The 227,612-nt window shown below is 31.2% G+C and overlaps 1 protein-coding gene and 1 pseudogene across 1 annotated transcript; both read left to right on the top strand.

The window, feature by feature from the left end:
- Positions 1-35,547: 35,547 nt before the first annotated feature.
- Positions 35,548-154,323, top strand: LOC130451378 (steroid receptor seven-up, isoforms B/C). The gene is made up of 6 exons (XM_056790356.1): positions 35,548-36,071; positions 51,935-52,084; positions 93,860-94,158; positions 95,670-95,834; positions 99,176-99,257; positions 144,967-154,323. Exons 1-6 carry the CDS (start codon positions 35,774-35,776, stop codon positions 145,230-145,232), a joined length of 1,260 nt encoding a protein of 419 aa, XP_056646334.1. The 5' UTR covers positions 35,548-35,773; the 3' UTR covers positions 145,233-154,323.
- LOC130451876 (U6 spliceosomal RNA) lies at positions 83,352-83,447 on the top strand (annotated as a pseudogene).
- Positions 154,324-227,612: the final 73,289 nt, after the last annotated feature.

The raw sequence follows: 227,612 nt of genomic DNA, 5'->3' as shown, positions 1-227,612 counted from the left end.
CGCAAATCGTTCAAACTACAGGGATTTCCCATTTCTTACCGTCAACGCTCTCGGGGATACCCAATATATTTAATATTGGTGTTGTGCACGTATTTATCTCATAATTTTAGTGTGTTTAGTTACGTTTACAGTGAGTAGTCGAGTGCACCCCTATAATAATAAGTGGAACATGGAAGTTCCGAATGGAAGCTAACTGGCGAAGAACTATTGGCGGCGATACTAGATACGGACGATTGTGATAATATTTTTTAATGATTCAGCACTAGAGGATGGTTCGAGTGATATTGAAGGGAAGTTAGTGATAATGAAAATGAACAGATTCTACAGATGAAGTACGCCTGTCAGTAAAATTTGATACTGATCATCCAACATATTCTTCTTAAGATCGTAGTGTGTGGATAACGAATACATGGTAAAGAAAAGAAAATAAAATATTCAAAACTTTTCAACAAATCTGACAATTTTCCACCATAAGACGCTTTTGAACTATTTTCTTCACAATATATTATGGATGTGATTTTATCGGAAGCGAATAGAATCAAATGTGAAAAATGAGAAGGCCTTTTCTCCTTTTGTGATAGAAGAACTGGAAGCATGTATTGGTCCCTTTATCATTTTGGAGCCTAGCACGCTGAGATAGAGCCAATACACGTACCCAGATCCAACTTTATGTCAGCCTCTATAGTATCATCTGCCTTGTTTCCCAACAGGTTCCAACAGATTATGTGCTTTCGACCATTTTGAAAAAGGAGGAGAAGGAAGAACACGCACGGATAAATTTGTCACAATAAGAAAGGTTTTTTATGGTTTTTTACCAAATTGTGAGAATTATGTGTGTGAATGAATCCTATTCCGACGAAAGTCTCTTTTTTAGGTTTATAAGAAAAGTAAGCCGGATAAGTACACAAACAAAACAAACCAGAGAAAAGTCAAGGACAAAGGGTAATGATGGACCTGGTAAACCATTTATCTATAGGATATCGAATAACTACTGATAATTTTTTTACCAGTATTGAGCTAGCTAATAAGCTTTTAGATAAAAACCTTACCTTGTGTGGTACACTGCGTAAAAATAAAACTTATATTTCAAAGAGCTACTTCCAGCAAGAAATTTTCAAGTGTGTTTATTGTTATGAAAGATAAGACCTTAGTGTCCTACGTATCACAAAAAAATGCGACATTATTTTATCTACAGAACTCAACGATGACAAAATAAGTGGAGAGGGAACTAATTAAAAACCAGACATTATCTTACGTTACAATAAAACAAATGGTGGAGTGGATATAACAAAAAAATTGGCAAAGGAAGTCAGGACACAAAGAAAAAGTATTCAGTGGTCGATGGCAATATTTTTTCGTCTACTGGACATTGTTGGGGTCAAAGCCTATAAACTTTGATGTTGAAATATCCAGAATGGAAAATAAATAGATAAATAAATAAATAAATAAAAAACATAATTCGTTGATACCACAATGACAAGTCGTTACTTTGTCGTTTGTATTCGGTTTAATCAGTACAAATGTGCAGAACATTAAAAATATATAACAGTTTGTAACAAGTGTGATAATTAAATTATAATTTAAAATGTCATTGAAATTCTTGTTCTTTTTTCATCATTATTTTTTGTATGTAATCATTTCATAATATTTTTTCAAAATCTGTATACTCATTTATCAATGCTCACAAATTTTTTATGTAAAAATATATTTTTTATGAGCAGAATGTGTTTTATTCTGAATATTCCTTCTTTAAAAAAAATAATAATAAGGCCAAAACATGTTGGGGAACATTTACACCCCACTCGGTATTTAATATAAATTTTTAACCACAGGTTTATGTTAAGTTTTACAGCAATATGATTTTATGTATCAAAACTGAATAGCAGCACAATAGATCCTAAGATGCAGTGCAACATAACCTCTAATTTACATCATTATAAGGAACTAGAATTAGTTCATAGTTGGGTTGTTACGAGGTCAGAGACTGTTGCTAATAAAACTTTGTCTATGAGATAAATGAATGAGTATTCTCTATATTCGGCTACCATATTATTAGAAGATATATAAGAAAAATAATAAAAAGGTACAGCTCAAAAATTTTCACCATCAAATGTAGAAAAGGTACGCGCGTTGCATTATTCTTTAAATAATAAAAAAATCATTTAACAGATTTTGAAGCAATTTAACTTAACATGCACATAATTTTCATTCATTTCATCCACGTTTAATTCTCTTATAATGAGAAAAAATAATTGGAAACTATTCTATAATGGATCTGAAACCCTTAGATCAAAGAAAGTAAGCCATAAAGTAACCATAACACACAGTGTTTGTCTGATGTAGAATCAACCATTTTTACCTTGCTACGAATGAATTTCAATACAATCAAAGCTTAAATTACTCATATCTTGTCAACCGTTGAAATAGCATAAGAGTCCAAAGTTTTTTGGAATATTTTCACATGAAAAAATTCGACCGAATGGTGTTAACACTTCCATTTATTGGCAATCGTCTAAACTTATATGAAGTATCAAATATTGTCTGTCGGCAAATTGACCCACCTTCCTTCGCTTGGTAGCGTCGCAAGTATTCTATGAAAAGTAGGACTGGCAAAGTTACAAGAATTTCCCTTTGAGCTTCCTTTTCAGTTGGTAGGTTATATAGGTACCTAGATAACGCAGAAAAGGAAAAACTTCTCTAGAGCACAATTTTGTATGACAAAAATAAGCAAAATAGGTACAGAAAGAAAAAATAGTAGGTTTCTTCAAGAAATTTTTCGATGTAGAATTTTCAAGAAGATATTTAGGTAGCTTCAAAAAGCACAGTCTTAAATCAAAAAGCTGTAACTGTCGATAAAAATATATTTTCTTCGGAAGAAAAGTCAAGAAGGTAGTTACTACTGAAAAACTTATAGCAATTTAATTTGTAGTGATAGTCCCGGTTTGTGGCCTTCCACTATGACTAATATTTGTTAATATTTTGGTTAATCGTGGTATCCTACAAGTAACCAACAGCTATTTGTTTTCTATTAATGACGATGGTAGCAAACCTACGGGTAATTATTATTATAGAAATCTTCCCAATGGAGAATTAATTAGCGATTATTATTATAGAAATATTATTCATTTAAAAATAATTATTCGCTTGCATGGAGCATTTAAAGTTATAGATTTATTTGCTGGCTAATAATGCGGTTCGATATTTTAAACGAAATATTGATCTGAATTAAACGTTGCAGAGCCCAAAAATATAAAATCATATCGGTATAAATTAAATCCACACAATTTCAATATGAACACAGTGAGAAAGTTTTATTAGACCAAAAGTCAAATATAAGAATTTTATTTTTGAATTCCATATCGGAGAATAACTTATTTAAGGGATAGATTCGACTTGTTAAAAACATTTAACGATCTGTTTGGCTTTTTTAATAATATCTTATTCAAATACTCCAATGATGAGTCAATAAATTATTTTAAATTTCAAATTTGAAACAACTTGATCATAGTTCAAGTAGGGAATCAGTCAATGATCTCACTGATTTATTCTATGAAATTATTGCAGTAATGTTGCATTTGGTAGGAAGTAAGTCTAATATCCACAAAGCCTATAAAACTATATTTTTATCAATCAATTAATTTTAACATTTCGAAGACAGCAATGGCGCTAAGAGTATCACTTAGACTGCCGGATTGAGTTGCATCTATTGAAAAAAAAAACTTTTCAAGAAGATACTAGGCAGTTATGATACCATAAAGTTTATAAGAGATTTCGGAAATATAAAGGTAAAAACATATATTTTTGTGGATAAATATTTTAATATATAGTTTTACAGTTCATTAAAGTAGATATTTTATTTTCATTAAGTTGCTTCTTCATTTACCATATAGTGAAAACATGGTTCTAAAAATTTCTCACTGTGGTGCTAATATTTATAATTAACTCTTATAAACTAGAAGGTTTCATTCGAATATTGAGTCAAGAGATTTAGGAGTTGTACTACTTCACAAGAGATGGCACTGCATGTATGAAGCGAAGTACACATGCAAATTTGTCTTAACAAGTACATTGTCGATAATATTTTCGTCAAATTTTATGAACACAGCGTATTTCTATGTCTCTGTAAATATATTCTGAGGAATAAACAGATTGATGATTTGGAATCAACCAAAAATAGATGATTCGTTGTTTGGAGCAGGCACAGGGTCGGAATAAGATTTATAAGACCCGGGGCTAAAATACCCGGAAAAATTAAAAAAATAATATCAATACGTTAGATTTGTGGTATTAACACATCAAAAAATACAGAATGTTTTCCAAATGATGAAGCCCTCTTGGACCTGGGACCCGGGGCCCCCCAAGTCGCTAGCTTAATCCGTCCCTGAGCAGGCAGATTGATACCACAGATTCGGATCACTTCTGATCAATGAACGAACAACCCCCTTGATACAAGAATTTTCAAAATGCTAATCTCTTGAAATTATTAGGAGAGTGAAGAGAAAAAAATGATCAAAGAAACTCAAATGGCAATAAACATGATAAAAATAAAATTTAAAGAAGGATATATCAAAATTGGACATTATTTGTATAGATACTACCGGGTGATGCAGGGGAACGGAAAATGATGAAATAACGTAATTTACCCTATTTTCACCTACTCATACAACTTATTACGGAGTAGATGTTACGCAATGGGTATATTATAACGCGGTATTACGCTATGAGCCACACGCATCATTTAAATTGAGATTTTCGTAAAGTACACACGTAAATTTATCACTACAGAGGTTGTTAGATCTAAACAAATAATTATCTAATCCAAATTATGCTCCTTCGTTTAAAAAAATACATCATCCCCTTATTATTTCTCAAAAGTACATATCGGATAATATAGAACTAATAATAAAATTCCATGAAATATACAACCTGCGACAAAATACTGAAAAGAAAGTAGTTTTTTATATGCTTTTAATAATTTTGGTAGGATTTCCTTTATCTTTGTAATTTCCGTTATTTCCTAAACGTGTTCGTGTGGTTAGAACAAAAAGTGGTATTTAAGAATCGGTCTAAAAATGACGAAAATTGAAATAACCCTCCTTAACATCACGACTAAAAGAAAGTGAAGCGGGACATATAGTATTAAATGGCCTGGAAGAAACAAATTCAGAAACAAACAAAAGTTTGTCTCCACAGATGTCAGATCTAATTCCTAGCCTTATGAGATAACAATGAATCTGAATGATGTAGTTAAATATTGGAAATGTATTTGTTCATGTAAGTACAGAAGGAAGAGACTTGATTATCTACCAAAAAGGTGCACAAGAGTTTAGAAACTACCAAAAAGTTACACAAGAGTTTTATTGGCCACTAGAATAGGATTTTAACAACTACTACATTTTTCACACTACAACTTTTACCACGTTTTTATTGTTTTCGAAGCGCACCTTATGGATGTGTGGTTGTTTTTGTCTCTGAAAAGAACTTTAAACAGGCATATTATTTACTATTTAGACTAAAATTTTAAATAACACTTTCTATTGCTTATAAAACAACAAAAATAGTTCGTTATTCTGGTTTTGTTGTTCACCTTTATTAAGATTTTGAATAGAATTAGCAGATGTCGCTCACTTCGTAATTGTCACTTTGTGATGCGTCTCGGTTACTGTACTTCATGATGCTGCGCTGCCAATATGCCATTTTACACGTCTATGGCGTTCCAGTAAGCGCCTTGCTTCACAAATTCGGCAGTTTACTTTATCAATTCTTACTTGAAAGACTGTGAAAAGTATGAAATCATTCCGATAGCCAAGCAGATATACCGGGGCGAGTGTTGAAGAAACCCTATTAATACGGAATCTCACAACAAAAGTAGAGAATTTCACTAGTTAGTAACCCTGGTATGACATCAAAATGTCGCGAAGGTATACTTGCGTTCAGATCAGAGAAGTTGGATGATTATTATATTTTCCCTCAGCTAATTTTTTTATTCTTAGTGTGAAAAAAGAACTACTCATTGGTTCTAAAAACAAGCCCAAAGTAAAAAATTGTCAAAACCAACTTGAAGATTCGAAAAAGAAAAAAAAATTGCTAGGGAGCAAACTCGCCAACAGGATCGATCGATTGATTCGCTTTTTTCACTCATAATAACTCTTATTCTCATATTGCTTAAGATGTTTTATTTAAATGTTTGTGTTTGAAATAATTGGAAACTATTAGAAACAATCTACTATATCTCTGAAATTTGTCGAACAAATCCTATTCAAAATAGACTCAAATCACATAATCTTCATTTAATAAGCCCTTTTGAAACATATGAAAAGGGAATGAATATAGTAGAATAGAGAATGGATGAAGTAGCTTAGAAAGTCTTAAACATACTGCGAGAATATCACCTATTATTTATGGATCTGATTTATATGCATGTTTCATTGATATATTAGTCCATAAATTCTCACCAACCCTTCAACTTCATTCGAACAATCCCAATTCGTTCGAATATCAATGAGAATGCATTTAGAAGTTCAATATTTCGTATTATTTGTTCTGTTCTATTACTATTAGCTCATACACGAATATAAATACAAGTATATTTTTATTTATCAATGCTACCAAGTGTGATCAAAAAATGCAGTGAATGCAGTGCAAATAAAGCTTATGAACTATGAATTTGTCGGTCATGCGGTAACTTTTAAACCTTTAACTATAAGGAGGATGTCCTTAGATTTCGATAATAGATAAAAATGTGTGAGGGAGAGTCCCCGCACATAACCCTCTGCCTGATGCTGCGTGGTTGTGTTTCACAAAATTTTACGTTTTCTACTACATATTTACTAATAAAATATTTGACTGTAAATGAATAACATCTATTTCAGTAATATATAAAAGTACTCGATCAACGCTTGATGTATAATTTTCTACTCGACTCGATAAATATTTAGTTATAAGTGACAAATCATGAATAAAATACATAGAAAACAAAAGCGATATGTTTCTCAAGAAGAACTCAACTTCAGCCCAAAACTTTATATGTATATGAAGAAAAGTTAGAATATGTGAAAGAAGAAAACTCCTAGGAATGATACTTGATCAAAACCAAGCTTGGAAAACTGACATTCTGACATTGAAGAAATAATGCCAACCGGCAATTAACCTGCTCAGGACACTAGTATTCAATAACTGGGGTGCAGACTATTCAAGTCTATTACACATAAACAAATCATTGATATGATCTAAACTTCAGCAATCCAAAGTTTGTTTAAAGAAACTGGAGAGCTACCGCTTTCTTACCGAAGATAATATCCGAGCATATCGTACGCGATCTCTGTATTATCAAATACAAGAAACCTGTAATTCGTAACGTCGTATCTGAACGGTTTAAAAAGAAATTTTCAACAAACTCAACCACTCCTTTCTAGCACAGAGTCACCACATATCTATCCAGTATGAATCTGCAATTTCCAAATATCTATGATATATCGTCAATAGATGCTTCCCCCCTTGGACAATATACCTCCCTACTACAGACCTAGAACTTGCCCACCTCAATAAATCAGAAACACTAACAAACTAAATAAAACAAGAATTCCTGAGAACCTTAAGTAAGTACGACAACTTTTATAAGGTATACATAGATAATTCAAAAAATCAAGTTAAAACTGGAGCCACCTTCTACTCCGAAAACTGAAACTCGAAATCCTTTGTACTACTTTCAGAAAATTGGATCCAAGAATATCCTTATAATAACAGATTCCCAAAGTTCACTAACGGCAATCTGCCAACAATATCGCAACAATCCTATTGCCATTCATATTAAGAAGGAGCTACTCACTTGCAGAAATAACAAAATAAATTAGTTCCATCCCCCAGCGGAATAAATGGAAATGAGTAGATGGATTAGCTAAAAATGCATACCACAGTTACTATTTTAAAGATTTCAAAGCATTTTTTAAGAAGAAAATCCAAGAAAAATGGCAAGGGAAATTAAATCAGTACCAACACGAACATTACGAAACCGTTAACAATTATCACGACTATACCTACACTCACGTCTAAGAATCGTATCAAACATGACTACCTATTAGCGGGAATTAACAGTGAAAGACCTCTTAATTGAATGTTTAAAATATGACAATGAACGAAAAATTAATCAATTGCCTTAAAATGCAATCTACGCAATATTTATTAGCAACTAATAAATATTATTAAATGTTAATAAATGTAGGTAACTTTTCGAATAAATTAATTTATTAACAGTTCCTTATTTGTTAAACAATGTATTCATGATTCTTCCTGAAAAATTAGCATTTATGTGCCAAATAAAATCACTTTCTTCAATAAAATTTTATCTGAGAAGACTATGTAGCTTTGCTCTCACATCTGCCCCCATCACGTGGCTCAGCGTCGTATTTGAGCTTATCCCCCCTCTTAGCCGAACTACATGGTTTATGGACGTTCCATGAGCAGGCGATTGACAATTCGCAAGCCTAGTAAATGAGTCATAATTTTAGCAGTTGATTTGCGAACCAGACAAGTAAGTGCCAAAGTCTGATGAACAAAATTTGTATGAGATTGAAAGATCATACTTATTTCTCAATAACTCAAACTATATGCTTAGTGAACATTAAGAACATTAAATAGATAATAGGAAAATGATAACAATTACTCGAAAGATCAGCAATAAGCAAATGATGATATTGAAGGCAAAAACACAAAAAATTAAAATTGATTGATTGATTTTTGTCAAAAATCGTGTTATAACAGCGAGTTGTTAAAGCGCGAACATATTTTTTGGAAAGAAAATTATAGTTTTCGAATTTCGAATTTACTATGGATCGACAAATTTCAAAACTCCCTCCTACGTTAAATGCTTGAAACGGCAAGGAGAACCTTTTTTCCACGCCCATGGCAGTAAACGTCGAAAATCGCAATGTCGCCATTCTTTGTGAGTGTCATGAACAATTACATATACGTGCTTTTTGATTTTTATCTATGTACGACTTTAGTTGGTCTATTTACCTAAAATTTAGTAAATTGAAAAATATAAAAGCTTCCAGAATTACTAATATATTTTGGATTAATTGATTTTCCCAAATGTTAGTGACATTACATAATGTCTCATAAATTAAATCGCATTTTCTCTTACATTATGAAGCCAGTCATGTCATGTCATGTAACAACATTACATTCTTTTTGGAGACCATTTTACTTGTGAATTTAAACAAAATATCAAATACTATGAAGTCATCATCCCTATGGGCTATTTCTCGATGAGGAGAACTACAGTAAATATTAATAATAGCATTAACATAGCACTTAAACTAAATAATGCATTAAAATATGAGACAAGGACAGTATATCTGAATATGAAAATTTTGGGGTTTAAACATTAAGTACTTCGGTAACAAATGTAAATCACAAAATTTTTTTTAAGGAAAAACATTGAAAACAGTTGAGGAATTACTTGTTCAAGTGTGTCCGTATGATAATAAAATATTCTGAGTATTTACTAATAATTTGTATTTCATTTTTTATACATGGTTGCTCATAATCAGGTATGCGAAAGAAATATGTTTATTTCTCCATTTTCATGTTTCTTAGATTTTTTATATGAACCTAGAATAATAGTCGGAGACTTTAATGCCTATAACACCATGTGGAGATCCACATCAATAAACCACAGAGGTCGCTTAATAGAAGATATTCTTGATGATGCAAATATCTCCATCTTAAATGATGGGAAACCAACTAGATTTAACATACATTCAAGACAGGGTTCATGTATTGACCTCATTATCTGTGACCCAACTTTGACTCCGGCTCTTTCCTCCGGATCGGCTGGACTATACCTACAACAGTGACCACTATCCAATAGGCATTCATAACAATAGAAAACCAAATCACAATCACGACTAATATCCAAAATGGAACTTAAAAAAGAGAGCAGTCTGGGCTCTTTTCAAAACAATTATTTCAAATAGTTGGACAGCTTACATAATTCCAACAGATATAGACGAAGCTTTAGAAAACCTTATCAGCATCTTTCACCGAACAGCAAACATATCAATCGGAAGAACTACGAGCCTGAAATGACGCAATCCTGTGCCGTGGTGGAATAGCGACTGCGAATCAGCAATTAGGAGCAACAAAAAAGCTTTCAATAGATATAAAAGAGACAATACACAAGCAAACAAAATCGAATTCTTGAGAACTCGAGCCTAAGCTAGACGTACAATAAAAAATGCTAAACGCAAATCCTGGACAGAATACGTATCTACAATAAAATCTGAAACACCCATGACGGAGGTATGGGAAAGAGTGAGAAAAATATCAGGACTCTACAAACACCATAATATACAAATGCTCGAGAAAGACGGACGCGCAACCACAGATAACTCCAAAATGGTCTCAATACTAGCTACCACTTACAAAAACAGCTCCATCACATGCAATTACGATGATACTGTTATTACCCATAAGAGAAAGGAAAAGGGTGAGATAATGATAGAGTTCGATGAAAACGAACCCATTAATTTACCCATTACCCATTACCACCCAAGAATATGATGAAGCTCTTTCAAGCCTGAAAGAAACGTCACCAGGACCAGATGAAATACTAGTTGTCTTCTTCTTGTCAAACATTTAAAGTAAAAACCAGCGGCACCACCTCCGAAAAAACATATTTAGATAATGGTATACCCCAAGGATCAATCATAAATCCCACACTCTTTATCATCGCAATCAACGACATCCTGAAAAACTTAAAGTTACCAGTAAAAGCTCGACTATACGCAGACTTGGTTGTTTACTGTAAAAGAAAAAGTATTAAAAATATCTTCTCACAAAGTAAAGCTTTTATCCCTAATTTAGAACTGTGATCACAAAGAACTGGTTTCACTTTTTCAAATACAAAGACGCGCTACATTCTTTTCTCAAGACAAAAAACCATACTAAACGTACCGGTATTGAAACTTTATAATGAAGACATAAAAATGGAAACATCAATAAAATTTCTCGGTATACTTACTATTCGACCACACACTAAGCTGGAACTATCATATTAGAAATCTTCTCCTAGCTTGTAACAAACGATTAAACTTACTGAAAACGCTAACGAACAAAGAATGGGGTGCAAACATTACTAATATTGTACCGAACACTTATTCGATCAAAACTAGATTATGGAGCAATTGTATATTCAACAGCTAACAAATCGCTTCTGAAAAAACTCGACAGCCTTCACAACTCAGCCTTACTTTTGATAACAGGTGCATTCAAAACAACACCAGTGGAAAGTCTATACTGCGAATCAGGGGAACCATCCTTGGGAGACAGAAAAATATATTTGAGCCTTACATATGAGGCCAAACTAAAATACAATCCGACCCTCCAAAACTGCTTCTCCAAGAAATTCCCAAATCTTTTTTAAAATAAACCCAGAACCCCCAAACCTTTCTATACTAGAATTCGATCATATCTAAGCGAATTAAATTTCTTCCTTCCTGAATACCTTCGTAACGAATCTTCTCAGACTCCACCATGGACAACAGAAAGCACCACATTCCTTACCCAGCTCACATATATCGACAAACACCACACCAACCATACGCTAATCGAAGGACACTTAAATAACATACTCAATGAGTACAAAGACTTTGTCCATATTTACACAGACGCATCGATATCTCAAGACGGTGCGGGAATCGCAATCATTACACCAACCTCCAAATATATGCTAAAAGCTCCTCCAGCCGCATCCACTTTCACTGCTGAATTATATATCGAGCTACACACATCGCCATTTCATCAAACGAACCTTACCATCTCATACTCACAGACTCCCTTAGCTCAATCCAAAGTCTTTAAACGATTCACACCACAAATCCTTTAGCAATCAAAATCAAGCAACAACTGCAATATATACAAGACAACAACAAAAAAATTCTGTTGGATCCCCTCACACACTGGAATAAAAGGAAACGAAGAGGCAGACCTGGCCGCTAAGGAAGCTGTAAATAGTGATAGTGCGGAGTGCGCGAACTGTTTAATTCCTTTTAATTACTGCCGATATTAAAACAATCCTAAAGCGAAAGTGCTTAATGAATGGGAGAACAAATGGTCAACGTCTACACATAAACTTCGCGAAGTGAAAGACTCCGTAAAACCATGGTCAATATTACCGAAAAATCGCACGTCTGCGTCTAGACCATACGCGACTTATTGCCATAGCTACTTATTTGATGCATAACCTGAACTAAAATGTAGCAACTGCAATTGCAAATTGTATATAAAACACATAATCGCAGAATGTCCATCTCTTAACTCAGAAAGATCATCATCAAATCTACCACTTGGAACAATACGTGAAATTTTAGGACTTAAATACAATATTACTCCCCTTAAAAATTACCTTAAACAGATCTCTATCATAAATTTAATTTAACAAATATTCATAGATAAAATACTTAACCTTTACTAAATCGCTAATAACCAGTATACGGTTGATGCGAAATTTGTAATAAAAAAAAAAGATTTGTAAATGACGAATTGAAAAGCCTACCCAAAAATATGTGACTAATTCAGTTATTAATTTATATGAGCTCATTTGATTTATTATGACAACTAAAATCCTTTTACATATTGAGGTACCTACTTTAGCTGGACCCGTTTCAGTGAGATTAAGGATTATGCCAAAACATAGGGGAGTTAATAGAAAATGTTATTTAATAGCCGCAGATGTAATATATACAGAATGCGAATAATTATCAAATTACAAATTTAACTATTATTTATTATAATAGTAGGAATCTTCAACAGTTTGGGTGATACAATGAAAGGTCGAGAAAAAAAATTGGTTCGAGTTTTTTTTCGAATATAAACTAAATGAGTAAATCAAAATTCGAGATAACTAAAAATGAATACAATGATACAGCGAACGTAAAAATATTAATTTTCTAATGTAAAATGTTGAAAATTGTACAAAATTTCATATTTACATACAGGGTGTCAACCTTAAAATTTGTCACTCTCTACTTATACTTATGTGGTATTAAGTGAGTAGACGGTGACATTTTCCGAAAATGTTTTCGCATAACCATCAATTATTGTTACCTTCATAAATTAATCGCATCCATAGAGAATGTCAGAAAAGTAGCACTCTTAGTTTTCTATCGAAACGGATACCTAGTGTTGTTTGTTTTCATTCTCCAAAAAATAATTGACATGATTCTAACCACCAAAATATATTGAACGAGAGCATCCGCAAAAGATAAGTTAAGTTTTGGAACGGTGCTACACGAAGCAAAAGAAGACGATAACAATTACTCCCGACGAAGACAATGAATTTTTTGTGTTGAGAATGCGAACACAAACAACAGAAAAATTGTCAAATATACAGGTATAAATCTTTGGGCTTGTTAACGTGCCCATTCAGAAAGAAGATGCGATTGTCTGCATAGTAAATATTGAGCAAAAAAAATATTCTAGATTCGATAATGAAAAACTCAATTTTTCACAAAATACAACCAAGCTGTTGAATAATTTGCTTTCCTCATCAGTTCGTGTAGGATTCTGCAGTAAACGTGTCTAAAACCTCGATTTGTCCTGCTTCATTGAAAACACAGGAATCGCTTTTTTTAATATTCTTGCGATGGAAATATATCCTTCCTTATTTTTTTTTTTTTGGATATGAGAAGTACAAATATTTTAAAAATCTTCTGTTATATGATACGACTTCAATTTCAATAATTTCAATGTGTTGAAATGATATCACAATGTTGTTTTTAATACTTACAATTTGTTTGAAGATGTCTAATAAAATGAACCTAACAATATTGCCATACAGTTTTTCAAATTTATTTCTAATCCTATCACTATTTATTAGTATCTAATTAGTTTATTCGGTCATCAAATAATAAAAATTCTAAAACCTAAAGAGAAATAATATATTTCTATGAACCTACGTTTCCGTTTAAAAGCACGATATGCACAAAATGGTTGCTTGGATTACGATACATGTCATATTGCCAAGTTATATCTCGGATTCTGAATTCGCATGAGATAAAATGAACACAGATTCGTTTTCCTGCGTGTACGTTTTCGAATCAAGATATTTATTTCCATTCGTGTTATTCTGATGACGATTTTCTGGCAACAAAACGACAACGTACACGGGTATATTGGCACTGATCCAATATAGCACTTTTGCCCAGGACTGATGTGTATATCGCTGACAAACCGCGTTACAATTCTTTTCGGTTCATTGAATTGAGTGCTGGAAAAAGGAGAATGTCGCCTACGAGTAAGGGTTCATTCGTATTCAGGACTCGACGTCACATTTCAGAAATTTCCGAATTCCTTTTCATCCTTATTTAACTTCAGTTAAATTTAAATGATTGATTTTAAATCGCGAATCTGTTTGTACTCATAAGTTGATGAAATTACTAGTGTGCGAGAGTGTATGTGAGTACAACAGAGATGGTTGATATCGGAAAACACTCAATCTGTAGCAGAAATAACTAGATTCAGTTCTTAAAGTATTTGATTGAAGTTTACTGTTAAGCATTTCTCATCTGAAATGTTAATAATACTTTTCCCTTGCTGGAGATTGTGATGTGAATCGAATTTTGTTGATTAACATAATTTCAATTTTATTACCAGTTTCTTACCACTTTGTAAGCTCTTCACAAGAATTTTCCCCGATTCGAATTCTCCTTATGTCCTAGATGAAGAACGATGACGACTTCTAAGGAGACACTGGTTAATATTAACCTATACCAATTAAACATGTTTGTGTTAGCAATTTACTTTGGTTGCACAGTTTCTTAAAGAATACATAACTTTTTTTATCATTATTATACATCCCTCTATTAAATCTATAATTTATTAGTTCAGGAATTAATGTGAAAGTTCCCGTCGAAGTAATTTTTTCTCACTGAAATTGTTTTTCGCGGAAAAAAGTTCTTTGATGGAAAAATTAAGTAAGATAAATAGTTAGTTCAAGTTGATAGAATTTATCTGACCTTTAATCTCTAGAGATAATATTTTAGTTATCGAAACGCGCATCAAACAGTATAATTGTGATTGTTGATGTAGTGGTATTGTAAACAATTTGTTCAGTATTAAACATAGCTATATACTCGTAAATTATGACCAGTTTTTTACTTTACCTACCTAATAATAAATTACTTTGTTTTCTATGCTATGACACACAATTATTTGCTGATCTTCTTTTATCTCCTTTGAATTTTAAATTTCATTTTAAAAATGTCTACCTCAACAGAATAGATGGATGATCTCTTTTTTCAGAAAATATAATTAGCAATCCATCCCCGTACGTCGTAGCTTAAATTAATTATTCTCCAGTGTAAACCAGTGGCCTCGATTTCCAATTAGGCCCTTCCACAGGCTTCTCGATGAAGTATTGTCTCCATGAGAGATCTGATGGAAGTTTTCAACATAAAAGAAAAGATAAGCCTTATTTCCCGTAGAAGAAAAGACGACAGATCATATTCGCATTGAATGCAAAATTAACTCGGTCTCGTCCCTCTTGCATCCATTTTGTATTTTGTCTCGCCTTCTCCGGATTTAATGCTCGGTTTATTTCTATTCAGCAGATATTCATAAGATGGCTTTAAACATAAACAAATTTTGAGAATCTGCTTTTTCGTATTAAGTATAATCTCGTTAGGTATTCACTGATACTAACTTCTTTATTGCCAGAACCGTATTTATCCAATTTAGTCAACTAACAATTTTTCTTTTGTTTATAGTTCAAAGAAAAATCAAAGTACTATTGATGATGATCTTGTGGATGTTATGACGAGGAAATGACAACTCTTAATATTACACAATATAAACAAATTTTCAAATTCTACTGCAACTTAAAATAACCTTACGCGGTAAGAACGAGTTTAACATCCTGATGGCAGTTATTCTAAACTAAGAAGAATACATAATATCAGCTATTCGTTTGTATTTAAAACGTCTTTATTATAATAACCGCGCTTTGATGTATACCAGGAACTGTTAAAAAATAGATTGGAGCTAAGACAGCATTCTGTAAATAAACGTAACATCTCACTCTTTTTAAGAACTTCTGTCAGCATTAATTGGAAATATTTTAAAAATTTTCTGTTATATGATAAGACTTTAATTTCATTTATTTCAATATAGTATCTAATGTTAGAGATCAACTGATAACGATCGATGAATAATTTTTAACATAACATATACTAATGAACAGTAATAGAAGTAGTAGGAATGAACACACTGTTTACACTAGAACTACACCAACACTACCCTTCGATAACCAAGTTATCATCTTTAGAGACACGCGTTAGACAGTGTAATTGTGAGCGTTGGTGTAGTGGCAGTGTAAACAAAAGCTTCAGCATAACAGTAATAGTGTCATGATTATTACAATAGAAAAATATCACTTACTATAACTTACTTTTCCAATTAGTATTGAAGTTTGCGTCAACTGCTATGGTAGCGGTGAAAATACAAATGATATTACAAGGATGATCCCAGAAGTAACTGTCCCAACAAAGAAACCGCAAAAATTTTGAGAAATAATATATTTATCTCCTTTGAGCTCCATACACTTTTGCAACGATTCTCAATATTTTCGATACCCTTTTTATAATATGAATCGTCAAGTTCCTCAAATTAGCCATTAACTGCCAACATCACTTCTTCATTGTTTGAAACTATTTGACCACAGAGCCAGTTAAATCTGGTGAATGGGGTGCATGAGGTAGCAATTCAAACTTTAATTCATCAATTTCGGCCATTGCAATAGCGGATGTGTGAGCTGGTGAATTGTCTTAATCAAACAACACTTTCTTCTTAACCAAATGGGGCCGTTTTTGATTGATTCCTTCGATAAAAATTTGCAATGAGCTCGCCGTTCATAGTTTTTCCTTTTTCAAGATAATCAATAAAAATTATCACACGCGCATCTCAAAAAACCGAAGCCATGATCTTGTTTTCCCTTTTCAGTCTATTGTTTTAATTGTTCTTTTGTTTCGGGTGTGAAGTGGTGGACCCACGTTGCATCCGTGGTTATGAAACCGCACAAAAACTCAGTTTTATTTCTGTGAAACCTTGCCAAACACTCGATGGAAACATCTTCACGATGCTGTTTGTGTTCCATTGTGAGCACCCATCTTGCTCACCGCTTTTTCATGTCAAAATTTTCAGTTAATATGTAATAAACTGCACTTTTTGAAATTATGTCTGCTAGCTCGCGCACTTACAGTCAACGATTATTCATTACTGCTTTGTGGACTTTCATCAACATTTCTGGTGTCGTCACTTCATTTGGTCGACCACTACGATGATGGTCTTCGCAGATCATATGGCCTCGCTTAAACTCTGCTACTAAATATTTTACTGTTGATGACGAAGCAGCAGTCTCACCCAGAATAGAATTTAGTTCAACTTTTATATTGGTTGGGCTAAGGCCTTTCACATAAAAGTATTGTACCAATTAACGATGATCAATTTTCTCCATTTTCACAAATCCACTAAACCAAACATTCACTATTGATGTCTGCCAAAATTATGGCATCGCTTTCAACTGGATCATATTACGAAGAGGACGTTATATGTCACACATATCTGCTGTGATTTTTGAGTTTTTGACCTAAGATTTTTATGCATCTGTATTTATATGGAGATAACGTCAGTCAGTCAGTCAGTTTGATTCCACTGGCGGTCTTTCCATTTATAAACATTCAGGTGGTAGTGTTTTTTATTTTTGTGAATCAGAAAAGAGTATACTTTGAATCGGTTTAAATATTAAAAATATATGTTTAACAAAAATACAATTTATGAATAGAAATTATGAATTCATCATAGTTATGGAGAATAGAAAAGCGATATTAATCCATAGAGTTTATAAAAAATAGAGAGAGCGGCATGTAAGTGGAATTGTACTATTGGAAAAGATTGAAAGAGCACAAGTTTCCAAGGACAGAAAAAGGTGGTACGAAAGCTATATGAAATACGACAACACAATAAAGAATCGTGTATAAAAAGTTTGGTAAATATTTTTCAACGTATATTTGGTACAATTAAGCTATTCTTATTCTTCTCTATGCCTTTTCGACTGTCCACACTCCTTTTATTTATTTTTTCACTTTTTCCCGTCCGTTATAACTTCATTCATTTGTTGTATTGTCTTACCATTTCATCCTTCTTTTTGTATTATTTCTTCTAGCCAAGTTGTCCTGGGTCTTCCTCTCCTTCTTTTCTTATGTCTTTCTTCCTCTGCCACTTCTTTTATTAGACATCCGTTCAAATATATTTCTTATTTTTTGTTGCTTCCTGTTAGAGCTTTTTTATAAATACACATCATTTCTCATCCTATCCATCCTCGTTTTCCAGCTACTTTCCTTAGTTGTTTTATCTTTGCTGTTACTGCTCTGTATCTTTTTGTTTATCACTCAGGTTCTACTTGCCGATATTAAGGTAGGTAAAATTATGTAGATGTATATATCTCATTTACATTTTTTGATATTTACTTTCATTCACAGGTCTTCTTTCGTCTTCATCCATGTGTCTACTTTTTCTTAAAATAAGCAATTTGAAGCATAATTAATTTGGAATAAATGTTACTATTACATTAGAAAGAGTACAAAATTAATTTTCAGCAAATTGGCTATGATATAAAAACCTTGAAATGATGTTAGTTCATGCGCTACTATTGATCTCAAATATCGTCTATGTCCGTACGTAATATCTGTCTTATTGATGCAAAGAATTTTCATTGATTGGATTTCTGGGTAACATCTGCATTTTATAAAATTTCATCTTACTTTAACTTCAGGGAAATTGACAAACAAGCAGATATTTCACCAGTGAAATTTTATTTTACATATATATATTTTTGACAAACAAAATCAATAAAATTTCATGAAATGAATACATAACATTATGTTGACTTAAAAATTTAATAAAAAATTATAAATAAAATGAAAGTCCAAATGAGACGACGATCAATCATGATTTTTTAATTTACAGTTAGTGGTTAGACTGATCAATTAGCCGAGTTAGAAATAATGAAATCACCTACACTAATAGATAATACTAAAGTGGTATACAGAACGTATTCGGTTATACGCGAATCAGATATTATCTAGCAAGGGGTGAACAGTTGATGGTAAATTGTCAGGAGGAAGGGGGTGAACGACCATTCAATCAGCGCCTGTCCCTTAGGGAAGAAGAAAATTAAGTAACCTTGGTTGCCCACATGTGATTACGACATCACCCCGTACAAATGCCACCTCTAGGGACTTATCCTACTTACCCTTCTCACTTTCACGGATGTCTCGTCCTATATGATTACAACCACAATCAAGAATCATTTATCTTCCAGAATGAGAATTTCCGTTCCAATTTTATTTCTTCTGTTCTAATTTAATTTGTTGTCTGTTGATATTATGATTGCTGTTTGGTTTGATGACAATTATTTACATTTGTTCTCTATCCTATTATAAAGTACTACACGGTGATTAAAATATTTGTTGCTTCTAGATTCGAATTGAAATGAACTTAAAAATAATGTTATATTTTCATTATCGATTATGTATTACATTTTAATAATTAAATTTATTATTTGTTAATCGATAAAAAAAGTGCTGTCTATGATAGTGACATTTTCTGATGAATCAAATTGCTGTTTTTTATACTAAAAATGGATTAATTCAATTTCAAACGATAACTGGGCTATTGTTTTGATGTTCGAAGCATCAAATCATGTGGTTAACATACGGTAGTGAACAAGTCGAAAAGGCAAAGAAATGTTGAGGATACGATTTCGTGAAGAATGTAAGATTAAATTATGTACCTACGCAATAAAACAATCACAAAAGCTAACACTGAATTTGCTTTGTTTTATTCTATTGGAATAAAATTAAATGGAGTTCAAAATCACGAATTGTAGGTATAGTCTAGAGATTTATATTGATTTTTTTATATATACCATTCAAATTTTTATCATAGATTTTCTTATGACTATTAATTCATATTTCGAGGTTCTCTATCTCAACATCTCCAAATAGTCAGTTAATTAATTATATCTAGGTAATTATTTGCAATAGCTATTTGTTCTTGAATTATTTGCCCTGAATAAATTCCTTAGAATAAGGGTTGAAGCCATTAGATTGATTAAAGCTTCGAGAGGTAATCTAATTCTATTTTAGTAGTAAAAAGTAACATGAAATAATATTTGACTTTATCAGTTATCTATATTCGTAGGAGAGGGCTGAAAGAAAGGTATATACAGGGTATTTTACCCTGTATATTTGGAACTCGGAATAAACTTCCAAAAGTCCAGCCAAAAATAACTAATACTTGATCATTCTCTAAGATTACTAATTCGGTTATCGATAGTGTAATAATAGTATAGTGTACTCAAATATGTAATACTCCTATATGGACAGTTCTTATGGGAGAAAACATCTCTACGTTACAGTGCTGACAGTATTCATTTTCTCTCTCGTTTTAGACACTTTATCTATACTGCGCATGCTTAAAAATTCTCTAAAATATCAGAAGTGGGGAAATAATAACTAACTGAAGTGCTCGGAGAAGAAAGAGAACAATATACTATTTGTTTCACTTAGTCGGAACAGCTTCCACTTATAGAAACTGTCCATATAGGATATAATGTTGCATATATCACCAACGCTTCCAGGTATCAGAATTGACGTTTACGGATGTTTATAAGTAATTTCAAGGGCAGCGCTTGCCTAGACAAGCGAAAGAGAAAGATAGTATCGCCATCTCTTAGCAACAAGCGGAAATATCCTTTTACTTTTGTCGAGAACGATAGAACCTTCCTTAACCGTATAAAACGAGAGCGTCGGCGCGACCTGAGTCAGTTGAGTCGAGCAATCGAAGCGATACAGTTGGAAAAGGATTTTAATTGTACTGCGAATTAGTGATTGTGAAGGTATTGTGCATTTGTTTGTGTCGTGCGCGTGCGCTATCCATAATTGTTGTGTCGAGTTACATAATTGTTACGATTTTGGAATAATGTCACAAAAACGTTGATAGTGAGTGCAGAGTTTCTCAGTCTAAATGGGAAATTGCATATTTTTTTATAGAATGGAAAGGTAAACCACTGTGTTTGATTTGTAATAGAATTGTTGCTGTTTGTAAGGAGTTTAATTTGAAGAGACATAAGTCTCTTCAAATTAAAGACATAAGACATATCATAAGTCAAAATTCGATTGTTACACTGAAAAAATAAGAATCGACACATTGTCATCTTTAAAATCTAAACTTCAACGTCAATACATAATACAGAGAGGAAAGATACCCTGAAATCAAGTTTTATTATTGCATTAGAAATCGCGAAAAGATCAAAACCTTTCACTGATGGTGATTTTATTAAAGACTCTAAGTTGTAAGTTGCCGATGCTTCATTTCCATCTCAAAAGTCAATAATTCAAAATATTTCGCTCTCAAGAAACACTGTTGTTTCAAGAATAAATGTTTTATCCAAAATTTGGTTCTTCAACTGAAGGAGAAAATTAAGGAATTTACAAACTTTTCGCTGGCTGTTGACGAGAGCACTGATATTGTTGATACAGCTCAACTCGCTGCTTTTTATACGAGGCATTAACAGTGACTTTGAAATAACTGAAGAACTATTAAAGTGCGTTCCATTGACAGGTACTACAACAGCAAATGATATTTATTCTGCAATTGAGCATTTGATAGCAGAATATGAACTTGACTGGAATATGCTTAGCAGCACCACTACGGATGGCGCTCCTGCTATGGCTGGCAAAAATTCGGGCGTTATAACTAAATTAAAATAGGGAATTTTGTGGGATTTTACTGTATAATTCATCAGAAATCATTGTGATCCAAACATTTAAAAATGGACTATGTCATGTATCTATAATTAAAATTGTAAATTTTATAAGGAGCAGAAGACTAAATCACCGACAGGCAATTTTTACAAGATTTGGACGAAAAGTTTTCTGATCCCTTATTTCACCAAAGTTCGTAGTTTTAGAAAGATTTTTTTCATTACGTGTCCCTATTCAAGCTTTCATGGAAAGGAAAAAGGCAAACCAATTGATTACGACAATGAGTGGTGGATTGATTGTGCCTTTTTGGTAGATATGAAAACATTTGACTGATCTAAATATATATATATATATATATATATATATATATATATATATATATATATATAAGTTGCAGGGTAAAAATCTATCTGATTGTCACTCAAATGTATTCATATATTCAAGCCCTTTGAAACAAAGTTGTTGCAGCTGTGGGAAAATCAGATTAAAAATCAAACTTTAGCACAGTGAACCAAAAAAAATTTGATGAATATTCGCAACTTCTGTAAAATTTGATTACGGAATTCAACAATCGTTTTGAAGATAAAATGAATGAAATGGAATTCCCAATTTTCAACAATCCGTTCAATTTTGAAGTTTCACAGGCACCAGTTTAATTGCAAATGGATATAGATCTTCAATCGGACAGTATCTTGAAAGAAAAATTCAAGAGTTTGGATAATTACCCGGAAATAAAAAAGCATGCAGCACGCATTCTCTGCATGTTTGGTAACATCTATTGATGTTAGCAGATGTTTTCCGTCATGAAAATAAATAAGAACAAACATCGCACAAGACTTACGAATGAACATCTCCAATCAATTCTTAAAAAATCCTCGAGCTCGACATAATTACCTACCATCTTTTATAACTTTGATATGATTATATCATGTAAATTATATACTTATATAATTTAATAAATAAAATGTTATATTATACCAGTCAATTTTTTTTATTTTCAATCTACGAATTCAAAATTTAATATATGTCCCTGTGAAAAATTGAGTTTGATACCTCTGGTGTATAGTTTATTATAAGGTTGTATAAATGAGGGTCTTGAATAATTTAATATCGCTAGAAACTCATAGGAGAATGCAAAAATATAAATACTTTTCATACTTTCTGCAATTGTAAAAGGTTCAAGAAAGAATATATATCAAATACTTTTCAAACCATTAATTCCTTTCTTACATATCTAGTTTCTACTTGATACATCTCACAAGGGGAAATATTATTAGTGTTTAGAGTGGCTTTGTATATCTAACCCCAACGAACACAATAACCTTTTTGACTTTTAAACAAGGGAGTGGATAAAATGAGATCTGATTAAATCGTAAATTTCAGAAGGTTGAAGTATTATTATATGTAAGTTGTGTTCTCCCGCTAATTGGGTGAAACCATATAGGCCTATAGAGTTGAACATCATTAACTTCTTATGAACATGATGAAAATGTGATATAAAATCTGGCGACAAAGAAAAAAAAGCTTTGGCAGTAGCGATCGTATGCAAGAGAAAATTGTTGATTTGTTATCATATGACTCGTTTTCATATCCTACTTACTGTACATGTTGTATTCATTACAAAGGGAATGGAAACGATTTCTATCCAAATAAAATTATATTCGTTAGTTTGAAGATTACATTCTCATAGTCGCGTTGCTTATTGTTAGAAGTAGAAATATTAGGATTTCTAGTTCACTATGTTTTATTAACTGGTTGGGTCTAGAATTTTTCTATATCCGTTAATTTGAGGTACCAAGATTGGAGTATGGGAGCTTGTTAAGATGAAAGAGCGTCGGTATATCACTCTCTAGTTCCTGAATTTCGAGTGGTGCAAATGGAAAAGGAGGAAAATAACAAATTTTGCCTTTAATAGCGAGAGAGATATAGAGTGGTAAACCGATACTCTTTTTGTCTCTTCCAATAATATAATTCGACTTATATATCGCTGTGACTATCTTCAATATTATCTCTATGTTGAAAGCACAAACTACTCGTAGCGCAAGGTCCCTTCAATAAAATTTTTAGCTATTATTGAATAGCTTCAGCTATTTTTGAAGCTGGAGCATACATTGGTTTAGATTTACAATAAAGTAATGAGACCGTTTTTTTATCGAGTTCGTGGTAACCTTGGAACAACGAAACTCCTACCACATAATGTTGTAACTCTACTCTACTGCGTGATATCTTTAGTTCTACCTCAACTGTATGTTTTCCACTTGCGTGCGTTAATGGTGCTCGTCACAAAAACGGAATAGCGAAATCTTGAACACCGCAATGTGTTTAAATTTTGTGCGAAATTATGCGATTCGGCGACTGAAACTTATGGTAAAGTATTAAAAGTGAAAGTAGTGGTTAACGTACAAATCAAAGATCAACCGTGAAAATACCAAACAGATTTTAACAAAAGCGTCAGATGTCAATCGCAAAAACCTGTTTGGAATTGGTAGAAAGTGATCCTACACTACTCTATCGCATTATTACGGTAGATAAAAGTTTGAGAGAAATGCTTTATTATAAAAAAATTGTTACAATTTGTAGACAAAATGTTGCAAAAACTAAGAAACAAACATAAAAATAAGTAAAGATACAAATTAAATAAAATTTCAATACACAAAAGAAAACCACAATGAGTAAAAAAATTATAGGTAATAGTAATAGGTAATAATAAGTGCATTAGAGCAATTAGTATATAAGTCCATAGCAAAAATTAAATGAGTATACAGCATGCCCGAAATTAAATATTATTATTAGAATAGAAGTCATTCACAGAGTAGATTGCACTTTCCAGTAAATATGTCCTCAAACTATTGCAGAATGCGGGAAAAGATTATATCGATTTGATTTCAATTGGCAAGTGATTGAGCATTTTTTTACATTGTAAAATATTGAGCCCTTAATTAATTCTGAACTTGGAGTAGGTAGGTAAAGGTCGTGCTTCGCGTTTCTAAGTGGATAGCCGTGCAACGATCTTTCTGAAATTGATGAGAGGATAGTAGACTGTTAAGAATTTCACAGATTCAACGACGTCAATGGTGGTGTTATTTAATAAAAAAGGGTGCAAGATTTTTTTTATGATAAAACTTTGGTTTTAGAAACGTTGTGACAGAGAAGATTAGAATTGTGTCATGATTTAAGGGTGATTAGGTCACTAGATATGGTCCTATAAAGTGCTGTGAGTTCAGGACTGCTCCGAGAGAAACTAGTGTCGTCTGCAAATAGACATATTTTACCACTGATGTCTAGATAGACGATGTCGTTTATAAACAGAAGAACAAAATAGGGCCTAGTACTGAGCCATGGGGCACACCACATTCTATTGGTTTGCAAGAAGACATCGTTGTATCAATCCTTATAAGCTGACTTCTTTTGGTAAGGTATGATTTAAACCATACGAGATGTGTCGCCCTGAAACCGTAGTACTGTAATTGGTTAATTAAAATGTTATGATTAACACAATCCTTAGAAAAGCCTTAGAAAATTTACAAAAAGTTGTTGTTGCAGTGGAGTGATGGCTGTTTAGGCTAGAGTACACATTATTAAGGAGGGAGAAAATAGTATCATTAGTGCATTTGTTACTTAAAAACCCAAATTGATGGGTAGTAAGTATTTTATATTTAAACAGAAATAGTAAAAGCCTCTTTTTGACTAATCTTTTCATGATCTTAGATAACATGGAGTGCAATTGGGCGATAATTCGATGCTTGATTATTGACTCCTCCTTAATGCAGAGGTATAATTGTAGCCGTCTTAAGACAATTGGGAAAAGTGTCATTTTGAAATGTAACGTTGATTAAAGTGATAAGGTGATTTAATGTGCAATCGGGCAGACTAGAAAACATTTTTAATAGAAGTCCCACGGTTCCAGATGTGTATTTATTTCTGATGCCATTAATTCTACTGCGAAGCTTGCTTCTCTTGGTTTGTTCAGTACGACTTCTAAACGAAGCACCATAATCCACAATGATTATCACCAGATGATCCATAACCAAAGAAAGCTCGCATTAGCATTTCGCTTCATTGACAGTCGTAGGGTGGTCTATAAGGAGTCAAGGGGTCAACAATAATTGTAAATAAATAATTTTCTTATCCTTATTACTTAATTAACAAGCTTTGCATCTTCATAAGGGGAAAATGACAGAGGTTAAGACTAAGATGCTTTTATATGAAGGAGTCTTTTGGTTAACAAGTTTGCTAGAAGTGGAAGAAATGTCTTCTGATAAATTCTTCAGTGTAGTTCACGCGAACAAGATGTTGCAAACAATTTTGAGTAGCATATTCCCATATGTCGTCGTATGTAATTAGTTTTGTGTGTTCAGAGTTGGTGTTATAATGATATAGTAATTTTAGTAATAATACAGGAATATTTTGCATTGCTTCAATTGTATTGGTAGTAAGTTTTGCAATGAAATATGATAATTATTGATTGAGTCTGAGTTTTCAGATGGCTTTTGAGGTTGTTGGAAGTAATGAATGAGTAGGTAATTAATATAAGCAGTGTGGTGGTACCCAACCATAGAGAACTAACTTAATTCAGAAAGCCGGTGATGTCATTCGTTTTATTGAAAAATTTTTATATACAGAATAGAGATATAATTATATAAAGATAGTCTTTGGTAACATGTAATAATTCCGACGCTACTGAAAGATATAATCTCTGTGAGGCTCGTATGGAATATCTCATTGTAAATCTCTATTGAACAGTTCGTACACCCTCTTCGGTATTTGTTGCGGTCTTTCTATCAATGGTAGTCTGCCACAAAACCCCCTATTTCAATCTCTACTGAATGACCATTGTATTTTCACAAAACGCATTTTATGATTATTAAAATCTGACATTACACTTTAATTACAAACCATAGAACACCTGCTGCATTCGTGGAGCATGCAATGATCAATTCGTAAGTTTTATTTAGGACGACCACTAATAAATTAATCAATTCTCATCAAAGCTACTAATTTTCAGTCTCCCAACACATATAATACATACATGCTTCGTCTCAGTGAAATTGGCACAACTTCCTAAAACATAATAAGTATTTGTGTATTTAATGCAAAGAAAATTAAGATTTCTTTTGTTATATAATATTGATGAATATTTATCGACAAATATGAAAACCGATGAGGCTATTTTTGAAGAGTATGTTGAAATGATATTTTTCGTGAATATTTTTTAGTCAAATATACTTAGAAGGACACAACTTAAATTCAATTGTCTATTAACCGATTTATAAAATGAAAGTATGCTTTGTGAAACAAATAATTATTTTTGACTTTGCTAACAAGCCTATTTTGATATTTCTATTTTTGATGCATTGCAGCTTGTAATAAAAATGGCTCGCGGTGAAGTTGTTCCTGATAAAATCAAATAAGTGACTATTCATTTGCATTTAAAAGGTCAAAACGCTTCACAAATCGCTGACAGTAATAATAAGTCAAGATATACCATTCGAATTATTATTAAATTATATGTGAGTATTAGAATTAATTGCTAGCAAGTTCCAACCTCAATGGGAAAGTAACAGTTGAAAATGAAGATAAAAAAATAGTTTTTCATATTAAAAGAAAAGAATTTTTAATCTTTTAAAGAAGTCCCAGCAGTGAGCCCTGCTGTTAAGTCCGAGTAAATATCTAACAGCTCTTTTTTGCAGTTTGAAGATTCGCTCAAATTGAGTTGCACCACACGTACCCCAGAAGGTAAGGGCATGTTGATGATGCGACTCAATAAGGGCGTAATAGAGAGATGGATGAGTTCAGTTCTTTGGAAACTGATCTCAGCGCAAAACAAGAGGAGCTTAATTTTTTAGAAGGCGGCAATATGTAATTGTCCATAACAAGCCTTAGGAAATTCACAGATTCAACGACGTCAATGGTGGTGTTATTTAATAAAAAAGGCTGCAATGTATTTTTATATGATGAAACTTTGGTTTTAGAAACGTTGAGACACAAAAGACTATGAGGTTCCGTGCGATCAGGGTTGCACTGATGTCTAGATAGGCTATGTCGTTTATAAACAGAAGAAACAAAATGGGACCTAGTGTAGAGCCTTGGGGCACTCCACGTTCTATTGGTTTGCAAGATGACATCGTTGTATCAACCCTTACAAGCTGACTTCTGTTGGTAAGGTATGATTTAAACCATACCAGAGGTGTTCCCCTGAAAACGTAGTACTGCAATTTGTTAATTAAAATATTATGATTAACTCAATCGAAAGCTTTAGGAAAATCACAAAAAAGCACATTTATAATAGAACTGCAGACTGTCGAAAATCGTGTTACTTACATAAGAAAAAAGTTGAAATGTAGAAAATTTTAGTTGGTTACTGTACAGCTTATCAAATAAAAACAAAAAAAGAACTATAATAAATAAAGTGGGCACCTTGTACCTCCACTCCATTATTTGGTACGGTGAAACCAGATTTGAAATCAGCGTAATATTGGAAGTCGTGTCATACGAGCTAAAGAAGTGTTTAAGAATGATCGTCTTAGAAATAAAGTTAAGTTTCCTATTTCTGTTGTGATTTGGAGTCAGCTGGTGGATTAAAACACTCACACTCCGTGGAAGGTATTATAAAAGCTGATGAGTACCTTAATGTGCTATAAAATAACTTAATACCTTAAATTGAAGAAATGCATTCCAATAATATTGAATATATTTTCTAACATAATGGTGCCGCTTGTCATGTAGATAAAAAATAAAAGATTGGATTTCTGCAAATAGTATTCCGGTTATATAATTAGTGTCATTAGTAATATGACATGAAGAAAAAGCTAAGATCAAATCCGGCAAGAGCCATTTAAGAATTGAGATGCCATCTCTAAAAAATTCCTTCACAAAATAATTGCTCCCATAGTCGACCTAACATTACTGAGAAAAGGCTCATATAAAATTAATGAATTCTGAAGTTTTTGAATTTATACATAGGATTTTGCATTTGAAGTTAAGCTATAATATATATATATATATATATATATATATATATATATATATATATATATACATATATATATATATATATATATATATATATATATATATATATATATAGCATTAAACTATAATAAAGATAATAACTAAATAGTAATCGCACAAGAACTATATGTTATTATAGTTTCAATTTGTTGATAAATTATATCTTAATAATGAAACTCCATCTGTTCGTTCATTATAACCTACACATATAAATTATATTTGTATTTTTGTAATGTAATAATTAAACATGAAGTGTTTCTTCAATGATTACAGTACTGATTACTAGGCAGTGCTACTGCCCTGTCTTGTCTTCGCCTATTTACACACATGTGTTAGAGAAGAGGTATTTTGAAATAAAGCAACATTATGTGTCAAATCAGATTTATTCATAAATACAACAACAACTGATCTTACATTGAAAAGTTTTCATATATATCAAATTTATTATTTCGCAAAGACTGGTTTATCAACGTTTACTAAATACAGAGCTCGGTATAATTTATCTTGCATGATCAAAGCTCACTAAATGATAAAGAACTCCAGTTCACTATGTGATACTTATTTATGTAAAATTCTGAGAGACAGCACTGACATATTTGAAATCTACTGTACGTACTGGTAACATATTCGTATTCAAAATCCGACACTGGATTTACTCGACGCATCCACCATAAGCTGCATTTACAATTAAAGATTGCAAAATAATATTTCCTGTGAATAACTCCAATTTTTGTGTTTGCAATTATATGAATTAGTAGCAATGCGAATTGCTTTGGATTAGTAAGTAAGTTTAGTCACTTGTTTGCTTTTTGAAAAGAAATTTTGACAAAACAAAACGTGAAGATTTTTGCCAAAGAAAACACTTTTATGGGACGGACAATGGAAAAGATTTTCCGCTAAAGTGTCTGCACAACATAATAATGGGAAAATGTCGACGCCCACACCCATCAATAATTGAACACAGATAATAATTTTGAAATCTAATTGAATCGTTAACTTTTGTTGTTCTCGGTAAATCTTACTTATCGATTTTTTACATAATGATCTAATTTCATTTGCATTCTCTCCATCAAGTTTTTTCCCTTTGGGTCATCTCGAATATGTTGAAAAACTAGCTACTTATAACAATCAGAAAGCAATAAATCATCAGATTTCATCACAAAATGACTTCCTTTTTGAACAAAATGAAAAAAAACAAGTAATTTATTTGATATGTGACACTCAGAATGAGTTTTCGTCAAAGCCACGAATATAAGTTTTGACATATCGGTTGCGGTGGGCAGTGGACATTGGGGTACTAGGAAAGGTCCGAGTGCCGGGGCTCAGAAATGGGGAGCGGAGGGACTATATTCCATCTATATCGCGTTCAAAGCGCTCTCTAGAGGAAACTATTCCACTTTATCTTTCAGTGTTTTATGTTTCAGTTGACAGTAGATAAAAATATTTTGATGACGGATTGTTTGTTACGGTCAGAGAGCGTTTTTCCTCTGTTTTTTTTCAAATAAATAGCTATTAAAAGGGGAGGTTGTATATACGCTTTCCATATAAATTCTTATGTATTGTGTTATGATAAGAAGTATATACATATATATTGTATGACATGATGCACAGATACTTTCAAAATAGCATGTTCCCGTATAGCACATTAATTTTAGCAAACAACATTGGAATGAGAGAAATTAAATTTTAGTTATTTTGTTTTATTTGATTAATCTCCATTATGACGCTCTGAAATTTTTTTCAAAAGACTAAAAAAATGTGAGCTTCATAAGTCGTGGAACATGAAACGTAAAGACAACAGTTTTTTGCAATTATTGGCACAATGCGTGATGAGAACGACATCTGATGGTTGCATAAAATTATAAACGGCAATAGTAAGATTAAGTATTAAAAATAATGAATAGTCTTGAAAAAATAATTTATAGGACACAATCGGGCAATGCAGAATTTCTCAAAAAATATTTTTAATGCGCTAATACGTTTAGAATTATATTTTTGTTTTGTTATGTTTCAATACATTCCACATACGGCAGAAATTTTAAGAATAAGATATTTTTTCATTTACTTATATACATATTTCAGTTTCAAGTGTTTCATTTTATAAAATTACAAGGGATGGAACAGATTTGGAGTTAGTTCCACATTTTTTTGGTGATAAAAAAAGTTTAACGGTTTCCATCTCCCGCAACAGATCTATGTGGATGATTTGAATTTGTATTTTTACTTACATTTCGGCAAATGAAACTTCATTTGCGATTCTGTCTTTCCCAAGAACTTATATATATTATGACAGGGAATGCATAACATCAGCGAATAGTTCAATTTCATTGATTTTATTATTGATCTTATTTAGATTCTGTTGTATGCCATCCAAATTGGAATAGATTAGACAAAAAAACACGGAAAGGGCAGGGCTGGAACGGTGATTGTGATATTCTTTCCGGAACGCCTATGCGGACGTATAAAATACCCCTTTCGGAGAAATCAAGGCAAGAGACTGTTTCTGAGACATAAATGGTATTTTTCATATAATTAAAGACTAGTCTTAACAAGTTAAGACATATTTAAATTGAGGCGTAGGAAGTAACACATATGAAAACTTACATTACTTACGATACACCCTCTGTATATTCCGTTTACTCCACTCAAAATTTTCTCTGAAGAAATAAAACTTGATTATGGATCTCTCCAAACAATTTTCCGTATTTGAAATAAAAAAACAATTGAATTTGCAAGGTATAAAGCGTATATTTCTCATCATACAGGATATGCCAGAAGAATCTTATTATCTATTGTAATCTAAAAAGTTTTTATAGATCATTATCAATGTTTAGTTCAATCATCAATCAAATTGTAATTAGTATTTGCAATCGAATAATTTTAATGATTTTCATTACATGGAGAATTCATTCAATAATTGCATTTAAACATTGCAATTCATTCGACAAATATAGAAACTTCAATTTCAAACATAATTAAAATATTTAACTCAGTATTACTTCTAGAATTGACACGAAATAACATAACAATGATTTAAGTGGGTAGATATCGAATAATAAAAATGAAATATTGCATAAAAACATAAAAAAAAGTCCACAAAATAATAATTCTTCTAAATAATTGACAATATCTTAAATGCACTTATTTGAACCTTCATTTACATCTAAATATTAGACCGAACAACTAACACATCACTATCCACGAAAAATTCTCTGAAATAAAAATTTTCTTGCCATTCACTAACCTTAAACCTTGACATATACCAATCCTTCAGTATATTCTCTAAGTATATAACAAACAAAACGAGAATTGTCTTAAATCAAATTTTAGTGTGAAACTTTCTGAAACTGTTGCTTTCAAAGATTTTTTCCAAAGTTTCTATTGAGTGAGCTCTTCATTTGTGGAGGTCATGGTGCCATAGCTTTATATGCTCTCCCCTTAATCCAGCCCTGTTCTTTTATTAAACCTATACATGTTAAATATTCCGCTGCGTAAGTATTAAAAATATGAGTTTCGATACATTTGACAATTGTATTTGAAATTTTTCTAACCTTTTTCAAACGTACGTTTTGTTAATTATCATGATATAATTTCACATACACGTGGTAAAGAAAAAAAATTAATATAGGAAATTAGGTAAATTAAAATTAGCAAGTATGTTTGTACTACGATTTTTTGTTCGTGGTGTTAATTTAGCCAGTCAATTTGAAAAATTGATTTCCGAGTAAAAATAATGGGATGTATGAGCTTTTCTTGCCAGGAAAAATTGCTGGGTCGAGCATGTCAGTAAAAAAATACAGTTATATCTTTTTTGTTGTTTTTTGTGCTTTTTAATTTACATTCCTCTCTTTGTGTTTATTTGTTTGTGAGTGAAATCGCAATCTTACTACTCAATTTCGATTCTTATTTGGAGCTAATTGAACACCTCAAATCCTTTTCATACTTACTTAAAATGGATGTATTCTTTGTCCCAAATTATTCTAATTTGATTAGAAAATTTCACTTTAGGCATAATAATCAATTAAAATTAATAATATAGTTTCCATTGAAAATTACTTAATATTTATTGTACAAATGATGCTTGTGAAGCCTGTTACAGTTAACATTATATATATATATTTATATTTCTGTTTTAAAATTAGTTTTTTAATAATTTCTGAAAAACAGATAAAGATTGGACGTTTGGACTACTTTCAGTCTTTAGAAACATAAATCTATATATAATGAAGCTTACAATGGGGTTTTTCGTGTCGGAAATGCCTCAGAATTCTCAAACTAACCGCATATACAGAAATTTCAGGATTTGCTTCTGTCAAATCAACATAAATATTTAAAACCATGAGTTGATACTGAATTCAAAATCTTCGTTGTTACATTTGGTCCTATCAGTAGAAATATTTATTGTCAATTCATTCGACCGGCGTCAACTCAAAATGAAGATCTCGAACTGTCGTTTCAAATGGTCACCGAAATATCACAACGATACTGATTATAATAAAAAATTGGTTTGTACCAATGCATAATATTCGATTAGATCACGATATTTCTTCTATATGAGTACCTACGTTTGAAAACAGGCGTTTCGCCAGCCCTACTAAAAGTGTAGTAATTTGCATAAATTTGTTCCGATGAATTATTTTCGTGAAAAAATAGTTTACTGGAGAGTTTAGAGGCAGAAAGTTTAAAGGAGATCAATTGTGTAATGACTTCAACAATTAGCATTTTACGGAAATATGGGCACTAGTCTTAGAGTCGAGGGTTACGAAGATAAGAAAGTTAGCTAACTACTTAAACTCACGATAAATACATCAACAAAAAAATATACCCAAAAATATATGAAAAACTTAAAACTGACTTAACTCCCGTGTGCCGAATCTCTACGAGCAGCGTAGCTCAGCTTACATGGTAAATTGCATGCTATTAAGCTATTAAGACATTAAGAAGGTTATAAACGAAAGCTGCCTTCGAATTAAGTAAGAAGTAAGTTTTCTATGATAGAGTTGTACCTAGTTCTTCGTCAGATCTAAACGAGATAATACGATTTTATTATGTTATGGGGTGTGATAGAATGACAAAGTAAAAAGATAACATACTATTTGCGATGTACTTATCTCAATGTTGAATCGATGATGGGAAGCATTTCTGATAGGCTTCTTTCGAATCTGCTCGGAAGTGGTGCCTCCAATGGCGTCAAAATATTTACCTTTCAGCATATTTTCTATTTTCGGTAAGAATCAGACGCTGCATTGAAATAAATCTGGATAGTAGAGTAGATGCACATACATATATGCAGACAGATTTAGCTAGTAAAATCTCGTAAATCATAAGCACTTCGAGCTCTTAAGATGAAAAGAATATTGGCGTATTTATTAAGTTTCTGTTTTCGCAAATATGTCAGGTTCCTCTAGTAAAATTTCCCTTTTCATTTGTTGTTAAGGTTAAAAGACATCCCAACTGTTCCTCATCCTTAACCGACTCTTTTCCACTGTTGAATTGCTCATACTACTTGTAAACAGCCTTCAAAGTTATTCCCGTAGATAGATTTCAGCATTTGGTTTTACTAGTAGCTGAATGACAAGCTATCGAATTCAAACTTGTCTATAAGGCAAAATAATTTAAATATATTCAGGGAAGTAAATGCTTAGTAGTATAAAAATCTCATTCTCCATATTTTTTTATCACCCCTCGTAATACTAATACATTTAGAAGGTATTGTTGTGAATAGTTGTATTTTGGAAATATATGAAATTCTAAATAACGAAGAATAATATCTATCTTTTCTCAAGTTTTGATGCAAATATATACAGAGGTAGACAGTAGAAACGAAATATGTATGTTATTCCCTGAAATTCGAAGAAGCATTGAATTTTAAATTATAGTACAAGTTCATTTTAAAAACTTCATCATAATAAAGTTAAATAAGTTCCAGAAAACTTTTTTACTTATTTATAGTAGGTATCAATGTAAAAAATTTGAGCTAATATCTGGTACCTAGGGTATATTCTAAATAATTATATGTTAAGAAAGTCTATGCAATTCCATTTTATTCCTTAGCGAAAAAATATTTAAAAAACATTTATCTCTTTAACAATGAGATAAAAAGTCGCCTTTCTAATTGTAAAAATTTCGAACTCGTAAGCAGATAATAATTATACTATACTATTTTCGCGGTACATATAAGTAACTGTTTTAATTTTTCGGAAAAGAATTTCCTACCTACATTTAAAAAAAATATATCATCCTGTAGGTACCTACATATCGATTACAATACACAAACACGATTAAAATAACAATATAGATAAATGTACACTTGATCACTAAAAGGTTTCACTTTCCAATGACCCCCACATTAGTACCTAGTTGATGCAAAAACCCAAATAAGAATCACTATCGTAGTCGTACAAGTTGACACTCAATAAGAAAAATGCAGAAGTCAAAGGTAAACACGTGGTAGAAACAGCGGTAGCGAGTGTTTCAAGCCAGAATACGGTTACGGTAAATACTACAGAATTGTTCTGTTGTTTATTGTCTAAGACGGGGTACGATGTAACGCAACTCAGCTGTTCATCGTGTAGAACGCCGAGAGTATTCCGGATTGCGCCAGCCGTTGACCTCCCCACCATCGATTCGGGCTACGCCTCTTGGCCTATCGTGACCCTCGCGTGAACTAAGAACCTCCCCGAACCGCCCAGGCCAAGTCAGTGTCGGGCCCGAGACCGAAAGGTCACTAGTAGAGGCTAGAGTGTTTCGTGGGCTTGACCTATCACCTCCAATGTGAAGATACGTGTTTCGAACTACTCAAACTCTCCACAGGTTCAGGGTGTAGGAGTCCAAAAGTATCTTGAACTCGGTGTCGAGGTTCATGTGGTTGGTGGTGTGAGAGTGCAGTGCGTGTGTAGTGAGGTTATCTCCTGGAGACCGTGGATCGCTTTAACGCCATGGCTCTTGTAGCCAGCTCTTGGCGAGAGACATCGCTAGTTAACCCTATACCGACGAGTTTGAACTCATTGCAAAACGGTTTGAACCCTTTACCTCCTGCTAGTAATTTGAATCCTTTACCGACGAACATTAATCCAATTACTCTTGAAAATCCGGACGTTTCGCTTATCAATCGGCAAACACCATCTCAGAATTCACAAAATAGCGCTAATAGTGTTGACAAGAATCAAAACATCGAGTGTGTCGTGTGCGGGGATAAGAGTTCCGGGAAACACTATGGACAATTTACCTGTGAAGGTAAGTAGGTACTAACTGGTCCAGTGTTACCGTTTTCCATTCATTCCAACGTTAATTGCAAGCATTTAAATCTTTAAGTGGAATTTTAAAATCGAATATAAATGAAAGTTGTCTCTTCGATTATTTAAAAATACTTCTCAAAATTTGCGTTTTTTTCAACATTTCTCCTATTGGTCAGTGGTGTTAATATATTAAAATATCTGTCTATGTAATCATTGATATTATGCATTATTCAAATGAAAAAATAAATACATATATTCGAATTTATTTAATTTATTTCGTGACATTAGTTGTGTAATTAAAATTTCGAGAAAATAAAATATGAGTTTCATCTTTTAATAAAAGACCGACGAAAAAATGTATCAAGAGAACACATTTTTAATATCTTTAGTAATTTAGCATTGACAAATATTGAAAAATATTCATAAATCAAATACAAAACTGATAAGAAGGAATGAAAACATTTAAAGTTTCTCTAATCAAATTTTGGCTTACCTACCACTGTATACACGTATAAATTTTTCAAATAATAATACGGGTTATATTCATAATTTTGTTAATTTTATTTCAATTTTGAAAATAAACAAATTAATAATAATTTAATATGGAAAACAAATTTTTTTAAAAATATTATCCTCAAACTTATGAGCCATTATGAGCAAATTACTATTCGTTTTCCCGAATTATAAATCCAAATTTTTCTGTCAGATATACTTAATTGATCAAATAAATATCACGGTTCGTTATTTCAAGGTAGTTGTTTTTATTATTTTAACAATAAGTAATACGAAGTTCACTATATTTTGAGATGCCAAGAAACTAAAGGAGCTGAAGCTAGCCTCACTGCATCTTGTAATACCACCCTTCTTAAGGGAAGTAACCTCTGACAAAAGTTGAGTCGCTACTCTACCACAGAATAAAAAATAGTAGTACATACCTACCATTGCCATCTAAATATGAATTTGTGAAGAGGAAATGTGCGCGCTCTGATCTATTATGATTTCAAGGTCGGTTTAAGTGAACAAATCTTGATGATTGAAATCATTCACGAGCACCTTGTTTCGTTGGTATAACGAATTCAAAAGAGGACGGATATCGCCAGGTTATGAGGCCCTGCTCTTCACGTCACTGTTGGAAACATTAAGATTGAGACGTAAAGGTCACAGTCAATTTTCTCCCGTAATACCGAATTATTGAAAGCTTGAGATCAACTTATAGTTACGGCAAACTGATATACCTTTAAATGTTTACCTGTAACTTTTGATTCAGTCAATATTCGGGTTAATGCTGCATCACGATTATCGTTACGTACAGCATAGCAGACAGTTGTCTAATGTGACAGTCGGTAACATCCACTCTATTCGCCTGATTTGGCAATTTATGGTCGAAGTTTCACGGTGGAAGAAAAGATAGATAAAGAAATTCATCAATTTTTTGAGAGCCATCCCAAATATGACTGGCTTCAAGCTTTTAAGTTATGGAAACTTCGGTGGATCACTTTTAATATAAATAAAATCATTTTTCTGAAAATACTTAAATACTTTTCCTGTATTATATATATATATATATATATATATATATATATATATATATATATATATATATATATATACAGCGTAACCTGTATATGGCAAATAGTTTGATGATAATCATTTTGTAATAACCTATCTAATCATCTCTAGAGTATATTTTTTGAAATATCTAGCATACAAACAGTGGTATTCTTGAAATCAACCATTTTTAAAACAACCTCAACTTTATTGCAAATATTTGCTTAAAAAAAATAATGGTAATATGTTCAATTGCGCGTGAAAAAGCGTAATAAGTGCGTAGATAAAATTATCTGGGACGTTAATAATTTAATTTCGTAAAGCATAATACGAAACACGTTAACAAATACAAAGGAAAAGATATCGCAAATATATAAATAATTATGTAATTTCAAGCAAAAATAGAGGGGGTTGTAATAATTTAGAAAATAAGAATACATACATCAAGTATAAAACTGATGAAAAATTGAAAAGACAGTCCATGGAACACGACAACGAGAAATAGTGAAAATAAATAGGTACCTAGTGGTTGTTTCAATACCTACATAGTTTCTTGCTTATTATTATAATAATTTCCACAATATTTAAAGTCTAAATCATTTTTTCATTGATACCTACTAAATTGAACCCCCTTTGTTAAATATAAAAACGAAAATTGTTGCAAACATTACACAAATTCAACCAAATATTTCAAAATGAGTATAATAAATGAAATATATACAAGATGAAAAATTTGCTAGAAGGAACATTATTCATATATATTAGGTAAATTTTTTGGTTTAGTTTTTCACTTCAGATCTCGCATGTAACAATAACCAATAAAATAGGTAATAACAAAAAAATAAGTGTGGTAGTATGGAATAAAAAATATCAAGTGAAAAATTACTTGAGTCGAAATGGTAACTATTATTTAATAAATAGAAATAATATTGTTTCCATCAGTTAAATTATTAGGGATATACTTGATCATGGTTCGGATTTAACTCCAATGAAAGCTACACTTTTGTTCTTAATGATCAAAAGTATTTCTTCATTTTTTGAGAACTCATTTTCATAAACGACCTTAAAACGTATCGAATGATATTGAATCTCGACTATTTGATGGTCGCGAAACCAATCCAAACATCCAAAAACCAAATAAGCTAATTCTATGTTCTTGCATTTCCGAAACAGCTTGCCGAACCTCTTAGGTAAGTTCAGTAGAAAAAGCTAAGATATATCTAATAAATTTTTCATCAATGTGGGTTTAAACAATAAACGATTTTATTATAAAGAAATCGACACATAATTTAACAAACTTTCTTATTATGAATTTCATAATATGGATAACTTTTAGTTTTAATTATTTTCCTTACATAATAAATGTATAGACCTTTCGATTTTGTTTGGTAATTATTCTAATAAAAATAAAATTTAATATTGGGCATATATTTTTTTTAATACAAAATCAAAGTAAACTAATTCAAATCAATAAGCTGAAAGAATATCATAAGAACAATAAGTTTTGATTTATTTATATATACCGAAGAACCTGTTCGCCAATACTTCAGTACCTAGTTACACCGATTTTAATTTTACATAATCTTTATTTAAAAATGTAAATGTCAGGTTTCAATCAAAGCAACCCTTTACCTAAATCCCCCTAAGAATGGTTCTATTAAATTTCAACATCGCAGTGGAATTTGAACATCACAATACAGCACCTGTTAAAAGTAGGTAAGCGACCGTGCGGCCGTATGTGTAGCTACACCCCAGGCGACCAACTATAACCCCCTGCTATCCATCTCATACATATTCAAAAATGCAAATTCTTTAAATCCTCACAGTTCTGTTTATATTTTGTATTCTTTATACCCGCATTTAGAAATTGGCGAATTGACGCTTAATATTTGACAGATAATCTGGTCATTCTTTTCCGTGTAGAAAAAAATGATTTTTTATTGGTTGTATGAAGAATAAAATATTTTTTCAATTCGCGATAAATAAATAGATAGTGAATAGATATATATTTACAATTATATATAATAAAGTCAAAATTAAGTTATAACTGAAAAAAATAGGGAAGAATAGTTACGGGTAGAATACTTTGATTCATTTGCATTTATGATTTTAACTCTTGGTATGAACATAGGACTTTTCGGAAACTGATCGAGTTATCGATTCATTTAGGATAGGATAGAATCCTGTCTACCCTAGTAGACCAGTGGGTGAAAAACATGGTAATTTTTTATTATTAGTGACCTGGCCTAGAGATGGCTGTAGTTGCTTGAAAAATACCACGATATTAGAAAATACACAATCTATACAACATATGTTTCAAGTTTGAAGACGCCATGTTGTTTAGTATTTGTTTCGCAGCCATCAATAGGGAACGTTTCATTAGGCTAACCAATATAACTAGATTCGACTCTGGGCAAGACTACTCCTTCATTATCAACAAAAAAAATGGGTAGCAGTGTTTAAGCGAGTATGTACGACCTGCGAAGACCAGCATCGCAGTAGTCGATCAAACGAGGTGATGACTCCAGAAATGTTGAAGGAAGTCCACTGAACTAAAAAGGAAGAATCGGTTTCAAAAGGAGGAAAGACCGTTCCATCTGCAGGCAAGACGATGGCAACGGTTTTTTTGGGATGCGCGTGGGATAATTTTCCTTGAATATTTTGAAAAAGGAAAAACTATCAACGGCGAGTATAATGCGAAATTGTTGTAACAATTGATCAAAAAAATTAAGCAAAGGTAATGCACTTCCTCACACATCTGTTATTCCAATGGCTAAAATTAATGAATTGAAGTTTGAATTGCTACCTCATGCACTCTATTCAACGGATTTAGCCCCCTCGGATGATCTTCTGTTTCCAGATTTGAAAAAATGGCTCGGTGGTTAAATATTTTCAAACAATGAAGAAGTGATGTCGGCAATTAATGGCTATTTTGAGGTACTTGACGACTCTTATTATAAAAAGTATATCGAATTTATTGAACATCGCTGGGAGAATTATAGGGAGCTAAAAGAAGATTACGTTGAAAAATAAATAAATGTTTGTGTTTTCTTTGTTGGACCAGGTACTTGTGGGTACCATTCCCTTTTCTTATTGAATAAATACAATATTTGTAGAATATTTCATTGCAATGAAAACTTTATCCCATGTAAATCTGATTTATAGAAAACATTTTTGTACTCATCTGAAGGAAGAAAAGATCAAATGGGACCAGCTCCGGGGTGTAGGGTGGATGAAGCACCGTAACTATACCATTTTTAGTCAGTCTCCTCCTCTAAAAATCGGGTCAATGATAAACGATCAGTTATCAGTCGACGTCTGTGAGCACAAGATCTGATTTTTTTCAATATTTTAATCGATTCGAATAGTTGATTGGAGAATCGGAGCAAGAACAAAATAGCGCTAGCGAAAAAATCGCTTCATGTCTCGTGGAAGAATTACGTACTACAAAAGCTCCGCACTTAGCAGTGCTAATCTGGTTATTATTTGATCTTCGTTTGTATACGTAGGAGTCTATATTATGTTCACCCTAATATTTTCGACTCTAAAATTTAGTAAAAATTTCGTATAAAACGTTTATGGAACATTTATTGTCGATGTGTGGAGTTAAAAGTCCGATCATATAGCGATTTGTTGAATGATATGACGTTTTACGTTCGCAAATAATTCGTCCAGATGATAACTTTAAACGAGTTGATGTCTAGATCAAGATTCTGGTATACAGGCTTCTTTAAAAAAATTTCAACAAGAATTATCAGTACCATCAACTGTAAGTCAAAATGAATATATTCAATGAACAATCTCATAAAAATCACTTTTCTTAAGGGTATTATCGTGATGCCTTGCAATTTCAAGGTAATAACTGTTAATGAGTCTGATAATACCCAAATAAGATGTTTTTGCGGTCGACGCTTGTCGACAGGCAATGATAAACCATCAACAATAAAATTCATACATGGTTTTTCAACATAAATATTGGGACCTATCGTAGAACTATACGTCTCTTCTAAATGTGGAAAAGAAAAACAAAGAAATATTTTAGCTTAAAGTTTTTTTCATATTATCAAGAAAGAAACAAATCCCAATAAATTAATTTCCAATCAAATCACATGGCAGAGTGGAATCTTTTTTTAGTCTATTATACAAAACTTTATATTACGTATGTACCTACAATAAATCACGATGACAGTGGAAAATCGATCGATAGTGAAACATTTAAAAAAGACTATTGTTCTAAACATAGCAATTACAAATTATTCACCTCTCGAGTTAACCGTTTATAACATTATGTATGTTAATTTCACTTTTTATTATATTATTTCTGCAGAACAGACAATAAATTAACCAGTAGTCAATTACATAAACCAAACATTAATCGCTTCCTCCAAATGAGCTTAAAGATTTATGAATTTAAAATAGATATGAAAGACCACCTATATGGGTTCAAAAAAAGTAAATCTACGGAAGATGCTACCGAGAATATAAAATTATTTACCGACTGATAGATCAAAATGTTTTCGTAACAAGTTTCTTATTTAATTTAAAGCTTTTGATGCGGTATAACATAAAATCCTATCCGACTGAGCTCAAATCGCCATTGCACACGACAAAAAGTGGCACATGGTATCTATACCGAGTTATTGTTTTAGGACCAGTTTTGTAGACGACACGGTTTTCATATATATACATACATCTATCATCAATAGTGTTTAATCCAAGAAAATGGTTGGAAATAATTGTTAAAAACAGTTTTTCCTGAATTTTAGGAAACGGCACAAGCTGGATACAAATCAAAGTTGTAGATGTTTCAATTATACATAAAAGGTTATTCATTATAATTACAGCTTTAAATTGCGATGTTTTCAAATAAAAATTCTTACTTGTCCAAAGAATAATAAATTTCAATTTCAAATTTTTTTCTAATTTCTACTACATCAACTTTTTCGAGTTGTTGGGATACATGTTGTGAACTGTATTTTATAATATTAACAAAATATTATAAACAATAGTACAACAAATACAGAAATATCTACACACTGTCCTTATGTTCTTAACAGTTTTTTCGGAAAAAATACACTCCTTTAGTAGAATTTCTTTAAAAAATCACATTATCATCATCACAAGTAGGTATATTGATGTATGGTACTTCATCAACACATTTTTAAAAATGCTAGATAGATAGACATGTTTGTGGATATTTTAAATTGACTATTTTTTAATACTGATAAATGGTGGTGGGATTGATGAGCCAAATTGATTTAATGGGTAAATTTTACCGAGCGCAATAACTTTCATCGATGACAAACTGTGCTTTCCAAATTCGGGGTGTTTCATAATTGCAATAATGTGGAGGTCAGCATTATTCAAAACATCATTCATTGCTTATTCGTACAAATAATCACTAATTTTAAAACTAAATATATGTTTCATCTATCAAAAAGGTATAATTTTCATATCCATTTGAAATATTACAGTCCATAATTACATTTATTTATTTACTATTTATTTATTTATTTACATTTATTTATTTATTTAGGAAATTTAGGAAAAAGCGCTTTTCAAGAACAACTATCTTCTCATCCTCTGTTTTCCACTGTTTCATTCCAAGTCACACAAAAATCCCTGTTAAGAAAACATGGTTAAATTTTAAAAGTATCTAATTACAATAAATTTTAAAACAAATAATGACAAAAAACCTAATACTTTCTCGACTTAAAACATGTGTTAATAATTCTTCATTCATACTCTAGTTTAACTTCGGAACTTTGTAATATAGAATCATGCAGTTTTAACTGTTGTATTTGTAATTCAGTAAAAGTTGGAAAATAAAATTTATAATATATACTTGTACTGTATTTCTATTCGACATATTTGAAAGAACTTTTGTTCGACAACAGAAACCATTACCACATTCATAGTTAAGTGTTCTCTTTTATAGATTTTTTTCCTATAGGTACCTCAATTAGGTATAACATTCAATATCTTCAACGCCACTTTTCAGGTTTTATCCAAATCTTCACTATTCAATAGTTACCCTTGCGACTTACAGAAACCGTTTTCATGAGGGAAGTAAATTTGACTATGTACAGCATTGATTTGCAGATCAGAAAGTTTCACATTACAAATATTATCCCCAGCCACTTATTCACAATGAGAATGTGATATTTCGATCGTAACGGATACTACATACATCCCTTATATAATATTAATAGGAATAGGTAAACTATCGAATTTTTAATAAGCAACAAGATAAAAATGATTACTTATAAACTGCAACTGATTAGTGACCACATATTTGTAATTCGGTTACAAATTGAGTGATTATATTTCAGAATTTAATACAACTAACATTCAGTTTTTCAATTTTTTGATAGTTATTCGTTTGTTTTAATCCAGTTTTAAAAATTTCAATTCATTAACAATTGAAGAACATGTGTTGGCAAAAGGACAGGAGAGGAGAGGTTATTTAGATATTGTACAATCGGACGACGTAATATAAAGCGCATTTTTTTCAAAATGAATTTTAAAATCCAATATCTAAAAATAGGTACCTTCAATATATGACTTGATAAAAATAAACATTCATTGATAAAACGAAAAATGACATTACTTACCTACAAGGGTGTTCTGCTTAAAAAGGCATTAGACAGTCCTTTCTGCGCCCTATTCGATTACTATTTAGTATTTTACGAGTGATACAATGTATAACGATTACTGACTGAGGTAGGGTATTAAACAGAACCTAGCGTTAGGCTAGTTTTCAAATATATCTCTCATCGTGTCTACGTGATAATCATCAGCAGCAGCCTTAATTTTTTTGTCATATTATAATAACGCATTTGATATATTATCATCTTTAGTGCCAACTTGTAGTATTATAATGCATGTCCCACTTAATCAGCAAATCTACTCAACCGTAATTTACTACATTATAATTTTCGAATACTTTTCATCAATAAAAAAATTACATCTGTTATAATGTGTAAAGTTTTTATCTTACGCAAATATTCTAGCTACCACAATACTATCCTCAATGATTCGTGTCACTATGCGCTTTCCAAGTTTTTGTGTTTAAACCCACAACTTTTCAGAGCAATGTCTCCATGCTGCATCTCTGTATGGTTTTTAATGTAGTATATATATTATAAATAGTTCTACATAAAAACTCTCACGTAATTCTGTAAATTTTCCGAACTTTTAGTATGATCCACCAAAAACTCTATCATGATAACTGAATCAATAGGGGGTTTATCAATTGTAATTAATTCTGTAATTCTTACGTATTATTTTGAAATTGCTGGGTATCGAATATATGTAAAATAATTTGTTCGATTTTTAGTAGTCTTTCTAGTTGAATTTATATGTGATAATATTCTCAGTTATACATGAAACAGCTTAACAGGCCTTATGGACCCAAGGCTTGGAGTCGCTCTACTGTTTTATTTTTGTACATGTCTACTTCACACCAGTTCTCTATTCCTATTATTTCAAGATCTTCTCTACATCCTTCTATCCATTTTTTCCGTGGACGCCCTCATTTCCTTTTCGCTCCTTCTCCCATTATTAAAGATCTTTTCATCCAAGTATCATCGTCCATTCTGGCTGTATTCTCTGACTACTTATTTCATCTCTGCTTTACCATACACTGATTTGATCTTTACGTTAGTTTGTCTCCTCCACGCTTTTTACTCCTGCACTCCTTTAAAATCGTTCTTAGTACCTTTCTCTACCATATAGCACTGTTGGTTTTATATCTGTCTTGTGAATGAGTAACTTGGCAGCTCTTGAAATATTGTTTGATCTTAATAGTCCTCCTAGAGCTCCAAACGATTTGTACCCTCTCGCCAGTCTTTTACCGATTTCCCTTGTTTCACCTCCTTCGTTTGTCACTGCCAGTCCTAGGTATTTGAACTAAACAACACGTAAATACTACACGCCACTGTCTGTGTCTACAAAAATTAGATTTATTTATAATCAGGTCTAGTAAAATGAATGACCAATAAAATAGGATTAAATTTACTATTCACCGTTTTATTTCTAGGTGTATCAAAACATTCTTTCAGTAGCCTATTTAGGACATACAAAATCTGTTTTATGCATCTCAATATCTGAAGACGGTAGAAAATTTATGTAAGCTGGAAAAATATTTAGTGAACTTTTCTCGAAAAATTTTCTCACTGCAAGATAAGATGGGCTCGTGGTAAAAAAGTAGGAATTTATTCTTGACAAAAAGAAATTTTAGCCGCAATATCATCAAAATTAAATTAGAGATGTTAAATGTATAATGCTTCTAAATATTCGTGATTTTAGGACTCTTTTGTTTGATGGTATTTAATAATTTTTAAAAGAAAAATTTTGACGTTTCGACTTTTTTTAAATTTTTATCAAAATATGATATTGACACTGACAATTTGCTTATTTATATTGATTTATAAATCACCTTCATCATGAATATCAAAATAAGAATAAAATCATAATAGAACTTTGTTGTAATAAGAAAAATTAATGTTTCCTTGGTCCCTACATCTCAGATATATAGCGGTAATCAATTAAATTATTTGTAGTTTTATTAGAATTAACAAAATAGAAATTTGACTTAAACCATTTAGATCTTTTTATCATTTATAACTATCATTTATGAATGTGAACCATTTCTAAAAATTCTCTTTTTCGTGTATTACATTCCGTTTCAAGAATTTTTGAATCTTTAAAATTGAATTTATGTTTTTTTGATATTTCATGGTGCGTTAATGTAAAGAATCAAATTGAAAACATAAATAAAAAATTCAATTCTTATCATAAAAAACTTCAATTCACAATCGAGGTTGAGTAAAATAATAAAATCAATTTTCTTGACGTCACATTATATAAAATTAACAATAATTAAATCTGAGTATATATATATATATATATATATATATATATATATATATATATTGTATATATATTGTATATCGATATTGTGGATCAAAAAAAGTACTCAGATACTTAGATTTAAATGAGCTAGAACGTGTAGGCCGTGAATCTATTTTGACACTTTGACCTATTGATCTATAGTGTGCCCCGGACTGTTTACTAGTCAGGTCAGCTACCTGACAGGGAGATAAACGGGTTATGTTTTTTAGATTTAAGAATAGTGAGAGTAAGTATTCTAGTCTTTGCTGACAGATCGCACCAACAGAGCTGCTGCAAACCAGTAACTCTCCTTACGTCGTGTTTGCTTAATGGAAGGAATTTTTGGGTACATAATAAGAAAGAAATATCTTGGATTGTTTTAGACCGGGTTTAATCAATTTAATCTGATTTTCTTTAGTTTTTCCACTTTTTTATGATCATAGCTTGATGACTTTTTGGGAAACCTATTGTTATAGTCCTATAAAAGCTTGTTAATTGTCGTATACTCCTGTGTGGCTGGGTACGCACAATTCAGGTCTTTACCGTTTCTTCTTTACTTCTTTACTTGCCCATTTCATTTCATTATTGTTGTAAGCATTATACTTATTTGGGAATTAAGTTATTATTATTACATGATAGCAAACTTTGAAAATACAAGCTATGTAAAAAACTTTGAGTTATTGTTAGAGAAAACAGAAACAGGTTAAGAAAGTTCATATTGCATCAATTGCAGTTTTTGAAGGAAACTATTAAGTGTCAGCCACGCTTACTCAACCTAACTTAACAATATAGATTAATCTAGACGTATGAATCGAATCGAATAGAACACTGTAAGTTTTTTATCAGATTTTTTATCAATACTTGCTAATTTCATATTGTACGATTGAAAATATTTTGTAAATGCCTAGATATTAAAATTATCATAGTATAAAAGTAATAAACCTTTCTTTGTCTCGTATTTTAAATTAATGGGTCTAATATGTCTCTACTTTGGCTGTCATACATGTCGCGTCGTTATAGTTTTATTGCTCAAAATGTTTTTATAAAGACTCATTTTTCTTCGTCGGTCCCAAAGGGGTTGTCAAATTTTCAACGTGGAGCCCTAGATCCCTTATAACGATGTCTCGGCATTTTTTAACACAGCTTCTCTTTAGGGAGTGTTCGATCAACGACATTCTATGTTTCCTATTAAATAACATTACAGTTTTAAGAATATTCATTCGATTGGAAGGAGAATTTAACAATATCAATACATGTCTTCTTAATCATCAATTTTTTCAAAAGTTTTTCCCTTTTTTGGAATTTATTTGCATTAAAACGATACTTAATAATATAGTTTACAGAAAGATGAAAGAGTCCAATATAGATATGCAAAATGATGTGCAGGTGATAAGCTTTTACGGGCAGAGCAGATATGAAGTTTGAATTACCTAGACTTAATATTTAATGTGGCCAACTGTAGCCATCTCAAAAATGAACACCAAGACTAATCGGAAACTGAAAAAATCGAAGCATACACCAGTATCTATTATCTGCATAGTGATAGACAAAAATGAAAGGAATAGAGTAATTTATAGTAGTAGGCTATTGAAAAAACTGGACTATGATAAATGCAATATTGGCAGAAAAAAATGGCAGAAGGAAGAAGCGAATTTTCTCAAAAATTAAATAGAATTGATGCATAATTTCCCTACGACGATCTATTGGAATCCTATATATACAGATTACATTATCCAGCTTTATTTTACTTGTTAGCTAACAAAAGATATGAAGGTTACTAATTTTGCATCGCCTCAAAAAGTTTCTGTTGCAATTAATGGCATTAACGCATCTTGCTTAGATATTTCGTTGCCCTTATGATCCTTGTACCTCGTTACCCAGGTCATCGTGACTATCGTGGTAATCCAGAATGTTTATAGAACATACACTAGATACTAGTGAGTTATTTACTAGTAAGTAAATAACTGAAACAATAATAGTTACAATCCACAAGTTTAGCCGATAGCAAAACAAAACGATTTTTTAGCAATAACAAAATTAAAATGAGGTTATAGAAAAGTTTCAATTCGGTGATTTATATAAGAGTAAAATAATAATAGATACCGGCGGTATAAGAGAATAATGTGTAAACCGTTATTTTTATTGAATATAGGATATGTTTTTCAAACAAATATAACGTACTCGTATTTAATACAAAAGATATTCAATCAAATTCAACTGAAATGGATAACATGAAGTAAACACAAAGGCTTGAATACGGTAAAATTGTCTTTTATATAATTCATGAGCACACCTGCCTTACTACATTTTCCGTTGATATTAAATAATAGAGTTCTTTTTAGTAAAAATCTAAACAAAACAATAGTACCGGACACTGCAATGACGGACATTGTCAGACAATAAAACATTTCCAGATTTATGTAATTGTCACAGTGCATTAGAGCGAAACCACGTGAAAAAATTGGTAGGCACAGACATCGATGTTACGGTGGATGACTAGGGCTCCTTTAATTCCTTAGAAGCTATTTTTACACCAAACATGCGATTAAATCAACATATGGCAGATAATTTTTAAATCATACTGGCTAATAGAGGGTGTGAGATTTTGTATATACCTAGTGGGATAAAAAGAGATTAATAATAATTAATGTTCTAATAATTGATTTCCTTCATTTCAAAAATACTTATTTAGAAAGTATCTGCTTTCTAAATTTATATGAACTTCTTGAAAATAAAAAGTCTGATGCTAGAACAACTTTTGATATTAGTTGGGTTGTGAATAATTTTTAGTACTTTCATTTCATACATATGTTTCGTCTAAATTTCGTACGTCTCCATTTTAGTAGCTGGCAAATTACAAAATAATTGAATGAATATCTTTTAAACACTTTGGTTTTCCGTACATTAAAAATGAATTGAAAAAGCCCATTTTCATTTGTTATTTTCATTAAAATATACAGTTGGAAATTATATCCATTATAGTTCGATAAAATAAGGATTCGAATAAGAAAATTTGCAGTGTTCATGAATAAAAAATGTAAAATTTCAATTGACAGGTAAAAAAGAAATAATTAAAAACTATTCCTAAAATCATTATTTTGAGAATATGTTAAACACGTGGGATAATATGAAGGTCCAATCAAAATGTATAGGAACTAAATTTTTCTATAAAATCGTCTTGAATGAATTTCGAATATTTGCAGTAAAAACCAAGATATTTGCAAAAACGATCAAAATTTGCTGTACTGAGCGTGATTTAAAAAAATTCTCAACAAATCGAAAAAGTTAATTTTTCATATATTTTACACATATACTTAGTTTAACAAATTATCTCATACGTTTTCTTTATTTATTCGTTATGTATTATGTAAGTTATGTAATTTTATTAAAAAAATTTACCTGTACCATTCTTAATTTCTGAATAAATTTTTAGAAAATTTCAGAGTTCATTTGTTAAACTTTGTGTACATGTGATTTAAATAAAACGTTTGAAAATTCACTTTTTTATAAATGTTTGATCAATAAATTGTGACTATTTATCTCGTTTTCTATTGCAAATACGTGGTTTGAAAGGATGGTATAATCCATTTTAGTCCTTACTTTTTCTTTTTTTTGCATATCGTTTCACATTTTATATAAATCTTAAAAATAGGTATTTCGGGGCAGTTTTTTATTATTTTCTATCTATCTATCTATCTATCTATCTATCTACCTCTAAATGTATGCTATAATCAACTTGAGTACAATGAAAAGTGAATAATTTTTTACACATAATAAAAATGAACCTTTGGATCTAAAATATTTGTTTGTATACCTAACAGTCTTTTCCAGTTGCACATTTTAAACTGTATCCATCAAGTTCTACATTCTGTTCGACTACAGTTTCTATTAACTATTAACGCTTACAATTTCCTTTCTATTCTATTAAAAATATTTAAAAGCGACCCTCATCTTTCGAAGCACATAAAATATAAATAAAAAATACCATTACGTTGGTTTCAATATTAATTATTACACGTCTATAATATGCTTTAATATCTGTATATATAAGCTGCTATTAAATTATCACAATCAGCTTGTGTGAAAGTACAATAATACATATGTGCATAAGCACAATTTGTTTTTTTATTTCGGATGATATTATGATAATATTAATAGAAAAATTAAATTGATTGAGTCAAATTTCTGATTCATTCCTAGCTCATAACTATCTTCTCTATCGTTAAAGTCTCTACTTGCATTTCAAGCTAAGCTAAACTGAGACGTATTACATGTAACCGAATTTTTTTGAAAACTGTAATTTCCTATGACGAAAATTTTTCGATATATTCGACATATTAAAATATAGCCTCCGCTTCAGATATTTTTCTGCAGTTATTTTGTTTTATGCGGTCAAATACATACAAACAATTAATATAACCTATAAAACGAATTCCTAGTAGAAGGAAAGTCAGACAAAGAAGAAAACTCATACTGCAGTGGATGTGGCGAAGAATACAAGGAAAATACACTGATAAGCGACAGGATCCTATGTATTCGGAACAGCTTTTGCCTTCACGAAGATTCCACTAAATAAGGAGACTACTGCAACATCTGCGGTAGGTTTCAGTCACCATTTCCTTCTTCTAATAGCTTGGTGAGATGATGACAGTTCCTCTTAAATAAAAATGTGTTTTATCACCTTTATTTTATTTTATGAAGAATTTAAGAGTTATGTTATAATTTAGATTATTTTACCACAGTTATTCTATATGTGTTTTTTTGTTTGTCTAAATATATGAGTATTTCATCAATTTCAAGTTTTTGCCAATTAATTAATAACCCGGAGCTACTATACATCAATTTTTGAGGAAACACTATAATTGCAATATCTAAAAATAATTTCATCTTCTTATATAAATCTCGTTAGTTATTATAACTTTGTTATTAGTGTTACCCAATTACACCATTTTACAAATAACTATAGTTTTAATTCCGTTATCAAATTTCAGTTTGGGTTTTTAGGTAAATAACGAACTTCCTTTAAAAAGAAACATTTAACACATGAATGCTACTAAATCCAAACACCTGTATCAGTGAATGAGCAATATCAGTCGTAATTGTATATGTGAAAGCCTATAAAACTAAGAAACCTTTCTTATTCGGAATAATACTGAGGAAGGTGCAGAAATAGTTTGTATAGAAAAATTTAAAAAAGGTTTCTCAAATTCTACGGAAGTATAAACGCATTGTAATTGAGTTACAGTTATTAATAAAAATGTTTTTGTCAATTATTATTATTTGGTATGTCGATTCCGACATACCAAAAAAATTTTTATAACCTGAAAATCTTTGATACATTCATTACATTTCCATTGACAAGTATAGACAGCAGGGATCATAAAAATAATGTTACTCACTATTGGCTTTGTGTTACAGGTTGCAAGTCATTTTTCAAGAGGAGTGTTCGAAGGAATTTAACTTATTCATGTCGAGGAAGCAGAAATTGCCCCATCGATCAACACCATAGAAATCAATGTCAATACTGTCGTTTAAAAAAATGTATGAAAATGGGTATGAGAAGGGAAGGTACGTATTATTTTAATGTATTACTTTTTCGAAGTTTTGACTAATTCTATATTTTTATGCAACTCTTCAATTTGAATTCGTCGAGAAGTAAAATTAAATTTAAATATCAGAGTAAAATATATACAGAGCTCTCTGTCTTCGAGTGCGGGGTATTATACCAGAAAAACTTTTGCTGGGCAATGCCCACATTAAATTAATTTACGGCATAGATTTAGGTGAGAAAAATTCTTATTTAGCTTCATTTACTTATTTACTTATCTTCTCCATTTAGTTCTATCTTTTGCTTCTTGTTAGCCCGACTTCAGTTCAGTCCTCTTTTATGCAGTTTTTTTTCTATTTCCTCATTCCATTTCCTTCTGGGCCTGACTCTTCTCTCCTTTTTGTTTGTTTCGGTTTACCATATCACTTTAACTGTTCTGTCCTCCTTCATTCTCACTATTTTCCAATCTATCTCAATGGTTGATCGATTTTTTGAACTAGACTACTACTTCACCTCCGCTATTTTTCTCGGTATCTTCATTTCACAAGTTGTTGTTTTTGTATCAATTTATTGGTTAGCACCCAAGATTCGCAACCAGAGATCACAGCATTGATAGTAGTACTGATTCGTAGATTCTCGTTTTTATACGTTTTGTTATCTCTTTTTTGTAGGAAAGTCCTCTGTACAGAGCTGCATATGTAGATATTCTCTTATTTATCATTTTGGCTATCTCTTCGTCAATTCTTTTATCTGGTCTTATGATTGTCCCTAGATACTTCAGCCTATTAACCCTCCTCTTTTCCAGCTCATGTATTTGCACAGTTATTTCTTCTGGTTTGTTTGATATTTTCATTATTTCTGTCTTTTGTAAGTTTATCTGCAGTTCCGTATTGCTTAATTTCATTATTCCACTTTAGGCTAGCTTTAAAAATATACAAAATATTAGCAAATTTTTCAAAGAAATCCTTTAATAAAATATAGCAATAGAACATGAAGATGATTCAGGAAATAAGAAAATAAATTTGTTGTTGTTGTTTTGACAGAAGTACTTCACTCCTGATATCACAAATTTCATTTTACTTTTCCTTATTTACTTTATACTGTTTTTGAAATACTACACTTTATACTGTCTATTTTTATACTATACTAATAGAATTAGAATATACCATGTATATATATATATATATATATATATATATATATATATATATATATACATATATATAGTATATATCCATGAAAGAAATTATTACATTATATAAATGAAAGATTTGTCATTTTCATAGAATTAATAATTGAACTTCGTTCAAAAAGAATATTTTCGTCGACATTATAATATATTTCAGAAAATATTTTTGTCTGTTCACTTTTTTCAATATTTTATTGCTTTTAGTACAACAACCAATTCTCCTCTAAGCTTTTTCATTCTGACAGTTTCCACGCCATTTCCTTTATCACTTATCAATTCTATTCGCTTTAAATACCTGAGGAACTGCATTCTTTTTGAAACTATTTTTTCACCATAAAATATTCAAATTCAAAGATTGAACGTTATGTTTGCTGTTTCTTAATAGCTTGGATTCCATTGGAAAATTCCCCGAGTTTGAAGTTGACATCAATTTTTAAATCAATATAAACTATAAAAATGAAAACAAGACTCAAATATAAATATATGAAGTAGAAATGATAGGAAGTTGCAGGAGAAATTGCAAAAAAATAACTAGTATAGATACCAAAAGTTTAAGTATTTTTGGAAATTCAGCATTATATAGCCCAAAAATACAATAAACTAAATATTTGAAATGATTTTTTATACTTTTCCAAAATATTCAACAAAATTATGTGTATTTTAACTATATTCATGGAATATACTGAAGAAATACTCTAATATTGATTGAGCAAATACTCATAATGTTGATCATTGACTCCTTAACAATATTCTAAGCGCAATCAAAATTCGTGCTGAATGGAAATTCTAGTGAAATTAATCCACACTCTTTACTTATTTGAACACTTCAGAATTTGCAGGTTAGTTCTTAAAAGCTTTGATTTTCAAGCACTCCCCAAAAAAAGTCCAAAGGACTAGTAATTGAGCATTACGAAAACATTCAAATTGGGACATTTGAATGCATGTCCAAAAGTTTACTTGCAAGAATTCCAACTATCGTGCTCCATTGAGTGTTTATTCAAAAAATATTTATCTTATAACTTGATTTCCTACTATTCCTGCTCCAACAATTTTTTTCTCGGTGATAGTACGGTCTTCTGTTTTCTTATTCTTATCCTTCTAACATAGACTCATCAAAAAACAGTTTTCTTCTTTGAAGGTCATTTTCCAGTATATTCTGGAGGATCGTAAGTATGCGATTTAGATGCTACTGATGATCAGTTAACTTTAACATCATTGAATATGTATATGTGAACCTATACGTGCTCTTGGTATATCTACATATCCAACCAATAAAATTTCAATCTCGTCTACATATTTCAGTTCAATAAACCATATTTGACGGTTTCTCCAAAAGAATTCTTTACTAATATTCTATATATTTAAGCATTTGTCGATTTCTCAAAAACCAAAGTAATACCATCTTCTTGCCAAATATCTAATTTTCTGGCTTTTTATATAACGTTTACAAGTTATCTAAATATAAAAACATGAGTAAATCTAAGTTGATTTTTCTTGTAATACGTAAGGAATAAAATTTGATATCTGGCAATGATGTCCAGGTTTACACGCCCCATAAAAATATCCATCAAAATGACAATGAGGCAATTTAACAGTTGCGATTGGAAATATTGATAGACGGTTACCGTCGAGTTTTGTATTTAAAACAAACGTCCATTACTTTTAAGGAGTTATTTTGCTTCATCAAGGCTTTATTGGTTATTTTACTAGTATTTTTTATTAATAATTTGTACGATTCTTATCAAGATCTTCATTATTGTTGCTTGTTTTTCTCAAATTAACCAATTTTCATTACCATCAAAGACCACTCAATTTCTATAATCCCATTGTTTTAATTTTGACGTAGTTTTGTTTTTATATTTTATCTAATTAAGTTTCCTTCCGTTGCCCTTTCAAATTCTGGTTTGTTATTATTATGAATAAAATACGTTGGAAGATATCAACTGACCACTTTTTCGGGACTAGGTACAAAGTAATCCCAAAAGGTTTAACATTTACCCTTCTTACGGTAATTAAACTTACAAGTTTGGCGAAGTATAAACAAATTCAAGTAATTTATTCACCCTATAGTCAAACAGGTACTTGAAAATCAAACATAGAAGGACATTTTGATCAGCAGATGTTTTGATAACCAGTGAAATCAGTCATAAAAAAACCAAATAAATTGTTTTTCGAACACATATTGAAAATGCACTAAAAAATAACATTTTCTATTTTAATCTTGATTTATTCAAATCTTGGTACAATTGGTATTTTAGAAAGATTTAAATATAAAAAATACTGATAATGATAATGTTGAAAAAGTATGTGTATAATATATTACTACAGTACATTAATAAAAGTTAATTTATAATGGTTCTTTCATTTTAAATATTATTGTAGAATGATATAAATATTTCCTAATATTTTCATAAATGTCTCTGAAACATAAGTTTTCGGTCTTTTGTTGGTTTTTTATAATCATAAGCTGTTCATATTATTACAAAAAGGTTTGGAGGTGCCAAAAGCCCTGTATATCAAAGATTACATAGTCGTATCATAAGATTGTTTCATTCTGATTCCAAGAATCTCTTCCCAACAAATTTGACCGGGAATAAGATTGAAGGTTTCCATTTGGTAAGGAGGTTCAAGTTGTGTATTCTCAACAGTTTAGTTTAGTTACAACTTGCAAGATGCAGTGTGCAGTCTATTGTGAATTCTAGTGTGATTATGGCAAATTTGGAAGAGCCGCGTAAACGCCAAAAAATCTCTACTTCTACAGCTAATGAAAAGATGTTAATTTTTAATTGTTTTAAATACTCTACAAACATTTATTTAAAAGTGTTGATAACACAGTGGAATTAGTTAGTACGCTCGGTGTTGGGAAAACTACGATTTAAATATTTGTTAAAGAAGAGAAAACTGGCGAGTTTCAATCACCACGTAAAACTCCAGGAAAACCAAGATTTTAAATAGAAAATCATTTGAAAGAAAGACATTGAGGGGAAGTGAAGGGGTTCTTCTTTAGAAAACAATTTCCGACAGTAGACAAGTTCTTGCCAGTTCGAGATTGAAAATTACCTTAAATTGAATCGAAGCACACTATGAGATTCTCTGCAGAAAGTATTCCAGAAAATCTATTTTAATGGAAAGAAGAGATATTGCAGTATGGAGAAGAATTAACTGAGGACTATAAAAGAAATGGAAAGCCAAAGAAGATATGTATTATATTTAGATAAAGCATGGATCCACGAGGGATATACACCAATTAAATTTTGGCAAAATGAAAGTGTTACAAGTCAAAAACAGGTTTTTCGACTTATCTACTGGATTAAATCTACCAACAGAAAAGGAGCGCAGTCTGATAATCTGCAAACATCTGCAATTAAAATGGTTTTTTAAAGGTGTTTTATTGATTTTTTAATCCACCATAAGGACATGAATGCTGATGTCTTTAAAGGGCTTCGAACAAATGATAGATCTTCTTCTTTAGAACTGTATAATAGTAATGGATAATGAAAGTTTTCACTATAAACTTTCAGAAAAATTGCCCAGAGCCAAGTGGTTCGAAAAAGATTCACAAAATTGGATAAATTCAAAAAATAACAAGTTCCACCCAGGTTCTGTGAGAAAAAAACCGTATTATTTGTGTTTCCTTTATGAAGAGAAACTAGCAAATTAACGAAATAGAACATTGTGTTTCATATAAAAACGAAAATATCACGAGATATTTTCAAATTTCTTATTCAATTATGTATTGTCATCAAAAACGAGAAGTATGCCAAATATATGCTACTAATAAAGTGTGTTACAAAAGTATTTAATAGATTTTGTAACAAATTCTTCCTCTATTCTATTCATTTATCGATGACAATAATTAATATACGTAGGAAAGTTCACTATTCATTTATAAATCTACGGATCAATGGCATACGAACGCATTTTATTTTTAATGAGATGCTAGGAAAGAAATAATACCATAAATGCCTGTAATACTTTTATTATACAATGTATTATATCTGCGAGGTAAAGTATTTATCAACTTAACGGTTACGAATGTATGTCAATAAATCTAGAGATGATTTCATTAAGTATACCATTTTTTCATAAAAGCTTTATGAGAATAAAAAAATTCTGATATAATCATTTGAATAAACATGAAGGAGTTAAAGAATAACAAGCTTTGATTTTAAGTATAATCGGATACATTTAATGACGTGAATATAATTTATGAGTATTCATGGTATGGTAATCTATTTTAAAATGTTAAAACGGTATCCTCAGTGTTCAAAATGAGAATATGTTACAATACATATCCTTAAAATTACACCTACCTAAGAAAATGGAATTCTATTTTGAAACCAAAAATTTAGAAATACATACCTAACGCAAAATTGGTAATATGTACTTTCTGTTCATATGTACAGATCAATCATGTTTTTTAAGACTTGTCTTTGCGCTTTTCGCTCACTTATTACTTCAAATGAAGATACATGTGGTAGTCACTAAACGAGATGGACGATTGAATTTTTCCCAACCAAATGCTCTATTCAGATCTTAGGTTCGATTATCCTCATAGAAACAGTTATTATCGTGGAGCAAAATGATGACTTATATAGTATACCACGCTCTTTGTTCTAAGTAACACGGCGATACAATGTACATATCCTGCTTCTCTAACTCTAACTTCTTTAACTATTCCATCATTTACTTCGTACACAGAGAACTCACAATTAATATCTATCTCGGCATCTGTGCGTTGCCGACAGATGCAGGTGCACAACGGCAATGGGCGGAGAGCATGAACATAAACACACTGGGAAATGAAACAATTACGGAGATGTTGAATTTTTGAACTGTTGAAGCAATTCTGGAAGAAATTGTTTCGGTAAAGTGAAGGAAAGAAAAATATTCAATACAATCGAAACAAAACACGGACTCACCTTATAATCCATAAACCATATCAATAATAGATACATTGGCATAATAACTAAGAGATTATAGAGAAGCTTTGGTGATAATAGCTAAGCAAAATACAGAGAAATAGTCATCAATGGCAAAATTTTCATGACCTCGGGAAGGAAAAGACAGATATAGAAAGCCCAATAAAAATATCCACAAAGTCATAATCCCTAACTACACGGAATCTAGTCAATCTTGTTGAAATCCATACTAGCAGAGTTTGCTGACAAGACCATAATATATACTGATAGATCTAGACAAGGGTTGGAGTTGGATGTGCAGTATATATTCAGAATACAAAGCAATATACGAATCAAATTACCCGATATTTCTAGCATATACACTGCGGAGCTGTATGCTATCTTACAGGGTCTTTCCTGGTTGTGATCAAATGAAAAAGATGGGGGTGTGATTTTATCTGACTCTAGATCAGCACCGTGTCCCATAAAAGAAACTCATCTCAAAAGAATCAAATGTCCTATTTTATGTGACATCAAAACTATATTATTAACTTAGAGTATGACATTCATTTGTGTTAAAGGACATATTGGAATACGTGGTAAAGAAACAGCTTATCGATTAGCAAAAGATTCGGTAATAAATGGAGTTTTTTGTAACGTATATACAGGAAGAGATGCAATTAATTCAATAAAAGATAAAATGTACTTGTTATGGCAGAAACACTGGGATACTGCATCACGATCCTCAGATAACACCTATTTTCAAATTTACCCTACTTCTCCCTCACCCCTGAACTATATTTTCAAATACACAACTTCGAAATTTTAGTCAGCAAAAATACTTAGAATGAAGACTGGTCATGGGAGATATTCCAAACATCTTGCCAGGCTGGGTAATATACAATCATCAACCTGTACCTGGATGATAATTCTTGTGCTGATCTCAATCACATTTTTTTCGGATGCAGCAATCACATTCATAAAACAAACAATTTGTTGCAGTAACTTGTTAAACAAAACTACTCCCTACCTTTAAACCTCACACACCTTTTAAGCATAGATAATCGACAAACTTCAGATCTATTAGTAAATTTTATCAAGGATATTGAAATTGATATCTAAGTAGTATCATTGAAAAATTCTTTGGATGATGGACTTGCTTCCAAGCCATTTTCTTTCACACACACACACACACACCAATAATAATATGAACAAACGATATTGTCGCTGTAGCCAGAAAACATTGGTTATTATAGGAGCTATAAGGGGTCTTATATCCATCACTGGATGAATAAAGGCCAAAGATGAATTTATTATCTGTCATATTTAGTTATATGAAACAGTTATGTTAGCCAGTTTACAACAAAAATATTCTCAAAATGTGAATAAATTTGTTAAACTCTACAAATTATAATCATTATCGAAAAAGTTAATTCACAACTGTCTTATCTCTTGTCCTAAATAAAAATCAGCTCGACAGTTTCTAATGAAAAATGTTTACTATACAAAATGGGCGAAATGGATTAGTTCATGATTATTAAATCTACATTGGAATAGATAATGGTTGTTCGCATTTGGACTGGAATAGAATTAATGAGGTGATTTAACCAAATGAATAAATATCGCACCTATCATTTGAACAAATGAATGAAATTAAGTGATATTTCGCGCTACCATATTGGAAAGAAGCGATACTTCTATTTGGGTTGATCCTCAATAAATGAAATTTAGCAAGAAGTATTAGAGTGATAGTAAAATATAATCGGATATATTATGTCATGAATAAACTAAAATAAAACAATGTGATTCATTTTCAGTTCACCAGTATCCAGAGTATCCATTTCTGCTGCTTTAAGTGAACTTCTATTTTAATAAGATTGAACGTTCGATTTAGGTGCGCAGCTTTGATGCAAAAAGCAAATATTAATAAGAAGATTACGCTTTGGAATCGCATCGAAACTTTTAGCTTCAAAATACCTCAAGTTACAGGGAAAAACCCTTTGAACAATAAGTGTACTTCTCTAACGATCATCAAATATGTCATTAACTTCACGTAAACAAAACTAAAGCAAATAAGTAAGTAATATTTAATTGTGCTAGCCATCCTTAGATGTACTACATAAAAAATCAAGTACAATTATTTTATCTTGCTGTCACAATCCTTTTAAGTTATTCACTAAAGGAGATATATCTGGTACTTTGTACCTTTGTACCTTTATTGTTATATCTGCAGTTTTGAAGAATTTTATTTAATTTGAATATATTCTATCAATACAACGAAATATCAATTTCTCTATGAGAGCTTCAAATAACTTTTTTTATAATTTTGAATATAAACTTAATTAATCTACGCTGCTGTTTAAATGTATTTGAAAAATAACTTCGACTGTTTTCATTTCTTCCATAACTAATATGATAAGAAAAAGGTCAGAGGTTATTGAAACTTCTAGTTTAAAACATTATTTGTTAAAAACCAGAATACGATTGCATATTAATTAGATTTTGTTGGTTTTAATTAACATAATTGAATAAAAATACGATACCGATTATACACAAATGTATAAGATTCAAGAAATATGGCTGTATACTATTATAAAATTTATAGTTATGGTTTACTTAAATATTTATCTATTCAAGAATCTAATAGTAATATTCTACAAATTTAAATAAACGATTTAATTTAAAATATTTGTTGACCCATAATTTATTTCACAGAGTTAAATACATATAACTATTCGAATTCTATCAACATTAATTTTGGTAACTTTTCAATTTTGTTCTCAGCATGCGCAGAAATACAAAGATTTTAAGACATTTAAAATATATTTATGTCTAAAAAAGTGAAAAATGTTCTTTATCTGGAAACAAGGGGTTTTGTGTACACTATATTTTTCAGTTAAATGAATGAACACATACTTTGAAAATTTTTTATGTTACTTGACATTAAGCTAGACAATATAGTCCTATATATATATATATATATATATATATATATATATATATATATATATATTGATCCAAAAAGGAAGTAGAGCTCAGCTGGTTGAGCAAGATCTCGCAATTGCAACTTATCGATTTGGTGCTTTTTTACTACAATCAAATTGTTATTCTAGGGTAGGATCATTTTTGATTTAAAAATCAACTAAACGAAGATCAGATGATAGATTTAAGAACTAGATAAGTAATTTTTTCGTATTTCGTGGTAAATCTGACACTATTTTATTCTGATGTTATTTCCTGGTGTTTCTTTGAAAGTATTTTATTATTTTTATTGAAACCACATTAAATCTTATTCTATTACGATAATGCACCTGATCTGACTCCTTCTGATTACTTTAGTGCCTGAGCTTAAAAAAATGACTTGTTAGAAAGCCAGACAAATGAAGAAGTAGTGAACTAATTGATATTATGCTGAAAAAGTAACTTTTTCGTCGAAAAGACAACTATTTCATAAGCGCTAGTATATATCTTAAGAACAGATTATTCTATGAGTCTCAAAGTTACCGTGTTTTTAGTTAGAAAAAATCCAAAAGCACGTCAATTTATGTTGGAAGGGGCAAGCATTATGGCTTATTTAAACTTACTGGAAAAGCCACCCCCTCACCCCTAGCAGCATCCCCTTTATTTTTTTAAATTACTATTCATATTTTTTATGTAAAATTTGGATACTCCTCTTTGAGCTGATTTCAAAAATGTATAATACTTGTAGGTTAAAGTGGTTAGTTTATGAGATAAACAATTTTTCTTTTAAGAGCACAAATTTTACTTATTATTTACTTTCACCTTATTTGCCTGTACTAAAATGGGTTGTACAACAGTTCAAACTCTTTAATCTTTTTAACTGTGCTATTTATTCTACTTAAAAAATCCAAACAACAAAAAACTCTAGTTTTTATTAAAGTTTGACATTGTCAACTAGAATTTGTAGTCACTATTGATAGTGTAATTTGATACATTATTTATTTTGTTTCTCTGAAATGGTTTACTCTTTGCTAGAAAGAATTGAAATTGTAGGTTTATACTACCAAAATAATAATTGTGCAAGAGCTGCTGCTAGAATATTTAACGAATTACATGACGGAAGACATGCAACTCATAAGTATGTAATTCAACTGATGGAGAAATTTACCACAACAGGGTCTGTTTGCCATAAAGTGCATAAGCGAGAGGGACTCGTAAAGCAACGAAGCAATCCAAGTGGCAATTTTAGGGCAAGTCAGCTTAGACGCTCAACAACCCCAATCGTTGTCAACAATAAGTAGAGCGATCGGTGTTTCATCTTCTACAGTTTTCCGAGTTCTACATAAATTCAAGTACCACCCATACAAAGTTAAGTTGGTACACGAGTTGAATGAAGATGATTTTGATCGTTGTCTAGAGTTTTGCGAATCAATGACGCAAATTATCAATAACAATCCACAATTGTTAAACAATATTTGCTTTTCTGATGAATGCTCATGGTCACTAAATGGCTTAGTAAGTAGGCATAATTGTAGATATTGGGCTGAAAGTGATCCACATATTATGCGTGAACTCCATACACAACATCCTCAAAAGTTAAACGTTTGGTGTGGTATCCTAGGTGACCACATTGTCGGACCTTTCTTCATCAACGGAAATTTAAATGGTGAATCATATCTTGAGTTACTCAGGGAAGGGGTTGACCCACGTATTACAACAATAATAGAAAATGATGATAACCTTTCCGAAGATTTACTGGTATTTCAACAAGACGGAGCTCCCCCACACTATGCTATGCCTGTCCGACAATTTTTAAACGAAACATTCCCCTCTCGTTGGATAGGTAGAAGGAGGCAGATGATGGAGTGGCCACCTAGGTCACCGTATTTAACACCCCTAGACTTCTTTTTATGGGGGTATTTAAAAACAAAAGTTTATACTACCCAATCAGAATCTCTGGATGATTTACGAGAGACGATAGAAAATGAATGTCGACAATTAAATCTAGCCGTATTAAGCAATGTCAGAGAGGCATTTCAAAATAGATTATACCATTGTATGGAAGTGAATGGTACTCATTTTGAACACTTATTATAACTTCATAATAAATAGCACAGTTAAAAAGATTAAAGAGTTTGAACTGTTGTACAACCCATTTTAGTACAGGCAAATAAGGTGAAAGTAAATAATAAGTAAAATTTGTTCTCTTAAAAGAAAAATTGTTTATCTCATAAACTAACCACTTTAACCTACAAGTATTATACATTTTTGAAATCAGCTCAAAGAGGAGTATCCAAATTTTACATAAAAAATATGAAAAGTAATTTAAAAAAATAAAGGGGATGCTGCTAGGGGTGAGGGGGTGGCTTTTCCAGTAAGTTTAAATAAGCCATAATGCTTGCCCCTTCCAACATAAATTGACGTGTTTTTGGATTTTTTCTAAATACCAGTATTACAAAAGTTATTAAAGGTGGATACTTTTATCTGAAAAGCACTGTATAATAAACAATCACACAATTTTAAAATATAACAAGAATTTTCTATCACACATTATAAGTGCCGGATTTAGGCTTGCTACCGCCCTAGGCCCCGTTTGTTGCTCCGTCCTTTTTAGTAAAATGTATTGCATTAATTTTGTTCCATTCTTTCTGTATACCCCGTCAGATTCAGATCGTGAAGTTAAGTCCCAATAGTAATAAATTCTTCGCTTTTTGTTATAATTAAAATGTGATACCACAATTTGTTGAAGCAGCATTTTTATCATAAAATTTGGTAAATATACTTTAAAATTATTCACGTATCCGGAAATCAATAGGCCAATCACTGAGACACAGACTGTTTGGTTTTTCTCGAGCTAAGATTTATTTATATATTTCATCCGTTTCTCTTATCTTTTTCATCTATTGACTGTGATTTTGGCAACCAAGATCACAGCAATATGTCTAGCCTTTCCTCTCTACCAAAAACCCATCCAAATATTCCCTCTCCACCTTTATCATATGTTGCAGCTACCTCAGCAAAACCTTCACCTCCTTCTGTGCCCTCACGAGATCAGGCCATCATTATGCCTTCTATCCCCAACACTTCACTATTTGACTACATTAAATCAATCGTCGCTTCTAAAAATGTCATTTTCGCATCCAGAATATTACATGGACGCATATGCATTTATATATCATCGACGACTCAATTCGACGAACTTCTAAAAACCAACCAAAGCATCCTAGTTAATTCCAATTTAATCCCTATACGTCCGCTTATATCTCCAACCAAAAGAATACTCATTTCCAATGTTTGTCCATCCATTCCCCATTCCGTCATCGAGAAAGCACTGTAAGATCTAGGGTTATCATTCACCTCTCCTATATCATACGTCAAATGTGGCTCACACCGTATTACACGTCTAGTCAATAGATTTAACTTTAAGCTTCACCCCGAGCAAAAAACTCCTTCCGAAATGTCTATTACTGATGATGGAAATACCACTGACTCCTCGACATTATCTCAGTAAATACTCTCTCCCTTATTCCTAAACAAGTACATTCTCCCTGATTTTATCCTCGAATAGAAAGAATTCAGAAAATCATTTCCTCCCATTCTTCCTTTGTCTCCACGAAACCAACTTCAAAATTGATCATAAACGCAATTTGAGAAACTTTGAAGGATATCATTACATCCGTACCAACTGCATAAGAGCCAGTGGCGGTACTTCAATATTTGTATCCAGCGACATATACTCATCCCACCTCCCATTATCAACAAACCTTTGTAGTAGCTATCATTACTTGGTGCCCCCAATAAACTTACCATTTGCAGTATATACATTCCACCGGACCACCCCCTTGATGAAAAAGAGTTAACAGATCTAATTCGTCAGCTTCCCCAACCATACATTCTTGTTGGAGACTTTAATGCACATCACACTATGTGGGGCGCCACCCAAACTCGTACTAGAGGCAACACAATAGAAAAAGTCATAAATTCAACTGGTATCTGTCTGTTAAATACTGGATCCAAAACTCACTTTAACATCTCCTCCAGGTTCCTTTTCTGCTATTGACCTCAGCTTCGGTGACCATAAAACTGCACTTTCTCTTTCTTGGCAAGTTTGCGATGACCTACATCATAGCAACCACTTTCCTATTATTATATCCAATCCCTATAATAAAGAAACTGCTTTTGGCAAATAAAAAATGCAAACTGGCCTGAGTTTACCTCTCTCTCTCCGAAGCATACTTATCATCTTTGATCATTTCTACGAATATAAACGATACTAGATATGTTCACTAAGAGCATACTTGCAGCTGCCAAGGCTCACATTGTTAAGCGGTCTTTTCCTCGGCATGTAGGGCTGTTCCATGGTGGAGTCCGGATTGTGTGAATGCCATGCGTGAATCAAAACATGCTCTTAATAGGTTGAGACGTCACAAAACACAAGAAAACCTTATTGTACATAAAAGGCTTAAAGCTAAAGCTAAATTTATTGTCAAGCAAAGTATGAAATCTGCTTGGCAAAGTTATACTTCATCCCTTACTCACAATACAGACCCCAGTAAAGTTTGGAAAAAAATGGAACAAATCCAAGGCAAAAAAACTATTATCAAAATTCCTTCTTTATTATCTAACGATCTGCTTATCACCGGCAGCCAAAAAATCTCTGACACACTCGCACAACACTTTGAAGAAAATTTCAACATCCATAATCCGGCACCCGATTATCATAATTCACATATTTCACCCCTCCTCCACCCTCCAGCTAAATCCTCTCGATATTGCATCTGTCAATGCTCCTATTAATTTAAATGAACTAAATTTCGCGCTATCGTCCTGCAAAAATTCTGCTGCCGGTCCTGATCATGTCTTGTATATATTTCTCAAAAAACTATCCGACTCGTCCCTCTCCAATTTCCTTGACATCTATAACATTATTTGGAATACTCACTAGTTCCCTGATGCATGGCGCAACTCTATAATCATTCCAATTAAAAAAGCAGGTAAATCCACATCATCCCCTAAGTCTTTCCATCCAATCTCACTCACTTGCACTACTTGCAAACTCCTAGAAAAAATAATGAATAGAAGACTCCAATGGTTTCTAGAAAAATATAAACTTATTCCCGACGCACAATCGGGTTTTCGACGTAATCGATCGACATACGACAACCTTGTTCTCTTGCAAACAAATATCTCCTCTGCATTAAATAACCAACAGGACGTCATTGCAACTATTCTCGACATTGAAGGTGGTTTTGACTCTATATCCAGAAGTGCAATACTGAATAAACTTACTCAATACAATCCACATGGTAACATATTATCATTCATCCATAATTTTCTAACTGATAGAATTTTCAGGGTTTCTGCAAACGGTAAGCTCTCCCTTCCTCATCCACAAAATACTGGCATCCCTCAAGGTTCAGTATTAAGCTCTACTTTATTTATCCTCACAATAAATGAGCTATGTGACAACTTCCCATCCAATACGCTGATGACCTAATCGTTTATTGCCAACTGCTCCAAGACGCAATAAATCTACTACAAGAGAGATCCCCCTACCTAGGATTATCATTTTCCCGAAACAAATCCATGCTGATAAAATTCTCTCGAAGAACATCTATTCACTCACCTCAAATTTTCTTTGATAACTCCCCTTTACCTATTGTGAATCAGTGCAAAATCCTTGGTATGACTTTTGATTCTCGACTCAACTGGTATCATCATATTCATGATGTAAAAGGTATTTGCCTAAAGAGGCTGAAAATAATTAAAACCCTTAGCCACCTTCAATGGGGCTCCAATGCTAAGAGTTTACAGAGCTCTCATACGCTCAAAGCTTGACTATGGTTGTTTTATCTATATGTCCGCTTCCAAGTCTAAAACTGACTTATTGAATTCTGTACACAACACCGCTCTTCGCATTTGTCTTGGTGCCTTTCGCTCAAGCCCCGCCGCTAGTGTCAATGTTGAAGCAACTATCCTTAAGACGACAATCTCTTCTCCTGTCATCAATCTCCAATCCTTCTAATCCTGTCCATTCGCTACTTACCACCACTTCCGTACCTATCAACTCACGAACAACTGTAACTTCAATACCTCAATTGCTCGAACTCTACTCCAAAATACCAACCTCTCGTTGGCCTTTCCACTTTCTTTGCCTTCTTCTCCCCCTTGGATAAAAAATATTCCCATAGTAGATACCTCACTAACCATCTACAATAAACACGAATCCTCTAGCGTTCTTGTAGAGAAAGCATTCTTGGAAATTCTGCATAAAAAATCCTTCGACCTAATTCTCTACACGGATGCCTCCAAAGCTGAATCCGGTGTGGGTTGCGCAGTTACTACAAACTACGAACTTATAAGTTCTTTCCGCTTACCCTCGACGTGTAGTGTTTACAATGGTGAAATATATAGTATTCTTCAAGTTTTCAAATATATTTCTCCTCCCCATAAACATATTGCCATATGTACTGACTCTCTTCGTGAGATATACCAAACTCTCATTGCTCTTGATATAATAGTCTCTCTTATCTGGCTTCCATCGCACACTGGAATTGCTGGAAACGAATGTGCCGATCTCCATCCCAAAGAAGCTACAAAGAATCATCCTGAAATCCCAGTTCAGCTGGCCAATGATCTGAAGATTAACTTCAAACACCTCATTAAAAAATCTTGGCGCTATACATGGAATACTATAGCACTACATCACATCCACCCAACTACTTCTCACATTTCCCTAAACTTTTTGAATAGAAGAGAAGCTGTGACAATAAGAAGACTTTGCATCAACCACACGAAACTTACGGCTATTTGATGTCGTCAGAAAGTCGTCCTGTCTGACATCCTCACCGACTGCAGAGAATATTCTATTTCATATCAACAGTTTGATATGAAAACTAACATCAAGGAGACACTTAACTATCCGACGGAAATAAGGAAAATCGTGGAGTTTCTTAAAGCCACCAAGCTGTATAAGAAAATATAATTTAATCTATGCATTGTAATAGAGTTTGTGACAGTTCTATATTTAACTTATGATTGTTTTTGTGTGACAGCGCTGTCGAGGCACGTCAATACACTTTTGTATGCGTTTGACGGGCATTATTAATAATATATATATATATATATATATATATATATATATATATATATAATATATCCTTTTTTTCAAGAAAATCTATCAAATTCTCTCATTATCTTTTGAAGAAATAGTTGGAAAGTTTTCTCTAATGAAGTTGAAATTTTTTGCTTTTCTGCAAACAATTCCTGGCATTATTGCTTAAAGACATGAATGAATGCATTGTCTTATTGTATATAGCAATAACTAATGCCAACGAAAGCGATTGGAAACATAGCCATAGTCTTTTTAATTTTTCAATTCATATTCTCTCTACCAACACATCAAATCTTTTAATTTGTAGGTATGATGTGTCAGATATATAATAATTAATTGATTATGTTTTATAAACATTGAGCAACGGTCCTATGGCGGCCCTAATATTTAATACTAATAAGTACCCAATAATTTAGACAATGTCAGACACATTTAATTTGATTGTGTCGTTTCACATAGCCGTAATATAATATAGGCAAAAACTTATTCATAAAAGAATCGACGGGTATGCATAGTCATATAGGTATTGAAAAGAATCAGGTAAAAATAAAACTTGTTTCTAAGGGTTGGTTCTTATTTCGCATACACCTTACCTTACGATTTCTTCTGAGGGGTTGGAATTGGATGACCAGTGTCCAGTAGATATTATGTAAATCAACATAAGGGCATGTTAAAAGAGCTTTATTCAAATCCGGTCTTCTATTCTTTTTTCGTGGGAAAACATAGGGAAACGGACTTAGGTTTATGAGAATTTTGTATCAAGAATATAAGAACGATTTATTGCTATACCAAACAACATTTGCATTATTTTTCTAGGGTTATTCAAATAAACCGTATATTTACCCGCAAAATCAATTTGGCTAAGTCGAATAAATAAGAATCTATTATACGGAAGTGTCTACCTGTGAAGAATGCTTTGAATATAATGTTATCTTTGAGGTTTTGAATTTTAACAAAAGAATTTTTATTATCTAAGTTTAATCTAGAAACGTAGGAATTTGCAGAACAATCGCGAAATATATATCACTTCCTTTTGATGGAAATTTTAGTTGGGAAAATTTTGATTTTGGTTTATATAACGAGGATGGACTTTCGAAAGTCACTCTAAACATAGCATAGTCTCTTTTCAACTCTACCCATTTATTCTAGTTTCTAATTGTGTCAGACCATGCAAAAAAATTCTTTGAAGCACTTAACATGGACAATGCTTCCACTGTATTTATGTTTATCAAATTTCATCTACTGTGACATTTTGACGTTTGATAGGGAACACAGTACTTTTCACACGGAATCGCGATAGAACTTATTATTCTTTGAATTTCGCCAATTCTAGAATATATTCTTAACCACTTGGTTGTGGTTGTGGGCAATTTTTCTAAAAGTATCAAGTGATAATTTGCATTATCCATTACTGTTATACACTTCTAAGGAACAAGATATATTATATTCTCGAATCATTCTTTAAAAAATCAGCGTTCACGTCCTCCTGTTTATTACGAGAACGAGTAAATTCAAAAGTCAATAAACCACCTTCACCAAAACCGATTGAACTGCCGATTGTACTATTATTAATCTGACCTCCTTTTCTGTTGGTACATTTAAACCAGTAGATACATTACTTCGACTTGTAACAATTTCATCTTGGCAAAATTGACTTGGTGTATGTCTCTCGTTGATCCATGTTTCATCTAAATAAAATATATTTCTTCTTTGCTCTATGATTTCGTTTATAGTCTTTGGGTAATTTTATCTACATACTACAATATTGCTTCCTTCCATTAAAATAGACTTTCTGGAATGTTTTTTCCAGCAAACAACTTATTTCTAATACAAGTTTCCATAGTGTGCTTCGACTCCTTTCTGAGTAATCCTTATCATCTCGATCCGTGACATGGAAAAACCTTCAATCGTATTTTCGGTGCAATTTGTCTGGAAGAAAATCTATAAATTTAACAAAATCCAAATTTCTAACTTTTATTAACAAATAGGTACTTGAAGATCTTTTGACAATTCCAAACTTTTTTCTATTGTTCTGTACAGCTTATTGTTATAAAAGACCAATAAAGGCCTCAAAACTGGTATTAGTTCAGGTACATTTATGAAAATTTTTTAAATATTTACATTATTCAATAATAATATTTAAAATGACAGTACTAAATTTTGGATTAGTAAGTAGGTTTTATTACTCTCTCGTATACAAAAATAGACTATAGCTATCAAAGATCGCTAAATACAAGGGCACGGATTCGGACGGTTCCGCACGTTCAATATAGTCCATGTACAGATGGCCACTTTTAAGAACCACTTACAAATCATCTTATAGGGCAGATAATATTTATATATATAATATTATATAATATAATAGATATATATATATATATATATATATATATATATATATATAATATATATTTATATATAACTTTTCTTCGGTTACCTTAATAGTTTTCTTAGGGAAAAAATGTTGACCTAATACTGCAAATTCACATCTATTCATGTTTACCCAACAATGAAAACAGTCAGCTTTGTAAGTACAGATATCAGAAACGTGGCGGATAGTAACATCGTAGCGAAAGAGTTGTCAAGCGCCCTCGTACGTTATGCTATTTCAAAAATCAAATATCGAAAATATTACACGACGTACTTTCATCATTTTATGTAAGAAGAAATCATATATTGCAATACAGCATGGCAGTTAGGTACTTAACCAACACTACCATAACCTTAGTTTATAATAATGTTAAATAAAAGTTTATAGACAGAAAAAAGACTATCGAATAGAAGTAAACTGTTCAACTGTCTAAGAAAAAATTTTGAAATATGTGGCAGTGATAGTGATGGTTTTTTAGGCAAAAATTCTGAAGCAACAGCCTAAAAATTATTTAACAATTGAAAGAGAGTATTATTTTTGGAAGGCTTTCATCTGCTCTGTTGTAGTCTTCTTAGCCCATTTTGTACCTCCGGGAATATCCAGTAATCACATTGAACTAAATCTGGTGAGTAACGTTAAGGGGCCATCCATAAATTACGTCACACAAATTTCAGGACTTTTTAACCCCTCCCCCCCTCCTTGTCACAGGTTGTCACAATTTCAAAACCCCCTCCCCCCTGATGTGACGTCACACATTTTTCAAATTTATATATTTATTCAAAAATAATCAAAAGAAAACAGTTATTTTTATTTTTTTCTTACTTTCATTATATAATCTTTGATAAAATTAACATAAAGAAGTCAAATATTTTAGACAACAGAAAAACAAACGACTAGTTAGGAAGCAACAAACGACTAATTAAATTTTGCGTGATGAATTTTGAATTTTAACATGTGATGTCACAAAGTTTTTGACCCCCCCTGCCCCTTGTCACACTATGTCACATTCCGATGATACCCTCCCCCCCCATTAACATGTGACGTAATTTATGGATGACCCCTAATGTGGCCAGTATGGATAACTATATAACTAATAATCATGTTTACCATTTACCATTATGAAGAAGAAAGATTTTGTTGTTTCATTTTTTTTTCGAATTTCGTTTCTCGAATCCCTTGAGAAAATTCAGACTCAACATTTTCATCTAATATTGAAGTCTTTAAGTAACTCATTTCTACCATCAATCGCTGATATCATTTGTAAATCATAAAGTTTCTTATAATATAATTACTACGAAATATAACCCTACAGATTTCTTAACCGTCCGTGAGATTCTTCTTTTCTAAATTTGGATTAAAACCTATTGTTGTGCATTGTTCCGGATCCATGTTGTTTCATAAGATGTAACGGTTTTCATCAACATATAAGGTCACAGAAGAATTTTGTTCACATTTAAATGAACAAAACACATAACAAAATATTTAAGTTTTTACAATGGAAACAGTGTACTGCCTTTATCGAAGATAATATTCAAGAACGATTTAAAGAAACTACGATCTGAGTCAGGTAGATCATATAACAGCTGATTGTGAATTCTAATCCAGAACCCTGATCACAATTTCCGAACGTTGCGTTTAATTTTCGGTGGAAATAAATTAAATTTAAAATATTTACGAGAACTTTTGATTTTTATCACTTTTTTGCGTTAATTCTTTCACGATATTCATGATAATTATTTAGTTGTATAATAGATTCTATATGATTGATAATTCTAATTGTTTATTGTAAAAGTATGAAAACCGCAAGCCTTAGTAACCTATCATTGACGTTGCTCATGAGAATTAATAGTAGATAGCCATTTAAAGGGAATCAATATTGTTTAAAGTTCAAAAAATCATAGACAAATGAAACAACCCGTCAGCTGATAGCATTTACTCAATGGTCATCGGGTTAACCCGATCATAGTTTCCGAAAATTGCCGAAATAGATCTGATTAGTTATATTAATTAAATAAAGTTCAAAGATCTTTCATCTTGACTACAATCAACATCAGATAGTAGGTAGTTGGTAACCACCAATAAATAGTTTAGATAAATCTTTTGGACGTTCTAAAATATTTAGATAACTGTTAATCGAAAATGATGCCAGTCTAATCAAGTCATTATCAAAATTTGATACTATCATTATAGAAATTTTTATGTTGTTATACATAGTTGGTTTACTCGTAGTTGTATATGCAAAATTGATGATAATGTGCCGGTATAATTGTGTAGACCAGGGAAAAAAATATCTATCCTCGATTATATTAAAAAAATTAATTAACTAATATCCAATGTCAACATACTTTGGAGTATTCTCTCGCAGACCGATTATAAATACTGTAAGGATACTTATTTATTGGATATAAAATTTATAGAAGTGGATATGGATCTATTATCTATCTTGAGGTTGTGATACGCATGTAATGAGACTCTGAAGAATGTCGGACAAAGCTATTATCAAAAACTATGGATAAATAATTTAGCGAAAGGGGGTTGGAACTCAAAGGCACTGTTATTATCACCAAAAATCATTGAAAATTAAATTTGTACAATAATGACACTAAAAAATATTTTCTATGTAATAAAAGCATCTTTTTTCCAAATTTTCAATTCACTAAATTAACATTTGAGATATTGATATTCAATCAACGTTCTTCTACTGTAATTTCACATATATTTTTTCGCTTTAATTTGCAAATGCGTAAAAATTTTCAATAATATGGTCGATTGAATGTAAAACAGAACAACCAAGGGATACTTCTATTGTCAAGTTTAGTTGGTTCCCATGGAAATACCAGTAAAGCAAAGACGAAGCATTGCCAAGCAAGCAATTCCGTACGTTCGACTACCATTAATCTTAAGTCAGTTGTTAATGTATGCAAGTGGTAAACGATCTTTTAGGTACGGCAACGGCCACCGGCCCTTTGTTCGCCCTTACGGTCAAGTATTTGTATATTAAATCGATCAATCATCCACAAGAATGGGGATCTGGTTTGCTATTCTCTGTCCGCCATATATACATAAGCCTAAATATTTTCATAAGACTCTGCCTGGCTTATACAGATTTTTAAAAGAACCCACATCACGAAAAACGGGCGCATCATATTCAAATTCATCCAACTACTTTCTATAGGGTGATTCCAGTTTGAAAAATCTAAAACAATATAATCACAAAAAAACTGAGTCAAAAAATATTTTGTGTTATTTATAACATTAGCTTTTATAATAATACAGAGTACTTCAAGTTAACCTAAAGAATCTATGATCGGGTTAACCCGATTAAGATCTGAATGTTCGGAATATAACTGACCCATTGATCAGGACTAGTTTCTTTTGACATTCCAGTCTATCCTTTCTCATTTGTTCCAGTGTGTCATTTCTAGTCTCTTTTTTTTCTATCAATTTGATTAATGTTTTTTGGTTTTACTTGTACATTTCCTAGATTGTCATCTCGTGTTATGCTTTCAAAAGTCTTTTTTTGACTTCATATTGACACTAGACTCCTCTGACAATAGTATTTAAAAATTTATTCTTTCTGATTTACCAGAAATTCAGTTCATCTCTTCTTCAAATTCAAAATATTTACGTGATCTTCCCGTCTATTCGTTAAAAGTCAAAAACATTTTTATATTTTGAATTTATTATTGACTTCTACTTAACTTGACCCATTTGTTTGATTCAGTTAAAGCGCTATGATTTCAAATAGTTTTTTATGCTCACTCCAACTTTTTGAATGTTTTATTTATACAGAGTTATTTGTAATGTAACATTTTGAGACCAAAATGTAAAGACTGCTGTTTCCTCTTCTGATACAGGATTAATATTAACTCTAGATGGGTTATCTGTGAGTAGGGTAATAAATTCACTCAAATCTGTAAAAAAAATATTAACACGTATTTTTGTTTGAAATGATAAATTTAATGCACTACTCACTAAATTTAACCGATTCCATAGTTTATATAAATATAACCTGCTTTTCTTATCTTTCGTACTTGTATCAAAAAAGATTCTGTTTTAATGTAATGAATTATTTCTCTTTGTCATTAGTGCAAAATGTTTAAATGTATACACTATTAAGATTAAGAGTGTCATCTTTATAAATTGACGCTACTATAAGAATTATTTGAAGATTTTACATATGAGATAGTCTTCTCCGTAGAAACCATATGTCTTATAGATGGTAGATTGAATGAATCGAGATATCTATTTGTTGAAACATTAACAAGAATTGCAGTTATTAAAAATCATATTAAGTGTTTATGTTATATAGTATATATAATAAAGGGACTAACTTGATCTATCTATTTATTGCCTCGAGGCTATTGCTTCTATGAATATTTATAAAAACTTGTGTATACGATAAAAACTGATCATCGGTAGATTTGGTAAACTGATAACAAATAACAAATCAGTTTATATAAAATAAAATAATATTTAATAATAAAAAGAAAACGAACAAATTAAATAAAATTAATAAGAAATTTATTCCTGTTATATAAAAAGGTTTCCGTAAATTGTTTTTTCACTTACTGTGTACTAAATAAAACAAGAATCATGCGGTTTTGACAGTTGTATCTGTAGTTTAATAGTAGATTATGAAACACCGTAAAGGTTGGTTTATGCAGCTAAAATTAGAACTTAATTAAAATTAACATAAAACTGAATTTTCTTGGTGGTAATTTTTTTATTTATGCAGTAAATCAAGGATAATTATAAATTATTGGTATGCCAATAGAAATTTCCTGTGTATGCGTCCTTTTTGTCATACAAATGTTGAAAGCTCCTGGAACTGTTTATCAGTTTGTTAAAAATCAAACTTCACGGCGGCAATAGGCGCAATAACGTGAATAATATTTTCATAGCCAAAGAACAAGGATGTTGTAAACAAAACAATACCACCGATGCAGCTTAAATGTGTACCTAGTATACTATATGAAAAGAATATGTTAATTGCATATTATGCAGATGGCATAAATCCTTTGAAACACTTTTTCTGTACACATTTCGAATATTGCAAAGTTAGATTAATTTTTAAACACTGTACCATGTGATTTGAAATTAGGATTTCGGTTTTATTACACATTATTAGAGTAATAGGAACCATTTGCAAACTTAATATTGGGAAACTCTCGTTATCAATAATATATTTTATTGATTCTATCAGTTCCATTAATTTATCACCTGTTAATGTGAAAAAAACAGAAACTAGATATTTTATAAATGGAAATTACCATATAGTTCTCACACTAAAATATGGTGAAAGCGAGATTTTCGAATAACATACATACCTATGCACGCTGTAAAAAGCAAGGATTTGTTCTCAAATATATTCAATATTTGATTTTACTACACTATTTTATCTTGAGGTACACACCTTTGAACCGATTAAATTACGGAACCTGTAGTCGATTATCATAGCTTAGGATATGCAAAGATATAATGTGAAAAAGAAATATACACTGATAAACAAGTTGAAGTCTTGACAGGTAAAGTATAATAACTTAAAATTCATAAAAAGAAGACAATATTTTAACATGAACTCTTATGCTAAATTGTAAAAAAATTCGTCGCAGTACGTATCAATATGAATCCAGTTTCTTTTTGCAAAAAGGTTCTACTGATTCTATTGAATTTACTTTGGAGTGATATGGAATCGTACGTTGTGCTTGTATTTCGATGTTTTCATTTTTTTTAATAGCATATAAGTACGGTTTTAGCAAATCTTCCTGAAATGAAATATTTATTCACTTAACCACACTCTACCTATAGGTGAATTTAGAATAAGTTTTTATTTTACGCTCATCCATAGTTCATCTTATTACGGTAACCCTCAGATTTACAATTTGATTTCCAACGAACGTATGCACTTGAACTGCATGAACAATATCCATAAGAAGAGCTTTTACAAGTGGGTTTAAGTTACCAAAATTTTCTTTGTTGTTCCAGCTTTTATCGTGAGTGTAACTCAAATGAATATGTGTTTCTGTTTTCTTAATTATTCTACATATAAATGTCGTATTAACGTTGCACTGATACTATCTAATCATATTTCTACATCTAAAACCTATTGCATTGGTGCATTGCTATTGTTTGCAGATTTTCTTCATAGCTATAGTTTTATGTGATGTATGATAATTTAAAATTCCGTTTGTTAACTGGGGCTTGCCAACGTCACCTAGTCATGTTTTTTGTTAGTCAAAATAAAAGTGAAGCTACTTCAAGTTTTTCAACTGACTTGGACTCGACGAATAGTTCGTAAGCTATACCTGAGCTCAATTGATATACGTCAATCGATCTAAATAAATATTCAATGTTAAGAATCACAACATTTATCACATTTACAAGTATTTAATTTCGCTAAATGGTGAAATTCATAATTAAAAGGTGCCCGCTATTATTGCATAAGATGCATTGTGGTGAATAGATTCAATCACTTACTACCTTAAATGATATAATTAGTTTCATTTGTGCTGTTTCTTCATTCAAAAACTTCATTAAGTTACCGCTGACGATCATAGCCACTTTATATTGAATTATGGATTTAACTCTTCAATGTCCATCGACAAAAACTAATTAAAAAATTTACTACACCTTTGGAATTTTTACGATGTTAATAGTGAGAATCACTAACATCAAACGATATCTCGGCTCATCTACACACAAAATCGAAACATTTATATAATTATATATACTTAATGGAACAAATCAGTGTATGATAGAAATAATTTGGCCTAATGCTAATGCTTCCAATGAAAATACTTCATAATTTAAAAAAAATTTCATGACTTGAAAGTTAGAGTGAGATTATCATGAAAATAAGAACAGATCAACTAAAAACTTTTTCCAACAATGAAATCATCGACATTTATCATGGTAAAAAGAAATTGAAGACTTGTTCTGAATATATCCATCATTGTTAACAAATATTTTCTAGAATTTTCTGTCATTTTTGCGAATCTGATCCTATTTCAAATTACAATTTTTTTAAGTAAGGTATTTAACTAATTACACCTAATGAGAATGTCCTATAATAAACTCGTTGGTTTCATTATAAAAATCTTTGTGGTTCTAGAAATGAATTCAAATAAACCAACAATTATGACCTTCATCAACAGGTGGTTACAAGCCAATCGACAATTAGCGGGGTTTTTTATATTAGTCCAATATTTTGAAATAAAATGCATTCCATTTAACAAAGTACCATACAAATTATGAATTTTCAAATATTTGTAAATACTATCGAGTTTCCAATTTATTTTTAAATAACAGTACATATTTGTAGAAAAATCAATAAGCTAAACTTGGGGCAAGAAATAAAGCAAATGTAGTAGGCTCGATCACTGGGCTCCGCCCCTCACCCATTGGCAGTTAAAGATTAGTAAAAATATTCTTATTTTTCAATATAGTCTTCATTAAAATTAACATATTCTTATGACTTCATTATCTGAAGGAAATTGTTCACCACTTAAGTGCTTTTAAATTTTTGGAAACAGTCGATTATCCCTTGAGGTTAAATCTGAAGAATATAGCAGCACTTTAACTAGTAGTTATTCAGACGATTACAATGGCAGGCCTCCAATGGATTTATCCTTTTTCAAGAGAACATCTTTACGCATATGGCTTCGGTGTTTTTCTTTTATGTATATCTTATATTCTTCAAAAATTACGCATTCAGCACATATACGGTGGTGAACTTATAGGGTTCCACGTTTACTCGGTAATTTGGTCTCTATATGGATCTATTGTTACTAATCTAGGAAAATTTCAGTGGATGAACTCCATACCGCGGAAAGTTAGTATTCAAGCTCAATAATATAAATAGTCGCAGTATGTGATTGATCGAATAGAGGAGCGTGAGACGCGTTGTTGCAGGGGTAAGAAGTTGCACGCCTTTTTTCCGCGATTTTAATCTCTGGTAACATAATAATAACTTATTTGTTGTCTTATAATATCTTGCATAATACATAAAAAAGATCAGTAAGTCGCCAAGCATCGAGCTAGTAGGTTGTGTGCATGCGTCTCGATTTCAACCAAGTAAGGAAAAAAATCCTTTAAATGAATTTTTTTATTTTTGATGCAGCCTATATTTTGAAATTTCTCAAACTTTTCAACATTAAATGTTCATAATTAATCTACCTTCAGGTTATTGCTTTTTTCTACTATCAATATCCATTAATGACTTCAATTTATATTAAAAAAATTGCCATGGGGCCGGTAGTTAAAATTTTTTGAGATAAGTTGTTATATGTACCAAAGACCAAAAAAAAAGTGTAACAAAAACAAGGGAAACCGCAAAGGTAAAGGAAAGTCCTCGAAAATGAGCGAAGAAAGAAAGGATAAGGTGAAGAAAAAAATTTTGTATCCAATTCAGATTCTGATAGGTACTGACGAATGGTATTGTTTAGGGTGTATCGAAAGTTACAACACCATTAAAAAAGTAGATCGGGTAGAATGTTTAAAATGCAAAATGTGGGCCCTTGTCAAATGTGTAACTGAAAATGTTCACTCATACATTTGCATTAATTGCAATTCTGATGAAGACTAATTCAATATTAGTATATGATATTGCTATCTCTGTAAAAAAAATTTTTTTGCCTAAAAATGTTAGAATCTAAACTATTTTAGGTTGCTAAAGGTTTATTAAAATAATTATAAGTGTATAAATAATTTACTACAAGTTGTTATTCGCAGACGAATTTCTGTGTTTTTATATATGGTTTAAAAAAGTTTCTGCCAACTTTATCTTATTTTTAAAATTACGAATTATTATAATTATTCATAATTGTATGAAGATTTTTTCGACTGATCTCTTTGTTTCACAACGATTTCAAATTGTTAATCTTTGACGATTTTATTTTTATTTTATTTAGCATAACATCGTACACCGAAGGTGTAACAACTAACCCCAAATCGAGAGGAAAGTTTTTACAATCGACTGTTTTGCTTAACTTTTTCATTGTGAACAAATTACAGTAGTTTTAATAAATGTTCGAAAATATTTTAATAGATGAATAGAAATACTAACGACAGAAGTAATCAAATTATAAATCGTTTGCTAGCTATTGTCATTTTGATAATAATCTAAAAATTAGACGTAAGAACGTGTCCCCCGCTCCCTTAATATTATATTTAAGGTCAATCTATATGGTATCTCGTTTTTTTAAATAAATGTTAGAAGAAAATAGATATGGAAAATAGTTTGAAATGCGCAATATTAGTACGAAGGTCATTCGACCTGAACGATAAATAGAGAAGATATTCGAATAAATGTCAGGAGCTATAGAAATCAAAAATATGATTTGGATTCAAATTATTTGACAGGATGTTCCTGGATTGGAAGTTTTCAAGTTTTCAATTGAACTTAACTATATTGATAAGTTGATAAATATAAAAAAATGTCGGTTTTCAATTTCAATACCGTATTTCTGATACTTGAAACATGTTTAGGAAATTCGGTCCTTGTATGTTCAATAATAAATGGAAGACAATGTGTTCTAAAAACAATGGAGAAATTTCCAAATAACGATGGGTTGTCAATTTGATAACATAGTAGACCGTTAGATCTGATTTCAGCAGTTCTTTAATGTAAAAAACCCGGAAGCACTTGTATCAATTTATTTTAGAATTTTTTTCAGTGTAAAAACATAACATACAACGATCTCTTTTATTTTCGACCCAGTCGATTAGTCTCACACAAAATAAAATATTAGTAAAACAAACTACTAACAAAATGTGCATAAATTATAGTATAATATTCCTATTAAACTTTGACCGCGTATGCAACCGGTTTGGAAAGTATCACAAATGCAAATTTGAGATTTCTGTATATGGATACGGTACAAGACGTATATGAGATCAAGAGTAAGATCAGGACTGAGAATTTCCATTTATCGATATGTGAATATGTGAAAGTTATACGGAGATATATTTTCACAAAATATCACATTAAATGAAAATTAGGATAAAATTATGTATCTGTTTTTAGAGCCCTATTTGAACTCTTCATAAATCAATGAGTGAATTATAATTATAAATATACAGAGCGTGCCACAAATTTGTATCCATTGGAAAGAAATTCTGGAATACGTCGATTTTTCTTCTAAATGTGAAATATTTGTTCGATACAGGCAATCGTCATCTCTCAACCCCCTTCTTTCTACTTTTTAAACCCATTCTTTTCACATAAAGAAACACCATCATTGAGTAAAAGTTTTAATTAGTTCACAGCATCTTGAAAATGTAACGCAACGCCTATGGTTCGCGTTATCTATCATTTTCACTTCAAAATAGTGTTCATCGACTTTTATTCAATTGTAGAATCGCTTTTTAAAATCATTTCGAAAGATTTGAAGCATTCCAGGGGTTATTAGACTACATTCTTGAACTATTCGTCGACGTAGTTCTTCCAACGGAACGGTGTCGGTTTTTGAATTTTGCCCTTTCAATAATCTCGCAAAGAAATCCAATGGCGTTAAATCGAGAGATATTGCAGTTCACTCAACGAAGATTGGCGCTCCGCTCCATTTTGTTTGAAAAATAGATCCTTTTCTGAGTATTTGTTATCACTTTCAATTATATTTATAAGAAACTAAATAACTCGCACACATTAACAAATATCTTTCCCAGAATACTCTTCGCTAATCAATTTGTTTGGGAAATATTTCCGACATTTCCAAAAACATTCCTGAGTACCTACAAACAACACGTCTAGTACCTAGTAATTCAATAATTGTTCTAGTTTTGATGTAAAAGAATAGATTCTTGCGAGGAATTTTGGTAGTCTAATAAAATTATATAAAAAGTATGATTCCAAGAATAGGACAATTCCATTAAATGTATGTAGCTGTATAGTCGAGTTCATAAGCCATAAGTTCGTTGTCGTTTGTCTCACGTTACTCCACTATACGTATGTTTCTTCGAAATTCTTTGTTGCGTGACAACCTTCAAATTTATTGTTTCATCTTTTCATTTAGATGGCTGTGCGATAGAGATGGGTAACATTTTAAATGCACTAAAAAATTCTAGGAACAGTTTTTTAGTAGCAGCAGCCACCAAGTATAAAGATGAATATAGACGGAAAGCCGTTTGTTAAGATTCATAGTACTTGCTAGTTTAGCTCCTAATGGTATGGTGGAGAGATAACTGCTCGATCGAAATTGAACATATTTCATAAGAAGAATCAGGTGATATATTGCAACTGCTCTTTTATAGTACTTTTCTCTCACTTTGGCTACTTTGGACATTTTGTCTAATATCTTTTATATATCAATATGCATCCTCCAATATATTTAAACATCGGTTTTTTCACCTTTTTGTGTATTCTTTTTCTGTTCCGTAAATTGCTCTCAATATTTTTGTTGATCTTTCCGTTCTCTACACATTCCATCTGATGTCCGATCTTCTGATTGATTACTCATTCACGGTAATAAACATTGCAGTTGAATACTCTAATTTTAGGAAGATAGTTAGAGAAGATGTGTCTTTTCGAGATGCTGCCTAAATTTTTCTGCGTATACTATTCTTTAAAATTTTATAATGTACTTTATTATAAGACGTGTCCAATAATCTTTTCTGATAATTTTTTGATACGTTGCTGCTGATTATTGCTTTATTCCATTCTCCGGATGATTTCTTGTTTGAGTTGTATATTTTTTTATAATTGTCCATCCTCATTTAAAATCTTTATGACAATTCTGATTTGGGTAGTGTCTCGAAATAATGATTTTTGACTTGACATTCTCCAATGTAAATTTGAATATTTGAAAGTTTTTTGGTCTCTTCTAATAAATGTATGACTAATTTTCTCGGTGGTTTTTTGTTTTATATCAGTCATAATTATTACTAGATTAACTTTAAAAGAATTTTTCCTAGATATAAGAGATTTTCGACCAAAATTTCGAATTGATTGCAAATTTTGAGTTTGGCGTTTTAATGAGAGTAGTGTCGCAGTTAAACAGAAGTATTATCAATACCTGGAATCTAACGCTACTGAAATCGATGTTGAAATAAGTATCTGATCATACTAATTGTCTCAAAATGTAAAATTACTAGTAAGTCATTAGAACAAAATAATAGAAAAAGAGAGTATAGCAGTATTTCCTATTATTCGGAGTCAATCCCATCTCTAGATGAAAAGCTACAAGAATAAATAACAAAAATATATCAACCTCTCACAATGTAACCTCACTTTTTGTCTTTTGCTACTTCATTTCTTTATATCCACTCGACTTATTGTTCATTTGTTCATATACAGCGTCTTTAAACCAGACAAAGACGTTTAATAATCACAACACTCACTTTGTTCTCTACTAATTACGCAAGTGCTGAATCCGCAATTTCAGGGATATTTTTACGCTCGTGATTTCATGAAAACAACGCTTGTAGTGCTTTTAATTTTTCTTATCAATACCGTTAATATCATGAATTAGATTATAATTATAAATTACAGATTTCATTTAATTCCAATAAAATGAATAATAATAAACCATACATTTCAATACAATTTAGTATAAGAAAAATAGGCAGTAATAAAACTGTATTGAAATAGTTTAAAGCCATTTTTACACAGTCATTTATGACGTCAAGAATTAATCAAGAAAACGTCTGGTTTTAGAAAATCAGAATTAATGGTTTATGAATATTGAAATATTTGCCTATTGTAAATATCGCACATAAATTTCTATACATATGCATTCCATTAATTTCAATGGTACTTGCCTCGGCAGTACATATACTAAAATTGAAACGATTCGCATGGATCCTGCACAAGCAAAACACACAAAATCATAAAGCGTTCACATTTTTACCTTCATTGATCATGAAATAACAGTCTCCCCTGGATTCCATCGCTTAATGGAATCACCGGAAAAGAATCTACAGGTCTCAAAAAACTTACTTCAAACACCTCATCCAAGAATCTTGTACGACAGCATTATACAATATCTAACCATCCACTTCTCACCCGCACACCTGCACCTAAATGTAGTTTCCCAGCAATGGAGAAGCTGTGACAATAAAAATACTCCGTATCAACTATTCAACACTTACTTATGGTTATTTGATATCGTCGGGGAATCGTTCTATATGCCAAAGTCGTCATGTTTCTGTGTCCATCAAACACATCATTACCGACTTCAAACAATCTATTTGTAGAGCTGTAGAAAAAATGATGTATGCAACATGTGCAAAATGGTTTTTATTTCACTCATGGCATTAGTCATGGTCAACATTTTTCTATTTTTCTTCTATGAAGGTTGAGTGTACTTCTAAATCATTCCAAACAATCGATCTATCAATGCCGAGGTATTATATAGTAGACAGTTGATGCGAATGTATGAGTTTTTATCGGAGAAATATTCAGATTTAGTTAATCGAAAGCAAGTTCTCTTAAAATAAGACAATTTTGAACCACCGAAAGTTACGCATAATAAATAGACGAGCTTGGTGGTATTGAACACCTACCACATCCATCATTTAGTCCGGACCTTGCGCAGGCAGATTACTATTTATTCAGATTCACGGCAAAATTTTGACGTGGAGTAAAAATTGAATCCAAAGGATATGTGGAAAATGCATTACATCTAAGCCCATAGAATGATTTTATCAAGTTCTCAAAGAGCTTGCAGAATAGGCTAAAACCATTGAGTAGGATGGGCTTCACTTTTTTAAGGCTTCCTTTTTGTTTGATTATTAAATAAATAAAGTGGAAACCGACATTATTTATTAGACACCCTCTATATTTCGAGCGAAAGGTTACAATTAGATAATCATGGAATCAAAAATCAAAATGATTCAGGTACGTCATTACCGAAGGGAACAGTTGTATCATTTTTTTTTAAATTGTATTTTCAAATTTAGTGTAGAAAATATCATTATATTCATAAAATCTGACATAACATTTCGCGAGCACTTCAGGTATCTAGAGAACAGTCACAATCATCGTGACCATTTTATCTAAAACGGTATCACTTCAAAACAGTTTTAAGTTTGGACCTACAAAAACTGTCTTAATAGTTTCTTAATCGTTTTTATAACGATTTCAAAATCGAGAGCTGGAACAATCTTAATATATCAAATGTCATTTGATACATGATTTAATTAATAAAATATATTATTTATAGACATGCATTTTTTTCAAAATAATAATAAGCGATATGATTATTATTTATTCAAATTGAAAAATTACATAAAAATGTATCAACTACAAAGAAGTTTCAACAATTTCTTTATAGAAATTTGAGAAATGAATAATTTAGACATTATTCCTAAATTGACATATTTCCTAAACGTTGTAGAACTCGACACTAGCAGCATGTTTTGCAGTTCAATCTGTCAGAACGTGGTTTACCTTATCATCCACCAGTGGCGTCTTTTGTGACTAGTTCGAAGACAAATGAAAGAAATCAGATCCAATCAAGACATGCCTACAAATATTATTACGTAATATTTAAGTAAAGATCTAGAGGCTTTTGTCTTAACAACACATTACCTTTAATTTACTTCTAATGTATATTATTCAATAACCCTATCATTTGATGATTTCATTTCATTAGGATAACGAATAAGCTTTTGAACGAAAATAGTATTTCATTGTCTCTTGATATTATTGGAATGATTCTATTTTAAACCGGATACCTATTACTCCCATAAATTTATTTATAATTATTGTTGCAGATAGGTAATACTGAATGTTTTTACAGAAATAAAACTTCTGAACTACTTTGGTAAACATTTTACATACATATTAATTAGAGTATATTTTTTAGTACCTACACATTTCTTACGAATCTCAAAAACTATTTAATTGCAAATCACATTAAAGCCCTTTAGCTATACATAATTTCTGAGAAGAACTGTACCTGTGTTCCGTCAATGGTTCTCTCTGTTCGGTACTCTCTGGGTCTTGGTAGAGGCTAGAGGGTCAGGGTCAGCTAAGGTCATTTCTCACGATAGCCGCATTCAGCATAGCATAGCAACCTATCGTCTCAGAATTATAATAATATACAGTGTATGAAAGCACCTTTTGTCTCTCTTTTATTGCAGGAATCATTTTATCATAGTTTTTGCATTCGTTAAGAATTGACATTTTTTTGATAAACGAATATTTATAGTATTGACACTATTGATCTAATAACAAATTATAGATGAACAAAAAAATATATGCTCGGCTTTTTTCCTTCGGCGTTTTTTTTATGTTCTTATTAGAGAGATTCTCATGGCTATTCTTCTCGTTTCTTCTATACTATTCTCTCCATAAGTTTCACATCTCCTATGCCTATTTGATTTCTTGATAAAATATTTTTTCGCAGTGAATTCGCTTGTGGAATGTGAAGTTAGCGTTTGTTTTTTTTTTGATTAGACATTTACCAAGAATTATTTATGACCCTCATAGTTTTTCTATCAATAATTGTGATATACTTTCTCATAATACAATATTATTATTAAATAGAAAGTATTGACCGTTGAAAACAACGAAGATTGATAAAATATTTCCTACCCCTATACTCGAAAAGAATTGCTGTGTGTTCCATTAATTCATCATTCGTTAACCGTGGAAATATAAGGGTGTTAAAATATTCACTTATATTTTTTATGATAGCTCTTTAATAACTCGTTATTCACTTTTGATTGCAAGATTTATAGTCTTCATGACGTATGGAGACCATATTTAATAAGCTGTAATAAAAAGTACCACACACACATACACTACAGTCTATGATTATTTCATATACATTAGCTATATTGGATGTCTTATGTTGTTTTTAGTGCTTTTTAGTAAGTTTTGGTTTTGTCAACAAAAAAATACAGGAAAAGTGGCAGATATTATCTAACAAAACTTAGGTTGTGAAGAGAACTAACGAAAAATGACTATAAAAGTTTTCATGAAATATATAAAACATTAACTCAAAAATAAATAATTTTCAATCACTTTTTGAAAATAAAATATTACAAAAAAATTCTTATCAATCAGCCAAAGTCAATCCAGAAAAGATTTTTAATATTATTTATAAATCTCCTTCGTGAAGGGATTGCCAAACTATTTTGAGTAAAATAATCTTTTTCAAAATGATGTCTTAGATCTCATAGCCAAATTACTTCAACAATTCCATCTCTTTTCTTATTAAAATAAATAGCAATTAAAAAATTTTTAAAACTATAAGTCCTTTGGAAAAAAGTTAAATTACAAAGTTATACGTTATAATAAGATCTATAACTTTTGTATTCAAACTTTCTTCATATAGCCACCAAAATTATGTAAAAAATTGACGTAACTAATTTTTTTGTTTTTTAATTTCATCTTTTACAAAAAACATTTTTTTTTCACGAAATTTGGTACAAACTCACCTTTTCATGACCCAAACACACTCTTATTTATTTGATTTAAAATATTGATTTTTTCACCTTATCTTGACTCAAAAAGCACCCTAATTTGAAATGGGAAATTATCCCATCAAAATACCAGCTTTTATGAAAATGTCGGTGAGATTTTTGTTGGTGAATTTGCTCAGAAAAGGCAAAAAAATCCACAAACACTGGAAACCGATTTATTTCTATTCATTTTGTACAAATTTTAGATATTTATTGAAATTCTAGACTTTAATTACTTATGTTTATCGATGTAACAGTATAAGATTTTAATAAACAACTAAAAATTGTACAAATGCTTAAAAAAATTTGGCATGCGAGTTTTTTCGTTTTTTTTTTTACCTTTTCTGATCTACCTCACCTAACTCACCCCTTTCCCCATCCGGATCCACATCACCATCATTTATTTTTCCTTCAAATTTTATCATAGTCTCCTCCTTTTGCAATGGGTTTCATACTAATATCATTTTTTTTTCTTTTGATTTCAAAAACTATCGACCCTGGTCTACTTTGATAATGTAATTATTGTAGTGTTGGTGTAGTGGTAGTACTGAATATTTTATTTAGTATGAATGCTACCAACGGTTCTAGAAATGCCGACTTACTTAAGAAGGTAATCATTTTCTAAATGTTAACCGATTTAGTGGTATAATAGGTAGTTACAGTGTAAAATTCTGCGTCCGAATATTTTTTTTCAAAATGCCTGAAGCTCTGTTTAAGTTCCTTGACTGCGGTGATGGAGAAACACTTCTTGTATTATCACATTGGCTTTTTTCATGGCGGTAATATTAAAATCCCTGGTCTAGTTGAATCCCTCATTCCAGACCAGCTTGTCACTTCTTTTAGCTTATCCTTCCTCCAATGATTCTAGTTTTCGTCAGTAAACTTTCTATGTTTAAACGTTCAAAGTATAACCCAGAATAGATTTTTGAAAATTTTTCTAGCAACGTACTTCAGTATATGGGAAAATAAACCATAATCAGGAATCAATAAATTAGGTCATGTAGAAAGGACCTAAATAAAACCGAAAATAGGACAGATACGTTGTTAATTTTGGGTGCACCAAAAGTAATGTAATTTTCATTAAACGGATAAATTGAATCGTATATTTATAAAGGTGTAAAAAATATTGTACACAAGCACAAACAAAAAACAAATATTTTCTTGTTATGTCACACTTCTTTAAAAAACACACAAAAGATTATCATCGCATTTGTAGTTAAATGTATCAGAAAAAAGTCTCGGTGTCTACTTTTTATTTTCAAAAGATTTTACCTGGGATTTGTGTCAAAGAATGCGTAATGGGTACACAAACCTGACCTGAAGCTGGGCACAAGGTATACACTCGCTATTCTCTGTTCTGGTACTTGAACCGTGAACCCCTCCCTCGCCATCACGTGCTCAAAGTGTTAAAAGCCAGTATACCACACGGTTTGGGTTAACTGCAGTGGCGTGTGCTATATTATTCCTATCGAAACTTTTCTTTTGTTAAGGACTTACTAGTGAAATATCAAGCTATCTGTCTATATAATTATCAATTTTATCGTTCATTATAACAACAATTACATATTTTAATCCTGATATTATATATTATACTTAAAAATTTTCTTTCTCTACTGAAAATTAACACAATGTGCTTTAACTTTAATCTAATTTACGTTCATTTTTACTGACGATTAACTTAACAGAGAGCCATCTTTCCTTTATTCCAGAAATAAAAAGTGAGCTCAAATAGTGTTCAAATTTTACAAACACTACTAATCTTATTTTTTACTGCATTTTATTTATATCTTTTGAAAGGGAGATCTGAAATAAAACAAGATGTGTTTATTTTTAAGTTTTTCCCTAAACTGCAAACAATAATACACGAACTGGATTTAAAAAATGTGGTAGTCAAGGAAGTGAACGGAGATACTAAATAACTTATTCTGTTTTGAAATGTTTACTTTTTTTCAAATTATCACAACAACGCATTGAGTAATTTGGATTGCCTTGTGATGAAAATTAGAGTAGAATCTTAATTGTACAATATTCGCAGCAAACGCGTGTGCCCTATTCTTTCATGAACTCATAAACTCCCAATAGAATCATTTATACAAAATGAGCAACAATTAATATTTGGAGGTATGCATTAGATTATAAGGAAACGCTGGAACATGTCGTTTGTGTTCTAAGAAACACATATCTAACATTTGTTCCTTCCACTTCTGCTACCCCTTATTTCCAAATAGGGACATCGATATTTACATCGACGTTGCGAAGAATGTATACATATACCAGCGGAAAACCTAACCGTGACTATTCGTTATATTCGAGTATTCGTTACATTCTTAGCCCGATCTCCTTTACGTAATTTCTTCTTTTGATCCTGTTTTAAGCCTCTTCTTCTCATCTTTCTACGCTAAAATTTCTTATATCTACAGGGGTGCACCACTGTATTTCTTAACATTCACGTTTGTTATTGCGTATAGTATACAGTAGCAATTTAAATTTTGACTAAACTGTTGATAGTGAACGTTCGAAAGAAGACAGTTTGTGCATAAATGGAAATCACCTGTGAAGGTTATGAGTACGTTGGATGATTATTTATATTTCTAAAAAGGCCTTACTTGACAACAATACATAGAATCGCTTTATGAAACTTTTTGATATTGGCGTGCGTCCGTCATTGATGAATGTCAGGAAGGTCAGCCAAAATCAGTATCCAATTTGATTAAAAATCGGTTAGAGACTTATAGAAGGACAGAAGGCGTCTCGCCAACTGCAATACAATCCTATTTTGCATCATTCTTAATCACGACAATTCCAGCTTCCATGAAGCACACATAAAACTAAATAGTTTAAAGAGAGAAATATCGAATGATTGTCTCATTGTTCTTAACTACCCGATTATCGCCTTATGACTTTTTGAAGATGTTGATGCGTATGCGAAAATATATAGAACTTAATGGGCCATTAATAATGGCGAATATTTCGAAAAGTAATAAAAAAACTTTGTTTCGAACTTGGTTCTTCCTGTTTCACTTTTTGTACACTTAAAGGCAGCCCTCGTATCTTCACCTTTTCTATCCATTTCGTGTTTGGTCTTCATTTTTTCTCTTTCCCCCTTCTCCTGTTCTTAATACCCTTTTCCGTATTCTGTAATTATTCATTCGGGAGACGTGTCCCAGCCATCTAAGTCGTTGTGCCCTCAATTCCTGGGTAGGTAATTGATAGTTTATCGTAAGCGACCATTATTTCTTTATCTGTCCTTCCCAAGACGTCTTCTTCAGATTCTCCAAAAATTTTTCTCAACTTTTTCCTTTCTCATATTTTCACTTTATTTGCATTTTGTTCATAATTGTTCGAATTGGGATAGCTCTTAAAAACATTATTCTTTTCCATTGATTAAATTGTATTGATAAATTGCTTGTTGGTGTTTGTGAATTCCCTTCCATTTCATCTTCTGCTCATTTATGTGTAGTCGATTTCCTCTTGCTCTTACTTCTAACCTAGTTATGATATTGCGCTTTTTGTTTTGGAACAAAAAAAATTTGTATTAATAGTTCAAATTTCAACGAATATTAAAATTGAAACACAACGCCTAGTGTGTCATTTATTTGCCACATATCATAAAAACAATTTGATAATTAATTGTTAAGTAACGAAAATTAATTGAATTAGAAGTTTGGTCCAATTTCAATTGATATAAAATTTATGTTAAAAATGGTGTCCATCGACATACAAATTTATGATATTTCATAAGTGTACGCGAAAAACCAAATTCTCTTCCCTTGTAATGTTTAAATTGAAACAACTTAAAATTACTATTTCTGCTGCTATTTGTCCTAACACTATTTTTTAATTAGCTTCAATACGTATGAGTTCTCTGTCTTTCTGAAACTGATAATGGTATAGGGATATAATCTCAATACGTTCTGTAGGTAATATATATTTGATTCTTCTTCTTCGTTAAAACAACAACACTTTCAATCACCAACCCCTTGATAATAAAAAGTTGAAAGATCGACTGCTAAAAATATTATATACTTCCACCTGCTGGGCTCAAAAACCATATATATTTCCATAAAATATTTTATACCACTGATTCAATCTGGCTTCCGTTACCCATACCGTAATTAATTCTTTCGGCCCGGCACCTTAATTTATTATGATTATGATCTTTAAGTAAAGAAAATTTGCATTGGATGGATATATTTGCTTATTTATACGAAATAATTCCAATAAAGTTTTGAAGAGACAGTTCTAAGGACATATCATTCGTGTATATCAATCTTGTTTTGGAAATTTTTGTTAACCAAGGCAGCTGTATACATTTAGTATCCATGTTTGGATTTTATATTATCTTAAATATTTCTGAATAGTAAAATATAATCTATGTATGGAAAAGTAATAAATTCGAATTTAAAGTGTTAACTGCTAAGTCAATATCCTGAGATTTTATTTATTAGGATGACGCAATAATTAAGTAGTAGCTGGAGCTATATTATTAATATTTCACAATTTCAACACAATGAAAAAATATCTGAAAGAAATGAATTTATCTTAAAGCGAACAGTTTAAAAGAAATTTTGACAATATAGAAGCAAATTCACCATTCAAAAGCACGCGGACTCACCAAAGCTTTTCAAATGGTGCACCCGCTTTCATTAGATAGAAAGCATAAAAGACGAATACTGATTTGTATTCTTGGAAATACATTTTCTTCAAATAATTACTTGTTGGAAGAGATGATCAACTTATCTCTACAATAAATTTGTATGAATAATATATATTTTATATTCCACACAAAAAGATGTTAAGATATCCATGAACAGTAATAAAATCACAAAATATCGATGTTGCTCCGCTCTAGAGTAGTTGTGCAAAAATGTATTACACAGAATTTTGTTGCTTGAGAACATTCATGCGTAGCATGTAATGCCTCATGACGTTCTTATTTCGCACTTCCATCTCCTCTGAACCTAGTAAAGCTAAAGCTAACAGACAAGAGTTGAAAGAACTATACTAATGCAGTATATAGCCAATAACGGGTACTGCCTGATACCTTATATAAATTTGTGTGAATATGAGAGCTGCTCTATATATTTCCAAAAGGCCGCGAAACTGGAGGAGCTAGAACTGGAAATACTGCATTTACAAATACCACCATACCCAAGTACTAAACTCTAACTGCAGTTGAGTTGCCGCTATCACACACAAAATTCAATTGTCAAGAGAACATGATCTACTCAGATTTTGAAGTCTATTTAATTAAAAAAAATAATGAACGATTGCAACGCGCACTCTTTGATGGAAGTTATTCCACGAGCAACTGTGTTTCGCTAGTATAGTATTTGAAAGTGGATGGATATCACTTGGTGATGAGTTACTAAACAAAACCGAAAACATAGTAGCCATAGAAGAAAGATTATTCGAAAAATTCGAAACAAAAAAAGGCTTAAAACAGGGCGACCCGTTATAAACAGTGTTGTCTAGTTTGATCTGAAGGAATAGTGGAATGCGATCCCAAGGAATGCTTTACAATAGCAAAAGCACGTCCTAGCATATGCATGTAACGTAGTGCTCATAACCAAAACAAAATGGCCTATGTATCAATGAACGTAAGACTAAGTATATGGAAATGGATAACGCGACTTATTAAAGTTTACAACAGAGCAAAACAAGGAGTTCCGTTTCGAAAGACTACAAGAGTTTGGATACCTGGGTAACCACGGTAACGAGTAAAAGGGGACGAATTCGACAAAATATTGGCAATAGGCAATACAACAGTAGGGGCTCTAGGAAGCCTATTAAGGTCCAAAGATATCTCATGGATAGCGAGGCTAAGAATTCACAGGAAAGTGATACAAACTACGGTGTTATATCGTAGTGACTGCTGGGTCATTAATAAGAAAGAGGAAAAATGGCTAAATGCATGGAAGAGAGGAGTGTTAAGAAGAATTTTTGGAGGGATACGAGTGGAACAAGATGAATGGAGAAGAAGAATGAATGAAGAGATTAAAAGGTTGTATGGTCAGGCAGAGATCGGCTATATAGTAAGGGCAAAACGACTGCGTTGTTTGGGGTGTATAGCCAGAATGGAAGAAAACAGTGGGTGAAAAGAGTGGAGAAGGCGCGTAAAGAAGAAAGGGGCATCCACGTAGAAAATGACTAAATGCATATAAGGAAAATTTACAAAAGTTAGGGATAGGGAACTGGCGCAATACAGCCATCAACAAAAGGAGTTAGATAAAAGCGTTAGAGAGACTTGAAGCTATGTGTCTATAAGGCCTGCTTTACTGTTTTATATGAATGTATATGAGTCACTGCTCGTAGTTTTTGCTTCAGCTACTGTGGAAAACATTAAGAGAGTTAGAAGTATAATTGATCAAGATATCAGAGGCATTTATCAAGTGTTTAAGGCTAGTCTTGGTGTTCTATCCCTTATAGTAATTTACCTTCTGTATGGGTTCCGTTTCCGCTTAACCCTTAAGACAGAGCAAGTGAGAATGAAAAACAGGTGATGAAACATTCATTTGAAGATATTCCCACCCAACAGAAAAGCCGTGTGTGAATTCATCAACATAGGATAAGTAAAAGCAATTATGCTCAAAGCTTAACGTACAGTAACTTCAAACTGGTACACCATAAAATGTTTGCCTAAAGTTCTTGAGCCATTTACATGAAAATAATGGGATAGTCATTTTACGATATATTGAATTTAAAAATAAACAAGCTGCTCCATCCGGTGTATTTTTATTCAAAATTATTTAGTCATAATAAAATTGCAAAATACTGCCAAATATGTTGAGTAAAAATTTTAAATATTTTGTTTAACTCAAATTGTATTGATTTTTATTACTGTTTCAGCCGTCCAAAGAGGCAGAGTACCACCATCACAACCATCACTTCCTGGCTTGCCAAATCAATTTCTTAATTCTACAGATTCTATGACCACATCATTAACCAACCACACGTACCTTAGTAGTTACATATCACTATTATTAAGGGCAGAACCTTATCCGACGAGTCGATATGGGCAGTGTCTACAAACCAATAATATTATGGGTATTGACAATATATGCGAATTAGCAGCTAGATTACTTTTTTCTGCAGTCGAATGGGCGAGAAATATACCGTTTTTTCCTGATCTCCAAGTCACCGATCAGGTAATTAATATTATTTCTATGTAAATTTTATATTTCTGTGGGAAGAGAAATACTAAAAATCGTAACTTGTAAAAAAGCAGGCCTACACCAATTGATGAGAGTTTAGTAATAAACAAGATTTTAAAAGTAGAGGTGTAGTGTGGAGGATTACTCGCTTTCAAATGGATTAACAATTCCTCATTTTGTCCAAATTCTTTTCAAGGAAATTGATGGTTTTTCTACAATTTCTAAATTTTTGCTTTTGTATAAATATACGAATAACTAACGCTTCTAATTATAGCCCAGCTTCATAATCCCTTCACTCGAATAGGGTTAAATTGAAATCAATTACTAGTACGGTAGAAAGGCTAATGATTTCTCCGATATAATTCACAAGGGGACATTACTACAGTTGAGTTTGAGAGCGCTACCAAGATTGGATTCTAGGATGATATCCACCCATCTAATTTTCTAGAGTTTGAATTAGGAAAAATTAGTACAACTGCTATCTTTCGGTTTTAACTTCCAAAAATTGTTCTTTAGAGACAAAGTCGTATGTTCATCTCATTTGTTTATTTTTTTTTCAAGGCACCTTAGCGTTTGGTTTCAATTTTAACCCATGATAATGGAAGTATTTATACCAGTAGAACGCATAGCATGGCGTATCATTTTTTCTTATGAGCGAAGAACAATACTAATTGATTACATATTTGGAAATTGTAGATAGCATAGTTATAAGAATGAACATTTTGTGCACACTAAATGAAAATGAAGAATACGTTTAATATGCAACATTATTTGTTTACCTCAAAGCTATTTCCAATTATTAATAGAATCAAATTGTAATAATGAAGAACCAAGTTAAGCGTTGTCGATGATAATATCTTCAGGAATTTTGAGTGTGGAAACTAATTAGATTGGTAGAAGATTGCAATTTGAGAAATTATAATATTAAATGTAATTTGATCGTTGTATGGTGTAGCTACTTCCAGACTCATGGTACTGTCATTTTATCATTGTCAGATTAATCCTACTAAACTCGTTTAAACAACAAAACAAAAAGTTTTTATTTGATGCAACACCTAACTGTAACATTGATGTGAATTTATAAAAATTTTAAAAATCTATTCTTTATTTCTAACCATAATACAAATTTATTGTTTATTAGTTAATAATTACTAGAATTCAATATAATGTTGTTTATTTTTTCCTGTTATCATGTATACCTGCGCTTGTAAGGCTAGATAGTAGTTGAATAATTTCTTGCAAATGGGCTTATAACTTTGGCGTGTGTGGGTTTTGGTTGTTTACAATATGTCTCTACTTGATTAATAAATTGTCAAGAAAATATTATTTATTCATTAATATAAATCAAAATTTTAATTAAAATTATAGTATTCAAATAAATGTTGATATAGAATATTAGAAATGTTTTGTCTTATGCTCAGCTGGCGAAACATCAATTTTCGTACCCTTTTCTCACGACAGACTATCAGCAAAGCAATCAGCTAATGGAAGGATTTTGGTTACAGGTGGCACTACTTAGATTAGTTTGGTCAGAATTGTTTGTGTTAAACGCAAGTCAGTGTTCCATGCCGTTACATGTGGCACCCCTAATTGCTGCTGCCGGCCTCCATGCGTCGCCGATGTGCGCCGACAGAGTGGTGCAATTTATGGACCACATTAGGATATTTCAAGTAAGCTATTGATAATTATAAGTTGTTATCTTGTGAACGGCTAAATATATTTCCAAATGTTAAATACTGATATTATTTTGCATTTATTTTTTCACTTAAAAATAAAAAAACAGCAAAAAATACATACTATGTCATATTTCAATTATAAACAATATATTAGCATATAGTAAGTAAGATGCGTATCTGTAAGATTGGCGTTATATCGCACAATCTAGAACAGAAGCAAAGAGAAAGTATCGAATGGAACTTCAGATAACATGGAAATAGGAGAGATTAAGAGAAGTTATGGGGTACGATAGTAAGAACAAGATGCCGAATAGAATGGAAGGATCGAACCGCTAAGTGAATCAGGAATTGAAAACCTGATACAAAATGTCTACTTGTTGACTTCCAAAATGCTAATATGACAGTTGGAGATCAGGAAGAGGAGATAATGGATATCTCGGAGAAGAAAAATAAACCTCGCAGTTTGCAGTTCACTCACTCGAAATTAAACACTTTTAAATTTTCCTTGTCACAACGCTTCAAATTCGATTCATTATTCTAGTATTAGAACACGACACACAAACACCAATATGCTGACTTGTCGCCTCAAATTTGGTACGCCACGCGCATGACGTCACGCTGGAATGTTTTCTTAGCCTTTCAAATTACATTAGTGTTGTGTGTATGTACCGGGTTTTTGTGTATTTGTAATATTTTTTGTACTTATCGGCTTAGACAGATATTAGAATCAGAAGCACGCAGCAGAATTTTTTGAGCAGAAGGAAAAAATTTTTCGATGAATTGGTTCAAAAAACGTGGAGGTGGTTCTTTACCTAAGCAGAACACGGAAATATATGAGGCTGAGGGATCTTAACCGAAAAATTAGTTTCAAACTGCCAAAAAAAAAACAGTTTCCTCGAATTATGTTATGATTCTTGAAATTCTTTTTTGAGTAATATATTTTCTTGAATCTTTAAGATCTATTATTTAGGTATCTGAACCATGAATAAAGTTTAATTAGATAGGTACCCACTAATTTTTTTTTGTGTTTTTTTTAAATTTATTATCTTTTTAATTCCATATAATGCAAAGTATCTAAGATTAAAACATTGTTCATTTACCTATATATGATTCGCTGCAAGAAATAAATGAAATATACCCATGATACCTATATCAGAAATAATATTGAATGAATTCATAGTTTTGTTCTTTGTAAACAAACGCAGTTTTATGAACGTGGAAATCAACTAGTAAATTCAACAACCTTATATATAATACATATACAAACATGTTTTTTTTATCAAATATTACTTGTTACATTAAAATAAAACTTTATTAATAGTATACAGTATCCATTAAACTTCCCATTTTGATTCCAACGTGACGTCACATTGTGAGAGAGAAATAGCGTGTGCCTGCGCATAATCATACCGTACATACGTATCATGTATTAAGAGATCTACTCTAAAACGCATACATTGTTGCTTACAGAAAAACAGAATAAAAAATTAATAAAACTGTCAATACAATTTGATTTCACAAAATACAAATAGTTACCTCTGGAAAACTTGTTCAAACATTGTTTTACCAAGTCAATCGAGATTAACTGTAAGAATTTTTATGTTTTTCTATTTTGAATTATTTTATAATAGCATTTTGTACTGCTAAATGCTTCATAACTCAACACCTACAACACAAATATTTCTCTTTTGTCCTTATAAATGTCCTAGTAGTTCTAAGTACGATTTATTACCAGGATATATATTACTTCAATATTTCTAGGTCAGTACTATCTTAGATCTAGAAGACACATTTATTTTCTATATATTTAACGGAAGAACTATTTTTTCCATTTCAAATTTACTTCTATTTTATACTACAATAAGTTGACGCTTTGTATTTTGATAAAATCGATCAAATCATTAGCTTACTGGTCATCGATGAATCCTATTAACGCTTTCAGGTTGCTTATTGAAGTTTTTCGTGAATCTGGAAACTAATTATGTTCTTTCCATTTTCTTGTTGTTTTCCTACATTCTATTTGCTCCTTCTTATTTAATTCTGAAGAGAATAATTTTTTAATATATTGTACAGCATTCATTAAAACTTTGTGGCTTCTTATTATTTTCATAATAGATGTTTCAAACGTTACTCTCTGGACTGTATAACGTTGATCATTTTTTATTTGTATTTTTAGTTCTTGTTTGCTCGGACTATTAATGCGTCTCATCTCGTCCTTTACGTGATTGATGGTTGGCTTTATGACACCTAATTGATAACTTGAAAGGAGTTCATTTTTGAAATATTTACTAACATTAATGTATTAATCATAGTACTTTTCGTAAGCTTTTTCAATAGAGTGGTCATTTGTAATTAATATTTTTAATGCTATCTGTAGGTACTAACTTCTGATGGAAATGGCGAAATTTAATATTAAAATTGGAAAATTCATTTAGAAATTGGTCATATAATCTTCAATCAATGTTTAAAAACTGATTTTTCATGTACATGTAACTATGAATAAATAATAATTCAGTTTATTATTGAGTTACAGTTTATTTTTAACTTATAGTTGATTCAACATATGTATTCCGAAGAACTAACATTGGGTCTCTTTATTTAGGCAAGTGATAAATATCTTTAATGAGGTTTAAAAAACAATAACACCAAAGCAATACTTCACGTAATTATTAATTAAGTGTACTTCTACAGCATTCTAAAACCCTATAATTACATCGAATTGTATAAATGGTATATTAACTCGAGTTTTTTCATCGGTTATTCCAAATGTTTATTAACCATCAAGATAATGATTAATGAAATAGTTTCATTTGAACCGAAATATACAACTTATTTTGAGTTCACTTTGACTGTGAGATGCGAGAACAAAGTAGAAATTGTGCCTCCAGCCTTATTAACTTAGATACATTAAGTACGAATTTGTTCATTTAAAATCTTATTCTCAACAATCGATTGAAAATTCACTTTAAAAATTCATAGAATGTACCACTTTTTACGAATGAAGATGCTACAATTTTCGGCACGCGTAACCAATGCGCATTCAAAGCGCAGGGACAACCTAAATTAGACTAAGTAAGTATACGTACAGTTAAGTGGTTAACAAAAAATTGAAACTTCTATTGCCTTGTTGGTACAATTGTCTTCTATATGGTGGGTCTTGTGTCATTTCTTTTTACCATTTTATAGTTCATTTTTACTTGGTGTAGTTGATTCAATAGTGGCCAAGTTGTGGTGGAATAAGATTAATTCAATGAGACTCAAGATTAATTTGATGTGATGAAAAAATTTAGATAAGTCTTCAATAATTTTATAAATTTATTTCATTTTAATTACAGGAACAAGTAGAAAAATTAAAAGCTCTGCATGTGGATTCTGCAGAATATTCCTGCTTAAAGGCCATAGTACTATTCACGACCGGTAAGTTATTTTGTCTATATCTACTGTATATTAGCGTGGTAACTGTTTTCTAGTCTCATAAGCCTAATATATATGTATAGATTCTGTTTGGTAAAGAATCAGGCTCACATGAAATTTGGTATGAAACTGGCACAAATGTTAGCGCTTATAATATAATTGAGTGTATTAAATTGAATAGTTGGAGATATATTTTGTTGGACCAACTACAAGAAATTGAGCACTTAAACTCACACATCTCTCTCCAACATAATTATTTTTTTCACTATTACTCATTTTATTTCAATTACATAAACTTCATATCACACAATTAGTAAACTTACGTGCTTCTCATTGTCATAAAAAACAATATCTTAATTGTTGTATTTTGAATTTCACGTAGAATAACTAAATATATAAATCACATTATATATCAGGAGCTTATGGTCTAGAAAACGCTCCACTTGTATCGTCTCTGCAGATCTATTGTGTATAAGAAATTTAGATCAATCTAAATATATCAAGTAGCAGCAACAAATGAACTGACAACATCTAAAATTAAGTAAAACAGTCGCAAATTATACTATTCAAGGAAAACATGTAAAGTCACAATCATTTCCGAAGTGTACGCATTACTATTGGTGTATATGACGGCTACTTTTGAAAAATGGAAAAATTTTCTTTTATTATTTGTAACTGATCATCAGTGATAAGAAGAATACTTGTTTCTTGATCTAAAAAGCCTTCGGTGTATTATAGAAAAGTTTATTGTTAGTTTGCACTGTTATTGTGGAAAATAATAGTTTCTTTCACATTTTTTTCAGCTCACATCACTTTCATTATAAACAGCAGCTTCTGTTTTTATTATGAAGTAGTTAATGATTTATTTTGTATCATTAAAAATGTGTTTGATAATCAATTCTAAAGCGATTTATCCAAAACTCGAATGAGTATATAACTATAGTCCAAGCTCAGATTGTGGAGGCGAAACAATATTGTATTGTCTAAACATTTCATTATGGAACATTAAGGGCCAAGACGAACTATTGTTTTAATGAAGAGCTTTTATTCAAACTATAAGTGACGTGACCACATTACTCTACATTGGCTGTTTTCCACCTTATCTGGTCTAAACTTTTCAGCTCTTATCCTTTGGTTATTTATACATCAATACATTATTTCTGAAGTAACTGCTCGAATGATTTTTTGATACGAATATAATTAGAATTTGACTTATGATATATGAGTTCACTAAAAAATGATAATCAGTTGATTATTCTATGAACCCTTTGTTATGAGCAGAAGTTGTTTTCTCACGAATCACATTATTCCTGTTATCTCCGTATGTTTTCCATATTGCATTTTCATGAAGCTTAAATTTAAGATCGAAAGCTTAGAGCCACAGATATAGAAATGAATATGTAATTGTTATGAATCTGTAGGTTTCAATATCTACTACACTCATATTGCCCTTTTCTTTAATAGAAATAATAATTTCGTTGTTTCAGATAATATCCATCTTACAATTTTGTAAATTTGTATGCAACACTTGTAATTTATAATTTTTTATAAATTTATATATTACTATAAAAGCCACAGTTTGAAATTCTGTCGTTATTTTTGATTTGAATAAACTATTGTGATGTCTGCATAATTTACTACAATATTTCGACATTGGGTCAACTTTGTTAAAGCATTCATATTAATAATATTGCATCTTATATTTTAACTACTGTTTGAACGTCCAAAGCTCTACTTTTTTCGTTGTTGTTTTTCTCATCTGCTCTATTGATTTATCAATATTTTTTCTTGATGTAATTTTCGAACAAATGAAAAAAATGTAATAGCTGGCAATCCCTAATTGTTACTTTATCATTATAATGTTTGTTCTGAAAATGTTGTTTGTTGCATGGTCACCGTCTTACACCACACGACTTTGCATTTATGTACGTCTGTGTATAGACCATCTAAAAACGATTTTTTTAATTAATACCAATAATTCTTTTGTTTCAACTTCTGATTACCCTCCTGTATTTGAAGTGAGATATGAAAATCCAAAATGGCAAGGGTGTTATGACATTTATACTTGTCCGATAAAATTAACAGTAATAAGCCAACGAGCAATAAATAGGGTTGTACCTAATTGATTTTATATTCAAATAGGTGTTTACATTTTGACCATCGAGTGAGCCTATAGTGGAGAACGCAGAGCAAGCAACTCGTTAGATATGATAAAGCTGTCTGTCCCACGCAGTGGTGTAGGTGTAATATTGTACAACTGTAATGTAAAGTATAGGAGGTAAAAAGACTTCATTTATTGAGTATATAGGGGGTTAGAGTTTTTCCAATGTTGTTCCCACAGATTCACTTAAGAGAAAAATATAAGCAAGAGAAATGAAGTATTCATGAAATGAAAATATTAGGGAATAAACAAATACAGACTATATGTCAAAAACAACCGCAAAAACAAGTTAAAGGGTTGTGGTTTCTACACATCTGTAAAATGGACTACGGTAAACTTACAAAGAGTATTTGGCAACGTAGAGTTGGAAAAGAGAACACCCAGAGAAATCATGAAATTAGCCGACATTTTTCAAGTAAAAAAGATTATTTGGACAGATGCCACGTAATAGTTAAAAATAATTAGAGACGTCCACGAATAAAGAAGAAGAGGACGCTCAAAGAAATAATAAGGAAACATAATTGCCTACATTTTTCAAGTAAAAAACATCGCTTGGACTGATGCTATGAAAAATATACCGGGGTAAGTTTGTCCACAATTAAAAAAACACACCCGGCACAATGGGTACACACGGGTTAATGATGATGGTCAATGATTTTGCGGAGATTTTTTTACAGTAATTGTGTTGATCTTCTTAGAAAATTTTGAATTTAGAGTCATTTAATTGAAAGTTTTTTCATTCTACCCGTCTTGGAACATTTAATTGACAGCTTGATGTTAATTGATAAGTACATTTAATAATCAGAATAAGTTGTAGCTGCTGCTTATTTGATAATCTTTAAATACAAATAAAAAAGGAAACTGGAGGAGCTAAAAGGAGGCATAATGAATAAAAGAATCAGATATTATTCTTTTATTGGATGGTTTCTAATTTTATTGCCTTTACTCGTTTTTGCCGTAAATAAGTACGTTATTCTTCTTTCTAAAATCGGCTTATAATTCATAATTGTTCATATGCTTGTTTTTCTCTGAATCAAATGTAATTGATGGTATTCTTTCCACTTATTATTATTTAATGATTTATTTTTTGGTATATATATATATATATATATATATATATATATATTTTCCATCTAGTTGATACGCCTTTGATAATGCGAACGAACACAAGCCTTTTCACGTGTAAAAAGCTTTCTGGTCAGTTGACCATGCAACTGTTTGGCTCTGTGGCCTGTATCCGTGTACACTGCGGCTGTTCATATCATGACAGCTATGTTCATATCACACGGCGTTGAGAACAAAGCACCCTCAACCAAGAGAAGATATAATGCGAAATTCGAGCTCTCACTAGGACTCTAACTGTTAATGTAATAACCCTCGATCATTATGCAATTTTCGATACCGACCGAACTGACTTAATGTTCAATTAGCAATTTGACCGATTCGTAATTTAAAGCATTAGCAACCTAATAGTTTGGGACGACATTGGCAGCCCAAATTTTAATAAAATATCTCAATCATATAATAGTCATCTTTCAATTTAGCGGAGGGATATTTTTATTTATTAACAAATAAATAAATCCAAGTGGAATGACTGGATTGTGGGTGCCGAATGATTTGGCTTTTATCAAAACTGATCTTTGAAGGATCTGAATTTGAGCATGCAAGTTGATATATTTTTTGTTCATCAAATTTAGTCTTATATAGTATAAGTATAAAGTATATTATAATATAAAATTACTGCTTCATTCGCTTCCTATCACTTGATATTAATTTATAAAATCACTTGAATGAGATATATAGACATTTTGTTGAATGAATGCTCCTGGTCTATTTAAATAGATGATATATTTTTATTGAAATAATATTTGATACAATAAAAATAGAAAATATTCATCCTAGAAATTATATATGGAATGTTACAAAAACTACTATCCATGTTCTTAATTTGCAAATATATCTTTCTTACAACAAATATAAAAGGTGCTCCAACGAAGATTACCCACTCTAAGTGGAGTGAAATACGACTACCTTAATTTCAAGGGGGTTGAGTGGTAAGCCTTTTAAATCATATTTGAATTTTCTTGATAGTCATTTATTATTTTTGATTAAATTTTTCAAAATTTATCTGATCAGACTGGCCACTTAGCAAGTGCTTTTTTCCAATCCATCATCCATGAAAGTGATTATTCGATAACCGATACGGCAAAATATAGTGAGCACCATCCAAAAAAAAGATAGTCCTATAGTACCAACCCAAACACTCAACTTGTTAGACTTTCAACAAATAAATGTGGTTCAGCCTCACCCCAATACCTGCAATTATATCTATTTACTTCACCATTTATATCACCTTCTAAAAAACCTGTATTGTATAGAACATCGGCAAAAGTAACCTAAAATTTATTCCTTGTGTACGGAAATCATATAAAATTTGAAGAATAATAATTCACTATTCTGGGTAATTCCATGAATTGAATTGAAAAAATAGGCGATCATTCTAAGCCCCTTATTAAGTTCGCAGCTAATTAGAGCGGATACTTTCGTCGGCACACCTTATATCTATCATAAATGAATGACTGATATGAAAATACTAGCAAATCCTAGAGTTCCATCTCTCCTGAAATCGTTGAATTTTTAAATCAGTTGACGATAATCAACCGCACTATTTCATAGTACTCATTCGATGATTCCAATAATTATAAATACGCTACAGTCGGATAGCATGTCAAGAAAATATGCATTGATGCTGAATCGAATAGTTGGTAAAATTAGTACCGAATCAAATATTTCGCAGGTCAGTCGCGGAGGTCAAAGTTCATGCAGGTGCAGAATTTATCGCTAATACTTCCTGAAGTCAACATCGAGCATCGATGTTAAGGGCATTGTGCAGGAGAGATTGCAATTTTTATGACTTTGAATTAATATGAAAATAAGTTTGGTCATCCATCGAATAAAACGAAATAAGTATTCTAAATTTTCAATTATATATTTATTGTCAAATAACACTGGAAATTTGTATTATAATACTAAATAATTACAAGGAGTTTCTATTGGCCCAAATCATTTTTTGAATTCTAGACTATTTCATTATTAGGTATAGTGGTCTCTGTTTGTTTGATCTACCTACGTGACGAAGACAGTTGAATAATTGCAATTTATTGAAGAAAACAGGTACAATTTCGAATAAACAAGGTGCGGCCATTCATCGCTAATTAGTAGTATAAGTAGTAGTAGATGTAACAAATGAAAATTTAATTCATAAAAAACAGCTTTTATGACATCTAAATTACCCATAATTTTAGTTTATTAATGATGCTATTAAAATCCTATGCCTATCAGAACACAGATGTTATTTTTTCATGAAAAAGATTATTCAAATCGTTTTAAGTCACCTGATCCAATGTTGTTATTAGAAGTATTAAATTGAGATATAAGATCATAATTTATTATTTTTTTTTCAACGTAATACTTTTACATTTCCAAAAATAATGTAATGATTTAAAACTCGGTTTTCGATAGTGTTGTTCAAAGTTTTGTGTTGGAAATGAACTGTATTAGACAATACCAATGTTAACCACGGTTTGATTCGATTCTCCCATTTCTTGTTGGATCTCTATATTAATTTCACAGTTATGGAAACAATTGTTTTAGTGTCTAGCAAACTAATATTTTATTTGATTATAAGTCCAAAATCTTGCTCAAAAAAATATTTGGCAAAATCCAAATCCAAATCTATTGACTTTACAATATAATATATTTTTATATATACAGTTTTATGACTCAGAGGGTAAACCTCATATCATAAATCAGTGGCGGAGAACGTCTACAATAAATTACTAAGAATTAATGGCTTCAAAATGAAATCATTGGTTTTCTTTTTAAAGATTATATCAATTTATTCCAATTCTTTCTGAAATTTTCTAGTTATTTCAATAAAAATCAAACAAGGTAAGTATGTAATTAACCTTTTGTAGATAAAAAATTCTAATGGACGACAAGAAGCGATCTTTCACAAGGTGTTTTTTTCTAAAGATTCACAAATTTGTGTTGGCATTTAACATATTTTGGTTTGACATTTCATTATGGATAGCTTGATACAAGATGAAACCTTGCAAATTGGTTCTGTTCGTCGAACTCATCGTTCACGTCGTCCATTTTATGGCGTATATGATTGTCGCTTTGAGTAAAAAGGTATCATTTTCGGACAATGTTCACTCTTACAGATAATATGCTTACCGTAAGACGGCGAAAAGTGCGTACTGAAGAAGCTGTTGCCATTGTACTGGGTAGCTCTGAAAAAGACCAGAGTCAATCAATTCGTCGTAGTTCTCAGCAACTGGAGTTACAACTTGTACAGGAATTAAAACCAAACGACTATCGTATGCATTTCCAATTCGGTTTATAGGCTGATGGAGTTTTTTCATCATATGTCTTCAAAAACGATGATGTTCAGAATGTTAATGTCAATGACTATAAATTTTTTTGAACCTCAATTCGCAGGCATTAATCTTGTTGACATGGGGTTCCAACAGAACGGAGCCACAAGGCGCACCTCGCGTGCTGCAATTAATTTATTCAAAGAAACTTTTCATGAAAGAATAATTTCACGTATTGACCCAATTAATTGACCACAAAGATCGTGTAATTGAGCTCCAATGGATTCTCTTAGGGGTTATGTGAAGTCACTTGTCCACGTCGATAGAATAGAGACATTTGAATACCTGGAAATAAAAATTAATTATTGGTGAAATACAACCGTATATGCTGCGAAAGGTTTGTGAAAAATTGATGGTCCATCTTGCGCCTTGTACACGCCAGCCATGGAGGCGACATATTCAAAATCATATTCAAACATTAATGTCATAAAATTTTCTATAAAATAAAACCAGTTCCATAGGTATTGGAAATTTATTTCTGTGTTTATCATGATTGGAACATGTGTAACTCTAAGAAAAGTATCCCTTACTCAAACAATTCAATAGTACCATTTGGAGTGTTCAAACATTATCCACTTTTGAAACAAACAAACAAACGTTTCAAACAAACGTCATAATAAACAACTGATTCGATGAAAGTGCATTCATTCTATTTACAAAAAAGATACCTATTTTGGATGGAAATGAAACTTTGCAAACATTTATATTATATAGTTAGTTCACAGTTGACATAGTTTTTTTAATATAAATTTTAAGAACATGTTTCAACCCAATAACTAGTTAACTATTTCATTAAAAATTAATGTAGATACTTAATTTTTTTTATTAAAGTAATTTTGTGTTTTCAGTCATTGATGTATATAATTACTGTTTAATTTCATAGGGTTCCATGTGCTATCATGTATTCTCATATAAACTATAGCATTATTCTATTCCAAAATAATTCAAACTCTTAGGTTTTGTTTTGTATAGGTTAGATGAAAAATCTGTTATAAGTAATTTGTAACTAAAATTTCGATTTGTGGTGATGCACAATCGTACTGGAATTAATTTTCAATGTACCTAATCCTTACCAGAAACAATTTTTAAGATAAAACATCTATAAAAAACTATCATTACAACAATCCTGTCAGTACATAACGTTTACATTATCATTCTAACTCCTGATCAAAATTATGTGCAGACAGTTCGCGTAGAAGCTTTATCTGTTTATTACTTTATTATCAACGAGTATTAGGGCTTGCTGTGGACAATTCCTTGGAATGGGAGTTAAATATTGCCGCCTTATCCAAAAATTTAAGTTTGCGCTGAGATCAGTTTCCAAGGAATTGAACTTATCCACCGCCTCAACAGTCTATTATGCCCTTATTGAGCCGCATCTCGGACATGCCCTTCCCTTCTGGGGTACGTGTAGTGCGACTCAATTTGAGCGAATCTTCAAACTACAAAAAAGAGCTGTTAGATATTTACTCGGACTTAACAGCAGGGCTCACTGCTGGGACTTCTTTAAAAGATTAAAAATTCTGACTTTTCCTTCCTTAATCATCTTTGAATTCGTTTGCCTATATCGTTTCGCTTCTCCAATTTCAGAAAGATCGTTGCACGACTATCCACTTAGAAACGCGGAGTACGACCTTTACCTACCTACTCCACGCTTAGAATTAGTTAAGGGCTCAATATTTTACAATGCAAAAAGAATGCACAATCAGTTACTAATTGAAATCAAATCGATATCATCTTTTCCCGCATTCCGCAATAATTTGAGGGTACATCTACTGAAAAGTACCTTCTACTCTGTAAATTTCTATTCTAATAATAATATTTAATTCCGGACATGCTGCTTACTGGTTCAATTTCTGCTATGGACTTATTACCTATCACTATTAGCTATAATTTTGTTACTCATTGTGATTTTCTTCTGTATATTGAAATTTTATTTTATTTAGTTATTTTTATGTTGGTTTTTCAGATTTTATAAGCTTTTGTCTACAAATTCTAACAATTTTTTGACAATACAGCATTTTCATTAACTGAAATTTTTCAGGCTGAATAACAGTCTCAGATTTTCTATTACTACGAAAAAAAAATAACTGAATACTATAATATTAATTATATTAAAAAACCATTAAACATATGATTTTCCGAAGCAAAACTGTGAACCAAGAATTAATCTATAAATCTTGAAAATTCTATATAAACATTTCATAACTTGACCGATAAAAACATCATTATGGTTGTATGATTGTGGGTATAGTTAGCTTCCAAATCAGATTCGAGGTGCACATTTGAATATTTGAGTGTTGTAAATCGCTCTTCGTGTGTGTGAATTTGGTAAGCAGGTTAGGTTACAAAAGGTCGTGACTTGGTGGTACGCTGAAGGCCTCGGGCTATAGGAATACATGAGCACAAGTTGCGAAGTGCACTCCTCTTAGTCTCAGCAACATCCAGAGCTGTATTTAGAATGTAAATATATCATATATACTCTTGAAAGATATAGTTGTTCTTTATTTTAACCCAGAGCGCGAAAAAAATGTATGCAGATACTAGTAAAGGCAATTCTATGAAATGAGAAGTTATTTAACATACAGATATCAGAACTTCCGAAAATCCCTCTTGCAAACTTTTCCCATTCTTCTATAATCCATAAATTTTTTCTCGAATATTCTCACTTCTTCTTTAAACACAATCAGTCTAAAACGCTTCGATAACTATGTAATCATATTGCCAAAAGATATCTTACAGGGTGAAGAAGAATAGCTTATCTAGTTGCATTGTTATATCCATTATTTAAATATAAGGCGATTCTTATTCATTAATATTACTAGGCTAATTGTTTTCTCGTTAGTAGATGGTTAGGAGACAAATCCTAGACGTTGTTTCCATAGAAATGATCATTTATTGAGTTGGTAAGAGAAAGAGATTTATCTACCCTCGTTATACTATTTAACTACGTTAAATAAAATATGCACCCATTATGAAGAACTTGAAGAACCAAGCTCTGGCTTTGGCATGTCATTCTTCTCGAGCTCTTTTCACCGAGACCATTTTACTAAACCTCAAAGACTATGCATACTAAACACACTGTTTTCACTACCACTAAACAAACACTCACAATTACACTGTCTGATGCGCGTTTTGATAACCAAGTTATCATCTTCATCTTCATCAGAAACTGTTCAAATAGTTTTGCTCAGTCTCTGAAGAAGAGTATAGTTGTAGTGGTAGTGTAAACAGTATGTTCAGTTGAATATCACCATCGGCTCCAGAAATTCCAACTTAAATCCAAGACTATGAATCAATCGTTATCAGAAATAATAATTTTGTTTCATAGGAAGCAAAATTTTCTAGAGAAGTTCTGTTTTATATTGTATTAGAACTTATTTTACTCCAATTGAATTTTATATCTTTTCACTAAGCTCAAATGCAGATTAAAATACATTTAAAATCTAATTGGTCCTATGTTAAATATTACTGGTCCAAATCCGGCGCTGCTTACTACTACTGTCCCCACACCCCGCGTGATCACCTCGTGCCCCTTTAATGCCCTGAATGACGTTACAGCTAGCGAGCGGCTCCTTAGGCCAAATACCTAAACTTAGAGACTGCCGGCAAAGTACCCGCATTGTCGTACTCGTACTTTATAAATATTATAGGTCAGTTGGACGATATAAAAAACAGAACTATCATCTCTTCAGAAAATTGGAAATCTAATCAACAAACTTATTTTTCGAGTAATATTTTCACAATCTGAAGTTAAATTCGAAAAAATTTCTTTCAGTAATCAAGCTGATTTTATCATTACACAGGTGAACACGAATGTTGAGTCTAAGTTACAGTCATCAAATAGGTATTTACTGTTATGTATCTAATACAGAAACAATAAATATTTAACCTATATTCACATACTCAGCCCTACTGTGCCCCCATAATGAAACCGTAAAAGAAGGATGCATTTTGGAAAGATGAAATCATCAGTCTTCTTTGATGTTCCCTCTCCCTTATACTTCCATAGGTGAAATGGTTCGGCTATATTTTTTGTTGTTATTGTTGTATTGTTTTGTTATTCTCGTTGAATGTGTGTTTTCGTTGCCTCTAGAAACGGCTAATTATTAACCGATTTATTATTACTAAAAACGATCTTAAAGAGTAAATCCACTCACTTAAGCTGATTCTATTCGAGATCCTATCAATCTACAGGCTCTCTAATGGTTGGTCTGTCTTCTCATTCCTTCTAATGTCTTCACTGCTGGTCGTATTCCATCTGTTTGATAATCTTACTGAAACCTCCCCTCTGATAAAGGTACTCAAAACGCTCTCATATTTTTATCTAATGGTTATCTATCATATATAAGATTTCTGGACATAGCAATCCACGGATCCATCCCGCCGGGCTAAATAGTTGAAAGTATCCTCCGATAGTTTGGAAACTTTCGCGCCTACTTTTCCTGTAAATAGAATCGCTGCTCATCGAAAATGTATTCGTCCAACAGGTGTAAAATCGTTATGTTCAATAAGTTTGCCACAAATTCTTGCAGAGTATTTACCATAAAATAGAAGAACTGTGTGCTATACTAAAATTTTCAGAGGAATACCAAATATTCCTATGTTGTGTGACAAAAAGCACTGTCTATTTTGAAAACAGTGCAAAATGGGACCATGCAAAAAATCAGCCACTTTCGTGTCCGTATTTACTGAGATTTTTTGGATTGCTCACAGTTTTTGAAGCTAATTCATCAACAACAGCTGCATGTAGCTAAATGTCTGGCATACTCACGAGATATAGCTGTCACCTGTATAAACTTTGTACTTCCATAACGTCTCTATCAATGCAACTCTACTCTATTATTTTGAGAGCTAATGTTATCAAATTGTTAAAAAGAAACACCGCAAAATCGTATTGTGTTGGAATACGATGACTGACCTCTCAACTTTTATGTTCATATAATTATTGGCAAAAAAAATCTATTTTTAAAAATTTCGATACGTTTATCATCTATACCTAGATAATTGTAGAGAAAGTTGATAATGAGCATCAACGAAAATGATGGTGAAGACCAAATTATTGTTTTTCTATTTCTAATTCAAATTTCGAAATTGATTTAGATCATTTGACCACCATGAACAAGCAACAGGTTGAAAACTTGAACGACATTTGAGAACTATTTTATTCATTCCATTGTGGTCTGACTAGTACCCTACTGTTTTACTCAAACTTACAATGTAATTTGAATATACTGTGTCGATTTCTGATCATAATAAATTAAAACATATTTACATATCGCTGAATAAAATTAGCCCTTTCTCACGACAAAAACATCAAATGAACATCTAAGTTACTTCGCCCCTTTCGACCAGCAAACCCTAGAAACGGTAATGGTCGACGTGTAGATAAGATTTCGATTTCAGTTTATATTATAATTTATAGTGGGTTAATTTATAACTGCTACGCTATAGTTAAAGAGCAACGCTAGACTTCCGGTGGGTTAGGAGTAGTTAATTGAATTAACAAAATATAATTTCGAATGATTATATATGTATATGCGAAAAAAATAAAGTTAAATTGGGTAATCTGGCGAATTCGCATAACATTGGTAATTAGGTATCTATCATCAATTTAAAATAATCTGGTTGTCCTATCTTCCTCAAGTGGCTATAGAAATAGAGCTAAAACTTGACATGATTGTTTCGATATCCGTAAAAAATTTGTTTCAAATTCGAAGCTCGAAAACTTGCACAAATAAGCGAAAATGTGTAGTAGTAACATTTGGCAAATCATACTGTTAAACGAATTAATAGGTTCAAAGCTATGACTGAAAAATAAACTAAGATGAAGGCAAAAAGCTAGAAATGTATATGTTATATTTCAGTCGACTTTGACTAAAAAATAGAGGCTTTGTTACAAAAATTAGACGTTGTAGAAACACCTATGTCTCCATCGATCCGATATTCTCAAAAAGTTTTATTTAAAATGGAACAATATTTCAACATTTGCGTATTTCAGTTAAACGGTTTTATTATAAGAATAGTTGGACAAAAATTGTGTATATTATATGTGTTTCTTTTATATAACGATTTCAAAAGTTTTTGTTTCTTATTCCACGTTTTCGCATCTTGTGACGTAATCTATTTTTAATGTGCTTCTCCCAGTCTGTCTATTTCCCGATCCACTTTTCATAACAATGTCAACAGTGTCAATTAAGTACTGTATTTATCATCATCTAATACTAGTTTCTCCTGTACCGCGTCTTTTTTTTCTTTTCCTTTCTGCTAGATGAAATTAAATTGTCCGACATGCTATGTATTGTTTTTTCGCTCATATACTCGTAGCATCAACAATCCAATTTATTCACAACAACATTTAATATTAACTCCTTTTTACATTTGCCCATTTTTTCAATGCAGGTGGGTGTAGAGTCCGGCTTGGTTAGCTTCCCACCACATCTAAAAATAAACCTCAATGACTTTTTTGAGTAATAGAGAAGCTATAACGATAAAAAGACTCCGTATTGACCAAACCAAACTTACACTCGGTTATTTTATGTCATCAGAAATTAGTCCTATTGGTAATAATTATTACTACTGTAAACATTAATCACAATCTCCTTAATTACAGACCATATTCCACCACATACCAGCAATTTTATCTGAAGCCTAACCTTGAGGGAACGCTCGACTGACCCGCGGATATAAATTCCTTCCCATCTCCTAGTTCTAAGGGAGAAATTTTGGCTAAGAGTTAGCCTTTGGCTATACACTCTCGTCTTCTTGGTTGTCTGGACGTCTTAATGTGTGTGTGTGCTTTCACTGCCTCGTTAAAACCCTTCCCAACCTGCTTTGGCAAGAGAAGATCTAATTCGAATGGTCCTTCGTATTATTTACAACTTTCTCCGATGTATAACTCTATAACACTTGCTTATGAAGTGCGGAGTTACGTGTCGGAGGTTGTCCTCTGGTGGGTTGACCTAGAATTTTGGAAAAACGTTTTTTATTTTTTTTTTTGTTTTTTTATTTGTATTTTCTTTTGTTTTTTTTGGTGTCTGGTTTTGTGTTTTTTTGTTATTTTTTTACTAACCTAATTTAACCCTTAACGAAATTATAATAGCTACTTTATTTCATTATTATTAAAATCAGGTAGTTAGTTATTCACGTCTTTAGGTGCTCTATTCTGCCGAACATTGGATTGCTGATTTTCGGCCCTGTATCATATTTAACAACGTGTTGATTTATTCATCCACAGGCTATAACAACATGAACATTTCTTGTACAGAATGGAATGTTTATATGACATTTATTACATTGTTTTGGAAGTCTTTCATATTTATTACTTTGGTACAACCTAACAATTGTACACCATTTAAACAGACAGGTTCCAACATCTGCTCTTAAATTAATATTTTATACCGCCAATATTGAATATGTCCATAAGAATATGTCTTATTTATTTATGAACAATCCATATTCTCTTTTTTGTTTTTTTGGTGCGTGGTTTTGTAGTTTTTTTGTATTTTTGTTATTTTTTTACTAGCCTAACTTAACCTACTTAACCTATCGATCCAGTTATCTTCGCGGCCCCCCTATTTTCTATAATTCTTTCTGATGTACCTGATGATGTTCCTTAAATCCTTGTTAGGTTGCCAGCTCCTCGAATAGCTTTTCTGCTCTGTCGTCCATGAGGTCCAATACTTTTTGCAGTCCCGTTTTTTAGTATAGTTTCGTATAGACATTTAATGGTTGTCTCAGCATTATGTTTTGTTGGGCCTATAGTTTTTTTCCCGATCAATTTGCATGTGTGTCACCTTGCAACAGAGGTGTATGTCATAATCGGTATCATTATACTACCAATAAATCTGAGGTTTGTTTCCATCTTTAGCTTGCTTTTTCTACCAATTAATCCACACAGTCTTGCTCTTGCTTGTCTCACTTTGTCGATAGTGTTTTTCACGTGATCGGGTGAGACCTTGATCCAAATCTGGATCAAACTATACACTGGATCATAATATAATTATGTTGTATCGTAACAGGTTTTATTGTAGAACAGTTTGTTAGTAATTTTCATTTTTTTGGCTTCCTGTGCCAGCGACGGGCAATGTTAAACTAATTAAAATTTAAGAAATGTTTTTGTTACAATCGGTGCGACCGCCAAATGCTACAGTAACTCTGGCTAAAGGTCGATGTACATTATGAATGTATCTCCCTAAAATAACTTTGAAGGTTTCTTTGCAATTACAAATAACGCGATACGAGACATATCCTCCATGGATAATATATATCACAATGTTGTTAATATGAATGTTTACTGTGGTCATTTCTACTCTTGTATCATTTTTTCATTAGAAATTACGAATGATGTCATCGAAGATCTTTTGGTGTGTAGCTGTCATTTCGGTCTTATTCATTTCCTGTATTCCGCAATTATAAAAAGTTTTTTTTATAGTTTTTCTGTCTGTATTTTTTGTAATTTTCTTCGTGCGTAAAATTCATATGAAAACTCTAGTCTGCATATATTCAAATATTCTGCAAATAACTATTTAATTATTATAAAAAAATAGAACAAGACGTTTTCATATTTTTTACAGCAGTCGGAATATAAAAAGAAAATTTTCAAAATTTACATCTGCTTAAAGTGACTCGTTATTATGCCCTACACGCTTGAAGCAAAAATAGGGGATATCCTAAAGTTTGCAACAAAATTTTCACAAAATCTTTCTGAACTAAACTTTTGTAACGTAGTCAATTCATAAATCTTCAAGTTCAATATGGAAAAGATGTCATTAGTCATGAATTCAAAATAATATGAAAAAGTAATACATTGTATGTGAATCAAAAGAATATATTGAAAATGATTTGAAGGTGAAAATTATATTTTCAAGAATGTACTTGAAAGATAAACACACGGAAGTATCGTTCGTAATATCCAATATCATTAAAAGTCAACTTGTAATCGAAACTTTGATCAAATCACCATCTCAAGTTTATTTTTAAGCAAATCTGTAACTTCACATAATCAGTAATAATGTGGTCAGGCTAACAAACAAGTACCTACAAAAAAAATTCTTCAGATTACCATCAAGACAGCAAAAAGAGAATCAAGTATGTACTCAAAAATTTTATCTGACACTGCGTCGAATTACTTAAGAAATTACTTGAAGAAATTCAGATCAAATACTGGATAGATATTTATTGATAAAGAGCATTTAATAATGGAAGTATTAGATTTCTATATCAGAGTCAGATAGTTACTACAGGGGTGATGAGATAATGTTTTTATTATGTTATGAGGTGTTATAGAAAAACAAAGTAAAAAAGATAGCTTACTATTTGAAATAACATCTTTCAAAGTGCTCTACTAGGCTAGCTATGTATTCGTCCCAAACCCATTTTTGATTAGTTGTTTCGGAATGAGTTCGTCACGGTCTTGAATTGTAATAAATCGGGTGGCCCTTGGCTTATATTTCAGGATTTCCATCGAGAATTATTTGTTTCTCGTGCATAACTATAAACAGATTTCAAAATTTCATGAGTTTATGGGCGCTAGTCTCAGGGTCGAAGATGGTGAAGAGGTAGCACAATAAACAAACTATAACGATAACTAGTTAAACTTACTAATACGTGCTTGCCGAATCTCAAGGAGCAGCGTGACTAGGTTGAGATGTGGGCGTTCGAGAACTAGTCGCTTCGCTGTCCGTCCGTCCCTAAAATGTGTAGGTACTAACTATATCGGAGAGGATCAAGTTAATTTCATGCTATTATGACATTAAGAAGTTAATAAGAGAAAGGAGACTTGGAATTCCGAAAACTAAAAAATTCTCCGTATCCGTATTAAGTATTTTTAAATGCGAGGACACATAAAGTGGTCGCCACAAGCTTATCTGGCATGTATCAATATGTACAATCCACATTTTCTACTTGATATGTCTTTTCATTTTTATTTGACAGTGTTGTACTTTTTTTGTTAATAGAATTTATTTAAATTGATTATTATATCTTGATATTCAATCACTTTTTTTATCTACTCATATTATTGAATGTGAGTAGCAACTATTTGGCGAGGTACAAGTTCGATTTTAATATAACTAATTTTCCAAAAAATTGGCTGAACAAATATAGTATAAAGGATTTTATATTAACTAATTAGTGTAGGTCTATAGTTCAGTCAGTTCGAGGTGATGAATATTCCTATTTTTTTTCTTTTAAATTGTGGTATCACAATGCTATATTAGTATATATTAAGGGATAATAGGTCCTTGGTGATAAATAAATGATAAAAATATATTTTTCATATAAATAATAAGATAGGAATAGGTTTTTACTGTTTTTAAGTGAGCCGACACAAACAGATTTGTGAATAACAATTAATGTTAAAGTATTGCGTATAAAATTTAATATTATCACTTAATTGTGAAATGATAATAATGAGGATTTATTTGTATTATATGGACTTTGTTCATTATTTCAACAAGACTAATTTATTTATAGAAAAATAACAAAACCGCATATCGTAAAGTACCTACTGGAAATAAGATATAAAAGAATATGTAGGGAAAATGGGCAAGTAAGAAAAACAAGTACTCATCGACAAACTACCCTCATTGAAAATATAAATATGAACGTATCTGTTCAAGAATATCCATTTAGCCCCTTTCACAAGCTCTTGATGTTGTCTATAGTGCTTCAACCCTTTTTGTTACCATTGGTGAATTATTTGCATATACTAATGTAGGAACATCTCTGGTAATAATAATTGTACCCTTTAAATTGCAGAGTTTCATTACTTCGTCTAGTGATATAGTATGATCGTGACCTTGTGAAATTCACAATTCTTATAAATTTACTTATATAGTTTTTGCATATTTTGTATCCTTTGTAATTATCCGATGATATTGAATTTTTTAATTGTTTGTAGGTACCTAATGTAATTAGCATAACAATATTTGTGTCTACTTTCAACGTTAATTGAATTAATTGCTATATAACGGAAATAACAGCCACAGGAGAATATTTCATTGAAAGCTAATCTCTTCTCTCAAGGTCAGTCGTGTCTTTGTGTCTCCTTCCCTAACAAAAATATTTTATTGCATAATTTTATGCAGAGGGTGAGTGTGGTTTGGAGTTGTATTAAAAAGGGAACCTCCCTAAAAAGTATATGTCAATATTAGTCACGAAGCAACATATTGGGCTGAAATTGTTCCAGAAACCATAGGCATTGACATTGACAAAAATCACTTCTATAAAAGACCCGTTTATTTTTTCAAATAGACTCAAGAATATTCATTATAGAAGAGTTTCGAACAGTGGGCAGACAGAAAACTGTAATTGTTTCGAAACCCAATACCTAATATATTTTATAAACTATGTAAATACTTTAATATTTATACATAGTATATAATTTTAATTTTTTGCTTTTTCTTCGATATTTTGTGCGAATCCAAATACTTATGTAATTTGATATTGCACCTTTAACAATTTTTGTTACCCACGTGGAATACATTTTAAATATGAAGACTGGAAATGTTCCACTTTGACTAAACATCGTTTTTTTTTTCCTTGAATCGATCAATTTGTTATCGGCAATACCCTGTAAAGCGAGCTAATAAGTTCGAGTCCGAATTTGGTTCACCCCGTTTAAAGATGACACCTAGTGTAAAATCATACTAGGATCCTTGGGTGCTAAGTATCATCACTCATTTATTTGTCTTATTTTTGTGATGTGTTTGTCTGTTTTGGCCTGCTCTCAATTTATTGACAATGAAAAGAGAAAGACCTAAAAGTGTTTTGTTAATCGTAAAACTAAGATCAATGTATCCAGATATATTTCTTTAGGTGTTGAAACAAGAAAAAGACTGTTCGATCAAATCTATTAAACTGATAGACCAACTAAACTAATGAATCTTATGCATAATGGTGATGTTAAAAATGACAGCCATCGACAAGCTACAATTTACTACACTTCTATCCAATGGCACTCGTAATGTTTTTCCGGTAAGTCAAGCCACATTTATGGACACTTTTTGTGTGACAAGAAGACATGTTTTCACCTTTACCAATAGTTAATAGTATAGATAGAGTATGTGGAATTATTATTTTGAAAGAGAGCGAAACAGCTTCGGTTTACCACTCTCTATCTCTCTCTACTTCAGAATTTGTTACTCTTCTTTTTTACTTTCCTCTCTCTATCAGCAGTTTGGGCCTACTTGAACAAGCTCCTATACCACGTCCTCTCTATCTTCAATATTAACTTACTTAGTTTGTCAACCGGACATAATTTTTAATAGTACCATAATAATTTGGCCTTAAAATGTTAGATAAGTGAAACCTGAAAAAGAAGAATGATACTAACCTAACAATGTAAATCATATTCTATGGTTCCAATATAAGTCTTGAGTGTGACGTCACGCAGTGTATAGTAAACCATTATTCACCAATACATAATAGAAATTATTATATCGAGTGCCTTGTACTAATTGTGACGCTGTCTACATGGGGCAAACATCTTAGTATTTAGAAAATAGACTAAGAGGTCATGAATACGATAAAAAAAATGGAACTTCATTAACGAACCTCGAAAAAACATAAATTTAATTTTAAAGATTCAAAAATTTTTGAAACGAAATCTAATACACGAAAAAGAGAATTTTTAGAAATGGTTATATAAAAAAGATGTAAATAATTGAAGTAAAATTTATAGCACTATTTTGTAAAATTTAATTGATTACCGCTATATATTTGTGATGTGGAAGCCAAGGAAAAATTAATTTTTCTTATTGGAACAAAGTTCTAGTTTGATTTTATTCTTATTTTGATATTCATGATGAAGGTGATTTTGTCAGTGTCAGTGTCAATATCATATTTTGATAAAGACTTAAAGAAAAGTCGAAACGTCAAAAATTATCTTTCTTTTAAAAATTATCAAAAAAAAAGACTAATTTTAAAATAGAAGAGACCTGAAATCAAGTACATTTAGATGCATTAATTATTATACCTTAGAGTCCCCGTGTATATTTCATAGTATGGTAGACAGATTTTTTTTAAATATTTCATTTTTTTGGTTGTAATTTATTTAGTTATGTTACGTTATGTTATGTTAATCCTGTCCACGTACAAGAATTTTCTTCCCTCTGTAGTATTGAGTTGATTTTTATTTATGAATTATGTATGTGTCATATGTCAAATCTCGAAACTTCTGCATTCACAAAATTTTGAATAGAGTTTTGATAGCAGTGGCATTTCATAAAAGTTTTGCCGCCAAATTTAGAATGTTTTGTACTGATATCTCTTAGAGATAGACGTTGGGCACACCTTCGAAATCAAGACAATTATTCTCTTTGCAATCTTTTTTTTTCCTTGGAAAAATGTGTTTATTTTCTCTACTCTTACACCATCAACTGTTGTATCTTGTATGATAGTCAAAACATTTCGGGCATTTTCTTTGGCTTTATCGAAACTGGGAATAGATGTTATAACAGTTTTTTCACTTGCGACTTAAAGATTTTTTTCATTTGATTAGCGACAGATCTTGAATAGCCTTCAAATCTGTTTAATGCTATAATTTTAGTTCAGATTGAAGTTTGACTGAGTCTGCCAGTCAGTTTAAGGATAAATTGGGCGAAACCTAGCGGATTTCAAAAAGGATCGTAGTCATTTCAATTAGAAAGCTCATTTTGTGTAATGTATACTAATACAATATAACTCGCAGTGTTATTCTTTGAATATTTAAATTTATCTAAAGATGAAAGTGTTCCAAAATGTCATTTAATTGAAAAATAATTCCAATATTACTTCTTTACGTAAATCAACTTAACACTTAATAGTTCTCAATCCATTCCAAAGTGAATCATCTGCTCGAATAGTTTCAAATCAGGGATTACAATTTCTGTATAGGGTTATCGGAATATTTGAAATCATTTACGTCAGCGTTATTGAAAATTGAATCCGTCGAGTTCTGAAATTTGTCGCTCCTCAAAATTCGCTGTTGTGTTTGGGAAATTTAGTTTCCATAAAATATTTGGGATATCATAAATGTATTATGAATTTCATAATATTTTATATTTGACGGTTCAGATAAATGATAAAATATATATCCCAATGCTGAAATTTTTAAATTGAAAAAGGGAAATGGAGATATATGACAACACTTAATAAAATATTATTGTGATCTTAATGCTTAGTATTTATCTAAAATAAACTAACTCTTGTTTTTAACAAAAAAGTGTCGTAAGGCGTCAAGAGTAAAAACGAAAACTGCAATAGACAAGGCTATGCGTCGTCAAACTTAATATTGTAAACACTTAGTATAAGTGAAAGTAGTGTATATGTTTAGTAATAAATCATTAGAACAGACTTAAATAGTATGTTTAAATGAATGTGGATATAAATTGGATCTAACACTTCGTTATAACATTTTACTGATGTCAAAAGCATAAAAAATAAATTTGCTAGTGCTTATAGGTACATATATTAGACGGAAACCTTGTGAACTTAATGTATTTTTAAATTGTATTCCAATTATCAGAATATCAGGAATGATTATAAATATTTCAGATGAAAACTTTGCATCAATGAAAAATATGGAAATAATCTGAAGTTGAATCATAGACTCAAACCCTAATCCTTCGATGTCCCGTATAATTTGCCCTCTATTTTCATCAATAATCTAATTTGAGTGTAATTTTATTAGACTCAGGGCGCAGGGAAGGTTGATTCGATAGCAGACAGAAGGCCAGTCGACGAGTGTGTTACGATTGCTATAAATCCTTGGTAATAGCTGGAGTACAATGGCAACGCTAGTAGTCGTGGATTTTGCGATACGCCTTTTCACTGTAGTCCACCCACGTGCTCTACGTTTACCTAAAATCGAGCTACCCAATAGACGTAGCCTATTAATTACTAAATTCTTAATTCGTTAATATTTTCTCACAAGTTTTACTTAAATCGGTTTTACTGAATACCAAATAACTTAAAGTCGAAGTAATGAAATTCGCGAAGAAATTTCTAAAACATATTAAGGGTGAAATGAGTTGCTGTCTGTATCTCAGAAAAGATTAGAACAACTTGAAATGGGAAATGATATTAAAACTGACCTATTATAATTTCTTTATTTTAAGAGCCTAAATGAATATCAATTTACAGCAGTTACATAAAGTTGGCCTATTATAAATTAATGGATTTTATTACAAATTCATATTATGTTATTTCCGTGTTTTATATTTGGTTTTACTCAGGGGTGCGCTACAACTCGTGACGATTTTTAATCCGTTGAGATAAGGATGTGCCAACTCATTAAGGATTCATTAAGAGTATTACCTGGTATTTAGTACCTATTACACTTTGTAAACCCAAATACTAAAACATAGAATTTCTAAATCCTTTAGGTTAGGCTAGGTTACGTTACCTAAAAACTGACAGACGAGAATATTTTTTATTGGACAATGATTTAACTAATAACATAATTACATTTGAATATGAAATAAATTCAAATTGATTGAAAAGCTTAGCAATATTTTACTTGGATGGCACTTTTCGTCAATTTATTTTTCGAAACAATTCATTGGAGTTGTATCAACAATTCACGATCGTTGATATTAAATACAGTTTCATTTTTAAGTATGGGAAGAATAGGGCTTCACAAATTAAACAAAAAAATGAGACCATCGTGAGTTTTTTAATGTATTGGAAAAAATAAAAAATGAATATATACAAAGATAGATATACGTACAATCGAATATATTAGAGTATCATATACACCGCGACCCAAAGGATGTATTGCTGCAATACTGGAGATACTCAGTACGTACAGCCGATATATTAATCCACTCCTCTTAGAATGTGGGATGACTCTAGTTGCCAGAGATCTTCGTCTTCTCTTTCATACGCTCCCAGGTGTTGTGCTTTGGAATTCCTTAGTGTCTCACACTTTGAGAGAATGTGGATAGAGGTCTCGTCCTCTGCCCAACAGAATCAGTAGGCTGCATTATCTGCTAAGTCTAACTTCTTCAGGTATCCATTGAGATGACGGTACTCTAAGTAAATATAAAATTATTACAGAAAAACCACTATCCCGGTTTTTTCTTATTTTTTTCTTCTATCTATATCATTTTAAACAAGAAATCACCATCTTTCAATCTATTGTTTTTAGTTTTCAAAACTCTATTAATTAATGTAGTTTTATTAGAATTTACAAAATAGTGCTATAAATTTTACTTAAATTATTTAGGTCTTTTTTATCAAAAAGCTATAAATTATAAAAAAGACCTAAATAATTTAACTAAAATTTATAGTTCTATTTTGTAAATTCTAATAAAACTACAAATAATTCAATTGACTAATGCTATATATTTGAGATGTGGGAACTAAGGAAAAATTAATTCTCCTCATAAGAACAAAGTTCTAGTTTAATTTTATTCTTATTTTGATATTCATGATGAATATTTGTTTGTAGTGTAGTGGCAAACAATGAAGTGGCAATTAATGACAGAAGCATGAAAATTGGTATGTTGGGCAGTGATGCCAAAAGAAAATTTTAGAAATCGCCATTGGAAGGGCAGGGGGTCGATTTTTGAGGTTCCACCTCCCCGTGAAAAAGTGGGGTGAGCAATTTCGACGTTCTAATTTCCCCATTTTACAATTTTTGTGTAAAATACTTCAAATACTTCAATAGACCTAATACATTTTTCAGGATCGAATTTTCAATACGATATTCGAGTAGTAGAGGTCAAGTATGACATTTTAACGTATCTATGAGCTCGATATGTCTAGGGAGGTGGGGGGAAACAGGAGGTACCGCAAGTTGCTTAGTTTCGAGGATTTTTCATGTTTTTTAATACGTTTTGTGAATATTTTCTTCTCTGTACAAAATGTGAGGAATTTTGAAGCATTACAAATAGTAGATATGGTTACTAGAGACCTCGAACAATGAGCCTATTCGTCGAATTACATATTCGACGAATATTCAGTATTGGGATCGATTTCAAAATTTGCATCGTAATAACCTGTTCTTAAAACAATAATTCATTGTGGAGGTGTAGTATTATACTGAAGCGAAATCCTTTCGACCACTTCGTAGGGGCGCGGGGAAAAACAAATTTGAGAATAAAATTGAGAATTGTTTCTAGTAGAAAAGAACTTAACTTCTTTCTTTCGAATATATTTTTTCTTATACTTTTTTTTTAAGTGGTGGGGAGATACGAACGTTTATTCAAATTTAATCCCTAAATTTTCTTTTGGCATCATTGCCCAAAATACCAATTTTCATGCTTCTATCATTAATTGCCACTTTTCTGCAGTTTGCCACTACACTACAGTGTCAATATCATATTTTGATAACATCAATTTTATCTTTCTTTCAAAAATTATTTCAAAAAACTAATTTTGAAACAGAAGAGACCTAAAACCAAGAGGATTTAGAAACATAAAAATATCAAAAAGTTGATTAGACAGATGTTTTTCTTGCAAGGATCTCAATCGAGTTCTAGTTGAAGAAATGTGATATATACATAAAGAATTTTCAACGGCCGATTAAAAGAACACAACTAGCGCCAAAATGCGTTAAATGACTTCCCCGCCTCTTCAGAAATATTAACAAGAAAGAAAAGAGCCAAATAGCTGTAATGTGTCTGAAATGAATAGTTAAACCCAGATGTTTCGGGCAATTTGTTAAACATGTCTTTCGAAGGGATCACAAGGCAATTTTAAGAATTCAAAAAAAGTGTAAAATCATAAGTAAAATGTGTAATGGGCGTGAGCTTATGTCATGATTTATAACTACTGACAAATTTTATTTGAAATCAATAATTTACTGTTTTTTTAAGCTTCTAAACTCTAGTTATTCTATTTAGACCAAGTAGGGTGGCGTATTTTATACAGGATCGTAGACTAAATGAACTTAGACTTTTCATTAACACTCCTAACAAAAAAACAAACAACAGTGAGTTGGTCTTATGATACGTTTATTAACCAAGTTGGCCATCAATCAGATTCATAAAACATTCTATGATTAGAAGCAATACTCAAAACAACCTCTACTTCTTTGGACGCATATCTCATTAAAAGAATGAGTACTTTAGTAAAATGATAAGTGTACATCTCCATAGCCTTCAAATTCCACGTACGTATGTTATGGATAACATTGTTTCCAAGGACGTCGGGTGATGCAACTTTCGTTTGATGTTGTCATACTTTCAATCAATTTCACTTCTGAAGGCTAACTTGGAAAAATGTTATATATCAAATGTCAACATTCTAAAATTGAATTTGAAAATTGAAAATTCTAAAATATTAAAAAAATACCTGTCTTTTCTCCTTTAATTGAAATGAATGATGGTTCTAAGGATCGGAATAATGTTTCGAAATTTAAGGATTTAAGGATAACTAATATATTTCAGTTTCAATTTATTTGAATAAATTCTTAGTAATTAATATTTATGACATTTATTTTTTAGAATTAGAGTTAGAATATTATAATAACATGAGTCGCACATTTGAAAGAACTACAAATCTTTAGTAACAAAAAAACATAAGACAATTAATTTATAGTATATTACAAATAGAGGTAGATTGTTGTTTATTGCGATAATATTTTCTTCTATATTGTTTTTTATCTTTACTTCAGTTTTTTTAATTATGGACAATTTTATCTTTGTTTTCATAAATGAAATAAATGATGGCTCAAAAAGTCATATTTTTATGAACTTGACTCTTATTTGATACTGATCGATTTCGATTATAATAATTGAATATTCAAAAAAAGGAGTTTGAGTAGGGAATTGGTTAAATTCGTATACATATTCCGTAAAACTTATCCCAATACCCTATATAATTGGATCAATGAGATAAAAAATGAGTTTCTATATTTCAATAATGTTTCTAGAGCAATAAAACAGCGTGACCTACAGAAAGGGCGTATAAGTTGTCCCTTTCGTGTAATAAATTTTAACAATTAACCCTCCGTAACCTTTGGGCGTCGAAGGTAAAAAGTCACAGTTAAATCGTCTTTTTCGAAGCTTCTTTTTTGCTGCAAATGTCACTTACTTGGAAGTTAGCAGATTAGCAATTTACACACATGGATTCACCTCATAAATTTCTTTAAAAGACAATATTTCGATATTTGCTTCATGAAGGAATTTATAACCCATTACAGGTTGATTTTCCATATTATTATTATTATTATTATTATTATTATTATTTCCCAATGGATTATCAGTAACATTTGAAAGTATTCTTCTCTATTTTATAACGTCATTATCGTAAAACTAATGTTGATGATAAATTATTTTCTTCACTTCATTGTTTGTTTCTTTGTTAGTGAATCCGCAGTCTCGAGACACAATTTTGTTTGAACTTGAATACATCAAATCCTTATCAAACTTTAAGCAGTCTCTTGAAAATGAATGTTTTCTGTTCCTAATATTCTAAATTGATTCGAAATGTTTAAATTAACCATAACAATTAATTAAAATAAGCACTATAATTCCCAAATTAAAATAAATATTTTCACATATAATCATACTTTTGAGATTTCATATTAAGCGTTTTTTTATTTTACACTTAATTTATATCATATGTTTATAATTCAATTTAATTAGTTACCTTTCAGTTCCATTAAGAATGTCCTTAGGAAAAAAAATTATAATAGACAATAGTAGCATACAATAAATCTTTATCATGACTAACTCCCACAAATGCTGTCACCTTTGGCTGTCAATTCCATTTTTTTGTCATTAAATTTAAATTCAGTTTCTAGTGACTAACGATCAAAACATTCCACATTTTTTCCCAAAAGTTCAATTAATTATGTTTAAAGGCAAAAGTGAAGTCAACTAAGTTAGCTATCATTTATACAAACATTCAGTTTATAGTTTGATCAAAAAGTGTAGGTAATTGTCATTGTAGATTACTGAGCATTGATCACATGCTTTATATTAAATTTGCAAGCGAAGGCACTTGTACAACCAACATCGAAGGTACTGATCCATTCGAGGCACACGGGCTCTTTGCTTCGGCAGGCGTCAATAAATAATCAGACTGATAATTTTGTTGTATGTAATTGCATACTTACTATCAGATATTTTAATTTGGTTAGGAGAATTATTCTTCGACCAGTAATTCTGTCTGTACCATGATCAGAATTATTTTATTTAATAATCAATCAAAATCATCAACAAATTTTCTATATATATAAAATGCGAATTTGATGTATTTAAAGAGAAGAATATTTGAAAAACTAATTTATATATTTATGGTCTCATTCAAGTATATTATTACATCATTAATCTGCCACGCAATTTTAAGTATCAACAAGATAATTTTTTAGTTTCATCCAAAAACATCCACACTAATATTTATATTTTTATGTGACAAGTCTCAAGTGGATGATCGTATTTCAAAAGATAAAATTCAATATCCTTTTAAAAAGAGAAAATCTCTCAAATGAATTAACTAAACGATAGTAAATTTCGACATATTTCATAATGATATATAAGGTGTTACTAAAAAAATTCCCATCTAGATAAAAATACATCACATAATTTGATACTGTATAATAGCAATGATTTAAGAGTTAAGCATACATGGTGTTTCTAAATTCATGCGACGAAATTCTTAAGATGATAACCCGTATTATAAACTTATTATGCTAATTCCTGTGAAACTAGACGATCTACAACAAGTATCACATCGTCATTCCTCATTTATTCATATCCACCAATATCTCTTCGATTACACAGAAATCAAAAATATTTGTTGTTCCTGAACAGTTAGAAAGTAAGGTATTCTGGATAAAAGTGATCAACATCCAGAAACAAGTACTAGAAAAAATGTTAAGTTCCTAAACCTTATCAGCACACATCTGTATGACGAGTTTTAATGTTAATAATTATATGGACGCGACAACCCGGGCTACATTTTCTGGCTCAGCCATCAACTTCTCAATCTCAATTTTCTCAATAATGTTCTTCCCGAATTACTTAAAGGTATCCTATTCATTATTAAACATAAAATGTTATTTACACTCAATAGTGCTTCACTACATTTCACACTTAATTAGAAAACAAATTCTAATCGTTGTATTGATCGAAGGAACCACTGGCTACCTGAATCGCCAGATGTAAGTCCATGTGCTTTTTATTAATTGAGTTACTTGAATTAGTAGTTTATAACATTTATTATGAATCGTATTTTATTCTAGTATTCTCCATCTTCACTGTTTTCCACTCTCAATAAGTAGGTTTTTATTCAATATAAAATAATATATCTAAGGAAAATTTACCAAATCAAAAACTCTTTTTAAATAAAGGAAATAGAACTTGATTTTACTAACCACTTAGTAAGGGCTATTACGGAGAATTTAAAAAGGATGTCAATATTTTATATAAGAACCTTAAAAAATTCGAAAATGTCCACATCAAGTAACAAAAAGTTGTTTTGAATTCGTTGTTATTATCTGACTTTCAATATTATTTTATGAGAGATGAACAGCCACATTACAGTTAATTACAAGATGAAAAACAATCGAATCAGTTGTAAGAGAAAACCTCTCAGAGGAATGTTTTTAACGTTCTTAATTTGTGGTTATGGTTACGCAATTTGTCAGTTATATTTGTTATTTGTGATGCAGCTGGTGTTTTTTAACAATTTAAGTTTGCTACATTAGTAATTACCAGAGGAGTTGTTAGTAACACTTGTCCTCAATTGTTCCAAGCACGACGAATATTTGTACTTCACTATTGCTTTATTCTTCTCCTCACTTATTGTTAATTAAACGTGACTTTAATTAATGTTCTTGAAAAAAAAAAGATGAGCAACAACCTGCTATTTTGATAACTATCATTAACTATGTCTTATTATATGTTTATAACAATGGGAATGTTTGTCACAAATCTCAAGAACTGGAGTAATGATTATGCAATTTCTTATAATTGCTTATAATTTCGTTTCTGTCATAAGTTTTCAATTAGAGAATAATTCGAGGAGCCACTTTCTTACGGCATTTTCACTTCGACACTTGAAATTTTGTAAATACTGAAAATTGACCTCTACTGTATTGATCTACAACGTAGTTGGATTATATCAAATAATTTATGTGAAGGAAATCAACAACTATGGAACGATGTATTCAACTTTTTGTGACGTATATCTCATACTAATTGAAAATTGAGAATTTCGGTATCATTACTTCTTGTGTATGTCTTTTGGTTTCTAGTCATCTGTTTTGTTTTGATGTGATGGATTCCGTTGGAAATTTGTTTTTATAAAATTATTCTTGAGACAATATATAATTGTGAGAAATTGATATAAATTTAAATTCGATTCTCTTTACAATCTAGGTCTAAAATCAACTTTAAAAAGTATTAAGGATATCTCCATTAACACTACAATTATCCTTGAACTTGAGGAAGTGACCCAAACAACAATAAATGTTCGGATAGGGTATACAGACATCATCAATTTTTATTGCACACTTGCTGAATTCGGTTCCAGTTTCGGGACAGCGATAAAAAACGTACTCTAATGTTCAAACAACCAGGCGTTTAATAAAATTAATTGAAGAGGTAATGGCGGTAGCAATGTTTCAGTTCGAAGTAGTGTATATTTTATTGGAAATTGTTTTTAAACGATGACCCTTACGACCCCGCTTTTTAATTACCACTTTGGAGTTAAAAGTTCGTAAACATCAACAATTTTTTGCATCTAAATCGCCTTATCTGATCCACATATGGAGATAAAAGGGTCCGTCAAGTGACAAACCTCAACATATAAGGATTATTCACCCTTCCCAAGTAATCTAGCTCGGGGCGAGAACAGCATCCCTTAAAATTAAAAACCACAGATTTGCACTATGGTATTATAACAAAACTACTCCACCCCTGACGGCGTACACCCTCTATTTCCGATACTGATTCATAAAACCACAATCATCTACAGACTAACCACTTCGCCCTATATCACATCATCTGATGTTCATGTCAAGAAGTTAAAAATCGATATAGATACGAGGGGAGCTTTACAAACTTAATCCGGAAGAAACATATGGGATAATTGACTGTCACTTATTGAACAACGTTTTTTATTTTACGATTTTTTTGCTACATTCTGTAAATATTTGAAAATTTAACTTTTAGTATTTTGGAATATATATGAAGAGAAAAAACAACAACAAATGTAGTACTGATATTGATATTTTATCAAAACATTCGTATTTTGTATAGTATTACGAATATTTATATTGATAGTTTGGATAGTTATTTGAACAGTTAACAAATGCTAAACCTACAGTAGTTGACTTAATTTTCGATTGTCACCTACAATCTGGTACTCGCCGGACGACTAGCTTCGCGTCGAAGAACGGGCAGATTATTAAAATATTGATGTTAACAAAAGGGCGCTAGGGAGGTTTTGACAAGATCTCACCAGGTTATCCCTACAACTCTCCATAAGGGTTAACAATTAACGACACTGTTAGTCCCACTTAGGGGAAATGAACGGGTATATTTGGTTGGACTGTATGTCTCTTCACTACTTGACTTAAATGTTTATACAAGGAGAAAAAAAAGGCTTAAGGCACAAAAATAGTTCCTGACAACTGAAACTAAAATCTGCTACAAATAAATAGTTTAGAATTTACACCTGCTATTAAAAGTAGAGAAAAATAAATAATTCAATTAAGTTTGACAAAGGTCAGGTGTTAAACACATCGTATGCCAAAATTAATTGGCCGACAGAAGAAGTCATTGGCTGCCCGTTAAACCTTCATAACTCCACATATGCCTCAATTTTTAGTTTTATTAAAACAAAAAACACCAGTACTCACAAAAAGAGCAAACAATAATATTGGGCATCGCTTCCAATTTTTTTTAAGCGCTTTCCCGTAAAAATCGAAGAAATTCAATAGTACGGTCAGTTGTTACCTAATTATTATTTTCTTGACCATTAAACGTTTATTTTAATTGACGATATTAAAAAAACTGAAAAATATTGTGTAGGTATTCCAACGTCACCAAAATTTGTCAACTCCATGCTCTTTCTAGCGGTATGAAACATGCCAATAAAAATGTCAATGTCAAGACAACTTGACAGATTCTTCAAATTGGTCTATTAGGTCGTGATTTTCAAGATGTCAGAATCTGTCTTTTGTCTGTGAGTTTTAGAACAAATTCTTGTAAGTTATTTACGGTGAATGTTCATAAATCTTTTTCCAAATTCTGGCCTCTCTTTCATGTTTCTAATGTTGTTATCTGAATTTATTATGGAGCGCGATGCACTAAACACGTACCAACCAACGAACAAAAAGATAACTAAAGATCCGGCAATGTCTTGCATCGAAACAAATTTTAATATTACTTACATATAAAAAAACTTACTCCATGACATCTTAATAAGAAAATTGTGATTCCAATTACTCAATAGTATCTCAATATTAGTTCTGAAACCACTAATAGGATTTCTCCAACAATCATTTTAATTTTCTTACTGCTATTTATGTTCTAATTATTTTTTAACAGTCTTGTTTATTGAAACAGTATTCTATTTAAATTGTATTCTTTCAGTACAATTCTTGCAACTCAAACATAACTATAGATAAATAAAAATCTATTCGTCATTACCATTATAGTAAGTTTTCAACACCAAATAAATTCATTTATATCACAATCTCTAAATCATTCATGTGCCATAATATACCATCAAATAAAAGAATGTTTTCATCCCTTGTTTACTTAACGACAGTCCTTTTGTTTGTTTTTATTCGGTATTGGATTGAAGAAAAATACAAGCAGAGCTTGTGCTCTGATAGAAGTTTCAAACAAAGAGGTTAATTTACAAAGTAAATTTTGAAAAGTCACTGGTAAATTGACAATTATCAGTACGGATTATATGGTGAGCGAGAATTCGATAGTAATTGTAATTTTTTGAATACATTACATTGATTAACATTTATTTGAAAGTGACAAACGGGAAATGTTTTTTACCATCTGCTTTGATAAAATATAATCTGAGATTATACACCAACAATATTATATATCCACACATTCATTAATAAAATCCATAATTGTACACATCCCAATTTTTATAAATTATTCTTATTTTAACTATAAGAGTACTAATTACGTTTCGAAACATCTTGCTATAGACTGGACAACCCTGAGTGTCGCAATAGAATTACTTAGGTACAGCACTCATCACCAACCCTTGCAATAAAAAAAGCTAAAATATAAAAATATAAACCGATAAAAAAGTGGGAACTTCAATATAATAGCGCATACAAAGAAGAAGAAGAAGAAGGGATTGAAAAAAGCAGGGTATGTAGATTAAAAAGATATTTGTAAAGGTACATTTCCAATTTTATTTCCAATCTTTGAGGATAATTACAATAAGGAAATAGTTTGAACCAAGTGTTACCTACCCTCTTAACATAATATAAATAAACTACAGAGATGAAGGTTTCTTTCACCAAAACTTGTTGGTCGTTTGAGGAGGATACTTTCTTTAGTCTTATTCTAAAGTATTCGGTTTGGATGGGTTAATTACAGGTCATTACAGGTTTTAATTTGTATATGTTTCGATTAAAAATTATACTTTGACAAAAGTTCTCCCAAAATGAGATACCATTCGAATGAGCCCCTTTAGTGAGACTATAAAAATGATTCTTGTCACTAAGTTACCATTTCTCTCTCCTATAATCACTTACGAGTTTGAACATCATCTGTCATTTAGTTTGTACATAGTGATTGATTTTGTCGATTAATATCAAATGTTTGTGCTTCACAATATATAAGAATATCAATATGATTCAAGTCAAGTAGGTACTGCAAATGGAATTTTGTGATAACTTTTCATTTCATCGATGCCTACCTCGATCTGGGCTTAAAATCGTTAAAGTAATCGAAATTGTGACTATAAATCTTCGTCTAAGTGTAATAAGACAACCTCTGATTTGTATGTGTCTCTTAAATTGGTGCTATTTGAAATAATATTGTGGGAATAGCTGTCATCGTGGTCAAAAATGGAATAAATATCAAGGAAATATTGTCCTGATATGTTTAAGACGTTTTATTTTCATTGATAAACTAAAGTTACCACCTCAAGACACGTTTAACGGTGTCTACTGTATTCAGTTCCTAAACGTACGTTTAAAAATGTGGTAATGATTATAATTATCGAATATTTTTTGTTTCATATTGATATAAATACTTTATAGAATAAGTCTGTCCAGTTTACTACATATTTATTTACTTACCTTCATTTATTATAATTTGTATGATATACAAGAGAGAAGAAGCTGCAGCTGCGAGTTCAGGCAAATAAAACAAAACTAAATTTACATGTATCTATTATAGTTGCTCTTGTTTAGGTCAGTTCGGTTTAGGAAATTTATAATTACATAGTATATCTAGTAGTTATATTATAGTAGTTAAATGCACAAGCTACAAAATACTTTACCATCTCATGGCACCTATTATGTTTTAACAATTGAAGTACATACGATGCTCATCTTCCCAAAAGGATGAAAAAATGGGAATCTTTTTTACCTCCATGTCCATTATCTACAAGTGCCATTAGTGATGTTACAGTAATTTTCCGTATAATTTTGTTCTCAAAAAGTTTGGAACGCGCTCATGACAAAAGCTGAATGCCACGTGCTCAGGGCCCGAGGAGCAAATAAGAACTTTTTTACTAGGGTAGATATTGGGGCATCAAGTTACAATTGTACTCTCTGCATAAATCTATTGTGGTTTGTCGGAGGGAAGCTGTGAATGAGATGAGATACAGCGTTTTCTATTGTGACCAGAATATTCAATATCATGTCAGCGGTATAGAAATTCGCTACAGTAATTTCCCAAATATTTTCGGGAAATTACTTGGATTTGTTTTACGATTAACTCGTTCTCATACGAGGATTAGTCAGAAATATTCAACAAGTTCCACAATTTCATTTTATTAGAGTGAAAACTCAATTTGATTTCTATATATACATGTGTTATCTTTTATGATTTATTATTCACTGATGGGCTTTACATTTTAATAACTTTGGTAAAAGCAGCATCGTGAATGCACCTTAGTACATTAAATAAAGTACTGTTGACCTAACCACATTTAAATTTTCCTCCAGTTATGAATTACGATATCATCATCACCTTCAAGAGTATTTAACTTTGATGAAGTGAGATTGTGACAATAAGAGAAATGTGCGTGTTGAAGTCTACGTTAACTCGTATATAAAATTTATTAGAAATGTACGGATACTGTTAAAAAAGAGCGTAGTAATTTCAGTTAGCTATAAGTTATACAGAAGATGGGAGGTCATGTCGTGTTTTTAAAAACTGGGTATATATATTTGATATACTATATAATAGCGATGTCCTTATATCCTTTGCTTGAGGAAATGAAGATTAGACCTAGAGACGAAGCAACTCGAACCAAAAACTAACCACTATATTTATATTTTCAAAAAAAAAAAAATATGGTAACAACACACGTGCATCTGCAAGTTAGAACATATATGGTTAAGTACTGAATATATTACTTCACAATCAAGATAAAGGCAAACGTCATGCAAAACTTGAAAATAGTAGATATTAAGAGGAATGATTCAAAAAGAGAACGATACTATAATAATGAGGAATTATAACAAATTAACTCAACTATATGCTTGTACCTACATAAACTGTAAGATATCCTACTAAATACGTAGACATCTAATTATTATGTTTTCCACTGATTTCTTTTTTGTGTAGGTGTGACGCTTTAACTCGCTTTTTTCTATATAAATTATTACATAAACAAAATAAATGTCCGATCTCGTTAAACTCGAACATTTCAATGTCTTAGAGGTAATAGAATATCAACAAAGTGAATGTAATCCATTGTATATAATTTGTAATATTTTCAAAGATATTTGAACTGAATATATAATTATATATAAACCACCTAGTTTAGATTTAAAGCTAGTCCAAGCTTGATATTAAATAATACTTTGAATTATTTTTTTGTGTATTACACTAAAAATACCAGTGTTTCACTTAGATTCCGAATTATGGAAGGAGTTTGTTCTTTTTTCAACTGCTTCATACCTATAATGTAAAAGAACAATCTCATTTCAAGACTAGATATTACAGAAGGGTATACAACAATACTTTAAAGTGAAGCATCAGTTTCAGATTACCTCTCAAGAGTTCAACATTTGGAACTTTTTCACCCTTAATCACGTACTCTTAATACCCTACTCCGCCAAACAGTCCATTAGAGCATCTTTAAATTCACTAAAATTGTCACGTACAAGTCAAATTTGTAAAGAAATTTTATTATAAATAGTGAAAATAATTTAAAAAATTAGTTTATATATAATAATTATATTATATATAATTTAGTTTATTGCTTAATGAAAAGTTAAGCGAGATTTGCTATTTCATATTTGGTTTATTACCTATAGAGGACATCCTATATAGATAAAATCTGCACTCTCTTGCATCAATTGAATTGAAATCCTAATTACCATATGACATAGGAACCCATTGTACAGTACAATGAATATATTTAGCGCTTGTATGACCTGTCACCTTTTGACACGCGCACTACGACGTCATTCATATTTTCTACGTAAGTTTATTTGTACTACTGATATAGCAACATAAGAATATATATAATAACAACCAGAAATAATATAATTGATGGTTGTGCTATGGGAGTTTCCATATTAAGAGCACAATTAGTAATAGAAGATCTTGGGGAAACTTAATATAAATATTCAGTTCTGTTTTTGTTTTGTAGATGACTGCTTTACTGCTGTACCGAAAAATGAAAACATAAATCAAAAATTCAATTCTTATCATGAAAACAATTAGCGATGTCCTTATATCCTTGTTTGGTTGAGGGACAATCAGACAACACGTCACTATGACACTAAAATCTATCAGACAGATTACACGGAAGATCATTCTAAGCCTTCGTTGGGTGGGAGGTCTCGTTAAAGGTTGAGCCAATGTGTTGAGATGGATTTCAATGTGATAGGAATATTTTTGGGAGAAGTGAGATATTGATTGATGAACTGACTTAATTTGGAGGTCACAAGCGATAAAGTTGTTGGGTACATACCAAGGAGTATTTACAATAATTCTGAGTACTGTCGATTGAAATATTTCTATAATCTCTATACTTGAGTTGGATGCACTACTAACCATTAGTTGAATACCATAACTCCAGATGGGTTTTAGTGTGACATTGTATATTGCCAGCTTGTTATCGATTCTTAGTTGGGATTTTCGACCTATTAACCAGTACAGTTTGCTGAGTTTTGGACCTAATTGCTTTCTCTTAGTTAGGATGTGTGTGCTCCAGATTAGTCGTCGGTTCATATGAATTGCTCTCCAGGTTCCTCTCCGTTGGGTGTAGGTAACAGGGACAGATTTATTTCCATTTACTTTTATTCTCCAAGTTTCTAGCCACAAGAAAATGGCGTCCAAGTTTGTCTGCAATATATGAGAGGCCATAGTTGGGTCCTGGTGAGATGCTAGCGCAGCAGTGTCATATGCATATGTTGCGGTAGTTACGTTGTTGTGTGTGGGAATATCAGCTGTATACATAAGATAGAGGATCAGGCCAAGTGCACTTCCCCATAATTGAAATCTAACAACTAATACTATCAGATCCTGAATTTAGATGCTTAGCTATTCAAAAACCAAAATCTGCATTAATAGAAAATAATTATCCGGAAAAAACGATAAATAATATATTCAAGAATGGATAGATACTATAATCAATTAAAAAACAAAACAGACGCTAAACATAAAACATTTTTCCTGCTGCGCTGTTTACATGAGACATTAATTATAAAATAGATTAAAAGGTTATTAGTACAATAACAAAATAATACTATTTCAAGAGAGTTGTTGCAATTTTTTTAATATTTGGAAACAAGGAATGGTCACTAAATCCGAAGAATGGTGCGGAACAGGAAGCAATTCGTAGCGTAATTAATGAATGTTCGTCATGGAAACTGTATATTAGTGCACCCTTGCATTGTCCTTGTACAACAGTATTTTCTTGGCCAAATGCAGTCGTTACTTGTCAGACACTCATTAAATCGACACAATAAATTGGTAAATAATTAACCGTTGATCGTTGTAGAATGCACAAAACTCGTTACTAAACATTTCTGTGGAATTGTCACACTATTACATAAGTGATTAAACGAGATCACCAACTTTCTTTTATCAAGTGATCTTTCAACAGTGAAACCATTTTTGCCATGTTTTAGATAAATTTTACGGTGGTGAAGTCCGCGTAGCAACCCTTCCAGATCTATTGTTGACCTCTAAATCTGGATTACCCCCTCCAAGTTTATTCTTCTTTCGAAGCTTAAAGGCCTAGAGACTGTTATTAGTGATATCAAATGTGATTCAAAGTTTCTTTCTCTGATCGACACACACCACTGTAAAACCCATTAATTTTGGTGCCTATTGAACTTAGAATAACCCGTTAACAGTCACATCGGTTTTGACCATTTTAATAGGTTTATTCAAAGAGAAGTTATGTCGAATGAAGAGACATGAAATCGGAATCAATTTTCGATATCTTCTGAGTTCCTATACTTAGTGTTTATTCAGCTTAGTCTTGGTTTTAGTGATGGTTTTTGAATCCATATAATAATTCATATGATACATACAAAATTATTCCCATTTTCTCCTCAAAATGCGAAGTGGTTCGTACTTATGACTATCAAACACAATTTACTCAAACTTTTACAAAACTGAACAGATGCCCTTCGCCTCTTTTTTTCAGTTAAGAGGCGGCAAATTTAAAAAATAATGGTCTTATTGACCCACCTTTGTAACTGGCTACCTTGATATTTCTCTTTTCACTATGTAAATAAATTCTAGTAGATTATTCTCTTGTTCTGTTGATTTAATATCTATATATACTATCCAAAAGCATTTGTTAAAGGATTTATAGGTTTTTTCTCCAATTACCAATCTACCAGCTTCTTACAATTTTGAGGCTCATCTTTCCTGGAAAAATTTTTATATTTGGTTAAGTTAGTTAAGCGATAAAATTTTAATCAAAATGTCATAATAACGTTTGTTTCAACGTTTCAATTTTAAACAAATAGAATCGATTGCAAATCCGCTATTGACTAATGATTAAACATCTGCTTGAAACATGTAAACTCTAGGAACGTTTTATAATTTTATGAAAAAAGTCATGTGATATGAAAATTTTTAAACTTCATCTCGAGTATTGAAATCGCTGTAAGAAAAATATAGCATCAAGGATGTCATCAGAAGAAATGCTTTAAAGTGTATTATCAATCAAATGAGCATAGTATAGCTGGACAAGTAGTAAAAAGTAAAATGAATAATTGGAACAGTAGTATATAAGGAATAATATTTATTGTTATTTTTCTCGGAATCGTTTTACAACCTCTTTCTGAGGCCAAATATAGAAAGTCTCTAGTATATACATTACTATGATACTATTTTTTAATGATTTGCATAGGTCGTAGGTATCTGATCAGTCATTGTGGCACGGGCGGCCAATTAGATTTGTTTTTCTGCCTAAACTAAACGAATAAACATTTGAAGGGTACTAAAAAATAAGTTGTTTTTTCTATGAGAAAAGATGCTTTGTTTCTCTTATAGAAAAGCTTAATGTCTAAGTTGTATACGTATATTTTGGAGAAATTCAAAAACCAGCTGGAACAAACAAAATCTTCCCTGTTACCGAAGTTTTGCTTTATATTTCTATACTGCGATTAGTGGCATTTCTCTCCTCAGCTTTCCGTTACTATATTGCATATCGTTTTTATACACGTTACGTTTCAATCACCATACTTTGGTTAATTTTTCGTACTATGATAAAAACAAAAAATATTTTCTTTTATAAATTTTAAACATTGTACAAGACAAAGTAAATGTACATTATTCAAATTTGAGCTGGGTTCATTCTTGTAATAGTTATAAATATATTTAGTAACGTTATCTATCAAAGGTTATCATTGATTCGACCCCTCATATTTTATATTAACTACCAATGATATTTCGATGAATTATTGGAACTGAAAGACATAATATTTTTCAATAACATTATCTCATAAAAACTTTATCTTTGGTAACGTCTTGGTAATATAAGTTCTTTAATCAAGTGGAAACTAAATTAGTAAAAACTGTTTATAACTTTTTTTAATAATAATTATATCTATAGATATGATATTATTCGAACCTATTTTACCATGGATAGATAAAATTAAAATATAAGATCACATCAATTTTCTCTTGATAGATCTCTATTTATCAGAAATAATTCTAAGAAAAAATTTTTTTTAGATTTGCATGATTTTATGAGTTCAAAAATGTAAAAAATAGATATGCAGGTCCTAAAATTATGAGCTGAAAATAAACACCAAAAGCATTTACAATGTTATCCGGTTGGTTAAGAGGTTTGCTCCAATAAAACATGCAGTTAAGAATGCTAGTAGTTATCGTGTTAGTATCGAGATTGGGACCAAAACTTCTTAGGATCAACTGCTAGCTGTTATTCCGCATTTCTTATGTAGTTATAATGACTTATAAGCAGAAGTTTTATAGTAAATACAGAAATTATGGACACGACAATTAATCAACAGTCAAATTACGTCAAAACACTGAATTTTAGAGCATTGAAGCTTCAAAACAACGTATTTTTGCAGACTTTGAGGCTATTTCCACAGGCAGATTTGAAAAAGTGTGAGCAAGTAAATGGAGCTCACCTCGAACAAATTATTACAGTAGTTTCTCCCATTTTTAATTAATATTACAACTACTATTACCACTGTGGCCACTCAAATCCAAGTTGATTTTTGGCATCGCCTCGCACGAGTTGCCTCTATAATTTTCTATCCTCACACATATCTACTTCTCCACCAAGTCTCTTTGCATCTTAACCCACTTGGTCATTCCATCTCGCTCTTGGTTTTCCCTTTGGCGCCTCCCTTTTGGTTGACCTCTCCACACTCTTCTTATTGTTGTCTCTTTATCCCTTCTTCTTACATGGTCCAATATTGAACATTAAAAATGAATAAAAGTCGATTCAGCATGAATAAGCACAAAGGTGCTTTTTTCTTCTAAATATGAATTAAAAAAACTATATTTTGGTAAAAGAATAATCTGTATAATTTTTATGCTTTTTATTTTGTTCAATCTTGATTTAAAGTTCAAGAACTAGGATTTAATATAGAATCATCGATTCGCATCACTAAATATAAAAAATAAATCTTTCAATGCCATTCAGGATTAACAGAAATGCACAGGTTATTGACTTCCATAATCTTTATTTGGTTAAATGTAGCGAACGCTGATGCTTTCATTCTGTGCCTTCTGATGACACTTAATATTTGAATCCATTATATGGCTTTGGAGAAACATTTCATTTACGATGTGTATTAAAAATAGATAAACTCATGAAAAATATCACCAGGCTAAAATAGTAGGTACCACTAATATCGAAAGGTAGTGAAATTTGCCGATAAAATAAATATTAAAGAATTTTAAAATTTATGTCTTACTTACGTAAGATAAATCGCCCTGTATATTTTACTAATAATCTGAAGTTTATGGTTCCATCTAACAAATTTAGAAGTATGATGTTTTTAATTAGCCGAGCCAAAAAAATTTGCATAGAGATAAGTTCTCGGAAATTTTAATGACAAAATATTTCTTATTTTACCTGTCTTTCAATTAAGTCTCATTCCCCTCATTAATTTATCTTTTATATTACTGGATGAAACAATACTTTTTCGCATTGGTTGAGAGGACAGAAATTTTGTTTTATCGTTATATTTTATTATCAAACCCAAAAAAAATTTCATCAAATTAAATTTGCATGAATACTAATAATAATGTTGTAAAGAAAGCGAAGTACAACGAATGTAACGATAAATAAATATTTCGTAGAATGACTTAATCAAAATAGTGAAAATTGTTGGAATATTTGGAAGTATTTTCCCATTAACAGTTTTAAACCAGCGACGTCTCGAATTTCAATTTGTGAATTCGTTCCATATTTTAATGAAGTTTTTAAGGTCGTCGGTTTCGTTTTTGTTAAGTTGCTAATGCAAATTTAAAACCAAACTTTCAGTTAACCATTGAAGTTTGTTTAGAATTTATTACACATTAATATTTACAATTCAAAATAAGTATAATTTAATAGAGTGTCAGATTTCAAGCAATAAATTAAAAAGACCTAGCATACTGTAGAGGGTAAAAAATAACTGTCAAGGTACAGTAGCGGATGAGTAGAAAAATAATGTACTTTTTGCATAAGCATTGAACCTTACTTGTAGAAATGTTGTCTTCATAGTACAACGAGTTTAATAGAATAATTTGAAGTTATGCTTATTTATCTACTATACTATGATTTCCGATAATTTCGGTAATGTAATTATTGGTTGTCCTTCTGACACTGCAATATGTAATCGGAAGGCTAATTACGTAGAACCATTGATAAAAAATTGTCTAGAATCATTTCTGCGGTTCAATATACTGTTTTATTACTAAATAATTGTACGTTATTAATATCTTATATATACATAATAACCAACAACATTGAAATTGAAATAAGTGCATTTTGAAAGTAAAAAATCTAGGACGCTCACAAACACAAGCGTGTAAACGTGATATTGACTTTGTTTGATATAGAGATATAGATATAGAGAAATACTACATAGAATTGTTGAATCATTTCAATGCAAAAATCAAGGAAAACGGCCACATATGTCCACTGTTCCACCAAGACAATCCACCGATTACCAAGTCCGTGGACCGTATAGTCCAGATCTGCTCGCCGGTAAGAAATTGAAGCCTATTTTGAGGCAAAAGACAAATCCTTCTATAAACACGACATTGAGAATTTAGAGATTGCTTGTATTGCTCTTGAAGAAGATTACTTTTCAATATCTGAAATGACTAAACATAATATTATTATAGTCGGCTGCAGTTTCATCAAAAGTCAGTCATTAATTATTTTAATTGAATCGAACACTGCAAAAACCTAAAATAAAAACTATTTTATATTATATTAGCATGTCAAATGATGATGTTTCTGTAGGAGTAATGTATCTTTAACTTCCATAATTTGTTTAGCAGGCTAATCGAAAATTGAGTTTTTTAATCGTAAATCTAAATAGGGGCTTAAGACACCCTACTTTGTAGAAAAATCTCTTTTAAATAATTCGACAAAAAAAGATCCGAGTATCATACGTAGCGATCAACCCCTTACATCACCCGCGGCGACGCATCTGTAATACTGTAAGCCGCAACTAAATCCTGTTAAAAATCAGTTGAGAAAAAATCTAAGCTACTTTGTTATGCACCCTTATCTTTACTTGTGGCCCTACTCACACTATTTCATTGTGATTTATTTGCACTTCGGTAAAAGAATCGAAAAAACTAGTCGGAATCAATCAAGCATTACTTCTGTAGTCGAGGAGACCTGCGGAAGATATAGTAGGTGGGTCAATGTGAGGTCATTGTCAGCTCCAAGCCGCTGCTGTCGTTCACCACTACACTTGGTTTGGGACAATGGTTATATAATAAATCTTTTAAAAGATATGGTTAATTTAATATTTAGCAAAACAATGTAGCAAATTTACTTTAATCTGTGTTAACATAAATTTTTAATATCTTTACTATAATTCTAAAAGTGATACTTTTTTAATTAGTGAATACAAGTTTCCAATCTGCTAGAACTTAATATTGTAAGGTACTATTGGTTACGAATATTGATAGATCAATTTTGGGTCACGCAAGCAAATTTTGAAGGTGTTCCATTCTACCATTTGTGGTCTAACCAATGTGAAAATGAATTTTCCTTTTTTTTCATTTTGCTGTAGGTACCCAAGAATGAACAAAAGATTAAAATTTCAAGCATATAACTCAAAAACAGAATGGTATAAAAAATCAAATTGTCGTCAAAATATTTGAACATCAATTAATGTCATGCTATCTTTTTTTCAAAATATATTATTAACCTAGCATCAAAAATATAAAAGAAGTAATATCGTATACGCCGGCTCCTTATTATGAAATGATACTTATTACATTGGACAGACATCTCAATATTAAGAAAATCGATTAAGGAGTCATTAATACACTTTAACAAATCATGGAACAATAGAAAATATATAAATGAAATTTGAAAAAGAGTATGTTCATTGAAACGTGTTATCTGTGAATGATATACATATAAGCAATTTGAGCAAAATTGATCATTTTATTTCATTAATTGCAATGAACCTATAACTAAATTGTTACTAGCTTCTTTTTCGTATATTTAAATTTCAATTGAGGTAAGAATATATTTTATAGTTGAAACACATTATATTCATGTGGTAGGTGATCTATCAAATTGAATATTAGAAATGTCAATGTCGGATACCTAATAAAGTGAAATTTACTTTAAAAACAACACGCAGATCATTAAAATACCTATAATCAATTATTCCAGTTACACTATATGAATAACACTATGGTCTTGAAGGAAATGAAGAAGCTGACCACAAAAAACGATAAGCAGTAATTAGTACAGCCGTAGTGTACCACGATACAAAAAACTTTATTTTAAACAAAATTTAGAAACAAATAGCAAATTTTCCAATCAAAACTACGTGAAATTTACACTGGAAGTGAAAACATGAAGGCAGTCAATTAGTGAAAAATGTCTTCAAGTTGCACTAAGCTCACTTTTAGTGACTCAATGAATGTGAAGTGAATTATGCAGCACATAACTCACTTAAACTAAAATATAAACAATAAAGGACTGTCCGAAATTTCAAGAAAAACTATAATGCCTATAATCTTCCAAATATCTACGAGTAAATAATATTCTAACAAATAATAATCCATTTTCATTTTACCTCATTGGTAGTTGCGACCTGTAGTTTGGAAACAAAAATAAAATGTTCATACAGTTCAGTGAGCCCGGAGGACAATCTACCGCCGTTTCTACTAATTTATCTATATTTGATAATGCATTATTACCAAGAGACTTCCTTTTATTATTAGAGGTTATCCTCATGAATTTTTCAACAACTAATGTTTCTTAATTCTACATCAAAAGTAGTATGTTATTGATACCTAATTAAATTTGAAATAAATTTGCTAATGTTCTCAATAAGAAAATATTTAAATGCAATACTTATCTGGCTCGAGCCAAGTTTTACAATAAACATATAGATAATAAATATTATTTTATCTTTATTACCTTAATTAATATAAAACACAGAAGGCACTCTTAATGTGTTGATAAACGTGTAAAAGAAAAAGCAATTTTTTCTTTGTGAAAAGCCATCTGGACGAAGTGAAGAATCCTCATTAAACAGACCATATTGCCCTAACTTGTCTGCTACAACATTAATCCGACATTTTCCTTGTTCTAAGTAATCATTTTCATTAGTATTTTTGGGAACATGATCTTATTACTATTGTTATAAATCTTACCTCATTAATCGAATAGAAGATATATTATCCCTTATCTCCGGGTCAGTGGGGAGTTGATGAATTCATGCATTTACCTACAGGGTCTTTCTGTTGTGAATTAATACTGATGCTGTATAATGAATTTCCCTATGTTGAATCTATGTAGGTATCTGCTTTGTGAACATGTTACCGTTATTATTATCAAATATCGAATCATTCAATTAATAGACTACAACAATATCTTCTGAATTCTGAATATTTGGCATTAACTCTCCAAAAATATTATAACAATAAAGGGATGCTTACCAACTGAGGAAAATCATAAAATACCTTTTGACAGCTTCATGCCAATGACGTGTACGCTACTAAGAATTACTCCAATTCATGCCAGTAGCGGCTGACACAAATTCTCAATAGATAAAAAAATCCGAAATACGACGACAATTGTAGTTAACTGTGTATTTATAGAGCCATGTCAAATGAATAAGAAGAGGTCATGAATTTTAATGTCTATTTTAAGAATGAAATGTAATTAACTCACAACTTAGTTATGTTAATGGCTTATTCGCGTTTTTGTCTGGTTGCTTTTGGTAAATAAATCAATCAACTTATAGGTATTGCACCAAATAATTTTAAGTTTAATCCAGTATATGATTTTAAATTTGATAATTTAATAAAGTCGCTACCTGCTCTACAACGCTAACGGTACCTACGTTTCGGTATATTTAACATTACATTTTACGTATTGGCGTTACTTACAAAGGACAATGCTCGCTGGAGAGTATTCATTTTTGTATAGATAAAATTTTGCTTACGACTAATCAGATAATCCTAAAAGACTTCCAAATAAGGAACTATAATTAGTGCTAGTTATTTCATTCACTAACTTTGAATATACTCTACACAAATCATATATCCTTACCTAACCTACCTCATTCATGCCCTAATCCAGTTATATACCGTCTACTTTTAAATGTGTGCGAAAAATGTGTGGTTTATCTCAAATTGATTGAAATTAACATTAACACTAAAGGATCATAACTAATGATTATTGCGTTAAATTTTGAAGTTATTTATTTAACTACTATTAATTTAGAAAACGATAGGGAATAAGATATCTAGCTAGAGATTTAAAGAAAACAATATGTCAATAAAAACGTTGAATTCCAATAGTCATTATGTCGTCCGCTTGTAGATTCTGACTATAGTATAAATTTTTACGTTACCAAGTCTGGTATTAGCGACTTGCTGAATTAATTATTAAATATACCCTTCCACTCTAATCTATGTTCATCAATTTTTAATGGGAATCGGGACAATTAAAACTTCCTAATGTAACTCTACTTCATACAGAATCAGGATTTTGAAGTTTCCATAATCCTTTCAATTGTTCATTTACAAAGTTTCTTTGATAAAGATGTTTCCTTGCAGTAATAACTTCAATAAAAGCGAACTTATTTATTACCAGTGGCGGATATAAAATCCTTCTGTGAGATTATTATTTCTCACAGGGCTGTACTAAGCCAAAATTAGAATTTTCACATATAAATAGGTTCAGTATTTCCAGAAATTTTATACGGAATTAAATTAAACTATGAGTTAAGCTCTGTATCACGAAATATATTTATATTAATATTTATATAACTATAAATTTATATGAATGATTTTTTTTGTTTCAGATGCATGTGGATTAAGTGATGTAGCTCATATTGAATCTATTCAAGAGAAGTCCCAATGTGCCCTCGAGGAGTATTGCAGATCACAGTATCCTAATCAACCTACTAGATTTGGTAAATTGCTACTGCGATTGCCAAGTTTAAGAACTGTTAGCTCAGCTGTGATCGAACAATTGTTTTTCGTGAGACTGGTGGGAAAAACTCCAATCGAAACTTTAATTAGGGACATGCTTCTATCTGGTAGTTCATTTTCGTGGCCGTATATGTGATACTTGAAATTATACTAGGTGTACTAGTCAACAATTCTCGTTAATGATATTAATCGAAATTCGTATATGTGACAACTATTTCAAGTTATCTACGTATAACTAAAAAAATACCTATTCCTTTTAAAAACGTGTCTAGTTTTCTTATAAATTGAATGAAAACATTTTGATAATTTGTCTGATAGTTCATGTTTAATATACTTAGAATATGTTAAAATTTGCAGGTCATCTAAATCACTTGTTGACTTCTATTTATAGGATGGTGCATATAATATATTTCTACATTTCCTTTAACGTTGTTGCTGAAGGTTTTTTGAACTGCGGTTTTTCCATTACCTTACAATATTGTAAGATTTATGATTCCATTATAAACTTGCTTACAAAATTTCGAAGGTCTTCCACTTCTTTTATTTTTGTCATAATCATCTACCCCGCGTGTTTGACTATTTCCTTCCTGGGAGCGGTTTAGCAATTTAGCAATTCGTCTTTGAGTCAAACCACATCTTTTTCATTCAGTCCATAATTCGTTGCTGCTCAATTTTTGTGAGTTGAGTTTCACGGGGCATTATTTAAAAAAAGACTAATTTACACGAACCGTCGCAATATAAAATCAAACACATGTATTCGTACTTCAACATTTAGAAGAAAACTGAGGTAGTAATAATCAATCCTCCAATCAACCCGACAATAAAAAATAAATTCATACTTATTCACAGGTAAAACATGATTTATTTACAAAATATCATAATTGTAAATTATCAAACAGATCAAAGGTTCTTGCTAATCTAATAACATGAAAATAGATATTGAAACATTATTGTGCAATTAATTGATTTTTTAACTTCAGATATACTTTGATTTTCTTAGTTGAGTTTCTATTTTTTCACAGGACGCTTTGCTTCTTTTCTTGTTTACCTACTTCTTTCATGTTCATGTTATCATTTCTATTCTTATGGATATCTAGCTAAATTCATACCATATCAATTGGTATTTCACTCGAAATGAATGAATAATGAAAATTGGTATTACAAGTCAATGTCGGATTTGTTGCTGCAATATTAAATTTAGCATCTTCCAAAATTAGGTCAATAATAAACTTCGCTAGTTTCGCTCATTTCATAACTAAAACTTGTAAAAAGTAAATGAATATTGATAATCCTCAAATGTTCACCGAAGATACAAATAATTCAAAAATTAAATATGCAGTTCTCAAATTTAATTTGTTCCACTAATAAAATCAGTTGCAAATGTGAAATGTTTTTCCTATGACCTGTTTTTCTAAGGTATCTAATTGATATTCGAATTGCAATAATATGAATTATGTAAATAATATCTATTTAACGATATGTATACACAAAAAAATATTTGTTGTCGCATATACCTACTTTTTGTCTATGTACCTAGTTTGCTCCTTTAAAACATGACGATAAATTTTACGTATATCTTTTGGAAATTAAAATAATGATTGTATAACAAATAAATTTTGGTGATACGAAGAATCATATGCAATATGTATACATACAGAATTAAAGGTTTTGTATATTTTAATGATATGAGGTACGGTGATTGCTAGTGCTAGTTATTGAATTACTGGATATGTTCACATAACACAAACGTTTCAAAATTCCACCTGATTAAAAAGTTTTTCTTATACTACGTATTCCTTCATCTTAACTAAATATTCCGGTAGTATTTTCTACTGGTTGACGAATTTTTAATATGTTTAATTTATTTTTCTTACGACAGTTTACGAAAATGATGTATTTTACATGATTCGAATTCTTGACATACATTTTTTCATATTGTAGCTATATTTCCCAATATATGTGGAAAATTGTGTAAACTATTTTTAGGATATATCTGGATATATAAGAATAAAAAATATGATACCCAAAATAATCTCTAATCCCATCTGAATTAACTGTGATGAAAAGACCCATGAGTCTCAGCCATATTAAGTTTCCAAAAGGATGAAAATGTAAACCTAACATTTATCTAGTTTTCCCGATTTTCATAATTTACTTACAAACATAATTAATAACCTTATATACCATACGGGCATATTTGCCCATTGCTTCTTATTTTGTACTACATTTTTTGCTTGTTTCCATATTTTATGTTCGGGTTTTCCGATACTGTATGATTCCACAGCTTCTTTGGTCTACCTCTTCTTTGTTTCTGTACTTGCCATGTCTTTTTTGCCTGCTATTCATCCTTATTCAGTAACTAAACCAAATCAATTTTTGTATTTTTAGTTGTCATTATTGTTAAATCTTTACGCCCTTTAGATATTTTATCTCTACAGCTTTTTTCTAATTTTGTGATTATTTAAGTCTCACTATAATAGACTATTGGTATGAATTATAATGTTTCGTCTTACGTACAAGTATAGTTATCGGCTGTTTTTTTTTTCATTTTTGTATTTGTATATGAAATTGTACCATTTTTCTACTGTTCAGTTCTATGCGTCACTTTTCCTAGTACTTCTTAGTGATTTGCAAAAAGCAGAAAAATACTTCCCATGTATATGCTGCAAAATACGTTTTATTATATGTGGGGTGGAATTCTTTTAACTCGTTATGTGTAAATATTGAACACCAATAGTCAAGAAAATATAGATTTGATACGCTGTTTGTTGTTCTACTCGGTTAACGCCTCATTTTAGACCCTTTTTATAACATATCTCCAATAAAATAATTCCTGGCATTTAAAGTTTTTTTTTTCTTTTAACTGGAAATCTTAAAAAGCTCTTGGATAATCAAGTGAAAAATAATTAGTAAAATTTGTCCGTTCAGAATATTCCATTAACCTAAACATTGAAATTTCCAGGAACAAACATTGTTTTTACCCTCAATTTTGAGAATAATTTAAAAAATTTTGATTTTTTGAGTGAAGTAAGTTTTAATGACTTACATAAACGCAATGATCAATTTGCGGTTTTTATAATCTAATAATAAAAATCTAATAACACTTTTCAACTTATTTTAAAGTCAAATTATTATCATTGATTAATGCGATATATACATTCAGGTAACGATGGAAGTAATAGACACATTTAATTCTTTAGGGATGAATAATGAAAATATCAGAGTCAAAATATGAACAGGTGGATTTTAAATGTGATATACCCAGATTTTTTCAGTGTTTAGTGTATCGAGTTTATTTTATGTAATATTGTAACGTTTATATCTATTTTTAGCAAAAACATGGTAAACACTCATATTTTACTTTCGATTCTAATCTCTAAAAGTCCCACCGAAAAGGTGCATCCATTTCCAGTATACCAAGACATATCTAACGAAGCAAAATCGAGCAAATATCAAATCGCCAAAAATAAATTATTGGGAATTACCCAGAAGAAATAAATGTTCCTTTTTATATCAAAAAAATAAATAAATAGATGTATGTTAAACTAACACATATAATTAGATGTATATGTAATGGTAATATATTTTATCCAATAATTGTAAGATATGTAAATAAATGAACTTATTCTCAAAACAAAAAAAAGCTGTTAAAATATTATTTATTCAAACTAACGTAAATAACATGAGTGCAATATACAAGAATACATAGAAAACGTGTACTTATTAACCTCTTATTAGAGTCAATAAATAGATAATAAAGTAGCTTGTTCGAAAGGTAGATCACATTATGTCCAACTTTATGGACCTAGTTGGTACCATAAAATCGTTGTAGTAAATCTCAGATAAAATTTGTCTTTTTACTTTTTTCCAAATATTTAAATCAATTGAGGTCGTACAAATATTCAAGCCGTTCCGTTAAGGACGATTAATCATTTAAGAAGTCGTTTTTATTTGTTTTAGTTTGTTTACAGTCGCAGATAGGCATTCCCATCAGATTCTTAGAGCATAGAGCATTTAAGAAGTTTGGCTTCACGATTGAGAATACAGGCTATAATTTAAATCAAATTGAATGAATGTAATGTTCAATTAGTCCTATTTAATAACAAGAACCAAATAAATTAATATACGTTAATTAAGAATTTTCGGTGTTAGACGCCTTCGATATTAATTCAAAAAAACAAATTTTCTATGTAATCTAATTCGATGTATTCAATTATGGCATTTACAACAAAATAACATTATAGAGCAATTTTTGGGTAATACGATATGATGAAAATCCACTTACTAATCAAAACATTTAACGCGTTAGAAAACTACTGCAAAATAATCGAATAGCAATTTATTGTTGTCAAAGTTTCTAGCAATGAAAATAAATTCAATCGTTTCCGTCATATATATGAATTTTTATCAAAATGCCTTTGCTTTATAACTGTGAATGAAGCAGATGTTGATAAATATTCTCTTTAAAATCATCTAATCCAAACTAAATTACTTATACTTGTAGGTAATTATTAGAATTTCTATTTTTTACCAAACATCTTAACTTTTAAATCTCAGACAGATAATTATTGTTAATGAAAACAAGCAGTTGATTGATTTGGTAAGCACCGTCTAAAAAGGAATTTGAATACCCTTATTATTTTTTTGCTCCAAGTTGCTACCGTTTGATGAAAAATCAGCTATTTTATATTAACCGAAAATTGCTTTTTATCTAATTAAACATATTTTAAAGATTAAAGACTAATTTTTTAAAACGTGACTGAAGTCTTGCCTTGGCCATATTTCCCTACTACTTTAAAGTATGTTTAAAGTTATATATTGAGTTATTTAGCTTAGAGAGTTTTTTCAGTCGTTTCAAAAAGCAAAATAATTCGTAGAAAAATATTAATCGAAATCAACAATGAGTAACACTATATATTAAATAATAAAATCCAAAGCTTCCACTTTTGAAATTAGTTTGGGTGCATCCAGGGAATATTTTTCATGTAGTATCAAAGGTATGTCTTTAATATACCTATTTTATGCCTCTTTTATAAAAAGAAGGACTGAGCATATAAAATGATCATTTTCGAATACTAAAATTTTACTGTCGGCGATTGGAGGTCATAGGATTATATATCCGTTCTGATCTATAAATGGTTGATACTATATGGAAAGTTGAATGATGTCATAAACATAAATCATGTGATTATGGACGCTCAATAAGTTCGGTATAAGCTATACTAGCGTAAGCGTTCATTTGTATGACATCAGTTTATTGTGTATAGACAAAAGGGGATACTGATTTATTATCTACTAATAAGTTTAATGTCCAGATCAGCAATCATCCAATCTACTGATTTTTATACCCGCTCCAGGCTCCCGCGAAACTCCTCCTAGAGGCTCTCGACATGAGTCTTGACGAGTGAAAGCGGCAAGAGTCATCCACACTCCCGATTTTTTCAGTTGCCCACTAAATCTACTACAAACAGAAGGGATTCAAGTGACTGCGTTATGTGTCTCCCAATATAATGCCTTGCGTTTATATCACCTAACAAAAAAACTGAAACGTAATGGATGACGTCAATATACTGTAACATTTCCTATATTTATTTCCTCACTTATCTGACCCCACGTGTCTTTCACTCCTCTGACTCGCGTCTGAAAAACAAACAAGAAGCAGAACGACAGCAAGGCTAAAGAAGGCGAGAAGACACGAGCGCATCGTCCACACTCTCTCTAACTCGCTTTCTCTCGTTTAGCCTCGTAGAGAGTGTGGATTGGACCTTATCCAATCATACAATTGAGATTGAACACTTCTTTAGATCATTTCCGATTTTCATAGAAAAATAGACTTTTTCTTACACCCTTTGAAGATTATTTCATATGTTATCGATTTAAACATTTTCTAAAAATATGTTCTTAAATATTTGAAATAAGAATTAAATACTGATATTTTGATTTGGTTTCAAGATAATCAGCTCTAAAAATTTCCACATGACAGCTGTCTATTGCAGCATGAATATAGCTTTTCTCATATTCAATAGCCTCATCACTATTTTTAGAGTTCTATCTGTACCAATTTTTATTTCATATCCGGTTTATTATGTTAAGTATGTACTCGTTATATTATTTCAGCTTCTTGACAACTTCTTTAATAATGTTATAGGTTGAGTTTTTTGTCAATGTTCCTTTTTCTACTGAATTGTTGACAGATATATAAACATTCCGAGAGCAACAAATAAAGTTTTCTACGAATTATTCATAATTTTTTCCTACTTAGATTTAATGCATTTATGTTAACTCTTTAAATCCACCAAATATTTTATTTATTAAGAATTTTCGGTAAATTCATTTATGAGTTATTAAGGTAGTCAATGTTTACATTGTTTTTATGGTTTTTAATATTTGTTAATTGTTATCTTGTTATTTTTAATCCTTATTGTATATATATATATATATATATATATATATATATATAAACACAATGCCCCAATGAAAACGATCCACCCCAAATAGCTACGGGGGTAATAACTTTTTAAAAAAGTGGTGAAATACGTCGACCTTTAATTCATGAGGTAACATTTGACCATAATAGAATTCCAATTATTGTGTATATTGTTCAAAATAATCACTATTGATTTCCATACCAAAGTATAATCTATTTTCAGTTCAACATTATTGAACAATTCTTTGACCTACATCTTGAGGTTGTGTTGCAAAACCTCATGTTTCAAATTACATCAAAGAAAGAAATCAGTGTTAAAATCGGGTGATCCTGAGTTGACTCCAATCCAAGTCCTCATCTCCCAATTCATCTATTATGAAAGAGATTATTCAGAAAATATCGTTGTCTACCAAATGTAAGTAAATATCTCTATTTAGGTTACTGACAAGAGGGGCCCGACAAGGTGCTCGACAAAAATTAAATTTCTGATGATTTTAGGTATGACTTTCGAAAAATAAATATGAAAAAATATACAATTTTAGAGTAGGCTGCTTTTATTTTGCATTCTTTGTTTAATTCGTGTACGAATCGTATTTTATATGAATGTTTGTGAAAATTCGTTGAACCATACTTGGCGGTATATTAGAAGCCTATGCTACTTTCCGTATCCATTAGCAACTGACCCAAAATTGCCTCCTTGACTGCTTCATTTCTGATCAGTCGCTAAGATTCTTGTCGTCTGTTTTCCACACAACCTGTTTCCATTTATTCATTCATCCAACAAACCGTTGATCAATATTTGTATATTTAATATTTAAAATAAATTCCTTCAATTTTTTTTGTCTTTCTGAATAATGCCCAAATAAAAAAGGTTTTTCAAAAGACTCTTACTATGTACTTACCATGATAACAATTAGTTGATATGCTATCCAGTGTAATGTATTTGGATAATTCCGACAATCATCAATGAATCCATTGAATAATTTTCTAAAAAAATATAGACACCCCTTACAGCTCAAAGTTTTAAGGAGATGACGCTGGTGACGTGTTTTCCTTGAAATCAAAGTTGTCCCTTTTTACCATTTTTCTAAAAGTTATTACCTCCACATTTATTTAGAGTATTTTTCGTTGGGACATCTTTTTATAATTGAGTGGCCGGTTTTAAGTGTGTCACGTTGTGTTTTTCTGTACTTATGAATTTTTGTTTGTTCATTTTCCTACGAAGGTGTACTATTAATAATTTATTGTAAATAATTACTGTTATAAATGGTTTGATAACAATTAGGTATTACTTCCAACGAAAAGATAATAATGATTAATAACAAATAATATTGTCAAAATAGGCAACAAATATGTGATCGGGTATGAGAAATATTTTTCCCTGTAAGCATTATAGTATTGAATCTAAAACAAATTGTTATTGTTTTATAAACTTTCAATTAGCAATCTAATCTTTAACTGAGAAATATTTACAAACATAAATGAGTAATAACATAATATATACGAGGATGAATTAAATGTAACAAACAAAAGAATAATTATTATTGGTCTATTAATTTGGTTGAATCAATTTTACGACCCATTTTCAAAGCATTTACATATACCATCAGTTTAAAATATATCTTTCAAACCTTAAAAAGAAGAATGTTTCTGTTGATGGTGAAGTGATCACCGATAGTATTTTGTGGGGAAACATGATAGATGAATAAAAACAATTGTATCATTTCAAGTGGGTTTTTTTGGTAAACAATATTCAATTATTTGTATTTATATATATATATATATATATATATATATATATATATATATATACGTATGCAGACCTATCTGGCCCTCGGTTTCGAGATCTTTCACTCTCTCTTTTCATTTCTTCTGTTTTTTGCCTTATTTTGCCAGGTTCTCACTCTCCCTCACTGACTGTTTTAGTACTCGGTTTACCCATTTGTCTTCTGTCATTCTCCATATATGTCCCACCCATCTCGTTCTCTGTGCATTAATTATACGGGTTATATTTGAGTGCTTATACAATTCTGACTGTTCTTTATTTGTTCTCCTTCTGTATACTAAATCTTCTTTAATTCCCTTGTAAATCGAGTATTTTTTTAAACTGAAGAAGGTTCTGGATAATGGATCTTCCTGTCTCATCCCTTTTCTTATTTTGAATATGTGGGAAATAGTGTCTACCAAAATTACTTGGCTCTCGGTTTTTAGTATTATCATTTCCACTAATCTCCTCAATTTATTTTATATATTTAAATTTTCATTTTTTTCTCTCTTGGTGGTATCAGAGGCCAATCTGTAATCGATGTTCCTGCTTTAAAACCTCCTTGGTATTCGCTTGAATTTTCTTAGTGATACTGCTTCTAAGTATTTTTGTCAGATAATATGTTATACTACTCCCATAACAGAGAGTTTTCTCTTCCATTCTAGCTTTTTGTATACCCGCACTAATCACAATTACAAGATATTGGATAAAAATAAGAATTGAATTCATTTCTTTTTTGATAAACCTTCGTAGGAGCACTTTGTCTCTAGTTATTGGCAACTCGGTTTTCCTTTGTGTAACATGGTGTATACCATATATAGTTTTTAGTTAGTGCAATCGTTTTTTATCGGAAGGTTTTATTGAACATATATAATAATTTTAACATAATAAATTTAGCCTTAAAAGGCCAGTTGTATTAAGCTGATTAAAGCAGTAGAAACATTTGTAATAAAACATGTAAATATCTAAATGTATATTTAAAAAAATAATTGTATTTGTCATTTGGAAATAAATTTGAGTTTCACAGGGAAGAGTTTCCTATATAAATATTTTCTTTTTTACTTCACAACTTCATCCTTAGGAGCTACAGCATCGATTATTTATATATCAGATTTCATTTAAACCCTATTGTTATTATGTCTGGAACCGTTAGTGACATTGTAATGAACAGATACCACTCACAATTAGACAGTCTAATACGTTTTTCGAAAATTAGCTTGTTGTCTTCAGAGCATTCGTTATTTGAATGTTAAAACAAAAACAGATGAAGCAACATAAATCCGAGAAACATGTTACAGCTTCATTGGGCACTTACTTAGTTTATTGCGATTTAATACAAATGAGTACTGGGATATTTTTAGTGGATGAAAATATCACACAAAGATTTTTTCTCAACTTTCTCAACCTATCAAATAAATTTGGAGTTTTAGCTTTATCCAAAACAGGTGAGGTGAGTGTGTAATATCACTAAAATAGAGAAACAATAATTTGAAATGATCGTTTTATTGTAGGAGAGATAGTTGTTTGTACTTCTAGAACTAATTGGCAATAAAGTAAACGTATCATTGTGTCATTTCATCGAAAAACTTATCGAACTACCACTGTATTCTCTTTAATAATCCCCACCGAGTTATTTCTATCAAAATTATAAATCACCACTTCAAGGTTGTTGTTTTCAATCAATAGAAAGTCGCAACGGGTAGTAGAGTTACTTTCTGAAAATTTAGTCAAAAAATATTTTATTTTTAGTTCTTTATTGATGAAATGAGTTAATTTTTTGAAAGATTTTCATGTTCTCATGTTTTTCATGTTATATGTTTTTCTCCCAAATTCTGCCGGTTACTAACTCAGCTAGATCTTTTTTTTTGTTACACATTATATTCTTTATAATTTCCTTTTAGACTATTTTGGTCTCACTCTCTATTTTCATGCCTTATTCTCCCAAATTAATTACATTTGTTTATTCTCTCCAGTACTTTTTTAGTTTCTTTCATATTTCCTTACATCATTCATTCATTCGTATTTATAAATTGAATGATATGGATTTTAATTTATATATGTCAACAATTTACATAATTCCCTTAAAATAAAATTCACATAGGTATTACCAAATAAAGCTAAACTGTAAGATTTTAAAAAGGATAAAAAAAACCTTAAACGTTCCGCTGTACCTAACAGTATCTTCTGTGCTGTGAAATTAAGTGGAATGTTCTGGTTGATTTAATAGGCAGAAGAAATTAAATATGTTTGTAAGACGTCTTATGGCAAGAGGCATTGAGATTATCTTATAAAATTAGCTTTTTCAACGTCTTCAAAATAACTAAATGAAATATTTCAAATACAATTATTGAAGTAAATTTTTCCAAAAAAAATGACTGTAAAATATTACTATTATATGGATAAGAAGTAAAAATGTGATATTGCTAATGGATAATGGAACAGCGTGACTTGAAATTTGCTTGAGTAATATATCTACCTTCGGAGGGCTCTCAAAAACACCACCACAATCAATAATGTTAAACGAAATAGGGTAATAACATATCAATAACATCAACATTACAATTTATACCGGAGTTACGATAAAAATAACATCAAAATAACCATTTCATATAAATAAGTGATATGATTTATTTAAATGATCAGTTAAGTTTGAGATTGTTCTTACATATTGTATAAACGTTAGTTTATTTTGTCAAAGTATCTCAAATGGAATAATAGAATTTATAGTCTTATTATACTTACGCCTCCAAAATCCAAAATCCAAAATCGTGATAAGAGGATAGGAGAATGAAACCACATAAACAAATACCTCGAATCATTAAGAACCAACCTTAGCATTTCAAATGAAGATTTGGATCTTTGCAGTTGAGGAGGCGAATATTGGTTTTAAAAAGATATATATACTATTATAATCTACCGGTATGAAAGCCCCAGAGGAACTGTTTGAAGTTATCCAGTCCTAATAGGCAAATCCAGATCCAGACTGATTTCATTCCGAGATTCTTCTTTAAGGGGGCATTTTGTAATGCCACCAAAAGTCTCCGGGCCAGTAACATTTGTTTGTGCTCCATTCCCGGCGAGTATTGAGATTTTAATTTCCTTGTATGACTGAGAGCCCTGACTGAAGAGAGTTCATTATTTCAAATCAACTGAATACCAGTTAATTGTATTTCTTGTTTTACCCGTCTCTTTTCAATTTCTAACGTCGCATGTATGTTCATTTTAGCAGTTACATTATTAATTATATAATTTTATGCTGTTAAAAATGAATACGATATCTTCTGTAATTTCTAGGTAGTTCAACATGAGTACTAGTTTTAAAGTATTATCCTATATAGTTACATTAGTTTTAATAAAGTATTCAATATTCTATAAAACTTTTGTCAAATATTTCAAGACATGCGTTAACTTTTGAATAACTTTATGTATCGAGTAGAAAAGAGAGGTATTGTGAAACTAAGGGAGGATTCGAAAAAGATGTTGATTATTCCTTGCAAAATCAACATTATACTTAATCAACCAAGTAAAGTTTGAATACTTATTCGATAGTCGTCTCTCGTTCCTAATTGTTATTTTAGGCACAATCAAGCTGCAAACTTCAAAAATATTCTCTTTTGTTTGTAAAGTATGGTTTGGGATGTCTCAGTTTCCAGAACTTTATCCCACACCCTTGTGAAATAGATTGCATGTCGGAACATCTAGATTAATTAATTCGCCAAATACTTTCCCTCGGGATGCAATTGAAGCACTTCACAAGTCTCATTATAGCAACTTACGCAACATTCCTTCTCAATGCTACTAATTCTGGGAGACTGTACAGGTAATGGATTGAGGACATTTACACTATTATTTTGATAAAATACAAGAAAATATATATAAACTTTGATCAGATGACAACATATATGTTTTAAAATTCGCAATATAGAAGTGATTATGCGTTTGTAACGATTAGGTGGAGATACCTAGAGTAGGGAAACTACATCAGCTGGCTTGTTAAATTTCGTAGTTGTTGTCAGGTATGGAGTCTAATTAATGAACAAAAAGCAGTTGAGTTTCAGAAAAGCATGAGAAAATTGGGTTCTAATGTTTCTGAATGAGGATTAAAAAGCGAATCGACTTTGCATTTCTCAATTCCTCAACTTGCTTTAATGGAGAACAGAAAATTTTTTTGCATAAAATTGTCATCGGTGACCACACATTGGTACATCAATCAAATTGTGGCGTGCAAGTATGTAGTAGAGAAATAGAGGGGCGAAGAGGACCTCGTGGAAGTTAAAGCTCTATTCTCTCTGGGGAAAGTTTTGGCCACGGTTTTTTGGGTTAGAGCAGTGTTCTACTGGTAAATTTCTTACATAGATGTTACACCATGAGCTAGGTTGCGGTCTCTTAGATCAAGTTAAGCTTTAGAATCAACTGAACTGGAGAATACTTGATTATCCATCTTACAGTCCAGATTTGTCGCTATATATATATACTGATTTATTTTAATGACCCAAACTGTGTTTGCAATTTGGATAATGAATATAAAAGAGAACTATAAAAGGTTGAAAACATTTGAATCGTAAGAAGACAACAAAAATCTTATAGACATAACCAAATGTTACGTATGCGTTCTTCTTAACACTTACATTGTTAATTTGTTTCTCGACCTTCATTATATTTTTCCCAAAACTTAATACTCTTGAAAAAATTTTAAGCGACTTGAATATTTACAGATTTAAATGACTCTGTATCATGGAATATAGATAAAAATGATCTTAATAAAATGAACTCAACTTCAGAATGAGCAGTGTTTGATAAAAATATATACCATGAAAATTTTTCATTTATCTATTATTGTTTTATTGTATTTTTCAAGTCATACGGGAAGTTTTATTACGAAATTTGTTAAAGTTGTAGATCATGTATTTTTCTCTACAAATTGTTTAAAATCAACTCCATTGTACGGAAATAATAATTAAAAATTAATTTCTGCGTAAAATATACCACGTGCTTTTTGAAGATAAATAAAATATCTCTTATAAACCTTCAGTTGAAGGTGAAAGTGTTCTTACCATGAAAAAAGAAGAAACTGGAAGAGGTGATGAATTTGTTGGGATACCTTGGGAACGAGAAATATAGCAGTGCGGGAATTCTTATACTGGAATAGTCTTCAGCCGGTCGCTTTTTTTGTTTGTATCCCAAGAAAAGAAGAAAAGTCTCATTTCTAGTAGTAACGAGGGTGGGGAGCCACAGGAATATTTCTATTGATCACAAATTAATTTATTAAAATTGCATCAATTATTTATCATCCACAAATGGTGGTGTGACCAACGATCTGAATAAACAAGTTCTTCGATTTTGTCGATAATTTCATTTGAAGGAAGTCTGCTACGTTGTTCATCTTCCATATCACACTTTTGCGCGAAATTAATTGCAAAATACAGTTAATTAGTTTGAAAGTAAGCCCTCTTGGCAGAGTGAATACATCGTTTTTTTTGTTTTAATCTCAGAATTTCCATTCACTCAGTAGGAACGAAAGAAAAAAAAGAGAAGGAAACATATTACGATTGGCACACTAATATTCCCTATTTTTCAATAATATTATTGTTCTTTATTGAAAAATATTCAATAGTCAAGGACCAGAATAGATTATGGAATGGGACTACTCTAGAAATCACGTGAAAAAATGTTTATTTTTTGTATTGTTTATTGTTACTTATACGAATTTTTGTAACCTCGCATGTCTAAATTGATCGGACTGAAAACTAAATTTGTAGTATCACTAGATAGAACATAATAGAAACTATTATATTCAGCAGAAATATTTCTAAATAAAAAATATCGTTTCTTATAATTTGTCATTTGAATTATTAACTTAGAATGATAATTCCATGTTGAATTATTTTCGACTAACATATAAAAGCTAAAATATGCTTATCTCACTTATGAATACTGTGGATCAAACTAAAAAATCCGCCGAATCCCTGAATGACCGAGGATTTTGAGAATAACAAAATATGTTAATATATTCGGAGGCGTAAGGGCCAAGTTAAGTAACAAAATGTGTTTCTGGATGGTTGTGTATTACCCACTGAATAAAAAATACATGGACAGTGAATATGAAAAATGCCTTTTTCCCTATACAAATACCACTAACATACGTGAAAAACCACCGTTAAGAAATGTATAAGGGAGTGATTAGCATATACAGTGTTTAGGAGCTTGTACGCAAGAAAACAACGTCGTGAGAAAAAGAAAATTTGAAAAATTTTATTTTAATCTTCTTAAAAATGACATATTCAAAAGTTTTCCAATAAATATAAATGATATAAAATATCATTTCTATTAAATTTATATATTTTCAATATTTAGATCGCGATATGGTTTCATATCGTGGGATGGAGAACAAATGTAAATGATTAAATTAAACTAAAGTTTCGAATGAATGAATATTCAAAAATAGAGAAGAGATGAATATACAGGGTATAAGATCATGAATTAGACAACTTATAGATAACTCGCTTGAATCTAACCTCAGTCCAATTGAGCAAACAAAAAATGGGACAGTCTTTTGAAGCTTCCAAATGCACATCGATATTTTTAGACATATCAAGGGCTGAAAAATGTATTTCCGATGTCCTAATATATCGCAAAAATACGTCGCAATTAAATCATTATTATAGCACTTTCAATAATAGACACATTACTTCCGAAATCATTCCACATATCGGATAGATTTGTGGTATTTTCATGCGAAACGACGAGTAGAGGTGTATAAATAGCTCCTTGCTCTGCCAAAAGATGATTGTTTTATAAAAGGCATGGTTAGATACGATGAAAAATGAGAATATTTAAAAAGACCCGAACATAGAAAATTAGTGGTTATGTGGCGACTACACCATGTGCCCTCGTATTTAAACATATATAATAAAGGTACACATTCATTCACGACATTTTTCATCCGTCGATTGTTCCCCGGAGAACTTCCTTCATTAAACAATAATCCTTCGACCCCGGGAATTCCATTTTTTGCCTTCTTTTTGGAATTCCAAGTTACGTTCCTTCTATAACATTCGTAATATTCCAACAATATACCTGGTACACGTTTCATAAAAAGCCAAAATAACTACATTCCTCCACCTCACAAACTCAGGCGAGACATTTAGAATCGAAGAGAAGTTTACTCTTTCTCAGAATAGCGAACGATCAGAGCTCGAACGCCCAGATCACAGCGGAGCTACGATGCTCGTAGAGATCCGGCACGAGCTACTTAGTTCAACTTTACATTTGCATATATTTTAGTGTACATTGTTTTGTTGGTATAATTATATGTATAGTAAATTTAAGTAGTTCTTGAACTTCTATTATTTTGCTACATCTACACCATCCTCGACTGTTAGATTAGTGTCCATAGGTAGACAAAAGACAACTACTAGAACCCGTTCAAGAAACAAGTTTTGTTATGTGTTTGGTGGAATTTTAAAAAGTTTTTGGTACCTCGAAGTATATATAGGACAGCTGATACGAATGTATGAGGTTCTATCACTGGGAAAGTTACACGGAATAATATCGAGAACTTGTGGTATTTAACTCCGACCACATCCAGCATTTAGCCCGGACCGAGCATCGTCAGAAGATGTTGAAAATGCAGTGTAACAATTTTTTGCATCTAAGCTCAAAGAATGGTTTTACCAAGATCTAAAAGAGCCTGCCGAACGTTTAGTTAAAACCATATCATACGTTGAACTATACGAATATTAAGACTATTTTTTTATACAATAATTTAATAAACAAAGTCAACACTGGTAATATACACCCCTTCCGTACAATAGCTATCACTTGTTCACTGCTGTAATGCATACATCAGTCAATCTTAGAATGGTTGATCATTTTAATAGTTCTGTTTCAACGTGTCCCGTATGAGTGGTGATAGATTTTGATGCAATAGTTTCAAACTTAAATTCTAACTGTATTTTTCCCATTAAATATATTTTATTGATTACATTCCAAACACGTACTATATTGTAATCGCGTTTGTAATCATTACAAACCCAAGTGAACAGTCTTATTATGATTTTTGAAAAAAAAGCTAATTCATTATTAAAATGGAGTGGAAGAGAAAGAGCGACAGAATTTCATTGTGGGATTAGTAGTGTCCAATGCAATAAGATAAAGTAAAAAAAGGGAGACCAAACCGGTGATTTATGGATCACGAATGTTTCCAGTAAATTTATCAGAGTACTCAACTTTATGGCTTGCAGAATACTCTATTGCTACACAGATTGGAATACTTTAGACAGTAAATAATGCGTATATTTGATATCTTCAAAATGTAAAATGTACATTATCACTCATGATTTTAGTACACAAAATTCAGATTAAATTCGAACAGTTTAAAAATAATTTGTCTGACAACATGCGAATAAATGTGTTGTTTCACTATTGAATCCAATATTAACAAAAACAAAATGATTATTTGTTTGGTGATAGTGCTGGAGATTCTACTTGTTCTAAGATTACGTAGTTTCGGGTAAAGGTTTATCAATGTAACGATTATTTTATTCACCTAGGCTACGATGTTACATCGTCGTTGTACTAGGAGGCGCAAGAGTTATTTTTTGACAGAATGTTTTGTAACAAATGAAAATCTTTTGTTTCACTTTTGGATTGTGCTCATTTCGTATCTATTTTTTTCATTAAGTAATATGACTAACTTCTACCAACTACCAACTTCTGGTAATAGATACCCGCATTTTATCGGATACACTCTTTAATGAGTTCAACAACTACAAGAAACTTCACAAGAAGTCTGGTGATCTTCCCGGCCATAACAAATCACCAAAACCAGAGATTGGGCGAACAGAAAAGGCGGTTCCCAGAATTTCGGTTATTGGTAAATATGCACCGTTACTCCATTCTGTTAAAACCAAATATTTTCCAGTCCCTTTTCTATTAAGAAGGGGGGAACGTATTTTATATCACGGCGTTTTCTTAAAAAATAAGGTCTGATGTTGCCTTCAGCGTAAACTCTACACCGTACAGTAACTAGGTTATATCTCTTTATGTGTTACACGAGGCTTTTTTATTCCCCACAATCGACAATTCTGCTTATTCACTTATCCATGACATGGATTTTGTAATCGTCCATCATGAAAATTTTCGATGAAGTTGTTTTCACCTCGTAGATACTCCGGGGTCCTCTGCAACATATTAAGCAACAAGATAGACATTATCACCAGAACGGCTGCATCATACTACCCCTCACTCTTCTAAGCGATCAAGTAAATGCCATAATCCGTTCCCTTCATAAATGTCAAAAAGCAGACCGGTCACTTGTGCCGAATATATAGGAGCAGAAGGCGTTCGAGATACGCTCGCTTAGCTGTCCCGAGAAAGAGTACCCTTAACATTTCGATCCAACGTCTTCTCTGGGTTCGTGTAAGTATGGAATGGAAGAGGATATCATGAAACAGTGAGAAAGGTAGAAGGACGTAGATTTTTGCTAAAACGTGCTACCAGGTATCAGGAGGATTAAGTTAATTACAGGCTATTATGAGATTAAAAAGTTTATAAAAGAAAGGTAACTTGGAATTCCCTGGGTCAAGTATCGGCCATTAAAGAGTTGAGGGATTGTTATTTTATTGAATTGTTCGAAGAAACAGTCAAAAGATGAATACGACGGCACATCTTGGTAGCCACACATTTTCTCTAGGTACTGTTTCCAGTTTGATTTCTTATACCTACATGGATCGATGAAATTTGTCATATATATATATATATATATATATATATATATATATATATATATATATATATATATATTTGAAGCATTTGTGAATAGTTTCTAGGTACTACCAACCCCAATTTGAGAATGGGTATGTACAAGTTCTTCCGCGTTCATATTCCGCTTGAGATCTTAAATTAGATACTCATTTTCCGAAAACGAGACAGCGACTATTTTTTAGCCAATTCAAATCATCCCTTACAAGAATAGATGCGTAACTTCTTAACAGTGAAAGAGTAATATTTATATTTGTGCGCAAACGGAGTGGTAGAGAGTTATCTACTAAAAACTCACAATAACGGAGAAACTAGTTACGTAATTGTAAGCCAAAAGAAAGATGTAGTAACATAAAGTCGGCATCGATCATATGCACAGATGGAAATAATTCAATATATGGAAGCAAATAACTGGGAAAGTAGTTGTTTCTGGAAACAGTCAACTTTTGTTTCAAACTGGAATTATCTTAAAATCTATTTTTTTGTAATTCCAGGCTGTTATATACATGTTACAAATTGTTAAATATGTTGAAAACATTTTGATTCCTCTGTCTCTACATCTCAATAAAACATTAGTATAGTTAAACATATTATATCATATATCATATTATATCATACTTGAGGATCACCCTATACAGTAAAGCTATGTTCAAAATAATTTATAAGTAAATATCAAAGGCGTATCTTACTCCCTTTTACTTTTAACGCAGCTTACGTTATCAAACGGTAGGTACTCGACAAAGTTACGTCTTTTATAAAGCTCAATAATTACTTACCTGACTCCCTTTCCATTCCTTTCCGCATATATTCCGAACAAAGTGCTTCGTCCTTCATTCCAGTCAGTTGATTATCCTTTCGAGGATGAGAATGCGGAGATAAGGAAAGAGCGCTAGGCTGACAGGAAATGTGGGCGTATCTATTGACACTTTTCTAGTAGCCAATAGGAACAGGTCAACTGTTACCTAGGTTACCATCTTTGTCCTTACTTGTGATAAAACTCGACTTGTTCCTTCTTTCTTTTGCTCATATCTCTTATATCTAAAGACGGATTAGACGGATTCTCACAAAAAGCTAGCAAGACACAGAGTTATTGACGGCAACGACTAACATAAGACTTTTTGCTGATAATACCAACGTCTTGAGCCTACAGGGCTAGATACGATCTACCTATCGGCTTCAAATTCAAATGAGATTTCCTCCGTTTCTAAATCCGAGAAAATAAACCTTTCGACAGTGGCGTTACTCCAAATTTTATCGATAATTAATTCAATTAATAATATCTCTTGAATAAATTCTATAATATAACTACATTTTTACGTAAAAGTCATATCATGAGATCAAGGTAGGTATTAGTTGTCTGTTTCATTTGAAAAGGTTTAAAATGTATTGATTACTGTTCACAAATACGGCGGGGTTTTTTTTAGATTTTTGTTAGCAAATATATAGATAACTTGTCATATTTTGTCGGTAACATGTTTTATATTTTACCATCTTGTATCTTCATAAATCTGTAACTTATATGACAGAACATAGATTTAATTCAATAATGTGAAAGATATTGAAAAATTGAATATTATACTAATATAAAAAGTAGAAGATTCAAAAAAAGTAGCCAAACACCTTACTCACCATATTAATGTTTATTATAATTTATTTCAGAAAAGTATAAACCTAATTAGGTATGCAAAGGGACCACAGAATGAACCAACGAATATTCAAGCCACTTTCATAGTTTGGCATTGATTTCATTGTAACATTCTTTCTTTTTATCAAGTGCAGTACCACCCGGGTTGGGGTAAATATATGGGTTTAGCATATTGTTATCCATTCACAAACACTGAAAATAGTGTGCCTAAGGCGTGCCGGTAGGATACTCGTAAAAAGGAGAGCCGAATCTGGAATAGGGCTGGAATTAGGCAGAGGCACTAATATAAGGTTAAACGGTACCTGTTAAACCCAAAACGTAACTGTAATCAAGTAATCCCTACACAATATTTCGATATTAACACTTCAGGCCAGAAAACATACTTTTCCTAATTCTCTTACGCAATTACTTGAAATTTTAATCTTACAAACAATACTATTCAAAGACCTACACCTATGGCCGACACCGAAATTGAGCCGAACTGCATGGAATTCCCCATTTCATTACTCTATATCTTTCTGAAATAGACTATAGTATTTAATCGAAGTCACCTACACTCGATCATGGATTTCAAAAGATTTGAAAAGTGGTTCTATAGTTTCCTCTACCATATTGTAAAGATCCCATTTGCTTATTAACGAAAATGAAACTGTCTCTATAGTCTGTTTCTTGTGTAAATATAATGAGTATAGACAAATAACGAAAAAAGTAATAAGAGAAGAGAGAGAGAGACATCTATATTTTATAGATCTTGAAAAAGAGCAATAGGGAAGACATATGGGAAATCCTGGAAAACAGAGATATAGAAGAAGAGATAATGAACGGAGGCTTCATATAAACTGACTAAAAACTAAGTCATAGTTATGCCAAAGGTATCAAATAGGTTCGAAACAACAAAAGTAGTAAAGCAAGGATGCCTAAGAAGCCCATTATTATTCACTATAATATTAGATGAAGGACATGAAGGAAATTCGGATATTAAAAAATGGAAAACAATAAAATATCAGAGATACTATACGCAGATGATGAGAAAACCTTGAAATCAAATTTAAGAGAACAGGAGGAGGAGCTGGAAGATTATTCGATGCAATAAAGACACAGTTTATAGCCAAAAAGGAAATTTTAAAACAAATATATAAAATATATAACAAAGTAGCCACACCCATATTAACATTTGGATCTTAGACATTGACAGTCACACAGAAACAAAAAAGTAAAATACAAACTACAGAAATGGGATTTCTTAGGAAATAGATAATAAATCAAGATAAAACCAAATAAGGAATAATACTATAAGAGAAAATTTCTCCTTTTATCCTTGCCCATATTAGTTCAAATGAGTTTAGTTCGCAATGATATGGTGGAAATCAAACCACCGTCGTTCCACAACTTTTGCAATTTCATATTTTTTTAATTTCTCCCAAAATCGAAATGGAACTTAATATGCTTCGAATTATAGAATTTGGTTTAATTCTGTAAATCTTTTTTTAACCACTTGGTTGGGTCTATTTTTCTGAGTCCTGAGTAATAACTTGCATTATCCATTATATTAGGAAGAAGATCTCTTATTTGTTCGAACCATTCTTTAAAAACAACAGCATTAATGTCCTCATGATAGTCACCGGAACGAGTAGATTCAAAAGTCAGTTTATGGACTTTTCTCTTCTAACAAAACTGTTTGAACTGCCGATGTGTAACTATTATCGGTGTGCACCTCTTCCCTGTTGGTGGATTCAAACCAACAGATAAGTTATTTGAAAAACCCTCTCTTGGAATTGAAACAGCTTCATCTTGCCAAAAATTATTTGGTGTATGTCCTCCATTATTCCATCTATCATTTAAATGGAGTATATTTCTTCTTTGGTTTCTCAGTTCTCTTACAGTCCTTAGTTAATTTCTTCTTCATACTACAATATCGTTTTTATCTATTAAAATAAAATTTCTATAATGATTCTTATAACGAAAACCTATTTCTCTTAAAAGTTTCTATAATGTGCTTCGACTCAGTTCTGAGTAAACCTTTGATCTCGAACCATGACAAGAACTTTGATGGAAAATCTTTTTTAATGAAGAATGCATGTACTTTCCTTTAAAGTCTTTTTTTCAAATGATTTTCCAATTTTGGTTTTCCTGGAGCTTTACGTGCTGTTTGAAACTCGGCATATTTCTCTTCTTTAACAACTCTGTCAATCGTAGATTCCCCAACCGTAACCGCTGCACTAACTAATCAACTAACTGTCTCATCAACACTTTTCTAAATGATTCGAAACAATTGAGTATAAATGTTTTTTCTTCGCCTGTTAAAGGACCGATGCTTCGGCGTTTACACAGCCCTTCCAAATTTTCTATAATCACACTAGAACTCACAATAGATTGCACACTGCACCTTGCTGCAACTGATCTAAGCTGTTTTCGTATTTTTGGTGAAATTTTTGGGGTAGAGATTCTTGGAATTAATTGACATATTTTGCTGTAATATGTATCCGCTGCGCACAACTATTTCTTATGTGTACCTACCCAAAGCCGCATTTTTGAAATTTAGGATGTTGAAAGTTTGGTTTGATACTTATAAATAATTTACCTACATAATAAACCGAATAATGACAATTCTATTAATAAGGAGCAGCAAAATTTAAATATGTTATTATATATTATCTAATGGGACGGTTATGGTTATTGAAGATTAATCTTATTTTTATTGCTCTAACTCAGATAAAATTACTTCGTACGCTAAACGAATGCACTGTATTCAGCTCGGTTGTTTCGCGAATTCAACAAAGACCAATTTAGGATATTTGTACTTACTTACTCTTTATTATAAGTATAACATATTATATAATATATAACATATAACTATTTGCTTAATAATTCATCAATTCTTTACTGACACCAATGCGTTAATTCATCATTAACAAGTCTGGCGCCTACTCTCTATTGTCAATTTACTGGGTAGTGGCTCTTAACCATGAGTAACATAAATTTAGATTTCTCAGTTTTTGAATTGATTTAAAATTTTTTTTTTCAAATTATTTAATATTCTATGTATACCCAACAAAATATAAACATAATTAAATAATCGAATTTACAAGACATCAAATAATATACACCAAATAAACGAGTAGATGACAACTTACGACAATATATTGGAAATTTTGGTTTTTATTAAGTTCGTTATAAGGAGGATTTTTAAGATTTTCCTAATCTTAAAATAATTAATATTCTATAATGATGAATAGTAACGGGTTAGAATGAGTAGAAGTCACTTCCGATCTTATCAAATTCCAGTACCATTGGATTGTTTAAGGTTGTAGGAGCAACGAGAACATATGTTCTTAATTGAACAATAAAACGCCCTTATATTTTCACTAGAAACTTTATCATAATTACCTCTATAATTCAATGGTATGGTTGAAATTTGACCTAAAAATATATCAGTGCGGTGTTTGTTCTAATTTGGAGAATGTAATTTCGCTTCTTCAACAAACTTCCAATTAGATTTATATTTGTTTTGGTGAAGAAACATCTGTCATTTACCACATAATTGGCAGCAGTGCATATCAATAAGTATTTTTAGGGTCGTATTTGAGGTAGGACATCAGAGTTTATAACCCCTAAGTGTCCACAATTTTTTTTCCGAAAAAATTTCGGAATTTCATTAACACTAAAATTTGATTTAAGATAATTTTTTTTTTTCGATTATATTTAAACATATTTGAAAAGAATCAACTCGTTCAGATAAAAAATTATTTATTAAAAGACTCGAGTAAAAAAAAGTTCAGTCCAATATTACAATTATTTGGGTGAGTCTCCAGACTTTTAAATCCGGCGCTGAATATTTCGCAATAAATTAGCATAATTGTTTATGTAGAACGTTATATAATTGCTAATACAGGAAACTTTATAAATTTCTTAATACTAATTTCATCAACTTGAAATAAACACCATTATTTTTATAAAGTTAAAAAGAATATACTTTTTATTTTCCAAGCCCATTGAATATTTCTAACTCATTGACCAACCAACATTTACGAAATAACCTCACGAAAGTTAAATTTGACAATAAAGTGAAGTGATATTAATCGTAAATAAATATGATTGAATGTGATTCACGAATATTTGGAATGGTAACTCCACTATTCATAGTGCCGCTTGAAATAATACAATTTCACTATTTGGCATACGTTTTGACATATCTTCTCCATAGACACACTTGAATTGTTTACCTGAGGGCTTGAATGATGTGAAGCAATACTAATATGCGTTTGATCTCAACAGAAAGAGGGTTGTCCATTTTTTACAGATAGAAACAGCCCTCGTAATAAATGTAACTTATGACTTTTCAGGATATAATATTGATGGCTCAATGCACTAATATCGTTGGGAAAATATTAGTGTTAAAAAGCGTTAATATTATTAGGAATAGAATAGCGAGCAGAAATCTTCTCCAATAAAGCATGCTAAAATAAGTTTTTCAATATCCTATTGTCCTATTTCATAAGCGCAATCACCCAATACACAATCTTTGAAATGCTCCATTTATTCTGACTCGTCGTAAAATCATCAATTCGATGACACATACATACAAAATAATGAAATTTCTATTGAAATCCTACAAACGTCCATATTATTTTTTATTTTATTCAAATAATGAATAGAAGTACAGCACATATATTGATTCAGAGTACGAACAAGATAAAAAGTAATGTTAAGATATCTCAAAACAACTAAAAAACATTTACCTTAGTTTCGAAATCGATAAAAGGACGGTGAATCATAAATTTATGCTCAATTATTATGAATGATTAGTAGAAGGTATCCACACTACGATAAAACGCTCAGTATAAAACCAAGTGAGTGTTCAGTAATCGTTATTCTGAGAAAATGACTAAAAATCGGAATCTAGATTAAAAAAGTCAAATATAACAATATTTTGATTTAATTCAGTGCAACCAACAGGGGAATGTTAAGAATGTGCAAATGAAGACCACACTAACGGTGGATATAAAAATTATATCATCCATCACTTTCTTTATTTTGTAATATGGGAAAATTTGATATGAAATGTAATGAAAGATAAGTAATCACAGGATCTTAAGACACCTGATCAACCGATCAACGATAATTCAAGGATAAACCTGGACTAACAAACAGTAATAACAATGACTGCTAAAAAGACGACATTCATCACTATTATGCCGATATATCTTCCTTTTTTGTTTATGACTGCGAAAACATCAGAGTCAGAATCACAAATATAGTTTATTTTACGCTGTTGAATCTAAATGGAGAGCAAGAGACTGTGCAGACTGTGTGCTAGGGCGTAAATTTAATAAGATAGAGCCAAATATAATAAGAATCCGCCATCTTTTGATTTCCAAATATTTTCACTTGATTAATTATTAACCTTATCTGGATACAAATGAAAAAACCGACAAGACATATAATTAACATCTGTGTTTTTGTAGAATCTGAGTATGATTATCATTATTTTTTGTTATCTACATGAAGCACAAAGTTATTTGAATATTCTCTTTTCTAGTAATCATGAATTATGAGTTTCTTTTCCTAATTCAAAGTCGATAAATGCTCATGAATAATATCATGGCATCCATATCAGATTTCTTGGGAAATTGTTCTGATTTGTTGAGTACCAATTCCAGTTGGAATTGGCAATTCCAGTAGTTTTCTATATGATGTATTCAAACCTAAAACAACATACTCCAAGCCTCCATGAAGGCAAATTAATTGAAGATCCAATAACACATGGTAACGAGAAGACCCTGGAAGAGTCAATACCTTCAGTCGACGGTATTTCTATAAAGTAATGGCTTTGGAGAATAAAAATACAATAACATAGCCCAATGTCTAAAAAAGTAATTTTTTTTAATTTTTTAGTTTAGGTTTCATCAAAAACTTAATGTAATGGATCAATGTTCTGTAAATTACAAAATTAACTACTCATACCGACTTCTTTTCCGCATATCTTTGTCTAAATTTAAGTAAAAATTAATTATGCTGAAACAATCGGTTTTAATTCACCATATTTTCATATTCATAGGCAAATAAATAAATTTATTTTCTTATGAACCACAATATGAATATTTTTGGCACTGATATTTATTGTAATTCTTGATAAAAACTTTTTCCTGAAATTTGATCTATTCTCATCATTATATACGCCTTTGCATAATTAAAAACTTTCTAGTTTCATAATAAACAAAATATTGAGAAATATATTCTTCTAAGTAGGTTAAGAGACATAATTAATTAGAAGATATCTAGAGATTATTTTTATTATTATCTTAAATATCATTCAAGATTTAAATGGCAATTGAACGCGACAGTTATTATTCCAAAAGATAGGCTTGGTTATATATCAAAAAGATCGGTGCCGGTAGTGGCTCAAAGCATATACACTTAAATTTAATAGACTATTTTATCTTACCTTAACGATTACTAGAAACTGATTACCCTGTTCTGGGTAACGTCATATATGTGATAAATCTAATAATTGATTTAGTACATAAAGATTTTGATTAATTATTAATTGTCAACATTTTCTATGAAAATCTTCACTTATATATCTTCCATAATCTTCTATAAAAAAAAGAATGATTAAATATTTCAATCATAATGGAGGAATTAAGAAGATTTTGAAAAATAATGAAAAAATTAATACCAAAAACGTACTTAACGGTAATCTAAAAAATTGTATTTAAAAATATTGAACAAAATCTTATCATACCAAGTGGTTAAATAATTTGCCTACTACAGATTAACAATATTCAGAATTTTAGAATCATGTCGATAAACATTTTGTTTTAAATGACCCCAGAGAAAAAAACTTATGCAAATAAATCTGGTCATCTCTGCGGCCACTATTTGATAGCATTACGTGAAGAAACAATTCTATTACGAAAAGCAATTACTATTTAAAGCCAATTAAAAATCCATCCAAAATTAGCTCCTGGATTTTCTAGAAAAGCCTACAAAATTTTGTAAAAAATACAACTTTTGGTATATTCTCAATAGTTCTAGACAACGTTCTGTCTTTTTATATATTAGGGACGTTATTAATTAAAAAAAAAATATTCCAGAAGAAGAAGCTAGAGTTATGTTAAGTAACAATCATCTATGATCCCTTTAAGTGTAGATATAATTAATAGTCATTAAAAATTTTTTCAATATAATTTAGAACCTCCCTCCTCCTCGAAGTTTACAGCAAGTGATTGAATTGTAAAGAGGATTTGCTTTTTTAAAAGGTCAAAATATTCATTTTCTGTACAATTTTCATTAATCCAGATGTACCCCAAAACGTTAAGTTTAAATTAGTGATTTTATGTCCGTACAATAATACTGCAATGTTTATTTGGTGGAAATTCCGAAAACGGGAACACACCGATTGACTTCATTACACCTAAAAAAATTTTTAGCGTCTCGTAATTTTTCCCAACCTAACCCAACAACGTATTTTCAACTACTGATATTTTATGTCTATATTCAGATTTTTTATGACTCATCCAGCAGTCATATCTTTCTTCAGGTAAAATCGGATTTCCTCACACCAAAGTACTTTCACAATTTTTAAACTTATTTCCTAATGTAACTAAATTAAATTTTCTGTAACATATAACTATTGAACTAGAAAAAGTCGAGATTATTGAAGTAATGAATAAGTAGCTTTTGTTTTTTTGCTACCTTCATGTGTGCATTTTTTGTAAAAAATCAATGATTCTTTTTATTATGGTTCAATTGTAGATATTACGAACAACTAATATTTCTATGACGAAAAAGATACTAGTAAGGGTAGTACAAAAAGAAAAGTGAGAGGAATGTGATAAGATCATCATATCATCATTTTCAATATATTTTCGTGGGTTCAAAACTATAAAAAAAAACGATCAAAACATTGTTTTAGGTACAATTATCGGACGAATTATATTTTCATATCGTCGTTTCTCGAAAAATATTTCCTGAGTTGAAACAATTGCGATCATTTCATTTTTTACTGTCGCATCAACCAGATTAATTTTAAAACCAACATATGTTCATGTCGCAATTTTTATCTGGAAGACTCAAGCGATACATGCTCTACTATTACTTGCTTGGCATATGTAGATATTTCAGTCTTGGCAAGTAAATGTTGATGAGTCAATTAAGAATGACCATCACCATTTCGTTTCAAAATACTTTCGAGGTACCTACACTTTCTCGCTTTTGTTGTAATATTGATCGGTTATTGATAATAAGTACCAACGTTCTACATTGTTTTAAGAATTTTTAACGAAATTAGCATATTCTGTAGAAATATTTCTCCAATATTGTCTATATCTTGTATATTGTCAACATAGTGTAAAGTGTATTCAAAAATAAAATATACAATACGTTGAACAGTAAGTTATTGTTTCTTATTTCAACATAACAATTGATGTCAATTAAAAGGTCAATTCATGTAATACATTGGGAATAGTTCGGTGATTACGTCATTCTATTACAACAGTTTCTAATTTGTTTGGTTAGGATTTAACAAATTTACTTGTGGATAAATCTCATGATATGAACATGTTGCCTGATTCGAGTATCAATTTGTCATTTACCAAAATGGCATAAAGTTCTTCGTTTACCGTCTACGAGAATTTAATGACTTCATTTAATTAGTAATTATGTTGGAATTCAATATTATACGATAGAATTGATATATAAATTTTATGTAGAATTTTATGAGTTCAATTCGCGGTACATCCTAGATTAAGTACAGTCGGCGCAATCGAAATTTTAATACTAGCATCTAATAATCCATAGTCATCGGTTAACTGAACAAACTTCGTAATAAATTCTTATTGTTAGTCTAGTTAAATTTTGTAGTATTACCTTTATTCTGACTGAATCTTCGTATTTTATTTATTACTTATATGTACCTCGAGCACAAATTAAGAACGTTTATTCCAAAACGAATTTATTTCGGAGAATGAAGATAGTTTTTTTGATTTGAAATATGTAAACTTAAATGTTTTGAACGCGTGTGATTTACCAACAATTTGTGTTAAACTGCTGTAAAAAATAAATATAGTTAACCGATAATGTCAAGCCACGACCAAACTTTTTAAAAAATCGTCTTCAATAATGTTGAATAGTAAATATGTTTGTGAAAGTAAATGAACTTTTTATCGGAATAACCTTTGACATATTTTACAAAGAACCATGTTTGGTTGATTGACATGTTTCATTTTGCCCTGTTTTCTATTAAAATTCATCTCGATTGGAAAAAAAATCGTTGGTCTGGTAACAGTTTAAAATTAAAGCGGATGCGTCGTCAATAGAATTCTTTTCAATTGTGATTTGTATCTCCAAATATCTGTCTTGCCACTGTCAATATGTTTGATGTTGTATTCATTTTCTATGTTCCAAGTAAAAAATTTAATGTTTGTAAAAATATTTTATACAAGAAAATAACATATTGTTATCTAGATACTGGCCATTTTCAAGTCAAAAAGTGGACACAATTATAACAATGAAAAACATCGAATCATTGGGAAAAGAAGTTAATCAATCAAAATGAGACAAATCTAGAAAATACAAACTTCACTTAATATAACCACACAACCATTAAAACTTAAAAATAATAGTACAAATATTCTCTTTTTTTCTGGAGGTACTATTAATCGAAAAATATCCACGATATGATTGCCTTGATGCTTTATAATATTAACTTAGATTGTTGTTCCGTAAATAATTTCCCACAAAAACCCCATCAATTTCTGGAATTGAGTTATGTTATTAAAAAGTAAAATATATGAGTATTCATCTGAAATTTTTATCAAGAAACTCTTAACAAGACAAACAATTCTTTGAACTAACGAAGGTACTGTTAATGGTGGGGTAAATTGTCTATTTTATACTTTAAGGGCTTTCCAAAAACTTTCACAGTTAACTTTAAACCGAAAACCGCTTTTTTAAAAGTGGACGAGTCAAGCCGTGTCTGAAACAAGATAGCGCCCATTTTGAGCATTTTAGACAATTGGTCTCTTTTGAAAAGAATTTGTCCAGAAAAGAAACTTGTGGATTGCACCATTGTTTCAAATTTATAATACACTATATAACTCTAAAAAAAGGCCAGCAAAAACTATTACATGATTTAATAATATTTTAATTTCAATTTCAATTTTTTATAATTCCGAGTAGTGCTAGAGGACATTTTACAAAATGAAAATAATTCAAAATGATTGCTCATGGACATGCAATGTTTACCAAAAGGTGGCAAGTTGCGCCAGTGCCGAGAATCAGCCGCTTACATTGTTGATTTGAGTTATGAACCGAAATTCCCTAAGTTCATATATCAATGAATATTTTATTCGCTTTTTGAGAATAAAATTTTGTCATAGTCAAAAAATTTTTGATTCCCCTCTAAATGTTACACCTAATTACTGTTGATTGTAATTTAGTTGCTCAGGTGCTCTGTTCTGTGATAGTATGGGGTAAGAAGTAAAAAAGCAAGAGCACTTACCGTAAGGTTTAGATCCCATTTAAAGAGGCGCTTATCAGGATACTTTTCAGAGGTTGCGCAGTTTGAAATTTCAGAATAATAAAAAAATTATCGGACATGTAGGACAACGAGAAACAAAAACATGAAATGAAATTAGACACTCCAATGTCTTAAGATTTTTCTCTGAACTGTAGTAATATTAACAATAAAAATGATTGTAACAACGGTTTTAATTTCTTATATATTGATAACAAAAATGAAAATACTTCGAAACACTATTTAATAAATTTCGATTTATTAACATTTGAAGAAATAAAAAAAAATATAGAGCTCTGAACTGGATCGAAAGTTTTCGGATTCGACTAATCGATTCAATTCTATTAGGTAATCAATATCCATCCAGGATATTTCTTATAGAAGAACTATCAGTTTCCGGAAGACGGTGTAAAATTCTTCTACCAAGTATGTGCTACACGTGTTGAATAGAGTAAAAATCCAAGGATCTTTGGGACTAAGGTAGGGGATAAATTTGGGCCTGATGGAAGTAATCAAGATTGCTCTGACTAAGTGTTATCTTAATGAAAAGATTTTGAAGTGTTTCGCGGGAGGGAATCAGAGGTTTGTGCTTTACGACATTCACCTTTTCTCCGTCTTGCTCTCGCTCGATGATCATTCAAGTCTAGACATCGGCCGATTGTCTACCTCACTAGTGATTCTTAGTAGGTACCACTAAAGTCGATTTTTTCTATGTTCTAGAGTTAAAGGTAGAACTATCTGATATCGTTATAAAACATGTCTAAATCTTCACTTCACATTTCAAGGACTTACTGTGCATACTACTGAGCTGCTATTAACTTTATGATGTAATATTCTTAGAAGATGACTTTGTCCCTTGGTTGTTCTGCTTAGACGACCAAACCTTACAACATCTGACTAGCTATTTCTCAGAATGACCGCCCAGTTTAACTAAACTTAAAACTAAATCTATATCATATTCTAATTCGTAACCGGCCAGTTATAGATTTATTGATATTTGGTTGTACAATAGTTTACTTTTGTATATCATGCAGACATTAATCACTTTTGAGAAATTTTTCACATTCATTTTAAAAGACAGCAAAATGTGAAGATATATCAATACACACCTTTTTAGATCAGTTTACACCCAAATATTTTGTGGAAGATTATATTCAATATCCCAGATATAGTATCTAAAAAAATAATTTGTATACGGTTTTATCAGAGATTCATATTATTACAAATTATATAATGTAACCTAATATTCCTTTCTAGTATTTTTTGAGTCCAAAGGATTTGCGTTACCTTCCGAAACAATCCTGTTAACACCAAGTTATGAGAGAGAAATTTTAACTATAGGCGCGGGGTTGGTAGAAGCCAAAAGAATGAGGCTCAGCTGCATTCAACCGGCGAAATAAGTTGTGAGGCGAACAACTGAAGTAATTAACACACAAACACCCCAGTAACCACTAAATGAATTATAAACTTATCGGGAAAATTTCAATAGTAGATTTTAAATTCTTGATCTCTAGCGATTCTTTAGATCTGACAAGTGGAAAAAACATTACTTCAAATTAATATATGTGTTCCTAAGAGTTATATCACTTCAGCGAAATAACGCATAATTTCAATTTTATGCTCTTAAGAATATTGCAATTGTCTGAGGAATTTTTTTTATTTCTATTTAATTCGAAACGAAATTTGATAAACAATAAAAGACCCTACTTTGATTGGTAGTATATATGCTACACCCAAAGACCGAAAACTGCCAGTGGCTGTTCTGATATTCGCTCCGAGTGTGACTGCAGCGCCACAGTGAATATGAACTACGGGAGGCTGTCAGAACATATTTTATTACGTTTTTCAATAGTAAACAGAAAAATTTTGGAATAAAAGTATAATAAATAGTAATAAATTAATCGTCAAAAATAAATGTGACAATTTAATACTTACTACAATTTTATAATTATCTTATACAATTTTCTCATTATTTTTAGTTAAACCAAAGACATCGATATTATTATAATAACAGGATTTCAATCCATCAGCCATCAAATAAAATTTTAACCAGAAACTATGACCAAGAGCAAAAATCTTGTTCTTGCTGGACATGTGAGAGAAGTTGAGGAACATCAACGAAACTCTGACAGCTTTTTAATAAAGTCACTGATAATTTAGATACTAGTAACAAAGAAGATGAAAGTACATCTGAAAAACGAAGCATAACTGCAAATATTTTAATATAATAATTTATTTTATTTTCTATGATGTATAATGGTGTAAAAGTCAATTCAGTATTTTTATAATTAGTTACTAAAAAAGCAATATTTATTAAGTGAGTAAAAACGAAAAAGTATTATTGTGTGTTACAATAATGTCTATTTAAAAGAATTTTACTAGTCGTTACTAATTTGTTAGTTATAAACAAGTTTAAAAGAATATAACTGTTTATTACAATAAGTTTCATTATTAATTTTATTAAAAGCTTATAATAAATTTAAAATTTCTTTCTTACAAATTTTCGTTTGTATTATCACAAGTACTTAATGAACAATTTTCATGAGTAATAAAATATTTTTCATCCCTCATTTTCAGGATCTTTTTTATCAGAAACCAAATATGCAAAATATCGTCAATGCAGTGGAACAAATGTTGTGGAATTTTATGCAATATATGAGTCCTTAACCGCTGCATAATTCTTTCAACGTGAATCCTAACCCTTGCAACACTGTATGTCTGTTGAGTTTCTTCACTTGAAAATTCACTTTTCTTCTCTAGAAAAGATGGCATAACCATTTGCACTTTCTTGCCACTTGCGTCAATCACTGTTCTAACTTTCCATCTTCCAATAAATCCAACAACCCTGACCCTGTTGTAAGCTGAGAATCTGATTTCTATCCTCCAGCTACATCAGATCTTAAGGATATAAAACCTCCAGGAGTTATGCCAATTAGAACTTTGGCCGTGAAATTCTTTTTGTATTGTGAGTACGTAAAAACACGATTATCAACACTTGTAGGAATATCTATTCGAAATTCAGTGAAATCAATTAGGACCCTGGTGTTATTATAATCAAGTAGGAAATAATCAGCATAGCGTCAATATCTGGCCAAAATACTAAATTTCTTGTCGCACTAGCAAGATGTTGTAAAATCTCATAAAACATTATTGAAATTGTTGTTTTGTGAACACTAAATAATACACCGAGTGCCGAAAATGTTAATCCAGTTTTAATTCTCATTAAATAAATTAATAGCCGGTCTTTTGTCGATACAATGTACTTTCGTGACGTTTGTGTACATATTCTAGTCAATAAAAAATCAAAATTAAGGAATGATACGCCTGCCAGATCAATGATTTCTTGATCCTTTGTGATCGATGCGAATCAATTGAAGAGTTTATTATCCCCTTGACTTTCAACGTCAGCAAAAGTTTTTTGATCAGTACCACATTCTTTATCAACAAATTTTTTATTACTAATATGTATTTTTATCGGCCTAGTATCTTCAACTATTTCTGTCTGAGTTTCAGCATGACACAAATCATGTTTAACATACCGATTGCAAATAAACGTTTGAGAATTGACCTCAGAGTTTGAATAAAAATCAACTTGACACTCTTGGTCAACTTTTAAAGACACAATCGGAGGATTATCATATTCATTTATCATTTCTTCTAATACAGTGTGCTCGAAACTTGATTTTGAAAGTAATGTTAAATTAATCCGCCGATTCAATAAACGCTTGTAACCGAAATTATTATTATTATTATTTTGTTATAAATATTGATCTAGTTTTACCATATGATTTTTACTTGTTCACGGCCGAAGATTCATTTATTTTTGGAGACCTGTAAATTGGAGGAAATATTGTTGGAATGTAGCTAGAACTCAACTCCTCATCTGTTTTATCATAATGAAGGTAAGGTAGAACTGGTGGTTGTATAATGTCAACAATGTATACTGACTGACCTCTTTCAACAATAATTTATGTCTCTGCGACTCTCCTTCATGATACCACCTCATACACTCATATGCTGATCCGCCACTATACGCATACCTTTCCGCAATCTTCGGTCTCTTGTATATTGGGATAAATTGTCAAATAGACATATGTGGAAATACTCATTTCTTCTGATAACATCACACGAACTCTATTGACGACCCTGGTCGATTTATAATGCTCTAGAAATGGACAAATATACCACATAGGATGTTTGTGAGTCTTGTATTTTTAAGAAGCCTTCTCCAATCAAGATTATAGCTGCTGCACACTCTTTGTTGATATAATTATGATTTTGGCGAATGTTATAGGGTTCATTCTAAAATGTTATTAAAGTTGAAAAGTTATAGGTCCTCTACTTAGGCAAGTAAGTACTTATAAATCTTTGAAAAACCTAACCATTTATTTCAAGTGGAAATACCGGGCATAACAAAATTTAGCGAGTAAAAATAACCCAAATTTCTTTTGGGGAGTGTATTTTAAAGAGTATTGTGATGTCAATGAATTCATTAGAATTTATTAATTGCTACCATTCATACTTAACTTAAGATTTCTACTTCGTGTTTTGTTTCTTCACCCATATTATATTCCATGTAAATTTGTTGTACATCTTTTTAGACTGTTTTTCATTGCAGAAATGTATTCAACAAAACAAAAATATATTTCTAATACTACTTCGAACAATCTCTAGTGGATTTTTGTAGCAATTACCTTAAATATGCTTGGGGTGATAGTGGGTGGCCGACAATAAGTAGAATCGTGAGGGAGCGTGAAAATACACATTTCTTCAATCCAAATAAATTCACGGAACGAAGACGAGGCGGTAGATGACATGTGACAATTTGGTGGATGTTGGGCTTCTTAAGAGCCTGTCACTTTTAATTCAGATTGTCTCGATAAAAAAGTGAAAGAAAAATAAACATCCCTCTCTGATTTTTTGTAGAACCGAATTGAATCCACTGGGTATTTCGGTAGCTCTATTTGGGGCAATAGGTACTTATAGTAGTTTTGAGCTATTCTGAGAAATATATCAACTATATGTAATGTAATTTTTGTTCATTTTATTTGAACATGAAACACAACGTACTTAACAAATTAGAAGCTTGCTAGTAGAGATAACCCTAAAATCGACTAATAAAATTAATTGAATTGTTCAGGTGAAAAACAAGGGATGTGATACGAAACCCTCAAGAAATAAATACCGTTGTTGGTATGTTTGCTCTCTATTCATTAATATAACAACGGAAAGCCTTATCTAAGATGAGATGTAAAGTGATGCTGGTCAAATACCAGCTGTCTCGACAAACATAGACGTTACCAGTAAATACATGTTACGATCGATATGTTTTCGCTACCTATATTTCATTAGTAGTATAGAATCAAGGGTAGATAATAGCTTCAATACTTGTGTAGAACCCGAATTTTCAAAATAAAATACAAAATTAGCAAATCATTTTGAAATAGTGAAAGTAGAAAGAACACAAACATGACTTACATACACTAATATTTAAAATAATAATTATTACCAACAGATTGGGAGAAGGTAACAAATTTCAACAAGGGGATGTAAAAAGTTTAATAAGGTATAACACGAATTATACTAGAGAGACAATTGTTCGCCGCTCTGAAATGATCTCAAATAGAAAATAGAAGAATCACAAAATAAATGTATCACAATAAAATATTTGGCATAGAAAATTCAATCAATTCGATGGAGCAACTGAAAGGTTGTCATCTTTGAATCAGTCCATACCCGAGGCTTTATATCGGTACTTTGAGTTATCTGTTTTTTGGGGAGTAGGCCGCCAACCTGGCTCTCCAAACGCCGCCAACCTGGCTCTCCAAACCTCGCCATGCTCCACCCAGAAGCACTGCAGGCAGAGTTTATATTTATATCTCGACAGAAAAAAAAACAAATACATGACATCAAAAAAGCCCATTAGATATAAATTAGAACTAAAAGATCAAATAATACAACAGAGAATAAAATTGCAAGTACCTACTAGTTTTAGAGACGTAGAAAACGAGGTAAAAGAACAAGTAGCTAGACCAAATAAGGTCTATACATCACTACATAAACATTACACTAAACAGCACTTGGAGACCAAAATTCCCAAGTGGATCTTGGGAAAAATACTACTTAACCTAGAAAGGAACGAGAACATCAGACCATTATTTGACGTAGATACCATTAAGGAATGGTTATCACAACGTATAAAATAAACATATAAGTCAAATGACAGAAGACATAGAATGGTAAAAATAGCTAGGGATAAATCTCTAATTGGAACACGGTAAAAGGTCGTAAGAGGTGAAGTGGCAAACCTAGAGCCAAGATGAGGAAAGATATTAAAGAAGGAATAAACGATATAACAATCGCAGAAGAAAGAAGAACTGATGAAAACGTTAAACCATACTTGCCAGAAAAGGATCAAATGAAGGATAATGTTATTATAGAATGTATATAAAAATAAACATGAAAAATAAAGAAATTTCAAACATCCTATATAAAACGCTCAATCCTCTTAATATGTGTTATTGGAACAATAATCCTTGTTGCTTTTGCAGTTAATAGAGTAAGAAAAATGTTTTATACAGAAGTTGTTCAAATATATACAAATTGGCCAAAAAATTGCAAATATATATATATATATATATATATATATATATATATATATATATCTATTTTTTGCCACCTCTTTTCTCCTGATCTTTAATATATATGCATATATCTCAGAGTTTTTATCTTATTTTCAAAAGTACAGAATTTAAAATTTTGCAAACCACTTCTCATACTCAGTATTTAGTTGATATATATAGCACATATTATTATTTATTGAACATTACACAGAAGCTGAAAATTTTGAAATATCTCCATTTTGAGTGAAGAACATTAAAAACAAGTAAGCTACAGTTTCAGAATGCACCTGCATCTCCCAGTAAAAATACATTTTCGAATATAAGACAAGAAATTACTACCAACACAGCAGAAATTTTTTTTTTCTACAAAGATTGGAGAAATAACATTTGTTCTATTTTATGATGTGGTCATGGTTTTCGACAATAGGAGTTCTCAAAAAAAAAAACGAAATAGTCAAGAATAACTCAAATTATAAAATCTTAAGGAAAGTCTGCGTTGTTCATAATAAAATTGTGAATCATTTATATTTCAACTACACATTTAGTAGAGAAATGCAATTGTATGAAGACTACCTACCTATTTTATATTTACTTTCTTGATTTCCGATAATGCTATAACAAAGTATTATTTCTTGATTTTTTATATGTCATTTATTCTTTTCTCCAAGGAATAATACAGAGAAATATCTGTCATAGTGTGTTGGTTATTGCAGAAACGGAAAATTGAGTTGTTTCAGGGAATGTCCCGTAGGGATGGGGTGGCCAAAAGATACAATATTTTAAATCTAAATATAAGAAAGTTTTGTTGATAAATTTCATCGTGAATAATGAAAACATTTTCTTGATAATTGATAATTTAATTGAAAAAAAGGTATTTTTACATAACACATGAAAGTCAAGAGACTTTACCAACAAATACATATTAAAGGGTCTAAGAAGTAAAGAAAAATCTATATATATATATATATATATATATATATATATATATATATATATATATATATATAATTAAACAGGATTTCTTAAAATCGAAATATCGACAAGCGGCCGTGAACCCTGTGTCACTTACGGATAATAAAACGGCCTCTCAAAAAACATTCTAATAAAAATAGTTTTCACAACATTTGCTGTGTTTTTGATTTATATGAGACAAAGCAAGTCCCTTTCTTTCCGAGAACAAAATATGCTGGAACTTAAATGCTTATTAGGGTCACAAACAGGAGGGGAACAATAATTTATATAAGTCTATATAAGACATTTCTGGAGCCGTATCTTTTACATTTTAATGTTTTACGGCCTATTTCGGATACGCTATAAACTAGATATGTTGTTTTTTTGTAACAATTAATCAGATAATTCATTTTTCTTAATAACTAAATGGGGCTTTTTTTAAGGTTTGATAAGCGTAGAAATATGATATCAAATAAAATGTACAGGGTTATGGTTTGAGCTGTCTTAATACAAATATTCTGCTGTGTAATCAGTTACATAATTATAATTGTGCCAGATATTTAATTAAATAAAAATTGGACAAAAAAATTGAAAAAAAAACATGTTTTCATGAAATCTACAATAAGGATAAGGATAATATATTTTTTTGAATTTATATATATATATATATATATATATATATATATATATATATATATATACATTGCAGTACAAATTATTGAACTTTTCTGTAAATCAAAAAAGTTACTTTTCTCTTTCTAGACGTCATAAAAATGTGGCTATGTAAATATTTTTTATTTATTGTATTTAATGATTTATTGTTAGAAAATTGTTTCATTTTGTAGACAAAACCATGTAAAAAATAAAAAACAAACATAAAAATAACTAAATAAATATACAAATTAAATAAAATTTCAATATACACAAGAAAACGACAATGAATAACAAAATTATTGTAATAATAACAGGTAATAATAAGTATATAAGTCCATTGTGAAATTAAATGAGTATACAGCATGCCCACATTTAAATATTATTATCAAAATAGTGTACAGAGTAGAAGACACTTTCCAGGGAATATGCCCTCAAATTATTGCGGAATGTGAGAAAAGATGATATCGATTTGATTTCAAATGGCAATGATTGTGCATTTTTTGCACTGTAAAATATTGAGCCCTTAACTGATTCTGAACGTGGAGTAGATAGGTAAAGATCGTGTTCCGCGTTTCTAAGTGGATAGTCGTGCATCGATCTTTCTGAAATTGGAGAAGCGTGTTTACGATATAGGCAAAGGTATTCAAAGGTGAATAAAGAAGGAAGAGTCGGAATATTTAAACTTTTAAAGAAGTCTCTGCTGTGAGCCGTGCTGTTTAGTCCTAGTAAATATTTAACAGGTCTTTTTTGTAGTTTGAAGATTCGTTCAAATTGAGTCGTACCACACGTACCCCAAAAGGGAAAGGCATATCGGAGATGCGACTCGATAAGGGCATAATGAACTGTGGATAAGTTCAGTTCTTTGGAAACTAAACTCAGCGCAAAATAGGAGGAACTTTTTTAGATAAGGTGGTATATGTAACTCCCATTTCAAGGAATTGAACACAACAAGCCCTAAAAATTTCACAGGTTCAACGACGTCAATGTGGTTATATTTAATGAAAAAAGGCAGCAATGTATTTTTATATGTTGAAACTTTAGTTTTAGAAACGTTAAGACACTGAAGATAAGAGTCGCACCATGATTTAAGGGTGATTAGGTCACTAGATATGGTCCTATAAAGTGCTGTGAGTTCAGGACTGCTCCTAGAGAAACTAGTGTCGTCTGCAAATAGACATATTTTACCACTGATGTCTAGAGAGACGATGTCATTTATAAATAGAAGAAACAAAATAGGATCTAGTGTTGAGCCTTGGGGCACTCCACGTTCTATTGGCTTGCAAGAGACATCGTTGTATCAACCCTTACAAGATGACTTCTGTTGGCTTCAACCATGCGATAGGTGTTCCCCTGAAACCGTAGCACTGCAATTTATTAATTGAAATATTCTTAACATATTTGAAAGCCTTACAAAAATCACAGAAAGTTGTTGCAGTGGAGTGATGGCTATTTAAGCTTGAGTAGACATTATTTAGGAAGGAGAGTATAACATCACTTGTGCATTTATTATTTAAAAACCCAAATTGATGGTATTATTAAATGTTTTGCTTTTGCCGACCTAAGTATTAACAGTTTTGTAAATCTCAAATGTGAAGGTCCCAAATGCTAAGCTGCAATATTTAAAATTTATATTAATTTCTGTATCAAATTGAGCATTTTTTGTTAAATTTTAAGGGAACAGGAGGCTGTTTTGAGAATTTCGACCTACCATATCAAATTTTGAATCAAACAAATAATCATACAATACAGTGAGGTAATAGAAACGCGATGAAAATAAACTTAATCAATCAATTAAATTATGTTAGATACGTTTTTAGTATAATCTGATACATCCGTATTGTTTTCAGTAATACCACCAGATTTTGAAAACAAAATTATCAAAAAAATTAAATAAAGCACAAAAACTAATATCTATATTTGATTTTTTTATATATTTATTCAAAAAATATTAATATATCAATAGCAAATATTCTTCTACACATCTGTGGATCAATCATAAAGCGTGAAACGGCTGGATTTACTATAATTTCCTGAATAAACCCTCAATAGCATATATTTTTAATGGTTCAAAGTAAACAGAGCTCGACCTGTGAGAACCATAAAATATCTCAAAACTTCATTAATAACATTATGTCATTTTAGCAGTAACCTGGTAACTGTCCGTATGCTGAACACAATTGAAAACCATTAGTAAATCATACCAAAATTATAACAATTTGAAAAATTCTATGAAAGTATAGACGGTAAACAGTCATGTTTACAGTTAAATGGTCCAGTGATTCTAATTGAATATAAATAATGCGGGTATTCAGATATGGGACAAAAGATTTTTAAGAACATCATTTATCATAGATGTTAATGTCCAGAGCCACTACGTAAGACGTATACAAACAATTTGTTAAAAATATACTAGGTGTTCCAATAATAGGGAAAGTAAACTAAGATCACTACCATATATAGATAAAAGGAAAAGTATGACAGTAAAATAGGCGGATGAAGATAGGATGTTTCAAAAATTACGTACATGATGAATTAGAGCAGAAATAAAAATTAAGGCCCAATAAGAAAACAAAATAAATGCTAAAAAAGACGAAGAAACGTAAATGTAGTTGAAAGTAATTTACAAGTAATCATTTACCAGATTCCTAATATAATCACGCAATTTTTCAATGATATTAGGTATAGTCCAAATTTAAAAATGTTAAATGGGCTAGCATTGAACTTCCAGAAAAAAATCGCGCCGATCTTTTTCCGTTAGCGTTATAGTTAATAACCTTTCTCTTCTACTGCCTTTGCCTTTAAATAATCTTTTGTGAGTTAATGTCCTTATTCTTTTTTCATGAAAGGTGACGGACGTCAGAAGAAATCTAATGATTGTCAATGTAAGAATTATGTTTTTAGTACCGTTGAAGTTTAGAGAATTATTACTATCATTCTAGTAGCCACTTGCAGACGTTGATGGACAGAAAATTATGTTATGGATCATAAACTGCTAATGTAGACACGTCTGCGTTTTGGAACTGTGGCTGTTAATGTATTTTTAATTGTTTCTTTGGAAATTTGTATTCTGTTCGGCTGAGATGAGAAAAGACAATCTTTTCATTTAGTCACTCATACAACATAAAACATTAGTCATTATTTCAATTTATGTACACATTTACAGGAACATATTTCATTACATAGTTTATTAAGACAAAAGCAGAATCGTTGGGCCGAAGTAATGATACAGAGATAAACCGTGTTCTCTGGATTCATTGTTCATGGGTTTTAAAACCGAATTTAAGATTTTATATATTTGGTGTTGATTAGATAACTGATTCTCATAACGAAATTCATTAAAACCGAAGACAGTAAACTTTAATCGACTGGTAGAGGAAACCAATAAGTTCTGAAAGATATGTCAATTGTCATTAATATCACCCATCTAACACTGAGATTAATTTATTGAAACAGGTAAACAAATAGATTCCTTAAAATTTTTAACCCAATATTTTATGAAAAGAACCTGAAACTGTTTCATAAGAACTTGTATAAAAAGGTGGTGAATCGTTGGGTGGAGAGGGCATTACGAAAAATAATTTTCTGACATATAAAAAACAATTTTTAAATCATGGGAAAAGTAGTCATGGAAGAATTTTTTCTTATACTTTGCACCATTTCTAAGATTGTATATTAAGATTATAAGACGAATAATATCGTTAATTTTTACAGGATCTCACATAATTTCCCCATGATTTAAAAATTGTTTTATGTATATACATATATAGTTATATATAGTCAAAGTTTTGTGAATAAGACACAATCTCTCTTGAAACATTTAATAATTCCATTTATAGGACAATACAGTTATTTCATACATACCCGTAAAGGCTCTTCAAAAAATCACTTTACTCTTTCTAAAATTTTTATGCCCTCACTATGTAACAAAAAAAAAATTAATTGTTTACTAAAAAAACCTAGATTAAAATGGGAAGGAATCGTTAGGTAGTTGTTAACGAACCACAATAAGTAGTAAATAAATTTTCAAAACATATAATGAAAAAATCATTTACATCACTAAATCCATATTCAGCTAAATATGGTGATGGAAACTGTAGCAATAGTTTCATTGCACATTTTGTTGACTTTGGGTATTTGATTTCTGTTTCATCACAAAGCCATACCATTTCTCATTCTATATTAAATAAAGTTGTAACTAACTCATCATTTTGCAATTCTGGTAGTTCTTCTTTAGACTGCATATTTGATATTGTATTGTCTGCATCATCCATGCTGATAAATCAATTCGTCTTGAATCAGAAAATCTTTCTTTTAAATCAACAGATGGAATATTCAAGTGAGTGATAATGATAAGTAAAGCGCTATTTTCATATCACTTCATATTTTTGGAGGCAAGAAACTGTTCAGCTCAATGACACAACAGTTTTCACGGACACTTATTCCAAATTAACATCTATTGTAACCCGTGGAATATTACAGCAAGAAGTCCAGGGTTATCCGCGGAGCCTGTTGTCTGCCGCAGATAATTCTACTTGACGATGCCAAACACCCAGTTGATATTTTGGTCTCGTCAAGCCAGATTATACCTAATAATTAAATTTGGCACCGAAATCTAGCATTACATGAAGCGGAAGAGTTAAACTCGTGTCGATTCAATTTTCGAATTGCCCCCCTGTGGGGCGCGGGCCCCACGTTCGAAACACTATCATCCTGATAGAGGCTGGTGCGTTCGACGAGTGGAATGCGATCTATTGATATGATAAAAAATAGAGCCTGAACAGGTCAAATAACCAAAATCATATCTTAATGAAAGTTGGACTTTTGAGGTTTTCATGTAATAATCAAAAAGAGAGCGATGAGTCATATTAAATTGGGAAAGCTAATTTTACTCAGTAAAACCTAACTCAACCGACATGATAATCTTAAGAGACGCAAAATAGATTTATAAAAAACGTATCTCCGATATCTGTTATTTGATTTAGTTTCTGAAAGAACTATGCTACTAAATGCTTCAGGTTTAAAGACTTAAAAAAAAAAGTAGTACTGTCTATAATTCCAAATACTATAACGCATATTTTGAGTATGTGAACAGCATTACTAAAAGTCTGGAATCAATTATAAGAAAAGGCAATTCCAGAAAACTTTAGAATCCATTTTAAATTTAGTATTTCATGTATAAAAACATGTTTTTTATTCGAAAAGCAAGAACAATAGGATAAACACTATTCCACTCGAATATTTCTAGTGGTGCCTGCCTGTGGAGATGATTCCGCAGGTTTGCGCTTCTCCAAATAAAGAAGTTCCAATCAGATGACGTTCTGGGCGTCTACAGGCGAACTCGGTGCTCATGAGCCACGTCAGCTTGTCGAGTAGGTCTTTAGCTATAAATTAATGCCGAACACTTTATTTATGTACTACTACTGATTATTTTATCAGATAGTGTGAATTTGATGAAGTGGTAATAATGTATATATGTTCATTATAAATATCTACAGCGAGTTCAGAAATTGCGGCAAATAATAAAACTCATTTTAATGTCGCAGATGAATAAATTTCGTTTAACACAGACTTCGAATCATTATCTCATTAAAATACTCTTCAGTATCACGGATAATTTTAATAATTCTCCTAATGGGTCTGAATCTTTTGATTTCTCCCTTCATTCATAATATCAAAAATCCAAAAAGGTAACCTATGACTTTTTGAGCAAAAAGTTCAATACTTCAAACAACCTCATACACTAATCACAAAGGTTTAATATTCCGAGCCATAGACGTATCCTTGTTTTTTTTATTAGATTATTATTAGACTCTTCGTTATATAAATATTATCAAAAACTCTCGAGCAATAGTGCATCTCTTAATCTTTTTCAATTCAATTTAATTTCTAGTTAATAAATTTTATAAGCAATTCATTGTTCGAGATTAAGTAGTAACTTTCTTCATACCTAAATCGTTAGGAATAAAAATAACCTTCTCAGCATATTCCAACATACGCATGCTGCGTTGATACCTATTTAATATTGTTATTTACGGCATCAATGTTAATATTTGTTTCTTTCCAATAACTTGTGTATTCTCATATCAGTGCAATAAAAACAAAAGTTAAAACTCGGCAAGATATTTTCTGTAATTTAGTTCGGCTACTAGTATATTGGCCTTTAAGTCGCTTTGGATCAATAGTAAAATATATAAATTAACAATTTCTAAGCCAAAAGTCTATAAAAATTTATATTTATTCAATTTTTGGTGGTTTTTTCACGGTATAATTACAAGTATCGTCTAACATGACAGTTCTTCGATTATCAAACGTATAAATGTTACACTAGTATAATTACATCGTATACGCAACTTCTAGTTTTCTTGAAATGTTGTAGTTGTAAGTAATCGACATGAGATAAAAATATAAGTAGTTGAATAACAAGATCCCCTGTTTTTCTATTATTGGGAGATGCCAGAAGAAGCTGACGTACATCATTACATTACATCAAAAACTCCTATTATATCCTTTGGTAAGCAAATAACAAATTTTCCATTTTTCACATATATACTTCTTGATCGTCCTTAATTAAGCTCTTCTCCAACGCTCAACTTCGTCTTAATCTATAATAAAATTTCTTATAAAACTCTTGGAGTATATTTCTATGTTATAAAAGTTCCAATCATTTGGTTGTGCCTACCTACTTGTGGTGAATAATTGTTAAAGTCATCGATTGATAGTTTCTGAATTTTGTTTTGGTATATTTTTTCTCTAGTTTGAAGACCTGTAGTTCTTTCAGTAACACCTGTAAGCCTACTCACCTAACTCACAACCCAATTAGTTATTCTCTAATGAAGAATATACATCTACTTTGAATTCATTATCCTTCATCACAAATTTCGGAATGTTTTACTTAAGAAGTGAGCAAGTTTTCATTATGACGTATTAACAAATATCCAGCATTTGTTGTTGAGATGAAGTATTTTTTGGAAATTTCCATCTAAATATTCTATTTCCACTTGGCTAAGAATTTACCATAGAAATTTTGCACAAATTTCGTCATTGGGAATGGTAAGGGGAATGAGTATTATTAGTATTATTTAATCACTGTGTAGGTATTGACCTTACTCTTACGAAAATATGTATTCACATTATAAAAGTATCATTGATTATTCTTTTGAAATTTTGATGAGAAACTTAACGTTTAATGCTTATGATTATCTGATCTCTCAATTTAATGCTGCTTTGATAAAACGATAGGAGTAACAACATACATACAATTCTTTGCATATAAAGTTTATTCTAAATGAAAGCAAACCATCAATCTAATTGTGTCATACATGAACATAATGAACTGGAGTAAAGTAGTAGACGCGAATTGGTTATATCTGTAACAAAGTACCACATTCAAAATGTAGTTATTATTTTAACTTTATTTAGATACGCCTATGATGAAAACAAAGTAGTGTTTTGCAAATGGTTCTAAATCTTTAATTAAAACTCCACAGAGTCAATGGAACTTTTTGAAACGACCCCTCTATCTCGTATGTTGTGCGGACATATGAATACGTTTGTGTTTAGACCGCAGCGTATTCTGTGCAAACACACCGACAAACCCCAATACGAGTATTCACTAATCCATCACTAATCTATTGCCATTGTCATTCACTCGTGGGCCACCACATACTTCCTGCTCTCTTTCCAGATTCACTTCTTTCTTCTCTCATTTTAATAAGTACAACGTGGGTTAATCACTCGTCATACCAATTTTCTAGCCTATTACATTTTTTCGGTTTAACGCTTCGTATTGTTTCAATAATAATAACATATAAACTTAAAATATGCGCAATATAAAGATATTTAAGAAACATTTTCTATGATGATTATTTCTTCAATAACCTCAAGGATGTAAATATTATTGCATGGTTGTTTCTTGTATTGACTTAAATTTTATAGTATATAAATCTCTTGAGTGATGAAGCGATTACACTTGTTTTTGTCAAATTTACCCTAAATATGATTTGAGCAGCTCGATTTACTGTATTTTTGATTTTGATTATTTAAGCGGATATATTCATTGACAATAGGCGTATTCTACTGTGTAAGATTAATATCTAAAGTTTTTGCTTTATGATTATTTCAAAGAAATGTTGTCTAAACAGTCCAAATCATTTTTACTATATATAAGAGAAGAATTTATAAAAGTTGGTGAGAAATACCTATTATGAGTATTTTGGTATAAAGAAAATATTTAACATTATGGAAATGTGATAAAAGAGTACCTGTAAATTTGGAACATCGATTATTTGGCAAAAACCACGAAATCATCTCGAAGACTGTTATTTTTCTAGAGTGAACGTAGATGGTTTATAAATACTTAAAATCGAACCAAATGGTAGTATCTAAGTACTAGTTGTATTAAACGTCCTGATTTTGATGATATGTCAAAATTACCCGAAATAAGATGACCTTGTCGGAGATTTGAATCTTTCTAAATAAGCTTCAGAATTGTTAGCATCAAGACTGAAAGAAATAAAACAATAAAACGGTATTCACTTTATGTTCAGATATCTAAAATTTGTACATAAACATGGGTTTATTATATAATGGAAATAAATACACTGGAGTACCTATTCCCCGCAGAACAAAGTTGAAGGAAGAATTGTTAGACTGAGAGAGATAAACAAGAGCTTTGTGTAAGAAGAAAATGGCATTTGAGAGAAAATATGGAGCCTGGAAAGAAAAATATAGTCGACAATTTAGTAGTAGCTCGTGACAAAAGTATATTTCCACCATTACATATAAAAACGGGTACCACGAAACATTTTGGTAAATCACTAGGTATAGACGGAAACTGATTTTCTTACATTTGCCAAAAACTTCCTCAGTTCACTGTATAAAAAACGAAAGTCGGTATTTTCGATTGCCCCCAAATTAGACAACGAAAAATTAGTAATTCATTTAGTAACTCTATGACTGAGCTAGAGCTAAAGGCATGAACAGCTTTCAATTCTGCTAATCAGAGTTCTTTTGGAAATAAAAAATTTGAAAATTATATCAAACTTGTAGAAGACTTTCCGCTATAATTAAAAATTATGGGATGCAATATGAGCATAAAACTCCACTTTGGGAGATATAAGAAAACATGAGGAAGAGCGTGTGCCTAAAGAAAGAGCGATACTAGGATTTCTGCTACACGATTATGATGTCTGTCTATTATTGGTCTTTGATATCTCATTTAATAAAGCTCCATGGTTATCAATTTTTTTAGTGAAGTTTCCTTAGTAAATACATGTTGTTTTCTGTTTTATACGTACATAGAAACAAAAGCTGATAATACCTAATATCTTCAATAATATTTTCAAAAATAGCAACAGATATACTATAAATTAGTGTTATAGGTTTGTTTTCTTACATCCCGCGTCACGATTCCTTTTCGTTTGTTTTAAAACCCGAAAATTATTTCTCTTCATGATATTCGTGACAGCTCTTAATTATTTCTAATCATCATATTATTTAGAAATTATACCTACTTGTTGCTTTAAAATCTTTTCATATCGTATTTCAAATTCATACCATAGTAGACTTTGAAAAATAATTGAATCCATCATTAAAATAAGGAAATCACAGAATAAATATTATCTGTATTGTTAATAACATTACAAAATGAAAAAATATATATAAAAAATATTCATAAGATCGCAGTTCTCTTGGGTTAAGGGACACGTCACTTGAATGACATCAGATAATTACAAGCAGCATCAGTAGCGCTTCAATTTAATATTTGTCATAAAATTAAATGATGAAATGTAATATTTATATTATTAATATTGTTTTAAAACATACAATGAGTATAATTTCTAAGAAATTAAATAATTCAGATAATAAAATTCTTAAAATGATCTGACCCGGCCATCGATAGTCGCATAAACGATTTTTACAATAAATACAATTAATGGAGAGGTCTAGAGGTCACCAGATCTTAAGCGTTTAGACTCTTTTTATGGAAGTAATGGAAAAGCACTGTTAATTGTAGACTAACGGCACTAACGGCGCTTCAAAGTATTACCACTGAATCAAAATTGATTCTAAAATGTTATAAGGCACTGAATAAGTTCTGGATATGTAGACATAATAAACTTATCAAATTGCCGACGATCTAACCAAGCTTAGAACCACTAAACTGCTGACAGAGCCCGGCCCTTACCATTTCTCGCAGATTAAAGAAGATCTTAAGCTGTGAAAAAAGGAAAAAACGAAGAGGCTACAATGATATGGCTGCGGGCAAGCTCATACCTTCATAGGTGATATAAACTCCTCAGACTGGTCGAGGGAAAAACCATAACAAAGAGGACTACAAAGAGATTACTCAGGCAACTAGGAGCGACAAGAATTCCACATATCTAGTAATTGGTGTATAGAAATTCAATATCTAGCAGTTACGTACAACTGTACACACCCAACAAAAATAGCAAAAAAATTAACGTCGTATCTCAAATAGGGACAATATTATGGTACGTAAACTAATAAACGGAATCGAGCATTTTTCACAAAAAATAATGGAGTTTATTTCAAATTACAGATTCATATTATGTAAAAGTTTGTGTAGCATCCACCTATCCATAATTTTTTGAGCTTCCCGATAATGATTTCACTATCATCACACTAACACTCACAATGACACTTACTGACGCGTTTCCGATAGCAAAGTAAGTTATACCTAGTCCTCGGAAACTGTAAGAAAACTGAAGGTGAATATCACCAACGCTTCCAGAAACTTCACCTCAGGTTTCCGAATTCTATGAAAATCATTTTATAGTTTACTTCTAACAGGCAGAGATTTCAAACAAAAGTGAAAATGATTGAGTCACTTACTACTAAACACCAATTGTAACCATGCCGTCTTGCGTTGCTTGCTTCTACGCTGAAGAAACCTAAAGGTAGAAACAACGAGTCACAGGTATCTTGTAATGAAGAGTCATCCAGCAATAGTGTATTATTGTTCATAAATAAAATATTTAGAAAGGCCAATGATGTGCTCTCCTGATATATACATATTGTAGAATTCACTTCAATTTGAAATGTTGAAAAACTACAAAGTTCCAAAGTAACAACACAATATAATTAAAAAGTATAAGTATTTCACAAGATGTCCTGGTTTGTATATCATAGAAATTTATTATTGATTTAGATATACATACATACATTTTATTGAGTTCTACATCGTACTTTGGAATGACAAAAGGAATTTTGTAACTTGTGAGCAAACGAAAAATCGCAACCAACAATGATAAAAAATATAACCTTTCTTCACGTGAAGAAAGCAACAAGTATAATATATAGGAAATTTTTATTAACAAAATTAACAATAATTATGTTATCTCAATATTAATGAATTGCTTTGTTTCACGAGTAGCTACTGACTTTCAGTACTCCCTATCTAAATCAATCCCATCTATCATCTGGTTCACCCTCCACTATGATTTTTATTGTTGACGGTCCTTAGTGAGATACAGGCAGACCGAAAGATAGAGGAGTAATAATTTCAATGTCATTACACTCGTATGGTTAATTAAATTGTAACTCCACACTTTGCATCCATCATGACGACTGTTTGAATTGACGTGGAAGTTCAGTCATGGCTTTTTACAAGCTGCTCATCTAGTATTTTAATTTACCCTAGTATAAAATGCTTCGAGTTTGATATTGATTTGTTAAAAAATCGTTTTGAATTTTTGAATAATTCGGGAAAATGTATACCTACATATCTTTAGTCATTATTTTATAGCGATTGAACGACAATTAAAATGAAATATTATATAAAAAATATCTGAATAACACAATTTGATTTAATTCTTTTCTCAATCTATTCATAGCTGCACAAAAAACAATATTGGTATTATTTACACATATATTAACTATTTTACCCCAATCAACAATTATACATATTCATTATTTAAAAATTTGAACAGCTCCCGTCATTAGTAACTGTTATTTGACTTCTATCAAACGGCCTCAATCATTTAATGTTTGACAACCATTGATAGCAGACTACTCCGTAATTTCAGAACAAAAAGGAGAAAAGTTTATTCGATGTGTGTATTGGGTATTATTTTTGCTGAAAAAAGCTCTCAATGAATCCTCTCAACTTGATATACACTATGGTTACTAAATTGAAATTGTAAAAAAAGTGACATTCTGAATTCCAATTTAACCGTACCAGTACGAAACATTCTCGCTCTAAACACTCTAAACACTCAGTTGCTGCCTCTAGATTCAAAGAGATTAATAGTAGGTGAGATTGGGGAAACCAGAGACATCTCACTGATGGTTCATTTTAATTGATCACTTGGGTATGAAATGATTGTTCAATCGTAGTATGGACGAGTTTTTGCGCCATTTCTAACCGAGGATAAAATGTGAATCAACACAATTCAACACAGACCAAACTGTGGGTTTGTCGGGGTGAATCAGAGCTAAAAAAGGGCGAATGAATCTTAAACGCGCTGAGCGCAATATATTTCCGTATTCACTACCTTCAGCATAGTGAAACAGTCAATAAATGCCATTTTTGTAGCGATTTAATGAGGACTTGAAAAAAAATGTTGCACCGGGGGGTGCAATTTCCATGACAAAAATCAATGAATTGGGCTATTTAAACCTCTCTCCTTCCACTTTTCGTCAGGATTCAAACTCAAGTGACTCTTTGAATGACCTCGATAAATTCTATTTTTTACAAGTCAGGGATTGGCATGCCCTCATATTCTGATTTCTTGATAGTTTATTATTGTTATAAGTTGTGACGAAAATAAGATATAATCCCTTCATTTTATGGAAAAAAAGCGTCATTTCTACCCTTTCCCCCCTAATTGAAATGAAAAGTTGTAAATTTGCAAAACACTTTAATCGAATATAAATAATAGGATCAAGTTTGAATGGTTCAGAGAGCTTGATTCTGAAAAAAATAGCTTGAAAAATATGAAAGAAGAACAAAAAGTAAGGTTTTTTTTATAAAAAATTTAATTTTCTTTATATTTTTCTTAACTTCAAAATTAACCAAGATATAAACCTTTCACAGTAACGTGTGTGTGGTAACGTTTTGAAGACCTTTGAACCTTTTCTTTTCAAACATACAGAGTTCAATGTATTCCAAACCTTTTCGGTCTGATAGATTAAAAATTTTCCTACAAAATGGTTTTTTAATCGATTTTTTGGCTCAAAAATAAACTAACACATTTTTTTTTAATTTCTTAAATACAGATAAAAATTTGACGACGATGTATCTGTGTGTATATGAATACACATGGTGAAAAAAACCGGTATGGCAATTGCAGGATGCGGTTCATCATGTGGCTGGCGGAAAATTGGATTTTTTTCTACTCTGGTGAAAACTGTCTGAACAGTGCTCCAATAACGAAGACGAAGACGAAACTACAGATGTGATAATGATCGGAATGGGTAGTTTTTAGGCAGTGAAAATATGCAAAAGAATCAAGCACTACAAATAATATAAATTTACACTAAGCAACATTTTGAATTCTATGAATAAATCATATATGTTTTTTCAGCTTTTTTGCAATAAAGGATGATTTACAAAGATGGAAAATTTTTGATAAAGAAACATTTAAGTTGAATTCGATAAAAAGAGCTCTTTCAATAAAAATTAAGTAAGATAAAGTAATAAAATAGTTTACTTTTTCAATTTTATTATAAAAGGGATTGGTTTTTAAGGGTTGAAATAAATTTATTTAGAGTTCAAAAATATGAAAAATATTCAAAAGGATCTTGCGATCTTTATTTTAATTCTACAAATGTTTTCTTAACTTTCTAAATGCTTTATCTTTTATTTTATTGAATTTTGACAATAAAGGGTTGTTTACAATAATTTACACAAATTGGCATAGGGTAAATTTTGAAATGAAGGGTAATTAGAGCTGTAATTACAACTTAATTCCAAAATTTCACGCAAATCCATGCGTCTTGATGGCATTCTGAGGTGTTATCGTATTTTTACCGTTGTTAACAGACCAACTAGGTATATTTATTCGAAAAAAGATTCATCAAATTGAATCAAGTCAAAAGTTTGACTGGCCTCCGGCTCTTCATTTCACGTAACGCATAACGTTATATTTATTAAATTATTCATATTATCTGTTCTAAATTAACTTACGAATTGGACCCTTAAAGTTACTACGGTAGTTGCTAACAAATGGAAGCTGTCGTATAACGGAATGACGGAGTGGACATCTGGGAGCTTACTGTCATATTTCACTAGAGGTAGTTGATAGTTGAACACTTGAATTTAGTAATTGGAATTTCAATATTAAGACAAGGTAACAAACCAACGGATCTTATTTCACTAAATCAATATTATAAACTGAGAGATCCCAGGTTTTAGATCTAAATAAATTTATTACTGAGAATATAAAATATTTTTCATATAACGTTATGAACTTACTTACTGATTGTTCTATCGGAGATTTATCGTTTATAATAGTTGGTATTGACATAATTATATTAATATTTTAGTTTGCTGTGTGGTGAATAATTTTATTTATATTTATTTATATATATTATATATCCTACACACAGTAAAAAAATTTATGACTATCAAGTTCTCAAGTATTCAAGTTCTCAAAGCACTTGTAGATAACTTCCAGAGATTTTGCAGACCTACCAATATATATTCTAATAAGCATAGTCTTCAGCAGAATGCTACTCATGAATCTTTTTTCAGAATTTTTAAAACAATATTATTTCACTTTTCACCAAGCTCTTTCGTTCATCTTATATATATATATATATATATATATATATATATATATATATATATATATATATATATATATTTATATATATATATATATATATATATATATATATATATATATATGTTATGATAATACTGTGTACATGATCATTAAAGAAGCCATAAAACAGTTTCATTTATCTCTTTTTTTGTATAAGCCCTCCTTTTAACTCTACACAGTAGTCCAGCCACTTTCCAATTTTTCCAAAGATCCGCAAAAAACGCGTTTGTCTTTCGATCAACTCGTCATTTGTCTGAAATTGCTTTTATTTCCAACAAGTTTGAGAATAAAAAGAAGTTAAGTCGATTTTTTAGCAAGTAGCGACGCATTGTCATATCATTCTTCAATAAATGTAATCAGGAAATTAATTATCGTTTTATGTTTTTCTGAATTTTTGATACGAGCGAGCTTTTAACAAGCAATAAATAGTCGTGACACCTTATTTGCAGTTAGCTTTTAATGTAACCTTTCATGCAAATATCGCATACCCGTTCTGTAAAAATATTTACGTCATCAGGACTGACGATTGTTCCATACAAGGATAAGGATTTTATCACTAATACCTGGAATAGTTACAGTAAATGACGGTCTCGGACGTTTAGCATCGTTTGTGTCCATAGGGCTCCTTTTCAAGCAAATCATTCCGTGGAACAAAGCACTATCACCGATATTCAAAAATAATGTTTAATTGACACTTACACAACAATGCAAACGGTTTTCTTTATATGTTTGTTAAAGACAATCTGTCTTTGAGATTCAGAGAATATTAGAAACATTAACAAAAACTAGCCATATAATCATCATTGTCATCCTCTGAAAAATCACCCTTCCGTGAAACCGTCCACGTTTTAATGAACGAAGATAGAAAGTTTTTAAAAAATGAAACTGTAACATCACTTCTTCATTAGTAACTACTAATCTTCATAGTTTCTTATAGAATTTTTAGTTTGATTTGAATCTCTTGTAATGAATCGTTTTCATAAAAAGTACCTACGCATTTAGATAAAAAAAAATGATAAAAACGCAATCACAATTTTAACAGTCTGAGTACACAATCGCTTTCCACTTTGTTCATCTTACTGGAAAGTATGCAACTAATACCTACAAACAGTGATCAAAGTGGATAGGCCGTTTTCTGAGTTTCAATGAATGTGCCGCTTTCAAGCATTGCGGAGGTAAACTCGACAAAAGTAAACACTTTGGATATTAGAATGGGCTACCATCACAAATTGTGTATTGACAAAAAAAACGATATATAACGAAACTTAAGTTTATTTCGAACAAGAAAGTATTGGAAGCTTGAAAAAAAATTATCATACATAACATGCAATGGCAAGATTCACAGTCATTGCTAATTGTTAATCTAAACAGCACATTAGTAGAGTGCTTTGTTGAAGACCTTGTTTTTCTATTGAATTTTTATGTCAGTGTATAAATAATAGCTTTCCATTAATCGGAATAGTTATTTCTTTAGTTTAAGCTCTAACTAGTTCATATTTATTATCCAGGTAACTCCTGATGTGTGTTTTTATAGATTACCAACATATTCTGTAAAGCCGAATAGTTGCGGTTCATATTTTTGGGCTCCTTTTTCAACTTTAAGTAAAGTTGCTGTCTTGAATAACAACACAATACAGTGAAAAAATAAACCAATGTTAATAAAGCAGTTATTGCATTAAACGAAGATGGAATGAGCCCGTTATCACCCTCTAGTTATCAACAGTCTCATTTTTCGTAACGACAGCTTCAAGTATATGTAGAAAGCGGTTTTTAATACTTCTGCCAAGTTAGACTTGTATTATCCACTTATCCTGAAGAAACAAGCCTATCAAGTTAGACACACAAGTAATAGAGTGGAAATATCTTGGACACTAGATAGTCAACTCCTCTGGAAAAAACATGAAAAAGAGATAATCACTAAAGCCACAAACGCCCTGATGTTGTGCAGAAACTTGGCAGGGACGAATTGGGGTTGTAGCCCAAATATCATACTGTGGATGTACACGGCAATTGTAAAACCAATCATCACATATGGGGCAGTAGTTTGGGTACTAGAACTAGACTAAATACCACGAGGAGCAATCTCTCAAACGTACGACTGGCTAGCTTATGTGCAACCGGGGCCATCACCAAAGAAAAACCGTCCCTTGGCCAAATCTTGAACATGCCTCGGGATAGTGTATCGAAAAAGTTTTGAGAAAAAATTTACCTCAATACTAAGCTGTAGAAATAATTGGGATCATAACACTATAAAAGAAATGAACAGAAATGCCATTAAATGGTATACAGACGGATTTAAAGCAACAGACAGAATTGGAATAGGGGAGAAGGGGCCCCACATACTTTAAAAGTCTGGGCAACACACCAAGCAATTGAAAAATATGTCCAGTTTAATCTAGAAAGGAATTATCGCAAACAGTAGATCATCATCCTGTCCTATAGCTAAGCAGGTATTAGAGCTCTAAGCTTCGATATCATAAAATCTAAACTCGTTTGGAATTTACCCTATAATGGATTTCGGGACACACCGGAATGAAGGAGAATGAAATGGATGATAAGCTCGGTAAAGCGAAGACGGGCAAGCCCTTCATGGGACCCGAACCCTTCTGTGGTATCAACTACATAACAATGGTAGAAGCACTGGAAAAGAAGGTAGATAGGAGTAAAATCAATTATTGGGACAACCTACAGGAGCTCAAACAGGCAAAGACTCTTCTAAGAAACTGTAACCAGAGAGGATCTGCTGAATGTATCAACCTGAGTAAGAACAATCTACGAATACTTACAGGAGTTCTATATCGGGGCACTGTGGCCTCAACAAACACCTGAAGACGCTACACCTAGCAGATAATGCGGCGTGCAGGTTTTGCTGCGCAGAGGACGAAACCTCTATCCACATTCTCTCGCAGTGTGAAACACTTCAGATCACTACAACTGAGAGCGTATAATATAGGACACAACGAAGATCTCTGGCAACTACAGTCATCCCACATTTTATACTTTTTAAGAGGAGTAAACACTGAGTAAACACGCAGTAAGGCAACAAGAAAGGGGGACAAAATATATCCTTTATGTCGCTGTTTATACGATACCCCAACATCCATACATACATATATCCTGAACAAAGCACCGAGTATTGGATATTGTTGACCTACTTATTTCGTAAGTTTTTATTTAAAATAAAATTAAAAGAAAAACAAGCTTTTATTATTTGTTAAAAACATGAACCAAAAAGTGAAAAATAAACTAACTGAAATAAGCAATATAACACTTTATGAGATCATTGAAACCTTAAAGGATAATTAGGCTTCTTCGTCTACCACAAAGTAATTCCATATCATACATAATAATATATTTTTAACATTAAAACTTTATGCCTTAATTATTAAATGTCCACGTTTTTATCGTAGTCCCAATTTTATATTTATTGGTCGGTATCTGACTTCCGGCTTGCGAGTGTTAAAGAAAATACATTGAGCTGTCGCGTAGATGTAGATGAAATAGTCTAAATGCGGACTCATTAGCAGAAATTTGTCGTTCTTGTATAATTCGCATACATTTTTCGGGATGTGCCACTGTATTGTATTGTATATTAGAGATATAGTTTGCTACATAATATACTATTGATTCTTGCCACATGGTTGCAAATCTATATTCTCATTCCAAACCTTTAATAATGTAGGATTATTATTAACCAATTTTTCACCATTCTGGAGATCAGAAGTTTGATCAATTGTCCAGGTTTCGTCGGATTCTTGTCTTGGAAAACCGAACCGGCAAATATTGAACAAAAACGGTCCATCCTATAGAGGTCCATTGTAGAGAGATAAGGGCTTCAGTTCAACAGGGTTCGCCCTGGTACCCTGATGCGCCCTGGTAACCGTCATAACTTGTCATTGGGTCATCCATCTAATCAATCAGACGTAATCTACATTCATAACAAAGGGAACGAGCTTTTTTCTCCAAATTTGCATATTTACGCCAACCAAGATACTCATCAAGACGAATCAAATGTGCCCAAACTCGATGGAGTTGCGTAGTTTAATTAACTACGGAGTTACTATGGCCACCTTCCAGCTCCATCATCAGATCAACTCTATGTAATAATAATTGGTATCCGATTTAAACATGCATGGAAAATTTCGGCTCAATCGAAAACAGGGAAGTTGATCAAATTTAACTTACAAAATTTTATTACGGGCAAAGGGAGAGATAAAACTATATAAAAGCTATAAAAAAAGTTTCGTATTCTATGAGTGTTAATTGACATAGAAAATGATATTAAATTTTAGTTGTTGGATATCACATATTTAAATATTAAATAACTTATACGACATAGGCTTTGATCATAACCACAACACCCTTTCACAGAAAGAGCTACTTAAGGTATTAATTGACTCTTTACAGGCTTATTAATTATTCATATTTTAAAAGCAGCTTTTATCTAGGATGACGAAATTAAAGTTGATGCTCATAAAATTCATAATTGATTAAATGACCCTTTGTGGTTTGTAGTTATTGTTAGATAATAATTAGTCATAAGTTAAAGGCAACTGAATTTTATTGATATGTACAAACAAATGAGTCATCAAATATTTCATAATATTTTTTGAAAAAGTAATTAAAAATGTTTGTTATTTGGTAGATCATAGTGAACACACTGTTTACGCTACCACTAGACTAACTCTTACACTAACTCTTACACTCTTACACCCTCGCTATCACTTTCGATAACGAAGTGATTGTCTTCAGAGACTGATAGTAATTTAACTTCCTAGAACTTGAGTATTTTTTTTTCAAATAAATTTTTTTTTGAAAATGTTTGTAATATATGGATGGCAGTGGGTTAAATTGATGACCATATTACAATCTTATTCAATAAAATTTAACCTGACAGAACAATGAATAGAAATGAATATTTAAGTCAACTGATAGGAATTAACGTTTTCCTTTCTTATGATCCTCCAATACACTCCTTTATCAAATATACCTGTCTCAAAGTTATCAAATCAACAATAACATACAATTTGGTGAGTATTGCTCGGTTGACATTTTAATATATTTCTTACTCATTTAAAAGTTGGATATCATAACTTTCCTACGTAGCGACAACCTGCAGACAGTCATTTAAAATTCATGAAATATGCAAATCTCGCAATATATCAATATCTTTATAATTAATTACCCCACAAAGTTCGGTCTACACTGAATTCAGTTATGATACAATACCGTGTTTCAGGCACACTTTAATTAGTGTTAGGCGATTATTTTTATCAGTAAGAAACAGACCGTCTCCGGTTATACAACAGGGAACCTAGGATGCGTTCCAAATGTAGAACAGAGAATGTGTTTTACTGAAAAAATTAAATGAATATTATGATAAACATATACTGAGATGTATATGGTACCGAAAAATAATTAAGGAACAAAGAAATTTAAAGTTTAATCAACTTACTTCCAATCAGCCAGTATAACATAAATAAATTGTAATGAACTCAACTATTTGACTAGATGTCCACCCCTACTGATTAGAATTAAAATCAATCAATAGCAAATCAAACATCGAGCCATCCACATCTGAGAAAAGCTATCAGTATGAGAGGGTCTTTGGAAAGATCCTAGGTCGGTGCTACCTCCTCGTAGCCGATCCGTTCTAGTCTTCGTGTGTCAGTGTTTCTTCGATTGCGGGAGTCCTAGGACACTTACACGAACTCCGTACATGCCCTAGCTCTCCACCTTCGAATCTTGCTTGGCTTCTTCTCACCCATACCTTTGAATATGTTGACAATCTGTTATTTTTCAACTCACTTTCTTAGTTACTCATATTTTATAACTTACTTTGATTCCGATAGAGCGCTCTCCACTTTTTTATGACTGCCAATATTATGTATTGGCTTCTTTCTAAAACTCTTTACACCCTTTCAGACGTCAGGGAATTCGGTTCAGTTGTTACCCTTTTTTTATCCACTTTTTCACTCTTGTTGATGTTTTGCTTCTTCATTCATTTGTCGTTTTTTCCTACCTTTATCCTTTCTCGGCTACTTTTTCTTGCAAATTTTTTATTTTATTTTTCTCTCAGGTCTTTTTGCTTCCATTACTTTTCTTATTAAGCTTTGTAGTGTTTTTCTAAACATCCTTTAACTATTTTGTTTCCCATTTCCCCTATCCGTTCCCATTTTTGCTATTTGCCTCAGTTGTTTCATCTCTGTTGTTATTTTTCCACTTTGTATTTTTTTTATTTGCTAGGTTTCACTTCTATGTCTTCTCCTATATCTTTTTTTCTAATATTGTCTTATTTAAAACATAGTATATTTGATTGTCTTTTCTTAGTCTGTTCGCTATCTCTATATCTACTTTTCCATCTTTTGTGTCTACTCTTTGTTTTTTCATTTTTAAATCTTGCCTCTTTCTTTTTTTTAGTTTACTACAATTCTCTTACAATTTTTCAGGTTTTCTATTGTGTCTGCTTTTCTTTCATTTTTTTAAATGTATCTGCTACTATTATTTGGTCTATAAATACTAATCCGTCTATTTTCACTGGTTCTAAATTTCTGTAGTCAAATATTGTTTCCAGGTTATAGTTTTCCGCTTATTTCTTTATTATCCAATCTACGACTAGTTATACAAAAGAGGACTGCTTGCTGTCTCCTTGCTTCATCCCCATCTCTATCCTAAGCTCTCTCAATCTTCTTTCGTCTATTTGAACCATCTCTTTTATGTTTTCTAAATATATAATTTTTCTGGGGCTTCCTATGTGGGGACCATTTTACATGTGACTTTGCATATACCTGACTTTGGATAAAACCAAAAACCTTCTACCTGATTTTTGTTCCATACGTACACGAACCCAAAGAGCCAGCCAGAGAGGCGTTTGGAATCGTGGATAAATTCATTCTATCTCGAAACCGCGAAGCAATCAGATCTCGAACGCCGAGTTCTCAGCGAGGATTCAGGAGAATTGGCTCGCGCGATGTAGTTCTGTTGATATATATATTTTTGTGAGTTATTTGAGAATTGAACTTTGTTATTTAGCTGCCTCTCCACTACCCTCGACACTAAGACTAGCGCCCATATCTATATTCCTCATACTATCTCATACCATTTTATGTACATTGAATTCGATGCAACTTTTGAATCGGCAAATATAATAATTTATTTAATTATTACTCAGTTTTCCATTCAATCAAGCTCCTTAATAACTATATATTATTATCTATAATGCATAGAACATTTTATGCTTATAATCTTTTAGGTAAATTCATAAATAGATTTATTTTCCATTATATAATGTAATAACTACTATTTTTCCATCTCATTCCACCTTCTACATGTTATTTCACAACTCATTTTTGTCTTTCTTATGACTAATATTATGTATTTGCTAAATATCATAAGAATATTTCTACTGGATATTCTACACTTTTTTGCTGCACTCTTTTTTCAAATAGAGATCTTTTTATTTAGTTCACATATATTACGGGATGGAGGATCAAAATCTCTCCGTGGCTTAATAAGGCAAGGGTATCGTAGTCGCGTGTTAGACTCCTTTTTCGCCGTATAATTTGGAAGCCCTTATCTCTAGTCCTTTAGATCCCGTATCAGATGTTCGCTTGTCTGAATGGAATAATAAATTAAACACCTAATCTAGGCGGCCATAAAGTCAAAGATTGGCAAAACATCAGCACAATGTGGTGCCGTTACGCGGACTCCGAGTAAAAATATAGAGGTGGGAGTTTTGGATTTGGATGGTGCTACACATACCGATATGTGTAATAATTTGTTACATAAAGATGTATCAGACATTCATATAATTACTTCAATTGTCGTTTGATATACACACATATTTACACATCCGCAATCTCCCAGAATGTATCGTTACTAATCAACAATATATTCTCAAATTTTTTAAAATTTATTATTTTATATTATTTATTTTTCTCCGTGGATAGTACTACTTTGAATAATAGTTACTAGCCTGCAACATTCACAATTAGTACCTCAAAGTTTGTGAACATGAAATTCAATACGTAAATGTTGATATTGATATAAAGTAATTTTTATGAAGTACAAGTAAGTTGTACTCTACTGTATGAAATACAGAATAAAATTAATAAGCCGATTTTTGCTCATACTTTATTTTCTGATCAAAGTAACTTTGAAATATCTTATTTTCTATAACTAATTTTGAAGAGATTTACAAGTTTTCAAAGTTTGATCATTTATAATTTTGAAATTGTATTCAACTCATCTTTGTAATTATAAAAGCTTCAAGATTTAATTCAATCAGAGTTGTTGGAACAGTTTCTGCCATCTCTATTACAAAGAAAGAATGGGGTGGCAAACCTCGAAAGGGTTATGGGTCTGAAGCTATGAAATCCGGCCTTTGTATCTTGGTCACCTGATACATTAGGAGAATGTAATCATCCTTTTGTCATTAAAATCCACAAACAAATTACTAAGGGTGACTCCTAGTTGAATTATCGTCAGCTTGCCTTACCGCGATACATAATTTTACAGATATAAATTGTCTTATCTTGAATGAACGGTTGGGAATGCCTAGTCTTAAGAGATTAAAATTTTAGTGTTGATACGTCTACACTGAAAATTAATTAAACAGATTCCATATTAAATTAATTCTTCAACTACTTTCCAAACTAAAACAATATCGTTTAACGTGTACATATAATGAATGCTGGTGAATAAAGATTATATACAATCAATTTTATACACCTTTAACTTTGAATAATTTCTTAGTTCTTTAAATCGAATTGAGGAGGTGGAATAGTTAATTCTATGAAAATAAAATCTTCGCTTTAACACAACAACATCAACATCAACAAATTATATAAATTTCACCCCGCTTGATGAAAATCATACCCTTATTCAAAATAATCCATAAAATATTTTTAACTCCAATTGGATAACGAATGAATAAAAAGACTACGAATATTAACGTACGCATCTATTTCATCAACTTGATTTGATTTGATGAGCCAAGGTTTCATCAAAAACAAAGTACGGTGCATTTCATGTATTACGACCTTGTGTTACGGTCCAGTTTTCTAGAACCGAATATGCATCCTTGAAATAACATTTTAGAACACATTAAGTCGATTTGCAGCATTCGGTTTGAGTAATCCAATGGTCCGAGAAGAGTCTTCGATAGTTAATTTCCTTTTTGACATTATTAAGATTAACCAAACTAATTTGGGTGGGGGGCCTTAAGGCTTAAGGACCAAATAATATTAAAAAATCAATTTATGAGATGAATTTCTTTATAAATTATATAAGAGGTTTACTATGAAATAAAAGAGATCGTAGTAAAAACAATTTTATTATGTATTTTACTATAATTTTTTCGGAAAAATCAATTATAATATCATTAAAGCAAATTTTATCTAAAACACCACGTTCAATGTACATGATTGCGAGAGTATTTAATCTCTCATTTAACATTGTGCTAGGCGTTTCAAATTTTGTAGTGCATAAAATGACCTGTCCCCGGTACAATCATGCATAAATATATCCGGAAACAAGGAAACAAATTTCGATATAATGGAATGTGGAGGCAAGACAATCTTTTTTTATTTGTTGATATTAATCTTCGATAGTCACGAAGGCTTCGTGCCTAGTCTGTTTAATAAATGTTTGAATTGCAAACATTCAGATGTCAAAAATATTTTGGATAAGTCATCCTTTTAAATATTAGAAATACTATCACAGTTTCTTCAAAAATATTGAAGTTCATATGTACTTTTTGGTAAACTTTCGATACAGAAACACTGCATGAATTTCTTTTTTACGTGAAACTTTACACATAACTTAATAAAGCGGCATGAATGTTTCTTTCTAAAGATTATGTAATCTCGTATAATGAGAACCTTTTTTTAAGTAAGGGCCCCACTTTAGTAGGCCTAGTGCTTCCTGATCTTGAAAGACGGCCCTGCTTTCAAAGCTACAATTGATAAATTTAAGTTTTATACATGAAAGTATTATTTATCCTCAAACTAGACAAAAAAAGAAATTGTTATTGGTTTAAATATACAATACACATTCAAATAAATGAAGTTATACTATATGTAAAGTTCATCACTCAATCAGCATATATTTTTAACAATGCGATTCTTTATGTCCGTTTTTATTTGTTTCTTATGGCCATGACGGACTTTCCTTTGGAACTGATTCTTATCAAATGGATTCAGGTTTCAGGGGCTCTCATGCCCTGCAATATATGTATAAAAGGGGCGATAAATCACAAGACAGTTCAATATTCTTTATAACACCAATATTTTGTTTGATGATGGAAATCACATTTTCCTACTATCCAAAATTTATAAAAATAGTTTTGAGGTAATACATTCTTAATTTACTTTCTAATTAACTAATTTCCCTCTTAGTATTCTCAAGATAGAAATTTGCGTGGTTTGAATAGGTTTCCGATTAATGATAAACCATTAATCAACAAGTTCGATATGACGGATAGAGGTCATCACAAATCAAATTGTTATAAAGTTTTCACTCAAATATCTTTCAAACGATTGCTGTCAAATGTTAATCTCACTTCCTTCAATAGATTGTTTGATAGAACAACAATAGAAACAACTAACTGATTAATTGGAACGCTGATTGGAGCTGTTTAGGCAAAATAAAATGATTTTTCTTCATACCTACTTTTATTCCTAATAGCAAGAACGAAAGTTTAATATCATGACGCACAGGGCCGAAAATTCTACTTTTCCCTTTTAGTGTAATGCCCGCATTCTCATCTCAAACGGAGTAAATGTTAAACTTTCGTCATTGCATGTTAGGTACGTACTTCCGACCTAGGTATGAAGAAAAATCGTTTATACTACATGGGCCAAAAGTTTAAATATCAGTCGGCTTTTGTCTCGAGCATCATAACGCGCAGAGACGAAATTTGAAATTTAGACCCTTGTAGTGTAATATATTAGTTGCTTTCCAATTGCACAATTTGAGAATCCAATCGAGCAGATGGGTGCACAAAAGCATTTCCCAAATTGCCGTTTTTCAGATCTGTGCGTCAAACACTTTCGGGTTTTCCCCTCGCCCTTCAAGGACCAGATAAATGATTGGGTTTCATGGGCCAAAATTGCGCTTTAAGCACAAACTGTAGAATCGAGGTTATGTGGGCATTTATTTAGATATACATTTGTGACCAAGTGACCAACTACTGGCAAGTATCCTTAGATCGACTATTTAGGAAAGAAAAAAATAATTTTTATCTAATTACTATACATTATTAGACCTATTGGAAAAATAAATCAAGAAGATTTATAGAAAAAAATCAACCCAATTGATAAGTGAATAATGAAATTCAAGGGATTGATTACCGAAATGTGGAAATATCACTTGAATGGAGGAATCTTCGCTTAAACAGAAGCCTATTTCGAAACTATAGAAAAATAGTTGTATACAAATAGTACAGAAATGATAGGAAAGCACTGGACTGATCCTATCACTCAAAGGAAACTATCTTGATAAATAAATCAAAATTTAGCTAAAAAATTTGTTTACCGGCACTGATGTCTAATATAATACAAAACAGCTACTTCATTTTTATTTTAGAATAAATGATTTTGTTTTAAATTTGAGTAAGTACCTACCTGTAATAAAAATTGAACTGACAAATAACATTGGCAATTAAATGACGTAGACGCAAGAATAATCGTTTAAGGTGCTCTATTTAAAAAAGGTGGGGTTTTACATTTGGAATTTGTCCATATTTTGTTGAATGTTCCTCTAAAATAAAGAGTGCTCAAAAAATTGAAATAAAGTAATTCTCTTGCTGGGAATTTGTGGCCTTTGTGTGCTAGTATACTTTTAAAGCGACATCAACAACAAAAAATATTTTCTAATGAATAAAAACCTTGAAAGGCTCCAAACTTGAAGATAGTTTAGTAATTCAAAGGTATAAAGTTATACTAGCAAATTGAGACAAACAACTTAGAAGTTAAATTATTCAAAAGTTCGTTATCTGACGAAATTTATATATTTAGGGTTGAGCGAAATTTGGGCGTCGAGACTTCGAAACGTAATTGTGTGACATTAAATAACTTTATTGGACACATGTTCTTAATGACCTCATCTTAGAATGTTTAAGAATGGTTATATTCATTTTTTAATAAATTTTCGAAATTCATTTGCATCGAAATATTTGAACCTTTATAATAGTTAATCTTAAAGTAATAATTAAGAACGAGTGAAACTGAAATCTATATTTCAATATACATATTTGTTATAAAACTTACATTTATTAAGATTAGAATAAACTAAGGGTCAGAAAACGTCATATTGTTGACACAATATTTTTCTAAATTATTGAAATCTCATATTCTGAATAAAAAAATCATTAATACATCGAATTCAAAGAAAGTGACGTTATTAAATACAGGTATAGTACAATGTTAATAGTTATACTGTACTCTATTAAAATTCTTACTAAAGGATGGATGAAAATAACTCCATAATACCATTGTACTATCATAAATTCCTGGTTGTTCCTCAAAACTATAGCAAACATTTAAACTGATGCGAAAATATTACACATTGTTTGAAATTTACATAGAATCTGATTTCTCTTAATTTATTACCATTATACATAACAATAGGCGATTGAAAAAAAAAATTTTGTATATCATGATTTTGAATGTCGAGAAAAGTATTTATTGACTCCTTCACACATTTCTTACTAATTACTAATATGAATGCTTAAACTTTGTAACACCCTGTAGTTACTGGACAAACACAAAGCTTGAATTAGATAATGAGTTATCCTAATTGCCAGATTGCATTGTGAGTCCCCACAACAATCACACAAAAGGAGGAAGCAGGACTTAGATGTATAAATGTCTTAATGTTTACATTCACTTAATATAAATTACCCATTTAATTGCGAACAAGCGACTTGGAGACACCGTCTTGTTTAATTAGGTACAAATTATAAATCATTACGGCTGTCAACATATCCAAAGGGAGATTTTAGTTAGAAACTTCTTTGCTTACAAACTCGTTATGCACCTAATTATTCAAATTTATCTCTTTACCAAAATTTGAAATATCTACTAGTCCTTTTAATTATCTCGTCTTGGGGTTTGTGGAATGTGAACGTAATTTGCTTGTTTTTCATTTTTCAATGCAAAGCTTCAGCCATTGCGAAATTGGGGGAATCAATTAATATAAAAATATAAATATACTTACAACGGAAAAAAGTGGAAAGAATACTTGGGGGATTATCTAGCTATTGGAGTAGCACTCCAATTCAAATAAAAACGATAATAAAACCTATAGTTGTATTATTTAAGAGATATGATAACATTCGATGAGCAATCAGAAAAATTAAGCCCGGTAAAGCGACAGATAACATCCCATGCAGAGGATACAATACAAGACCCTAAAAGTACTAGGATTTGCTTGAAAACAGAAAAAGATACCCGAAAACTACAATAGCTATAATACTACCTTCATATAAAAGGGAGTATAAAAACCATCGAGGTATATCCTTATTCAGAATTCTTCATCTCTGCTTCCAAAGTAGTCTTAAACTGTTAACTTCTTGTTCGAGCATGAAATGCACCCAAAGGTTCAACCGAATCTACACAAAGCTACTACAAAATCTGACGTAATGAGTTCATACATCACAGAATAATTCCTTATATCCTTTTCATTCATTTTACTATGGGTTACATTATAAATACGTGCAAATCTGAACAAATCGTTTCAAATAGGAAACTAAAAGTTCAATGTCATTCACGTATCAGAATTAGCTTTCGCCGAAGATAGAGCTTATCCTTGTTAAAAGCGCGGAAATTTTAAAATATAATTGAAAAATTTGACAAGAAAAAATGATTTTATTGAAATAAATAGGAAATAACAGGTCTCCCCTCCCAAGCATTTTAATACTACCATTTTCCAGAAGTCGAGATCAATTACAGGGTTAGCGCTAGGACCTTCAAACAAAATATTGGTTTTTGTTAAAAGTATAACATCATCTTGTCTATCCTTTTTTTAAGAAATTCTTGCCGTTTTTTGAATCATAATTATTATCAAAAATGAGAAAATTATCACGTAGAATGGATCAAATAATATTTGTTTCAACTAAAACCTATCATTACCAATGTCTAATCCTAAAACTATGTAAGTACAAAGTAAAAATGTGTGTTTATTATTCATAATTACCTATGCCTTATATACATTCATACACGTTTCTAGATAGATAGATATGTACTAATATACGCAGCAAGCAAATTTAATGAGACAAACTAGATTTCACCGCTACTTGCGGCTTAACAGAAAGTGAGAGTGACTCGTTGGGATTACATGGGAAATCCCGGAAGTTGTAGCAATCTAGACTTGTCTAGCTCGTTTCCCTTAATAAAGTTTCTCACGAACATATTTTTATTTAGAATGTGCATTAGGAGAACCACAACATGTGAGTATTTTAGTTTTAGTGTTCCGCATTTGATTCTTAAATGGTTTAATAAAAAATTGATTTTGCGTTTTTGAGCAGAAAAATTTAGAGAGAACAATAAAATGAAGGATTCTGCAAAAACTTATGTGAATATTATCAAGAAATGATTCGAAAAGATTTAAAAAGTATTTTTTATAACTGTTTATTCCAAAACAGTGGATGAGAGAAATCAGATTTGTGGCTTAGGTAAAGCTGGTCTATCGATAAGCGAAGTTTCCAATAGTACCAACGCACTAATTGGAGTACATAGATTGGATAAGCCGTTTACCGTGGCCATAAACATCACAGAATTTGTCTTTTATTGAACATGTCTGAGGCAAGATTGGTTGCAAGTTGATCAATTTGTAGCTTCCTACACAGATTTTAGAAGTTGGGGTAACTTGGAATTATATACTCCAAGACTCAATTGGTACATAAGGTGTGTCAGTTTGCTTTCTCAGTATGTTGTTTAATGAAGCTGAGTAATCATTCGTAAATAAACAGATATGGCGCTTAAACATTGAGGTGGTAAAAGGGGTAATTATACTCCCCCCCCTAGAAATTAATTCTTTCTTATAGAAAATATGTACTAGATTTATTTTCCATTGGAGTTGGAATTTTGAAAACGGTAGCACTTGAAGCATGCAATGAAGATATGTTTTCCTATATTAATTTGGGGCTTTGTATAACCATTTCACCATTCCAGTAAAGGTAGTCTCTTCAGAAAAAACTTTCTCTTCACTTATAGGGGATAAAAATAATTGATATTGAATCAGTCTAAACCCTATTCTCAAATATGAGAAGCAGAAAAATGTTATGAATTTGGAATTTTTTTATCAACCTGCTTCACCATGTTCAGTTATTCTCTATGTTTTATGTTTATTCTTTGAATACATATTAGAGTAATTATATTTGCGTATGTATTTTATGATGTATTCATGATTCCGTTCCAAAAAGAAGCACCTGTATTGAGGTAAGACTGTTTGGTAAGAATAAATCGGCAGCTTTCACAGAAACAGCGTGCAAAAGTTATTAAAAAAATGGACTTGTTTGATATAGTTGTTCTTAAAGCAGCAGATTCCAATAAAATATCAATGCTGGAGGAAAAATTGATGAATACACCTGAGATCAGAAACCAGCTAAAATTTTGAATGCGACAGGAAACTATAAGGCATCGTTGATAGTGATAAATAAAAAAATAAATAAATTACTGTTGTTAACTGTGTGTGCTTCGTTCGAAGAGGTTCTCAACTACAAGGTATATCCACAATGTAAGTTTCTTCTCTATTTCTATGAACAGGGCTGTAATCGCAGTTCAGTGCATTCGCGGTAGTTATTCCAAATCAAACAGAAGAAAGGAAATCAGATCTGTAATTGGAGACACACTTCCTCTCTATAGCGAAAGTTGAGCCTAAGCAAATCTTGATATCTTGAAAACTCATGTAAACAATTTTTTGAACAGAAAAGATATTTTGCTGATTGCTTTCTTACCACACGGCCTAACAATCATTGCACATGTTGACTGCGCGATTATGTAGTATAAGTTGAACGCGCAATATAGAACCAAGGATTACTGACAAAAGGTGTTGTTTTTATCATGATAATAACAGATCAGACATTGTAAACGCGACAAAAAAACTAATACAGGAATTTGGATAGGATGTTTGATCATCCTTCGTACAGTTCGGACCTTGCTCATAGCGACTTTCATCTCTTCTTACACCTAAAATATTTCCTTGGCGGTCAACCCTTCAATGATGATGACAAATATGTTACCCCATGGTTGAAAAACAGACAGCAACCTGTTATGAAGAAGGCATACAAAAACCACACCACGCTGTTATAAGTGTCTACAAAATTTCGGAAGCTATTTAGAAAATTTGATTTTTGTGAATTGAATATGTTCCTTTATAAGTACACTTTTTATATAACCAAATGTAGCTTATTTTGTGGATATACCTTGTATCAATGAAATTGAAGAGTAGACTTTTATTTAGTTCATATTAAACATGAAACGAATATCTTGAACATAATTGAATTCGATGTATTAATTATGCATAGCATGGTTTTCAAAACCACACTTAAGCTTGGTTTATGCAGCAGCCAAAATTGAAAATTAACATTAAACTAACAAATTAAATTACTAGTCGAAAGACACAGACACAGTTCATGCAGAAAATTAACCTTACCCTTAACAAAGTAGTGCAATCCCTGCGTTCAAGAAAAAAAGAAAGGAAGTTCAAGTTATGCTTTTTCAACATTAACAAATCTTATGGAACAGAAAAAGGAGAAAAGTGTTAAAAAAGATGAAAACACTGCATTTGGCAAAAGCCTACGCCTTGGCGTATCAAAAATTAAGAACAGAAAAATTAAATTTATAATAAAAGCAAAGGTTTTTCAAGTATTCTCGGAGCACATGTTATCTGATTCAGAATAGATTTTTTTACCAACAAAATAATCTTTTAGGTATTGTTTAGTTGGAATTCAGATATGACAAAATATCTCTGCTTTCCTTATTTTTGACTTTCCAGTTATTTTTTCTAATCGTCTCACACTTTGTGGCTCACTCTCCTCCCTCCAGGGGGTCCCATCAGGTGAAATTTAATCTCCATACCCGGTTGAGTAATATCTCCTTTATGCAAGGTCCACCTTCTCGTCACTAGATTGCACGAAGTTGTGCAGAACAACTCAAGCTTGTGTTATTTGCTCATAAGTTTCTAATTTTGACACAATATGCCTTCTTAGAATTCTCCATCTTGCTGCACAAATACCAAATGTAATTTCAATTGTACATCTAGCCCTATATAAGCGATAATTAAAAATTTTCTGTTTTTCACTTAAGCGTAACCCTGGATAAAGTGGCATGATGTTTTCATGTAATAAAAATGTAGAGTCTGCTACAAAGAGTTTGGGCAAAATTACTTGTGTATTTGGCAATCGAGCCTTGTTACCAAAAGTCAATTTGTCTTTCAATATTGCATTACCGAATCCTGATTCCTGGAATACTATTGAATCATGGTTTCCGCCTGCAGCACCAATGTCCACTAAAGTAAATTTGTGATCAGCATCGCACGCTGCCATTAACACAAGGCTGTAACTCTTCTTATAATTGAAATTTTATGAGTCTGTGTTCTTAGAACACTAAATGGTGACGCTCTTACCATCGATGCTTTCAACACAATTAGCTATATTCCATTTCATATAAAATTGCTTTTGAATAGTTTCCAGCATCTGGTACAGCAAAGTATTTAGGTTTTAGCACATCCTAAATAACCTTGGTGGTCTTCTCAATAACTACGCTTATTGTCGACTTTCCTAAATAGTGACCCCAAACCAGCTCCTGCATTGAACATCCTTCTGATAGATAACTGAAAAAAAATTAATTTATGATCTTTGAGTTAAGTGAAAACTTACTGCAATGTTATTATTGATCAATAAGCTGGTGGCAAAAGATTCTTGGTTGGGTCCTTCTGTAGACGATCTCCGACAATTTAAGCAGTGAAAAAAAATATATATGGTATTATTCTTATGCATCGAAAACAGCTGTCATGATTTTTTAAGGGCATATTGCTTGTTAAATTATCAAAAAGGTCTGAGAACGAGCTTGATTTATAGGTCTAACTGCCCAACGTCCGTCTCCTTCCCCGAAATGTGTGGGTACATGCAATATAAATTAACAGAAGCATTGAGCACTCATTGTTGTCCATTTTTTTACTTTACTAATTTTTCAAGGCAATAAAAAAGAAATTTAACAAGAAGAAATAAAACTAATATAAACAACACATCCTAACCTAGTTCTCAATTGACAACTGATTTCTGGGAATTTCTGTTGGTTTACCAGTAATTTATAATTATCCTTAATTTACTGCATAAACAAAGCTTTACTCTCCGCAAGCCTAGATCGGTTGATATAAGAAATTTAAAGTAGTTTTTGTAATTTCTTTGAGGTTTTCTTAATAATTAAAATAATTTGTTAGTCTTAAGTATTTTTTAAAGCCTATACACCAAATTAAAAATCGCGGTGTATTGAAAAGCCATCAATCAGTGAATTTTAGTTTAACATTTTTTTAATTTGCTATATATAATATCACATGATTATATTGCCATAAATCATATAAATGTCTATATGTTAATATAACTATAATACTGAGGTAAATATCCTGTGTGAGAGAAAAGAGAGTTGCCTCTCAGTAGGACATTTATGTTTATTTCCCTTCTTTAGTAGACACACATGTTTTTAAACTACCACCCAGGGTTATAAAAATCCGAAATTTCATTTTTTGTAGCAATTTTATAAAATAAATGATACGAAACGAATGTGCTTTTCCTAAATGTATTCTTGTGTTTTTAAGAAATGTCGTAGAAATACTATTATTTTATACTTCTCCCTATTAAACGAATAAAGCGGATGGGTTTCTCTGGGTGATTTTATTTACGATTTATCCAGATCTACACGGTTGAGTGAGTTTATAGCGCATTCTAAAATACATTCGCAAAAATTAGTAATAAATCAGAACTTTCAGTTAGTAATTTTTTTTGTTTCAGTTTGATAAATACCAAAACAAATTCCATATTTAAATAATATTTACGAACATATTGATGTTGATATATTTTGTAGGGTGAATTTTCATAGTTATATATATATATATATATATATATATATATATATACAGAGGGTTTCATACTATTTGAAAAAATAAAAGTGTGCTAAAGAAAAATTAGTCTCTTTATATTTTTCACACACGTATATATATATATATATATATATATATATATATATATATATATATATATATATACATATATATATAGGATGTTTTAAAAAAGGTGCTCCCGTCTCTAGGCTAGATATAAAACTAAAGGGCGTTAGAGAGAAAAAATATACAATTTTTACTATTTTGCCGCAACTACTGGCAACGTTGTATTGAAATGTTATACGAATATGTTTTGGAAGCTGATACATCCAATGTATTTGTTTTTATGTCTGACTCTAATAAAGAGCGCTAGTTATACCGTTAGTACCAAGTAGTATTGAACATAACTTTTTCAATATTAGATTTATTAAGCAAAATTTCAAGTGAACTTGAAAATCATTTAATTTTACACCAAAAAGGTACTTTTGATATAACTCGATACTGCGTACCGTTTTCAGAATATTTCGATTTGAAATGATAAATGTATTACTAAAACAAAAAATCACAAGATGAAAATTTTAAAAAAGACTAATAACATAAAATAGAATTCAATTATAGTAGGTGTTTAAAATGTTTTCTTTTTTAACAAATACACAAGTCTTTCCTTTTTTCTAGAGAATCCATAAACATGTGTGAAAAATATAAAGATACTAATTTTTCTTTAGCAAACTTTTATTTTTTTCATATAGTTTTTCTCTACGCTATGCCTTTAGGCGGCTATAGACCCACGGAGTCGTTATTCCCCCTTTTCGCAGCAGTTATTTTCAACAGTATAGTTCTTTGAGACTTTGGTAAAACCATTCTTAGGACTTAGAAACAAAAAAATTGTCACACTACATTTTTAACGATACCTTTGGTTCCAAATTTTTTCCCACGCAAGTATTGCATCATGGATCTGAATAAATAGTAATCTGACGGTCCAGGGTCCGCACTAAATGTTGGATTTGGTAGATGTTCAATAACACCAAGTTTTTCAATCTTACTCTGCGTAACTTACGCAGTATGTGGTTTAGCATTATCTTCTTGTAAGGCGATAGAACTTCATACATTCACATCAGTTGTCCACTATATACCTCGGTATTGATAGCTTGGGCTTCTGGAAGGATTCGAAGTCTTCATAATCCAAGCAGTCATACAACAAGACTTTCTCGAATCGACCTATTTTTGCGACGGAATCTGGTAAGTGTCCTTTGTCTAGCTACTGATTTTTTTTGTTGGGGTTGATTAGATAAATACATTTTTCATTGCAAGAAACAATGTGTATGAGACACAAAATAATCGTCTTCCGGCAGAGCAAGGAGCTGTTTCCCTTGAAACTCGGTTAATTCTTGTGACACTATTCGATAAATATTGTTACAGCCATTTTGTTATATTGTAGAATAGATTGATAATTGAAAGTTTTACCGATACATTTTTATAGGTATTGCGATCAAAAACTGCCAACCACTTCTCAAGAGATCGCCCTGAAGATCAATTTCGAGAAAACGAAAATAATGACTCACTGATGATTCTAACCTTGGCGAAAATATTGACATATCGCTTTCTGTAAATTTTAGAGTTAAATTGACGTATTGTTACGGGAGCTCATAACAAGTTTTTTATTCCCTTGTATCGTTTCAATTCAATATCAGCATCGCGAGCATCACGGATACCACGATAAAAGTGTACATCACAACTTAGAACTGAATAGACTACCGTTCAATGGATGTTAATCATGGGTGAAGCTTCAACTGATCTATGGCTTCAACCAAGCAGTACCACTCCAAATTTTTAGAGATGGACTCAAGGATATATCGATCACTTATCAAGTAGCAGTTATTATCTAGGCGTCTTAAGAGTATTCAAATAAATATTTGAACTAAATAGTTTGAGAAACGTGATGTAGATTATTGTGGTTGGTAATATAAAAATTATTAAATAGAAATATTGTGTGATTATTATTTCTAGTGAAAAAGTTATCAAATGTTTCATTGTCTTCAGTCTAATTTACTAAATAGACAACAAATTATAAATTTGAAAAATTTCCCATTTAAAATACGCAAACCAGATTTTGTTTCGAAAGGAACACATTAGCCTTAGAACGACTTCCCTGTTCTCACGGTTTATTTTCAATCTTCAAATCATTTCCTATTTCCTATTTATAAGTCATATGTCATATTTGTCCCGAAATGTCTGGGGATATTTTCGGGAAACAAAAAATTCACATCCTTAAATGTGGTTAAAGTCTGGAGACACTTTTACTGCCACCTGTTCAATAAGAAATATGATATATACGTAAACAGAACGATTTGCAAATGATTTTAGAAAGTGAGACAGAATTTTTTTAAAATACATAGAACTTGATAGCCTGAATATAATTAGAATAAATGCAAATCTTTGTATACATTGTATAAACAATGTCAAAGTTCAATTATACAAAGAAAGACTCAGTTGTTTATGTCCCATCACTACAGTTCTGTCACAATATTATATCCTGTTTCGTTCTCAATAGTTTTTAATTAATTATTTTTATTACTTTATTGTATTTTTTTTTTGATGTAAGCATCATAAACCCCGTTTTGGATCCAAGGAAACTATTTTTCATTTATTATGCTCACTGATATTCAATCCATTTGTGTCTTAATGAAAAGCTTTCAAATTCATGCATTTCAAGAAATAGTTAATTTTTGCTGAACTTTTAGACACTGAATGCCTATCGTATAATTATGAACCTGATTCCTAAATATGACTTTTGTATGAAAAATAATAACTCATTCGAAGTCCGGCACTTAATAAATTCATCAAATCTACTAAAAATGCTTACTATACAAACTCGTAACAGAATTGCAAAAGGATTGTCGTACATAAATCGAGTCATCGACTGTAGCATCCCTAACAACTTTAATAATTTATGAGACGATCTGTGGGCACAGATGGCCCTATGTCAACGTTAAGAGGTGGTCATTGGTCATTTGCGACAAATGATAATTACCAGTGCCGTGTAATACATAAATAAATACATATCAGGATATGAAATTACTAACAAATATTATTCATGCAATTTTTAAACATAATTTTTATTTTTTTCATTAATTAACAGGCTAATAAAAAGCTATACGTACTCAGTAAACTACATCTGGGATTATTCCCCAGTTCCAGTTTCAATTGAAATAATAACGTTCACCACAAGAATTTAATTCATAGCATTTGTTCTATAGAGCAAATATTTCTGTTGCAAATTAGATTAGAGCTAAATCACGAACATTAGAGAATATATTATCTAACAAGTTAGAGCATCAATTTACTGTCATCAAATGCAACAAAAGTAGCTTGTACCTACTGATTAGAAGTTACATAAAATGTGATTTATAACCAATGGATTCACATCTGGGAAGTACCAGGGCTTATTATTCTACAATTTGGTGAGGTTATAGAATTTGATATAGAAAGGCTCAAGAGAACATGAAATATATAGTGAAGTTATCAAACTTTTTGCATTGATTCAGGTTAACATGAATTTTTTCTTGTAAAGTAGAAAGTCTTTTCCGAATTATTGATGGTGGAATTTAGGGAAACCGTCTGGTATGGGGGACAAGGTGAAAAAGTATAAACGGCAAATTATTGTTCTAACAACATATAAACTAACATTTATCCTTCTCTAAGAGTTTATGGCGATATTTCTTAATTCTTTCAACTATGGCGCCACTTTAATTGGCTCTTTTCCAACGGACAGTTTTTAATAGACTGGGTTGATCCTCGTTATTTCTACCTTCCATATCCTGATTCGAGTTCAGTGTCGTAATTGACCCGTCCAGTCAGGATTTTGATATATTTTGATATGTTTTTTATTTAGAAATTCACTGAGGGCTCAAAGTTTTTAGATGTAATTACATCATTAAGTACTACCTTATTCTCTAGCTTGAGATTCACAAAGCACAAAATTTTTCTCACATTAGGCCTTAAAAATGTACAACCAACCAGTTGTATTGAGGCCCTTTAAGCCAAATATTTTCCTGCTGCGCATTTTTTTTTTGACAATATAAACCGAAAGTTTTTTAACTGCACAAATGTGAAGCCAATAAAACAAGTAATATCACTAAGAGATCCAGCCAATAAAAGCTCTACAATATTTTTTGAATTTGCTAGGTACTTTCATTTACTTACTATGTGAAATTATCTTAAAGGTAGTAAGAGATAGAATACTTTTTAAATTCAATTCACCGTGATGAAAGTGGTTTACTTATTTCCAAAATAATTTTTATTATTATTCACACTCACCACACTACACCTAACTTAAAATTGTAAATACTAAATCCACTATTCACTAATTTATTATTACTATTCGCGATTCGAGGGCTTGTTTCGTACAATGTCGTTCTTTATCAATAATGTTCCAACTGTGCAGTATTTATAAAGTGAAGTTCAATATAGATGTTTCCTCGTTTAACCGCCAAAATTTGAAATTCGACATGAGACAAATACATTAGGCCTACACGAGTATGTGATTTGGTAAGAGTATTAAAACTATATCTAAATAACATGATAGACATACAATAATAAAATACTTTTGAATTACTTCCTTACCTACTCAATCCTAAGCGTTTCTAACGTCGCGAGTGTGAGGTGTATCTGGAGTCAAGTTGCGGTGTAAAATCATTTCTCCAAACGATTCTCCATTCTTTTCTATCCATTACTTTCCGTCCTATCCCATTCCATTCAGTGTTTCTTTTTTCTGCCGCTATCTTAACTAATTCCATGTTTTTCTTAGTCTTCCTTGTTGTATCTTTCTTTTTCTTGCTTCCTATCCTCTATATATCAACTATTCGGTATTTTCCCATTCTTATAACATGCTCAAACTATCTAAACTCCAAAACTTATATTTTAGTATCTATAAGTTTTGTTCCTAGATTTTTCCTGTTCGTATTATTTCAAATCATATACTACTATCTTGTTTTATCTCCTATCTTCCTTAGATATCTCATCTCCATACTTTGAATCTTCGATTTCTCTGTTTTTTTGTTTTAGTTTCTCTCGGTATTTTTACTAGTTCCAAAGGGTCTTCCTGCTTTCTCTATTCTCTTCTTTATTTCATCCTCTTCTATCTTCCATTATGTATGATTCTAGATATTTAAAGCTATTCACCAATTCTAGTTTTGTTTCATTTCATGAACCTTTTTTGTAATCACTGTCTTCCTTTTTTTTTCATCTCTCTTTATTTTAATGTTCTCAAAGTTTTGTAGTCGTTATAGCGATACTTTGATCTCTTCAATTTTCCAATGTCTCAACTCGAAGTGTATTGTTTGTTTGTTTTTGCTTCCATCCTTTCATCAAAAAAAAAAACCGGAAAAAGCAGTGTGCTTAGTATACATCGCTATCTAACTCCTCCTCCTCACGGATGTTTCTACATTCTGTATCTTGTACTTATAGCATTATTCTTATACAGTTCTTAGATTTCGATAATCGTTGTTTCGTCCCTCCTTCATTTTAATATCTTCCATAAGTCGTTTTTGTCCATTTTGTTACACATTTTAATTGATCCAATTAAATAATGTACATATTCATGAATAGAAAATATTGTATTCGGGGATTAAAATATTTTCAAAACTATTTAGATTTTTAAAAAAAGTCGGAAACGTCTATGACGGACATATAAGTAGATTTATATAGCTAGCCTCTTTCTGTGGTATTAATAGATATTGTTTATGCGGTCATATACTGTATCTAATATTAATAGTGCAACAAATATTTGAAGATATGCGGTTAATATGTACTATTTATTGTTCCAAAATAATCGACAGAAAATATAAACAGTCTAAAAATAGTAAAATCAGATTATCCTTACTAATCCGTTTATGATTAGACTAAAATAAGTGAAGCGTTCAAGTAATTGTTACGGTATGGCGCTTTAGTATAAAACAAGCTCATGGTAAAGCAGAAAGCAGAACAGAACAACACCACCATTGAATATATAAGAGTGACGAATGTACAAAATCACACACGCGTTTCATCTCTCCATTGAACTTGTTCATCAGTGTTGATGCTTTAATCCGACATTTATAAGCAAACTCCTTCAATCGCATTTTCTAGCGGAAATATGCCTAAATACATAACCAGCGATTAACTTCATTATTTTAATGGATGAGTAAACACATTTGGAATCTTGCCGAATTTTGAATTAATTATTACACTTTTTAATAATCGTCATGAAAGATATTGTCGTTATTTTGAGGATAGCTAATATTAAAAAGAATAGAAACTAAGTACAAATTGAAAGAGGTAGAAAATTTTATATAATAATAGATAAAAAATTAGATATAAAAAGCATGAAAGTAATTTTAGCTGTCTTCGAAGAATTATTGTCATCCCTCTTATAAGTTTGGAGTCAATTTTTTCCTTAGTTTGCGTCATAAGGTCATGGTGATTGTTCACGGAGTACTTTTAGATATTTATTCAAAAATATAATTATAAGCGGGAACGTATTTAACGAACAAATATGGCTAATGACAAACAACTAAACTGTAGATCCTTATCGCGTAAAAAGGTAAATTTTCAGTTTGTATTAAAAAATTTTTTAAATACATATATGTACCTAGTATTTGAAATTTATACACAGATCGACCAACATAGCTTTGCGTCTGAGAATTGGATGCGCAGTAGACAAGTCGACGGAGTGGGGCAAGAGCTCATTAATGCCGAGGATGTCGTGCAGTCAATATCGGTTAGTACAGTCGGTGCAGAAATTAATTAGTGAACTGTTGTGATAATTCTGTGTTCGTTACTTTAAAAATGCCTTTGAACAGTAAAGTGAAAAACAAGGTTGTGAGTGGATAAAGCAGAGAAATTGTCAACAATGTTTTAAGATTTATGCAGGCAGATGGAATAAGGGTTCCTCTTGCGAAGATAAGAAGTAATTTTAGTCAAAATGTACTAATAATTATTTTTTATCATCGAATGTTCAAGAACGTGTAGCAGATATGGACTATCAGGGATGCAAAGAGTCTTTGAGAAAAAACATTCATAAACTCGGATTTCGATGGAGGAAGGTGAAAACGAACAGAAAAATATTAATGGAGCGCCAGCCCATTCGACTACTGACAATAGAATTCTTTTTTTGTTTCAAAGTCGATGAGGAATTGAGGTTTAAAGTAAAAATTGCGTAAAAATCGTCATTATACTGTCAAAAACAACATAATTAACTTATATGTTGTGGGTAAAAGGCTTAAAATGCCAAGTTTTTGGGCGAGGACTCGTCCTACTAATGACCCCCCTTTGTCAAGACCCTGTATCCGACCTTGGATTAACCCGATCGTGATCTGTATATTCTGAAACTGATCAAGTCAATGCGGTCGAGAACGAAAAAGTTATCGGGTCATAGCCATATGGGCTCTTTTCTACTCTAGTACATCATAGGTAAATGAGAGCACCTGAGTGGTTGTTTCGTTTGTTCCTCTTTTAAACATTAAGTTATTAATTTATGGCTTGTGATCTTTGTACTCCTTTTTTGACATAAAAATAGCTTATAGGTATTGAAATTTAGTATAAAGTACGTTATGTTAGTAAATTAGTAATAATCGTTTAATAAATATTATCAAACTATTTAAAATCTAATCTGTAACACGACTGAAAAGAATAGAACAACTAAACAATTATGAATTAACGCACGAAATTAAAGTAATAAAAATAAAAATTTATGCAGATTTAGTTTAAATTTGAAATTTCCACCGAAAACGAAATACGTTCAGAAACTCAGTTAAAAATCTCGTTCTGGCTTAATAAAATTTTTGAAGATTGAGTTTAAATTTGAAATTTCCACCGAAAACGTGATGCATTTAGAACCTCAGTTGAAATTCTTGTTCTGGCTTAGGATCTGCAATCGTCTGTTGGGCGATCTATCTGATCCAAGATCATTATTTCCGAAAAGCTGTTAAGTTTACTTTCTTATCCTTTAGTGCATTCCAAATTTGTCTCTCTAATATCTCCTAATCTTCTTATGAAAAAATGTGCTTAATGTAAACTATTACTTTTTTTTATTAGATTTTGTTTCAACCCCATCTTAGCATGTCTTACTGCATCTACACCAGCACCTAGTTTCAGAGTCTCGGAATGAGAAAAAAGTTGGTTGAAATTTCCCCTTCAAGCTTAAGGTTGTGTTTTTCATATCAACATATGGAACAACAGGAAAACTATAATGGAAACAAAACAAGCTGAAATTATATACATAGGTATAAAACTATAGGATTCGATTCTATTTTGAAATGCAGAATGCACTCATGTGCTCGTTATCTGTACTTTGTCATATGATACGTTATTTCAAATATTTTTTGGTGTTCTATTTAGATCATATTAGAGCTTCCTAAAGAGAGGAACGCAACAGTTGAAGAAACTTTTGCTAAGCCCAAGAAGCAGAATATATTTAATGATAAACGACAATAAAACTAGCAATATGATTCATAATCAACAAAAAAAATACGGTAAACATTGGAGGTCATTTCTTAGAGATTGTTAACATATTTGTTTATCTCGAAGTACTGACGTGACTCGACAGTATTACAATACCGAAATAAGTCTGCGAATAGATGCTATTATGTCTTATTTAGACATCCACGCTCGAAACTGTTGCCGAACAAAAAATGTTAACAAAAACACCCATCCACCCTAAAATGGCTTATACCAGCCCTGAATGCATAAAAAGAGTGATAAAAACCTACTGCTCAACTTCGAACGCAAAGAAGTTAAAAATCAAGCGTCGAATTATCATAGCAAGATTGGTCAAAAAGAGGCTTTTATAATTTCTGTTTAAATATAAAATACTTACTACCATCCATTTTTAAGTACTTTTTGTGATGTTTCTAGGCTTTCGATATTGTTAATCATAATATTTTAATCAACAAATTGCAGTACTACGGTTTCAGGGAGAACACCTCTCGCGTGGTTTAAACCATACCTTACCAATAGAAATCAGCTTCTAAGGGTTCATACAACGATGTCATCTTGAAAGCCAAAAAGAATCTGGAGTGCCCCAATGCTCAGTACTAGGCCCTATTTTGTTTCTCCTATTTATAAACGACATCGCCTATCTAGACGTCAGTGATAAAATATGTCTATTTGTCGAAACTAGTTTTTCTCGGAGCAGTCCTGAACTCACAGCACTTCATAGGACCATATCTAGTGACCTAATCAATGGTAACTTAAGACCGGAGATATTGTAAACTATTACACAGGCCATGACCCACAAGTGGCTGTAGCGCCAGCGAATAAAAGAGTGTCAACACAGGATCAAAACAGGTCAACAGCTTATACCCTTTGCAATGTCGAGCTATCATAGATGTCTATATTAGCAAAAGGGCCTATGGACGATACGTTGTTTAGAGGCAATGTAATTTAATATTGTTGGGGCGTGGGCATGAAGTAAGAAAAGTAGTTTTCTTTCAAAGAACAATCAAGATTTTTGTTTTGGGATTATTACTTTCTCATTTACAAACTGAAATCATACATAGTTGATCACCAAACGGTAACATTCTGAGACAATCTACGTCTACATCTAAGTTTTTTATATGATCATAATATTCCTATAATAAAAGTCGATTTTTCACACGTTTGACTTTTATGCTAAAGATTTTCGCTTCACTTTCTTTCAATTCTGTTAGTATTTTTCTGCAACGTCAACAATATTTTACACGCAGGATAACTACAAGTCCCTGGTTGGAAACTCAGGAAATCAGTCTCAGTGAAAGTATTTACAACTAATACTCTGATACAGTGAGGAAATAATATAGAGTCCGAAGCCACCAGATCTCTAACGAATAAAGAAAAAGGTGAAGAAGCCGGGTATAAAATAATATCACCATAAAAGGATTTGATTACAATGGATGTGGTAGAAGGTAAGAAACTAGAAATGAAATTTGTCTAAATACTCAAACTGAAAATCAACAAATTAATTCAACTTATGGAAGTAGTCTTAAGCTAAAATGATAAACGAAATAGGAATATTTGACGAAACACATAATAGACTGATTAACATGACACAAATCCTATATCTGAGTTATTTTCGAAATTCAAATTTCATGTAACCTGAATTTTGAACGTATTTCAGACAGATCCCGAATCCATTAGTGCTGGCTTCTATCGGTATTTTTACATTAATACTTCAAAGATTGTGAGACATATAAACTAATAATAAAAAATATCTTGCACGAATGTATGACTTGAGAAGGTCTCATAAGATTCAATCCAATATTTGT

This window comes from Diorhabda sublineata, chromosome X (genome assembly GCF_026230105.1).
Source record: "Diorhabda sublineata isolate icDioSubl1.1 chromosome X, icDioSubl1.1, whole genome shotgun sequence".
Taxonomy (NCBI): Eukaryota; Metazoa; Arthropoda; class Insecta; order Coleoptera; family Chrysomelidae; genus Diorhabda; species Diorhabda sublineata.
The sequence above is the reverse complement of the archived record's forward strand: the minus strand, read 5'-3'. Positions and strand labels throughout refer to the sequence as shown.

Bases quoted from the DNA above. Each gene is read 5' to 3' on its own strand.
- LOC130451378 (XM_056790356.1), top strand. From the start codon at position 35,774: ATGGCTCTTGTAGCCAGCTCTTGGCGAGAGACATCGCTAGTTAACCCT. The intron at 52,085-93,859 runs GTACGTATTATT...TTACTGTTTCAG, and splicing joins AATGGGTATGAGAAGGGAAG to CCGTCCAAAGAGGCAGAGTA. The intron at 95,835-99,175 runs GTAAGCTATTGA...TTTTAATTACAG, and splicing joins ACCACATTAGGATATTTCAA to GAACAAGTAGAAAAATTAAA.